This window comes from Orbicella faveolata, unplaced genomic scaffold (genome assembly GCF_042242905.1).
Source record: "Orbicella faveolata isolate gen_17 unplaced genomic scaffold, um_ofav_v1 contig_47, whole genome shotgun sequence".
NCBI lineage: Eukaryota > Metazoa > Cnidaria > Anthozoa > Scleractinia > Merulinidae > Orbicella > Orbicella faveolata.
Genome location: NW_028301577.1, coordinates 19590001 through 19837500, shown reverse-complemented (window position 1 = coordinate 19837500; position 247500 = coordinate 19590001). Strand labels below are relative to the sequence as shown.

Genomic DNA, 247500 nt, shown 5'->3' with positions numbered 1-247500 from the left:
TTTAAAGATTCCCCGTTCCCCGTTCCCCATTCCCCATTCCCATTCCCTGATTCCCCGTTCCCCGTTTTAAAGATAGCCAAATCTTATCTGAACTTATGAGCTGTTGTTTCCGTTGATTTTACACTTCTTCCGAAAAGATATTCCACCGTTCCCTTGGGTGTCCCTGATGTTTTGCTACGAAATTTACGTCTTGAAGTCTCAAGGGTGGAATTCTGTGAGCGACTTTTGTGCTTAATTTCTATGATTTCCAATCAGGTTATTCTTAGTTTAATAGCGCGCGCGAATATACGTATGTATATTTTATTTGTATGAGTTCGGCTTGAACGCGTCCCAAGCAAGGAGACAAACAAGCTTTTATACGTAGCTTAACATTCCGTTGTTTCTACATTCACAAAGCTTGTTTTAAGAAACAGGTAACTTGGATTTCCAGGATTACAAACGATGCAATTTTTTGGCGTTTGTATTTTCGTGCAATTTTGACGCAAATCCCGAAAGAACTGTATCGCGATGCAAAGCGGCGAAATTTTATCGCGTGTGCCATAGTTTCTTCAGCGGCGCGTGACGCTAGAATAACAGTTCATTTTTTTAGGCTTGCCATAAGTCGACTCTTTCTTGAAGCGGAACAAGTGCAACTGCGAGAAGTCTTCTCGTTCCGCCAACACGCACGAGTTGAAATTTAATTTATTTAACATTGGCGCGAAAATATGGTTGCCCACCGATGACCAGATATGATGACCTTGCCTCGAAAAAACACTCTCTCAGGCCACTCCTTCCTAAATACGAAATAACTGAAGCATGTTTGATTAACATGATACCGGGTTAACTTTCATACTAGTACGAACGAAGGGCGCTAAAAAATGCCCAAATTTTGAATTAGGGTAGGTGCTGTGGTCTTGCAAATGTTTATGAAACATATGGGTCGACTTGAGATGAAGATGAAGTTAAGATGAAAAAAAAAAATACTTTTAGTCTTCGAAAAGGCTCCCGGCGAGGACAGAAAAAAAATTTGGCGAGCGCGAAACAGAATAATTCGGAGAGTGAAGCGATCGGGGCGGGACAGGGTAGCCTGTAGACTTATATTTTTGATGTGCCTATCCGCCGTTTGTGTTAAGCCTGCAACAAATCAATCAATGAGGTAATTAGACCTGTCAAGAAGCTACATTTTCTGTACTGGCAAACAGATCTAATCGACTTAATCATTCAGCCAGGCCCGGCGTAAGTAACATGTTCACGGAACATTTCAAATTTTGTCCCTCCAGAGCCAATATTTAGAGATCTTAAAACATATTTTGCAATACCGAAGTGAGCCTAAAGAAATTATTAGCAAATGATAGAGGTGTCGAACTCTGCTAAGCGACACGTAGATAACAGCGGAAAGTCCGGAAACCACGCCCTTGACCACTTGGGAAAAGTTTTCATCTTTGCCGGCTAAAAAACCACAAAAATTTGAAACCGCAACGGGAAAGGAAAACTTTTAGACAGAAACGGAGGGTCGCACTAGTGGGAGATAATTGTCAGATTATTTGCTTGGCAATGTCATCCCAAGCTTTACGGGCTTGACTGCTGTTGATGCGATCGAAATTCTCGGCTCACAGGTTGAATAGCATTTTCTCTTCGTCATCTGACCATCTTACATAAGATCGTTTTCCAGTATCTACGCGTTCAGGATCAGGAGACGATTGGGAAGACGAAGATGACGACGTTTGTGAAGCGCTTGCTTGCATGGACCTGGTCGGTAGAGCGCTTTCCTGCGCAATGCTCGCATGTGAAGTGCTCGGTTGGGTTCCCCTTCCAGTCATATCATTGTAGACGAGAGCGTACTGCGGGTATTCCATGCTGTCGCCGTAAAAAGCTTGAAAACCTCGTTTTTCATGTTACGCTGACAAGCGTTCACAGTTACCGCTGTGATTCCCATTGTTTGGCTCGACTTTTCGAAAATCTGCCTGCCCCATCCAAGCACTACGGCGTCTTTGATGTTTTGCCGATTCGCAAAGTTTTTGCCAAAGCGAAAAACCTGCGGTCGCTCTAGGCAAAGGCCCGCGATGACAGATTTCCACCGCAAAGTAAACAAATTCTGGCAAAGATTTCCCAAGTGCGACCCATACCTATAGCACAGTCAGACGGCTCCACTCTACTTAAAATTCCTCCTCATAACAGAGCATTTTGTTCTTGTTAGGCAGTACAATCAGTATCAAACTTGCTATTAATTGCCCTTAAAATAAAGACGTTTTGATCGTAATATCAGTCTCAATGCGTTTACGTAATTTCAATGTGATGTTCTATAAAAAAGGTTTTACAGAAAAAGAGACTCTAGCTTTCCATATTTTGCGACTCCGTTTGAACTAGCCTCCTTGGAGCATTCTTTGTTTCTGTAGGGAATCATGAAATGATGCCGCCTCGAACAATCGCGGTGTTGAAGGAAACATGAGAGGCACACCATTGGCTACCGAGCTCACAGTTCACAGCACGAGGAAAAGGGTTTGCAAAAATTAATGAGCTAGTTACTTCTAACCATATCTTTGTTAACTAATAGAGAAAGAAACGTTAGAGAAAAAAACGTTTGTGAACTATTTAGTGGTTGTTTAATGCTTAAAGACCACATGCTGAATGGTATACAGGAAGTGAGTTAACCGCTTTCTCACTAACCGAAAGTGTCCCGTGACAGAGCCTCCCAACAAAAATGAAGTTACCTCTTTAACGGCTCATCGTAAGCTAATTTTAAGTGATCTCGTTGGAGGCTTCAACACATGGAAGGTTGTGCCGCGAAAGTATTTGTTATCTCTGAAGGGAGGTTTGGAAACACCAAAAGATTATTTTACTTGTAGACGACTACTGGTAATTTTCCCAAATTATCCCAGAATCCTGATGTCTTTTCGAGAAATTCGGAGGCATTTCCACTTAGTCCCAACACGGTTATGAACAAGTGTTTCATCTCAGAAGACTTTCCTAAACTGGCGAAAACACGTCAGCTAATTAGGAGAAAAGTGTTGTCTGTCAAAATGCAATAAAGTAAGCTTAATGGAGATAAATTTTGCTTGAAACATGTAAACCTAACTTAATATTTAGAGAAGTGTTTGCGATTTCGCAAGGGAGTCCAAACTTCTTCTGAACAACTTAGCTTAATTTAGAGAAGTGATGGTGATCTCACAAGGGATTCCAAAATTTCGTAACATCTTAACTTACTTTAGAAAAGTGTTTGTGATCTCGCAAGGGATTCCAAAACTTCTTCTAAACATCTTAACTTATTTTAGAGAAGTGTTCGTGATCTCGCAAGGGATTGCAAAACTTCGTAACATCTTAACTTACTTTAGAAAAGTGTTTGTGATCTCGCAAGGGATTCCAAAACTTCTTCTAAACATCTTAACTTATCTTAGAGAAGTGTTTGTGATCTCGCAAGGGATTCCAAAACCTCTTCTGAACATCTTAACTTATTTTAGAGAAGTGTTCGTGATCTCGCAAGGGATTCCAAAACTTCTTCTAAACATCTTAACTTATCTTAGAGAAGTGTTTGTGATCTCGCGAGGGATTCCAAAACTTCTTCTGAACATCTTAACTTATTTTAGAGAAGTGTTTGTGATCTCGCAAGGGATTCCAAAATTTCGTAACATCTTAACTTACTTTAGAAAAGTGTTTGTGATCTCGCAAGGGATTCCAAAACTTCTTTTAAACATCTTAACTTATTTTAGAGAAGTGTTCGTGATCTCGCAAGGGATTGCAAAACTTCGTAACATCTTAACTTACTTTAGAAAAGTGTTTGTGATCTCGCAAGGGATTCCAAAACTTCTTCTGAACATCTTAACTTATTTTAGAGAAGTGTTTGTGATCTCGCAAGGGATTCCAAAACTTCGTAACATCTTAACTTACTTTAGAAAAGTGTTTGTGATCTCGCAAGGGATTCCAAAACTTCTTCTAAACATCTTAGCTTATCTTAGAAAAGTGTTTGTGATCTCGCAAGGGATTCCAAAACTTCTTCTGAACATCTTAACTTATTTTAGAGAAGTGTTTGTGATCTCGCAAGGGATTCCAAAACTTCTTCTAAACATCTTAACTTATCTTAGAGAAGTGTTTGTGATCTCGCAAGGGATTCCAAAACTTCTTCTAAACATCTTAACTTATTTTAGAGAAGTGTTTGTGATCTCGCAAGGGATTCCAAAACTTCGTAACATCTTAACTTACTTTAGAAAAGTGTTTGTGATCTCGCAAGGGATTCCTAATCTTCTTCTAAACATTTTAACTTATTTTAGAGAAGTGTTTGTGATCTCGCAAGGGATTCCAAAACTTCGTAACATCTTAACTTACTTTAGAAAAGTGTTTGTGATCTCGCAAGGGATTCCAAAACTTCTTCTAAACATCTTAACTTATTTTAGAGAAGTGTTTGTGATCTCGTAAGGGATTCCAAAACTTCGTAACATCTTTACTTACTTTAGAAAAGTGTTTGTGATCTCGTAAGGGATTCCAAAACTTCTTCTAAACATTTTAACTTATTTTAGAGAAGTGTTTGTGATCTCGCAAGGGATTCCAAAACTTCTTCTAAACATTTTAACTTATTTTAGAGAAGTGTTTGTGATCTCGCAAGGGATTCCAAAACTTCTTCTAAACATTTTAACTTATTTTAGAGAAGTGTTTGTGATCTCGCAAGGGATTCCAAAATTTCGTAACATCTTAACTTATTTTAGAAAAGTGTTTGTGATCTCGCAAGGGATTCCAAAACTTCGTAACATCTTTACTTACTTTAGAAAAGTGTGTGTGATCTCGTAAGGGATTCCAAAACTTCTTCTAAAGATCTTAACTTATTTTAGAGAAGTGTTTGTGATCTCGCAAGGGATTCCAAAACTTCGTAACATCTTAACTTACTTTAGAAAAGTGTTTGTGATCTCGCAAGGGATTCCAAAACTTCTTCTGAACATCTTAACTTATTTTAGAGAAGTGTTTGTGATCTCGCAAGGGATTCCAAAACTTGGTAACATCTTATCTTACTTTAGAAAAGTGTTTGTGATCTCGCAAGGGATTCCAAAACTTCTTCTAAACATCTTAACTTATTTTAGAGAAGTGTTTGTGATCTCGCAAGGGATTCCAAAACTTGGTAACATCTTAACTTACTTTAGAAAAGTGTTTGTGATCTCGCAAGGGATTCCAAAACTTCTTCTAAACATCTTAACTTATTTTAGAGAAGTGTTTGTGATCTCGCAAGGGATTCTAAAACTTCGTAACATCTTAACTTATTTTAGAAAAGTGTTTGTGATCTCGCAAGGGATTCCAAAACTTCTTCTAAACATTTTAACTTATTTTAGAGAAGTGTTTGTGATCTCGCAAGGGATTCCAAAACTTCTTCTAAACATCTTAACTTATTTTAGAGAAGTGTTTGTGATCTCGCAAGGGATTCCAAAACTTCGTAACATCTTAACTTATTTTAGAAAAGTGTTTGTGATCTCGCAAGGGATTCCAAAACTTCTTCTAAACATTTTAACTTATTTTAGAGAAGTGTTTGTGATCTCGCAAGGGATTCCAAAACTTCGTAACATCTTTACTTACTTTAGAAAAGTGTTTGTGATCTCGCAAGGGATTCCAAAACTTCTTCTAAACATCTTAACTTATTTTAGAGAAGTGTTTGTGATCTCGTAAGGGATTCCAAAACTTCGTAACATCTTTACTTACTTTAGAAAAGTGTTTGTGATCTCGCAAGGGATTCCAAAACTTTTTCTAAACATCTTAACTTATTTTAGAGAAGTGTTTGTGATCTCGCAAGGGATTCCAAAACTTCGTAACATCTTAACTTACTTTAGAAAAGTGTTTGTGATCTCGCAAGGGATTCCAAAACTTCTTTTGAACATCTTAACTTATTTTAGAGAAGTGTTTGTGATCTCGCAAGGGATTTCAAAACTTCGTAACATCTTAACTTACTTTAGAAAAGTGTTTGTGATCTCGCAAGGGATTCCAAAACTTCTTCTAAACATTTTAACTTATTTTAGAGAAGTGTTTGTGATCTCGCAAGGGATTGCAAAACTTCGTAACATCTTAACTTACTTTAGAAAAGTGTTTGTGATCTCGCAAGGGATTCCTAATCTTCTTCTGAACATCTTAACTTATTTTAGAGAAGTGTTTTTGATCTCGCAAGGGATTCCAAAACTTCGTAACATCTTAACTTACTTTAGAAAAGTGTTTGTGATCTCGCAAGGGATTCCAAAACTTCTTTTGAACATCTTAACTTATATTAGAGAAGTGTTTGTGATCTCGCAAGGGATTCCTAATCTTCTTCTGAACATCTTAACTTATTTTAGAGAAGCGTTTGTGATCTCGCAAGGGATCCCAAAACTCCTACAGTTTATTTAACTAGATGAATGCTGTAACAAGGTTTTGGAAAACTGCAGAAAAAAAAAAAAATTCACTACCTATACTAAGAGAAATACTTCAAAACTCTCTTTGGTTCTCCTGAAGGTTCCTTGAACATCGTAGTTTGTTATTCAACTGTATGAGTGTTTTTTAATTTATGAAAGTTTCCTAATCATTGAAGGGTTTACAAAGATTTTACTTAGAAGAAGTGCAGTTACATATAGGTTATTTTAAACAATTATACCCATTTACGTGAGGTGTTATTATTTACGACTGTTCTTCGCGATTGTATTTTATTGTGTTCACATGATGTAAGTTTCTCCGCAGGTTCTAGAGTGGAACGTGGAGTACTTTGTTGGTGTTTTGCTGAACAAATTGCATTTCAGGTATGATATAGGCTTTCCTGCAATTTGAAAAGGGAAAAAAAGGGACTCGCGTCCGTATAGAGGTGTTTTTTTAACAGTTAGACACGAGTTTTTTTATGAAGGAAAGAGTGGTTTTTTTTAGTTTTATTAGGCAATTTCAAAGATAAAGGTACAAAACTGTCAATTTTTCCTTTTGAAGGTCAAAAAAAGTCAATATCATTTTTCAAGATAAAGATCAACGCGCGCATGCTAAATGTTGTTTCTTTCCTTTTTACACAGGTTGAAAGAGAGAGTTGACTGTGAGACCATTTTGCGTCAACACTGTAATTCAGGTAGGTAATTCACCTCATATAATAACGTTAAGGACTGCAAAAAGATTCTAAGGAAAGCTCTTTCTAACAGCTCAGTTTCACGAAAATAAGTAGACATATGGTCAGCTGCATATTACTAATTTCTGGTAGAAATGCTAGCGTCGGACGTGGTGATGGTTGTTGAGCATCTGACATAAGCAGTTAGAAGAAGTGTTATGCAAATGGAAACTGGAATTATGCAGTTTACAGGCTTCGAGGTCAAGATAGTGCCTTCCTGGCAAACGTTTTGTTTAGTAAAGCATATTAAATAATTAGTAGCGTTTAAATCAGATATAATTAATCAGTAGCAAGATTCAGTTTTCTGTCAGAAACTCGAAAGCTTCCAGTAGAAAAGATCCAATGCAAAAATAGCAGCCTAAATGTATGTCGCCCAGAAGAAACACTTCCCTAAAGGAATTAAAACTATTTACCTTGAAGATTAGGACAAAATAAATCACTGTGTCGAGTTTTAAGGCTATCTTCTTCTCTAATTGGAGATCACAATTACATATACGTTATCAAAAAAGTGAAAACGAGGCTATGTAGGCCACAGTCGTTTTATTCCCTTATAATCCGTTAAATAAGTCTCTACTTTGTAACCTTTAAACCAAAAAACGCCAAAGCGTTTTTAGTATTTTGTTCCATTTGCTTTTTTAGTGTGATCACGGTATAAGAAACGTGACCAGACAACAGAAGGCATTGGTAGCCATTTTTGCATATGGTCAGTTAGAAAAATAGATCGTTAGATGACGTTGTAGCCGGCCTAGAGGGACGCTGTTTGGGCACGAATGCACTTTCTTTAGTGCATCTGCTAACGAGGATTAGGATGTTTTGGATTATAGATTCTGGGTACGATTTCTCACAAGTGCCGCCAACACTTGACTCGGAGCTGCAGTTGGGATTATAAGAAGATATATGGTCTTTCATATATTCACTTGTAGTTGGGACTATGGTTGAAGGGGCAGGTGCACCAGAGCAGTTTTGTTTTCTCACAATTCTTTCAAAATTTGCAAACGAATGAACTATTAATATTGCTCTGGCCCGAGAATGAAAACTAGTTCAAAATGTCTGCTGGTTTTTCTCAATGTTGAGTTTTTCTATTTGTAGCTAGCAAGGGGTTATTAATACAGTCTGGATTATAGATTCTGAGGAACAGGTACGATTTCTCATAAGTGCCACCAATACTTAAAGATATACTCGGGGCTGTCAAAAAGTTATGTCGTTAAGTTTGAAGGGGGCAGGTACACCAGAGCAGTTTAAAAACTGGAATGTGTGAGCTCGAGGTTCATTTCCAGCCCTTGTTCCTCCCATTATGGACTGAGAGGAAAAATTCAATTACAATTTGTAAATTAGTAGAGCTAACTCTAAGTATTGAACAGATCCGAGCATAAAATCCACTATAGTACATTTGAAATTATCTACCAGTTTCAAAACGTAACTAAGGCAGTCTGAACCTGGGTCCGTTGCGGTATTGGTTTCCTAAAAACGCTGACAACCGTAAACAGCAGTGGCAGTTAAGCAATTAATTTATCGTAAGTTTTCATTTTCTAGTATTGCTCATTTTATGGCAAAATAAATGGTTTCTATAGATTTTTTTACAACAAACATCTAATTCTATTGGATTTTACTTTTTTTTATGCAAGCTACATCTCCATTGAAGCCTGTATACATTTGGAAGAAAAAATGCAATCTACTTTGCATTTTTCATTAACAGCTGAATGGACCAATGAGTTCTTGTAGTCTTAGTGGCCTTGGACACTGTTCAATTATGATACATTCAACGACAATTGTTTTGCGGAGGGCTATAAATTACCGCTAGATGAATTATTGCATGGCTGGAGAACTGTCCTAATCTTACTGCCATTCAATGATAATTGTAGTGTTTCCTTTTTGAGGTAAGTAAAATTTTTGTTTTTTCATGTTCACTAGTTAATTTAGTCATAATTGATTAATTAATTATAATTAATTAATTGATTAATTATAACTGAGTCAAATTAATTAATTGATTAATTAATTAGATTCAACGGAATTTTAATTTAATTAACTCAATTAATTAAATTAAAATTGAATTTAAAAAGTTATTTATACTCTTCCTGGCTGGCGCAAAAAGTAATGTAAAAATTGCTGGGAAAACCAGCGTTTCTTAAGTTGTGCTGGCTGGGAAAAAGCATCCCCCAAACGGTTCCTGGCTGGCAACTTCATTTAGCTATCTTCTACTAGCTGGCGGTGCGGAGCGGATATTATTTTCCCACGGTTGTCAATTATTAACTATTTATCTCTTATTGGATGTCAATTAATACTTTCGAGCAACAACAAGTCAATTTTAAAATTTTTCCCGTTGAGCACTCCTGGCTACACTCCGAGTTGTTTTATCCGCGCTGTGGAGGTTCAAATAGACTTCTGTCGTATGGTTGGGAATTGCTTTGTTGTGATATAGTATTCAAGTTGGTTTCTGTCGCTAATCGCTAGGCTTCGAGTTGTTTTGGTTCCTAGATTCAGAATATTTTAGCTACCCTCTGAACTGTTTTGCAGCTCGGCCAGAATTATATTCTCCTGTCGCTGGGTTGAGGGTAATTTTGCCGCTGGGTTCAAAAATAGTTTTGCCGTGGGAACCAAAATAGTTTTCTTCGGTGGGCTAAGATTTCTTTCGTCGATGCGTTTAGAGGTATCGGGATCGCGACAGCTTGAAACAGTATTCCGTGTTATATATGTTTTCAATATCGAACAATACGATACCTCTCTGCATGTTGTGATATAAATGAAAGCAAATAAATTCTTTCTTGTTGTCATCGCTGATTTCTTTGACTGAAATTTTCAGGGGAAAAACTTTGACATTTCTTTCACCCAGCGTTTTTATTCCAAATAGGTTGTGGTTCTTTACGCGCTTCTACTGACAAAACGTATTTCCACGCAGACCGCGCTTTAAAAATTCCCTGATCGACGGGTGAAAGGTATCATGCGGACGTCTGGGGAAATAGACTTCCGTTTCCGTCTAAAACTAAAAATAACTTTAGTGGAATCGACATATCCCAGCCAACGCCCTCAATGTCCCTCTCTGTCCCCTCATTTTCTCTTGCCATGAGTCAAGGTACGGAATGATTTTAAGGCAAACAACACAGTCAACATTTCAAGAAAATTCATGTGCTCTTTAGCCTCCTCAGCCGTCCAGAGTCCTCCAGTTGAAGAATCACTGGTTGCTTCACCCCCACCCTGTTTTGAGGCATCATAAGTAATGGTAATATTTACGTCTCCTCGAGTTATCGGGTTGGATGCAGACTCGATTGAGTCAATCCACCACTTAAGCTCTTCCCTTGCTTGGCTGGGTAGACACATTTTGGCATCAAAGTTCCATTTGCTATTTTTAAGAGCTGTGGTTTTGTCTCGTTCTAAATAGCGGTATTGGAGGTGTCCATAGGCAACGCCAGGGAAACTTGACACTATAGACCCAGGACCTTGGCGACATCCCTAATAGTAGGATTTTTGCAGTTAAACAGGTCAGTAGCTGCCTGTTTTAGCTTAAGAGCCTTCTCAGGTCTAGAATGAATCCCAAAAATACCAGCTTTTGAGTTGGGATGAACACCGACTTTCAGGGTGTGCTACAAAACCCAAAGTATCCAATAGTTTGACTGTGTCAACAACGTTGTTTGCACAATCATCCCAGATTGGCCCCATTAACCAAGAGTCATCTATATAACCTGAAGACATTTGACCAAGCTATCGTAGGGTGGCAAATACTGGTTTTATTAGCTTCGTAAATTTTCTGGGACAGAAAGCCAAACCATTGGGGAAACATGTAAACTTAAATTACATGTTGTTCCATTCAAATTTTGAGGTACTTTTGATGTGGCTTTGCAATGGGGACCGAATAGTAAGCGTCCTTTAAAGCAATGGATGCCATGTAGCAATTTGGGGTAATGAGCCTAATTGCTGTCCGGACTGAGTCCATTTTGAAATGTTGGTAATCAACATGCTGGTTAAAGCGTTTCAAATTTAATATCATTCGATATGATCCATCTTTTTTATTTGCCACAAAAATTGGCGAAATATATTCCCCACTTTCATGTTGGGTGAGTACAATGACACCTTTGTCAAGCAATTTTTGGATTTCAGCTTCTATAACCAGTGAGTCACTGATGTTGAATTTTTTCCTTTTCAGGCCCAAGTTCTTTGTGGGCTGTGTGGAAAATTCAATATACTGACCCTTAACACAATTAAGGACTTCTGAGTCAGAAGTTATTTCCTTCCATTTGTCAAGGAAACGTACCAGTTGGCCACCCTTGAAGCTTTGCACCTTATTGACAAAATAATGTTTCATATGGGTCTCAAACAACAAAAGATTATTTACCTCTAAGTCATCAAGTGTGTCAGCGGAAATCATTGCGGCTTCTTCCCCTGGTCCTGCGATCGGAAGAAGGGCTTTTGGGGTGGCTTCGAGTTCCACTGACGACCTTTCGATAAAAAAGGCTTGCTTCGCCGATCAGATTTTTGATAGTTTCGTGAAGGGTGTCCCTTTACGTTTTGGGGGCGACTCCCAACTGCTGTGGTGCTTACCCTGTTGGATGCTCGTATATTATTCAGCTGGGTTTGCAGGTCGTTGCCGAACAGCAGAGCTGTTAGTGGAACATGCGAAGCACACAGGCCCGCATAATCTTTATTTAGATGCGGTTTGATCGACTCACTGCGGCGGTGGGACAGGTCGACATGTGCGTGCCCTAGGAGAGCGACCGCATCTGTGTTCAATTTTATAAGTTTCTGAATGTCAGAGTCTGACTTCGGCTGCTTCGAATTCTTCGTTTGTAGCAGCAGCTCAATGGATTTGCTCAGTACAGCGCCAGCAGTACCAACCGTTTTCTGGGTTGAGCTGGACCTGAGGTCCTGTTGTTTTACTGAGTGGCTCAGTTTATCCCAGATTTCGGGATTAACCCGTGGTGTTGCGAGAGTCTCGCAGTTCGCCGGGCGTAAATATTTCGCCGACTTATCCATTAGTTTTGAGTCTGGCAATTTCTTAGACCACAGGTTGTTAATAAAGTCAGCCAGTTGTTTGTCAGCAGCCGGACCTGATTCGTCTGCACTGAGAAGATCTTCTGCGATTTCCGACAACAATGGGTCATTGCCGCCGTCGATTTGCTCGAGTGGAGCACGTGGTTTATCTTTGGAAGTTTTGTCGGTTTCAGTGCCACAAAGGGCCTGAAGTTCTGCGTCCGAGTCATCTCCATCATCATCTGAACCATCAGAAGCGCTCATTTCGTCTTTGGAACTGTATTTTTGCCGTTTAGGGTCGAGTTGATCGTCTGTGTTGCTGGGATGAATCCGCTTGAGTGACTGGTTCATGTTGAGGATCGAGTCTGCCATCGCTCCGAGGGTTTTGTTGACGTTCTGAAGCATACTGAACATGGGATCCTGGTGGGCAGTTGTTGGGGTCTTCTCCTTAGGATCGTGATCATCGTTTAAGAGGGCGTCCTCAGTGGAAAGTGTTTGCTCGTTCGTATACGCCATTACTAACGAACTTCAAAAGACGCGACCGACCGCTCTGGAATTACGCGCGCAACTGATCGCTAGGGGTGGCGAATGGTCCTTCAAAAGCCCTGGGTCTCGTAAAATTTTCGTCGAATTTCACGGGTCTCGCAGTCTCGTTTTTTAGCGGTTATGTGCGTCTCGCTGTCTCGATTTTTCTACGAAGATGTCTCGCAGTCTCGATTTTTCGCAAGGCTAAGGGTCTCGAAGTCCCAATTCGTTCCTTTATCTGTTTTTATAAATTACGTCTTCTCTTCACTTGATATGGAATTTCAATGAAGCAACTTACAAATTTTCCGAGAAAAAGTTAATCCTAACTTCTCCTAATTGTCTTAATTCCACAAAAAGGTACAAAACCTACCGCAACGTCCGTTTTGGCGCCAGAAAAACAGATATTTCTCTCTAGGATATCACAACGTAGTGTGTCATAATCGCATTTCCAGTTCCAGTCAGTTCCAAGAAGCTGGCTAAAGACTGTAAAAGCTCATTCTAGCTCTCAACTAAATCTGGGGCTCGAATTTTAAGGGTCTGACTGTCTCGCGCTCGCACCCAAAACACTTTGAAGTCTCGGTCTTGCAATCTAAAAAGTCAAAATGTCTCGGGCTCGCAAAGAAAAATGCTTGTCCCGCCGTCTCGCAAAGTCTCGCATTTACCATTCGCCACCCCTATCGCTCGGGCTACTCGCACATATCTCACGTGACTCACTAGTGAGTAGGAATGGTGTCGAAATAGAATTTCCTCGAAAACCATGTAATAAATCCTTTATTGACCAAGTTTGTTCGGTCAAGATGGCTGGATATCGGCTGGATATTGGCCTGCGTGTTTATGGACCTCGACTCCGTCTCGGTCCATAAACACGCAAAAAAAGAACATGGTCAATATCCAGCCATCTTGATCTCACAATTGGTCAATAACCCATATTTACTGGACCCAGTCGTTCGCTTGTCACCTGTGGGATCAGAAGCCGTGGCCATTACACTCTTTCTCTTACTCTGCTTACATCCAAAGCTCGCATTCAATTCGTATTTGACGTGTAAATCATCTGAAGTGTTTCCTTCTCTTTTTGTCAGCGTCTTTGCTTATAGAGCATGCGTCATGGGAAGAGACCGAAGAACATGACATCGAGGCTGCTAAGAGGTAGGATGAAGCCACATTAGTAGACAGTCTTAGTAGCCTGTGTTACAGCCGCCCTCTTGGAAAGAAAAAATCACATGATTATCAACGGCAACACACAGACGCTCTCTGTGACACAGGTTACCACATTAGTTTTTGCTCTGTCACAGACACTTAGTACAGCCAGTTTGCAAGAATACTCCAGGCAGAAAGATGTGACGTTTGTGCAACATAGAAGAGAGTTCAGCTTTCGCTAACTCACCTTGGATGCTTGAGTTAGATGTTTGAGTTTAGAGCAACCATAATTTGGTTTAAATTAAGGTGGTACTGATCCACTTTGACACAATTTTAACTCTCTGTTCGAAATGAACGTTTAGTTATCAGCCCCAAAATGTCTGAGCTGGGTGCCTTTAACTACAGCTGACGCTACTGTGGTAGTGAACTGTGGGTTCGGTACGCATTAGATTCTGTTGGATGATAAATATTTTGTAGGTGTTTTAAAACACTGAAGGTTCCGTGTCCACATGTGATAGAATACTAAATCCGCTCAGCTCGTTTGACCTCATGCTGGTGAAACGATAAAAACTGAACAGAAACTCCCCGGCAACTCTCATTCGTTGATTAGCTGTAGCTCACCCTCGTTCACGTTTAATTGTTTAAACTATACAGAAAAAATACTAAGCGGGCGGTACAATTCTCTAGGTGGTGTCAACAGGACTTGACCCCGGTCCTCACGCATCTCAGACACAACGCGTATGACGCGAAAAGTTCGGCGTGTGACTTGGCACTAGTCATGAAGGGACATCCAGAATTTAAAACAACACGATGAGTGGTTTTGTTGTGTAAAGTGTAATTATTTGGCTACAAACTTCAAATAATGCCGCAATGGTACACTTTACTCGAGTAAAACAACCTGAAGAACTTACAGGGCTGCTATGTGATGTGGAAACACAGCAAATTTGTCGGGAAACTTGATATTGTAAAGTACTTTCTTTAGGGAGAGTGTAATCTTCAAGGGCACCCAACGGATCGTTTCGGTAAATTATCTGTTCGGAAGGCCTTTAATCCCCTCTGATTTTCTGAAGAGAATTGTCACCTCGAACTTTCGTGATATGAGAAATTTAATGTCTGTTGCTTTCGAATTGTAAAAAATGTCGTTTTGGGTACCGAAAAAAGGTCAGCTATCATTTTCGGAAAGGCGATAAGACCTAAGGTTTTCGGGGAATGGACAAAAAAGCCCTAATAAATTCGAGAATACTCAAGTTCCCCTAGAATAACCGAACAGATAAAAATTTTTTAGCGCAACCTAAAATTAACACACAGAGCTTTAAAAGTACTCCAGATAGCCTAAAACAGCGTTTAAAAGCATTTGAGAGAAAACGGTCGTTGGGTGCCCCTGAATCTTGTTGGTAACCGCACAATGTCACTTTTCGCGTCATCCACAAGCGCGAATTTGGAGGCAAGTGTTTTATTGCTAATTTTATGACGAATTGAGACTAAATATTTAAATGGAACTGTAATCCGAAAGAGAGAGCTTGTGAAACTTACCGTAAAATTTGGGTGAAATTTGACCGGTAGTCAATACATCGCGTTCAAATTTCTTGGGATAGTTGATCTTTGCCTTTCAACATTCAAAACTAATATTTTTGTATCTTGATCAGAAACTGAATCACTTATGCCAATGACGCAAAATATTGTAAACAACGATTCCCCTATATGCTGGGATTGAATACTTTTCTTAATTAACAGTATAGAATAAAAGAATAGTACAATACTAGAGTGAAACCTATTAAAGACAAGTCTAGGTGCTATTAGAGGGTGTAAATATACTCAGATTAGTGAACAGACTGGAGTTCATGATTTTTAAAATTTGACTGGAAATGTTTCAGTACTTTGGAAAACTGTTTACCTGGTCACACAAGGAAGTTTTACTGTATGAGCAGACTGTACGTAAAGGAGTTTATGTTTTCTCATTAGATGTAAAGATCTTTCGTTATTAAAATTTGTAACTTTACTTGGAACTGTGGAGAGATTTTGTTAATTTTTCCTCCACACATCGTCTCTCAATCCCCCCTCTGAGAACACCCTTCCCACTTTCCAATCCATTGAAATTACTTTTGATCATCATTTGTTTGTTGTCTTAGTAGAGTGTTGGGTTCTAGGCCCTCTACCTTTAGGCTACCCAGTTTTATATTAGAGTTTTATCCAATAGAGAGGCACCTTGACCTCGTGGTTAGCGCGATGGACTCCGCATCAAGCGGTCTGGGTTCGAGCCTGTGTTGGCGTCATTGTGCTGTGTTCTTTGTTAAGACGCTTTTGTTTCACAGTGCCTCTCTCTATGCAGCCTGCAGTATTAGTAGGTACCGGTGAAATGTCAAGGAAACCGGACATAACGGGTGGGGGATAATCCGCAATGGACTAACATTCCATACGCCCGTAAACTCTTCCTGTTACGGAAACTGGGAAAAGCTCTGGTGTTGTAGGCTTCTTAAACCCGAGTAAACACTCAACCTATATACCAACTAAGAACTGTTCACGGCTGAATGTTACTCTTTTTTTTTCACACAATTCTAACTTCAATAGTCGGTTAAAACGTGCGCGTATTATTGCTAACCAATCAGAATCCGAAAATTTCAATTAAACCCCTAAAGCGTACCAATCTTGGCGTGGCTCGACATAAGTTTCACCCTTAAAAGATTTAAAAACGGACATGAGAGCGTTTTTTATTATCTAGTGCAACCCTAAAAGACGGCTAAAAATAGTGGCATATCGTCCTGAAGACCCTAACACCAAAATCCGCGATTTACGACCCTAAGCAAGACGACGGGCGTCCCCGTCCTTTTCACGTGGGGGGTCCCCTTCGCCGGGGTCTCCACATCAAAAGATTATGACGCAGTGCGATATGAGCCACGTGGAAGTTGCAATGTCGACGGCCTCTTGTTACACATCAACAGATCACGACATTTCTCCTTGGAACATCAGAACCATGTATGTGCACAGGGAAGGCAGCAAAGGTTGCAGCTGAGATGAGCTGCAATTGAAAATAGCCTTTGGTGCATTCTCGTCACATTGAAGGTATGGGAAACTTTAGCCTGCAATCAATCGCTGCTTTCGTTTCATTTGAATATTCCCCATCATGAAGTACAATAGGAAAGTAGACACTCGCAGCCATACAATGAACTAAACAATTAGGACTGGTTACAGAAAAGAAAACATTTTTTCCACAAAAAATCTTTTTATTTTCCTCATATAATACAAATGTCCTAACAGTAGTTCGCTTTGAACATGAAAAGCCGCATGCACAGTTCTTGAGAATAACCAACACTTTTTTCAAAAATTTAGCGCGAACGTTTCGTGGAGAAATTCCCGCAGGTCAGAGACAAGTAGCCCATTGCCGTATTAAGAGCTCTTTGGTGCGTCCGCGCTTAAGAAAATTCTCGATCAGGTGGAGAATTATTTTCACGCCTGGGTTAATGTTACTTAAATGGAGAGGATTCCAATTAACGCAGAGCAGTAAAAATCAACCTAAAGGCTGATTTTTTTTTTGGGCTAAATTTCAAGGTACACGTTGTTCTAACCCAAAAGGATATGAATATGAATTATACTAAGAAAATTGTCGTATTCTAAATTATAAACCGTTGCATTTGTTTAACCCAGGTTTCGAACCTTTTGTTTAGTTCCAAGGAATACACGGATGCAAAACTCTAAATACTAAACCGTCGACTAACTCCAAACCTTGGAACAGTTTGGCTTTGAACATAATTGGTAACTGCCATTTTGAAGTCGGCTGAAAAGGAAATAAGGTTCTCAGGAAGAGCTTTTCGCTGTGACCGTAAATATTAACCAGTAGCTCGAATCCAACGATTTGTATTAACGTTACTCCATGATTTCAAATCTAAGGGACCGTTCATTTTTTATAAGGTAGGGGGGGCTGGTGGGATTTGGGGGGGGGCCATGCGAAAAAAAATGGCTTTCGAGGGGGGGCCATCCCAAAAAAATAAGGGAAAAAGGGGGGGTCACGTGAAATATTTTAGTAAAACTTTAAAATGGCATGATGTTTGAATATCAAAAAAATTGCTGTAGAATAAACATAGAAGGCAGGATACAAATTTATTACAAACTTTCCTTCTGCTTTAAAAAAACGTTTGGTGACAAAAAGCATTTGTAGCTACTGAAAAGAAGTATTTAACACTGTTATTTTCGAATGCAACTTTCACTGGCACTCATCTTCATCTCCGCTGTCGTCGAGTTCTTCGTCGCCGCTTGCGCTGCTATGGGAGTCTCTTTCACCAATGCTGCAAGAAGCAGCAATGCTTTCCGTCAGAGTGTACTCTTCAGGGTACATGAAGGTGTAAACATAATCTCTGACTTCCCGCTCAAGGTTGGTGGTGATTCTGCTTCTTGCAGCATTGGTGAAATAATTTCCTTCCAAGAGCTGTGCGAGGTATGGCCCATCTCTTCTAAATATCGACGTGGCAACATCCTCAACTTTAAGACACTCTTCCGGGACGGCCGTTCTAGGAGGGTACACAAGGCATTCTGGAAGATCATTTCCTAGCGGGTTTCCAACACAGATTCCATAAACTCGCTGGACGTTGTTTTCAGTCCGCTTCCTCTTTCTTTCATTTGACTTTCCGCGGTTTTCTTTTTTCCTTCTCCTTTTGTTGATGTGCTGTTTGAGTATGCCTTTGAATATGCTGTTATAATTGCTCTTCTTATTTCCTAGTGCTTCCATGTCCTGCGTGACCTTCGTCAACTTAGCTTCTGTACATTTGATCTGTTTTACATTAAAACTGTAGGCAAATTCTTCGCCCTGCTTTAAAGCAAGCCCATTGGACTGAAAGAGTGTGGAATCGTGTTCCTTTACATCTTTCAATATGACATTCAACTTTTCCACCATTGCTCTGTGCTCTTTGATGGAGGAGTTCAGTTTTCTTCCATCACTGGGCTTCAACTGGTACCCTTGCATGGAAAACTCACTCGCCCTTTCTGAACAGCCATCCGCACTTAGAAAGATTGCTTCTTTTGCTTGTAAGATGTCAAACTGCCTGGATCGTTCAGCTGTAAACCTTTTCTTAAATGACTCGTCGCTTTCGCCATTATTGCGCATTTTGGAATGAGCCTCTTTCACGATGCTCATGTAGTAATGCGCTCTTTCCCCGATTGGATTAACAATATAAAGAAGAAAGAGCATGGAAGTGGCAGGCTGGTTTTATCTGACCCAGAGAGCGTTGCTCTATTTGCAGATAAGTTTATTGTCAAATCGAAGTTTGTGGTGGATTATCTTCAGCATCTTGAAGTGCTGGAATTTAAAAGGAAAAAGAGAGCAGAAGAAAAGGCAAAGTTAAGTAGGGAGGAGGATTATCCTTGGACTGAGTTGTGCGAAGATCTAACCAAGCCTAAAAAGCTACGTGTTCCAGAACTAAACAAGTACTCAAACCACCACGGGCTGAAGCAGCATTTGAAAAGCAGCAAGAGTGAGAAAGTAAAGGCAATTGTAAGACATTCATGCTTGTAGCAGAAGAGTCCTCTCAGAGCTGGCCAACCAACACTGAGAAATGCCAGGACAGTGACACAAAATGACAACAGGGCAAGTGCTGACAGCAGTGAAAGGGATGAAAGTGACAATGATGAGTATAACAGTGATGCGATTGACTCTGGGGGAGAAGATGACTCAAGTGACGTCATTCTTGCATTCATCAATTCAGATGAGGAAGATGCCAATGAGAGGCCAAATGCCACACGCTCAGGGCGAGCCATAACTAGGAGATCCGAAATTGACTTCTCTTTCTTTTGATTTGTTTTTTTAAACAACAGCTCTCTGTCGTATAGAGATTGTAAATATTGTCTTCATAGTGAGCACAATAACGTGAAGTAGGGGGATAATAGAGAAATATTAAAAAAGTTGAAATCTAAATATTTTTTGTTCAATTTTTTTTTGGGGGGGGGCCATCCCAAAAAATGACCGCTATAAGGGGGGGCCATGTGAAAAAATTGGTAAGCTGAGGGGGGGGTCATGCGATTTTTAAATGGTGCTTCCCAAATCCCACCAGCCCCCCCTCCCTCATAAAAAATGAACGGTCCCTAACTAGAGTATTTTTCAAAATGACCATCGCGAATCAAAACCGAGCTTGTCACATCTAACCAATCACATCAAAGGCAGCAGTTAACCAATCAGGGTTCGAAATAAAAGCGTGCAACTGACTCAAAGGGCGGGAAAACGCCGTCAATTTTGATTGATTGACTGAAACAACTACAGGTTTGTTCTGATTGGTTGATCTGATGGTAACGACCTTTTCAATCAATATTGCGGCTTGTGCTCACTGAAATATGTAATAGGCTTCTAAGGGCCCCAAATGGTAACACCTACACGACTTTACCTCCTCACAGTTTGAAGGTAGCCTTCATGCAGACATTGTAGATCTACGTCATTATGTCAGGATGTTCACACTGCAGCAGAAATAATACCCCCGGGGTGGACTCCCATAAAAAAGGACGGGGCTGCTCGTCGGAAATCAGTTGAAAAGAGCCCCTATGAGGTACCAAGATCCTGTTTTGTGGGCAGGGCTTGAAATTTTCCTCAACCCCTAAGAGGTACCAATTCTGAGAGAAAATTAAAACTCAGTTGATTTTCAAATATCTTCTGTCATACTTGTTTTGACTCAATACCCTTAAAGGTACCGCGAAAGCTCTCGCTGTGGATCTTTCGAGGCTAAACTCCCCATAAGGTACGACGAGCACCGCGTTCTTTTTATAGGGGAGTCTCCCCTCCAGGATAATACCCTCTAGCCTGCGAGAAGGCTCTTCGCGGGCTCAGGCTCTTTTCGGCCTTCGCGGTGGAGGGGGGAGGGGAGAGGGTTAGTGCTCGCAGGCTACATGCAGACATAACGACATAACTTAGTTCTTATGTTGTTATCTTATGTCGTTATGTCGCTAGTGTGAATTAGGCTTTATAGAGTAGTTATGTCAACAACAACAACAAACGCTTCTGTAACTTAGATGTTTTAACAATCAGAGTAACGATTTCCTCTTGTTTTCGTGGCTACACAACGACTTGCTAATGGCGATCAATGGTCATGTTTCGAGTTTGTTTGGTTTATCAAAGAGGTTGTGGCTCTCAGTGTCTGAATGTCAAAGATGTTTTTCAGGTATCATGAAATTGTCACAGACACACGACAATTTGATTGGCTTTCAAGTCAACTGTCGGGAAAATTGCTAAGGAAACACGTGAATGGCGGGAATAGTGTCCTAGAAAACACGTGAAGGGCGGAAAAAGTGTCTAAGAAAACACGTTAATAGCGAGAAAAGTGTATTAGAAAACACGTAAGCGGCGGGAAAAATGTCTACGAAAGCACGTGAATAGCGGGAAAAGTGGCTTGGAAAACACGTAAGCGGAAGGAAAGTTGTCGCAGAAAACACGCGAATGGCGGGAAAAGTGTCTAGAAAAATGCGAATAGCGGGAAAAGTTGCTTAGAAAACACGTTAGCAGCGGGAAAATTGTCTAAGAAAACACATGACTAGCAGGGAAAGTCTCTAGAATACACATGCGATTACACGCGTCACGTGCAAAGATAGCAGTACGCGTAGTGTTCATGTTTGTAAATGACTGTACTTTGACAGTCCATGCAGGTCACCTTAGAGGGTCTGGAGAGTTTCGGTGGTCAAGGATACATCGAGGACACAGGGATTACAGGACTAATGAGAGATACTCAGGTAACAAAGACTTTTTATTATACGTGGCAGATAGCTATTCACCAATTTTGAACACTATTTACATCCATATCTAATTAGCTACATTAACTGGACAGAGTGGAATGCAATTCTTGGAGAAAATCGAAAATGACTCGATGTTTCAATTCATGAATTGGAATACACTAGATGCAGATATTGCGTGCACTTCTCAGCCAGTTAAGGCACCATGTATTACTTCGCCAAATACAACACTCCCATTACATTACTTTCACTCAAGTTCACTTCATCACTGTACAGGTAACGAAACAGCTCCAACAGGCTGTCATACTCACAGTCAGGCAGTTCAATATAGTCTGTAGTCTCCGTCAGCTCACTGTGAAACATGGCTTCAAACACAGGACTGCTAATCGACTGAATCGACAGCACAAACCTGTGAGCAGGAATCACTTGTTTACTTCCACTTTTGTCATCGGCTCTTTTGATAACAAACTTCACATCGCTGAAGAGATCGTTGTTGAACATAAACTTGCTTCTTTCTGTGATGGTGGGTCTTGTTGTTTGCCAGTTTTTCCCGACGACAGACATGGTTTGCGTCCTGAGTTGAAAGTTCCAACTTGCCAGGCGTGTAGATTCGTAGTGTGGCAGCGTCGGCCTGACCAAATTTGAATACAGTATAAAATTTAACACGAACATATCACGCACTCAGTTCACGTGATGGTAGTCACGCATTCAGTAAGCGTGACCAACCTTATTTTAGTGGGATAGGAGCAGCTTAAACTGGATTTTATTCACATTTTTCATTACTTTAGTTCAGTTTGATCTTTTTACGTTGAATGGCTGTCAAAATTGGGGTTTGCGTCATAATTTGTTAATCGGAGCGTTTCTAGACATAAGTACTTTTGCGACAATATCCTGCAATCAATTCTTCGACTTGATTACAAACTCTCAAACTATAATTTCTCCACACTGATTGCCTATATTTCCCTTAATATTAATTCTGGGAATCTTTATTTATAATCTTTACATTAATCAAGAGTGTACTTGATAGTGTGGCAAACATTTTTGGACGTACGCATTTCACTTCAAAAATTTATTTTGAGAATAATGGTCACTCCTACTCCTAGCTGTATTACACAATATACTTTCATTTCGAAGCTGCAAACAACTGATTCTCGTTTGTTATTGTTAAACATTCATTTTAATTAATGTTAGTTTTTAGAATCTGTTTGTAAATCAGGACAGTGAGTTATATTCCCAAGTTAGTTTATTGAAAAATATATTTTGATCACATTCGTCATTTACAGGACTGAACCAGGGGCGGGGCGGAAGACTCCTGAAATTTTCGTACAGGCATCATCCAACAAAAAATGACGTCACATCCGGTTTAAACTGCGCTTCGCGGCTCGTTTCACAAAGCGAGAAAATGGCGTTTCGATTACGCACGATTTCCCTTTATTTGTAAACCATCCGTTTCGTTTCATTTTATATTGAGGATGGAAAGATGTTGCAGACACATTACTTCGACTTTTAAGCAAAAATTTCGGGTAAAGAGAAAAGTTTATTATTGTTTTGAAGCAAAATAACCGTGAGCCTTCGGTCATCGTCGGGCGAATTTTACATATTTTCATATATTTCACATATTTTGTTGACTTTTGGTTCTTGTTGTTCGTGATTTAGTGATAACGATAAGTGCAATAGCCTATAATGTTAACAACAACCTGGATGAAGTATTGCTGGCCATAGTTTGCACTGTGTACTACGCAGGAGTACCCAACGACACTTTAACTGGAAATTTAATATGTGACTTCCCAAGCACTGATTCTGTGCTCCCACGTCAATTACCATTAATAATTAACTTTCCTGGGAAAAAAATATCCGCTCTTCACTGCTAGCAAGATCGACTTTATTTCATAAAACTCCCAGCCAGACATAATGAAAATTTTGAATACAGAGCTAGAAAAATGGCAAGTAGCCAAGTAGCCAGCCAGCAGTAAAAGGTAACATTGTAAATGCCAGCAAGGCAATTATAGGCGAAAAAATGTTCTGGCCAGCGTTTTGACCTAGATTAAAAACGAACGCATTGTTTAGGACCTTTATTCAACAGCCTATTGTCTGTTGACTATTATTAGAGATAAATTAGCAATATGTGGTTATTTTTGCCGCTATGAGCAAAATCTACACTTTGATTATGTTATATCACTTAAAAACAATACAACTTACCATTTATGTCTTAAGCGGATCGGACAAGGTGTCTCCCAGCACGTTGTTTTCCGATACTTCAGATGCCTTCCAGGTTCAGCATACGTGTGACAGTTTGGCACTTTACGTTCTGACATATAAAACGATTCACACTTATGTTTAAAATAAGATCCCTCTAATCCTTCTAGACATTCAGATCAAACTTGCTTTCACCAAAGAAATGTCTGTTGCAAAATTACTTTTATATAACGCTGTAAGGGAAATGAACAAAAAATAATATTGAAGTCCTTTACTACTACATATCGGCCTTACTTCTACATTGCTAGCCCAATAATGATTGTAATTTCAACAACAGCAACACACTTTATATGTTTGCCCCGATTTAGTAGTTTACAATTATTTCTAATGATTTTTTTGAAAAATAAAGGGTTATGCCAGCTCCTTAAAACAACCAAAGGGAGCTGGTTTAGTGCTGATTAGTAACACTATGTTTACCTCAAAAGTATTGAAAAACGTGTTTTTCTTTTTCTTTGGACAACTGTCTTCTCTGAGCTTCCCACTCTGGAATTGCGAGATAAAAGTGTATAAACCACATTAGAATCTTTATCATAAAAGGAGTAAAAAAAATCTTGATAATACATACCTTGAATGTTGGTGATCCATCTCAGTCCATGTCACTGATCCATGCCTTAACCAAGACTGCAAAGCACTGTCAACACAACTTTCACAAAATTAATTTAACTTGAAAGCTAAACAACCAAAGACACTCACATTCCTAGAGGTAGTTTGCCGTAAAAATTTCATAAATACCCATTGAAGGGATGTTTAAAGCCGTTCACCGTAAAAGTTTCACACAGTTAAGTGCAAAGTTTCGCAGCAAAGACCCCAGCATTGTTAGGATGTTATGGGCCGTTCACCGTAAAAGTTTCACACAGTTAAGTGCAAAGTTTCGCAGCAAAGACCCCGGCATTGTTGGGATGTTACAGGCCGTTGACCGTAAAAGTTTCACACAGTTAAGTGCAAAGTTTCGCAGCAAAGACCCCGGCATTGTTGGGATGTTACAGGCCGTTGACCGTAAAAGTTTCACACAGTTAAGTGCAAAGTTTCGCAGCAAAGACCCCGGCATTGTTGGGATGTTACAGGCCGTTTACCGTAAAAGTTTCACACAGTTAAGTGTAAAGTTTCGCAGCAAAGACCCCGGCATTGTTGGGATGTTACAGGCCGTTGACCGTAAAAGTTTCACACAGTTAAGTGCAAAGTTTCGCAGCAAAGACCCCGGCATTGTTGGGATGTTACAGGCCGTTCACCGTAAAAGTTTCACACAGTTAAGTGCAAAGTTTCGCAGCAAAGACCCCGGCATTGTTGGGATGTTACAGGCCGTTCACCGTAAAAGTTTCACACAGTTAAGTGCAAAGTTTCGCAGCAAAGACCCCGGCATTGTTGGGATGTTACAGGCCGTTCACCGTAAAAGTTTCACACAGTTAAGTGCAAACATTCGCAGCAAAGACCCCGGCATTGTTGGGATGTTACAGGCCGTTCGCCGTAAAAGTTTCACACAGTTAAGTGCAAAGTTTCGCAGCAAAGACCCCGGCATTGTTGGGATGTTACAGGCCGTTTACCGTAAAAGTTTCACACAGTTAAGTGTAAAGTTTCGCAGCAAAGACCCCGGCATTGTTGGGATGTTACAGGCCGTTGACCGTAAAAGTTTCACACCGTTAAGTGCAAAGTTTCGCAGCAAAGACCCCAGCATTGTTAGGATGTTATGGGCCGTTCACCGTAAAAGTTTCACACAGTTAAGTGCAAACATTCGCAGCAAAGACCCCGGCATTGTTGGGATGTTACAGGCCGTTGACCGTAAAAGTTTCACACAGTTAAGTGCAAAGTTTCGCAGCAAAGACCCCGGCATTGTTGGGATGTTACAGGCCGTTGACCGTAAAAGTTTCACACAGTTAAGTGCAAACATTCGCAGCAAAGACCCCGGCATTGTTGGGATGTTACAGGCCGTTGACCGTAAAAGTTTCACACAGTTAAGTGCAAACATTCGCAGCAAAGACCCCGGCATTGTTGGGATGTTACAGGCCGTTGACCGTAAAAGTTTCACACAGTTAAGTGTAAAGTTTCGCAGCAAAGACCCCGGCATTGTTGGGATGTTACAGGCCGTTTACCGTAAAAGTTTCACACAGTTAAGTGCAAAGTTTCGCAGCAAAGACCCCGGCATTGTTGGGATGTTACAGGCCGTTGACCGTAAAAGTTTCACACAGTTAAGTGCAAAGTTTCGCAGCAAAGACCCCGGCATTGTTGGGATGTTACAGGCCGTTCACCGTAAAAGTTTCACACAGTTAAGTGCAAACATTCGCAGCAAAGACCCCGGCATTGTTGGGATGTTACAGGCCGTTCACCGTAAAAGTTTCACACAGTTAAGTGTAAAGTTTCGCAGCAAAGACCCCGGCATTGTTGGGATGTTACAGGCCGTTCACCGTAAAAGTTTCACACAGTTAAGTGCAAACATTCGCAGCAAAGACCCCGGCATTGTTGGGATGTTACAGGCCGTTCACCGTAAAAGTTTCACACAGTTAAGTGCAAACATTCGCAGCAAAGACCCCGGCATTGTTGGGATGTTACAGGCCGTTGACCGTAAAAGTTTCACACAGTTAAGTGCAAAGTTTCGCAGCAAAGACCCCGGCATTGTTGGGATGTTACAGGCCGTTGACCGTAAAAGTTTCACACAGTTAAGTGCAAACATTCGCAGCAAAGACCCCGGCATTGTTGGGATGTTACAGGCCGTTGACCGTAAAAGTTTCACACAGTTAAGTGCAAACATTCGCAGCAAAGACCCCGGCATTGTTGGGATGTTACAGGCCGTTGACCGTAAAAGTTTCACACAGTTAAGTGCAAACATTCGCAGCAAAGACCCCGGCATTGTTGGGATGTTACAGGCCGTTGACCGTAAAAGTTTCACACAGTTAAGTGTAAAGTTTCGCAGCAAAGACCCCGGCATTGTTGGGATGTTACAGGCCGTTTACCGTAAAAGTTTCACACAGTTAAGTGCAAAGTTTCGCAGCAAAGACCCCGGCATTGTTGGGATGTTACAGGCCGTTGACCGTAAAAGTTTCACACAGTTAAGTGCAAAGTTTCGCAGCAAAGACCCCGGCATTGTTGGGATGTTACAGGCCGTTCACCGTAAAAGTTTCACACAGTTAAGTGCAAACATTCGCAGCAAAGACCCCGGCATTGTTGGGATGTTACAGGCCGTTCACCGTAAAAGTTTCACACAGTTAAGTGTAAAGTTTCGCAGCAAAGACCCCGGCATTGTTGGGATGTTACAGGCCGTTCACCGTAAAAGTTTCACACAGTTAAGTGCAAACATTCGCAGCAAAGACCCCGGCATTGTTGGGATGTTACAGGCCGTTCACCGTAAAAGTTTCACACAGTTAAGTGCAAACATTCGCAGCAAAGACCCCGGCATTGTTGGGATGTTACAGGCCGTTGACCGTAAAAGTTTCACACAGTTAAGTGCAAAGTTTCGCAGCAAAGACCCCGGCATTGTTGGAATGTTAAAGGCCGTTCACCGTAAAAGTATTGCTATTAACAGCATCATTACTCGTTAACTCGTTAACAAAATGTATCAATCAGATCAATGTAATGTCACAAATATACACTGGACGATCAGCATAAAAGATTCACAAACTTGATCTCGTGATTTCATCAACAAATTTGCTCATCTTTTCTTGGGTACCAGTCCATGACATCGGGTAACGTTTGCAGCATCTTTAGCTGTGCTTCTTATAGTTCACGCAGTTAATTTTACACCTGAAAAATGATATGTTTTAGAAAATGTAACATACTGCACAATCCCTCTTATACCGGCGTCCTCCCCCCGTCCACACACACACACACACATGCATCCAAATACGCATACAGCCACGGACAAATAATAATATACGAAACTGGTGATACTATCGGGCCCCTCAATGTAAGATCTAGATCAAGAACTATGTTCACAAAAATAGCTCATTCATGAGAGAATTCAATGAAATGTCTTAGATTTTAACTGATGTTACATTGCTGAAAATTACATTCCCTGGGGCAAGTCAAAGAAGCAAGGATTTAACTGTTTAAGAAAAATAATTGTGGAATAATTTTTTACCGCTCATTTCGTCATCAAACTATAACCCAGAAGCGTGAATTCAGTGAATGGTGTGAACTGGTGCCACGCCCCTCCCCTATTTTTTCGTGTGCCATGTTTCGCGCTTTGGCTTAGCTACATGAACTGAACCGCGCGATAATTGTTCCACCACAAAATCACTGTCTGTGCCATCATAAAACGAAGGACAATAAGGCGAAATGTCTCCATTTCCGGTAACAACGCAGGCATGCAAAATAACTTGTTCTCTAACAGAAACTGAATGTGCGAAAAACACGCGCGTTAACAAATGGGAACGCATAAGAAATTAAATTACACATTATTGTCCTGGCGCTATCGACACCGAAAGAACGAAATCTGGAACGACATGATTGCCTTCTGGTCTTTTCCGACTTTTGACATGGCAAGCCTTTGTATACCAAAAGGCAGCAATAGGTAATCAGCCTTCAGTTATATAAAGAACACGATCGGACTTCAGTAAAGAAACCGATGGAAACAATACTTTCTTACACCGGGAAAAAATAATCATTTCAATATCTCGTCAGTTTGTCCAAGACGCGGCAAATGTGTTTCAATAGCTCATGTTTTAACGTTCGACGCGTTAAAAAGCGGTCATCCTCGACTGCAGAACCGGGATCGGATTTTACTGGTCGTTAAAATTACAGAATTGAAATTACACTTGGAAGTAGGATCACTGTGGATGAATGCACTGACAATTTCGAAAACCCTTCCAAGTTCTGAGACATATTAGGCCTTTTCTTGCTTTCACTGTCTTCACTGAAGCTGCATTTTCCGTTGGGTTTGAAATACAATACAGTGGCGAATACAGTTTGAAAACCTGCGCCGGCTTTTCCCGCACACATTGCTTAAACATTATCACTGAATATTAAATATATAGGCTGATTCAGCTAGTTCAACTCCAAAGTAGTTCTTACCTGAACCTTTGAATTTATCAGTGGAGTCCTCAGAGTTCTCTGGCTGCCAAACCCTCAAACAACTGGTCGGCAAAATCTGATCGCGCTTGAAACCGACCGTTGGACACAAAATTATACCGGAACAATGTTTTAGTTACAAAATATTACGAGGTTACTGGAGTCTCACCGGGCCTCAGGCAAAAATGTGAAAAGACTGCAGAAACCAACAAACGTCATCACCAGATAACCAGTTGTCTCAAGGTAGAACATGAAAGCAGAACAGACGATGATTTTCCGCGACCGGATCAACGGTGGTGAAACATGCAAATGAACGTGGGAAAAAAGGAGCGTCAAGGGAAAAGAAACCGATCTAATTTCACACTATAAATGACAGCAGAACAGACTTCTATTGTTTGCTGGTAAACAAAACTTTAATAAACAACTAACATTCTATTGTAAGCATGTTTTCAAACAAAAGGTCAAGCAGTCAGAGAGTGTCAAGTGACACACTTCAGTCAGTGATCGCATCCGGAATGTAATTTCCAGCCAGAACTGATTAGTAAAACCACAATGTAAGCTATTTGAACACCAAAAAAAATTTTCCAGCTAGTTAGTTCTCGATAAGCTAAATTCTCAGCAAGATTCTGTTTAATGCTAAAATTCCCAGCCAGCTCAACTTTAGTCTGCAGAGCGGATATTTTGCGGAGCGGATCCGACGGGTACTCCTGCCTGTGTCATCGGCCCTTTTCACAACAAACTTCACATCGCTGAAGAGATCGTTGTTGAACATAAACTTGCTTCTTTCTCTGATGGTGGGTCTTGCTGTTTGCCAGTTTTCCTTGGCGACAGACATGGTTTCTCTACTGAAATCTTTATAGTTTAAGCCAAGAAAGTTTGAGATTGCTAGACCGTGTAGATTCGTGATAAAAAGTGGGTGGCAACTCGAGACAGCGGTGGGTTCAAAAATTTGAATATAATATTACTTAACTGGAAGCCCTCAGTTGGTGTGACCGGTCACGCTAAGAGAGTGTTTGGTCACAACTTATTACTATCAGTCGGATCTTCCCAGGAATTTTGTACCAAGAAAAATAGAGTAGAAAACAAGTTTCCTCCGGGTTATACTCTTTTTTTTTTATATAAGAATATTGTTTTTCCGGCCCAGGCTTAATATTCTTATTTTTCTGCCGATTTTGGACTGAAAATATTCTTGTGAGTATTCTTAGACTATTGCGTGTGGCATTTCTGTTTTCGAATGTATTTGGTGTGTGGATGGTGTAAAAGTAATTTTGGAGCCAGCCTGATATGACGCACGTAACTTCTTGCTGAAATGTTATTAGCATCAAACGCACGGCTAGTGCTGTTTTTGTTGCTGCTTTGCTATAGTTTTGCCGTTTAGAGAAAGGAAAAATTTCATATGGTTTAGTTTAAAACATATAATTTTATTTACAAATTTTCAACTTACAAAATTATGTTTTTTTTAAAATCTCGGCCTCGAGTTTAGTCTTAATATATTCTTGAAATTTTTGCAAATTTCTGCCTCGATATTCTTATAAAATATATTCATCTGGTTTGAAACTGTACTCATCCAAGGAGCGCCTAGTTACTGTAATGCAACCAACAAAGTTGGCAAGAAACACTTATTAGGGGAAGCAGTAAATACTAGACTAGTTTTCCCAATACAACAGTGGTCAATTTTGTCTTAGGGCGTGGTTTATTTGGGGTCGGTTAGCAGCTCTTGTAAGGTCTCACATGAATGGCTCGATACCCTTTAAGGGATCAACAGAACAAACAACAGAAACAATTTCCTTAACCCTAAAACAATAACAGCTGCTGCAATAATAAAACAATAGCAGCTCTTGTAGGGTTTCACATGAATGGCTCTACCCTTTAAGGGAACAACAGAACGAACAACAGAACAAACAACAGAAACAATGTCCCTAGCCCTAAAACAATAACGGTCACTACAGTAATAAAACAATAGCAGCTTACGAGAGCTGCTACACTCCTATTTACTTGGAGTGTTTGTGAATGAGATATAAAAACTACCTTGTACTGCAACTGTGAGGGTAGACTGAGCACAACTGGAGAATGCGCTTCCGGTGCCTAGCTGTGTTTGCATCGTTGCCGTATAATAATCCCGTTGTTGATTTATTGAAAATATATGTTTTAACATTCATTAATTACAGGACTGAACTTACATTATACGGACAACTTTCATTACATAAAATTACATTGTTTACGTCTTTTTTATATAAAATATTGCAATTCATCGTTTACACTACCAGCCTAGTTTTCTCCGTTAATCTTTGTGGGAATTTCTTAAACCTGGCATTATTGTTCGATGTGTCAAATAATCTTGCACAGAAAAATATCACAAAATGTACACAAAATGTACAAGCTCAGTAAAATACAAATTCGTGCTCCTAAAGTGTTTTTAGTGAACAATGTTCCTGTCACTAAAGGTTTTAAGTTGTCATGATGAGAATAAAGCAGATTATTATAGTTTGAGATTTGCTTTTCATTTTCTGCTTTGTATTACACTATTGCGTTGTAAACATTTAACAGCAAAGCTTATTTATAACTCTTGCAACATCATATATAGTATAACTAGTTGTTTCTCTTTATTCTGGTCACCTGCATGTTTCCTTTGCAATGTATGAGTGTCGAAAACAAAGAGAAAACAACGCTAGAAGAACATGAAATAGTGGGTGCGTCCGATCTTTGAACAAAAAACCAGGACAGCACACGGCTAGTACCAGAACCTCGTCAGAGAACTGAGTTTGGGTGATCCAAAATATTATTTCCGGTGAACGGGATTAACTTTCTTGATCTCACGGGCCGCACCAGTTGATTGACGCCGCCATTTTGAAAATAGTGGTGGTGGATTGGGTTCGACAATTCTTGCGGCAATCTGATTGGTTCTTTGTTATGTTGTTATGTCAATGTTGCTCGCACGACATGGATATAATGACATAAGGAAAAAAACAGTGTTTCGTTATGTAGTTATTTTCATGCTGTTGTGTTATTACGTCAGCATGATCACACTGTAAGCATAACGACATAAACGTGATAAAGCCCTTGTTATGTCGTTACGTCGCAAGTGTGAACCAGACTTTACACCACAAGGAAAAGCTCGCGATGTTCGGGTGTGGTCGCGTGTGTACTGTAGCTTCCACCTAGTATACAGCAACTTAGACTAGTCTTCTGCGCTTGCGTTACAATCAAAGCGCTTTGTTCTAGAAAATGTTGAAGTCTTACGGTAGTCTGGTTATTTGTCCAAATCTTTGATATGTCAATGAAAATGTAAGAGGTGTAGCTTTGTGCATTTTTAGTGTAGCGTGCCTCATTTTAGTTGTTCTGATTATTTAACGATGTCCAGTATTCTGTGCGTTGCTGTGCTGTCCGTTTTTGATACAATTAGGATTATAAGCAGAGTGATAATAAACCAATAAAACAAAGTGGAATTTAGACTTGTAGCCAAAGTGAAACAATGCACAGAGCTTTGTTATTGTAGTTTTACTTCAATGGGTAAACGTTTTGTTACATGAGCGGCGATTGTTCTTGAGACAACTGTTGTCTGCTGGACTTGAGTTGCATCACATTTAATCCTTGGACTCTCAATATTATGATGTAAATTCTCCTTTGCCGTTGTCATTGTTATCAGGGAGTTTAAGAAGCGACGGCGACGCCGAGGACAACGTCGATTAAATAATAACTTTACATTTTACCTACGAATCTCGCGATACTCTAAACTCATTTAGTTTGGTTCTCTTTGTCTAAACTATCTCGAAACTGGTTATTGAACACAAGGTTAAATTCGAAATATAAACTTTAAATATTATCCGTTGTGGTTCACGTTCTCCACACAACGCAAAATTTGGTCATTTCACGTTGTTATTTTGCAGAGGACGGCAAAGAGATGTACCAAGAATTATAATGCACGTGCACAGCCATTGCTCAGCTCATTACACCTTTTGTTTAGCGATGTTCCCGTTGCCGTTGCCGTCGTGGTTTTCTTAAACTCCCTAATAACTTATCTTAGTTCTGGTTGTACATCAACCCAAACTGGGTTTCGTGATTGACACTTGACTATTTTCTTATCATCTGTACTTAATGGCTTTCTGATGCAGTACGGAGAAATCAGATGTTGATCGCTTTTGTTTATGTTTAAACAGACCTTGAGCCACCTTGCCTGAGCTCTGTTTACCGCTCGGCAACAAAAACCAGACACGAGATTGGAGTAATATGGTTGTGGGTAAGACTCATAGCCGCTTTAATAAAATATCAAATTTATCGAGAAAATCCTTCATACATAGTTTGGCCCAGTAAAGTTTGGGCACTGAACAGGTAGAAAGAGAAGCGGCTAGGATATGGGAAGGAGGAGGAATGAAAAACATGTCTTTACCGCAGATGAAATCGGGATAACACTCGAGCTTACATGGCTGGGCTGTTCGCATGACCCCATGTTCAAACCCATGAAGTGGTTAATGGTTATTCCAATCTACTCTTCCCAAAGTTTAAAGGCACTGATAAATTATTAATTACTTAAACCGAAACTTAAGACATAAAAAAACCTATTTCCAAGCAAAGAAGAACTTTGAGGCTGAGATTGAACCAAATTTTAAAAACATGCTAAGAATCCCGCAGATTGAGAGTCACTAGAGGACGTTAAGAACAGCGTGAATTCTGGTAAAATGTAAAACTTGAGTTTATACAGTCCAATAACCAAGTACAGTGGAACCTGGATTTAACGAACCTGTATTTAACGAAGTCCTCGATATAACGAACGATATTCTATGTCCCGGCCAAAGTTACAGTAAAATGTATGGAATAGAACCTCGATATAACGAACCTCGATATAACGAATTCTTCGATATAACGAACATAATCCGGAAGCCCAAACGTAAAATCTACCTCGATATAGCGCATTACAATGTCAACACGCGACAAAAGATAAACGCTGACCAGATCAACAGTCAACAAATTCTTGTAATCCTTGTGGCATAACCTCTTTGTTGCAACATTTTTAAATCGCTACTCTGAAAGTGTGGTTCTTTTGTAAACAAAAGCTGCGCGTCTGCTTTAAAGTGAAAATAATTGATATTGAAAGCCACCGTGCCTAATGAATTGCATCTCAGAACGCGGCACTTCTGGGAGACGAAAACTGCATTGAATTGCGTGACAGAAGTCACCTGTGTTACAAATCAATCATTAACTATGACCTTGATATAACGAACATTTTGGTCGTTTCCCCTCAAATTCGTTATATCGAGGTTTTCGATATAACGAACCCTCGATTTAACGAACAAATTTGGCCGGTCCCCAGCCACTTCGTTAAATCGAGGTTCCACTGTACCTTTAAGGTGATTCCTCAGTCTTGCATTGCGCATCCCTACTGCGCACGATTTTCGCGTCATTAGCGCGGGCACACGTACACAACGTAGGAGATTTTCCCTCAAGTTTAGCTCGGCAGCGAAATAAATGCTCGTTTTCTCTTAAACGGGCTTGGTGACCTATATTTTTTATTGCATAATTTTGGTGTCCAAATTATCCTCTTCAAGCTAAAATATTGAGAAAAAAATTGTTCGGAAGGAAAAAATGATATAGCTAAAAGAGTGCACAAAACCGGTACGCCAGGATGCGAATTATCATATGACCTCGAAAACGATGATTTGCGGCCCTTTTTGAGTCAATGTCGTTTAGAATTGTGTGATTTTGCTATAAATTATACGATTACATTGTTCCATGTGCCCGATACTTTCTACCTATCAAGATTTCTTCAAGTATTTCTTTAATAACGTTTGCTTTCAGCTACCGCAAAATACGACGTCAACCGATGAAATAACGCGCGTGATTAGGCATAAATGGAGTAAGATTGGCCCATCATATCGCTTTAGCGATAATGGTGACCTATCCTTTTAATTGTATTTTACGATACAGTGCCTGGTGGGGAACATTCGGGGAAAGTTTCAAAAAAAGTTATTCGGCAACTTTTATTTCTGAGGAATCACATTAAGGTCGATTTTTACTAGCACATTACTGATAACCCTAACTAACAAATTTTTTTACCACAACAATTATTATCAAGCTATGGCCCTGTCCGCACTACGCCGGAGAAATTTGAAAAGGCAGCTTTATTTCTCCGGTCAGGCCTGCCGTCCACACTAATCCGTCACGAAAACGAAGCTTTATTTCTCCGGTCAGGCCTACCGTCCACACTAATCCGTCACGAAAACGAAGCTTTATTTCTCCGGTCAGGCCTACCGTCCACACTAATCCGTCACGAAAACGGAGCTTTATTTCTACGGTTAGGCCTACCGTCCACACTAATCCGTCACGAAAACGAAGCTTTATTTCTCCGGTCAGGCCTACCGTCCACACTAATCCGTCACGAAAACGAAGCTTTATTTCTACGGTTAGGCCTACCGTCCACACTAATCCGTCACGAAAACGGAGCTTTATTTCTCCAGTCAGGCCTACCGTCCACACTAATCCGTCACGAAAACGAAGCTTTATTTCTACGGTTAGGCCTGCCGTCCACACTAATCCGTCACGAAAACGAAGCTTTATTTCTCCGGTCAGGCCTACCGTCCACACTAATCCGTCACGAAAACGAAGCTTTATTTCTACGGTTAGGCCTGCCGTCCACACTAATCCGTCACGAAAACGAAGCTTTATTTCTCCGGTCAGGCCTACCGTCCACACTAATCCGTCACGAAAACGAAGCTTTATTTCTACGGTTAGGCCTGCCGTCCACACTAATCCGTCACCAAAACGGAGCTTTTCGAAAACGCACTTCAAACGGGAGGAATTTGAAAACACCAGCTTTGCGTTTTAGTGTGGACGGAAAACTTTTTGAAAACGGAGATTTTCGGAAACGATGACGTTACGATATTACGGTGATTGTTGCATTTTCAAATTCTCCGGCGTACGGTGGACGGGGTCTAGATCATAAAACAGGAAAAGCGAATAAAAATAGAACTTGACTCGAACTTGACTTGGGCTGCGATAAAACTCCTCGATAAGAACGAGCCAATCAAAATGCGTGAATAATTCGACATATTATATAAATTGATATGAATTTAGAGAGAAAAAATTAACTCGGGAAACTGACCCCGTTGAGTGGTTGTTCCACTACCCGTAGAGGCAATATCTAAAAAGGTAAAAGTTACTCCAGAACATGTAACAGTGCTATCACCGTTGTCTCCACATATCGAATCAGGGCCACTTATTTTAGCTTCTACAAAGTATTTGGTGTTTTTCCGTAAAAGGACCTCTTGGTTGTCAAACAAGACTTTAAAACCGAAATAGTTAAATTTCCCCCCCTGTAAAAGCTCAGAGGAAAATTGCCCAGTTTTATGCATCAAAGCTGTAATTCCAAACAATGGCGTTACCGCCAATTCTACCGTGTAAGTATTATTCTCACCACCAATTAAGCACACTCCGAGTAGCTTGATATCTCTGTCTACAGAAAATGAGATAAGATGGTCTCTCAAGGGGCCGTATCGCAATCTGCGATTTGATAACGAGTTAAATCTACAGCATCGTTGAATGTCACCGTCAGAACCTGATCTTTTAGTTTTTGAAAATTCTTTCGGCGGACTCGGGACTGAATTCCGAAGTTTGAGAACACTGATGATTTCTTCTGTTGTTAATATTTTACTGTCCAAAACCACACTGGCGAAATCTTTTTCATCCATGATCGGAAAACGTATTCCTTTAATGATTTCTTCTCCAAGAATTCTTCTTTTCGCTTCCCCATCTGCCGCCAAACCTTGCCTTTCACATTCCTTTGTTGCCCACAAGTCAACAGTCTTAAACAGCTCAATCTCTTCAATGGTCAGATTGTCATGCTTGACTACTGCTTCAAGTAAGGACCTCTCAATGGTCTCAAAACACTCTGATTTCAACGCCTCTTCTGTCTGTTTACTGATCAGTTTCCAGCATCGATCCACCAGGTTTTTCTCTTCGAATTTCTGAGCAGAGGGCAAGATACTGAAAACATTTGATGGATCTAAGTTATCTTGCAGATATTTCATGCATTTATCAGCCAATGAAGGCACCATGTATTTCTTCGACAAATACAACACTCCCATCACATTACTTCCGCTCAAGTTCACTTCATCGCTGTACATGTAACGAAACAACTCCAACAGACTGTCGTACTCACAGTCAGGCAGTTCAATAGAGTCTGTAGTCTCCGCCAGCTCACCATAAAACATGGCTTCAAACACAGGACTGCTAATCGACAGCACGAACTTGTGAGCGGGAATCACTTGTTTACTTTCGCTTTCGTCATCGGCTCTTTTGACGAGAAACTTCACATCGCTGAAGAGATTGTTGTTGAACATAAACTTGCTTCTTTCTCTGATGGTGGGTCTTGTTGTTTGCCAGTTTCTCTGGACGACAGACATGATTTCTTTACGGAGATCACCGTAGTTTAAAGGAGGAGCGTTTGAGGTTGCTAGACCGTGTAGATTCGTGATGAAAAGTGGGTGGCAACTCGAGACAGCGGTGTGTTCAAAAATTTGAATATATAATTACTTAACTGGAAGCCATCACGAACTCAGTTGGTGTGACCAGTCACGCTAAAAGAGTGTTTGGTGACACCTTCCTTATTATCAGTCGGATTTTCCCAGGAATATTGTACCAAGAAAAATAGAGTAGAAAATAAGTTTCCCACGGGCTACGCTCTCTTTTTCTAAGAATATTGCTTTTCCGGCCCAGGCTGAATGTACTTATTTTTCTGCCGATTTTGGACTGAAAATATTCTTGTGAATATTCTTAGATTATAGAGTATGCCATTTCTGTTTTCGAATGTATTTGTTGTCTGGATGGTGTTAAAGTAATTTTGGAGCCAGCCTGCAGGCATTAATGTCTGATATGACGCACATAACTTCTTGCAGAAATGTTATTAGCACCAAACATACGGCAAGTGCTGTTTTTGTTGCTGTTTCCCTATAGTTTTGCCGTTTAGAGAAAGGAAAAATTTCATATGGTTTAGTATACAACATATAATTGTATTTACAAATTTTCAACTTACAAAAGTATGTTTTTTTAAAAAAATCTCGGTCTCGAGTTTAGTCTTCATATATTCTTGAAATTTTTGCAAATTTCTGCCTCGATATTCTTCTGGTTTGAAACTATACTCAAGCAGGGAGCGCCTAGTTATTGTAACGCAACCGACAAAGTTGACAAGAAACACTTATCAGGGGAAGCAATAAATACTAGACTAGAGTTCCCAATACAACAGTGGTCAATTTTGTCTTAGGCCCAGTTCAGACGTCGTGCTTCTGCCGTGCCGAACTAAATTGCAATTTGGTTCGACTGTAGCACGACAGGAAATCAACTCTGATTCAGACGTCGTGCCAGAGTCGAATCAAATCCAGGGTTTACTGAAGCCTCGTAACAATTCTCCTCCTAACTCCCCCAGGGAACGAAATCTCGCCAAAACACATTGACATAATTTATGGATTTAGTTTGGCGCGACAGAAGCACGACGTTTGAATCGCTGCCGTGCCAGAGTCGTGTAGCACGGCAGAGCTTGTCGAACTTAATTGCTTGCCGAACTTAATTCAAAAGTTTGATTCAGACGCCGTGCTTCTGCCGTGCTTTTGTCGAACTTAATTCCTGAATTTAGTTCGGCACGGCAGAAGCACGACGTCCGAACTGGGCCTTAAGGCGTGTTTTATTTGGTTTCGGGTAGCAGCTCTCGCTGGGTCTCACATGAATTGTTGGATACTCTTTAAGGGAACAACGGAACAAACAACAGAAACAATGCCCCTAGCCCTAAAAGAATAACAGCTCCTACAATAATAAAACAATAGCAGCTCTTGTAGGGTCTCACATGAATGACGCGATACCCTTTAAGAGAACAAAAGAACAAATAACGTTTACTGCAACTGTGAGGGTAGACTGAGCACAACTGGAGAATGCGCTTCCGGCGATTAGCTTTGTTTGCATCGTTTGCGTATAATTACCCCCAGTTGATTTATTTAAAATATATATGTTAATAACAGTCATTAATAACAGGACTGAACTTACATTATATAGACAACCTTCATTACATTAAATTACATTGTTTACGTCTTTTTTATATAAAATATTGCAATTGTTCATTTACACTACCAACCTACTTTTCTCCGTTAATCTTTGTGGAAATTTCTTAAACCTGGCATTATTGTTCGATGTGTCAAATAATCTTGCACAGAAAAATGTCACAAAATGTACAAACTCAGTGAAATACAAATTCGTGCTCCTAAAAAGGTTTTAGTGAACAATGTTCTGGTTTATACTAAAGGTTTTAATTTGTCATGATGAGATTAAGGCAGACTGTTATAGTTTGAGATTTGCTTTTCATTTTCTGCTCTGTATTACACTATTGCATTGTCTCTTTATAACACTTGCAACATCATATATAGTATAACTAGTTGTTTCCCTTTATTCTGGTCACCTGCATGTTTGCTTTGCAATGTATGAGTGTCGAAAACAAAGGGAAAACAACGCTAGAAGAACATGCAATAGTGGGTGCGTCCGATCTTTCAACTAAAAACCAGGACAGCACACGGCTAGTACAAGAACCTCGTCAGAGAACTGAGTTTGGGTGATCCAAAATATTATTTCCGGTAAACGGGATTAACTGTCTTGATCTCATGGGCCGCACCAGTTGATTGACGCCGCCATTTTGAAAATAGTGTTGGTGGTGGACTGCGTTCGACAATTCTTGCGCCGATTTGATTGGTTCTTTGTTATGTTGTTTTGTCAATGTTGTTCGCACGACATGGATATAATGACATAAGGAAAAAAACAGTGTTTCGTGTTGTAGTTATTTTCATGCTGTTGTGTTATTACGTCAGCATGTTCACACTGCACGCATAACGACATAAAGGTGATTAAGCCCTTCTTATGTCGTTATGTCGCAAGTGTGAACCGGGCTTTACACCGCAAGGAAAACCTCGCGACGTTCGGGTGTGGTCGCGTGTGTGCTGCATCTTCCACATAGTAGACAGGAACCTAGACTAGTCTTCTGCGCATGCGTTACAAGCAAAGCGCTTTGTTCTAGAAAATGTTGAAGCATTAGGGTAGTCTGGTTATTTGTCCAAATCTTTGATATGTCAATGAAAATGTAAGAGGTGTAGCTTTGTGCATATTTAGTGTGGCGTGCCTCATTTCAGTTGTTCTGAATAGTTAACGATGTCCAGTGTTCTGTGCGATGCTGTGCTGTCAGTTTTTAATACAATTAAGATTATAAGCAGAGTAATAATAACCGAATAAAAGAAAGTGGAATTTAGACTTGTAGCGGAGAGCTTTGTTATTGTAGTTTTATTTCAATGGGCAAACGTTTTTTAATATGAGCGACGACGATTTTCATCTTTAAAATAACTGCTGGACTTGAGTTGTATCACCTCTCAAGATTAAGATATAAATTTTCCTTTCTCATTTTCGTCGTTGTCATTCTTATTATGTTAGTTCTGGTTGTATGTCAACCCAAATTTTGTTTCTTGATTAATACATTTCTATTTTCCCATCATCTGTACCGTACAGTTTTCTGATGCGGTTCGGAGAAATCAGATGTCGATCGTAATTGGAAATGACCAAATAATAGGTCTTGAGCCGCCTTGTCTGAGCTCTGTTTACTCGGCAACAAAAACCAGACATGAGATTGGAGTAATATGGTTGTGGTTAAGACTCATAGCCGCTTTTAATAAAATATCAAATTCATTGAAAAAATCCTTCATACATAGTTTGGCCCAGTAAAGATGTGGGCACTGAACACGTACAAAGACAAGCGGCTAGGATATGGGAAGGTGGAGGAATGAAAAACATGTCTTTTCTGCAGATGAAATCGGGATAACGCTCGAGATTACATGGCTGGGCTGGTCACATGACCCCATGTTCAAACCCTGGAGGGGGTTAATGTTTATCAGTTCCAGTCTACTCCTCCCCACTATTTAAAGTCAGTGATAAATTGCAAATGACTTAAATCGAAAGTAAAGACATCAAAATTCTATTTTCCAGGGACAAATTTTAACTTTTTTGTAGAATCTTTTTTTAAGAACATTGAGGCTGAGATTGAACCAAATTTCAACATGTTAAGAACCCCGCAGATTGAGAGTCACTAGAGGAAGTTTATTGTAACAAGTTTTTGAAAGAACAGTGTGAATTCTGCTAAAATGTGAAATTTGAGTCTATACAGTCCAATAATCAAGAACTTTTAAGGTCGATTTTCACTAGCGCATAACTGGGAAAAATAACTGACAATTTGTTTTACAATAACAGTTGTAGTCAAACTATGGTCCTGTCCACACTACGGGGGAGGAATTTGAAAGCGCAGCTTTATTTCTCCGGTTAGGCCTACCGTCCACACTAATCCGTCACGAAAACGGAGCTTTATTTCTCCAGTTAGGCCTACCGTCCACACTAATCCGTCACGAAAACGGAGCTTTATTCCTCCGGTTAGGCCTGCCGTCCACACTAATCCGTCACGAAAACGGAGCTTTATTCCTACGGTTAGGCCTACCGTCCAAACTAATCCGTCACGAAAACGGAGCTTTATTTCTCCGGTTAGGCCTACCGTCCACACTAATCCGTCACGAAAACGGAGCTTTTCGAAAACGATGATGTCACGGTAATCATGTGATTTCCATGACCGAGTTTTCCTCAAACACAAATCCTTGCAGATGATTGGTCCGTTCTCAAATTGATCCGGCGCAATGTAGGTCTTAAAAAAGGAAAAGCGAATAAAAATAAAAATTGACTCGAACTTGACTTGGGTTGCGATACAACTCCTCCATAAGAAAGACTGAGCCAATCAAAATACGAGAATAATTCGACATATTATAAAAATTGATATGAATTTATAGAGAAAACATTAATTCGGGAAACTGATCCTGTTGGATGTTTGTTCCATTACTACTGAATAAAGTGTTACTAAATTTAAAAGTTACTCCTGAACATGCGACAAACTGATCACCGTTGTCTCCACACGTCGAATCAGGGCCAGTTATTTTAGCTTCTACTTCGTACAAGGTCTTTCTCTCTAAAAGAACCTGTTCGTTGTCAAACAAGACTTTAACACCAAAATAGGTAAATTTGTTTCCCTGTAACAGCTCTGAGGAAAATGTTCCGGTTTTAAGGACCAAAACTTTGAAACGTTTGAGATCCCTTACCACCAGTTCTACGGAGTAAGTATTATTCTCACCACCAAATAAGCACACTCCGAGTAGCTTGGTATCTCTGTCCAGTAAAAATAAGATACAATTTTGATCTCTCGAGGGGCCATATTTCCATCTGCGGTCTGATAACGAGTTAAATCTACAGCATCGTTGTATGTCACCGGTTGAAACAGATCTTTTAATTTTTGGAAACACCATCGGAGAACTCGGGACTGAATTTAGATGTTTGATAACACTGACGATTTCTTCTTTTGTTAATATTTTGCTGTCTAAAACCACACTAGCGAATTCTTTTTCATCCATTATTGGGAAGCGTATCGCCTTAATTATTTCTTCTCCAAGAATTTTTCTTTTCGCTTTTCCATCTGCTGCTAAACCTTGCCTTTCACATTCCTTCGTCGCCCACAAGTCAACAGCTTTAAACAGCTCTATTTCTTGGATCGTTAGATTGTCATGCTTGACTACTGCTACAAGTAAGGACCTTTCAATGGTCTCGAAACACTCTGATTTCACCGCCTCTTCTGTTTGTTTACTGATCACTTTCCAACATTGATGAAACAGCTTGTTCTCTTCGTATTTCTTCGCAGATGGCAGGATGCTGAAAACATTTGATGAATCTAAGTTATCTTTCAGATATTCAATGCATTTATCAGCCAGCGAAGGCACCATGTACTTCTTCGCCAAATACAACACTCCCATCACATTACTTCCGCTCAAATTCACTTCATCGCTGTACATATAACGAAACAACTCCAAAAGACTGTCGTACTCACAGTCAGGTAGTTGAATACAGTCTGTAGTCTCTGCCAGCTTACCGTAAAACATTGCTTCAAACACAGGACTGCTAGTCGCTAGCACAAACTTGTGAGTAGGAATCACTAGTTTACTTTCATTTTCGTCGTCGGCTCTTTTGACGAGAAACTTCACATCGCACTCGTTGAACATAAACTTGCTTCTTTCTCTGACTGTTGGTGTTGTTGTTTGCCAGTTTTCCTCGAAGACAGACATGATTTCTTTACTGAAATCCACGTAGTTTGAACCAAGAGAGTTTGATATTGCTAGACGGTGTAGAGTCGTGATAAAAAGTTGGTGGCAACTCGAGACAGCGGTAGGTTAAAATATTTGAATTTAAAGATACTTACAAAGTAAATAAACTGCAAAGCCGTGAACTAAGAAAACAGGCAGTGCTGGCCAGACCAGCCTTCTTCACTGAGGTTTAGATATTCACTAAATTATAAAAATGAAATTACAATATTATATATAATGGTGGATGTCGTAACACATACTTCGAAACTAAAAGGAGTGGCGGAAATGACGAACAAAACGAACTAAGTAAAGTAAAGATGAAGCGGGTCTACGCAGGTAAATACCTCTTACTAACTGAGTCCGAGGGCCGTACTGTACGTTACGGACCGAGATTTTTTCCCCATCGATTTATGGCCTAAGCGCGAATCGCGCGGGCCATAAATCGAAGGGGAAAAACGAGGATCCGTAACTTACAGTACGGACGCAGAAAACGAGGTTAGTAAGACATTTTTTATAACTTCTGTGTGTCTGACGAGTTGAGGAACGATTTCTATTCACGCGGAACAGCCTCAAATTTCTGACGCAATTCGAAAGCAAAACGAGTCAATTTGAAATCGTTGTTAAGTGACTCGTAAGTCTCTAGAAGGTTTTAATACACAATTCCAGGAGTAAAAGGAAGTTTTAAACTTTTACTTGCTAAAAAGTTAAGAACACTTGGCGACAAATTACAAGAAATTTTGGCAACAAAAACAGCTTTTAATTTTAGCGGGCCGTACAGTAGAATACACCCCGCTAAATTGACCTATCACAGCGCGCGTACTAATTGAGAGATATAATAACATGTTTTTCGATTCATCGCGTCTATTCATATGGAGCGTTTTCAGTCACGTGACCAGCAGCCATGCAAATTTATTGGAACAAATGAAACTGTTTAGATAAGAAAAGAGTTGAACTCCTAAAGGATTGGTTTGTTACACCAACATGGCCGCCGTTTCATTGTTTTGGAACACCAATATGACTGCCGTGACGTCATGTGAAAACGTTCTATTGTTATAAGCCGTAAGCGTTTTTGCTCTTGCCATGATGAATTTTGAATTAAGATAATGGGTTTTGTTTTTGCCGTGAGTATTTGTAATTTGCCGGGAGTAATTTGAATTTTTTCGAATTTTATTTTGCCGTGATGAATTTTAATTTGCCGTCACAAATTTCACTTTGCCGTGACAGTTGTGGGCATCCTAGATTTCTGTTTGAGTAATCGAACGCACTCAATAAGCTGTGATTACTCAGTAAGCAGTGGTTACTTCTAGTTTAAAATAGACATTTTAATCACATTTTAGTTAGCGACAAGGTAAACAGTTTCCCTATTCGAAAAGGGAAACTGCTTTTATTGTCGACAACTACGTTTTGACCGTTTTTTCCGTGTGTGAGAATCACTGCTTTAGTTGTCGACAACTATCGAAACTGCGTTGTCAGTGGACAGTGGTGTCAGCATGCGTGTTGTGTTTTGAGCATGCGTAGTGAACTTTAGTTCCCAAGGTCTCGCTGACCGGACTTACACATCAACAACTAAACTCCAATGTGTGGAATGCAAGCATCGGATTAGTTGTTGATAACATTTAAGTGCCCCGTCATTTCTGTTTTGCTTCCTCTCCACTTTACGCTTTGTGATTTCACCCTAGTGTGGCGAACGTGTTTTGGGCTTAGCACTCTGCTTCTGTAAACAGTCGCAATAATGGTTTGACACACAAATCGATAGTTACAGTTTTTAGTTATTTTGAGTGAAGGACCATTAACACCGGCTATTTGATATACATAATCTGTGATAAAACAAGAAGATCTTTAAGATCTTATAACCGCGCTTTTAAAATTGAACTGTTTTCTTAGCTCTACAGTCGCAATGCAGGGCAGATTCCAAAGCAGTCTTTGATGATTCATTGATTACTGTAGACACATCACTTGATCGACACAAACTGTATTATTGCACCACCAGTCGGAGCCGTTGTGAAATCTCCGATGACGTAATCGTCTTAATCTGGAACTTTCATCGGGTTATGTATGGGAATGAAGATACAAACACTATTAACAACGGCTTTCTTTCTTAAAAGTCACGATTAAATTTAATTGCTTTTTTCCCTTGAGTAAAGGGCTAGTAAAGAAGTCACACGAGTCACATAATTCAAGAATTGCGTTATCCACGGCTATCTTTAGTACGGTGGTTATTTCTCTACCAATGACGTAATCCTTGCATGTTCTGACAAGTTCTTTGCATGGCTTCCAAATATTTAATTTTCCTTCCAATCTATGAACTCGCTGCGATGAAACAGCCAAAGAATTTACTTCATTTGCCTAAATCCACAAGAAATACTGGCAAAATTCCAAATAAATTAATGACCGTCACTTCTGGCGAAATAAACTTGCAAAGTAAACACGATCTTATTTGTCACGTAGCGAAAGTGAAAGCTGCAACGTCAACGCATTCCATGGCTGACGTAATACCTTTTTTTTAGCGTATTTATTATTCCCTTTGAATCCAACTCTTGGATAAAACCAAAAGAAAATATATTTTACCCACAACAAAAAAAGCAATATCCGTAAAATTGTCCGTGTATTAATGTTTTAACAGCTTCTGGCGGAAAAACATTACACGTTGCGTGACTCAGAATTTGGTCGAGAGGGAGCCTTGGTCTCGTCACCGACAAAAAGAAAAAAATAATAAACCACGGGTAAAACATGAACCGCGCTCGGCCCATGGCCGCGCGGTTAATGACCAAAACTGTTAGAATTATATTCCACTTGAAGCCAAAATATCAACTGAGGAAACTGATCCTGTGAAATGGTTGTCTTATTACCAAAGATTGGAGACGACATACTCTCTCTAAATTGAAACGTTACTTCTGAACATCTAACAGCAGTGCTATCATTGTTGTCTCCACATGTCGAATCAGGGTCAGTTATTTTAGCTCCTTCTTAGTGTTTTTCTGTAACAAGACCAGCTCGTTGTCAAACAAGACTCTGAAACTAAAATAGCTAAATTTCTTCTCTTGTAATAGCTTCGAACAAACGTTTCCAGGTTTAAATAGTCTGCATACGAGGAAAGTGGCCCATTGTTAAAGAGCAAAAATTGAATATTTTTGGAGAAAACTGTTGTTGGAAATTCTTGATGGAAAAACTCGGTAAATATTTAATTTGCTTGTGCTTAAAGTTAAATTACCTGAGAGAGAAGGAATTTCATTAAGTTTCGTAGTTGGTGTTATTTTAATTGGAATGGTAGTCTTTATATAGGCTTAGTGTAATGACCAGGTGAATTGCTAAAATGCATTTTTATCTGACCATTTTTCCTGGAATAATGTGATTGATGGTATCTTATGGTTCTTAATGTAAAGTTATATTTTCTTCGATGTACAAACACAGCAAACCTTATTTCTTTAGTGTCTTAGTGAAGATTACAGATGTACAGATATCTTAGTGAAGATTACAGATGCACAATTTTAGTTTATACTAAATAGCTCCTAGTAACACGCTAATTAAAAAGAAAAGATGTTATTCGCGGAGGGCCGTGTTTCTTCTTCAATAAATAAGCCTGAGTTGTTGTTTGACAACGGTTGCATTTTTGATCTAGGCTGGCTTTGTAAAGGAATTATTTGACAGTTTACTTAATTTTCTTGTTATATATTTTTTTTCCTTTAGGTTTTGCCTATTTGGGAAGGAACCACGAATGTTCTGTCATTAGATGTACTGCGGTCCGTGTTTAAAAGTCAAGGACAGGTAAATTGTACTCAGAACCTGATATAGTGATTTATTTTGTGGTTCACTGCTTAATTATACCTTTTCATTTTTTGGGCTCTGTAATTTGCTTAGCAATCGTTTGTCACGTGACTTTTCCCGCGCTTTCCACCCGTCAATCCTTTTTTGTACTTTTCACTGGTCAAATATCTTTTATACCGTGTCATCCTACCCTAACACTCTAATATCCTTGTGATGTTCAATGCATATCTTCCTGTTTCAACATAGGTACTGAAGGCTTTTCACGCTAGCGTCTCGAACAAGTTGCATTCGTCCCACCCCACCCTGAAGATTTTGTCTGAACAGGTTCAGTCTTCCATGAATAAGTTGCTGTCTCCACAAAACTACGAGCTTCTTTCTGAATCGCTGCCTGCACGTGATCTGGCGTATAGCTTAGCAAGGATTTACATAGGTATGGCAATCCATGTGTATATCAGGGGTTATTGACCAAGCAGGAGGTCAAGATGGCTGGATATTGGTGCAGTTGTCTTCTTGCGTGTTTATGGATTGAGACGGAGTCGAGGTCCATAAGCACTCAAAAAAAAAACGGGACCAATACCCAGCAATCTTGACCCAACAAGGTTGGTCAATAAAGGATTTATTAGTATATGGGATACAGGACACCAACAAAAGGAATTTTAAGGAAATTTTTCTTGCAGGACACAGCCCGTGATCCTGAGCAGGCAACATAACACAAACTTGCCCACTCAGGTAACCCATCACAGTGCAGGATTTGGCTCACTTGTCCGCCTATGGAGCTAACCATATAATACGTAGAATTATTATATGGCTAGCTCCGTGAGCAGGCAAGATGAATCAAATCTTTCGCTGTGATTGGCTACCCTAGCGGGCAAGATTAACTACTTACTAACCGAGAGTGAGGGCGTTACGGGAAAATCTCAAACTGAGGCCTTGCCGTATTGACCGGTCAATACGTTAGGCCAAGGTTTGAGATTTTCCCGTAACGATCGAACGGTCGAGGTTATTAGGTTGCTTATTATATGGCTCATGAATTAAAGAAAAAAACAAATTATTCGAGCGCAAGTCGTCAATTTACATCCGGCGATGCGCGTGTTTACCGATTCATTTATCGTCTCAAACCAAGGGCAAAACTACACAGTCAGTGAACTTCACCACTGTATTACGTATTCCGTCAAAAAACACACATTTCTTTACGGGAAAAATGATTGTCACAGCCTCAAAAAGGTATTTTAGTATCGTTTCAAAGCGCTTGAATTTTCCGAGCCGGGCTCGTCCTAATTTGCATAATCCGTAATCGGCCCGTGGGCATTACGGCTGCATAATGACCGCTCAGATCTCGCTCTAAGCCAATCAGAGCGCGCGTTATATCGGCCGCAAGCCAAAGCCATATAATAAGGAGCTATCTTGCTCGCTCGGGACCGCCCGCCGTGTCTCGCAAGGAAAATTTATAAGTTAAACGAGACTTACCTGTAAGTTGAAGTTTGACTGTAATTCTATGAGATACTAGTCACGAACTAGGGAGTCACGTGAGATATGTGCGAGTAGCCCGAGCGATCAGTCTTCAAAGAAAGCGAGTGATTGCAAACAATAATGGGTGGGAAAATAAGTAGAAGAGTAAACTACAGAACCCAGTGAAGGGGTAGGGCACGTGACTCCCTAGTTCGTGACTGGTATCGCATAGAATTACAGTCAAACTTCAACTTACAGGTAAGTCTCGTTTAACTTAGAAATTCTATTTCTACACCAGTCCTACTCACTAGTGAGTCACGTGAGACTTCAAAGCGTGCAATCATGAGCGGAAAAAATAAACAAAAACAGCTTTAATTGCCAAAATATTGGTGCAAACAGCTACAGTATATCGCTTGTCAGTCTATGGTACACAGAGGCACATAAATAAAGGCAGTAAACAATGAACTGATGCCTATCCGGTGAAATCTGGCAATAGAAGGCAGTAAACAAACACAACAACATGTAATAATAAGTACTGGTTCACAGTGGAAAAAACTGTAATAATCCTATGTGTGGAGATTTTCCAACAGGAGCTGTCCATAAGCTGTACTTGCTGGGACAATGGGTTTTTTGTAGAATTTTCCAAAGGTTGTGGCATTTGACGAGCCTGCATTGTCCAGGATAGTAGGCAGAGGAACCTTGCACACTGCAGCTGCAGATGTAGAAGCTGCCCTGGTGCTATGTCCTTTAAAGACCGAGGTATCTATTCCGACTTTGCAAGAACCGTTTTTAGCCATCGAGAAATCGTGTCGGTTGAAACTGGTTGGTAAGGCTTTTGGAAGCTCACTAGCAGCTGGTCAGTTCCTAAGCTCACTTGTCCTTTTGACATATTCAGATAGGCAAACAATAGGACACAAACGGCTGTCTGTTGAGTAGGCTGTGAATGTTAATGCTGACACATGCTTGCCAGGTCGAGAGGTCTTCAAACGTTTTTGAATAGTGAACACACATCTATCATGCTTCAATACCATACCTCTAACAGATAGCAAATGCAGTGTCTGACATCTCTGCCCAGACAATAATGCTAAAAGCATTGTAGTTTTGTAGGTGAGATCCTTCAAAGTTAAATCCTGAGGTGGGTGAAGGCTTAACAAGTACGTCAGGACAGCATTGACATCCCAAATGTTCTTGTATTTTGGTAAGGAAGGCTTCAATTCAAACACCCCTTTGAGGAAACGACACACCATGGGATGGGTGCCAAAGGAGGAATTGTTAGGCAATGTAACAATGGATGAGACAGCACTCCTTGCAGCGTTGATAGCACTGTATCCTATGCCAGAATCATATAGTTCAACAAGAAAATTGATTCCATCCTCTATAGAGGGACAAATGGGATCAATGCCCCTTGAACTGCAGTAGCGCCTCCATTTCTGAAGGTAAGTAGCATAGTGCTTTCTAGTGCCTGACCTCCAGGATTGTTCCATGACTTTGGTAACTGTCATCGAAAGGCCTTTGCCATTGAGGTATCTCTGGACAAGTGACATAAAATCAGGCACAGATTCTTGTGAAGTGGGTGGGGTTCCTGTGGGTTGCTGGGTAGAAACAGAGTATCTCTGTCCCTTGGAAGTTGTATTGGTAGTTGGATTAACATCTGCATTAACTTGGGCCACCACGGTTGGGTTGGCCATTTTGGCACAAGCAGGAGCCCTGTTGCTTTCTCTTCTTGAATCTTCTGGAGAACTCTTGTTATCAGACTTAAGGGTGGAAAAGCATAAAATAAGTGATGCTGCCATGACACGTGAAAAGCATTGATAGCAAAAGCTGCTGGGTCTGCTCGATAGGAGACATAGGGTGTAATCTGGCAATTGATCCTGGAAGCAAATAGATTAACTGGGTTCGGGGTAACATTGAGCTTGGCGCAAGCATTTGTGAAAAGGGTTTTCTTTAAGCACCATTCAGTACACCTCCTAAATGTACGCGACTCTTTGTCTGCCTCGACATTTTTACACCCTGGTATACGAGCCATAGTAAGCCATATATGTTGCTCAATACACCAATCCCATATATCTTTTGTCAGCTTATCTAGTTTAGGGGAGTGGCCTGTACCCATCTGGTTGATGGTAGATTCCGTGGTTGTATTATCAACCATGACCTTGACATGTTTGCCATGAGTCAAGGTACGGAATAATTTTAAGGCCAACAACACAGCCAACATTTCAAGAAAATTCATGTGCTCTTTAGCCTCCTCAGCCGTCCAGAGTCCCCCAGTTGAAGAATCACTGGTTGCTTCACCCCCACCCTGTTTTGAGGCATCAGAAGTAATGGTAATATCTACGTCTCCTCGAGTTATCGGGTTGGATGCAGACTCGATCGAGTCAATCCACCACTTAAGCTCTTCCCTTGCTTGGCTCGATAGACACATTTTGGCATCAAAGTTCCATTTGCTAGTTTTAAGAGCTGTGGTTTTGTCTCGTTCTAAATAGCGGTAGTGGAGGGGTCCAAAGATAATGCCAGGGAAACTTGACACTATAAGCCCAGGACCTTGGCTACATCTCTAATAGTAGGATTTTCGCAGTTAAACAGGTCAGTAGCTGCTTGTTTTAGCTTAAGAGCCTTCTCAGGTCTAGAATGAATCCCAAAAATACCAGCTTTTGAGTTGGGATGAACACCGACTTTTCAGGGTGTGCTACAAAACCCAAAGTATCCAATAGTTTGACTGTGTCAACAACATTGTTTGCACAATCATCCCAGATTGGCCCCATTAACCAAGAGTCATCTATATAACCTGAAGGCATTTGACCAAGCTATCGTAGGGTGGCAAATACTGGTTTTATTAGCTTCGTAAATTTTCTGGGACAGAAAGCCAAACCATTGGGGAAACATGTAAACTTAAATTACATGTTGTTCCATTCAAATTTTGAGGTACTTTTGGTGTGGCTTTGCAATGGGGACCGAATAGTAAGCGTCCTTTAAAGCAATGGATGCCATGTAGCAATTTGGGGTAATGAGCCTAATTGCTGTCCAGACTGAGTCCATTTTGAAATGTTGGTAATCAACATGCTGGTTAAAGCGTTTCAAATTTAATATCATTCGATATGATCCATCTTTTTTATTTGCCACAAAAATTGGCGAAATATATTCCCCACTTTCATGTTGGGTGGGTACAATGACACCTTTGTCAAGCAATTTTTGGATTTCAGCTTCTATAGCCAGTGAGTCACTGATGTTGAATGTTTTCCTTTTCAGGCCCAAGTTCTTTGTGGGTTGTGTGGAAAATTCAATATACTGACCCTTAATACAATTAAGGACTTCTGAGTCAGAAGTTATTTCCTTCCATTTGTCAAGGAAACGTACCAGTTGGCCACCCTTGAAGCTTTGCACCTTATTGACAAAATAATGTTTCATATGGGTCTCAAACAACAAAAGATTATTTACCTCTAAGTCATCAAGTGTGTCAGCGGAAATCATTGCTGCTTCTTCCCCTGGTCCTGCGATCGGAAGAAGGGCTTTTGGGGTGGCTTCGAATTCCACTGACGACCTTTCGATAAAAAAGGCTTGCTTCGCCGATCAGATTTTTGATAGTTTCGTGAAGGGTGTCCCTTTACGTTTTGGGGGCGACTCCCAACTGCTGTGGTGCTTACCCTGTTGGATGCTCGTATATTATTCAGCTGGGTTTGCAGGTCGTTGCCGAACAGCAGAGCTGTTAGTGGAACATGCGAAGCACACAGGCCCGCATAATCTTTATTTAGATGCGGTTTGATCGACTCACTGCGGCGGTGGGACAGGTCGACATGTGCGTGCCCTAGGAGAGCGACCGCATCTGTGTTCAATTTTATAAGTTTCTGAATGTCAGAGTCTGACTTCGGCTGCTTCGAATTCTTCGTTTGTAGCAGCAGCTCAATGGATTTGCTCAGTACAGCGCCAGCAGTACCAACCGTTTTCTGGGTTGAGCTGGACCTGAGGTCCTGTTGTTTTACTGAGTGGCTCAGTTTATCCCAGATTTCGGGATTAACCCGTGGTGTTGCGAGAGTCTCGCAGTTCGCCGGGCGTAAATATTTCGCCGACTTATCCTTTAGTTTTGAGTCTGGCAATTTCTTAGACCACAGGTTGTTAATAAAGTCAGCCAGTTGTTTGTCAGCAGCCGGACCTGATTCGTCTGCACTGAGAAGATCTTCTGCGATTTCCGACAACAATGGGTCATTGCCGCCGTCGATTTGCTCGAGTGGAGTACGTGGTTTATCTTTGGAAGTTTTGTCGGTCTCAGTGCCACAAAGGGCCTGAAGTTCTGCGTCCGAGTCATCTCCATCATCATCTGAACCATCAGAAGCGCTCATTTCGTCTTTGGAACTGTATTTTGGCCGTTTAGGGTCGAGTTGATCGTCTGTGTTGCTGGGATGAATCCGCTTGAGTGACTGGTTCATGTTGAGGATCGAGTCTGCCATCGCTCCGAGGGTTTTATTGACGTTCTGAAGCATACTGAACATGGGATCCTGGTGGGCAGTTGTTGGGGTCTTCTCCTTAGGATCGTGATCATCGTTTAAGAGGGCGTCCTCTACCTCAGTGGAAAGTGTTTGCTCGTTCGTATACGCCATTACCAACGAACTTCAAAAGACGCGACCGACCGCTCTGGAATTACGCGCGCAACTGATCGCTAGGGGTGGCGAATGGTCCTTCAAAAGCCCTGGGTCTCGTAAAATTTTCGTCGAATTTCACGGGTCTCGCAGTCTCGTTTTTTAGCGGTTATGTGCGTCTCGCTGTCTCGATTTTTCTACGAAGATGTCTCGCAGTCTCGATTTTTCGCAAGGCTAAGGGTCTCGAAGTCCCAATTCGTTCCTTTATCTGTTTTTATAAATTACGTCTTCTCTTCACTTGATATGGAATTTCAATGAAGCAACTTACAAATTTTCCGAGAAAAAGTTAATCCTAACTTCTCCTAATTGTCTTAATTCCACAAAAAGGGACAAAACCTACCGCAACGTCCGTTTTGGCGCCAGAAAAACAGATATTTCTCTCTAGGATATCACAACGTAGTGTGTCATAATCGCATTTCCAGTTTCAGTCAGTTCCAAGAAGCTGGCTAAAGACTGTAAAAGCTCATTTTAGCTCTCAACTTAATCTGGGGCTCGAATTTTTAGGGTCTGAATGTCTCGCGCTCGCACCCAAAACACTTTGAAGTCTCGGTCTCGCAATCTAAAAAGTCAAAATGTCTCGGGCTCGCAAAGAAAAATGCTTGTCCCGCCGTCTCGCAAAGTCTCGCATTTACCATTCGCCACCCCTATCGCTCGGGCTACTCGCACATATCTCACGTGACTCACTAGTGAGTAGGAATGGTTTCGAAATAGAATTTCCTCGAAAACCATGTAATAAATCCTTTATTGACCAAGCTTGTTCGGTCAAGATGGCTGGATATTGGCTGGATATTGGCCTGCGTGTTTATGGACCTCGACTCCGTCTCGGTCCATAAACACGCAAAAAAAGAATATGGCCAATATCCAGCCATCTTGATCTCACAATTGGTCAATAACCCATATTTACTGGACCCAGTCGTTCGCTTGTCACCTGTGGGGGTCTGATCAGAAGCCGTGGCCATTACACTCTTTCTCTTACTCTGCTTACATCCAAAGCTCGCATTCAATTGGTATTTGACGTGTAAATCATCTGAAGTGTTTCCTTCTCTTTGTGTCAGCGTCTTTGCTTATAGAGCATGCGTCATGGGAAGAGACCGAAGAACATGACATCGAGGCTGCTAAGAGGTAGGGTGAAGCCACATTACTAGACAGTCTTAGTAGCCTGTGTTACAGCCGCCCTCTTGGAAAGAAAAAATCACACGATTATCAACGGCAACACACAGACGCTCTCTGTGACACAGGCTACCACATTAGCTTTTGCTCTGTCACAGACACTTATTACAGCCAGTTTGCAAGAATGCTCCAGGCAGAAAGATGTGCCGTTTGTGCAACATAGAAGAGAGTTCAGCTTTCGCTAACTCACCTTGGATGCTTGAGTTAGATGTTTGAGTTTAGAGCAACCATAATTTGGTTTAAAATAAGGTGGTACTGATCCACTTTGACACAATTTTAACTCTCTGTTCGAAATGAGCGTTTAGTTATCAGCCCCAAAATGTCTGAACTGGGTACCTTTAACTACAGCTGACGCTACTGCGGTAGTGAACTGTGGGTTCGGTACGCATTAGATTCTGTTGGATGATAAATATTTTGTAGTTGTTTTAAAACACTGAAGGTTCCGTGTCCACATGTGATAGAATACTAAATCCGCTCAGCTCGTTTGACCTCATGCTGGTGAAACGATAAAAAGTGAACAGAAACTCCCCGGCAACTCTCATTCGTTGATTAGCTGTAGCTCACCCTCGTTCACGTTTAATTGTGTAAACTATACAGAAAAAATACTAAGCGGGCGGTACAATTCTCTAGGTGGTGTCAACAGGACTTGACCCCGGTCCTCACGCATCTCAGACACAACGCGTATGACGCGAAAAGTTCGGCGTGTGACTTGGCACTAGTCATGAAGGGACATCCAGAATTTAAAACAACAAGATGAGTGGTTTTGTTGTGTAAAGTGTAATTATTTGGCTGCAAACTTCAAATAATGCCGCAATGGTACACTTTACTCGAGTAAAACAACCTGAAGAACTTACAGGGCTGCTATGTGATGTGGAAACACAGCAAATTTGTCGGGAAACTTGATATTGTAAAGTACTTTCTTTAGGGAGAGTGTAATCTTGTTGGTAACCGCACAATGTCACTTTTCGCGTCATCCACAAGCGCGAATTTGGAGGCAAGTGTTTTATTGCTAATTTTATGACGAATTGAGACTAAATATTTAAATGGAACTGTAATCCGAAAGAGAGAGCTTGTGAAACTTACCGTAAAATTTGGGTGAAATTTGACCGGTATTCAATACATCGCGTTCAAATTTCTTGGGATAGTTGATCTTTGCCTTTCAACATTCAAAACTAATATTTTTGTATCTTGATCAGAAACTGAATCACTTATGCCAATGAGGCAAAATATTGTAAACAACGATTCCCCTATATGCTGGGATTGAATAGGTTTCTTAATTAACAGTATAGAATAAAAGAATAGTACAATACTAGAGTGAAACCTATTAAAGACAAGTCTAGGTACTATTAGAGGGTGTAAATATACTCAGATTAGTAAACAGACTGGAGTTCATGAGTTTTAAAATTTGACTGGAAATGTTTCAATACTTTGGAAAACTGTTTACCTGGTCACACAAGGAAGTTTTACTGTATGAGCAGACTGTACGTAAAGGAGTTTATGTTTTCTCATTAGATGTAAAGATCTTTCGTTATTAAAATTTGTAACTTTACTTGGAACTGTAGAGAGATTTTGTTAATTTTTCCTCCACACATCGTCTCTCAATCCCCCCTCTGAGAACACCCTTCCCACTTTCCAATCCATTGAAATTACTTTTGATCATCATTTGTTTGTTGTCTTAGTAGAGTGTTGGGTTCTAGGCCCTCTACCTTTAGGCTACCCAGTTTTATATTAGAGTTTTATCCAATAGAGAGGCACCTTGACCTCGTGGTTAGCGCGATGGACTCCGCATCAAGCGGTCTGGGTTCGAGCCTGTGTTGGTGTCATTGTGCTGTGTTCTTTGTTAAGACGCTTTTGTTTCACAGTGCCTCTCTCTATGCAGTCTGTAGTATTAGTAGGTACCGGTGAAATGTCAAGGAAACCGGACATAACGGATGGGGGATAATCCGCAATGGACTAACATTCCATACGCACGTAAACTCTTCCTGTTACGGAAACTGGGAAAAGCTCTGGTGTTGCAGGCTTCTTAAACCCGAGTAAACACTCAACCTATTTACCAACTAAGAACTGTTCACGGCTGAATGTTACTCTTTCTTTTTTCACCCAACTCTAACTTCAATAGTCGGTTAAAACGTGCGCGTATTATTGCTAACCAATCAGAATCCGAAAATTTCAATTAAACCCCTAAAGCGTACCAATCTTGGCGTGGCTCGACATAAGTTTCACCCTGAAAAGATTTAAAAACGGACATGAGAGCGTTTTTTATTATCTAGTGCAACCCTAAAAGACGGCTAAAAATAGTGGCATATCGTCCTGAAGACCCTAACACCAAAATCTGCGATTTACGCCCCTAAGCAAGACGACGGGCGCCAGTCCCCGTCCTTTTCACGTGGGGGTCCCCTCCGCCGGGGTCTCCACATCAAAAGATTATGACGCAGTGCGATATGAGCCACGTGGAAGTTGCAAGGTCGACGGCCTCTTGTTACACATCAACAGATCACGGCATTTCTCCTTGGAACATCAGAACCATGTATATGCACAGGGAAGGCAGCAAAGGTTGCAGCTGAGATGAGCTGCAATTGAAAATAGCCTTTGGTGCATTCTCGTCACAATAAAGGTATGGGAAACTTTAACTTGCGATCAATCGTTGCTCGTTTTTTTTAATATTCCCCATCATGAAGTACAATAGGAAAGTAGACACTCACAGCCATACAATGAACTGAACAATTAGGACTGGTTACGGAATAGAAAACGTTTTTTCACAAAAATCTTTATTATTTTCCTCATATAAAATAAATGTCCTAACAGTAGTTCGCTTTGAACATGAAAACCCGCATGCACAGTTCTTGAGAATAACCAACACTTTTTCAAAAATTTAGCGCGAACGTTTCGTGGAGAAATTCCCGCAGGTCAGGGACAAGTAGCCCACTGCCGTGTTAAGAGCTCTTTGGTGCGTCTACACTTAAGAAAATTCTCAGTGGGACAATTATTTTCACGCCTGTGTTAATGTTATTTGCCTGCTTATGGGAGGATTCGTATTAACGCAGACCATTAAAATCAACCTGCAGGCTGGTTCACGGTTTCGCTAAATTTCAAGGTACATGGCGTTTTAAACTAAAAGAAAATGAATATGAATGATACTAAAAAATTTTTCGTATTCTAAATTATAAACCGTTGTTTAACTCAGGTTTCCAACCTTTTGCTTAGTTTCAAACAATAAACCGTTGCAAAACTCCAAATACTAAACCGTCGACTAACCCCAAACCGTGGAACAGTTTGGCTTGAAAACCAAAACAAATATGGAATTGATAAATGCCATTTTGAAGTCGGCAGAAAAGGAAATAAGATTCTCACGAAGAGCTTTCCGCTGTGACCGCAAATGACCAGTAGCTCGAATCTAACGATTTTTGTTAGCACCGAAAATAATATTACTCCACGAATTCAAATAAATTCAAATCTAACTAGAATGTTTTTCAGAATAACTATCACGAAACCAAAACCGAGCCAGTAACATCTGACCAATCACAACAAAGGCAGCAGTTAACCAATCAGGACTCGAAATAAAAACTTGCAACGAACTCAAATGACGGGAAAACGCGGCCACCTTCAGTTTTGGCTGGAAAAACTACAGGTTTGTTCTGATTGGTTGATCTGATGGTAACGACCTTTTCAATCAAAATTGCAGCTTGCGCTAATTGAAATATATAACACGCCTCTAAGGCCCCCAGATGGTAACAACTACGCAACTTCACCACCGCACAATGTGAAGGTAGCTTTCATGCAGGCATTGCAGATTTATACAGGTTATTGTAAGGCGGTCAACCTTCGCCTCTGCTACAAACGAAAACGGAAACTGCTGTCGGAATTGTTGTCTCCTACAAGCAACGCATACAGAATAAAAATATCTCCATTTCATACAAACGTCGTTCAAGATTCTCTTCGCTAATCTTCATTTCTCTCTTTAGCAGGTCATGAAGTACACAATGACTGAATGCTTCAACGCTGAGCAGGAGGCACGCAGCAACGCTGCTGGCACCAACGCATGCAAATTCTTGCACAGGCCTGTGGGCATTGACTCTGGTGGGGAGAGGCTGGGAGGAAGCTCCGAATAACCGGTGCGACTTGCTCGGTGTGTGGACCTGAAAATTCAAATTTAGTGTAATCACTAGTTTTTGGATTATTTTTCTCATTAAAAGTATGTTAAGTCGTTAAGAAAGGTCTAAGGTGCAGACATAAGAAAAGAGATGACTTCTTTAAGATTACGGTAAAATATTTCTTCATGAAATTTCCACGATTTTACACAACGATTATAACTAGTGAAGTTTATTGATCTTATAATCGGTTAACTGTTTGCTCTAATTTCTAAATTTCCCAATCATGCATGTGCGTTATTCTTTTCCACCGATATTGTTTTGGACCTCTTTGTGCTAAGGGTGGATAATGAATAGTCATCCAGTAGATAAGTGCTGCTACAACAAATTACTCTATCCGCTGAATAGTGACTGATCTAGGGGATAGCGCTATTCGCTCTTTAAATAAACTGAGAAGGTCTCGTGTTTTGTCCAGCAGTGTGCATAAATAATAACTAAATAATACCTAGAGAATAATCCACGTCAGCGTAAGCTGATCTTCATGTGAGTCCTCTGATTGGAATTTGTAGATGTTAGTGTTTTGAAAAGGGAGGAAAACCGGAGAATCCGGAGAAAAACCCCCGGAGCAAGACGAGAACTAACAACAAATTCAACACACATATCAGATATGGCACCGGGCCATACAGAGAGTGACCGGAATCGAACCCGGGGTACATTAATTTGTGGGAGGCAAGCGCTCTCATCGCTGCGCCAACCCTCCCTCTCTACATTTTTCAGCAATAGTTTTCTTGTAAACTAGAGTGGAGATAACGCTCAATCTCTTTATTTTCTAGATCTTTAAATGTTATCCTCTCGTATTTAAAGGTCCCATCTCACCTGCTGGCTGGCAGTATCCCCATTGTTTCTCCTTGTCGAAGTTGGGCGTGGTTGCGCACCAGGAACGGCGAGTGTGTGGATCAACCAGACAGCGGTTTACCACTGCACCGTGGAACACAAAGGGAAGGGCGCAGCATTTTCCACTGTAAGTCTTGCGACAGGTTGACACTTAAAATGTAAGAATAGGTACTGTTAGGACAGTGAAAAACGAAGTTGATGAGTCAAGGAAACAGGATATTCGGAGTTCTTCCGACATGAAGGGAATCTCTGTCCTTCTAAGAGTGCCACATTTGAACCTAATCAATGGCCTAGCGCTTATGAGTCCCCTGTAGCTCAGTGATAGTGTCCGACCCTAATGGGGGCGAGGGGGAAGGAAGGCTCCGCACCGAGGTCCAAACCCTTACCTAAAATATACCATTTTGAGAGAAAAGACAAACCTATATATACCTTCCGTATAAAATGGTGCCGCTTTCATTTACCTACACTAGCACACGGCATCGAATAACCCTGAAAATACTTCGATGACTCATCCATGAGGTGTGTTTGTTCGAGATACATCGAAACGCCCTTTTCAATAAAAAAGACAGTTGCCCCAACCCTTTTTCCATAAATCAACTCGAAAAATGTTTTATAGCTTCCTTTTTGTATAGCTTCGGCCTGAAATACATATGTATCTAGCTATCGATAGCACATTTCTAGAGAAGAGGTGTCACTGTAACTGAGCAAAATTTTTATTTCATCTTTTCAATCCCACGAATTAATTAAAGATAGTTGTTATAGTTTGGCCAGGTTGTATCTGTTGCTTTGCGTCGATGATTTTTTATATTCTCTTCTCCAGCCTGTTAGATAATGCATTAAGATGGTCAGGAGAAATTGCATGTTCAGCTTACCAGGGCACGGTGTCTGTATGCACGTCCTACTTTCGATGGCCTCCCCTTTGCAGATCTTTCCTGGTTTACACGAGCGTGTTCTTGTTTGTAAGCTCCTGCCACATGTTGCCGAGCAAGGCCCAAAGGCGGTCCATTGCCTGAAGTTCTCGTCTCCTTTTCCGTGCACGGCCTTGCGTGCCGCCTCCATGGACGCGTTGAATTCGTCGTCTTCGCGAATATGTTCAATTTCTAAGAAAACAGTGTTTATTTTAAGCTCAAGTACGTAGTTTTTTAACCCCTTGCTGCTGAGAAAACAGCTGCTTCCTTGGGGAAACTCCTTGAAATTTTTATTTATTTTAAATTTTTGTTTGAAGATGAAGAGCCTGATTTAAGCGACAATTTCGTTTATTGTGACTCCATTAAGAGCGACACCAAATTCTAGACCAACATTGCTTCATCTATGACCCAGTGTTAGATATAAACAACTCAAACGGCATGCCATTTGGTGTGGGACAAAACTATACAGCTTATATAAAGGGGCTTTCCAGCTCGAGGAGTTAGTTACTGACACTCTGTCAAACGTTCGTCAGATTTACTTATCTCAAGCTTAGTCAAACAAGTCTCAAGTTACCTTTGCTGTTGATTTGTCCGTGGTGTGACATAATCACGCTCCTAAACGGTAAGTCGCATCTTCCCGGCGTGACAGCGATTGCGTTATTGTTGTTAAGTAACACTTCATTGTCTCTATCGTCTGCATCACGCGCGTAGAAGATCACGTGATGATGTTTTCGCGGGTGTTTGAAGACAGTCTTGAGTTTGAAAGTCTCGGCAGTGATGAGATAACCCTCAAGCTTCATACTTGACACCAGTTTGATAGGCTTACGAACTTTGTTCATGAACTTCAGGCTGATGCATTTGTCTGTAGAGAAATCAGATAATATTCAAAACTCGACGCCTTTACAAGGTTATCGCGGAAACCTTGCCTGCGTGTACTACAGCTTTAGTGCGCGGGACCATCCGCGTGACGCGCGCGTGAGACGAATTCTCAGCTTCATTTTAGCGAGAACATACCATGCAATATATTAAAATTCAGCCTAAAACAATAGACCTCAACACGAGGCTCCCGGGAATAACTACAGAGTTTGTGAGGTTTATTCCCTGGAGCGTCGTGCTGAGGTCTATTGTTTTAGGCTGAATTTTTGACATATTGAAATTGGGCTATTGTCAGCAGTTTTTACTGGAAGTTCGCTCTTAAACTGGTTGTAAATATTTCTGATGGGGATTTACCATGAACGGTATTTTCTTATTCCAACGAGCGCTTGATTAACTGCTATAATTGATCTATGGATGAAACACTAGTTTGCTATTATTCAGAAGAAAGCTTTTTGGTACTGTTCATTTATGCTGCACGTTTTTAGCTATTACTACGATTAGCACTTGAGTAAGGCGCGACGGAGCATTGGTGACGACGGACAACTTTCCTCGTTTCCAATGGCAACAATATCGTCGCCTGCAATTTCGCGCGTTTTACTGCCAATAACGTCAAAGACTGACAAGTTGCCAGTGGAAACGGAGCCGGTTGCCCGTGACAACAACACAATCTGAACGTTAAAACCTGGCCAGCAAACTTTCGTCACGCCTTACTCGACTGATAATCGTAATATGTCCTGGAATTAAGTGTAGCGTGTGACCACTGAAGTCAAAGCTGTAAAGCCGTCCTTACACGTAGCACTGTTCATTTCGCTGTACAAAGTTGTTTTTAGCCCGATTAAGCACTGCGTTCATGTGGCGATGCTTGTTTTTCAGTACTTTGAAAAATAAGACTTGATCTATTTTACTACAACCGTCAGAAAGGTTCAAAGATATTACAAAAACATTTATAACTTTCTGATAGTTTTCTCACCGTGTTCTCCGGAAATCTTGCTAGGCGTTCCGTCCTCAAGTCTAGCTTTACTTTTGTCCAGTACATTTGGTTTATTCTGGACGCTCCAATGAAAGTTAGCCCTATTCCCCACTAAACTCTGCTTGCCAACAGATACCAATCCACCCCAGCCTTTTCTTGGGTATTGGTATCTATATCCTTTATTGAACAGTTGTTGTGGAGGCGCAGTCTTAAACTGCTGATAGGCAAACTGGGAATTTGGACCTTTGACTGCAAAAGGGTTTACAAGCGGTCTCCTTGGAGCAATAGGCGCTGGCGCATATATGTAATTTGGAGGACCACGAAAAAGTGCTTGCGGGCGCATTTGTTGATTGACGTAAGCTATGGGCCTCTGAAAGTGATTTTGTTGTCGTTGTCGTTGTTGTTGTTGGAAGGGAAAATTGGCTCCTGCTTTTGTATACTTAAGTGTCTTTTGTGGACGTGGATTTTGGAGAGCATTCTGGATAAAGCCCAATGCCGCCGCAGTTGCCTGTGCTGTTATCTTTGCCAGTTGACTTGAAGATGTACTTGGGAGTTTTCCGTCAGCCAACGTTCCATTTGGATAATGTTTTTTATTTGGAAACTCAATGTGTGCAGTGAACTGTTTGGGTTGCATATTCAAATTCGCATTCGAAGCTTGCTTTGGCGCAAATGGTGCGGGGAGTCCTTTTTGATTTTTCTGGAATGGGAGAGTGTCTCCTTTATATTGCGGATTTATTTTTGCTCCCACAGAGGCGATCCCTTGTCCGAACGCCTGCGCAGTTTGTTTGGCGACCGCTGACCCCTTTTCTGCAGACTCGACATTTGGGTTTGTTTGTTCTTGTGTAGCGACGTGGTTTTCCTCATTTGCACTGCCTGCAAGTTTGAAACTATTTATTAAATTGTTCGAGACAAGATCTTCGATTGTTTTCTTGTCGTTCATTAGAGGCTGTTTTCCTTGATGTGCAGCTAACATACTCGTCTTGTTCTGCAGATCTATCTTCAGTTTTTGCGTGACGTTCGTGACGTGCACGTTTTCTGTGACATTTGCATCACGCAATTTGTCAGTCGACTTAAAATCACTCTTTCCGTTTGTAGAATTGTTAGCAAACGTACTGTCCGATTCTGGCTCCGATATTTTCGCAAAGCTGTTGTTTTTTCCAGCAGTGGAATTCGATAACAGTTTAGCCGCCACCTCGTCCTTTTTAGCTGTTATATCTGTCTTACTTAAAAGATTTAACTCGTTTGTTTTATTGCTTTGATTCCCAGGATGTTCTTGCATTAAATTCTCCGCGGAAACGTCGTTGAAAATTATGCCAGAGATGTTTCGAACACTTTCTCTGGTCTCGCCACTTTCGTTTTTCATGTCCGTGAGTTTTAATCTTTGCTTTAAATCGGGCTTGGATGATTTTTGAGCGACTGCCATGTACAAGCATCCCAGCAGGAATTCTTGGCTCTTGATTTCGAGTTTCTTAGCAACAAGTCCAAATGTACTTCTTGTGTCATGGCACATGAACCAACCTGGGTGGTTAAACAGCTCATAAGCAGCTGCTCCTTTGGTTTGAGTCTTTCTCTCGATGAAGGTTGCATCTTTCTCTGAAAACAAATCGAGTTAAAGTTTTAGGGGACCCAAGTTGTCACGATAAAACACATGCACCACTTTGAAAGTCCACTGGGAGGTTTTTTTTCTTTTTTCACTGGATCTTAAGGTGGCTCAAAAAAGTTTGTAGCAGTAAGATTTTGATGGGTCAGTATAATCATTAAAACGGCACGAAACGTTTAGGTGGCTCTGAACCCTATGTACAGAACGTTTTTAAACTTTGCCAAAAGTTCCGTCCTGTCATGCTTTTCAAAATTTCACCGTTCCGTTTTTGAATTATACGCCCCTATAGCGGTAATTAAGGGTGTTTTTAGCAGGTCATACTGTTGCTATGGTAACCTATTGTGTCACGAAAATGATAACAACGTGTTCACCAATGATTGACTAGTTTATTTGATACCATGATTATAGCATCAAGTGATTAAGAGTAGTTGTAACGACACATCAAAATATAAGTGCTGGAAACTGTTTTGAGCCACCTTAATTATCTCGTTGTGTGCGCTGGCTCAAGATGTCTTCGAAACGTTTGCGCGTAAATTTTTGCACGTCCCCACTCCTAGCGTGGCTTGGTTGGGTGATGATCAACTTGGAATTATTCTAAGTATGAGATAAGCCAAGCTGGTTTGAAGAGGATTTCATTGATACTACGTGTTCAAGACGACAAGGGTGAGTCTATAGACCAATATAGGTTTGACCTTTATACAAACGGCGTTCTCATAAAAGAAGAAACAACTTTTTATCTTTTCGTGTGAGACGAAACAGTTATTGGAGTCAAAATAGAGTGATTTCTCCCAGATCTCTGTAGTTTGCTTCTGACAGATCACAACACTTTGCAATAACTTGCTGCTTTCCAATAAATTGCTGCTATCTATAATGCTGAATGAAATTACAGATCGTCATTTACTGTTCTGTCTTACCAAACACTCCTGTTGGCTTCATCTTCTCCAAATGAAACTTGTAATTCTTGTACCGTAGATAAAGTCCCGGATGAGTTGCAGACTCTAACGAAACACTTCCGGGCACGTGCTCGAACCCAGGCCTATGGAAGCGGAACGAGTCCGCCTTTTTGCCTAGAAAGGCAGACCTCTGGTCCGCCATGACGCCTTGATTGACGTCCTGCGGTACCAGTCCACTACCGGCTTCATTTTGTTGAGAGGAAGGTGGGAATAACTTTACCACTGTGAAGTTTTTGCTGGCTGAAAAAATGTAATAAAAGGATTGATGTTGAGTGTAAAACATTGGCGTTACAACGGGACGATGTGCCCCAATTGATGATTTTACATATTCTTATCACCTGGTTAGTTTATAATGTATCTACTTATAAGGAAAAATATAATGTTGCTCGCTTTTAAGAATTTGATCAGTTTTGATAGTGCCGGTTTAATTCTAATGTATTTCATGATTTTTAATACGAGCTGTTATTTCCTTTTCCAGTTTCAAAAGTTAGGGATTGTGCGAATTTATGTTTTATCATATTAATTTTGCCTTCACAATTAGATTATGAGCTCGAGATTTCTATCGCTTGATAAGGGTGCAGTCGGAGTCAACTATCACGCGTAGAAATCGAGAGCTAGTAGCCTAATTGACTTAGTTTAAATCTACTAGTCATTCAAAACATTCAGTTATCTAAATCCTCTTCACAGACACTTGGAAACCGCAAAGAAGCGGCCGCCATTTTGTTAACAACTGCACACTGCTAGCCTACTCACTATCTACAACAGAATAAATAGGGAGTAGCGTAGCCAATAAGAATATGTCATTCGTTATGGAACGCCAGAAAACACTACCGTATGGTACTGAACTGAAATCAAAATTCTCACAAATCCTAGGCCAGCTTAGTCCGGCTTTGAACCGTTTCAGCTTTCGGTTGTCTTCCTTTCTTCGGCAGTGCTCATTTAGCTTTTACAGCTTTCGTTGGGTTTCATCGCTCGAGTAGTGTTCATTTAACCGTTTCAGCTTTCGTTTGGTTTTCATTGCTCAGGTAGTGTTCATTTAACCGTTTCAGCTTTCGTTTGGTTTTCATTGCTCAGGTAGTGTTCATTTAACCGTTTCAGCTTTCGTTTGGTTTTCATTGCTCCGTTATTGCTCATTTAACCGTTCAAGCATTCGTTTGTTTTTATTGCTCCGGTAGTATTCATTTAGCCGTTTCAGCTTTTGTTAGTTTTCCTTGCTCAAGTGAATTGAATCAGGTTATCGCTACCACAAAGGGCGTTTCAGCGCGGCCCTCTCAGGAATTTCTTAAAGTGCACCTAAGCCCCAAATGTTTTTTTCGCTAAAACAAATCTACTTGTTCTTTGAAATAGGTCTGCGAAAAAATTTTTGGATTCCGTTAAATCCTCGATTTTCTGTGCCCCGACGAAATCTCGAAAATAGCTCCAAAACACCGCCATTTTGTTTCAGACCGAGTTTGAGGAGAATGGGTCCAGCGGCTCTTGTGACGTCTACCCAGGAAGGTTGGATATCTTACGTCCTCTCATTTCCTTCAGGATGGTGCAATACACATTCGAAAAGTGCGCAGAAACGCCTTCCAGAGGTGCTGTCGGCTGTTGCAACAATATTACAGATTTAAAGAAAGATATACTGTACAATTTACTGACGATGATCGGCTAATGGTGCAATAAAGACGTAAACGATGGTTGATTTTGGCGAACCGAAACAAGCGAACTGAATCTGTGAGAACCATTGAAGAACTCTCACTGGAATTTGTTCCGCAGACTTTCGAACGCTATTTTCATAAATTTTCAGCTTAAAGCTAACCAGCAATTTGAAGAAATACTACCGACAACCTATATCTTCCAATCCCGCAGTATTTATAACATAACCGGCAAAGTTGTGTGATCCGATCTTGATCAAGAGGCGTTTATACTAATATGTAAATAGATCGCAACTGTACGGCGCTAACCAACACTTATTTCTCTTTCGATTTAGATGAAAGTCGAAGATTAATCCTTTAATTACATGATAACAAAATTGTTAGACTCACAGAGTTTTTCGAAGGTTTGGAAATCAGCAGTGCGACAAAGATTCTGTGCAATAGCGTCGAAAATATGACCGTGTAACACCTGCGGACCGCTTAGGGAACACATCCTTTCGCTTATCCGACGAATTTCACTGCAAACTTTGAGAACAATTTACATTGGTTATTTGGAGTTACGACTTAAAACGTGTGACAATGTCAAATCGGTAATTGTATGAAATGTTTCCTTCCGCCTTGCTTTCCGCAGCTTCAAAAATACAGGTCCAAACAATACGATTTTCAATCGATCGAAGCCAATGTTTTGGAAGTCATCAAGTCTCGAAAACTGCAACACGTACGTCGCTATTATAAACATGAAGCATTCAACTGAAAGTAAAACACAAACTGGATTTAACAGAACAATCACAGCTTGACAAAATACATTCTCGCTAAGGACAAATGTAAACGGGCTATAAACACGCGTGGGAATCTTATGTTTAGTTCACGAAATTACCATCCAAAGCAGTCCTTGAGTTTTCTTTCCTGCTTTTCGTTTGCCTGCTCCTCCACTTCGTATCTAGCTTTCCATTCCTAATATACAAGCAGATCGTTCGCAAAGAAGTCTTCCCCTTCGTCGCTTGAAATACTGTGAATTGCTCTCAAAGCTCTAATAAGCAGTGAGTTCACAGTAGTCGAACGCGCTCGATCGAAGTTTATTTCGGAGTCTTCCGAATCGAAACTTAACTCTGACTCCCGTGACGAAAAAGAAATGATTCTGAGACAAAACTTGGACGTTTTAGTCCCAAAATACATCGGAACGATTAGCTTTGTGTTCCATTTTCTCGAGCAAATACAGAGAGTTGACTGAGGCGCTATTGTGTTTGGTTCCTGGGTAGACGTCATCAGGTACCGCCGCCCCAGACTCCCTAAAACGCGGTCGTGAAACACTTCAAGCGCGACTTTAAAAGGGCATAGAAAATCGAGGATTCAACCAAATTCAAAAATTTCTTCGCCCAAATGCTTCAAATAAAGTCTAGATTCGTTTTAGCGGAAAAAAAAAATTGGGGGTTAGGTGCACTTTAAGCAATCCGAGCAAATATGAACTAAAGTAACAAATGATCCCTACCAAGAGAGAATGTCCCTACTGAAACCGTGAAACAGCTGATAATGGTAACTTGAGCAAAAATCTCCCTTCTCTTAAATTTCTCTAGAACACTGATTCAATCGCTCATCCTTTGTCGTGGAACAAAGCGGGCAGTCCATTTATCCGGACGGAATAACGAGCATACACGGACGTTTTCAACATGCATTTTCAGTTAGTTTTCGTCTTCTGGTGTAGTTTAAACATTGTGCGCTCAACCAGTGATCAGCAATTATATTCGCCTTACCTTATCGATACATTTTCAAGCAGAAAGGTATTGAGAATTAAGGTGATCATCATTTACAGGATATTGTTTTGATGTAACAACAAATTCTCAGAAGTAATATTAAAGGATAACGTGACAGTAAGTTAGGAGAAATTACATTTTGAACTTGGAACTGAAATGATCAACATAAATCCGCGTTGTGTTGGTTAAAACCGTCTTTTTATCGCCCCAAAGGAAAATAAATGGGCAGTGCTGTGATTATTCGCGACTTTCACGCTTACAAACTGCAACCAGACGCTCCAATGCAGCGCATCAAATATTCATCATTGCAGTTTCTCTCGTTTGTTTTGGATTGTATTTGTTTATATCTTTACAAATATGACATGATACTCGTGGAGTTTCCAAACATAAAGTTTCTATGATACTAACTTATTGAGAAAACTTCCTTTCCAACCATTAGTCGCGATGCGCCAGTTTTAGAAACGACGAACTTTTTATGGCGTTTATAATTAAGACAGGCGCAGCCGGAGAGTTTCGTGGTCAACGCCCATCGGAGAACTTCGGTGGTCTCAAATATCCCTTGTTTTGATTCCGCAGCGTTTTTAATGTTTAAATTCACGAATTGCACAGTATAAATAAATCGCTGTGAGAAAATCTTGATGTAAATTTTGAATTGACCCACAATTGAAAGTAAAATCTGTTCTTTAAACTTCGTAACCGCTTTAAACTTCGCAACATGAAGACACTGAACTGAACCTTAACATGAACCACGTTCAGTTTGTTATTATAGCTTCAGGTTCACAGTTGATTATGTTTATTCATATTAACCCGTAAATTAAGAATAAAAACAAAACAATGATCTATTGATCTTTTCTTTGTTCGATATCGCCTGGTTGGCAACTGAATCCGTGTAGTTACTGGCGTGAAAAAGGCCGCCACTTTTAGGCCGCGCTTCGACTTCGGAAATAACCTGAATATAGACTTGCCTTCGTTAGAATCACGATTCCGAGAACGACTCTTGAGCTAATGTAAAATCTCTGGCGGGCACTTGAATATTTTTTACGTTCAAAACATGAAACAAGCTCTCATTTGTCTTACCTGGTAAGGCTGACACCGTAAACTGATAAACAAGCAACAAGCACACGGAGAAATGAATTCTTGAAGAAAACATTGTCGCAAATTCCACAATTGTTTCGTATCTTCAATAAACCCTCGTTCAGTGCGCTGGATTTTCCGTGAAAAAAGTACAGAGCATTTCCTTGTCCTCTCGCCTACGATAAGAGCGGAAAATAATACTGTTCCAAAATCGAGATTTGCCTCCTCGAGTACCTGTTAAATTTTGAATGAGAGTCAAGGTTTATTTTTAACCTGACGCGATACGGACGGGTGAGCACACAGAGTTATATATACCTGCCGTTTGTCTTTGAAACTCCCGCTCGACCCGTGTACTCAGATTCCAAGACTGAATATAGCATTTAACAGTGCTACAATTGAGTTATTTTATCTCTTGTAATAGTGAAATGATGTGAATTGAAATGTAAAACGCGTCAGTGTTTTACATGTAAAGAACTCGACAAGAACGTCGAGCAAACCAACGTTCAATTTTAATTCGATCGGTTGTTACAAGTGGCAAAATGTCAGAGGAAACTTTCAGTGAATTAACTCTGATAGGCCGATACTTGTCTTACACTTAACACAAATTGTCTATTACTTCTCAGTCACGCCAATTAGACCTGCCTCCTGATATTTCAGTTTTTAGTCGTTTTTCTCCCTAACATTGCAAACAAACTACCCCGTTATATTTTCTAACTGTGACCTTTCAGTTTCCACCTTCTAAACTTCGCTATAGACGCATCTTGGTCTCTAATAACGGCATTTTAGTCTCTTGAAAGCGATGAATGCCTTTAGATTTTTGTCTGTCTTCAGTAAGCGAGAGTAAGTGCTGTGATTACTAAATCTTTGTGGAAGCATTTAAGTTTTATTTCTTATTATGTCTAATCACGTTACACAACGACCAATTGTAAGTGCTCCTAAAATGGTATTCACGTTACCTGGCAACGTCAGTGAGAAATTTTGCGGGACCCGTTTCTGCAATTTGCGACCATTTTGTTTGTCATTGTTGTCGAGCTGTGAGACAAGTACACTGCGCTTTCGAGCCCATTCGCACATCAGGTCGGCGCTTGTCTCCAGTCTCCAAATGCATAACAGTGACTAGTAGTATTTCAACCCCCCACGGGTGAGATACTAGTCTATCACAGGGTTACCCCCCCCCCCCCCCACCCCTGCTCTAGCATTTAGTTCGCCGCTACCATTTATATACCTGGGTGGAGACAGGCATTGCAAGAGTTAAGAGTCTTGCTTAAAAACACAACATAATGACTCCGGTCAGGGCTCGAGTCCAGACCTCTAGATCTGAAGTCCAGGTCAACCCGTGACGTGATACATTTCAGGCCTGCGAAATTTTCTCTCTAATAATTATAACACAACCAATCTGCAATACCACAATATCTGACAACAAAGAAGAACACGGTAATTTTATTAAATATCCTATTGGCAACATAAACGTTGGAAAGCGAAGCATTATATCAATGCATATCAGTATTATCATTGTTTAATTATTTAGAATGCTCGTCATAGACGAGCTTTCGGGCAAAGTCACTGCGTTAAGCACTACCCCATTCTGTTGTGGACTGAAGCTGCGTCTAGTTCTTGTAATTTTACGATAAACAAGAATCTCGGCCAACATCAGAATAAAACAACCACAGCATATCATAGCGGTGTTGAACAGAAATCCTCCGAACTCATCAAGGCCCATGCTCTGCGCAATGACTGTTTGCTGAGATGCCTTACATCTTGTCGTTGTCCATTTAAGAAAGATGTTAGGGATTGTGTCGTGAGCATTGAGTTTGTGAATTGCTCGAGATATTTGATGATTCCACGAAGAGTTCTTTGCTAGCGCGAAAGCAAATCCTGATAATTCAAAAGGGACGCCGTCCTCCTTGATCTCGCAGTTAGAGTCTTCGTCAGCGTCCGTTTCGGCAATGAAGACTTTGAGCTCGCTGTGAAAAGGAGGGAAGAACTTTATGTCAGAGTGAATCTGTGATCAGGCGTCATGGTTTGTTTCAAGTATGTAGCAGTTGTGGACTGAGGACAAAACGCGTGAAAACGTGGAAAAAAAGGTCATTCACTCTCCACTAGTTTTGTTTACAGTTCCTATACCGCGCAACTCGCTCCCTTGCAGTTTTTGAGAAGCCGTTTTTTGTGTTTTTCTCCCTCTTTTGTATTCACCTCTCAGTCGACGTACTAAGGGAAAAAGAAGACCTCGCATAGTCTTAATTTGCTCGGCCAGGGTTTAGGTTACCTTGTACCTTTAGACTTGTCTTGCATGAAAGCGATGGAGCTCGCCCGGTTCAAATTGAGTACAGTGAAACCTGTATTAAGCGGACACCTTTGGGACCCGGCCTCACTAGTATCCGTTAAATAAGGTGTCCGCTCTAAGCAGGTTCTTATATATTGTGCAATAATAACTACTTATTATATGACTCACGAATTAAAGAAAAAAAAATTATTCGACCGGAAGTTGTCAATTTACGTCCGGCGATGCGCGCGTTTACCGATTCATTCATCGTCTCAAACCCAGGGCAAAACTACACAGTCAATGAACTTTACCACTGTATTTCTTCACGGGAAAAATGATTGTCACAGCCTCAAAAAGGTATTTTAGTATCGTGGTGCCACAACTTGATGAGGGAGTTTTTCCAACTTTTGTGGTGAAACGTCAACGCATATAGAAAAGACAGAAAGTGCTTCAAAATAGTCCAAACCAACGGTCTTTCGGGGAAAAAAAATACGAACGCTTCAGTGCACTGCTCAAAATAACTCGATCTTCGCATTCGCTTTCGACAACATATCTTGGCCTTCTTCATTCTGGGACTTATGAATGAACTTTTCAAGCCTTGTGAGCGTCTAAAACTTCCTGCAGGTATCAGAAACGCTGCTACCGACAGAAACCGCCCGATTGTTTACATCTGATGATCCTGGAAGCTGATTTACACTTGTTTGTGTTAAAGCGAGGGAATCTATTTGATGAGAACTGAAACGGAGTTCAATATTTCGGTAATTGTTGTGACTAAGATGATAACTTATAAGTTTCTTCGTGGTGTTCTGCTCAGGATACGTGACACATCTGCCGGTGGTGTTTTTCACTTAGCGATTTTAGCTTTACTCAACACTCGGCAAACCTTGATTTTTTTTCACTAGTGCCCGCAAAGGTTACCGGTAAGTCAAAAACGACTTCTATACAAATTTTATTAAGGGGGTATGGTACCCTAAAATATGGCGATTTTCATGAAAAATTCAATTTTTTGGAAATACAAGACTTAAGACCCTTGAGGACTTGTCAAAAACATTTTGAAACGATCTTGCCGAATTTCCTTCCAGATGAGTGTGAAATTTAAGGAAAGTACACAGTGGTATAAGTTTTTTCACGTGGCAACGGCCATAGCCGAGCAACTATGGGGCGCCGTTTGTAAATTTATTATTTAGACCGAATTTATGCCATTTTCCCCTTATTTATAAATAATTGGAAATGCCACAAAATTTGTTTATAAATAAGACACAAGAACTTGTCCGTTGATATGTAAATAGTTATTTTAGGTACGTCCTGATTTATAAATAATCTTTTACCATAGAGTTATTATATATAAATAACAAACTAAACAACCTCAATTATTTATAAATCAGGTCATCTCTAAAATAGTTATTTACATATCATAAAGTTTGTAAATCCCATTATTTATAAATAAATTACTTCGCCGGGAGTGTAAATTCATTATTTAGAAATAATAAATTTCACCTCGCCGAGTGTAAATTTATTATTTGTAAATAATGAACTTTACTGAGTGTGTAAATTCATTATTTAGAAATAATGAATTTCACCTCGCCGACTGTAAATTTATTATTTATAAATAATGAACTTCGATTTCACTGAGTGTGTAAATTCACCATTTAGAAATAATAAATTTCACCTCGCCGACTGTAAATTTATTATTTATAAATAATGAACTTCTCTGAGTGTGTAAATTCATTATTTAGAAATAATGAAGTTTCATCTCGCCGACTGTAAATTTATCATTTAGATATAATGAATTTAACCGTGTGTGTAAATTCGTTATTTAGAAATTCATTATTTAGAAATAATGAAGTTTCATCTCGCCGAGTGTAAACTTATTACTTAGAAATAATGAACTTCACTGAGTGTGTAAATTCATTATTTAGAAATAATGAAAGTATGAATGGCTGACCCAACGTCTCTTGCCCGATCGATTTCGGAGGCTGTTTCTCGCGCTATAAGTGAGACAGTTAATGCTGCCCTTGCTCAGGTAGGTATGCAGCCTGAAATTCAGCAGTGACAGATCTAGGGGAGGCTCCCCCCCCCCCCCCCCTTATTTTGAATAATTGCGTTTAAGCGAGAATCACGCTTCAAATATCTATTGTGTAGTTCTTATTCACTCAACAATTCGGCAGCTCACACTGCAACAGGAACAACGACAACGACAACGACAACAACTACTCAAAGGCCGAGGTAACAGGTAAATTTTAAGACAAGAAATTGCTGCATGAAGAAAATGCAGAGCTTTTAAAATCGGGAAATCGAATAATGTATTTACTTGCTTAAAAATTTTTTTGTAGCCTGCGAACAGGCCCACGTTGGAGCACAAACGCGCTCGGCGTAGCTGAGAGCGAGAAATCGACGGGCGAAGCCGCAAGAGGAGAAAGTCACTTCTTGGTGCCTCTTTCCCGCCGATCGCTATTCCTCTTCGTCACTCGCGCATTTGACTCAAACGTGAGCCTGCTCGCAGGTTAAATTCTTTGTGACCTTTGTGACCTTTGGACGGATAGCTGTGTGACACACTTTGTTTGGCTTGATCAAGTCACGGCTAGACATGTCTATTCCAGGCAAGTCCAAAGATCGTACACGTAGAAAGCTAAATTAATTTACGTTTAAACCACTGTTGAATAGACCTTTTTCGACTGGGCGGTTTGTTGCCCCATTTCAGACCATGTGATGATACTCTTGAGAATTCTTCCTTTCAAATTTTCAAATAGTTGCGCGTATATGAAAAAATAATTTTTAGATGAATAAAAGAACAATTCTCTAGAGAATATCACGTGGTCTGTAATGGAACAGCAAACCGCCCAAGCGAAAAAGGTCTATTTCAATAGAAATCAGACCTTTCACTTAACACGCCAAGCGATTTTTATTTTCTTCGTGCAGCAGTTTCTTTTCTTAAAATTTACCTGTTACCTCGGCCTTTGAGTAGTTGTTCCTGTTGCAGTGTGAGCTGCCGAATTGTTGAGTGAATAAGAACGACATAATAGATATTTGAGGCGTGGGGTGGGGGGGAACGGGCCCCCGGGCCCATCATCCAGATCCGCCACTGCTGAATTTCAGGCTGCATACCTACCTGAGCAAGGGAAGCATTAACTGTCTCACTTATAGCGCGAGAAACAACCTCCGAAATTGACCGGGCAAGAGACGCTGGGTCAGCCATTCATACTTTCATTATTTCTAAATAATGAATTTACATATTCAGTGAAGTTCATTATTTCTAAGTAATAAATTTACACTCGGCGAGATGAAACTTCATTATTTCTAAATAGTGAATTTACACACACGGTAAATTCATTATTTCTAAATGATAAATTTACAGTCGGCGAGGTGAAACTTCATTATTTCTAAATAATGAATTTACACACTCAGAGAAGTTCATTATTTATAAATAATAAATTTACAGTCGGCGAGGTGAAATTTATTATTTCTAAATGGTGAATTTACACACTCAGTGAAATCGAAGTTCATTATTTATAAATAATAAATTTACAGTCGGCGAGGTGAAATTCATTATTTCTAAATAATGAATTTACACACTCAGTAAAGTTCATTATTTACAAATAATAAATTTACACTCGGCGAGGTGAAATTTATTATTTCTAAATAATGAATTTACACTCCCGGCGAAGTAATTTATTTATAAATAATGGGATTTACAAACTTTATGATATGTAAATAACTATTTTAGAGATGACCTGATTTATAAATAATTGAGGTTGTTTAGTTTGTTATTTATATATAATAACTCTATGGTAAAAGATTATTTATAAATCAGGACGTACCTAAAATAATTATTTGCATATCGACGGACAAGTTCTTGTGTCTTATTTATAAACAAATTTTGTGGCATTTCCAATTATTTATAAATAGGGGGAAAATGGCATAAATTCGGTCTAAATAATAAATTTACAAACGGCGCCCCATAAGCAACGACTGTTTACTATAAGAATGTGACCAAAAATATAGATTATTTTTAACTTATATGAACGAAACTATTTAGAAAAAACTTTTAAGACATGCACAACTCGATTGGTATAATTATTTGTGAAAAGCTTTGCCTCGAATTGCCATCACAGGCTCATTCATTTCCCTTATGACAAGGAACATTTCCCACAACTGCGGTAACTTTTTACAAAATAGAACAACCATTGCACCCCCTCCCCCGAGATCCAATCTGCACCCTCCCCCGACTATTTGTGGCTCGTTAAATGCTTAATACTTCGTGTAAGAAACTTAAAGTGCATTTTTCTCAAAAGTTTACTTTTGTACCGACTGACTTCGCGCCAACATTTGTACTTTGCAAGGTTTTTAAGTAGAATTTCCGAAACTTGGGCTCATCAAAGACCAATAGTGTCGCGATGATATAAACCAAAAAAATCGTAACATTTTAAGGTCTGTCACGTGACATGAGATGATTTGTCCACTGGGTGTGGTAAAAAATAAGGTTATTTCCAAATAAAGCTGTAAAAAGCACTGAAAATAAGAGTTAACTGTCAAAACTTAGGTTCATATCACAGAACAAAACAGAAACTTACATGATACGCTTATTTGACAGTCAATTCTTGTTTTGTAAAAGAGCAGGAAGTGTTGGCGTCAATACTATAAAACACTCTTCAAAAGGCTGTGGCTGGTTTCCATAGCAACCATTTTGAGTAAAACTCTAGAAATTTAATTTGTCTTCTTGAGTGCAATAGCACACAATTGATCTTTCTTTACCATATTTAAACAAACTTTTTGGTCCATATTGAGGATACCATACCACCTTAAGGAAAAATCCCTAAACTTTTAGCTACTCGGAGTTAAATTAACTTTTCTTACCTTTTTTAATTGGCCTTCATCGTTTCAATGCGCTTGAATTTTCCGAGCCGGGCTCTTCCTAATTTGCATAATCCGTAATCGGCCCGTGGGCATTACGGCTGCATAATGGCGGCTCAGATCTCGCTCTTAGCCAATCAGAGCGCGCGTTATATCGGCCACAAGCCAAAGTCATATAATAATAGTCAATTATTAACCCTTTTGTAAGTCAGTGTAACACAGTGTAAGATCAAAGACTGCTTGTAGCACAATGCCCAGTCAGCCAATGCATCAATCTGGAATAATCTACTTAGCTTTAAAACGACATCGCTGAACGTGAGCTGAGCTTTAGAAGTAAAAAGCCCTTGAAGTGTCCACTTATTGCAGGTTTTGTGCAACAAAATGGCTTAATACTGGTGTCCACCTCCGCTTAACAGAGGTGTCCGATGAATGCAGGTTTATTTTACAGTAAATGTGGGTAAAAAATTTTGGGACTCAAGCTGGTGTCCACTTAATAGAGGTTGTCCGCTTAATATGGGGTCCGCCGGCTTAATACAGGTTTCGCTGTATTACCAAAACCACCATTTATACTCTCATAAGGTTCAGCAAAGAAAATCGTGACCGAGAGAGCATTTGGATATCTGATCTTAATTAGGATAGATATTTATAATATCATTTCTCCGTTTTCGCCTTAGTTTTAGTTTCGATTGATCATGAGAAGACATATAAACAATGCCCGAAAGACCGTGTTTGACAACATTTCCAAACACCTTGAAGTTCGTCAAAAATACTCCGCTGCCAATCGTATTTTCATCTCTCTTGTCCGTGTTTGGAAATGTGGTCAAACATGGTCTTTAGTGTCTGATATATCTCAACAAGAGAAATAAATGTCACGTGCTTTATGTATAATAATAAAACCCACCCTGATCGAACTTTTTTCATTCCATCGGAGAAAGTCTCCACGTTGTGATCTTTCATGTTTTCATAAATCTTTCTAAGCCTTGCACTACTACTCTTTCTAAAGAAGTCCTCTGTGCTCGTGTCCTTTATAGTTCCAAATGTGAATCCTTCAGGTGGATCTACTAGCTGAGAGAAATAAAGAAGAGGAAATCAGAATTAAACTAGTATGAGTATTACTGAGGCATGCCGCAGCAGCAGTTATTTCCGTTTCACTACATTATTGGGGCGTCAGATTATCGCCATGTACATACGCCATGTTGGGCTCACTCAACGGTCAACTGAGGACATGAAGGATTCTTATTGCCCCTGCTTCGTTATTGGAGCTACCAGCGTTAAACTAATGTAAGTATCACTGAGGTATGCCGTGCTAGCAGTTCTTTCAGTTTCACTATATTGACATGTCAGTTATAGCTGTTAAAACTGATTATGTTCTAACCGACTAGGAATATTCTTTGATTGCATGCCTGTAGAATTAATCTAACGTTTAGAAAAGAAGTCTCTCTTTCGGTAGGAGGGCGCTTTCCTTTGTGGATGATTGGAAACAATCAAAAAGAAAATGTAGACAAAGTATTCAACTTTTAACAGTCACAAACTGAATATACCGAACTTACCTTTTCGTCCCCGATGCCTGATACGACAGTGATGTCTTCCACAGTGATGAGAGAAGCCAGTAAGTTGGCCGTGTACGAGCTCACTAACACTAGGGCTGCAAAGTTCGCTACTACCATCACAACAGGAACGGAGTAAGTCTTGGCCTGAATTTTCGTGAGTGGTACATGAAATATGTTACCGTAAACGTAAGCCACGAATTCGAAGGGTAAAAGATACGGACTTCTATGTTCCCTGTAATAATACACTTTCTCTATTCCCCATACGGTTATTGCAATGGCACAGAAAGCTGCTAAACATGTAAACCACAACTCCATGCTAAAGGATTTCATAAGTCGCATGTCGCTTATTGTTTGCGCAAAATTTCTAGGCCTCGATTTAAACCGCTTGACCAGGAACTTCAGCGAAGTTCCGATGTAAGGAGTCGTGAAACCGACGTACTCCGAACGCTCTTCGGTGATCGTAATCACTGCGAGAGCAAGATCGGCAAATCCTCGGTAAACATCGCCGATCATTCCGTTCATTTGTTTGGTGTCCGGGTCCAGGGATCCATATTTTCCATCCTTGACTAGGTAAAGATCGAACGAGAACTCTTCAGTTTCTGAGATTTTTAACAAAATGTCGATCATAACACCGTAACAGCACAGGATTTTCGAGGCACCTTCGCTTTGTTTCCACAATCCTCCGTGAGCCGTGTTTGAGGAAGTGTGGCTGCCGTTATTGAACTCTCTACAAGGGACTGTGTTAGCCGGACAACTCGTACCCAGTCTACTGCTGTAATAGACGTCGTGGATCGCTGTGAAAGGCTCGTGTTTAATGGTCACTATTCTCAAGTGGCGCGGCTTGGGTAGGTCCTTTGGTAAGAAGGCCTTTAGATTATGTGGGCCGTCATCATGGATCCATTCTGGACAAGCATGTCCCATGACGTGCCAAACTTGTGCCTCTTCGTGCTGTCGCACGGCCTTGACGATGGTAAATCTGAATGAGGTTCGTTCCCCGTTGCGACTGAATTGGACTGGTCCCGTTTGGCCAGGGAAACTCTGACATACCATTTCCCTGCAAAATATGTCAATGTCGATGAATTTCATAGCGCAACCTTCAGACGTATACTTCAGCGTTATAATCTAAGGTGCAACTTATTAAATCACGTGATCGCCTTGAGCATATACTACAAGTGCACCCAAATGGACAAAATTATGGAGAAAAAGCGTCAGATTATCTATCACTATCAAACTATCCGAAACATCCTCGACGTAGACTAAAATTTGGGTTGAGTAAAATGAGCCACTGGAAAATCACTGGAATAATAAAATTTTTTGAGAGAGATTTTCATGAGCTATTAATATGTTACTCCGAATGACGTTATATTTTCAGTTGTTGCGCAAAACGCCCAATCCATTTGACACACCTTGTGGAGGCCTGTAATCTAGTCCACCCTTAACTTAACATGGTTTCAGTTTAAGATTTTTGTTAGACGACACACGCATTAATAATCCATCAAATATTTTCGCTCGAGCACTATTGGTCTGAACGCATCACGTGATTGAATATGCCCCTGCTAAACCTAAGGAATATTCGAGTGATTTCCCCCAATTTTCAAAACTGCGTGTGTTGCAAAAAAAATATTTGAAGGATAATGAACACAGTAGCCTCTACTTGGTGCGAAAATATGCTCGGATATTTGTTTCGATTTGTCCTTGGACATTATCTGTTCCTCAAAGCTCACAGTTTTTTCCCCGAGCTACGCTCTCGAAAAACTGTTCGCTTCTCGGAACAGATAATGTCCGCGGACAAACATCTAAGCATATTTTCACGCCAGTTGAGGCTATTTTTTTATATATATATTCATTTATTACCTGTAAATCTGCCTTTTGTGAGTGGTAAAAAGCTCCCCCTTCAGACGTTCCAACTTTGTTCTGTGCGTTAAGCCAGTGACCGCGTTCATCAAACCGTTGGCAAATAGTTTCACCGAGTCTTCTAACAGTCTTTTGTATAACGTTAACATACTGGCATTTCCAATCCCTTGAGCGATTTCTATGCCAAATGAGCCTTCGGGAAAAGAACTTGCGTCCGCAGTAACAGCTTTATCAGTGAAAATCCACACAAAATCTTGTCCCAGCAATTTAAACCTGAATTTTCTCGCGAGCGCTATTATGGCAGTACTCTCATTGCTCTTACAGTGTACAACGAGCACCCGCACGCCGCTTGCACTGATGGCTGCTAATCCAGCGCTGAGTTTTTCCATCAGATTGTCTTCTCTGAGAATAATGCACCTTGGTGAGGCCGCTTGTCGGCCATTGTTTACCGTGTAGTGGGCGAGATTAGAAAACAGGGCATCGTTCCGTGATGTTTCAGTTGTGATACAAGCGAACCGACTTTCCTCGAATTCTAGCATCAATTCCTTGATGACAGTGGCTTGTAAAGCATCTGTCGGAAGCATTGACAGATATAAGGTACCTTCCTAGTGAGCAAAGAAGAACATGCATTTTTAAAGTTTTATTTGTAGACTATAGAGGAAAGGCCCGATTCCCACCGGAAAATCCGGTTTTTTTCTCATAAATGGGATGCGCTCCTCGTTTCAATAGACTAAATGTGGTTCTTAGTCTGGTTTAAATTCATATTTCCTGGTGTTCACGATTTCTTTATCGTTAATTTTTACTAGAGCTACAAAGCTCAAACGTATCGAAAAAGTGGATCAAAGTCTTAAGCCTGATGATGAAGCTCTGGTGTGTGACCTGCAAAAGAAATCTTTTGAGCAGCACTTCCATGTGGTACTGGGAATCTAACGTTGAGTTTGCTGATGAATCACTGGTGTGCGACCATTCAAACAAAGAACGTCATCGTGTTTAAGGTTATTCCCCAGTATTGCATTGCGCATCCCTACTGCGCATAATTTCACGCGTGATTAGCGCGCGCGCATTAAAAAATGGCGGCTTTTTCTTTACGGCTGGACCTCGCCATAGAGGTAAATCGTCATTTTCTCGCAAACGAGTATGGTGACCTATCATATTTTTCTGTTGTTTTGAATTGAGTAACAAATTTCTCTGTGTAAAATAAATATGGACCAATTCTCAGTGTAGAACAAAAAGCAATCGTCGGAAACGTGAACTTAGCAAGCAATCGTGACTACAATCATGGTGCTATTATAAGGATTTATATGGGTATAAACAAGGTACTGTTGCTCCAAAACGAACATGGGGTCCCCTCATTTTTATTTCAAAATTTCAGTTCCTATAATATAAACAATCAATAGGCAAAGTTTCACAAAAGTCTCAGGGCAGGTTCTATTTCAGTGGAATGACCTTAAATAATACAGTTCAATAGACCATTTTACAATTATCTGCATGGTGACCTGGCCTTTGCATGGCAGCGAGTCTGGAGGTGACCTTGTCTTGATACAGACCTCTCTGCATTCGTCATGTAAATGCACCTAGTTAGTATTAGAACAACTTGATTTACACAACAGAGCAGTGAGGTCTGTATCAAAACAAGGTCAACTCCAGCCTCGCTGCCATTCAAAGGCCAGGTCACTGAGCAAACAACTGTAATATGGTCTATTGGTTCTAACTTTTAAACCTGCGGATGAAAGCTATTAAAGCTACGTCAGGGTTGCGCATCTAATTTAGCCCAATGTATCAAATTCGTCGTTTTTAATCCGTGTCAATCTTCTCCATCCTATACCTGTATGTTTTTTTATTACCTCTTGGTATTTTTCTATCTTAGCAAACTATTATTTTCTGCTTTCCTTCAATTTAAAGGTAATTTTTTGTATGGGACCAAAATAACTCAAAATTCTGTTACTGAGCTCATTTTCAGCACAACGTTTGTATGGCGTTGTTCTTCTCCTAATTACGTTGAAAATGAATTCAAGGAACTCTTTAGTTTTTACTGATTGTGCACCCTTGAGGTTAAAAAGGTTAAAAATAGCGATATGATAATCCATGATGACCGTACATCAAATTGAACAATGCTGATATATTATTCAAAGCTCTCACACCAAAAACTAACCGTGTTTAATTAACATATAAGACTCCCAAGGCTATATTTTTGGTCAACAGCGGTGAAACGGTTTACCAGCGATGGAAAAGTCTGAAATTGGTTACACAGTAGGGACGCTTTTTTGTGTGCTACGGCTGTACAAGCTCGTATAGGTTCCCACCGGACGGCCGCAAACAACAGCGCACGTTGAAAACAATTATTAAGGAAGTTGCTGTTTTGTTATGATTCAATTCAAGTTCAGTTAACTTAAATGTTTGCTATTTTTTTAATAAAAGAGGGCGAATTTACTAAAAGCCCCAGACATATAAAATTAAATTTTTAGACCTTGGATTGACCGATTGTTTGTTTAATCTCCTACGTCGAGCAATCCTTTTAGTTTATGAATGCAACTCTGGTGTAATAGAGTTTTATTTGGGCTTCTCTGAAATATGGCGAAGGAGTCTAGTTTTGTCCCGCGTCGATTAAGTGGCGTTCTTTTGTAAGTGCGAAAATTTTACTTTTGCTCTTCAGCACCTTTTATACGAAAAAACAAATCAAATAAGACGAAGTTCATTAATATTCATTGATTAATTATCTTTTATGTATATCTGCATGTGAACTAATAAAATTATGCGCTTTTTGCCCGGCTTTTAGGAAAATGGTTCCATTAGTTTCCAATACAACCTAGACTAAAGGCAAAGTTTCAGGTCGCTGCATGCAATTAATGGAAAATTTGTTTTTCTCATGGTGTAGCTATCAGCGAATTCAGTTCTTATATTTTGATTATCGATCAATCGAACGGAGATATTAATTTTCACTGAAACTTTTCCTATTTCACTCATAGGCAGGTCGTTAATACTTGTATTCCGCTTGTTTTTAATTGGCCTTTCTTGCTCACAGTCCAGCTCACAGTCCAGCTCCCAGGCAACTGACATGCAAATTTTGAAAGTTTCTGCCCGCATGCCAGGTAAAATTACTCGTTAATTTTTTCGCCGTAGGAGAGCTCAAAAACTTACATTTGTCGATTGGCCGGCTGAGTGCGAAACAATGATAATGCTATTTAGGTTTGCAAATACGAAACTAAATTAAAATTTCTGCTTGCATGAGAAGAAAAATGACAGGTACTGGAAGTCGGCAAAAAATTGTTTACTCTTTAAAGTAGCCATTGAGGTCGAAATTGCCATTGAAAAAAAGTTAGTCATATCAAAGCCTAATGTAAGGTCGCTTACATAATATCGCAGCCTATATTTACACTACTCGAGAATCGGGTGATTTTTGACAAATGTTCCTGTCGGCAGGGCTTTACATAAAGATTGACATATCACCGCGCTCATGTAAGTAATACTTACTTCAATTTTGGTGCGGATTTAATGTTGTCACTGAGGTGCCTATGTTTTTATAGCAGACTTAAAAGGAAACGAAATGTCCTTTAGTGTGTTTGCTTGCTCGCTTACCTTTTTGCTGCTGTAGAATTCCTCCGTTAAACTCTCTAGCCCAATGATTGGAATAACAGCTTTGCTCAATGCGTTCACAAGTATATGGTTATTCTTCGATGGCAAAAAACTTATAACGACACTTGCGTTTTGCTTTATTATGTTTTCTTGGATTTTTTCGTATGTTGAATTTGGCGTATCGTTTTTCTTCCATTCTATCGTAATTCCCTCCAGACTGAAAAGAGTGGAAACTCCTTCGTTTTCCTTCTTCACAAAAAACTCAAACGCTGTCTTCAAATTGTAGTGTTGAGTTTCCTCCGAGATAAAAACCAGTTTTACAACCGGATGTCCTGTGGGAGTCGTTATTGCGTTAAACCTTCCACTCATTTGTTGAAGAAGAAAAATTGCAGCTATACAAGTCGTGTAGAAACTCTGCCACATCGTTTCAGTATTGTAGAATCCAGATTACAAGCAAAACGCTAGGAAAGAGAACCGTGTTGTAAACTGTGGCAGACTGCATTACTAAAATGTATTAGTTTTCCTTCCGTGGCAAATTTCGCATTGTAAGAATCTTTAACCTCTTGAGTCTAAAACCTATTATAACCTCGAGTTTGAGACGAAGCCGGCACGCTATTTCTCTTTAAGATTTGTAGCAGTTGGATAAATTTCGACGCGACTGTGTACTTAAACGGGGCCCATTTGTACATAACGTAATATTTGTACTGCGAACAGGTGAAATTCAACTTTCAATTCATTCCTTTCTTGTTCGATTGAACTCAACTCAATCGTCGGGAATTGCCGTATTTTTGCCGTCTTCAACGGTAACACTTTCTAACATCTCTCTGTGCGGTGATTGGCCTTGCTTGTGAAGAACGGCGGCCGTTGATATGATAAACACGTTTCAACGTTCGAAGTACGTGAAGAGAAGACTATTATCTCTTTCAACACGTCGAAAACACCTCTTGTCACTCCTTGTTTCTCGTTCAGACGTTCCGTGGTTTTGGCAAGATTACAATCTTACGTAACCACAAAAATTACAGACGCCAGGATTTTTAAACGAGTGATGAATATATTCTGCGCATTTTAAAAAAGAATCCAGAAATAGTAACAATAAATTGTTTCCTCTTGGCCCTTGTCAGTCAAACTTTGCATTTCAAAAGCAGTCGTAGTTTCTGATTTATACGGCTTTATTCTCCACTGAACACAAAGAGATGCTTTACTTAATTTCAGGCAAAATCAATTTGAGTTTCAGTTATAGCTCGTCTATAAACTCAGCACGACACCTGACAAAATTGTAAACATTTTAATGACAGGCGCGCATTTGCGGTAAAATATAAAGCTGAAATTAAAGCGCCCAAGTTCTTTTTTAAGAGTGTTAAAGAAAACATCACTTCTGTTAAGCAGTAAATGTGTTTTCGTTCCCCACTCAAGCTGTCAAATTAAAAGTGACATAGATTAAACTACCTTTCCGTTGTCCGTGGTTACCCGTTTCAGTGATTTCCGCAGAACATTCGAGCAATAATGGCAAAAATAAAGTTACCAAAAAAAACAACCTCCGTCGTAGCATGGTAATATTTTGAATAAAGGTAGGAGGAACTTATCGAGACTTGAGCTCTCAAGCCGACCCCGCGAGAGAAAATTGAACTTGAAGTTATCCATATTTCAATGAAAACGGACGTTTCGCGTTAGTTAAAAATACAATAACACAAGCATTCTTAAGCTTGTGTTTGACATCAGAGTTCTCGAGAATGCTTGGGGATTTAATTGCGGGGTCACCTAGAAAAATGAATAACAGTTTTAATTTTTTAAATAGTATTAAAAAGGCTACCGTGCTATGAGTAGATTTTTAGTAAATTATTTTTGCAGTTATTGCTCGAACTTTGAGCGGAATCCGTCTTAATTATGTAAGGCCACAAGTGAAATTGTCTTTTTACGAAAATCCTCGTTGAAGGGTGGAGTGTTGAACTCAGTAGTTTTGTCTTTGTTATCGACCAATCAGAAAATAGTACGTCAGCTTTTCGTATTGCTTAGCAACAATTAACCCCAAAAGAAGGGATTCCCGCCAACAGGTTTCGTGGTTTGCTGTACAGGTCTCCACAACCTTACGCTAGCTATAACTTCTAATTTGGCATTGTTGATCCACATTTCAGTCGCGGACTTTTAGTTTATCATTTTCTTTAGGTGGTTTCTGTCATCCTGTAGCAGTGGGAAATCCATACAATGTCAGAAGAGCGGGATGGGTGAACAACCTGATCTAAGCTGTCTTGTCGATTCGTACACTACCGATAAGAGCATAGGGTTAAAATTCAGGCTACCGGGGGAATAGGAAGAGTGGAGATTTTTTCTTGATTTAAGAATGGATAATTACATTTTTCTCAACAAAAAGGAGAATGGGCTTTCCCCGGCTGAGATCGACACTGCTGGAAGTCTATTGCCACCGTTTAAGGTCAAACATTTCTTTCGTTCTTCTTGTTTTCCCTTCTCGTAACAGTTAATTAACATCTGGCTTCATAACTTCAAAATTAAACGACAATCTTTGACGTCTGTGTTAAAATGAGTCTTTGTGCAAAACTTGCCATTCATATGAAAATCAGGAGCCCATTACCCTGAGCTTCCATCTCCTATACTAACCCTGTGAGTCGACCCTTTCCCGTATCTTTCCATTTTTTGAAACAGCTCTTGTAGGAGTTTTAATAATAATAATAATAATAATAATAATAATAATAATAATAAAAGTATCAAGATCTAGCAAGAGAAGTTCGAGAAATGTGGGGTGTGAGGACAAAGGTTATTTCAGTGGTAGTGGGAGCATTGGGATCAATACCACTGAGATTGAAGGACAATCTGAGAGCCATTGAGGTGGGAATTCCTGTTGGACTGATCCAGAGATGTGCATTGTTGGGGTCGGCAAGAATTCTTAGAAAGGTGCTGGAGATGTAGAAAGAAGAGAAAAAGCAAACAAGGGGTGTTTCTTGGCTTCCCTAGGCAACTTGTTGTTGCCCGGAGCCAATGACGAAACCAGCTTCAATATCATCAATAGCTGTGCGAATCTTTAATAATAATAATAATAATAATAATAATAATAATAATAAATAATAATAATAATACATAATATTTTAAGAGGAGGCCTCCAATCACCTAGAGGTGGTTTTCAGGAGGGTCCTATGAGAAAATAAATGTTAAACCCTTAAAATACATTAAAATCTAAAATACAATAAAAAGGACAAAAACCTATGCGGTAAGCTAATTAAGATTAAAAACTAAAACAAGAATTAAAATACTACTAACTAAGGTTAAAAATGGTTCAGTAAAAACTGTTTCAGTTTGTATTTAAAAACAGTTTTCGGCATCAGTTTCTTTAAAGCACTTGGTAGTGTGGCCAAGTCGTTAATGGCTTTATAATATGTTTTGCTTTTTCCCCATTCCGTTCTTGGCCTACTGACTTTGGGCATGTAGCCATTTCGGGTATTATAACCGTGTTGTTGGTTCATGGTGGATCTGAATACACCGAAATGTTCGGGGATGCTACCTTTTATTGCATCTTGCACAACACAACACCGATGACCGAACCGCCTCGCATGTAAAGACACCCACCGCAACGACGTCAGAACCTCTGCTGATGACATTTCCGACTTAACGATCTTCTTCGCAAAGCGATTTTGAAAAGATTGTAATTGTTTCATCTGTGTTGTAAGACCAGGCTGGTCACCCCAGACAATATCTGCATAATCTAGGTGTGGTAGGACAAGGCCATTAAAATATGATGTGAGACTTTTCTGATCCAGCATATGATAGATTCGATTGAAGACTGACAGGCGATGTCCTAATTTTTGTAAGAGGCTATTGACGTGCATCTTCCATTTCCATTTCTCATCCAATAATACGCCTAGATACTTAAATGATGAAACACGATTTATTTGCCCTTCATCAGTAGAAAACTGAAAGTCATTAAACGGAGACAACATTGTCTTGCTACCCGAAAGCATCAATTTAGTCTTCTTCACATTAAGCGTTAATTTGTTGTTGGTGTACCAGTCGGAGATTAGAGTGAAGTCATGTCGAAGGGCATCATTAAGCTCTTGGGGTGTTGACGCAGTAACTATTAAAACAGCATCATCCGCATACAATATGAGTTCACTCTTCGTTACAGCAGTTTTCACACGGCCTCTTTTCAATACCCAACCATGTCAGGGCTAAGACCATTCTTTGTTACAACAAAGACTGAGACCCAACTTTTGCCGTCTATTTTGCATTATCTATATGTAGAAACAAGATATTTCGTGGGAGACCAAGAGACCTTTGCCGGCCTTGCGCTAATTACAGTTCTGAAAATAGAACGATACGGGAAAGGGTTGACTCTACGTTACGAGTGTTTTCACTGTCACGCAATAAAAAATAACATAAAAAACCATTCAATGGATAAAGTCAAGAAATTGTGATGTAATAGAAGATAAATAAAGAAGACAGTTCTCCAAGTTTAAGGTGTGTGCGTGGTCCCAAAGTTGAGATATTCGTCGAAATGTTGCGCGCAAAATTATAGAACCTAGTATGGGGCCACCATTTTGGTGGACCTCCTTAGTCCTCCAATATGGCGGCCGGAAAATAGTGTTAACATCTGGAACTTACTTTGGCTATCTAGGACACTGATTAACTCCACTGAACAAGCAACATTTTAATAAGCAATTTTCCAAACACTTTAACGTCTTAAATGGTTGTGGGTTGTGAACATAATATCCATCGTGTATGTAGCATGAAGTGTAAACCTATAGACCTATGGACCTATGGACCTGTGGACCTGTGGTCCAGTGGACCTGTGGATCCCTGTGTCCTTTGGACCTGTGGGTTGTGGATTGTGGACATAATATCTATCATGTATGTAAACGAAGTGTGGACCTGTGGACCTGTGGACCTGTGGACCTCTGTGGAGCTGTGGACCTGTGGGGCTGTGGGCCTATGGACCTGTGAACCTGTGGGTTGTGGGTTTTGAACATAATATCTATCATGTATGTAGTACGAAGTGTGGACCTGTGGACTGTGGACTTGTGGACCTGTGGATCTGTGGACCTGTGGACCTGTGGGTTGTGGACGGCATGTCTATTCTGTATGCAGTAAGAAGTGTGGACCTGTGGGCTGTGAAAAGAATGCCTATAATATATCTAGTAGGAGGTGTGGATTTACGTAAATTATGTAGTTAAGCAGGATTAATATATTTCCAGCTTGATGACGTATAGTGTACTCCAGTACCTACAGAAACAACCTAAAAATCACGAGATAAATACATATTTTTCAATAAACGCGATCGTAGCTTTATGTCACACACCGCCAAAACTCTGAAATTCAAAATGCGCTGGTTTCCAAACGAAGGATGTAGACAGATGTTAAATTAGTACCTCTTATGCCTAATGAGGATAAAAACTTTGGTGGCCCCTTAGTTTTAGATTTAAGAATTTGATGACGTGACGTGAAAACACTCTATAGTACATATGGAGGCTCCGGCCGGGTGATGGGCTTTTGATGAAAATGTATTTCACCTGCAACTTCTTTTTCATGTAAATAAATTTCATTTTCATATGAAGGACGCGTTTTGAAACAGAAGCACAAAGTAACTCGGAAATGGCCTTTTAATTTTACCCAAGTAAAGCAAACGTTAGCGAGCTCTCCGCTACAACTCTTACTCATCATAAATGCAGGTCTTATGCATGATTACGTCACATTCTAAAAATTCACCAACAAGCCTCGTTTGCGTGGGATTTTCTAGGAATATTTGTTCAAGGAGGATGGGCTCCTGTTTCATGGTAAATTTTACAGTTTGAATTTTTAATTATAATGAGAGGCTTGGTGGTAAAATTTGCTTGCCTGATGTCAACTTGCATAAGGGCTATTCAGTCGTAAAGTTACGTAAACCAGAGAAAAAACCACGCAACTACCCGATTTTTTAAATGCAAAACGGAGAAAGACTGGGCTGGTAAAAAAAACGTCGGATCAGGCGAGGCCACTAAGTGTTCTAGAATTAACCATGACGCTCTCCGCGCCACATACAAACATAACAGCTCCGAACGGTACCATGGCCAAGAAGCAAGCTGCACGAAGCTAAGTGGGAAATGTTATTTTATCGACGCAATATTGGAGGTATTTAAAGGGATCAAGAGTTTAATTCTGATTTGACTTCCACTCGTAATCGACATGTCTGGATATGGAGCCCCATCTTTGGTAACGGCGCCCGCCTTGAATGAGGCTAAAGCCCTCCATGATTTGACAAGCTTGTTGCGACACATTGACGACAAAGGAGAATTGAAAGAGCTGCTAGAGAATGAGAGCCAACTTAATGACATCATTTCAGATAACGAGGAGGTTTGTTGTTTAGCGTGTGCGTACATTATGTATGGGTTTGTTTTCCTTTCTATGGCTCAGGATTTAATGACTCCGATCACGTTTTCTAAGAATTTCTTTCATAAAGTCATTCACTTTTCATACAAGCCAGAAGTTAAAGTAATACTTGCCGTGGATTTCTTCGTTATAATCGTTTTAAACGAGCGTACTTGTTTAATAAATAGGGAAAGGATTTCTTTCTAGGTAGTTGACAGCAGTATGTGTAGATGAGTTCTTGCCTTTCAGACATAACATTCTGTGTAAGCTGTCGAGGTTGTGTTCATGATTATGAGTTGAACAGTGACTAGATTGTAGAATACTGGGCCACTTATTTGGATCTCATTGAATTTGAATGGTTCCTTTTGTGCTGCGTTCTTTAGCCTGGTTCACACTTGCGAGATAAGCATAACACAAGTGAAATAAGCATAAGCCCAAGCACAAGAAAAAAGGAACATGTTTCTTTTTCTTGTGCTCATTTCACTAGTGTTACGCTCATCTCACTGGTGGGAACCTGCTTATTTCACTTGTGTTATGCTTATCCCACAAGTGTGAACCAGGCTGTAGAAGTGTTGAGAGATATTTAATAAGTTACCCGGTATTGCAAAATTGCTCTACCACAATCCTTTTGGTTAGCACCAAGAAATTGAGACCTCTGGGAGAAATCAAAAGGTGTGCGCCATTTTTGAAATTGAATGTATGAGCACAGTCAAACAGGAACCAGGATTTTCTGGGTCCAGTTTTTAATTTCATCCAGAGCATTGCAAGTTCCAAAAATGGGTGGACTCAGGAGAGGAAATTTTCTCTTTGACTCGGTTCAGCCTTAGGGTGGAGTGAAGTAGGAACTGGTGGGGGGAGAAATGTCGCTGGATTGAAATTCTGAAATTTGACATGGTCATTAATTTTGTCCTTAAGAACATTGCAAAGTAGAACTAATTTAACATATCAGTTGAATATTCTACTATTATACACCAGTACAATGCATGCTATTTCAGCCTGCACCAAAGTTCATTCAGGGAAACCTACATTAAAAGCTCCTTGGTGTAAAGAATGTGAGGGGAAAACCTAGAGGAGAGAGGGGGGAAAAGAGGGTCCAGTTGTTCAGGGTGATGTTCTAAAGAAATACCACTTTTTGTGAATATGTAGGTAAAAAAGGTCAAGACTCAGCGAGAAATGCTGCTGGCCAGTAATAGAAGCCTTGCTGAATACAATCTACAGCAACAGCCAATACTAGAATCAAGAAAAAACCAACTATATGAAGCTCACCAAAACAAGGCTGTGATTCAAGGGGTGTTTGAAAAGAACAGACAAAAACTGGGTAAAGTGTCCTTAATTATTTATGTTATTTAGAATCATGTACAACTTTTGGAAACATTATGTCCTATTTTTTGGGATTTTAGAGTCAGATAATGAAGAAGTCTGGATGCAAATTCTTGTCAAGGTTAATGCGTTTTTCCAAGAAATATTAGACAAGACAATTTACTGTCACAATTTATCTCTCCAATCTGGGGTACAGATGGAGACTGGTAAACTGTTTGGGCAGCCTTAGTACAGAATGGTACAGCTTAATCTGGGGGAGAAGCAGCCCAGCAGAATGGCATAATGTATGAACTGTAAATCCTCGAATTAGCGTCCCCCCTTGTATAAAGCGCCCACTTTGAATAAGTGCCCCTCCTATCGGCTGAAATTTAAAATAAGCACCCCCCCTTCCCCCTTAATTTGGGGACGAGTAATAAGACAACGAAGGATATTTAGTTTTTGCCATGTAGTGTTAGATTTGTACATTGTTTCAGTTTCTGAACACGTTAAGTGAACATGTTGAACACATTAAGTACTAACGGTGCAGCGATTTAAACTTAAGGATCAGCTTTTTATGTCAATAAACAGCTCATGTTGTTGTTTACACACAGATGATGTATTAAAAAATGATCATGTCAGGCCACGATTTGGGAAAAATTAAATAAGCACCCCCCGGTCTTCTCCTAAATTTGAAATAAGCGCTCTGGGCGCTAATTCAAGGATTTACAGTATTAACAAACTCCCTTATAACAAACTCTTCAGTTTAACGAACTTAATTCTTTACCCAGCCAATGTAACCAACAGTAAGTTGAGAGGAACAGAACCCTGATTCTTTTGATAGCTGAACTTAACATTGAACAATGTGTCATGACCTTTCCTTGCAGAGGCACTCTCAAGCCAATATTCACCAGACACAACATTAGCATTGCTGCAAACCTCTACAGCACAAGCTGAAGAAGAAGCAGAGGTGAGTCAAACTAAATATAATGACAATAAAAGTTGACAGTTGTTGAGATAATACATTGGTTGTGGCTAGTCTGATGCAACGTTTTCATGTCATCCCGGCCAAGGGACTCTTCAGAGACCTTTCTGCTTGGGTGGCTTGGCAAACAAATGTTGACAGCAATCTTGCCTTATATCGCATAAAGATCCCCAACCACACAGAATCATGAGTGAAAAATAACGATAAAAGTTGACAGTTACTTGAGTGGGTAAATGAAAAATTGATATTGTAAGAGGAAGAAAATTAGAAGAAGCCAAGCAGTTGTTACATTGAAATTCAGGTTCAAACAGATCAATGTTCTTTATTGTGTAAAGAGGGCAAAGTCACTGCCTTGTGTGACTTTATTCTCTCAGTGTGGCTTTCTCCTCCTAGGAGCATTGATGCATATTATTTTGCAATTTTTTGGGGGCACATTGACAAACATACTGAAGAGTGTATCTTATCCAATTGTATGTCAAGGTGAAAGCAAAAAAGAAAGATATCCATTATAAGCCAATAAAAAAATTTCTTGTGCAAACTAAATCAAGACATAGTCTAAATTGAATGTAAGTTTTGTTAAATAGAGTTTGATTCTATGTAGATCAAAATAAAATTGTTAATCAATAATAGAACAATGAAATTTTATATTATTTCTTATAATATTATGTTACAGTCGAACCTCGATTATCCGAACTCGTCGAGACCTCGGTAAATAGTCCGGATAATCGAAAACATGAATATTAATGAATAGAAATGTAAACAAAAGGTATACAGCAAAGAAAACATCATTTTAATTGTGAAATCTACACAGCCTGTATGTATTTACAAATAAAAACTTTCAGTTCAGGTATTTACAAAGGTGTAAAATGTTCAAGCATGTTTGTTTGCTTCAAAGACTTGTAGCTTGATCGCGTTGCGAAGTCCATCATTCGTCTTAGCTGCATTAACTGCACAGGGTCAATATCGTTCTGTGATTCCATCCACGACAAGCATTTTTTGAAACATTGCACTGCCTCTTTAGTCGATACTATTTTCTCGTCCTTGCCCTCATCTTCCTCGTCGCTACATACACTTTTGCTTTCCGTCAAATCTCCGACAACGGTGGCTAAAATCTCTTCATCAGACATTTGCTGTGAAGTCGGGAGCTCGTTTTCCAGATTAAGCCAGTCTTCCACATCATGAGCATTAGGCATTTCCTCATTGTCAAGTTGTTGTACATGTTCCAACATTTCGACCATGGACTCAGCGATATTATCCTCTCTGAATTCGGGGTGTGAATTTGGCTCGCTGTTGTCCGAATGAATTCTCAATTTATCATAAGCCTTGCAAATAGATTCCGGGCTTCCCTCGTACCAAACATCTGAAAGCATATAAAGCGCTGATGCCAAATTCTTGAGCTAAATTTGTTCCTTTCTCTCCTTTATCCAAACATGAAATAATTATCTGCTTATCTTTAATCGATAGAACGGCTCGCTTTCGCTTTGTAGACATGTTTTTGATTTGAGTTTACGATCAATCGCTCGTGTGTTTACATAACCCACGCGGAAGGAACTAATCCAGCATGAAATTCCCTTGGTAACAAAACAATTGAGCCAATCAGATTTCAGCTGAACGCATCAGAATATTTCTTTGTCTTGTCGCACTTGTGAATTTTGAAAAGCGCACAGGATAATATGCTGCTTCAACAGTCTTTTGAAAGGATTATTTGGCTTTTTGCGACAACTAATTAATATTCAGGAAAAAATCGGGACCATAGAAAAAAGTCCGGATAATCGAATAGTCTGGATAATCGAGGTCTGGATAATCGAGGTTCGACTGTACCTAAAATTAAAATGTACCTGTCTACAACTTCTAATTGGTTTTCTGAATTTTTTTTTCAGAAAATTGCTGACAGATTTCTAGATGGAGAAATCAATGTTGAGGACTTCATCCAAACATTTCAAAGTCAGAAAACTGTTCATAGCTTACGGAAAATTAAAAGTGAAAAATTGAGTGAGCTGTTAAGAAGTAGAACATCTTCCCAATATTCATATAGATTTTAGTAAACAACTTAATGTACTTTCTAGTAAATTGTGAACAGATTTAAAAGCAGTATGTTAGGGGTGGTGTATGGTAAATGCAAGACCGTGCAAGATGAGAGTAGCGTTTCTCTTTGCAAGCCCGAGACATTTTGACCTTTCATTTGCAACACCAAGGACTTGAAAGGTCAAGACAGTCAGGTTCTAAGACGTTTAGATGTCATTTATATGTAATTTTTAAATATAGAAAGAAACGAATTGCCACTTTGAGACTTTCTTAGCCTTGAGACACCCGTGAAATTTGATGAAAATTTTGTGAGACCCATGGTTTTTGAAGCACCATTCACCACCCCTTATGTAGTTTTAGTGTGCAGTCACTCATAAAGGTCTGGTTCTGGTGACTGATGTTCTAACATTCCCTATGATAGACTGTTGCAAAGTTAAGATTTAAGATTTAAGATTTAATTCATTAGACACTGGCATGTCAATAACTTAAATGTTCATTGTCCCTAAAGATGACTCCACTTGTTGTCTCAAAATCATCTTAGAAAAGTTTAACTCCGGTGCATTGTACGACAACTTTATCAAAATGCTGCTTAGTTCCTGTATGGCTTTCTTCCACGTCTTCACAGTCAATTGATTTCAGTGATGTATCCGAGATGCACTGTAAATGGCTGGACCACTTTTCGCCTCGGACCATGTGACCCAAAAATGATTGACTATGGCGAAGTATTGAGCCATAGGAAGTAGGCAACTCAAAATGGTGGAAACACAGAACAGAAGCAAAAGTAATTGTCTTATGGCGCTTGGGGCTATATTGTTAGTCAAATGTACAAAAGGAATATTTAGCTAAGTGTAGATCTTTTGATTCAGTTGCTTTGGAATGGCAATGCATTGCTAAGGAAAGTAGTGTATTAGGTGTATGGAGTCTACAGTAACATAAAGTACATCAAGATAGAGCAGATTTAAGCATTGTTGTAGTGTTGTTGGTGTTGATGCAAATTATTTGCCTTGATAAAGATGTTTCATTTTGGAAATGAGATGTCTTACCTTGATTATTTTTGTCCAAAACAAGGTACCAACCCTTTAGTTTGTTAGAAACATAATCAGCCCAAGAGTCTTTTTAAAGCAATCCCATACATTCTAAGCTTCCTCCCAGTATCCCACATGCTGCTACAGTGAGAAGTACATGGCAGTTCATTAGCATCCTGATTGCAAGTTGCTGAATGCAGGTTGACAAAATTACTCCACATCCTGGTATGCAAACTAGAGTTTCACATGGCTTTGACATAACTTCATGTAGTACAAATGACTTAATACAAACAAACAAATTGAAAAATGTTGTATCCACGCTTGCCACAAACTTTTGAATTAGGTGGCTTAATGTTGGAGTGGGGAAGGATTTTGTAATTTTTTTTTTGAGAATCAGATAAATAGCCCTGCATAGAAGCCGGCAAAGACAAGCGAACTACATGATTTTTGCTGACAGCTGGCTATTTTTGACAACCCCGTGCATCTCAAAACTTTTTCAATGGCACAAAATCCTACCATGGTAGTGTTTCACAAAGTTTGATATGTATGATCAAAGCTCCTGAGGCAACTTGTTGACTTATGACACAACTAGTGAAATAAAACCACAGTTCTGTAACCTACATTGCATAGTACTTGCAGATTCAAGGTTATTATAGAGTGCGATTTGGAAGTTGGCAAAGTGTATTAGGTGATTTTGTCAGCAATTTCACGAGCAGTTAAGAATGTGTTGTTTCGGACTGATTCAACATTCCAACAGTGGCAATGTGAACTCTTTTCTTTCTATTAACTTGGTAAATTGTTCTGTATTTTGGTTGGGTGTTGTTTCCACTGCAATTACTTATTACTGGTAGGTTGAAAGTCAAAAAAGCGAGCACTTGGAATTGATGTGGACATGATAATATTATTCTGTAACCACCAATCAGAAGGGAGATGAAACCAGATTAAAAGGAAACTGACGCTTTGTCTTGATTAGTCCCAAAAACCATGCTGGAGACATTGTTTTATTATAAAATTATCACTATTGTAGATTGTTTTCAAGGTATTTACATATTTCCAGTGATCAATTTATGAAAAAAGTAACAATAACTTGACTCAGATACTTTGAAGAAGAGACCAAAAGAACTTTTTCATTGCTAACTAAACATTGAGTTATTTTGTTTTTTTTTTTCTCCAAAGTTTGGAACCAGATTAACTTATTGAAGGAAAATTAAATATTTGTACACACAAGGGCAATCTCTTTAGAACTGAATTGTAGTAAGAGCACTGTAACGCTTGTGTGAGCCTATGATGCAGTACCCTGTGAGGAGTGTGGTATCCTGTGAACAGAGTCACTTCATTCTTTCATTTTGCAGTTCCATCAATGGCAAAAAAGCATCATAGGCTACTGCAAGCATTACAGTGTTCTTACTTTATACGTGGATGCAATTCTGGTTGAGCTAATAGGCCCAGTCAGAGATCTGCGATCGTGTCTCCCGACTTACCTAGGAAAGATCAAAGTGACCCTGCTTGCAGGGTATTAATGCACTAATTCTTTCCATAAGAACTAAACATGCTGTTTTGTTTGGTTTAGACAAAATAATCTTTTGTTAGAATGTATTAAAGCTGATAAAGTAAAGGAGATTAAAACCCTTTTTCTCCCAACCTTGGCATCAAAGTTCTCTTCACTATTAATTAATTTTGCCTATTGAGAGAACATTGGTTTTGATCAGTGCTGGGAGTTTAAAGGGCTAGTCGTCTGTGGATTCCAAGATTTGTTTTCTTTGCCTGCTGAGATAAATATACATAAAGGCAGATATTGCAGCAGTAATGATGAAAAAAGTCTTCTTCATTGTACCGGGTCCTATTTTTGCCGTGCTTGAATTTTCTACCTTAAGCTCTTCTCTTCTAATTCTTGTTCGTTGATTTCGATCGAGCTGGTTTGAGTAGTGAGCTTTCGTCCATTCATCAAAATTGTAAATTGATGCAGGATCCTTCTTAAATGATTGGGGTGGCTTATAGGCATGAGTGTGCTCCGCGCGTAATTGTCCCTCGACAATAAGTTCTCGATCGTATTGTTTTCTCGTCTCCTTATTGCTTAGCACGTTGTAAGCCTCGCTGATCTGTTGGAATTTTTCGTGCGACTCTTCGCTTCCCTTGTGCTTGTCCGGATGGTGCGTGATGGATAGCTTGTAAAACGCATTTTTTATCTGTGCCTGGGTGGCCTTGGGTGACACGCCAAGCACTTTGTAGAAGTTCTTTTTCCTGGTCTTTTCGCGGGTGCTGTAATATTTCACTGAACATGATCTACGCAAGCAACACAAAGATGTTCCCTTGAACTCAATGTTCTTCAGAACACTCCATCGCGTAAACGATGCATTCTGCACCAAGAATCTGGACAAAAAACTCATAACACAAGTTGCACAACAAGGATCAACCGGCAACTGCTGCCGCCATTGCTTTCCAGCGAAATATTGCAGACAACAAATACTGCAGTCGCAGTCTTACCGCGTAGCTCCGCTGACTTTATAAATACTTTTCCAACATGGCGTCCGGAAGGCGACCTGAACACCAAGCTCCGCCAGAAGTGGTGAGATTTTTTAAGTTTAAGCGTTATATTTGACAAATCTTTAACGTTTTCAAAATTCCTTAGCCCTGCCTTACGTTTTCATCGTTGTTCTTCAGTTCTATAATGATGATGAAGCTCGCAAATATACTTCAAAGTGAGTAGAGTATTTATTGTTTACATGCGGCACCACGGGTATTTTGTAACTACTTTCACATTCCATCACCAAATCACAAAATGAAATATTTGATCAAGTTAGATTTCTCCATTTTCAGCACAAGAATGATTGAGATTCAAGTTCAGCTCTCTCAGAGGGCCATAGAGATGTTAAATTTGCCAGAGGATCAACCTTGTTTTCTATTGGATATTGGGTAATGTGATATTGCTACTATTATAATAGTTCTTATTTTTCATGCAAAATCGCGTGCATTCATTGGCTAAATCATGGTTACCGTAACTTGACATTTAAAAAATATAAATAATAATTAAATAATATAATGTCTATGAGCAAGCAATTTACAAAAATTGTGACATCAGAGGGTAGTGGTGCCCTTTTGCCTTAGTATCAAAAGTTATTGCTTGTTGCATGAAAAAGGGTGTGAGTGGGGGAGGCATGGTGTTTTCATAAGATTTTGAGTGCGCTGCTTTTTCAAACCGATTGGTGTAAAATACAGACTGCGGACTGCGGCCCGGTTGTAAAATGCAGACTACAGACTACAGACTTTTTAACTGAATCATTTTACCATATTTTCCATCATTGAGAGCTGACCATAAACAAGCTAACCAGAGTGCTATTAAGGCTAGCCTGAGTGATATTCAGACTAACCGGAGCACTTTTCAGCCTAACCGGGGTGCAGACTTTCACTCCAATTAGCCAGACTAATCCTGTTTACAGATAGCACGACAATGGAAACAACACAGAAGTTATTCTTGACAAGTCTGTAGTCTGTAGTTTGCATTTTATCACTGTCTGCAGCCTGCAGTCTTCATTTTACACTGACCACTTTTCAAACTTTTTTTTAGTTCTTACCAGAGAAAATGTCTGCTCACTTTGTGAAATTGTCCTGCAAGGAAATCTCTTATACTAGAACATATGCAGCTGACATAAAGAAGAAGTCATAAATGTAAAATTCAAAAGTTCAAAGCATTGTAGTATTAGAATGATTTATAAATAATTAATTTTTGTTATCTTCAGTTTCGAAGGTGCAGCACTCTCATGATCAATACTGTAATTATCATGCTTCATACAATGTTGTTAATATTCATTTTGTTTATTGAAATAATATTTTCCAGTTGTGGATCAGGTTTAAGTGGTGAAGTGTTAACAGATGAAGGACATCATTGGGTGGGTCTTGACATCAGTCAGGCCATGCTTGGTAGGTTAAGCTGCAGTGCACAGTGTATGTTAATCTGAACTTGTCAGAATTAACACTGCTCACATTATTGTAAGATCAATATTAAAATACACATAAATTAGATTTGTGCTTTCATGTTACATGTACCTGGTCCAAGAACATGTAAACATTATTATGAATAATTCTGGTCTGAGACAAATAATAATATTGACTACAACTGAAAGGCATAAGCATATTAAGTAACATACGTAGATGCAATAAGAAGTTGGAGTCAGCACCTTTTGTTACCTAGCAACACCTTACTGTAATTAATGCAACAAAATAATGCAAGATCCATATGCAGGGACAGATCCAAGATTTTTCTTAGGAGGGAGTGCACCACTAAGGAATGGCATAAACTTAGTTTTTTTTGCTTTTGCAGATTTATACCAGTTATATTAGAAAGCAGCATGTCATCTCAAGGGTGGGGGGGGGGGGGGGTGAGTGGGTGGTGCACACCCCCTGCACCCTCCCTTTAGCTTCATCCCTGATATGACTTCTACAGTATACATTGACTAAATTCCAAATTAGATCATGTTATATATTAATTATGGACTTAAGGTTACAGTATACCTTCGGGTCGGCAATTTTCTTCAAATTTGGGTTTTTGGGTCAAAATAGAGGTCGAAGAATAATCTCTAATTTCTGAAAACAATTTTTGAAAAAGGCTAAATATTGGCGGCGAAATGGCGGTTTTACGTTTTCACCGGAAGTAAAAGTTTACCTCTTGATTGACAGCCCTATGGCGCGTATGCAATCAACCGAGGCGATTTTTGCGGGAATTACCTATATGGATGTCACGAATTGACTACTCAGAAAGGTTCTGTAAAAATTTCGGAACTTGACAGCAATAACAGGGATGCTGACAGAGACTCTTCTGATGAGTCCGATATCGACGAATCGTCGGACTCATTGAGACCATTTGAAATATTATCCATGCACAGTTGCCCACACACAGTTGCTCTCCGCGCTGTCTTTTGTTTGTTTCTTTCGCTCAGCCACTCTAGCGTTCGTATCCTTTTTAGTCTTCCCCATTTTGCCAGACCAGCTTCAAGAAAAACCGAGCTACAGAAAAATTATCTCTCTGCTTTCGGTTCCTTGAGCGCATTGCGAAACACAAGAGTTTTTTAGAGATTCGCGCGTAAATTTCACCAGGAGGTTAACGGTAGTAAACTTTCCCTGCACTGATTGGCGTAGTTACCTGAGAACCCAGTCGAAGGCGTTTGTGGGCGGAGTTTGTTCGCGAAGCAGAAAATTTTTCTTAGCGCTGTTTTCTCGAATAAATTTTTTCACTTGAAGCAGACACTTTAAAGAGTTATAACTCAAAGGGAATTTGTTCAATTGCTCTTAAATTTGGACAGTGGCTAGTTTAACATATAAACTACAAAAGCATGTCTGGGAATTGTTAATTTCGAGGTACTTTTTCTTCGAGAGCGATTTTTGTACGATAACTCCACATTTTTTTGATCCTATTTCGAAAATGTTCTGTAACTTTTTACTGCAATCAAATATGCCAAAACGCAGACACGTTTTTTAAGCGCTTTGGGCACTGAAACCGAGGAAAAAATTAAATTGGCGCAAAATGAAATTCGCTTTGACTTGTAGCTTTCGAAAGGTGATTTGGGCGCTTGCATTTAGTGGTCATGAAAAATTCGACAATTCATTTTCTTTCAAAATTCTTGGTATAGTTTGATAGCCAGCTCCATAAGCTTTAATTTGATATAGGGGTTTAGGGATCTACAGCTTAAACTGCACGCTCAACATCGCTTGTGCGCGAGACACCCCTGAAGGTATACTGTAACCTTAATCTTCTTTTTGTTTCTCTGATATCTTAATAACTTACAGTCGAACAGCCATTAACGACCACCTCTCTACAACGGTCACTTTTTAATGTCCCAGCAAATGGTCCATACATTCACTCTTATTTTAACGCCAGCTCTCCACAACAGCTATGGCCACTACTAAAAAAAGCTAGTCCAAACTGCCAAATACTGTAACGTCTTGACAATGGCCAGTTAATCTGACAAACAGACTGACAAACAGTGTATGCAAAGCCCCATTTTTATTGTAAAAGGTCACAAAACTTGACCTGTTCTTCAGGTCATTGGTCTCTGCATCTGTCTGGCTTCTTTTTTAGTTTTATCAATATTTTGATTGTGTTAGGTATTTCTGTGCTACAGTCAGCATTTTTTAAGAAATAAAAATGTTGCACCCCTGTGAAAAAAGGTGTCATATTGCACCCCTACCTCCCCATAATGACCACCTCTTTACAACGGCCACTTTCCCTTGTCCCCAAGGTGGCTGTTCTGGAGAGGTTCGACTGTATTACTATTTTGGCTAAAAAAATAGCAATCAAGAACATTCTAATGAGCAATTTGAGAAATGCTGTTGGTTGCAGCTACAGATTAAGTGTCAACACATGTTACAAAAGAGGGGTTTTAACTGAAAAGAAGAAAGAGCAAGAGATTGTTCAATATATCAACCAGTTGTTAATTTGCACATATTTGCATGACATTTATTTTGCAGATGTAGCAGTTGAAAGAGAAGTAGAAGGAGATTTGTTTCTTCATGATGTAGGGCAGGGTCTCTGCTTTAAGCCTGGAACATTTGATGGATGTATAAGGTAAAATATTTAGTTTTATAACTGTACATCACCTTTATTTCTCAGTTCCTCTGGAGTTCTTAGGAATTACTCTAAGAAAAGCAATCCAAATAATCCAGTCTGTATATTTTTTTTCATCAAATTTCAATAGTACTGTTTACTGTAATGTTATACAAAAGTCATGTAGTTAATATTACACATCATGTTCCTTGATAGTTCATTAACAGACACCTCCAGTAGGCAGACACTAGTATTGACCTGTAGAAGAATAATTTTGTTTATTGACTGTAGAAGTTACATGCAAGGTTCAAAGCTGTGTTGTTATTTTCTTGAAGCATATCTGCCCTCCAGTGGCTCTGTAATGCAGACAGGAAAGGACATAATCCTCCTAAAAGGCTTTACAAATTCTTCAGTTCATTGTACAGTTCTATGGTAAGTGTGTAGTGCTGGGTTCACTTTATTTGATTGCTTCAGTGTGGTAGTATCATGTGAACTGTAATTGTAATTTCCATGAAAAGGTAAATTTTAAGCAAGCAAATATTGTAGTTCCAGTTTCTGTAAGATAAAATCATTAAAATAAATAAATAAACTTATAAAATTAATGAATTAATTGTCGGTTTAACATATTAAGAAATTTTGAGTGCTTAGCAAGTAACTGGCCCAGCATGCAGATAGTTCCTATTAGTGGTTTGAATGTCGAAGAGTATAAAAACATAATAATTTTATTTTATTGCTTCCCTGGATGGGATACCAGTCATGCAGGACGATTCAGAGACTGTGAGAACCATGTTATGTCAACTAATTCTTGCCTGTGGAGATTAAGCACAAATTATATCTCTATGCAGCCTTGAATCTGGACCTCTTCCAAAGACTTACATGCACTGTATGTATGCAGCCTCATGTTTGTTTGTTTGTTTGATTTATGCAGAGTAGAGGAAGCAGAGCAGTGTTTCAGTTTTATCCAGAAAATCCTCAGCAGGTATACAGTAATAGCCCACATATAAGAACCTGAATTTTTCAATTTAACCTAAATAGGTTCTTACATAAATTGTACTTTATAAAGCAGATTTAGGCTACCAAGCATCTTAAAATAAGTTCTTATATTTTCATGTGAATTTCATCTGAATATACTATATATATTATAAATATCATCTCATAATACAGTATAAATCATTTATTTGTACCACAGAGCAATGCCTATTGGTAGTTCAGTGCAGGTACAGTATATGTCCTTAACAAAACAGAACAAAGAAACCCATGTTGATACCAAATTCATAACAAGTTCAAGCAATGAGGAGCTTGCGTTGTTTTGATATTTTGCAATTATTTATTTCATTGGGATTTATTTTGATATTTTACATTTAATATTTTGTGATTCTCACAGAGTTGGAGATGGTCAGAAAGCTTTCTTTGTTACTGTCGTAGAGAACAGTACTTGCAAATACAAATATTTGAATAGCAAACACAATAAACAAACAACATGGTACTTAAGCTTGAAAGAAAAAAAAGTTATGTCAAGTTACTTTTAAATAGATGATGATCTTAATTCAGCAGTTTGTACCTAAACACTTTTACAGCAACCCCACTGATAAGAACCTAACTTACAATTTTAGCCTCAACAACAAATAAAGCCACCTACTTGTAAAACTTTTTGAGAACCCTGAATGCAAATTATATTTTGTCTTGTATTTACCTTTCCTTGGGAAGCAACACTTATTAATTTGTAGATACTGTTCTATTATTACTATTAACATTTGACAAGTCAAATACTACTTATCTTTTAGTATATAGCAGCTTTACCAGTAATCTCTCTCCCACAGGTTGAATTAATCACAACACAGGCCATGAAAGCTGGATTCACTGGGGGTCTAGTCATTGACTACCCAAACAGTACAAGAGCTAAAAAGTAGGGAAAATATACTTAGAGTAGATAAGAAATTATCAATAATTGAATAGGTAACTTCTTAAATGTTGAGGGTACACTATAAAAGAGGATCAAATAGATATGCTAACTGTCATGTCAAGGCCCTGTAAGTAATTTGAAGTCACTGAGTATTAAAACAATTTAGAATTGAAGTAAGGGGGGCAAATGAGTATCTTGGATATCTAGCTTTTGGTTTTGTAGCAACAAAGTTTTGTATAACACTTACTGGTCAGGGACGTTGCTAGTGGGGTCCTGGGGTGCCCATGACCCCCCCCCCCCTTTTTGTAAGCCTTTTTTAGGCAAACAACTTATAGCAGGTGGTGAAAGCGACATGACAATGTGGTGAGTACCCTCACTTTGGCCCAGTGTGACCCCCATTTGAAAAATCCTGGCTACACCCATGCTGGTGTCCCTCCTTTGATCATAATGTTTAGAGGGCCACTGGTTTGTTAGTATTTTTATACTATTTTAGTGCTGCCCTCTTTAAATAAAGTCTTTACTTACGTACTTACTTACTTACTTACTTACTTGCTTACTTGCTTACTTGCTTACTTGCTTACTTGCTTACTTGCTTACTTGCTTACTTGCTTACTTGCTTACTTGCTTACTTGCTTACTTGCTTACTTGCTTACTTGCTTACTTGCTTACTTGCTTACTTGCTTACTTGCTTACTTGCTTACTTGCTTACTTGCTTACTTGCTTACTTGCTTACTTGCTTACTTGCTTACTTGCTTACTTGCTTACTTGCTTACTTGGTATTTACTAAATCATTTCAACTTCACTTCAGAATATTCCTATGTCTCTTTGCTGGTGTTGTTGTAGACAAACTTCCAAAGGTATGTCTTTATGATGGAAAGCATTGTTTTGCTCACTGATTGATCATCTTTTCTAATCATTGGTTTTATCCACTTTTAATAGCTTGTTAGTCCTCATCTGCAAGCAACTACAATTTAATATACTTTTTTCAAAAAATATTAATGACTTTCTTGTTGCACACTTAACAACTCCTTACCCTCCTCCCCCATTTTGTTGCAGTCATCTGAGATTTATGTAGAAAAACTCCATACAAGAGATTTAGCACTGCAGTGAAATCTCCCTCACATTGAGGAGTCCACTTCAGAGGGGTATTCACCCTGACTAGAGTTCAGTTACAAACAAGTGCAATTCCATGGAATCAGCCTTCCAACCATGTCCGCCTTAGGGAGGTGTCCACCCCAGAGTAGTGTCCAGTTTGAGAGAGTTGATTGTGCCCTTCTTTGGACCATGACTGTGATTTGGACTTACATGACATGAACTTACAACCAATCAGAGATGCTATACAGTACTGCTCAGAGATATGTGAACCATCAAACACGTTTTAAACTTGGAGTAAACTTAGCGATACCGTTGGCAAGTTTTGCTCAAATTTTACCTGTTCTGGAGAGTTGTGTAGTGCATGGTTACATGTACCTAATGTAAGTCTCTCATTATCTTTTCGTAGGGTCTCGGTACTGAAGATACAAAATCTGTGGCGGATAGTGTACAATTTAGCGGGAGAAGGTAATTACCAGTAAATGCAAGGGTAGAAACTTATTGTGTACTAGATGCCTGTTTGTTTAGTGTACACTGTAGTCATTTCCAAGGTCAATTTTACAAGGATACTCATTTGAACTCCTTTCATATCTGTCAAATCACTTCTGCTGCTGTCTGGCTTTTATTTATCATTACCTGTTTGCTCTCATCATGATTTTCCTTTGTGATGTGGTAATATACTTTTTAAGGAGGGGGGTTTGGGCAATTACCAGAAACAAATTCCTGCACAGCAAAAACTGCTGAAAAAAAACCATGCAAGGGGAGCCATAGGAGAAAAAATCAAGCAAGTGCTTTCTACTATCCAGGTGCTATCTCCGATGTTAAAAAATTCTTGCACAAGCTATTGCCCACCAAATAAAATCATGCACAACCTCAAGTTCAGAATAACATTTCATGTCCCAGAAAATTTCCCAATGCCCCCTCCCCCCCCCCCCCCCCTCCAAAAATAATGGTCCATCCCTTAGTTCGAGGCTGGGTTCTCAAGCTTGTGGTTAACTCGTCTTAGTAAGAGGTAACTAGGGTGAATTTTAACAGTTCTGCTGTATAATTATTTCCTTTTGTTCACTTCTAGAGAAAGATCTAAAGTGCCACGTGGAAAATCAATAAAAAAGAGCAAAGACTGGGTCAAAGAAAAGAAGGATAGGAGGAGACGGCAGGGAAAGTAAGGCAATTTATAATTTTAATTTATTGCCTTTCCTCTTTTTTAGCCCAGCTTGTCCCAGTTGTTCAAAGGCTGGATTACATTATTCACCAGATAAATCACTTACTGGATAAGTGTTGACGAAACAGATAATTTGTTTCACTGTGGATAGCATAATTATATTGCTACCCACAGCTGGATAGTGATTATCTGGTGGACAGCAATATCTATCCTTTGAACAACCAGGTCCTGGTCCTAAGTCTTGGTATTTGTAATTGGTAATTTTCATGCAAATATGTGTCAGCCGGCATTGTGTGACAACCCAATACCAGCTACAAATGAGACCATTAGAGTACACAATCATGCAGTTGAGTTGCTGGTGTCAACATGACAATTTTTGTGAATCTCACACATTTCTATCAGGGCTTGGAAAAAGTGCTGTCTGGTCATCCAGGACAAATAGATTTTCCTGCCGGGCAAGTAAAATTTCATTCTCACCTGCCCAATGGGCAACGACCAGGCAAGTTGTCTGCAAACTAAATATGAAAAAAAAAAAGTAAATGTAAGATTTGCCTGGGGCAAGCAAAATTTGAGAGCTGCTTGTCTGAAGGGCAAGCTGGAATTCAAGTTTTTTTTCCGAGCCCTGCTCTGTCACAGGAAATGAAAGTGAGCAACTGTTCAAAGTGAGACTATCTTTACCAGCTTGGGCTATTAATTTAAAATTATTTGTTTTGTTGTTGTTGTTTAGTCTTTGTGCCTTATATGTCAAAAATAACATTTGATAGTCAAGGTAACTTTATCCCTTCTTTTAGGGAAGTGAGACCAGACTCGAAATACACAGGAAGGAAAAGAAAATCAACCTTTTAAGTGTCTCACAAGCAAGGATGTCACTGAGCCTGCAATTAAGCAATGAGAAATTTATTTGCTCACAGCCTGGAACAAGTGTATTCTTGCCAGTCTTATCATTCAGGAAATAATATGAGCAAATTCTATTGACGAACATGAACATGTTCTTCATTAAACAAATCCTTGACATGACCAATTGGGAAAGAAAACTTTTGTGATGTCAAGATTGGTCACATCCATTTAAGACTCCCAGGTGGTGGGGTACAAACAAACTCAACCTGGTGTAAAGGAGGAAATAAATTAACTGGGGAAAAAATTTTACAGAGTTATGCAACATAAACCCATTTCATATATACTTCACATCATTTCACTCACGGGAAGATATGAACTCAATTAATTGACCTCGCTCCCAATGTGTGGCTTCATAGCTCAGTTGGTAGAGCATCACACCGGTATCGCGGAGGTCACGGGTTTGAATCCCGTTGAAGCCCTGATTTTTTTTTCAGGCTTCTTCTTTCCAGTTGTTTAAATTGGAAAATTTACTGCCATGATCATACTTCACTTTCATCTACTACCGCAGGTCAAATATCAATTATTTCATATATACTTCACATAAACCCATAACAAAAATCACATGATGATTTCAAGTAAAGCAGGAGTGCATACTGAATATATTGTGACTTCTTCAGCTGTCATAAACTGTGCACCACAAAATGTAAGAATGTCAAAGCATTGGTTGACAAACAAGATTAACTGCATGTGCTGTGAAGGAGACCAACAGTCTAGACATGTTGCAGCATTGTTCTTGAAAACCAATTTCTTTGACTTGGCAAACAGCATCTATATTCACATTGCTGATGTGTCGAGCAGTTCTGGTGGTTACAATTACATATTATTTAAAATGGCCATGGTAATTCTACTGAGTGGCCATGCAACAGTACCTTCCATTTTGATTCAATTCATCTGGTGTCATCCTTGTAAGGACCCTGGGGGTTTCTGTAATGTAGTGTTTCTATTTCTTTATCCATGGTAGATTACTGGTATGCATATTAGATTAATGCTAGTGGAGATGTTTTTGGAATTAATTGAGACATTTCTCTCCCGAAATTGTTATGTCACTTAAAACAATGAGTACACATAAGGAGAGTGGGACTTATTATAAATTAATGGGTAAGAATATCAAGAATTATAATCCATCAAATATTCTGCTCTCATGTGATTGGTATAAATGCATCAAGTGACTGAATACTCCCCAGCTAAAACTGGGGAATATCCAAGTGATAATCCCAATTTTCAAAACCGCACATGTTGCGAAAAATATTTGAAGGATGATAAACACAATAGCCTCCATTTGTCTCGAAAATATGCTCACATATTTGTCTTTGGACATTACCCGTTCCTCAAAGCTCAAAGTTTTCCTCGACCTATGCTCTTGGAAAACTGTTCACTTCTCGGAACAATTTATTTCAACACAGTGAATTCATCCTAACAAACTGACATTTTTAAAAAATAATTTCTTTCTATCACAAGTATTTTTCTCTTATTTGTTATGCTAACCACTATTTATTCTGTTGAAGATAGTGAGTAGCCTAGCAGTGTGCGGTTACTAACAAAATGGCAACCACTTCTTTGTACTTTCGAGTGTCTATGAAGAGGATTTAGACAATGTACTAGTGATAAGATTATTCATTCCCGATTTGTATGCGTGATAGTTGAGGAGGGCATATAACGCAATAGAAATCTCGAGCACATAATTTCGTTGTTAAATAGAACAATTCTTATAAGATTAAATTTGGAAATACAGTTAACAATAAAGATTAGCGAAAAAACTGAGCAACGATGTTTCGGTGTCATCCTGAATGAATGAATGAACATGAACATTGAACAGCTATCTTAATCTTAATTTATTCAATTTCGCACCTCTACCATTGGTATAAATTAGTTTACTTTTCGCACAAATATTTTTTAACTTGAAAATGGTGCCAGGATGACACCGAAACGTCGTTGCTCAGTTTTTTCGCTAATCTTTATTGTTAACTAAATAGAACAAAAGTCAATAATATCGGGAATAATACCTAGATCATTTATTACTAACTACTGTCACTTAAGAGCCTTTCTGTTTTTTGGTTTAGTAAATTTTAAAGGTTGCCCAGAAATTTATTATGACACAATTACCTTAAACATTTACACAAAATTACATTTGCTTATGTGCTTGAAAGTCACTCTAAGATATAAACAAATTTGACATCTCATGTGATACATAATTTCAAGTAAAAAAAAAATTATTATAACTAAATTCTTTTTAATTTTTTGTTCAAGTGTCTAAAAACATTAGGCTCAAATCATAGCTGAAATACCAGAGTCCTCAAAATGCTCCACATTCAGGAATAGGCCATATTCGTATTCTCGGTATTTGACTGGAACTAGCTTCAAACGGAGGCTTGTGCGGGGGAATATCATTAAAAAGCAACAAATGTCATTTGCATTAGAAGACTCCCTGCATTAGCCTCAGTTGCAAGCTAGTTCCAGTCCAATATGGAGAATACGAATATGGTCTATTGGACAGGTTTTTTAATCAGTGAGACAATAGAATCATTTATGGCCAGGAAAGCTTCAACAATTTTTCTTCTTACATGTGCAAACTGAGAGCACTCTTCACATCTCACTACCAATTGTTGAAGCCAGCTATAGAAAAATGTTTTACACTCAAACATTGTGTTTTTCTAGAAAATATCCATACCCTCCCCATGGAAAGTTTTTTGGTTTGAATCTCCAGCCTGATGCATTCCACATAAGCTTTATACCTTCCTTTGAAATTTGTGGCTTGAGGCCTCCCTCCTCCCTCAGAATTTCCAAATATGACCTTCCATGGGGTGAGTACATTGGATATTTTCTGGAAATGCACAGTGGTAGGTTTCTTGTAATGTGGTGGCAGATGCTGAGGTGTGTAAAGGAGGTGATCTGAAGCTATGGTAGGCTCTCTCTGTACTGGTAAGAATGGATTTTTGGCCCTTTGAATCTAGTCAATGTAAAACACAGACTGCAGACTGTGGACTGTCGAGAGTGAAATTCTGCTCTCTGCTTAGCCTGAAAAGTGCTCCAGTTAGCCTGAATATCACTTAGGTAAACCTATGTCTATTACATGACTAGGCAAGATAAACCAAATCCTTTGCAGCTGTGATTGGCTACCCTAGCAGACAAGATGGCTTCTTGCCTGCTCAGGATTACTAGCTGTGTCCGGCAAGAAAATAGGGTTCTTTTTCCATGTAATAGATAAACACGGAAAAAGTACTTGGCCAATATCCAGGCATCTTGACTGAACAAGCCTGGTCAATAACCCATATATGATGCTCAGGTCAGCTTGTTCTAACAGTAAGCTCTCAATAATGGAAATGGTAACACATTATACCCCTGAAAACTGTACAGTCTACATTATGCCCCTGAATTGCAGTCTTCATTTTATTAGTATGCATTTTACACTGACTTATTTAGATCAGGTATCTGCTACAAAAAACGGTAGCCTGAACCCCCCCCCCCCCCTCCCCCACCCCCAATTATGCTGTTAGTCTGCACTCATCTCAAAATATTGATTCACTGTGAACTGGGGAACACCAGTAAATTTTAATGGATGAATTTTTGTCCTTAACAGTATCAGTGTTTCAAGCACTCAGTGGCACTGCTAAATCCAAACATGCACCAAGTTCCCCCCCCCCCCCGCCCCTTCAGAAGTCCTCCCACTTTTAAATCAGCAGCCACTGTGACAATAACTAACCTAAGTTGTGATTTTGATATATGATTGGGTTTCTTCAGATAATATTCATACCTCTCCCATGCAAGGTTTCTCGATTTTACCCCTTCCTCCCTACTCACCCCTCTGGAAACTCTAGTTTTGCTTGATTCTTATATTTACAAACTTAAGACACTCCCTCCCCCTCGGGATCTCAAATTACCTTCCTTGAGGTTGGCCTGGATATCATTTTAGAACTGCATAATGCACGCGATGTTAATTCTATTTTTTTTACTGCTAACACGATGATTTTCCTAATTTTAGTGAAGGTCGCAGCACTTCCGTAGCATCATATGTGACTCACGATGAAGGAGTACTCCCTCTCTGTTACCGTAGGCGTCCGTAAAATGAATAGGTAACGACGCTTAACAAAATCAGCAACAATGGAAGGATAAAGTACTTGGCTTTATGCTTCAGTTCTTCACCGTACACGGTAATAGATCCGAATCCACCCGACCCACCCATGTTTTCGCGAGGAAACTCCACCGGAGGAACTTCGACTCCAAGAAAGTCACACAAGGGACCCCACCCTTGTTTGACGTTGAAAACGAGTAATTTTGAAGCTGGTACAACCGCTTTCACTCTCTCGTTGTGTTCGTTATACCTCTTCTTGAACAAGAACTGTGAATCGGGGTTCACACTCCCATAGACGGCCGTATCTTCCGCATTGTAGCAATCCAGCAGCTTGCGAGGTTTTGGGCAAAACAGATAAGCTATTTTCGACATGAGTCCTAAATCTCGCGTCATATGGAGATGCTTCGCCCAGCTTTGCACCCAGACATCGTCATTGTCCCGCACATTCAAGATTACCTTCGCTTCTGGAAAACAAGCGAGTATTTCCTCGAACCAAAACGCTGCTGGTAGATCCGTCACGCCATCCACATCTGCGTACATGGAAGCGAAGTCAGCCAACCTTCCATCGCCGCAGAACATATCGATCCATTCGTCAAGGTGCAAGTCCATGTGTTCTGGAAAATCGTAGATTTTATATCCAAGTATCCGTAAGGCTCTTGCTAGGGACTTAGTACCGGTTTTGCTCAATCCAGCACAGATTACTTTCATCTTCCAATTTGTCAATTTTTTGTCAGGGGTTCGTACATGAAATACTTTTAAAGTAGACTACGAGTAGTCCCTCTTTCGCTTCGCTTAGTCCGTCGTGCGTGACGCGAAAGAATTCGTGAGAAAAAAATGGCCGCGCGAAATCCTGGGTACTAGGAGCGCGCGAAAGGAGGGACTACCGCCTAAGCCCAAGAGTTTGCCCTTTCACGGCCGAGTGATTTTTCGGTGTAGGATTTTTCATCTTGACGTCCTCTTATTATCGCCTGTTATCAATAGCCCCGGGAGATCTGAATAAAATTGCTCTACTCTACTCTTCAAGTAGCCAGGCAAAAACATATGCCGTGAGAAGTATATCTTCGTTCAGTGTTCGTTCAGGGAAACTGTCGAAGAAGTTTTAAAAAGAAGACGGCGAATGAGTACGGTGGCCCATAGGGGCAAAACACAATTCAATTTCTCTTCTGAAACACAACAATCTTTTGGAGAACACAACAATCTTTTGGAGAACACAACGATCTTTTAGAGAACACAACAATCTTTTGGAGAACACAACAATCTTTTCGAGAACACCACAATCTTTCTCAGAACACAACGAAATTTCCTGATACACAACAATCTTTTTCGAAGCACAATAAATTTTCTGATACACAAACGCAAACTAAAACACAACAAAATTAATTGAAACACAATAAAATTTCAAAGTACTGGTAACTAACCCTGATGCTGAAAGCGACCGGAATCTGGGACTAGCTCTGGTCAACGTCACTGAAAGGCGCCATTTTTGTACCATTCATGTGGTGGATTTGATCTGAAATGGCTTCTTCAGGTTCAATAAGCTATAATCCAGAGGAGGAAAGCATAATTTCATATTACTTTTCAAGAGGATATACGTATGAAGTCATTACTGAATTTTTAGCTAAGTTTTATGGCATTACGATGTATGTACGAACATTGAAAAATAGGCTGAAGCAATTGAACTTAAGGAGAAGATTGCCACACTAGGGTTGGTAACGCTACCTGACAAATAGGGGCGTCTGACATATAGGGGCGCTATATCAAAATACCAAAAGTTTATCATTACCTCTGCATGGTTAATGTGTCACACTACCAATAAATGGTTTGTGTTAAAATGACAGCTTTTGACTTCTAGTCAGTAGCGACTATTAGAGGAAGGAAAAGACTAATAATAAATCGGTTTGCTGAGCTGAGGTTCGAAGAATGGAGGTGTCAAGAAATCTAGATTCACTAGATCCACAAATTTTCTAAGTCTCAGTATGAATAATGTGGAGCATTTTTCAGGATTTCGTAATTCTTAAGAGATCTATAAATGGCTGAAGTCTCCTACACGTATTGCGACTCAAGTTCAGTAAACTTTAATTTGAATGGGGCGATCTGTTTCGGAAATTGTTACAGAATTGATCCAAATAACTTAAGCCACGCGCGGATCTGGGCTGTTAGGTTTTGGTGAATTCATAAATGCTTCATGTTTTCAAAATTGATTAATTTATCTCGTAGTCTCTTTCGCAGCCGTTATTGCGAAGGAATCTGCATTGTATCTATGACGGGAAAAATACAATACTGATCGTTCTCAATGTCTCGCAATAAAAAAATAAATACAACACCAATACAGTACCAGTGGATAAAGTCAAGAAATAGATAAAGAAGATCATTATTTTTCTTAGTGTTAGGTCTTTGCGTTTTCCCAGACTTAAGACATTCGTATAACTGTTTCGCACGAAATTACGGAGCTCACAGTATGGAAACGCCGTGTTGGAATACTTTCGTGGTCAACCAATATGGCGGCCGGAAATAATCTGGAGCTTATTTTCGCTATCTAGGCTACTGATTATCTGTATTGAAAAAAGGAGCATCAGGGGCACCCAACGACCGTTTTCTCTCAAATGCTTTTAAACGCTGTTTTAGGCTATCTGGAGTACTTTTAAAGCTCTGCAGGTTAATTTTAGGTTGCGCTAAAAAAATTTTATCTGTTCGGTTATTCTAGGGGAACTTGGGTATTGTCGAATTTATTAGGGCTTTTTTGTCCATTCCCCGAAAACCTTAGGTCTTATCGCCTTTCCGAAAATGATAGCTGACCTTTTTTCGGTACCCAAAACAGCATTTTTTTACGATCCGAAAACAACAGACATTAAATTTCTCATATCACGAAAGTTCAAGGTGGCAATTCTCTTCAGAAAATCCGAGGGGATTAAAGGACTTCCGAACAGATAATTTACCGAAACCATCCGTTGGGTGCCCCTGGAGCATTTACAATTAAGCACTTTTCCTAATGCTCTAACTTCTAAAAAGGTTAAATAACTTGAGATAGTTATATATTTTTCTACAAACGCGATCGTAACTCCGTGTCACGCTCAACTGCCATCAAAATACGCGTGGTTGAAGTGTAAACAGATATAAATTAACCGTCTCTTATGCCTGGCTCTCAAGTTTTGTTTTACGTGCACGTATTTAGAGAGGTAAGATTGGAGATATTAATAATTCCCATTTACGGCAAACAGCATATATTAATGTTTCGGCATTTCTCTTGTATACTTCACGCACCTGACATATAGGGGTACATGACAAATAGGGGCATCTGACATATAGGGGCATCTGACATATAGGGGCATCTGACATATAGGGGCATCTGACATATAGGGGCGTCTGACATATAGGGGCACATGACATATAGGGGCATCTGACATATAGGGGCATCTGACAAATAGGGGCGTCTGACATATAGGGGCATCTGACATATAGGGGCATCTGACATATAGGGGCATCTGACATATAGGGGCATCTGACATATAGGGGCATCTGACATATAGGGGCATCTGACATATAGGGGCATCTGACAAATAGGGGCGTCTGACATATAGGGGCATCTGACATATAGGGGCGTCTGACAAACAATCTATAAAAACAACTCAACAACTTCCAAATTCGCTTACATTATAGATGTTTTTCTTTGTGTTTCACAAAATGCAAATTAAAATTGTATAAGCAGAGACAAAATAAGAAAAAGACAGAAAAACAAGAGCAATAAAAAGAGAAAAACTAACTCCGTGTGGCTTTGTTTTATCTTGCCGAAGTGCGCTAGTAATGTAACTTGCGCACGCGCTGATAGGGTAATTTCCAATAGATATCGGGCGCACTTCCGGTTTCTTTAAATGCTAAAGGAAACGCGGTTTTTCCTTAAATCCAGCCTTTTTCGACCAATTTCGATTAAAGCCAACGTTGGCAACATAGCTATGCATTTCTTTTTCGAAATCATGCTTTTTTCAGAAAATTACGAACTTTTCAATATTTTGAAATGCTTTCAAAATCTGACCTTTTAGAAATGAAACAAAATCGATGCATAGCGTAATGACGATTTAAATTAAAATATTAAATCAATGAAAAAAATCCCGAGAAGGTAATTTGCCTGGGAGCCTTTGCATTTTTTCTGTATGAGTCACATGACCATGGGAGTGGCCTGATGACGTCATCACTAGTGTTGCTGATCAAGAAAAAGTTAAAACACATGAAATAACTCTGAGGTAACTAAAAATGACGAGGTTATATGAGAATGAATTTTCCCTAGCAACGGCTCGAAAAGATCGGTTAATGGGCCCTTAAGGCACGAGGGCCTTAAAATTATGGTGTTGTCACGGGCAACTTACCTCGTTTCCATTGGTAACAATATCAACGGCCGTTGGTCGCCTGTCGCGTCGCCTACAATTTCGCGCGCTTTGCTGCCAATGACGTCAAAGGCCGACAAGTTACCAATGGATACGGAGCCAGTTGCTCGTGACAACAACAAGATTTTTAAGTTAAAACTTGTGACCTTTCGTCCCGCCTTACTCAACTGATAATCGTAGTATCAAAAAACATGAAAGTTATCTGTGCAGGATTAAGCAAAACTGGTACGAAATCCATCGCAAAAGCCTTGCGAGTCCTTGGATTTTCAGTCTTTGACTTCCTGGAACATGTAAATATCCATCATGATGAGTGGGTCGCTATTTATCGCCGGGGAAAGACACCTGATTTCTTGTCTATGTACAAAGATGTCGACGCAGTTACCGATCTTCCAGCCGCAATTTGGTACGATGAAATCCACCAAACGTTTCCTGATGCAAAAGTAATCCTCTCCGTTCGAGATAACGAGGACGTCTGGCTCAAGAGCTGGGTAGCCCAACTTGCGTTGCTTCGTGGGGGTGGATTTTTTGGGAGGATGATTTTGAGGTATATAATACCATTTACTCAAGGCTTAGACGTGCCTTTCTTTGATGACATAGACATGGCCGCTTACGGAACTTTGAGACCTGAATCCACGGTCCTCTACAAGAAGAAATATCGGGAGCACAACGAGAGGGTACAAGCCGTTATTCCAAAAGAAAAGTTGCTGATTTTCAACGTGAAACAAGGTTGGAAACCATTGTGTGAATTTCTTGGCTGCGAGATTCCTGATCAAGAGTTTCCACGACAAAACGTTAAGGGTGAAGCGGCTAAATTGGGGAACGCTATGATGACCGATGCAATGAGAAAACTTTTTGTTATCTTTGCAGTTTTTGTTTTTCTAATAAGTGTTTTTTGTGTGATCTTTTTCTAAATGTATGCAGTGGTAGATCTGGGGGAGAATCCCAGGAGGCTTGCCCCCCCCCCCCCCAACTCCGTCTGATGTCTTGTATTATTGTATATCTACATCCATGCTCCTTTGGTAAGGGGAAGAGGACAACAATTATTGCAAATGAGGTCTAATTATTCTAGCAAACAAAAACACTAATCAGATTACAACAACCTCTAAGGGGCCTTTTAAAAATGCTGACAAATTTTGCACTTAGCATGGGTTTTGACCAACCCACTCAATTCTACCAGGAGTGGGGGGGGGGGGGGGGAGGGTTTAAAACACCAAAAAGGAATTTATTTGATTTACAAATAAAAGAGTTTTATGCAATTGCCTGCCCTTTTCTTTTACTCAGAGTAAAGTGAACATCTTCGCTCTTGTTTGTATACATTCTTGGCATGTTTTAACCATGAGGGTTTGGGTAAAGTGTTTAGGGTAGCTGATGTTAAATTATGCTGCCCCCCCCCCCCCCCCCCATCTAAGGTTTGATTTTGATCTAAGGTTTGATTTGATGTTGTATACAAGGCATATGTGATGTCCATTTTCTGCCCTCACCTTTGAGAGACAGATTTGTCTTTGATTGTAACGGTTTATGTTTTTATAAGGTTGGAATTAAAGCAGCTTTGTTTCACAAAGCCAAATTTTTCCCATAGTATTGTTTACAGTGTATTTTTACCTCGCAAGCAGAGCTCAGCATTGATACCGCAAGTTGTAGCTTTATAGGGCTTTATACAGCAGGCATTAATTGCAATTGAAAATTTATTATTTCATTTGTATGCCAAGTATTCTATGGTAATAAATGTGTAATCTAAGTTCATAGCTTGCTCATCCATTCTTCTGGACCATGTATATGACTGGTCAGCCAGCCCTCAGTTTCTCTAAGGTCATGAGGTTGTTGAACCACCAGCAGGAACAAAAAGCCCTTTCCATGAGGCCATCTCCATGCCTTTAGGTTATTGAAGACACAAACTGCAAAGCACTGAGTCACCATGGTCAACTACCATGGTAAATATCAAATTGATTTTAGATGACAGATTACAATCACGAAAAATAATGTAAAAAGATTTTGAATTTCTTAGTGAAAATTATGCGTATTGTTTTACTATGAGAGAGTAACATGAAGCACAAAGCTCCTGCTTAATTTTCTTGCATCACTGAGGGTTTAATAACCATATTTCCACTCTTAACTCCCCCAAGGAGCTTACAGGTAAATGTAAAAAGCTTAGGTCTCACAAAGCAGTGAAGGTGTATTTTAGAAGGGGTGGGGATAGGGGGACTATGTATCTATTATGCAGAAATAATGAGAGTTTATCCAGAAGTAATGACAGATTTTTCGACATTTGTGATGAAAAACAAGATATGCTACTATAGTGAGTAATAACTGTCTTTGCAAGTATTCATTAATGTCACCTCCTCCTTCCTCCATCCATTTCTTTTTTTCTTCCTTTCTCCCTTGGTTCCTTCCTCCCTCCTTCCTTCCCTTCCTCTCTTCTTGATGCTTTGATGAAAAACTGTGTACTACAGAGTACTTGTGATCATTGCAGAAAGCAACTTCACAACACTGCTAATCAAAGCTATTACTAACCCTGGCCCTGGATGAAGACAACACTGTGATAGTAGTGTCTTGTCCAATAACCTGGCACAATGACTCCAGATGATGCAATGACTCTAACCAAGGCTAGAACCCAGGCTGCCAAATCCAACACCCAGTAGTGTACTAACCATAATGCCAGAGCTCCCTTATGATACAACAGAACTGATAAATTTTCCAATCCATGAAGTTGTTTAGCACTTTCAGTTTCTTTTTCAAATATAAAATGTCTATCGAAACAGGATAAATCTGTCTGATTGCAAATGATTACTAAAAATACTGAAATAGGCCATATTCGTATTCTCGGTGTTGGACTGGAACTAGCTTGAAATGGAGGCTTGTGCAGAGGAATATCATTAAAACGCAATAAATGTCGTTTACATTTGAAAAGACTCCCTGCATTAGCCTCAGTTGCAAGCTAGTTCTAGTTCCGAGAATATGAATATGGCCCATTCGAAGTAGAAATGATTTCTATAGATGAGGGGAGGGGAGAGGAGTTTTCAACATAAATGTGGCAGAGGTTTTGATTGTTTTGAAACAAAAATCTTTGGAAAGCCTGCTGACTCCACTTCCTTGTTTCTAGCTAAGTCCTGATGACTGATGATTCCAGGTGCCAAAAGAATTTGAAAAGACTCCTCATCAGCTCCACCCCCCTCCTCCCCCTCTAGAAAAAAAAATTGGTTTGGCGAGTGTATTAGGGCTTATTGTAGAAAAGTGGCTGCAGAGTATCTTGGTATACAACCCTGCACTAAGGTGGTAGGTGAGTTTCAGCACTTTGTTAGGGGAGCCCCACCCCACCCACCCCACTCCAGCCACTGCCTTGGTTAGTGAGAGTTTAAATATTGATTGGGATACGATGGAGGTCGTTGTTTTTTTCCAACAAATAAAACAACGGGGTAGTATTTTGATTTGACTTTTCCCTTGCTGTCTGCATAGCTTGCGAACAGGCTCCCGGCGAGGACGGATAAAATTTTCGGCGAGCGCGAAACAGAAGAATTCGGAAAAAGCGATCGCAGTTTACAGAGCTACCCTTTCCTCGTGCCAAGTCCCCGCCGGCTAAGAAAGACAGGTGGCCCTAGGACTCAACTTGATATTCTTCTTGATATCCTTCGTTATTCTTACCCTGTTCGCACGAGGTGCTTGGAAACTTTGCGTAATGCGTGGCTAAGTTTCAAGATATGTTCCCGAACGTGCTCCAGACACAAACCTTTGATGTTGGAACCTTCTCGAGGGAAATTCGCTCACCTATTCAAGTGCCAGAAACAGCAAGCGACCTGAGGATGCAAAGTGTCGTCTTTGGCCATCCGCGGTATGTAAGCTTACATAATGATGTAACGAAAACTTTAAGCTTATGTTTTAATGCTACTTTTAAATACTTAAACGGTCGAGAACATTTTACATACTACTTGAATAAACTGTACGCAAAGTATACAGAAGCGATGACCATTGACAATGTCTTAGCTACCCTGGACATTGCAAAGCTCATGTACTGGTAAACAAAAGTAACTATAAAAATCGGTACAATATGTGTGTAAGGAGTGAAACGGGTGAAGAAATGCATGGGTGTGGGAACAGAGGAGGGGTGAAAGTAAGAGGTTGTGAGGTTGAATTGAGTTGAATTGTTTTTGTTATTGATTGCCAATATTGTTGCGTTCGACGAAGTGGAACGCAAACCTAATTTTGACCTGTGGCTTTTCAGAGTTGGTCTCCCTGTGCACGGTTCTAGGCTGAAAAAAACCACATTCCTGTAAGGACATCAAAATGGCCACCCTGCTTGATTTTTTCAGGGGCATGTCACGGCCAGGAAACTGGTACCGTTTAATGCTGAGACATGTGATAAGACATGTGGCAAACATGTGAGTATGTGAGCAGGCCATGTGAGCTCGTCTTTCCGATGGATCTTTTTTTGACTTCTTTCCATTCAGTCGCCATACGCCTCGCTATTATGTGCTCTCAGCGTTAGATTTTGGCGAATTTAAACGCTTCGACAGCAGTATTTATCGCAATCTGAGGGAATTGTCCTTGTTTATTAACACGACTTGGCTTTGGGATGATAACCGTGGGAACAGCTACATTTTGATTGCATTTGTTGATTAGTTCCAGTCACGACAGATAGCTCAGTCTTTATCTGGTCGAAATTTCATTGTTTGGAATCGGTGGAAAAATACTCTGAAGGTAAGATCCATACGACTACTTTATTCATCAGGGGAAATACTCGAATTAGTCGCGAAACAAACGCATGACTGGAAATGCTAGCTTAGAATAATGTACTTAATTTAAATATTCTATGAAACTTGAGAGACTACAGAAACTGGCAGCGTCACGCAATGTATCAACAAATTGTGACCTCTTCACTAGCATGGACTTTGACACTATCCATATCTGACTGTAAAACCTCGGTTGCTGCTGAAAAATGTTGATTTTAGCAATAGACAAAGGTTGAAAGTCAGCTAGTGAAATCATTTATTTACGATGTATAATTATATATTTAAGTGAGAGCGTCGAACACACTCTCATAATCTCTGATTACTACTAGTAATAACAATTGATTCATCTACTGCTTTTGATTGTTATTAATTGTTATCGGAAATTATTTTTGTTTATAAGGACATTAAAATTAGTCCGTAATGGTTTTATTGAGTCATTTTATCTTCATAGCCTCTGAATTGTTTACAATCATTAACAAAATAACAATAGCAGAAACAACTAACAGACAAAGACATTTTGGGCTTCACCTCTTTCTTTGCTTGTTTATGACACCAAAAGAAGCTCAGGCTAGAGAAGCATTGGCATTTAGATGAAGCAAAATAAACAACAGAGTGTTCTAGTGATTTCAATTAGTTATATTTTTTTTCAGTCATTAACAATCAATTTCCTGATGGAATTGTCGATTGTTAGCGATTTTTGTCAGTTGATAGCAATCGATAAAAAAATTTCTGTATCAATTGCAGATATCGATCAATAGCAATCAGCGTTTGATATCGACTGAGTAGATTGATTTTCGATGTCAATTTTTATGAATTCAAGTCTAATATATCTTTGCTGAGGTTATCACGATTTAACAAATCTTCCTCCATGGCATTGTGCAAGGTACACACAAGTTATTCCTGTTATCATTCAAGCAAATTTGATACTTTTCAATCAACAATACCATGCCATGCCAATCAGGAGCCCTTTTTGTGGGTGAATGGGTTTTTTAAAATTGAGGGGTTTGCAGGCAAGTGTTCCCTTGCTCACCCCACCACCCCCTGCTTTGTGGAGCATTTTACTCTCTCTCTCTCCAATTTGTGCGTAGCCAGAATGCAGGAAAGCTCTTTGTACTGGAACTTTTGCTATGCAGGCTAACTGAACAGGGCTTGAAGTGCCCAGGCTCAACATATGAATCCTCTCCACTTGTTGCAATATTTCGGAGGTGTGAGTTGGTGATTTTCTTAATTCCCATCTCTTGTCTGGTCAACAAAGTATTGAAATTGTAAAGAGAAAATTATTGGCATGAGACAGATGGCTCCAAATTTTAACTAACTGACCACATTTTTATCTCAACATCTTCCCTGATAACTGACAGCTGATTTGAAATTTTTGCTGACAAACCACTTTTTTTTATCTCAACAACAACAGGTTTAGCTTCAAATTTGCACTGACAAATCGTGCTTCAATCTTGACATCGTTATTGACATCACTGACAGATCATTCCAAACTTTAACTCACAAATCACGTTTTGATCTCAATATCCATACTGACAACTGACAAATGATTCTAAATTTTATTGACAAATCATGTTTTGATCTCAACATCCATGCTGACAGATGGATTGAAATTTTTAGTGACCATTTGTATTTTATTCGCTACATCTTAACTGGGACCTAATTGATGGGTTGAAAGTCAGTGATAGGCTACAATCATGGACAAAAGCAGTTGAGACACTCCCTGAAAAAGACCTGTTTCGTTGAACAGGTGTATTTTTCAATCTCCAATTTCACATTTCGACCCCCTCTCTCCTTTCCAATGTTGTAACCACGTTACAGTGTCCATGGAGCGTATTGCAACATTGAAAAGGGGAGAGGGGGGTTTGGGTATCGACAAAAAAGATGTTTTTTGAAATTATGGAAGGACACTGATAGAAAGCATTTGTTTTGCTCAAATGTGTCAACACTTTTGTCCATGATTGTAGTCATGTTTTGATCTCAGCATCGTAGTCAACAACAACAACACACACACACACTTTATGAAAACTCTTCAGTCTTGGTTACAGAGTTATTTTTTTTGTGAAGTCTCGGAGATAGCAGCATTCATGGAACTGTTTACAGTAATGATTGGGTTAATTTGACAAGTTTTTTTGGTTGCGATGTACAGCAAGAAAGAGACTGGGAATTTATGATGTACATGCGATGTTACATGAGTAATGGTAAGATACCAGAGTTCTCCGTAAGCTCCGGCAACCAGTGAAATTCGCCGTCTAGTCGTCCTTGGCGCGCTGGCTACTCATAGTAAATAAATTATGGAAAAAAAATTATTTGTAACAATGTGAGCCTATCCGTCTATAAAATTAAGCATTTAAAACAATATGTCTAGTTTTCTCAACAAATACGTAGCGATTAAAAAATACAACTCTTATGGCGGTAAGATCAAAGAAATCTGAAATCATTCGGGCCGTGAGAATTGCCACCAAAAATGTGACGTGGGCACTGAGCCGTGACAGCAGCACTGAAGTATTTGACAGCTGGGATTAAGTTAAAGCTCAGTTTTTGCTCTGATAATGAAGCGAAAATCCCAGCAATTGCTGTTCAGTACGTGGGATAAATTGAAAAGAAAATAGAGATGGCTCAAACGAAGGTCATAAGTTGTTTCCTTTCAAAAATATAATTAAAATTAGTTCTTTTGTCTCCAATGAATGTATGCGTAATTTAATTAGTTCTTTAAACACAATGACATGCAACCCAGTGCTTGGCTCGCACATGGAGGATTTTCGAAAACAAATAACTGCAAAGATTTCTTTCAACAAAAGAAACAAACTTTTGCACGATCTTACACAATCTTTAAACTAGGCAGCTGTAAGATGTTTGTGTAAATATTGAAAGTGGGATATAAAACAGGCGAGCTTATTGAGCAGGGAAGTATGAATAAATACATGCACTATTTCAAGGCTTCATTATAAAGCGAAACATTTGCAAAATATGCCAAGTTTAAGTTTGATTGTATTAATTTTATCACTTTTGAAATCATGAACGAAAAACCAAAACTACCGCAAATGTTCAAAATGTTGATGATGGCCCGCACGCTTAATCAGAAAAAATTCTGAGCTTAAATCCGCAGGAAACTTCACAGTATTACAGGCTTCCGTTTGCAACAGTTACCAATCACAAGTTTCGTCACGTTCAGTGAATTCCACCCCTAGCACTGTGTTAAAGCCACTCAAAACTTGTCTTGTAACAAAATAAATGTCAAACCTCAATCTAGCGCCTTCAATGCCAGCAAAACTCTTTTCTCGTTTGGCTTTCTCATCTGTTGACACGCGTGATGACCACAAAATGAGAACGTTTTTGACGTTTTTGATACTTTTTTCGAATTAGATATGGATGACGATGATTAACCAGTTCAACTAACACATATTACATGTATGTTTTTCTTGGTGAAATTGCTTTTCTTTGAGAAAAGAACAAAACCATGATTGCTTAAAATACACTGAAATGCACTTTTTAGAGCCCCAATTTCAAAATTTTCCCGGGGAGTCTCCCAGACCCCCCAATAAAAAGTTGCAGTTGCCCCCCCCTCCCCCCACTCCACGTGGCTCCGACAAAACCACTCCACGTCTTTTTATTGGCATTGTCCGCCGCCTACTCAAAGTTATTCTCCCTCTAATTCAAATTTTCGGGAGAACCCTGAGATAACTAAATAGTAAGCCATTGATAAAATATTTCACTGAGCAAACTACAGCAATCTGACATATCTCCAGATTTAATATAGATATCATCTCATTTTCTAACAGGCAAGTTGATTCGTTCTTTGATATAACCCACACTGTGATTTGTGTGACATGCGCACATGCATGCCTCACGCACCAGTCACATAGCCCTTCCAACCCCCAAGAGTAATTTTTGCTCAAAAATACTCAAGTTAAGAGAACTTTTCGCATTTTATACAAGTCATAAGTTTACCCTTTTTACACAACACAACACAACAACACTACTTCACCGAAAATTGAAAGAAAGAGAAAATAAACCTCTCTGACACGTTGAAAGCCTAATTTAATTAAATTGCACTTTAACTTGGTGCCACGCAGTCTTCAAAGAACATTTGAACAGTTTTCATAATTTTACCATAAAAAGAATGTCATAAAATGCCCATCAAATAAAAACATTAAACTACTACTGCAGAGATGTAAAAACCGTCTAGAAATGAAAGCTTCTTTTACGTTGAATTTCCTGGGAACAATAGCCGATAACTTGTCAGCTCTAACTGAATTTACTCCCATATAAAAAACAAAAGTGTTAAGTTACCATTTGTAACTAAAGATAGCAAACATCTCGTCGGAACAAGTGGTGACAATTCGTTAGCTCTAATTGAATTTATCCCTTGTGAAAAACAAATGATAAATTAAAAATATCTGATTGGTGTGACATACATACATCTCTCACTCACTCACTCAGCCATTGACCCGTCCATAGCATACCCTGACGCGCTGACTAAGAGGTATTTTTTTTATCAAAAAAGTAACTCAAAAACAGGATGACAGGAGCGAGTCAAGCGACTCCTGAAAACATGATTACGAGGCTGAACCGGGGCGTAAAAATAACGGGGGTGGAGTTCTTTTTAGTGCAGAGTTCACTATTGGGATGGTTTGGGGGTTGACATCGTCGTCGTCAGGAGTCGCTCGACTCGCTCAGCCTTGCTCCCGTTGTCCTGTTATTGTTACAGTGGAACCTCGATTTAACAAACCTCGATATAACGAACGATATTCTAGGTCCTGGCCAAAGTTACAGTAAAATGTATGGAATAGAACCTCGGTATAACGAACCTCAATATAACAAATTCTTCGATATAACGAACATAATCCGGAAGCCCAAACGTGAAATCTACCTCGACATAATGAATTACAGTGTCAACATGCGACAAAAGATAAATGCTGAAAAGATCAACAGTCAACAAATCCTTGTAATCCTTATGGTAAAGAGACAGCAACCTTTCAGTCAACGGCTTATTATATGTCATAGACATTGGCACTATATTATTTCGACATCAATTAACTTCTGCTCCATCTTCTTTGAATTCCGGAAATGTTGGGTTGTGCAACATAACACTAAGGCCCGTTTCCTTGTTTGCATAGACAATTTTCTGTATAACCTCTATGTTGTAACATTTTTAAATCACTACTCTGAAAGTGTCATTCTTTTGTGAACAAAAGCTGCGCGTCTGCTCAAAAGTGAAAATAATTGATACTGAAAGCCACCATGCTTAATGAATTGCATCTCACAATGTGGCACTTCTGGGTGACGAAAATTGCATTGAATTGCATGACAGAAGTCACCTGTGTTACAAATCAATTATCAACTATGACCTCGATATAACGAACATTTTGGTTGTTTCCCCTCAAATTTGTTATATCGAGGTTTTCGATATTACAAACCCTCGATTTAACAAACAAATTTGGCCGGTCCCCAGCGACTTCATTAAATCAAGGTTCCACTGTATTATTATTATTATTATTATTATTATTATTATTAAAGCACTATGGCAATGAGGCACTATGGCCATAAGCTGTAAACTTTAATGTTTGTTTAATTAATTAATTTCAATTAATTAATTAGGCTCACAGCAGGGGGGGTTAGAATGGGGTAGGTACTTGTGAGCATTACGTAAAATGGGTGGTACATGTACCTACCTTACTTCTTTGATTACTTCAAAAAGCTATATATTTGTTTCAGAAAGCCCCTTGCTCTTTTTGTGGTACTTTTCTCTTAAGAACAAAACCAATATTTGCTCTAAACGCATGCACCGATTAATAAGCGTTAGTGTCAACTACATATATCAGGTGGAAGATACATTTCATGCAAGATCACACACTAAGGTTGAGCACTTTTCCTTGTGGTAGAACCCTAATAAGTCATACGTATGCGTTCTAACATCGTTAGCACGATACAAGGATGTTACTGGGTTTACGTGTCTTTTGGAATTATGCCTAACTTGGTTCAAGAAATATCATCTGTTGTTTCCAGACTACATTAGTGCGTTTATTTCATCCTTTAATTGTCTCCATCAAAGAGACCAAAATGTTCATACCCGCAGCCGAAACTCTCCTGAGTAAGTGGCATTAAAACTTGTCAAATTGAACAAAAAACCCAGGAAACTGCTCAGACACTGTGGCACCTACTGAAAGCATAAATTTTATCAGTCTCGTTCACTGATGAAGGATACAATCTCGGTCAAGTAATGTTGTTTACTTTCAATACCTCTCGTTGAAACGCTCCTCAGTTGTATTAATCGATATCAGTGTGTATTTTAAATTTAAGTGGTTTTATTGTTAACGGCAAAGTTAATAAAAGTTACAAGCACGGGAAAACATTGAACTGATAGCAAGTGCTGGAACAAGGTGTAATCGACTGCAAGCGTGGGAAAACGTGTTATCAGTCACTGATGGTAAGTGCGGGAAAACATGTTATCAGTCACTGATGGTAAGCGTGGGAAAATATGTTGTCAGTCACTGATGTTAAAGCACGGGAAAACGTGTTATCAGTCACTGATGATAATATGCGGGAAAACGTGTTATCAGTCATTGATAGTAAGCGCAGGAAAACAGAAGAGGTAGTAAATCTAGAACAGAGCAAATCTAGTGACGTTTGACTGGAACCACACTGTGCTTTAGAAACAAGTCATTTCTTGTTTGTTTTGTGCTATTCTGTTGCAACTAAGTAATTTTTAAGTTGATGGTTAGATTGAAGTGGCTGTAATATAGCGAAAAATAGTATTGCCATTTTATACCAGATAGGAACAAAGTTAAGAAATATATTTTACAAAAATGAAATGAGTATACGATTAAAAACTGTGACACGAAAAGGTGCTATTAGTTTCTTTGTCAGTATCTTAAATACATGATATATTTCCCTTAAAATTTGCCTCTTAAGCTCTGCTCTTTAGCCCTTCTCTTCTGTGTTTCATTTTGCGTTCCATTTATACAGTTCGTCTTCCTTTCCTTTAGGTATTCCATTTAGCGTTTTTTACTGTGCTCCCTTGTCTTTACTGTGCGTTCCTTGGGTTTGCCTCACCAGGACCGTAGCCAGAGAAAAATTATGACTGAGGCAAAGTCCATGGTTAAATTCTTTCCCTTGGCATTTACCAGTGTTTTAATTTCCCCTTTCAACAGAGAAACAACAAAAACGAGAAAAAAAAATGACTGAGGCAAAAGCCGCTTGGTTTGCCTCATACTGACTAGTCTACGGCGCTGCTTACATCGCCCTTCCGTTTAACAAGAGGTTCCCCGATCGACGATAGTCTAAGTTACCTTGTACTGCATTCCTTAAAACCAGAGACCTTTCACTTTCTTGTAACCTAACCTGTGGAAACTGATTGTTCAAGAGCTGCCTTGAAGTTCATCAAAAATACTCCGCCACATGTAGTATTTTGAACTCTCTCCTCAGGTTTTTGAAATGTGGTCAAGCACAGTCTTTCTTGCTTGATAGTATTCCATCACGTTCAAGAATTCAACTAGAGGAGAAGTTTTACTTAGCTCTCAGCCACTAGAAACAAGTTCTGACTGGTCTTTCTGTTCAGCGTCGTTATGAAACACCAATACCTGTGAAAAGAATTTACTTCAAGCAAATCTTGCAAACACTTGCTTCAGGTAAGATGGTTTTGACGTCTTGCCAGAGCGTGAACTGTACTCAAAACCAGTGTGTTTTGTGTAGCGGTAACTTGGGCTTTTTCTTCTTCAAACATCCTCTGTGAATCTTGATCCTCTCTTGAGCCAATCAAATTGTCTCCAAAGTGAGATACTCCTGTCAGCTTAGACTGGGGACGAAGCTATCACATGACGCAAACATGACATTGTGATCGACTGAGTAAGAGATAAAAACAAAGATAGCGGAAGACGTGTGCAAGAGGGAACAAACTTTTGAGTGTAATACTGTAGTAAACTAAACGGGCTTTTTCGTGAGGCTGTTACACAAGAATATGTAAACCTCTCATTGAGAAATAACCAAAATGTTGAAGGTTAGCCTGTACGTGGAAAGACATTAAAGACATTAAAGACATTAAAGCATTAAAAGACATTAAGACATTAAAGCAGCTGCTCCAAAAGATGCCGCTTGGAAAACTGAGTTTTTTTGCATATGTTTTTTCTCAACAAAGAAGCACAAATCAACAAAAACAATTATGCAACGATGCTTTTCATGTCAAAACAAACAAGTCTGCCAAAAATTAGCTCGATCCTGCAAAAAAGATAATCGGCCCAAAAAGCTATGTTTGCCCTTTTTGCACAAAAGCCTTCAATTATGAACCCTTGGTGACAGGGATGGAGAGCAAATGAGCAATTTTAAATTATAAATCAAAGCAAAATTAAATCAAAGTACATTTTAATCCTTATTTTCAATGTTTTTTAATCTGTTTTGGGGCTAGGAAATTCATAGCAATAGAAAGTTTTTGAACGTCTTTTGGTATTATTCACCATTTTTGTATTATAAACAAGGATTTTTAGACTATTTTTCTTGCTTAAAATTAGTGGCAAAATTCTGCTTATTGGTGATAACATTATTTTACACACAGTGAGTCTCGGATGCACACTCGCACTATTCAGGGCTCCCAAAAAGTGCTGTCTGATCTTACGAGACAAGTACTTGCCCAGGGCAAGCAAAATTTGAGTGCTACTTGTCCCAAGGGGAAGCTGGAATTCAATTTGTTTGTTTTTTTTTGCCTGAGCCCAGACTGTTGAGTTAGATCACATGGAATTACTGGCCACATGTATTTAGGATATTGACCTCTTCTTCCCCTAGACCCACAAAGCTCTTGTAGCCAGTAGAAATCGTGATGTCTTAAAATGTTTCAATTTAGGTGAAATCACTTCTCTTGCATTCATACACATTATTAAAGGCTCTCACTTTGCATGTAGAAGGTCTACGTCACCACTTGTTTCTGAATTAGGACTTCACTTGAGTAGTTACATGTAATGTTTTTAAACTAAACACAGTTCCCTTGAGGATATTTTCATAATTTATTGTAAATATATTGGTCAAGTGATACACTATGTGTCTAAATGTAATTTAGGCAACATTTGACTTGAACTAGTGCTGGTCAGCAGCCTTTCAGGGGGGGGCATGCTCTGTGGGGTCTCATACAGGATTTTGCAGGACATAAGCGTATTGCTTGCAAGCTGTGGACAAACATGCAGTTTGCTTTGAGTGCCATTCATGTTTGTAGCATGCTTTTTCACCCTGCCTCCCTCCTTTCACAGCTGACAGTAAATATACATGTGTGGGTAATAAGTATCTCCACTGATTCTGTCAGTATTACAGTGCCTGGTGGTTGCCACTAGCAGTGTTGCCATGGATACCTGCATGGGCTGCTTGAGGCTCATATCTTGCTTGGCTCCACCTTTCCCAAGGCACCTTTCCCAAGCTCATGAATTGGTGGTGAGTTTAACAGTTGGTGGGTTAAGCATGTTAAGCCTGTAAGGCGTGTGCTGTCTACAATTACATATATTCCTTTGGGATAATTAAATATTATTTACATGTAGTTTATAAGTATCTTTCGTTTGTTTTCCTCCATCAGGAGAAAAGAGCTCAAGTGATAATGTTCTGTGTGACTAGATACCAAGAAACACAGAATTGCATTCAGTTAAGTATTTGCCCAACTTCATCCTGTATATCACAAAACGCTACACTGCTGCAGCCTTTATGTGTAAATTATTGTGAAGTTGTCAAACCCAGAATAAATATGGCCTGGTCCTGTGACAATTTGTTTTAACTGATTGAGAAAATTTAATTCCAATTTTTCTGACAGAGACTATTTTAATAAATTATTGTTTACTATTTCAAGTTAAGTAATAAAATTAGGGGGGCAAGGAAAATTTGATTTATCCATCAATCCAAGACAATTTTATAAAAGAGTGTAAGGTCACACAAATATGGATATGGTCAGTTCCACCGAAAACTCTACCACAGTTTCTTGATCTGTGAAGCATAGACTGGTCCCCCATCCAAATTGCCAGTGCAAGATTTTAAGAAAACCTGTTCAGGAACAATTAGACTGTCTGCAAGCGCTGAATGGATCTTGAACTTTGTACAGGAGATGGGTGTAAGAACTGGCCCACAAGGTCAAGGGAGCTGGTTCCACCAAAAATCCCGTCCTGAGTTTGTTGATCTGTGAAGCTTAGACTGGTCCCAAATCCAAATTGCTGGTAGAAGATAAAAAAAAGAAACTTGTTTAGGAACAATTGGACTGTGTTCATGGGCTGAATGGATCTTGAGCTTTGTACAGGAGATGGGTGTAAGAACTGGCCCACAAAGGAGCTGGTTCCACCAAAAATCTCTTCCTGAGTTTCTTGATCTGTGAAGCATTGACTGGTCCCACATTCCAAATTGCAAGCACAAGAGGAAAAAACTTGTTTAGGAGCAATTGGACTGTCTTCATATGCAGAATGGATCTTGAACTTTGTACAGGAGATGGGTGTAAGAACTGGCCCACAAGGGAGCCGGTTCCACCAAAAATCTCTTCCTGAGTTTCTTGATCTGTGAAGCATAGACTTGGTGCCACAAAAAATGTGAAAAATTAGAACTTGTTTCAGAACCAGCACTGTCTTCATGACTGAATGGATCTTGAGCTTTGTGTGGGAGATGGGTGTAAGAACTGGCCCACAAGGGAGCTGGTTCCACCAAAAATCTCTTTCTGAGTTTCTTGATCTGTGAAGCATAGACTGGTCCCATATCCAAATTGCCAGTGCAAGATAAAAAAAACATGTTTAGGAACAATAGGACTTCCTGCATGCGCTGAATGGATCTTGAGCTTTGTACAGGAGACGGGTGTAAGAACTGTCCCACAAGGTAGCTGGTTCCACCAAAAAATCTCTTTCTGAGTTTCTTGATCTGTGAAGCATAGACTGGTCTAATATTCAAATTGCGAGTACAAGACAAAATTGATCTTGAACTCCACAAGAGATTGGTGTAAGAACTGACCTGCGTAGGAGTTGATTTCATATTGCCTTTGTCTGGTGCCTTTGTTTCCCTGTGTGTAAAAGAAACTGATACTACAAAAGAAAAGTTCAAAGATGTCTAATAGATTGTTGCTCTGATTTGAATTTCAACTTTCTGCTTTATTGAAACTGATCTTGAGAAAGTTTTAGTTTTCTCTTTTCTTAAAATTTAATTAACTTACCTATTTATTTTTTTCTGACTTCAGTTTTACAACCCAGATAAATTTGAAAATTTATGTGACTACTCAGCTTACTTAGTATATGTACTATTTTGAGTAGGATTTTGCCAAGTATTAAATTAATTTTATTCACTGTTTTGATTACTTATTAGTTATTTTCTGGCAAATAAATGGCTGGTGCTGACCTGCAAACTGAGGAGAAAATTACTAATTAAATAATGATTAGAATTTATGAGAATTTATTATCATTAATATTAACAATTTATTGATTAATTAATATTCTTCAAATAAAATGTTTAACCTCCACAGGATTTTAAGACCAAAGGTATTCAACCTTACGGCCAAGGATGTTGAACATGACAATCTTTCATCCATTTCACCAGAATACAGGTAGTCTCATTTGGAAACTTCGGATTGTCTTGAAATAGATTTTTGTTTAGGCATACATATGGAACTAGCCTTAAGTACTTACCCTTTACCTATGTTCAGTTTGGTTATAATTCAATCAATCATTTTTTATTTCTTAATGTACATTTTACAGTTGGACTGGCCCATGGATAGCTAGCGCTAGTCTAGGCAGGCCAGTCTATCAATAGTTACAAATGTTTTTTTTATTATTATTATTAATAAATAGGAAAATATAGAGTTAGGAAAAAGTGAATAAAATAAAAAAGATAAAGTGGGAATAGAATGAGAAAAGAAGTGAGGGGTAATTAGAGATCCAAATTTGGGGTTACCATTCATCGAAAGTGTAATCTGTCCTGTGGATCTGCACGCAATGTTCTGTTTTGGATGCAACTCTGCAAGAAATTTTACCATGCTCATAAAAGCATTACAAAAAACAAAAAATCAGTTAGGGTATCCGCAAAACGATTGGCTACAGTATTCAATCAGAATGCATTGTATACCTGACAGCCAATCATCGAGTCAGGTAACTTAAAAATACAGCTATTCGATCACAGCACACATCATACTGCATATTTCAAATGTTTTTCTTTTTGCACAAGGCTATCTTGGGATAATAAACTTATGAACCCAGCTTTGAAGTACATGTATGTAAATCATGGCAAAGACAGTTATATATTTGTAATTGTGTAATGAATTTAGGCAAATTTTATTAGTGACGGTCGTAGAAAAGTCAAAGTGGCATTGATTATTAGTTCGCACTTCAGAACTGTTTATTTAAAATCAGTTTATTGTTGTCAGTTAAATTGCTGTAGTGTAACACAAACAATTATAGTAGATGTGTTTACGTTAAACAATTTGCATCTTATTTGTGTTTAGTCCTCGTCTTTTATTATAAGACGACAACTAGTACGAAATTTGATAGGGAAGTGGAATGAAGGTAAAACACTTTTGTTTTTGACACTTAAATAAAGGTTCTTATCTTTTTCTTTCAGGTATCAACGGTGGCTGGTTTCAAATGTTCAAGAAGGTGACTTTCCAAAGCATCATTTACACTGTTGAAAAAGTTTCTCTCACATTTTTCGTTAACACGAGAGACAAACTCAAGTAAGTTATGTTGCTAACATTTACTGTGGATTTGATTATTTGATCAGCTGTGCTGAATGTTACCTCAATCAGCACGTTTAACTAACCCAAGTTTACCCGGATTTAAAATCTGTGACAAAATTCTGTAGCCAGAATCAGTTAATGGGACGTAAAACGGTCACCTGCTTGCTGTTTTAATGGAAAAAACTCTCGGTAAATAATTATGAGAGATGTCACACTAATTACCAATGCAGGTTTGAGTCAGATTTCGAGATATGATGTCACATGAGGGTAGCAAGAGACCTGCTCCTTGAAAGATGGGTCACTCAGCCAAAGTTGTACTGGCTGGCAAACCCAGGGGTCTCTCCCTTATAAGCCCCTAACCCTATGCCAGAAACGGGTTGTTACATCTAAAAGAAAACATTACTTTAAAGTACTTGCACAATGGTTGTGAGAAAATTGTTTGGTTGGTTGGCGTCTTTGCATTATCCGAAGATGCTGTAAATTGTCTTGTTACAAATCTTGTGCTGTTAGAATGATATTTTTGTTGGCGAGAAATTTTGTCAGAGAGAAATGCAGAGAGATGGGTGTGAGAACTGACCTGCAAAGCAGTTGGGTTCTCCAAGTATATTTTTTCTCCGGCCCCTGTGTTTCTGTGTCCTTAACATACCGTGGTTTTCACATCAAAACAGTTCAAAATAGAATCTTGCCTGGTTTTGAGGTTAGACTGTCTGCATCAGCATGATACAAATTGATTGAATTGAGCTAGCGTTAGTACCAACGCGCTAAATGAAAAGGAAACACTGTTCAAATAATGTTCTTACCCTCCACAGCTTTAAAAACCAAAGTTGTTCAACTTAACAAAGATGTTAAACGTGATAATAATTGGTTTCGCTGCAATACAGGTGAGCCCCGTAAGTATCTTAAATGGCTACGAATAGGTCCAATATGCGTACATGTGGGTACTACGTTCATTATACTTCAACGACGTTTGGTTTGGTTGTAACAGCGATCGGGATCCGATTTGGTCAGTGTTGGTTGAAATTGCAATTTAGTTTGAGAATTTTCAAAATAACATATCAGTGCTACTGTGTGGACCGGAGTACAATGTTCTGTTTTACAACCTCAGAACCATCCGTAACTTGTGTGGCTGGCGGGATTCGCGCACGAGTGATTTTTGGCGGCGGAACCGCCATTTTATTGATTTTGTAGGAAGCGTGAACCAACCTTGAAAGCTTTTTTGAGATTTTTTATTAACTTTACCGCTACATAATTCAAGTTGCAAAACGGCAGAGAAATTTCACTACTGAGAATAACGAAACCGGTCATGAGACCAACATTGCGACATTGGCTGAACTTTGCTGCGTATTTAGTATAAGAATATCGAATTTATCGAGCTATAAAAGTTTTGGAACCATGAAGCAAGTTCGTTTGGCCAGGAGAAGTCATATTGGAGTCCTTTTCCATCCGTGTAAAAAGTATCGGTTTTTTAATGGTTGAAAGCAAATTACATTTTACGATAAGTTCTTTGCTCTTTTTCCTTCAATGTAAGCGATCGGATTTTGCACTGTAAAATTGATTTTTTAAAAATTGGTACACGAGGAAGGTTTGGTCAATTAATTTCTGGTTTTAAAAAGGAAAAAAAAGAACTTCTATTCGCCAGGACCGGGACTCGAACTCGCGACTCGGTCTAATCCCGGAGCGAGAGGCGCGCACCAAACCACTGCGCCAACTCGACTTGATATAATTTGGCGCGGAAAACTTGACTACATAACCATACGAGTGGCGCGCACTAATGGTCAGCGTGACGTACCTAAACAGCGCACACAATGTAATACTTTGGTGATTAATTCTTTTTGTCTTTGTTTTGGGGGGAAATTTTATTTCGTTAAAGATACAAACGTAAAATTTATGATCCTCAGCTTTGAAGTATTAAAACGTTGAACAAGCAAATAATTATAAATTTGTCATGTTTACAGTTATCGCAGCGTTCTGAGGTAATAAAATCTAATTTTAATAATCGCTATTGGTCGTAAAAAAGGTTAAAGGGGAGCTGATTATTTGCGAATTGGAAAATATATGTATATATGTATTTAAAAAAATAGCTTATTGCCTTGTTATGAAAAAAAGCGTGATGTGTTTATCGCAGAACGGAAGAACGGCACAATTTGCATCTTATTTGCGTTTATTCTTGCCTTATATTTTAATTTATACGGAAAGTTAACAGAAACAGTCGGATAAGATTAACTTGTTTTTATTACTTTTTGTTTCCCTTAGGCTTCAACAGCGAGCAGCTTCAAAGTTTGAGAAGATGGTTTTCAAGGACATCATGCACGCTATCGAATGAATCTTCTGAACGCGATGGGCAAACTTGGGTAAGTCGTATTGTTTATATATTTGCTATACGTAATATTATCTCGTTCATATCAAGGCATTCAACAAACCCAAGTTTACGAGTGTGTAAGGAATTTTAGGTACAGAATTAGACAGATTTTAAACGGTTGAAACCTTTTGTTGCATATTTGGCCGTTGACTTGATTAGACGTCAACAGTACTTTTTCAAACGTGAAGATGAAAGCAAATTTCGCTACGATCGATTTTGAATCGTTCCGGTTCAGGGACAGCTACATGCAGATTTACATGTGAAAGAAAATATTCTTTCTGAGAAATCGCGCAATGAGAGTATGGAAGTTCAAGTGAAAAAACGTGTCTCGCTATAGTTGGTTTTGATTGTGCCGGTTTTGGTACATCAAGTACAAGTACATGTAAAATTCGGAGATATTGTTTAAGTTTAAGTCATCGAAGGTATTGTATAAGTCTAAGTAGCTTCTAACTAAGTTGTTACGATCATGTTCTTTTGGAATAATATTCTAAGTCTGTTAATTGGTGGGAAATATTTGTATGTTTTAAGTCACATTCTCTTCTATTTCAGATGCCTTTGAAATGTGGAGAAAGGGGAAAGACAAAAGAAAATCTTGCAGATACCCTGAAAAAAATGAGTACCAGACGGGAAAATTCTCAACCTTGGAAGGAAAGCAAAAATTGATGTGGAAAACAGCCACACCAATAACTATATAGCGAGAGTTTTGAGCTCTCGTCCTGTGGTACAACTTTGCATGCACGTATGCGCGTTTGGTATCATATTTTATAATAAAGTCTTTTGGCGAGAAACGTTTGTATATGTAAAGTTCACTTGCGACCTCTTTCTTTCAGATGCCTTGAAAATGACAAGTTTTAAGAAGTGGCCAAAGGAAAATTGTCAACCTTGGGAAGAAGGCAAAAATTGATGTGGAACACCGCCACCACCCCGCCACCACCACTAACTAGCATTTCTTTTATACTTATAGCAGGAGTTTGGTCCACCCATCCTTGTGGTACAGTAGCCTCCAATACGCATGCGCACTAGGGGAGTGTCCCAGTTACAAGAAACCTATTGTACTGTACGTCGTGACTGTAAGTAACTGATAAATTCGTGTCGGTTTAAGCCGAAGTTCAAACTTCGGGTTTCCCGACACGGAGACATTAGTTACTTGTAAGTCGTGACTGTAAGTAACCGATAACTTCGTGTTGGGGAATCCGACGTTTTTTCGGGTTACCCGACACGAAGGTATTAGTTACCTACAGTCACGACTTACAAGTAACTGATGCCTCCGTGTCGGGAAATCCGAAGTTAGAACTTCGTTTCAAACCGACACGAAGTTATCAGTTACTTACAGTCACGACATACAGTACATTAGGTTTCTTGTAATTGGGACACTCACCTAGTACGCATGTGTATTAGACGCTACTGTACCACAAGGATGGGTGGACCAAACTCTTGCTATAAGTATAAAAGAAATGCTAGTTAGTGGTGGTGGCGGGGAGGTGGCTGTGTTCCACATCAATTTTTGCCTTCCTTCCAAGATTGAAAATTTTCTTGATTGGTACTCGTCATTTGTACGGCATCTGCAAAAGAGCCTTGTAAGCATGGTTTTCAGTAAACTGACACAAGTTTGTAACATGATTAAGTCAATTTATTTTGTAATACTACAACAGACAAAAACCAATAAAGATTAATATTACAGTACAAATCTTTCACGTTCAATAAACAACAGTGTACACGTACACGCTAAGTCCCTAACTCTTCGTCTTCTTACGTCCGCCATATTCTGAAGATGTTATGATCGTAATAAAACCTTCATTTACGAACCCTGTGTTATTTTCCTCTAACAGCTACAACTTTCTTGAGTTACCGCGATAATCACAATATGTGGAACTAGATTATGAACTAATGACCGGCGACAGAGTTATATTACTAAACCTTTGAGAAATATAAAACAATTACATACCGCCGCTGTTTTCCTTCGACAACTACAAAGTTCACGAATAATTAATAGACTTGAAGAAGATTTAAAAGTTCTTTCAACATATAACTGCCACTAAGTCTAAATAAACTTAGAAACTTCTATTCGCGATTTGCTACACAAAGTAACTACAAAAGATTGACGAGTTTTAACCTAGCCGCGCTGTACGTAAACAACAACAGTAACATGTAAATTATAATGATCACAGAATGACATTCGATAAAATAACCATTTGCATTGTTTTTGGAATAAACAATTTGAGTGACTGAACTTCGCGGATATTCCAGATCGTAAACATTAACTTTTGGTGAGGAAATGCGTCATCCTTTTCATTGCCGCGGCTTACAAACCAAATAAATTCATCGGCACAGGAGCAATTTTTGTCCCTACTCGATTGGGAATAGTGAAGTAAAGAAAATTGAAATTTTCGTTTTTGTTTCACAAGGAGCCATTGAAACTTGCACCGCAGGAAAAAAAATATTCGACACTAATTTTATCCTGCGAGTTTTCACCAGGCTAAAATGAAAGCCTATGTTTTTTTCTTTGAGGTAGCCAGCCGGGTTTTTCCCCTTACGGTTTCCAAGTTTCCTTCTTTTGGTAGGTAATTCGACTATAGTGTCATGACTCCACTAAAATACTGTTTGCCACACAGTCCAATTCCAAAAACTATTTCTTAGAAGTAAGAGATATCTAACCTGTCACCGGTACATACACTATTCGGTAGACATATAAAACCTATCGGCTAGTCACTCTCAGGCGTCACCATGGTGTATGATCAATTCATCTTGAGGTTATTAACAGTCTACCCAGGCCTCAGTTGCTCTTCGTGACTGAAAAACCGTCCTACCTGGAATAAATAAAAACAGTTTCTCAGAATTCAGTTACAGCAATATTGCCTATCACTATTTTACGAATAATTTGTCGTTTCATTACGGACAAACAAAAGATGACACACAAAAGGGACTGTGTCACAGTTGAGTTTGGTCTATATTATTTCGTTTAGCCAAATACTCGCTATGAAACACTATAGATCTAAACGCTATAGATCTAACTGACAAAACCATAGCTTCATTACAAACAAATTCCTAGGCGTTATAATTAAAGGTGACAAACAAACGAGGTTAAGTTTAAAAACTGTTCATGTCTAACAGTTTTCCAAAAACCCATATCGCAATCCGTTTCAATATAGGTTTTTGAAAACTTGAGAAATTTTCTTTCGAAGGCACAGTTCCATAGGCCTTTAAAACAGCGTTCTTATATTGTAATGTTGCTACATCATTTCTTCACTGTTTTTAAATGGTTGTTTTTATATTTCACTCAATTTGGCGGCCATTTTTCGAATGTCAAAATTTGGCTCAGATTCGTGACACAGCTCCTTTAACGTGAACGAACACAGTTTTCGCGCGCGCACAAGGATTGCAAAAAACAAACATGCCGTCAACAGAGCGATCATTTTATTTACTCAACACCCGCAGTATCTGTGCTATTTTTCTCTATAATTGAACGCAGCGTATTGATGGCTTAAGTCTTTTATTACAAAGATATGTTAGAAAAGGTAACGATGCAAAGAACCCAGCAATTCTCAGCTTTTTCTTTCTTAGCGAAAGAACCCAGTTAAATTCAGCGCATGCGTAGTAAGTCAAAAAATTGCGATTGAATGAAAATTGCACTCTCGGAAATACGCCTATTTTTCGAGAACCACTCATTAGAATTTCACGAAATTTGGCACGAAAATACTTTAGAAAATAAGTAACTGGAGCATTGAAAATAATTGAACTTTAACAAAGGAAATTCTAGATATTCCAGTGAACCTTCAACAAGGGATAATTAAAGATCTCTCTGTTAAATTATTAGCAAAATGATGTTAACTTGTGAGAATCGTTACAAGCTTGTTGTATGCAAATTATAAAGAAAATCTAATGACTAGACTTTTTGCAAATAAACAAAACCGATTTTAAAGGCCTGTTTATATTTATTCATGTTGCCATGGCAACGGCACATACGTCAGCTTAACCATCAAAAAACCAAATTTTGTGTTGTTACCTAGCTTGTTGCCATTTCTGACGACTGAGGGATCCAGGGCTTTAGAGAAAAAGGTGAATGAAATACAAGTATCAAAAACTGTGTTCAGCCACCTTAAGCACCATTTGGTAAATACTTCTTAATGTTAAAAATTCATTAAATACCGTAAATCCTCGAGTTAGCGCCCCCTCGAATAAGCGCCGCCTTCGAATAAGCGTCCCTCCTATCGGCCGAAATTTAAAATAAGCGCCCCCCCCCCCCCCCTCGAATAAGCGCCACCCTCCCCTCCCCTCATTTTGTGGACGAGTAATGAGACAAAGGGTGTATAGTTTTTGTCATGTAGTATTAGATTTGTACATTGTTTCAGTTTGTGAACACGTTTAGTGAACACGTTAAGTACTAACTGTTTGTCAAGCTTAAGATCCATGATCGGCCGGAGGAACTTTCGACAGAAAGTCTCGTAGCTAATGTTGGTTTTCTTTTTCATTTTGAAGCCATTTTGAAGCCATTTTGAAGCCTTACATTTTCTTTCCTTTTTTTTCAAAAATACCAGTAATCCAAGATGGCGGATTGAAGATGTATGATGTCATTTTGGCTAGATGTGACTTGATAACTGTCATGCGATTTGAACTAAACACCACGTTCGTTTGATTTGTCTAACGTTTATAATTTTCAAGATATGTGAATTGAACGCTTCATGAAAAGCTAGGACGAATTTTTTTTCTGATCGTACCTTTTGAATAGGCGCAAAATTTTGTCAACACACACGCAGTAATTAAGGCAAAATTTGTCAATGAATTTAAATTCTGAGCACAATTTTTACGGTTTCCTCATACCTAAACAACATTATGAAAACTACCTTGCAGTAATAAAAGGAACCAAAACAAAGCTAAACAAAACGAAATGAAAAACAAACAAACGCTATTTGATTCAGTTTTGTGGATTCATTCCCGCTCCACAGTCTAGATGAACACAGGTTCGGTTACGGCTCGGAACTTTTCTTTTTTGCCTTCTTGTTTTGTTTTTGGATGCGCCTGTTCACTGTTTTGACCGCTTAAAACTTCAGTTAAAGCACGGGAAAAGATATAAGCAAAGCCTAAAATAGCATGTTCTTGTTTAACTAATTAATTTCTCCACCTAACTTCCAAGTATAAATATTCTCGTCAAGACATATTGAACAAACATTTAATTCTTTCACCAAGGTAAAATGAAATCGCAGCAAGACTAACAGTGAAGATAAGTTTTGAAAGACGACGCAGTGGTACCAATCACGTCTAGATTGTCACGTGACTACAAAAAAAGGTCCCTAAGCTCTCAGTAAAATACATGTTTCACGAACTCCACCAGCCAGAAAAAGAAATGATGAAGGGTGCAAAGATCTGCTGAAATACACACAGCAGATTCAAGTGCCCCTATGATCAAATTCTCGACATCCATTTTCGTACACAATAGGTCTGTCCTAATTATGTTGCCAAATCTCAATTTATTACGAACATCAGAACTCACGTTTTTTGGACCTTTACGTCCGAGAATTTTCGGCCGCAATTAACTTTCCTTTCTCCAAGTATTGGTTGAGAATTGGAGTACATGACGTCATTTTCTCAAAAATACCGCACGGGTTGAAATTATAATAAAGATTAGTACAGCAATTCCCATAAAGAATAACAAAAACTTTGGCTCTTATATTCGTGCAATTTTTCTACACTAATTAACAATTAGATTATGAGCTCGGGATTTCTATGAGGTGATAACTATCACCTGATAGAAATCGAGAGCGAATAATCTAATTGTTGTAGTAGAATCCTAACTGAAATTAACGCAAATAACGGTTTCCAATTATTTTTCTCCGCATTATTGAACTTCAGGCTTTAACAAAATCGCACGTATTGAATTGCCCTCGGTTTTTCAATAATTTCAAGTTTTTAAACTCAAGAAACCGTCAATTTCCTTTTTTTCAGTCGTCTCAGGAATTTATTTATCTATTTACATCTAAACTTTCTTCCAAAACTTCGTTAAAACGATAAAAAAAAGTTGCATTTCGTGGACGATCGACAGCTACTGCACTCTAATGGCTGACACTCCAATAAGGTGTCTGTTATCCTTTAATGCTGGCTTCTGATCGACAAGTCTCTAGGAAAATTAATGTGAACAGAAACCATTTTTCGCGAATTACCTTATTATGGTGTAAATATTGCTGTCGCCCATGGCCTGTTCAATAACAGTGCTTCAATCTCTCGCACACCTAATACTTGAGAAATTGCACAGTATATATGATCTCGACCTTTTCTCTCTAAATACAGGCATAGATACTTCGATCAACCCCGATTCTAACATCCTCAATCAACACATTCGAAGTTTGTATTACTCCCCAAATAGTTTTTATAACCACAAATGCTCTTTGCATAGCTCTCATTGTAAAAATGGCGAGTTCTCTATTTTCCACAATACTATTAGGAGCTTAAAAAAAAATCTTTTAAGTCTCCAAACTCACTTGCTTAGCGAATTAGATTTTCAGTTCAGTATAATTGCATTAACTGAAACCAGAATAACGAATTTCAAGGAAATTGATTTTAATCCAAACATTAGTGGCTATGTTTTTGAGTATGTCCCGACACCTCTGTCTGCTGGAGGTGTGGGAATTTATATCAGTGAGAATCTTGATTATACCGTAGTTGAAAGAACGTCTTATCCGGCGTTCCAGGCGTTATGGATTGAAATTCTTGTTCCAAACAAAAAGAATGTTATTTGTGGCGTATTGTATAGACAACACAATTCTCCGGAGAGTTTTCTTTCTTATTTTAATGAAACGGTTGAACGGTTTAATGCCTGTGACAAAACTGTTTACATAGCTGGCGACTTCAACATCGACCTCCTCAAATCTGAAAGCTGCAATTATGCGCATAATTTTCTACTCTCGTTACAGAGCTATTCTTTTATCCCCTTAATAGATAAACCTACACGAGTTTACGGAAATTCCACTACCCTAATTGATAACATACTTGTAAATAATACAACCAATCTCTTATCCTGTGGTAATATAATTTCAGATATCAGTGATCACTTTTCGCAGTTGTGTGTAATGTCAAATAACCTAATGAAAAGGAGTGTTAACGGATTTCAAAAAGTCCGTGATTTTTCGCACTTTTCGGAGGTTAAATTTTTAGCGGAGGTCTCAAATATTAACTGGAATGAAATAATTTCTCCACCAAATATGAACACCGATAAATTGTTTTCAAAATTTTACAACAAACTCGACAAGGTAGTTAACACCCACGTGCCTTTTAAAACTGTCTCAAAACGCAGAGCAAGACAACTTTCTAAACCATGGATTACCAAGGGTAAAAGGAAATCAATCAAAATTAAGAACAGACTATACCATTCTAACTTTAAAGATCAATATAGACTATATAGAAATAAAATTACAACTCTAATTAGACTAAGTAAGAAACAATATTTTCATAACTATTTTCAATGGAATATTTCCAGCATGAAAAAGACCTGGGCAGGTATAAGTGAACCCATTAATCGCGGAAGGAAAAAAATGAAAAAAATCCCTGCCTTACAGGATGAAAGCAGCGGTCGTTTAATCTACGATTAGAAGGAATTACCTTCCATCCTGAACAAATACTTTGCTTCATGTGGAGCAGCTTTAGCTGCTAAGCTACCCCACTCAGAACGCCATTTTTCGGAATTTCTTGTTAATAATCCAAAGACCTTTTATTTCGATCCTGTCACTCTTGGTGGAGTAGAATCGGAGATATCGCTGTTACCTTCGAGCAAGTCACATGGAGTTTACTCGTGCCCTGTTAGTATTTTATAAGTTGGAAAATGTTTTATTAGTCAACCACTAATGGAAATAATGAATGCTTCGATCCTTGAGGGAACCTTTCCTAGTAAATTAAAGCTAGCTACAGTGGTCCCTGTCTTCAAAAGTGGTCAGGATACCGACCCCAATAATTATCGTCCTATATCGCTGCTCTCTATATTCAACAGAATCCTTGAAATACTGATGTACAAGCGTTTAAAATCGTTCTTTGAGATAAATGGTCTGTTTTATGAGACACAGTACGGGTTTAGAGAGAAACACTCCACACAGCATGCATTAATTGATATAGTAAATAGGTTCCAAAACAACATGGACAATGGGATGTTCTTTACTGGAGTGTTTATCGATCTGAAAAAGGCGTTTGACACGGTTGATCATGAAATTCTTTTAGATAAGTTGTACCGCTATGGAATCTGAGGAATTACACTGGAATGGTTCTCATCCTATCTTAAGGGAAGATCCCAAGTAACCCAAATCGATGAGCATGTCTCACCTATTTTAGGGACCGTTCATTTTTTATAAGGTAGGGGGGTCTGGTGGGATTTGGGGGGGGGGCCATGCGAAAAAAAATGGCTTTCGAGGGGGGGCCATCCCAAAAAAATAAGGGAAAAAGGGGGGGTCACGTGAAATATTTTAGCAAAACTTTAAAATGGTATAATGTTTGAACATCAAAAAAATTGCTATAGAATAAACATAGAAGGCAGGATACAAATTTATTACAAACTTTCCTTTTGCTTTAAAAAAACGTTTGGCGACAAAAAGCATTTGTAGCTACTGAAAAGAAGTATTTAACACTGTTATTTTCGAATGCAACTTTCACTGGCACTCATCTTCATCTTCGGTGTTGTCAAGTTCTTCGTCGTCGCTTGTGCTACTATGGGAGTCTCTTTCACCAATGTTGCAAGAAGCAGCAATGCTTTCCGTCAGAGTGTACTCTTCAGGGTACACGAAGGTGTAAACATAATCTCTGACTTCCTGCTCAAGGTTTGTGATGATTCTGCTTCTTGCAGCATTGGTGAAATAATTCCCTTCCAAGAGCTGTGCGATGTATGGCCCATTTCTTCTAAATAACGACGTGGCAACATCCTCAACTTTAATACACTCTTCCGGGACGGCCGTTCTAGGAGGGTACACAAGGCATTGTGGAAGATCATTTCCTAGCGGGTTTCCAACACAGATTCCATAAACTCGTTGGACGTTGTTTTCAGTGCGCTTCCTCTTTCTTTCATTTGGCTTTCTGCGGTTTTCTTTTTTCCTTCTCCTTTTGTTGATGTGCTGTTTGAGTATGCCCTTGAATATGCTGTTATAATTGCTCTTCTTATTTTCTAGTGCTTCCATGTCCTGCGTGACCTTCGTCAACTTAGCTTCTATACATTTGATCTGTTTTACATTAAAACTGTGGGCAAATTGTTCGCCCTGCTTTAAAGCAAGCCCATTGGACTGAAAGAGTGTGGAATCGTGTTCCTTTACATCTTTCAATATGACATTCAACTTTTCCACCATTACTCTGTGCTCTTTGATGGAGAAGTTCAGTTTTCTTCCGTCACTGGGCTTCAACTGGTACCCTGGTATGGAAAACTCACTCGCCCTTTCTGAACAGCCATCCGCACTTAGAAAGATTGCTTCTTTTGCTTGTAAGATGTCAAACTGCCTGGATCGTTCAGCTGTAAACCTTTTCTTAAACGACTCGTCGCTTTCGCCATTATTGCGCATTTTGGAATTTTGCGCATTGGAAAAGCAGCAAGAGTGAGAAAGTAAAGGCAATTGTAAGACATTCATGCTTGCAGCAGAAGAGTCCTCTCAGAACTGGCCAACCAACACTGAGAAATGCCAGGACATTGACACAAAATGACAACAGGGCAAGTGCTGACAGCAGTGAAACGGATGAAAGTGACAACGATGAGTATGACAGTGATGCCATTGACTCTGGGGGAGAAGATGACTCAAGTGACGTCATTCTTGCATTCATCAATTCAGATGAGGAAGATGCCAATGAGAGGCCAAATGCCACACGCTCAGGGCGAGCCATAACTAGGAGATCCGAAATTGACTTCTCTTTCTTTTGATTTGTTTTTTAAACAACAGCTCTCTGTAGTATAGGGTTTGTAAATATTGTCTTCATGGTGAGCACAATAATGTGAAGTAGGGGAATAATAGAGAAATATTAAAAAAGTTGAAATCTAAATATTTTTTGTTCAATTTTTTTTTTTTGGGGGGGGGGGGTCATCCCAAAAAATGACCGCTATAAGGGAGGGCCATGTGAAAAAATTGGTAAGCTGAGGGGGGGTCATGCGATTTTTAAATGGTGCTTCCCAAATCCCACCAGCCCCCCCTCCCTCATAAAAAATGAACGGTCCCTAAAGAACTAAATCCTTGTGGTGTCCCCCAGGGATCTGTGTTGGGTCCTCTCTTATTTTTTATTTATATTAATGATATTCATAAATCTTGTGATAAATTAAATTTCTTTCTTTTTTGCGGACGACACCACTATCCTATTTGCTCCCAAAATTTAAAACTACTTGAACAAGTAGTTAACTCAGAGTTGAGTAAAGTTTCAGAGTGGTTAATTGTAAATAAGCTCACTCTAAATATCAACAAATCCAATTTGTTATCTCTTGTCCGAGCCCGTAGAAGATTAATAAGGAAATTAGTATCAAAATGTATGATAACAGTGCCAATAAGTTCTGCTCTCTAGATCGTAAAGATTTTGTGAAATTTCTGGGAATTCTTATTGATTGTAACCTAAAGTGGAAGCACCATATCGACTTTATCTCATTGAAAATAAGTAAGACTATTGGAATTCTAGCCAGACTAAGACACTGTTCCAGCTGAAACTCTTTTAATGATTTATCGCTCGCTTATTCCGCCATATTTATCCTATGGGATTTGTGTATGGGGTCGCGCAGCCAAGTCGTACATTGGCAAACTACTTGTTCTCCAAAAATGAGCTCTTCGACTGATTTATTTTGCGCCAAGTGATGCTCTGTTCCTCTTTTCATTCAATCAAAGATTTTACCTGTAAATATGATATATTTTGACGCGATTGTGAATCTCATGCTTGATATTTGGAAAAAATTAGCCCCTTCGCCTATCAGAGCTCTTTTCACTAGGTCAAATGAAATTCATGGGTACAACACAAGGCATGACGCAAAAGGGAATTATCTTCCGAAAGAAGTTAAGTCGGAAATTTTCAAACGCTCTTTTTCGAGAACTGGAGCGATATTATGGATTCAAATTTCTCCAGACTGGAGAGATTTATCTAAACCAATCTTTAAGAAAAAAAATTCGTAGATTTTTATTTGAGACTCTTTCAGATAGGGATGACTATGTTGAAGTCGACACCCTGACCCAAGTTCTTAAATTTAGTTCCTGATTAATTTCAACCCATAGTTTAGTTTATCTCTAGTAAATCATAGCTCCTAGCGTCAATCAAAATATGCAAATGTACTTGTATTAAACGGTTTTGTAAATCCTTCTATAAGTAGCTGCATAACAATCTTATTTTATTCATTAATGGTCTAATATAAATATAGATGTGGCCCGCCTAGATTAGCCCAGGTTATCCGCGGGCTTGCGCTGTTACTGTTGTCAAGCTTTTTTAACTTAATGTGTATATATTTCTGTCAAATTGTAAATATGCAAGTCGTAATAAAGTTGTTGTTGTTGTTGTATACTATAATAGTAGCTTAGCCAATCAGATTGCAGCATTTGCATTAGTATGCTAGTAGAATTCTACTACTTGTTATCATAATTTTAACCCGTGTGGTATTTTTGAGTAAATGACGTCATTTACTCAAATTCTCGACCAAGACTTGGAACAAGGAAAATTAATGGCGGCCGTAAATTCTCGGAAATGAAGGTCCAAAAACGTGAGATCTAATGTTCGTAATAGATTGAAATATGGCAACATATCTGGGAAAGACCTATTGTGTTAAAAAATGTAAAAAAAAATCGATAAGGAGAATTTGATCATAGGGGCACTTTAAACAAATCCTCTGAGAAAGGATGCTCCCCCAATCCCCCCATCCCCCACCCCCACCAAAAGTAACTGAAACGCTCCCGAAGAAAAGTCTCTTCTTTAAAAAAAAGTTCCCCTCCACGTACTGACAATAGTTTGATTCTGTCGTTTACACTGTCGGGTGCCCCGAATCTCTCATGCGCTTACGTGTCTATAACATAGTCACCGTCATGTCGATAAACGATCGGAAGTGTCACGAAAGGCGACGACCAGGAACCATTTCCAATCGTACTTTTTAAAAGGCGCAAAATTTTGTTACATTGCAAACGCATAATTTAGGCCAAAATTTATCCTTGGTTCTGAATTTAAAACTTTCAAGATATCAATGACATATTCACAAAAAATCTTGCAGCATTCAAATGCTAAATAGGTAGAAGCTGTGATATTTGAGGCATTATTTGTGTCGACATTCAGATGTGTACTGCGTGGTGTAGTGGGGATCACTGTCGCTATTCAATCCGGAATTCACGACGGTCACAGGTTCAAATACAGCTCGGACCTTCATTTTTTCCTTTTTCTTTCCTTTTTATATTTTTCTTTATTTTTTTCTTTTTTCAATGGACGCGCTTGTTTACTGTTTGTACCCCTTTCAAAATTGAGATCAACTTCAGGAGGATAATTGAGAACCTGAGCCAGCTTACGTTTTGTGCATAAGGACACGTGTTTACCTGGCTCCTGGACTGCGATAAAATCATCCATCTTGAATGATGGTGAATGTGTTCATCCTCTTTTTGCTTTGTCCTGATTTGTCTCCACCTGAAAAAGAGAAAGACCAGAAAGATTATGATCAAATGATTAATAGACCCTTTGGATAAATGGCGCCTACATTTAAATAAGTATGGGTTATTGACCAAGTGTGAGGTCAAGATGGCTGGATATTGACCAAGTTCTTTTTTTGCGTGTTTATGGACCGAGACGGAGTCGAGGTCCAAAAACACGCAAAAAAAGAACGAGGCCAATATACAGCCATCTTGACCGAACAAGCTTGATCAATAAAGGATTTATTATATGGCTTTCTGGAAGGTTTTTCTTGCGGGACACGGCGGGTAGTCCCGAGCGGGCAAGATAGCTCCATCTTGCCCGCTCGGGTAGCCAATCACAGCGCAGGATTTGATTCATCTTGCCCGCTCACGGAGCTAGCCATATAATAAGAATACTTATACATCCTTAGCCTCACATTCATGTAAAAAAATCCTTTGTCTTGAAACATGAGTACGAGGTTAAGGATGTATGAACTATTCTCATTCAAATTTAGGCGCCATTTACGCAGAGGATCTATGGCTGGCATGGTGTGCTAACTGGTTCCTAACCCAAGGAACCTGGCCAGTGTACTCTGGTAAGACACTTTACTCTCAGAAAGCGGCTGTCTCAGCCTAGGAGTATAAATGGGTAACTATATTTCTGTTCTAACCTCCTACGTAGACGATCTTTGGGCTCTTCACAGAATCTGAATTTGCTGGGTGGAAGCAACCCTTTTACAAGTCAGTTCATACACCCATCTCTTGTAAAAAGCCCAAATCCATTCGCTAATCCAGGTTCCAAAACAAGTCCTTATTTTGTATCTTTTTTTGTGGGACCAAGTCTTTGCATCACAGATCAAGAAACTCAGGAAGAGAATTTGCTGGGTGGAACCAACCCTTTTACAGGTCAGTCTTTACACCCATCTCCTGTGCAAAGCTCAAGATCCATTCAGCCCATGAAGACAGTCCAGGCTCCAATACAAGTTCTTATTTTTCACCTGTTTCTTATGGGACCAAGTCTGGGCCTCACAGATCACGAAACTCAGGAAGAGAATTTGCTGGGTGGAAGCAACCCTTTTACAGGTCAGTTCTTTTACCCAAGATATCTCTTGTACAAAGCTCAACTGATCCATTCAGCACATGCAGACAGTCCAGGTTCCGAAACAAGTTCTCATTTTTCACCTTTTTTGTGGGACCAAGTCTCTACGTCACAGATCAAGAAAGTGAGGTCCATGAGAATTTGCTAGGTGGAACCAACCCTTTTACAAGTTGGTTCTTACACCCATCTCTTGTTCAAAGCTCAAGATCCATTCAGCATATGAAGACAGTCCAGGTTCCAAAACAAGCCCTAATTTTTCACCTTTCTTGTGGGACCAAGTCTCTACGTCACAGATCAAGAAAGTGAGGTCCAAGAGAATTTGCTAGGTGGAACCAACCCTTTTACAAGTCAGTTCTTACACCCATCTCTTGTTCAAAGCTCAAGATCCATTCAGCCTATGAAGACAGCCCAGGTTCTAAAACAAACCCTAATTTTTCACCTTTTTTGTGGGACTAAGTCTCTGCCTCACAGATCAAAAAACTCAGGAGGAGAATTTGCTGCGTGGAACCACCCTTTTACAGGTCAGTTCTTACACCCATTTCTTGTACAAAGCTCAAGATCCATTCAGCACATGCGGACAGTCCAGGCCCCAAAAAAGGAGTCTTATCATGTAACTTGTTTGTTTGTTTTTTTTTTTGTGTGTGTGTGTGTGGGACCAATTCTTTGCTTCACCAATCAAAACATTCAGAAAGAGAATTTGCATGGGAGAAACCAATCCCAATCTGGGCCAGTTCTTTCATTATACACGTATTTCTTGTTCAAAAGGTCCATTTGGTACATGCAAAACGTCCAAGTTCCTAAACAAGTTTCTTAGATAATATCTTGTTAGTGTGACTCTGATGTTAGACTAATCTCTTTTGTCATGTTGTACATCTAGAACTGAAATGTTCCCAGTAACCTCTGTGATCACAGGCCAACATGTGCACTTACCATACTGCTGTCTGATAGTCCAGCTCAGTGATCGTTAAGATACGATGCGTAATATGAGTCTCCAGAAATTGTTAGGGGTCTTCATGTAAGTCCCAATCCCTCTCCTCTTATCTTCCCAGTGTTACAGATCGCTTGATCAAACAAAAAACAACATTAGTTTATAAGGTCAAACTGATTCATCTGCCTAATATATCAAGTTAAATTGAAGCACACAAGTGTGGACCTAAAAAAACATAGCCATCTGGTTCAGCCAATTCCCATTTAACAATTATAATATTATTACCCTGGGAACTCAATGTTTGTTTTAGTATTGTCTCATAACCCCCTGACTGATCTATTTAACTTTAGAACCAATAGAACTTTAACCATTGACAGTTTTGCTTCAGGTGTCCATATAACCTAAATTATGTAAGTCAAAATCGAAAAGCAACGTTTAACTTATCAGTTTTGGTGCAAAAACAGTGGAATTGTCCACTACACCTATGATTGATCAAGGTCCATTTCTAAGCTTCGCCCATAATTAACATCCAACTTTTCATGGCAGCCAGAAAAAACATGCAACGCAAAAGGTAGCCAGAGTAAAAGGGCCGAGAAAAAAAGAAAGGAAAGGGGCAACAAACAAAATTGAGAACGGTTAATGGCAAAAAAAAGTTCAAATTTTGGCTCATGTGCATGCCCGGAATTGAAATATTGCTCAATTTTGTACGTAATCCTCGAAAAATCTCTCCTTTTGGTAAAAAAAGCTTTCTTAGCAAAACTTACAAGGCTTATTTAGTGTCATGGCAGCCAAAAAACCTGACTAAATGGTTAAAAGCGGTATTTTTGGCAAAAGTTTGGTATCAAAGGGTTAAATTGGCAATTTTAAAGAACAAGATTTCTCTTAATTTTCAGATAGACCACGTTGAGACCTTATGAAAAAAAAATTAATTAGAAAAAGTTGATTCTTTGACACAAAGTCATTATTAAGCTCTAACAGACAGCAGTGTCACTAGAGTCATCAAGTCATCACACGGTTGTTGCCTGAAGCAGGGGTGTCTGGAAAATCTGAATAGCGAATAGCGAATAGTCGCAAAAAAGTGAACGTCAAATAGTCCTGAATAATGAATAGTGAAGAGTATGAATAGTGCGAATAGTCTCGAATAGTGCGAATAGTGGCGAACAGTCTCGAATAGTGGCAAACAGTAGCAAATAGTGGCAAATTGTAGCAAATAGGGTACCCAGTATCTCGCAGTCAACCTTACAGCAACATAGGATGGGATTTTCCCGCTAAAAAGCACAGACACTTAACAGGACAAAAGGTGTTTCTAAACGTAATTTCCTCTGTTTTAACCACTGCAAAAGCATAATTACGTCTATATTCTATATTAGGTTATACTCGTGTTTTCTGTTTTCTTAATGTCTGCGATGGACAGCCCTAGCCTGACTCCGGAGAAGAAAAGGTAATAAATTCACAGAAATTCTGTTGCTTATTTGGATAATTAATTCGCACAGGATATTAGATCTAAAGTGGTGACTATTGACGACTATTTGTCACTATTCGCCACTTTTCGCGACTGTTCGCCATAATTCGTACTATTTGAGACTATTCGCACTATTCGGGACTATTCGCTATCTGCTATTCGCGACTATTCGCTATGCGCAATTCGGGTTTTCCAGACACCCCCTGAAGCATTGACGAGGACATAAGCACAAAGTGTTTGTTGTTGAGAAATTTTTAGTTTTGTATTGGATCTTCTGCCTGCAGTTTGAGTAGCTGTGCATTTGGAAAGTTTTAGCTCATATTTTTCATGCCATCGAAGTGTACTTCCAGGGCTGTGCTCTAGAAGTGCCCAGGTGCCACAGGTGACTAACTTCTGCCTTTGGGTGACTGGAAAAACTTACTTTTTTCATATAAGCTGAAGTGCTGGGCACCTCTAGGCCCGTAGTAATTTTTCTTGGACCACAGCACTGACTTTTAAAATAAATCCATATAGAATTGGGGTTAAGCTTATTCCTATTGCTAAAATTAAAACATCTACTAAAGTTTATTTGTATCATAGTAAACTTAATCAAGATGCTTAATGATCGGAGAACTTACCACTTCTTCACTAAAAGTCTGCTTTTCTAGCTGGTTCTGCAACTACATGTAAACCAAGCTTGTGTTGAATATTGCTTCAGGAGAAAATGGCATTTGGATGTTTAGACAAACAAAGTCCTAAAAGCTAAGGAGGGAAATAACACGTACAAGGGTAAAGTTACTGAAAACAAGAAGAAGCTTTTGGCTCCTGCCATTTTGAATTCTTCGACAGTTTAGAGTAGTCTGCATGTAGCTGTACCAACCCTTGTAGGGTAATTTTGATTGAACGTTGATCACTGATATCCTTCGACACTCAGTGTATGACATCTGCAGATTGCAGACTGTAGACAGCAGACTGCAGACTGGTGATTTTTAACCAAATATTGTACTTCCATTTCTGTTACTGAAAGCTAACTGTAAACAAGCTAACCTGAGCACTATCCAGGCTAAACTGAGCACTATTTAGGCCTAAGCATAGTCTGCAACTGGGGTCTGCAAATATAATACACTGGTTGACACTCTACTGTGGGTGCCTTTGGTACACATGATCATGATGTATGACATTTGCAGACTGCAGACTGCAGAATTTTTAACTAATGCAGTTATCAGTGTTATTCCCAAGGGGGGACCAAGGGATGAGGTGGGTCCTTTGAATGTCTGTGCACACCCCATGTGGGGAATTTTAGCAAACTTTGAACATAAATGTTGGCCCCAGGATTGGGAAGTTTGAACAATGCTAAGAAATGCTGGCCCCAGGGTCAGGAAGTCTGAACAACGTTAAAATGATGAAAGCGACCAGGGTTGGGGGGGACACTGCCATATATGGGCTATATGGGTATGTGCCGCTGTGAAGGGTATGGTTTTCAAGCAGTTTACTCAGGGATAGGGTATATAAATCAGAACGTTTGGGTCTAGAATAGGGTATCATTTTTCACAAAACTGACTGGTTGGTTGAAGATTTTATCTAGAGTAAGGAAACCAGAAATTGCCACTCAAAAATATAAAAATATCAAATCGGCAAGTTTAAATTTACAAAAAGCAGCCTCAACAGTGTCAATAGATGGGGGGATTTGGGGAGTTTACTCTAGTATAGGTTAGCAAAATTCAGCTGAACTAGCTCTGGTATAGGCTAAGGGTTCCAGGGTCACAGCGGCACATCCCCACCCAGAAATTCCCAAAGTACCCTCCCTGGGGCGTTTTGAATGCGGGGAGCTTGGATACGAGTGTTCCACCATCTTGAAAGTACCCAGAATTCCCAGGAGTTTGAGCATGTTTACCACGCTTTCCAGTTGCAATAAACTGGAGGAACAAAAGGTAAGATAAATCTTTGTAAATTCATTGAAGAGTACTGCACTTTGTTGACACTACAGCAAGAGCGCCAATAATGACTTGAAGAAAGAACCAAGGTAAACTTTAACGTTCATAATTGAAATTTTAAGATTCTATGAAAAACTAGAATGACTGTACATGTTGACTCCAGAATAGTGAGTGGTAATATTTTGGGGTTTGTGAATTCATCAGCTGAGTGCAAATTATTAAAGAAAACAAAGTAAAATTGAAGCTTGCTTTCGCAGCTTTATTAGTATATAAATTTTATACATAAAGAGAGCAGAGCCTCCCCATTGCCTTTCACTGGAGCAGCATGATCAATGAAAAAGTCGTGGTTCCCCCCCAGGCATAACATTGATAGCTGCATAATACAACTATGTTATGTTGCATTCCCCTTTCCATTTTTGAAAGCAAACCATAAACACTGTAAACAGGCTAATGTGAGAACTATTCAGGCTAACCTGAGTGATATTCAGACTAACCGGAGTGCCACTTAGCTTTAAATGTAGTCTACAGTCTGCAGTCTGCAAATCAATTACACCAACATGATCCAAACAAGAGCCTCTTTTGCTTCCCTTTATAAATTATCTAAGAACTAAGAATCTGTACAAAATACGACCTGTAGCAGATCCAAACAGAGAAACAAGTGACAAGTGATTCTGATTTTAAAAGTCAAATATTACAGCTTTATTAGGTAACTTAAAAGTTACCTAATCAGCTTGATGTAAACAGACACATCTCTAATGGGGACATCTCAACAAATACTGCGCTTAAGGTTTGTTGGTTTATTTATCCCTGATAACACAGAATAATCTCTGATGGGCACAAATGTCACGTTCATGTCCTGTCTTATTACCTAGTCTGGTAGCTCTCCGTTAAATATTAGAGGTAGTTAAAAAGCTTACCTTATGCGTCCATTCCTCCGGAGGTCTTCAAACAAAACATCTCCTCATTCCACAATATGGCTTCAACATACAAAAAAAAAACTGAAAAAGTGAAGAAATTTAGCTTATGCCTCAGATCAGGTAACATCAACCCACTGATGCAAGCCTTTGGACAAACCTTTGAAATTACGGTAAACACAATTTTCCACTATTTACCTTACACACGTGCACGATGGCGGAGACGAACTGCGCCCGCAAAGATCAGAGGGAAAACGCGGTTGGCAGACGGGCAGGAGAGGTGGGGAGAGGTGGGGAGAGGGGCTGTCTGCGCAGCACGTGGAAGGGGTGGGAGAGGGCAAGCCGTCCCCAAAAACTGTGGATCACCAAATTCCACCATTATCAAAGAGTTTAAGGTTTAGTTATTCAACAAGACACGAAAAACTTCGGCTCATCCTCTTGCGAACATTATAAATGCAGAACGCAAATTTCAACTGACAAATTCCTGGATGACTGCTTGTGTGTTTGATTGTAGGAAACTGTTAAAAGCAATACCATGAAAATGCCAGCATCAAGTTTTGCGGCGCGTTTTTTTTCTTCCCCTAATAGGTTCAGATCTTGGGGAAAAAAATAAATGACCTTTTCAGTGTATGCTGGGTTATATGGTATCAGAGGCAACAGTATTCACAGGCTAGCTGCAATCCTGTTCACCTCTGTATTCAACCGCCTCCGTAAACCCACTAGATTGCGAAGAATGTCAATTTTTCTCTATCAATCCTTTAAGCAAAATTAACGGTACGACATGTGCGAACCACGAGTACAGTAGCACCTCCCACTAACCCTCACCTCTCTACAACGGCCACTTTAAAAAACATAGCCCCCAGGCGAAAGTTTGGAACACGTGACTTAGTTTGGCCCCGTGACTAAGTACGCGAGCTCACGCGACCTACTCGCGCTCACGCGAGTGTCATTGCTCCGACAGGCGTTTACAAAAAACAAGAAAGAAAACAAGATGCCAAACTAATACTTTCCGAAATATTTGAAGACAGTAATTTATTATCGTGTGATTTGAAATCACCCGAACACTTAACAAGAGAACTCGAATTTTCGTGGCACAGATATCTCGTCTCTTTGAAGCATGGAAACCAGTTAGCGGCGCATGGGTGGGAGAATCAAAATGGCTGAGACCAGTGTGTCTGGTATCGATGTATCAATTTCTAGTATTTCGTTGTGAAAATGTCGTTCTGGGCATTTGTAATGTGTCAGGTGGAAACTAGTGAAAGTTTGGAGGGTGTATTTCCTGTTGGTCTGATCAACAAAACCTTCTAAAAAAGAATCGATTCACTGTATAAACTGTCGGGGTCATCAAAGTTTTCTGGAGCGTGACAAGTAGTTGGTGAAATTTGACAGGACGTGTTCTTACCAAGGAACTTAGCATGCGCTACTCATTATGGTATTGGAATATTTTGTCAGACTGAGGCAGGAGAGCATCAAATCGATTGGGTCCCTGAAAAGGACTGAAATTGACAGTGGAGATGCCAAAAATGGCAGATAAGTCTACCAAGATAACAATTTTTATAATTCGGGAAGCATTGTAAAATAAATGCATGTAAAGGAGCTAAATTAATTTTAATTTACTTGTTGTTTGAATAATTGATGGAAAATATACAAACACTTCAAATTAAATCAAGATATCTTAAATTTAAAATTTTTGTCACTGTGAATATATTTTTATTAGTTTTGTTTGATTTTTTATTGTGATATCTTCACTAATATTCATGCTACCTTGCTGGTGTTTTGTTATTATTATTCTTATAGTAGTAACTGTTCAGTGTTGTCGTAATCCTTTCTTTAATAGTATTTTTTTTTAATTGTTTGAAATCTGGCCCGGGTTGTTCGAAAGCCGGTTAGCGCTAACCCAGGTAATATATTTTTTTTGTATAGAAATATCTTTCACTGCTTAATAGTTGTGTAGTTTTAAAAATGAATCAAACTCAAAACTGAAAGACAAACAACATAAACAGAAAACTGGACCGAAAAGTTACAAAAAATGAAAGTAATCAAAATTCACTCTAATGTTGGGTTAGTTTAATCGGGCTTTGAACAAACCAGCCCTGGATATTTGAGACAGTGGTGACTTAATTATGTACCAGTATCGGTACAATATTGGTTTATTGCAAGAGATATATGGAGAGACTGTTGCTAAGTTTAAATTTATAGCACTCGAGTGAAATAAAGTCTCCTCTAGTCACCTTAAGTCGCCTTAAATCGCCTTAAGTCGCCTTAAGTCGCCTTAAGTCACGTAAAATCGCCTTAAATCGCCTAAAGTCGCGATGTCTTTTCTGCCAATTTTGCTTAAGTTGCCTAAAGTTGCCGTAAATCGTCCAAAGTCGCCTTAAGTTATGGCGACTCAAGGTCCCAGAGTAGGCCTAGAAAGCAAGGCTGTCTAAGTAAGTAACAGGGCAGAGTCTGAACTAAACTCCGCCTTGTTTTAGATTTAACTAGTTGCGTTTCGTCTTTGGCAGGAAATGCGAGATGTGACCACGTGACATTGTCAGTCCCTGAGTTGCGCTTGCGGTGAAATCGCGTTCCAAATTTTGATGAAAACGAAAACTTCTGCTTTCCCCTTTTACATGGAAGGAACTCACTGAGATCCCAAGGGGAAAGCGGGAGGTTGCGAATAGCAGAACGCATGGAGGACGTGCGATGAAAGCTTTCATAGGTGACGATGGTTTGTTCTGAGGCAGAATAAAAACATTAAAAAAGTCAGGTTTTTGATAAGCCTTACGTCGTTATAAAATTTGTTTAGTAAGTCTATTGTTCCCTCTTATCTTTACAAAGATTCGTGTTTATTTTGCTCTCGTTTGTACGAGGTTATCCATTCTTTTTTAAAGTCTTCGCATAATAATTACTGTCTTAAAAAACGGGGCTTGACAAGACGAAGGGAATGCTAGATGGGCTAATTTCACAGTAATCCAGGTTTGATCGCTAATCTTCACTGAGCATTTTTGCTACTAAATAAGTTCAAGTAAAAATGAAAATAAAAAATATCAGAGTTACACACAAAAAATGATGAGTTTGACGCGAGCATGGAATAAAGAACAACAAGAGATTATCAAGGTAAGAGAGGGAATCCTTCATATAGGCCCAAGGTAATCCCCCAAGTTATTTTTAGACATGGTATCCAGATCTTCCGCGGATGTTATTCGCGCGTCGTTAAGGCGCTTCGGCCCTCGCTATGTTTTAATACTTTTCGAAAATTTAGTTGGACTGTTCAAATAAAAGACATTTCCCCTGCAAACAATTTTCGACTTACGAATCTCGCAAGAATGAGATTCATTCAGTTTGTCTCAGTCAGTCATCCCAAACAAAATATAGTAAGACAGCGTCAAAATTTGAAAAAGAAATTTTAAAACTGAATTGGCCGTTTCAGTTCGCGTTCTCTCGAAAACGCAGAATTTGACTATTGTTTTTGTAAAGAATGGCAAAGAAATGAACAAAGAATTCTAACGCACGCGTACCTAGCCATTGTATTCGTTGCCGTTGTGGTTTGCTTATGAAACTCCCCAAAACCGAATGAACGGCAAAAGAAGGAACAGTCAAACAATCACAAAGCAATTGGAAGACCAGCCGAACATGAAGACGGCTAAGAGTGCAGAAAACATCCATGCTATGAAATGTCTTTTGAAAATCACAACGTATAAAATGACTTTGCATTTCCCACCATTTCGTCTCAAGTGTCGTAGGTAGTTTCGAGAAAGTCGCTTGGGCTGTAAACGCATCGCGCGAGTAACATCCTCGGAATAACTGGGTACCAAGTCTAAAAGTAACTTGAGGGATTACCTTGGGTATAAGGCCTACATGGAGGATACCTCTCCTACCTTGATAATCTCTTGAGGAAATACAATCAAACCTCCACTAACGGCCACCTCCATACAACGGCCACCTCTCTACAACGGCCAATTTTTATCGTCCCGGCGAACGGGACGATAAAATGGGATAATATGGTGTTGCAACATTATCGTATTTCTGGGTAGTACGAGGGAGGGAAATTTCTCAATGGGAAGTACAGCATATTTTTTTCTCAAAATCGACTTTTACATGAATAAAACATTTAAAATATGGATAAGTCTCAGCAGTAACCTTATGCTAATGACGCAAAATTTTGACCCAATACTGTGCAAGCTCTCGTAAGCGACCACCTCCCGTAAGTGACCACCTAGGCTTGACATTTTACTGATTGGTTTCGCGCGAAAACTCATTTTGACAGAGGCAAAACGCAACTCGGAAATGGCAGAACGGTGGCGTAGCGCTGTAGGGGCGCAAGTGACGCTTACGAGCGTTAAATGATCGACAAGTCTGGGTTGCAATCAGCCCGGGCCAAGGTGTTGTGTTCTTGAAAAATACACTTTACTCTCAGTGCCTCACTGCACCCAAGTATATCAATAGGTACCGGCGGCGGCCTTTAAAGATTACCCAGCAAAATGCTCGGGGGTTACCCTGTGATGGATCTGCATTCTACCCAGGGGTAAGAACCGTACCCTTAGTCTCCGTCCACACTACGCGGAAGAAATTTCAATGTCTTCTGTCCACAATACGCCGGAAAAATTTGAAAACATAACAATCAATGGCGGCAGAAAAGCTTCAGGGTTAGGGTTAATCACATGAATATCACTGGTACATAACTGTTTCCAATTTTTTTTTTCCGTAAACACAAAACCAAAAGCCAGCGTTTTCAAATTCCTCCAGTATGAAGAGCGTTTTCGACAAGCTCCGTTTTCGTGACGGATTTGTGTGAACGGTAGGTCTAACCGGAGAAACAAATCCGCGTTTTCAAATTCCTCCGGGGTTGTGAGGGAGGGGCCTAAGGAAGTTCAATCAAGAGGTTCGAAACAAACGCAACAACAAGATCAACGTTAAGGGTCTGTCACTTGTATTTACACCCATCAAATCCCTCATTTACAGCCAACATAGCGACGAAACAACACTTACAAAAATAACTACTCTAACTAAATTAACTCTGTTCAGTCATTACTATAAAATATCTTCAAGTGATTTACATATACGAGCAAGGCTTGTGCAACAATTAATCTGTTTTATGGAACCGTATCTAACACCTTAAACCCCAATGACGAGTAAACAATTTCTCCTCACAATGTTCTGTGCATAGTTAAGAGTACGTTATGAGAATTAGTGAAATGATCACCAAGCGAAATATTCTCGACGTTTTAACATATTCTCCCAACAAAAAATTTACGAAATGTATTGACAACAGTCAGGAGAATTTGATGATGATATTGGGGCTTAGAGAGTTAATAGCTTCATTTTAAATCACCAAATCAAATTTGATTTGCGATCACTGGGAATGATTTTAAGCCTAGTCCAAATTTAGACTCAACAATTGACGAGTCACGGTTACACTTTACAAGGGGCACGTGATCAACTCGTGCAGATTGGCTTCTTCCAAACTTGGCTGTAAAATGTAACCAATCAAATGGCGCCTTTTAAACGACACATCAGAGACCACAAATGTTTAGCTTGCCTTTCGGGGCACCAGAAGATTAACTATAACAAAATTTTCTGCGGATTTTTCTTTGACCATATCTACTGTTATTATTCAAGAACTTCCAGAGCTCTCTTGCTCGTAAAGCCAAACAAAAGCCAGTAAAAGCATTTGTTGAACAGTCCGGGTTTTGTACAGTTCACTTTACGAGATCATGTCGTTGATTAAGTTCGTTTCTACTATCTTTTCCTTTTTTATATTTTCACCTGCAAAAACTAGTATTTCTGAAAAGGAAGGATAGCATATCTATTCCATAATTCGACTCACGTCATAAGGCATGTCTGTAACTATGTAACGCAACATAAATTACCTTAAATTACGCCTTTCAGCTCGAAGTACAACATTCTCTTCACCACAGAGATATTTCGAAACAATTTGTAATACACATATTGTACCTCGTGGTTGGGAGATTTTCACTGCGACATCGAACCGACATAACGAACAAACCAGCTTGTACAAAATTGGTTCGTTAGGAATGTTGTTCGATACAGCGAGTTCTTTACAATTTTATCACTAACATCCGAGTTTTTTGTTCACTGGGTATTTGCTGCAACGGAAATAAATATTGCTACGATTCATGAAATAAACCCCAATGACCTCTAATTTAAGGAAACAATGTCGAAAACGAAAAGCTTGTGTTGTTATGTTTGTCCACATTGTAATCCGCTTTCATACTTGTCATCGTTAGAGCTTCTCCTCACTGTCAGTTATCAAACACTATTCTAAAAAATCAATCCGTAATTGTTGAGTTTCCAGTAATCAAGGTTTGTTTTCAAGCTCTTCGAAGTGATGTCAATCCGTGCCACTCTTTAGCTGTTCTGTGGCAGTTTTCCTGTCAAATAACTACTGTTCCTCACCTGACAGGATATATTTTCGGGACGGTCACCACAATCAACGATGCGCTAACCGTAAATCTGTGTTCAAAGACGTCGTAAAATGGTTTTCACCGCAAAAAATCATTTACAACAATGTACTCCTCTCGTCAATGTATTGAATTATCGGTGGATTTCTTCTCGAAACTTCTACTCTTCTCAACGCTTTTTCTTCTCTTCTCTTCACTTCTCCTTTGTCTCTTTTCGACACTCGTATCATTTTCGTCGGTTCCCGATCTCGATCTCCGATGGGGTCGACCCTCTTGGCTTACCCTCCGACCGCCCTTTCGCGAGTCATTGAGGTCATCGAATACGTCCGAATCCACCGAATCGGCGGGAGGTCGCGATCCTCTTGTCGAACGAGGTAAATCGTCTTTGAGATCGTTCAGTTTTCGTTTGAGCCGATCACTGAGGTCATCCTCGTCGTCGAGTTCGTCGAGTGATCGATAAGACCTCGGCTCCGACGGTCGCGAACCACTGTCTTTAAAGTCATCGGAATCGTCGCTTAAATTGAGGTCTATATCATCGTCATCATCATCTCTAGACATGCCATCCGAGTCATAATGCATGTCGTCCTCCAAGGCGTGCTGGAGTTCACTTACTCGTTTCTTTGCCAAGCCTAATTCTTGTTTTAAGTTTGCTACAACTCCTTCAAGATGTTCAACCTCTCTTTCCTGTTAAACAAAAGAAATAATGACCCTTTAAGGACGTTGGCGCGAAATTCTTTTAAATTCTTCTGCTGTCAGATAATGCGGTACTTCTGTCAGAAATGCACAAAAAAATGGGAGTGAGTCACTGACTTCGTTTCCGAGATAAAGAGGGCGGAAAAGAGCCGAATTATTGCAGCCAGTACTGTAAGCAACGTATGGGAAACAGCATTGTTAAAGATAGGAACTACCAAACCGCGGAACAGTGACGCTGAAAAGTTGCACCTGCTCTTGCCTTTTTTAAAGACCAAAGCGATGTGAGAATCTAGGGCACGAGCTTTGAGAATTTAATTTTAATCAAAGAAGTTGATGTTTCTCTGAATTCTCGTCACCTGTCTGCTTACCAATGCAATGTTATCAGAAGGAGAATTTAGCTGTGGATCGCTCTCGAGAACTGAAATGCTAAATAAGAGATACTCACGGCATCGGTCTTTCTTTTCTTGTGTTCTTCTTCCTGTCTCGATAGTGAGGCCATCTCTTCCTTTAACTCTCGCATTTGACGATCCAGTCTAGAGATATGAAGGAAAAAACTATATTAGCAACAACAAACAGAAAGACAGGCACCACACTTTCTCATATCTGCCATAAAATCCGTCACGAATGGACTGGAGGACATAGAATATGTTGAACATGTATGGATGAGCAGTGTATACCTAGCGTTCTCCTGAGTAAGTTTGCTTTCTCTGAGCTGAATGTCCTCCTTTTCGTCATTGAGTTTTTGAACTTGGTCCTTTAACCGGCCGACTTGAACCTGGCAAACAATAACAAAGAAACACATTACAAATCTGTAACAGAAGGACACAAAAACAGTTTGCAGAAACAAATACCGCCTTCCAAAAAGCTTCGTATTAACGCAGGAAGAGTTTCCATTTGTTAACGTCCGTCAACTTTCCCCTGAAGACAGCGAGCTCAGTCGTTTCTATGTTAACTGCAAAGCTAAGAGAACGGCATACAACGAAAATTCGCCCTAAAGAAAATAGCTCCGTTGCTGGAAGAGACCCAAAAATGTGTACCTCTTGTCGTTTCTTAAATGATCCTTCCAAATCCAACTGCGTGGCTAGTTCTCTTCTCTGCAACACAAAGAAAGTGACATGAAAACAGTGGCTTGAAATAACCGTGATAATTGCATAAATAATGTTTAATAACAGTAAATACCTTGCTTTCCATTTGCTCAAATTGATGTTTTTCCACCGTGGACTCTTCCAAGTACGAGAGACGATTCGACATGTGCTGAACCTAAACAAGACAGAGAGGACGCTATTATCGACCACCCGTGTTTAAAGGTATTGCGTGACCAAGGCGTGACACTCAACATCATGGGGTTAGTTGCCCCACAGCTCTGTATTAACCCTTTTCACTTCGAAAGGTAGCGTTGTACTATAGTGCCGCTGCTGCTACACTACGTTTTGACTGTTCAGTAAACGTTAACAACGAGACTTGATTTCTAAGTACTGTCCCCAAAATTGCGTGACATTGACTTGTGTGCTGTATACTGTGCGTGACATAGTCTCCCTACCTTAGTTTCCAGGTTTTCGTGTTGAGTTGTCATCTCCTGAATGGTAGCCTCGCGGTCACGCAGTGTCGTCTGAAGTTCGGTCAGCTGAGAATGGAACATAAATTCCAAATAAACTAACAATGAGGTTGTGCGTGACAAGATGAATACACAGTAGGACAGTACATTACAGAGGGACTTGCACATGCAGAAATTTTACAACTGCTCCTTTCTTCTCACAAATACTTTTTTCATTCTTTCCTCGCAACGTTAGGAATGGCCCAATGGTCAAGCCAAAAAAAAGGGGAAAAAAGGAAAAACAAGAGAAAAGAAATGAACTTTCGATTTTTGCAAACAAGAGAGTTTGAACGAACTGAAACTGAAGACAGAACGAGGGACGGACAAAGAATCAGAGTCAAGGAAATAAATTTTGAGACAACACAAACCTGTTTGACAAGTTGTCTGTTCTTCTCCGTCAGTGAATCAATGTCGTCTTCGTCTTCGTCTACTTTACCTTGCAGTTCAGAGTTCTCCTTAAGCGTCGTCATGTACTTTGTCTCAAGCTACAAACCAAAACAGTTAGAAGATCAATAAAATGACCGTGAAATTTCGTAATTAATAAGGGGAACAATCACAGGGATTTTACTACATTTTTGGTCAAAACAACGACTAAGTAGCTTCGCTCGTTCACGAGATGCATCTAAGACCAAGACGAGTTTTTCTTTTATCATCTAAGGTGGACTAAACTACAGGGATTTCATTAACATTTTCAACAGAAGGGCAACTGGTTTTCACAGGCGGGCAACTAGATTTCTTTATAAGAAAAACCTTTTCCTAGAAGGTTAAACCAGGCGGGCAAAATCATCCTCGCAACCGGTCAATATGCCTGGTGCCCGGCCCTCAATGAAACCACTGCAATTAGTTTTATGCAAATTTGCCATAACATATGTCTGCCCGATTTTTCCAATTTTTCGATCCAAAACTCGTGAATGCGTAACGTACGATAATACCCCTTTTGCAGTAAAGCCACACGTTTCTATTGATTTCAAAGTCTTTTGGCTTATTGACGTGTTTAAGGGATGCTCATGATAGAACCCTTTTAACTTAGCAGGTGAGGTCTGAGTTACCTCTTTCTTGGACTTGGACAAAATATCCAGTTGACTCTGTAGATCGGCCACGTCCTCTTCAAGTTTTTTCTTGCTCTTCAGAGCGGACTGAGCAGCAAATTCCGCGTCTTCAAGCTGTAAATGACACGAACTGAAGGTTAAAATCATGCACCCTGCGACAGAATACCATTCAACGGTCCTCCTTGATATCTAATAATGGTTTCCTTGATTGATTCCAAATGTCTTAAAGAGTAAACTTACTGGGCCGACAGAGGAGGCCGGGGTTTATTCTCTGCATATTAGCTATTCATTGAACGTACGTAATTTACCGTGTTTTGCAACACTCGTAACTCGTCAAGAGAAGATTCTTAACGAAATTTTTAAACAAACTGAGGTCAGTCTAGTAAGGGCATAGACCGGAAAATATTACCTCTCTCATTCAGTATTACTACAGACTTGCTGGGCTCGGAGTCCTATTTGTCAACAGAAGTACAATATCTCGTTGCGTGAAGACCTCACGGCTGCGACGGAGACTATACATTAGGGAGTTTAAGAAACCAGGACGCGACGCCGAGGACAACGTCGGTTAAAAAATGATTTTATATCTTACCCAAGAATCTCGAGATACTCTAAAGTCATTTTCCTTTGTTTCTTAGTGTCAAAACTATCACGAAACTGAATCCGGGACAAGGCGAAACATTTGAAATAGAAATTAAAAAATTAGCCGTCGTGGTTCCCGTTCTACGAACAATACACACTTTGATCATTTCACGTTGTTGTTTTGCAGAGGACGGCAAAGAAATGTACCAAGAATTATAACGCACGTGCACAGCTATTGCTCTGCTCATTAAACCTTTTGTTTAACGACAGTCGCGTTGCCGTTGCCGTCGTGGTTTTCTTAAACTCCCTATTATGAAACCTGAATCCATAATTAGCTTACCTGGTTTTTCAAAGCCTTCATCTGGTTTCTTTCTTTTGGAAGCTTTTGGGACTGAGAACAAAAAAGAAAATTAGCTTAGCTCTGACACTACTAGACAAGTTAAGCAACGAAGACTAAGCCATCAAGTTAAGGAAACCTCTAGCTTTCAAGAAGACACCACGGGAGATGACTAAGATTAAGGGGGGTAGAGTGCGGATGACCACTGACCTGAGTTTCAATAACCGCCTGAGCATCTCTCAGAAGAGCTTTGGTCTTCTTCAGTTCTCGTCTCAGTTTCCTCTCGGTCTCGGCGTCGCCTCGTTCGTAATGATCGCGGAGTTCCTCGAGTCGTCTGTCGACTTCCCGTTTGGACTGAGAGAAAAATAACAATACACAAAGGAATCGAGTCTTTATCTTCAAGCGAAAAGGAAATTCCAAAATTACAGTACACTTAGTTAGAAAAACAACAAAGAAATAACATTAAGTCAAAATGGAATCAGGATGGATAAGTTTGAGAAAGGATTGAGACGAATTACGGAAACAAGAAATTGAAAATGTTGCATGATAGGCCATCCATGACGCAGCACCTTACGTAAGCCACTACGGAGCTCGACAAAGATGGTAAATGGATGCAATCAAATGGAAAATCATTTTCTCAACAGTAACAGTCCGTGCCTACCTTAACAGCTGCGGTTTTCTCCTGGTATTCGTCTTCTAACTGTGCCTCGAGTTGCTTGATCTGCAATTTCAAAGAAAGACCTGTCAGTATACGGTTGCAATAATGCTCACTACGTTAACAGTTGAGTCTACTTCAGCAATTAAGAAAGAAAGAAAAGAAAGGTACAAAACAAACCCCGTTAAAAAAATTGAAGGATTAACCTTTTTCTGCATGTTATATCTGAGCTGTTCCATTTCCTCGTCTTTTGCCTCCAAATCCTTGTGCACCATATGTTTGTCATGTTCGGCGGCCATCTCTAAACGAAGCTTGGCCTGGACAAAAAAAAAATAAAGCCATGATGTCTTCAGCCGTAGTCCGATTGGAACGCAACCTAAGCTTTAGCCACATGGCCTATTTCTTCACGAGCAAAGCTCGCAAAAATTAACTACATTGCATATTATACTGGCCTCTGCTTGAGATTCTGCTCGGACATAATAGTTACGTAATAATAATTATTCTGCTCTGATTCTCTTCGGCATATTAGCGCTATTCACCTTAACTGGCCGAATTTAAACGACAGTAATCCTTTTAATCTGTAATTTGGTAGATTGTTTTAAGAGTATAAATGTTACTAACTGCAGTTTGTATTCTCTGGGGTTTTTAATCGCTGGTGAGTTACGAAGTGGTTTCTCTTTCTATCACATTATTCTAATCTCCATTTTCCAAGTCTAACGCGACGGTGTCAGTTTCCCACCAAAATCTGCCGTGTCCTTTGGCGATTGCAGCGGTTTCGCGCCATAGCACCACTGGTAGCTCCATTTTTCTATGAATGTACACCCACACAAAACAAATAACTCATAGACTACAAAATGCACCCGCCCTACGAGCTCGTGCAATGTTTTTAGTCTTTGACGAATTTACCTGTCCTTATTCATTCCAAATTTCACTCGAAATCATTTGATTACCTACACAAATCTACAAGTCGTTCAAAACTTAGTCGAAATCCTCTCACAGACACTTGGAAAACGCAAGAAGCGGCTTCCGTTTTGTTAACAACCCCACACCGCTAGGCTACTATCTATCAACAACAGAACAGATAGTGAGTAGCGTCGCCAAAAAGAGGACGGCAGTCGTGATAGAACGCTAGTAGATTTACGCTAAATGACGGTGTATCATTTGTATGTTGTAATCATAATACCTGATCAAGCATTTGGATCTGTCCTGCTTGATCGTCAAGTTCTTCTTCTTGATCCTGAACTTTCTGTTCCAGTTCTCTAATGGTTTTCTTCAATGCAACAACCTGGAAACAACCGAACAAGAAGACTGTAAGGCCCTACGGCTTTCCGAAGCGAATGAGGCCGGACAAAACCGAAGACGGACGAAGTAAAAGAGTTTAGACATTCTTAGGGGAGGATAGAAGTGATTTTATTTATTGCCATTTTTTTTCTCCTAGAAGTTTTGGCATTAGTAAATTTATCAGAAATACTGTTACCAGTGATTAATCAAGAGCAGAACAGTAAAATCTATTGCATAAATTAATTCCGCCCTTTCTTTTACTTCAAATGCTACCAGCAGTAAACAAGTCTCACATTTCACTAACGCTAGTCAAGTTAATAAACAGGACCACTGCTAAGAAGACTCGTATTTCACCAACCCTGGTAGCCTGTATACATCCGCCCCCTGCCCTCAAAAAAATCGGGGAGGGAATTTTTTTTTTTTTGAGGGCGGGGGGCGGATGTACACAGGTTGCAAACCTGGTTGAACACGGGTAAATAAATCTGATATCTCCGGCCAACAGTGAACCAAGTCAAATTAGGAAATAGTACCACGAGTAAGCAAGTATTATATTTCACTCACATCTCCTCCTTGTAGCCCTTGTTTGGTGATATCGTTTATATCGCCCTCAATCTTTTCCAGTTCTTTTTTCGTCTTCTCCAATTCTTCTTGCGTTTCCTAAACATAAACAATTACATAACAGGTTATAACGATATCAATCACTAGAAAAAGATTTAATAGTAACTGTTTTGTAGGAAACTGCTGTGTACCTCTGCTTTGCCAGTAACTTAAACTTCCGCTGACAAAGTAATAAAACCTTCTTCGTTCATTTAAGTCGTTAGCAACGGTGAACAGGAAGTCTAGTTCATTTTATATCCCTCTCTTTTTTATTTCGCTGTTCTCGTGAAGAATCTTTGCAAATAAATCACTTCACCAAGTGTTTAGCACTGCTGCGCTAATTGGAGACACTGAAATAATCAAACAAATATTACCTGAAATTGAACAGAAACTTGTTAAAAATTCCAACTTTTGGGAGGTTGACAAGCTGGTTATTTGAAAAGGGTGGAGGAGCTGAATTTGGGACCATCAAACACAAATCCGTCCAATGACAAAAGGGAGGATTTGAAACTGGGACCTCCGGATTACAAATCCAGCCCCTAAAACCACTAGGCCACGCCGCTTCGAATTAAATTGTGAAACAATTGCAGTCCCTAAAACGGAAAGGTCTTCTTTTCCTCTGTAAAGGGGAACGCGTTGCCACCTTGCCAAAACTTACCGCCAAATCATGTTCCAGTTGGTATTTTTCTGTCAGGGCTTTCTCTTTTTCCCTGTTGATTTTATCTTTCAAAGTTCGCTCGTGGCTCAGTTCATCTTTGGCGCGTTGAATCTCCGAGTCAAACCTGAAAATGCAACAAAACAATTGGTAAACTGATAGCGAACGACCAACGCACTGTTCTTTTCACAGCACATCTTCATGTAATTAACTATTTCGCGTTGTTTTAATTTGTCGTCTCTTTGGCTTATCCAATTTCCACGATTCAAAAAAGTGCCGTTTCCCTTAAAAATCTTCGGAAAACCCGAAGAACTTCTGATCCTAATTATCCAATCAGAAAGGAGCACCATCTCTGCGAAAATGGTCGCGTCAAATTGTCGTCATAACTATTACACGTCGTGTTGGTAAGCAGCGCATGTTTAAAACAGCCGGCTTTCTTATTCTGCAAGACGGGACTCCGACGGACGCAATTTCCCCTATAGTCCAGTTCTGTCCCTCTCCCAAGAGCGTAGCGTTGCGTGACAAAGAGAAGGCCAAAACCCTTGTACACGCGATATCTTTCGTCGATAAACTTATCTTAGAATTTTTACTTTGTAAAGTGACACGATACGTTAAAATCTTTCTACCTTCTCTGTTTCTTCTCCAGTTCGGCATTTCTACTTTGTTCTTCCTCCAGCAGTAGTTTTAAATCTTCCATTTCTGATTGAACCCGAGATGTCTTCTTCTTCATGTTCAGGGCCTGTCGCTGCATTTCTTCGTTTTCGGTTTTCTCTTCTGTCAACTAAATCAAACACAATCGTAGATGAACATTATTTAAACACCTCTGAGGAACAGTGCTTACAGTAATCACTCAATGGCATCGCAGACTTCAGATGCGCGGCCTAAACCAGAGGGCCAAACTGGAAAATATTTAACAACGATCCCCCTGCCCAATCAATACGTGAGTTATCACATTGTCATTATTGACCTTAATTTACCTGGCTCTGTCAGAACCAGTTCGTGCCGGTCATAAAATATCCGTCAACTGAAGCCCTGCTTCAGTGAAGCAAGGGCCAATTTTCTATAACATCACGTGTGCAAGTCGTGTGATAATTGTCGTATTTACCTTTCTTTCCAGCAGTCGTTTCTGACTGGTGAGCTGTTCTATCTCTTGCTCGGCCTGACTTTGCAATTTCTTCCTGAGCTGTTCATGTTCTTTAGACGCCTGAATGTATCTCTCGCGATAAAACGACTCTGCAGCAACAGAACATTAAAAGCATCCCTCATTGTAAAACTGACTATTGATAAATACTACTCCGAGAATTCCAGTAATTGTTACAGACTTAGAAAGCAAGGGATCAACAAAATCATTTAGACTTATTCCTTTTAGTCCGGGTAGAACAAATTCTCTATTTTTCATTTCCCCATAATTCACTCTGTTTGCCCCCAAATTTTGCATAAATTATTGTTGTGAAATACTCTTGGGAATATGCAGACCTCCCAAGAGCATTTCACAACAATAGTTTACGCAAAATTTGGGGGGCAAACAAAATGAATTATGGGAAATTGGAAGTATCAATGTGAGCTTTTCGAAGTAATATTATCCCATCAGACACACTATTCATGACAGACCGGCCAGTCTGCTTTAAAACGTTTACTTTTAGTGTAAAAGACAGAGGGAAACGCATCAGAATTGTGTGTTTTTAAAACAGAAAATACCAGTTGAGAGACTTTATGTTGCTTATCAACGCCCCTGAGCACCGAAACCGTGGGCTCAGTCTCTTGCCTCGAGAGTGAAAATATTACAGTCACGGTAAAATAAATGAAATAAATAACAATATTTAGAGAGGAAGCCACATCAGCCTTAGCTGGTTTTCATCCAGGTCCTCTATCCTGCTCAAATTGGAATTTGGAGATGTTGGTTTTTGTGGAGGGAGGAAAACCAGAGAAAAACCCTCGGAGCAAGGCGAGAACCAACAACAAACTCAACCCACATATGGCACGGGGCCGTAATGGAATTGGTGGGAGGCGAACGCTCTAATCACGCGCAATCCCTGCTCCCCGCAGGTTAACAGCCCAACTGTCCGAGCAATTCCGAGCCAACCCGATCGTAATTTACCTTTCTCCTCCGAACAATTGCGAGCCAACCCGATCTTAATTTACCTTTCTCCTCTGAACAACTGCGAGCCAACCCGATCTTAATTTACCTCTCTCCTCCGAACAATTCCAAGCCAACCCGATCTTAATTTACCTTTCTCCTCCGAACAATTCCAAGCCAACCCGATCTTAATTTACCTTTCTCCTCCGAACAATTCCAAGCCAACCCGATCTTAATTTACCTTCTTCCTCGTCTTCGGAAGCTCCTTCGCCTTCGTATCTCTCTAGTCTCTCGACATTTCTCGTCGCAGACACACTCAGAGCTCTCGCTTCGAGAAGTTCTACTTCCAGCTTGTCCTTTCTCTTCTTCACGTCCTCCAGGGACTCCTATAACAACACAAACACCAGCCTTTAAATCCTAAGTTCAACATATTAATTCTCAATACACGTTGCCTTAAGTTTCTTACGGTATTTCTTGAGAGAATTCAGTGGTGTATATGAACAAAAAATGAATGACATGCGGCAAACCTAAGATTCGACAATTTCCTTCAACACTTGAAAACGTTTTAAGATTTGAATACGTCGCGTAGTTTTTGATGTGAGTTCAGTCAAGGTGCTGCTTACACAGAAAACACGAATACTTAAATAAACATTAGTCAATTTGCGGTTTATTTTAGTTTAATTTTCATCGCCTTTCTTGAAAACCGTCTTAGCCAACGAATGCCCAGTAACAGAAATCTGTTCTTAGTCAAGCAAGCTTGTTTTCATCGACAGAAACCAAGTTAAAAACCAAACAGTTTATCAATCACTTCGTGCAAAATGAGCCGGGGCCCGTTTCTCGAAAGACCCGGAAACTTTTCTGGCCCGTAAAGCCATTTTAGTTCATCTGTATCTAAAGACGGTGAAGTGTATACGTCTGAAACTTCTTGTATAAAGGAAACCTCTCTTCATATTAAGAATATGTGAATAAAACAGCTCGGTAATCGTAAGGTTCGAGATTTTGCTATGGCTTAACGGACCCGAAAAGTTTCCGGTGCTTTCGAGAAACAGGCCCCCGGAAAGCCATAACAAAATTTCGAACCTTGCGATTACAGAGCTGTTTTATTTACATATTCTTAATATGAGCAGAAGTTCCCTTCATACAAGAAGTTTCAGGCGTATACACGTCTCCGTTTTTAGATAGAGATGAACTACTAGTAAAAATGGCTTTACGGACCCGAAAAGTTTCCGGGGCTTTCGAGAAACGGGCCCCAGACCCGTTCTGGAGGACCTCCTTAGAAGACGCATTCGATTCATTCGATTGCGAAGCATCTTCTTTCTCAGCCACAATTAAGGCAATCTTCAGTTCCCTCGAACGTCAACACCAGGCCTACTAAAATCAGGCATTGAATTAACATGTAGTAAAAGGCTTTTTGCATTTGCCATCGAAAACACAAACGAAACAGCTCAAGGTTATGAATATGAAAATAGAATTGAGCAATTCCACTAATCTCCGCAGCACGAAGAAAAGCGATTCACCTTTCCAACACTCCATACAGTAATCATCTTGTCGGAGTAAGCTGCTTCCTACTTCCAAATGCGATCCGTAAATTACCCAACACAGATTCAGTTCCTTCGACTTCTTACAGATTTTTGGCCAATAACCTCGCGTGACCAGGCAAACGTCGCGTGTTTCTGAGCGATGTCGCGACAAACCGTGCAAGTATACACCTGTCTTGTTACACTACAGAAACGCCAAATTTTCCCGGAGACTATTTTTTTTTCAGCCCGACCTTTAGGAGGCTTGCGTGTTTCTTTCAATCTCAAACCCGAGTTCTCACGGTCAGGATTTTGTCTGAAAGGATTTACGTAAAGTACTCATAAAAAACACCGGAAATCTTAACAGGGTCAGATCACAAAGTTATCCGATTTTGTTTTCTTTGGACAAGCTAATAAATCATGTCGTTCAAACAGGATGGACTCAAGATAACTCCCGCTGAAATTTCACGTCAGAACGACGAAACAATGAAAGCTTAATAAACTGGAATTTCTTTCCTGATGAAAAGAAAAACAGTTTCCGCGAAAGTACTTGTCATTTATGGGAACCGGAAATGAACTTTATGTACCGTAATCGCCTTATAACCGGCTCCAGACACCCGGACGGGGCTATCGAGATTTCACCCGTCACGCGATCATGTCACGCGATCGTCTAACACAAGTCACGCTATTCAAAAGTCTCAAAATTGTCTTTCGTTTTTTCAGGGAAGTTTTTTTTGCACCGCAAATCAAGCATTCCTACGTTAACAGAAGGAATTCCCCTGACACATACATCACTGGGGAAATCATAACACATAGCAAACAACCCTGGTGCCAAATAAGCTGAGGTCAAAAACTGAACGTGAGAGTAATTAAGTTATTGAATTCCCACATTGCACACCAGAAACCAGATTAATTGACAAATATCAGTTGTGAGGATTCTGAAACCACGAACCACGAAAATGTGGTGTCAAATCTCCAGTGGGCCAGCTCCCAAATCCCCAATACTGTTATCTATCACATCACTTTATCAGAAAAATCGCTTCTTTCATCAATAGCATTCAATAAAATCGTGGTTTAACGGGATTAACGATCAGATCTTAGATAATTGCAGTTATCTTTTAGCATTTTGAGCCCGAAAAGGGACAGGGGGACAGAGTCCATTATCCAGATCATTTCCTTATCAATGCCTGTTAAACATGATAAGACAAGGAGTCTAACGTTAACATAAGTTCGTGATTCAACCAATTTGTTGGCGATAGAGAAGGCAGGAGTGTGCCAGGAAAACCCAACGCTGGATGCCTCGGATAAAACAACAGTTCTGCGGAACACCGCAAAGGAAGTTCATTCAAGTGTTTATATTGCATTTAAGTATATCATTATTGTCAAAAACATTAGCCTTAACAATCACAATGAGAGAAACATTTGGTCGACAGGGCTTGCTCACTGTTACGGAGTTGCAGTCAGCGAGTTCAGTCTATCGTTTCAATTGCAAACTATTAACCTGTAGTTCCTGCATTTGCCGTTCCAATCTCATTCTCTCCATTGATTCGCCTTCAAGCATTTCACTGGCATGGCTGGCGGTTTCTCTTTCGTCGGCAAGAGCCGCTGATAGTTCGGTTACCTGTGGAAAATTCCAAACGTTATCAAATGCAGTGTACAAACAGCTAGGCTCAGTACAAAACTACGCTTACAGACCCTCATAATCTCGTCGATAATTCTACACCTTCAATAACATCTCCTCGAATCCCGGAGTGAAAACAACTTGTGCTAATTGAACTAAAACGAAGACGATTTATTCGACGCAGACTAATTTTCCTCCCCGCATGGGGTATTTCAAGAATGCCAACAACGAATGCACTATATGTAAATGTTATTCCTAAGTACTGTGGAAATGAAACACAACACTGACCGAGACCAAAAGTCAAATACAACCAAATGTGTCACATGTAAAGATCCAGATGATAGTTTTCAGTTGCAAGCTGGAGATAGCAATTCTCCTTACCAATTGTCTTTCATTTCTTTAGAAGTTAGTTTAGAGAAATTAGTAGTATATCAACTCGATATCCTTTGGTTAATGATTTTTTTTTTTTCACGAGTCATCCAGGATCTGTTTGACAGTGTAACAATATTGTGTAGAGAAGTGAGACCTTGACTAATTTGGGAATTAATTACCTGATTAAAAATCGATTAATTTAAAGATATGACCAATTTTACAAGCCCCTCTTTGAAAGGAGTTTTGTCACGATGTAGACAAGAAATGTTTTAGGATGAAACAGGACCGTCTTCAAATAGAAGAAAACCTTAAAGAAATAGTTCAATTCGGTAGAAAAACATTTAGGAGGAAAGAATAAAGTGGAAAGATGAGGATGCGTGGTAAAGATTTGAGAAGTTTGAGACTGATTGCAAAAGAAGAAACTGAATAATTTCAGTTGCTTCATTCTTGACATCGCTTCATTAAGACAAATGACACTGATGAAACATTCCCTGCATATCACGTAAGGTAACGTCCTATTTTTTTAATTTTTTTGGAAGAAAATTGATATGCACTCTTCAATCAAGCTGTGTAGGTCTAGAGAGGTAGGTTTCAGTTAATCCATTATCCTCGAAGACAAATGTTTGACAGAACAACAGTTTGTAGATGAAAAATATTCAAATTCGTTTCAATAGCAATTCATTTGAAGATGGAAAAAACAGTGATTTTATTTAGACGATTTAAAACGTCGTTACTGAAAGGAAATAATAACATTGCTGTCAAATTTTCTTACACAAAAATTGAAGGATTTTGTTACTTTTTAAAACATGAAGATAACAAGGATGGGAACTAGCCTGCCTTCAATTTGTTTTTTCTTTAACGAAAATGCATTAACAGAAGTAAACATCTGAGAAACATGTCATGTGATAAGTTTCAAAAAGCTGAAATGTTAAACCATTTATTATCCTTTCTAGGAGAAAGTTTGTTGGAAAAATATCCGAATCAAGAACAAATGAAAATCTAATTTCTCTTTCAGCTACAATTGCAATGTCAACCAGGCAGGTGGTGAGAATAAGGAAACTCATACACCAGGGCTACTGTCTTGATCTACCACGAAATTCTCATAACTGGATGACAAGCATTGAGTGTCAGTGAGCAAGGAGAATTAATATTTCTATATAGGCTATAAAGAGGTCACTTAAAATTAAATCAGGATTTGTTGTGAGCATGCGATCACAGTAATGTTGTCACTATTGATCCCAGACGTCTGTTGAAATGGCTTTTTTTCAGGCCGTTGCACGTACCGTTGGTTGCAGCCGCGGATTGAAAAAAGTGATCACGTGATGACAAACATCTCTTGGCTACAGTTTGCAGCACCGCTGTAGCAAATTCCTCAAAAGTATCAAGTTCGAGGCAAATCTTACCCCTGCAATGGATTTTCCATCGTTCGCACTCGTCTCTGTAACATATCTTGATTTGTATCTTCAGTTGCTACAAAGTGCGAAACGTAACAAACTTGCAAACAAACTGTGAAGCACCTTCCCCGACGGCAGGAGATTCACTCATCACACGATCATAAAATTCGTGATAACGTGATCAATTTTTGGTATCCGTGAATGAAACCAGTGGTGCGTGCAACGGCCTGAAATAAAAGCCATTTCAACAGACGTCTGGGATCAATAGTACAAGGTTTCAAGCAGACCACACAGGAACAAATAAACAAGCACTGAAAGACAAACTTCTTAAGTTGACTGTAAAACACTGTTCATGATTGTACTGGGAACTGACACAGCGGCAAGAAGGCAATTATCACTGAAACATTCTCGTGACGAGAAAACCGCGGCTCAGACAATAAAATATTGAGCTTGATAAATTGAAATATTCAATATCCCTTAAGACAATGTAGTCAAATATTCCTTTTACAAATATTAAAAACTCTACATTCCTAACTCGTTATTTCGTTTCGACTCATACAAGTAGTTATAGTTTTCAACGTATAGTTGTAAAGTTTTCATCTGTGTAAATAAATTTTGTATTTTTAACCTGATGTTACAAGAGAGTTTAAGTATAACGTCTACGGCAGACGGCAAAGATTACCTCTGATTTTTTATTCTTTTCCTGTAATCCTTAAATAAATCACACAAAAATAGAAAAATGTCTTCTACTATTCACCGCAAATACAAATATTTTCACTCTACTGTACAGACAGCTGAAGACAGACGGCAAGAGTTTCATTTTTGTCGTTTGCCGTTTGAAGTAACGTCAAGCTCTACAGGGCCCCTATGGATACCAGCCTTTGAGCTGAACGGGCTACCCTGTTTAAATAATATTTTACTTTACTTTACTTTACATATATAAGGTAATTCTCAGATACGATGGTCAATTTGCTTAAATTTATACCGGGTTGTAGGTTCTTTCGGGGTTCTACACTGTACTGTATGGATGTATAACTCGTCATATGTACCTTTTGTTGAAGTTTCTCGTTCGCTTCCTCTAATTCTTTCTTTTCTCGTTCTAGTCTTGCTAATTTTAATTTCAAAGTGTCGACCTCTCCCTAGAAAAGAAAAAAAATCAATTAAATGGCATCATGTTGCCTTCAACGAAAGTCATATTAGCGAGCGAGCGACAGCAGAATGGTCTTCAAGTGACTATGGTAAAAACAAAACCAGAGTTACACAGTTAGCCAATCATAACAACATAAATGACGCAATGAACCAATCAAAACTCGACCAAAAAAACACACGCGCACGCAATCCATGCCAAGCGCGGGAAAGGCATAGAATTGGTGACTCAGAGGGCGGGAAATGCATGCAATTGGTGTGCCATGGCCATTTTACATCTTGTATCTTTGGCCTCGTCCACACTACGCCGGAGAAATTTGAAAGCGCAGCTTTATTTCTACAGTTAGGCCTACTGTCCATAAAAATCTGTCACGAAAACGGAGCTTCTTGAAAACGCTCTTCAAGCCGAATGAATTTGAAAACGCCCGCTTTGCGTTTTCGTGTGAATGGAAGACATTCTGAAAACCAGCTTTTCGAAACCGATAGCGTCACGATAATCATGGAATTTCCCTGACCGAGTTTTCCTCAAACACAAATCCAAAATGACCGGTTAAGGTTGCGCTTTAAAATTCCTCCGGCGTAGCGTGGACGGAAAACATTTGAAGCGTTTTCATGTTAACATCATCCTTACCGACTTGCTCTTGAGTTCTTCCTCGGTTCGATGAACATCTAACAACGGAAGAACCTGCCCCAGATCATACAAAAAAAAAACAGGTTATGGGGACAAACGGGTGTTAAGAGAAATAACTTGTTTTTGCGCAAATAAACCAGCAACCAAGTGACCTCGTAACTAAAGCAAAGTCAGTGAATTACTACTTTCAACTAAAAGAATTGGAAAGAATAAATGACCTGCAAAGAAAATCAGATTATTGCAAGGGAGACTTTTGAAATAACTTCACCTATCTGATACCTTGGTATATAATCTCCACCAGGGCCAGTTGTTAACTGCCAGGAAAAACCTGATGTTCTTTTGAATGCAACGGATAGCTGTACACTGAACCTAAGGGCAAACAAAAACAGTGTGAAGTGTTGTTATTACTTTAAACGATGTAACCACTGGGAGCACGCAAAGAAGGAAACCACCACCAAAAAGCGCGGGAAAACGTCCAACCATCGGCAAGAGCGGGAAACATGTAACCGTCTCTAAGGGCGGGAAAATACCTAGCCAGTTGCAAGCGCCGGAAAACCTGTAACATATGCCAAGCGCGGGTAAATACCTAAAACTGACGAAAGCGCGGGAAAACCTATAACCAATGGAAAGCAAGGAAAGAGTTGAGAAAAACAGTCTCCTTCCAACTGGCTAAGTTTGCGCACGTGCACGAGTTTTGGGAACCAAATATTGAGCTACATCGTGTCCAATGTGTCCAATCTATGCTGAACGTGGGATTCAGTACAAATGGAAGCTTACCTGTAGTTTTTTATAGTTTCTTCTCGCTAAGAATCCCCGACAGAAAGCCTGTAGTTCTACTATAGTGCCAGTTGTCTTCTCGTCTCTGGCGTCCTCCAACTGAGCGAGAGTTCCAGCACGGAAGAAGATCTGATAAAAAAAATACAAACCACAGTTACCTTAGCTCGAGGAATAAAAAATACATTGCTTTAAAGAGAGAAAATTCTGGGGACATTATCATGTGTTTTCAACACGACTCCGCTAACCTCAAAAACATAAGTATTACAGCAACAATGATAAGATTACTTGAAGCGACCGTTAGGACATAAGGAAGACACCTTTTTTCAGCAAAAACCAACCAGATGAAAGCAAAAGATGTCTACCTTCGAACGTTTGTAAAACCTACACCAAAATTATAACAAACGTAGAAATACATGGTGGAGGAATCAAAACACAAAACGAAAACAGGTGAATCTTGCTAAGCGCGGGAAAACGAACGCATGGCGTCAAGTCATCTTGTTACTGATTGGTTGCAAAACCCACCCGTTCACTCTGATTGGTTAGGTTGTGTTATCTCATAAAAATTGTTTACTAAGATAGGACGTCGACAAAGAGGTAACAGCAATCCAAAATCTACATGAATGGCTAAAAAATGGGAAAGACTGAGACGGACTTGGATTCATTCTGCTAAATTCAGTGCTAAATTGACAACAAAGTTTCGAGGGACGGGCCTACGTTCTCTAAGCCTGCCTTCTATAGAAAGAGAGGCGAACAGGTGAAGGCCAAAGAGAAATCAGAATTTGAGCTCTGCTGAATACGTGAACAGATAATCCCTTTATTACTTCAAGAATCTGAAAAAAGTCTTTTCGTTTGAAAACCAGAGTCTCGATCCTTGCCGACTCTTCTGACAACACACCATTGGTTTGTTTGTTTGTTTTTAAATTGACCTTCTCATACTAAAGCCCGCATTGACAATCAAGCACTCTAGCAACTAATCCTGATTGTCTGCATCTTCGACAGAGCAAAACGGGCTAGACTTGAAGTTACACCGTGACAAAGAATATTTAGTACAGAGAAGGCATTCACAAGAGGCGTATATAAGAGGCCTTTGGTGCACACAAAGTTCAGTAACGGCGTAGCTCGCTTCATCGAACACATTGGAGAGATAAAGCCCAAAAGACTCTTCATAACACGGAGAGCTTAGCATCCTCGCGGCTATGTGCTTTAATATAATCATTGTCGAGACGAAGGATTTGCGATAAACCAAAGACAATGGTCTTTCATCTTGATCAGAAGTCGACGACAGAAATTCGTACGCAGTTCACTCGACATTTATCCACTACACCACAAGACATCAAATAAATTGTAATTTAACGATTAAGTTGACTTGAATTAATCGATTGATCAATAAATAAGTTCTCTTTTGTTGCGTGAACAGTCAAGGACACTGTCAAACAAGTGTTTATGTCTAAGAAGATGGCCGGTTTAATTCTTAGCTGACTCAAATAAAGCCAACTTCTGCAAGAATGAGATTTTAAGCAGCCATTTCATTTCACACATCGCTTGTGGACCGACACAAGTTTGATTAACTTTGTAAACAAACCGATTGAACATGGCCGCGAAATCATCGCAAACACATGAAATGACGGCTCGCAGAAATAGACAAAAACGACGAGAAGGCAATAAAAGACTAAAAATGTCCATTCCGAGCGAAAGGTTTGGAAACGATCGACAAAACGAGGCCAGAACGAATGAAAATTAAGTAAATAATGGTAGGCTTGAAACTCCAATCAAGCAACTTATGTCAACAAATTCAACAGTACGTAAATAATTACAAATGACCACAAACCTTTGTTACCTTCAATGTCCAAATTTTCAGTAAAAAAGCGATTAAACAGGCACGAGCCCAAACGGCACGAACTGTCTTTCAAAACAGGTCGATCGTCAAATGCGTTTATAATCTCACTGTCGGCAGAAACTCTTTGCTCACAGAAAAATAACAATCTAATCTTGACTTAACGCATTGTAAACAACAAAAGCGTCGTACAAAGAAAAGGATTAAGCCAAGCCATAAGAATAAAACTCTGCTGGAGCCCGTCCTGTTATTGCAATGTTACAGGCTGGAAAACAGGTGATTTCATGCTGATACGCATAATACGAACAGTTCAAAATAATATCAATTTGTAACGGCTTCGAAATTTTATCTGCCGGGCGCGGCTTTCCACGATTTTAAACAACCGTACCCTTGAACAATAACTTTTTAACACGGTGACAATTACGTCAGCTTTGTTTTTTATGCTCTGCGGGGCTTTTCAGGGGGTCTCGCATCCGTACTTTTTTAGGATGGTACAATGCTCGCAGAAGTTTTTGTTTTCAGTTCTACCCGCCCCAGTTGGTTAACGGTTCGTCTCTAACACTTTTCCTAACTTCTGTGCACTTCGATGGGTTCCTTCAAAAGCCATTTAAGAACTTCAGGTTAAAAGGGAGGGGAGGGAGAGGGAGAAACAGGGGTGCACGGAAGGGGTGGTAAGAGCGATGAAACAAAAAAAAAAAAAGATAAGGAATGATGGTAATTATTTAAACCTTGAATGTTTAACATATCTGAACATAGGTATGTGTGTGGCCTAGCTCACACTTGTCACCTGTAGCTCAGTGGTAAAGATCTCATAGTTTCAGCCCCTGTTGAGAGAGCGCACACACAATTCTTTTTCCGAGATGTTTGGCTCATAACTGAGCCATTACCAACACATTTCTCAAGATACACTTTGTTGTTAAAAGCAAACTCCCCCCTCCTAAACAAACGCATCTTTAGATTTTGTCTTACCTGGCTCAGACCAAGACGATAACTTCTTTTATCGAGTTCAAGGTGGTCCAACAGTGTCTCCACCGCCTGAGAACAAAAAGACATTTTAAACAATTGGTCACCAACAACCGAGCCAACATTGCTGCTCACTGAAGGCATTTTGTAAACAATACAATATAAAGCAAGGATTGAACATCACACCATGTAGGTCGTCTTATCTCCCGGAGGGGAGGTACTTCCCTATATGGGTTATATAGCTATGTGCAGCTCCAAAGCGTATATGGTATTTTAGCCGTTTTGGTCATAAAGAGGGTATCAATTTTGGCCATTTCGGCCTCAAATACGGCGAGTTTTTTGCACTCTAGTCTTGAATTGGATATAATTTCTTAAAAGAAGCTACTTTTTCATCATCATCAATAAGACCATCAACAAAAGGCCTTCAAAATGCCCTTAACATCGGTCTGAACTAGGGTACTAATTATAACGCAGGTCTGAAACAGGGTATTGATGTAAGGGTCAGGTCATAAATAGAATATTGAATTTTTGGTCAAGCCAGAAATAGGGTAGAAAATCGCATATTTTGATCTTAGATAGGACAAGGGTTTTGAGAAGCGGGCCGCACACCCCCACCCAATTTTTCGAGGAGTACCCCCGGGCTTATCATAAACTGGAGTACACTTCACACAAGCATTGTCGACCTTCCAGTGAATTCAACACCCCCTACCCCCATTCTTTCTCAAAGAAAACATTTCAGCAATGCAAGGAGCAAGAGCTTGGATGTCAGGAGGTAGAGATGATCTGGCTGTAAAACTAAAGCCGATTATTTGATTTCAATTTCAAGGATCTGTCAATAGTCCACGCTAGTGCGGTTGTGGACAAATAAATATTTGTAACAACAATCCAATATATCGTCTGAAAAAAGAACACTTGACAATTATGGAAACTAGGCAGCAATACTTGAATAAATTTCTTAACGTAGTAAACCGTGAAATGTTTTGTTAAATTTTATTGTAAACAGGCTAAAAAACCAAGATTTTACACTTGTACACTCGAGGAACTTAATTTTAAATGGACAATGCACTTGATCTCATAAAACAAACAAACACAAAAAATTTCAACTTACTTTCTTCTCGTCCAAGACAGGGCCGGTGTTCCTGAACTGACTAGCAGCGAGGATATCAAACCTACGCCTGAACTCGCCAAATGGCATATGCTCAGGAAAGCCTATGGAACAACAACATGGACCATCAAACAAGAAGCAACATCGACCTATTTGATGAATTGCAATGTGGTAAAGAACAATATATGCCGTCAACCGCAACACACTACCGGTAAAAGGCAACTTCTAGCAGAGACAAATGTTAAAGTTACTGACTAAATACCGTATTCGAACTTTAAAACGCTAGATTTCAGGACGAAGGCTTCCCTGAAAACAACTTCAGTGCTAGAAGGCATCTTAACGATAGCGCAGAAGAGGTGTTGTTTCGTGCAGACGTTGAATAAAAATAATACTTCTGGACAAAATGACCGAGCTTCCGACCGGCTATGAAAAGCATCCAAGGTCCTCAAAAGGCTCTGCGGTTTCCGTCACAGACGAATAGCTATGAATACTCGATTCGAGTGCAAACAACCTTGAAATCATCGAAAATTGTCAAAACATACTCTGAAATCAATTCGTTTTGCAATAAATTGGCAACAACGTAAACAGCGTAGATCTACAAACTTGCAAAAAAAAAACCTCCTAGTCGACACCGCACACCGTAAAGTTGTACGAGAAAGGCTCAAATACCTCCATATAACATAAAAGGACAGCAAATGAACAAACATGACCCCGATTTTTGTTTCTTCATCTCCTCTGATCGGGTTAAGCTTCGAAAAAACTAAAAACTGAGCGAACTTTTAAAATCTAGAGGCACTATTATTTAAGTTCACATGTTTGACACCGAAATTATAAATTTGCATTTTAAACTAACCTTTAATTATATTTAGCACTGCATTGTTTTCTGTCGTGTTCTAAACTATGTTAACATAACAGAAATGTTGAAATCAATTCTAAGGGTGCTATCAAAGAATACGAAACTCGTCGTAAATCACGCAGTTGTGTTCAACTTCTTCTATTTCGCATTCTTGAGTTACTGATTCTCCTAACTACACGCTATAAATTTCCTTCAATGTTTGTTCTAAGAATTGGGCGACACATCAAAACAATGTCACTGTATTTTCGCTATTTTCGCTATTTTCGACACTTGCAGGTCTGACAATGCAATGACGCTCTAGGGAGAAATTACATTTTCGTCACCCCAGAAAATAAAAGAGAAAATCAAATCGTCGAACCTGTAAATCTACTTACAAAAGATGACAAAGAATCGGCGTGACTTACATCACAAAAGAAAAGATATCGCTTCCCCTTTGAATTCGAGCTTTGTTCCTCGCACCCCTGGCTCGCACCGCTCAGTTGACCTACCGCGACCGAGTTTTGGACACGTTATGCACCGGCTTAAGCGAAGAGGAGTGAGCGACACGAGTTTCTGAAGCAGTAACCTCGTTCGTTGTCCGTCGAGTCCGCCTTTCCGTTGTACGTGCACGGGCTCATCCGCAAGAGACAAGTCAGCGCTTGAGTGCGTGGGCGACTATTTTTAGCGCATACAAACGGAACTTACCTCTAACTACTGTTTTTGGCTCGAAATTCGCTAAAAACAGAAGTTTTAACATTTTAACACGACCGCTGCTGTTTCTACAAGAGTTAATCCATGGCAAAAGAGTAAAATACTCAAAAAATAGAACACCGAAACGTCACCTGCAGTTTAAAGAGCTGAAGCGCGCGTGTTAACCAATTTAAAATATTATTGATGCTCATGTCACTTACAAATGCCGGCTTCTTTCATATGGCAAGGAAATTAGAAATCCGGACCGAGATTGAACAATATTCCGTGCACGGCCCACTTCAAGAATTTGTTTTCAAGACATGGAGAAACACGACTCTTAGAGAGATTTATAAGGCATATAACAAGTTAAGGGAATATCCGTTATATACACAAGTTTTTCAAACGTTCTAATTGTCCAGACCATTCGGTCCGTTATCTCTTTGAGGTTTCATGCAACCTTAATTGCTATTATAGGTTGGTAGCGGAAGGATCCAGGAAATCGTGCGCATTTTTGGATTATTCTTAAAGGGAAAATGAAGATATTACGAAGGTTGAGAGTTTTAGTTTATCAGATGAACACAAAAATGACCATTAAAATGCTCTTGTTGTGGGGATAGTCTATTTAAAAATATCCGTCGTCATTCCTCCCTTACAAATGGAAATTCTGACTAATAATTAAAATCTCCGCACTTCAGTAATCGCTGGTGATCACGTAGAAACTACCACTCCCAATCCATCTTTAACGCCTGAATACCGCTTTAGATGAACTCAGGTAAGCTGGATCATTAATCATTCGCCCTGTACGACACATTAAAAGGCGCTCTACGGAAAACAATTGAAACAACCAGACGGAGTCTTCCGCAGTGGCTCGAGCGCAAACCGGTTCATCGAATGCAAGTAATTCCCTGTTTCTATAAAAAAAAGTGAACGGGCACGCCCGTTCCAAAAAGTTAGGCGAACATGGACCATCTTGTTCTGTTGAAATTTGCTTTTAATGGGCCAACGGGTTAGGTAGAGAAGTTGCAGTGCGAAGCATCCACATTGTGAATGCTTTTAAGACCACATGAGGTCTGTAACAGCATGTGTTTCCCGAAGTGCAGAGTTCCCTGACAACAGTTTCGAAAAACATTTGCATAAAACCCGTGAAGAAACAGTTAGAATGCGGTAACGCCCAAATAAAGGACTCCCCTTACTTAAAAGAAGAAGAAAACAACTCGGAAACGCCCACTTCTTTGTCAGATCGTTTACTATTCTGGAGGACAACGGCTACAATACGAAGAAGTATTAATTCTAAGTGTCACAGTCAACCCACCTTGCCGGTGTATCCTGACAGCATCGAGCATTTCTGCGGACCTGAGTTGATGTCTGATCAGCGGTACATTCATTGACGACACCTCCTTCCCAGTCCTACTCACGGGCTCGCCATCAACGCTGTCAAACTGGCCAGCGGTTTCCACGGGGAGAATACAGCGCACGAAGTTGACCTTGGTCTTTCGAATGGCGTCCAAAATGGTGTCCTGAAATGAAACAAATACCCCGCGCTAACCGATCAGGCATTCTTTTAGCCCATAAAAGAATGTTTGATCGCACGTTTGATCGTTTATTTACACGTAAAATAAATGGCGGACGGGGAAGACAGGTGAAAAAGCTACACAGAACGGGTGTCAGTGCAAAAAATTGGGTAAGACTTTTAACAATCTTAATTCAAAACTATCCTGCAGTGATTTGAAGCTTAATTTGCGCGATAAAGAGGAGCTTATTGCATGCTGAGTATTAATGAGATGGTTTAAACATAAAGAAAGCTTTTCCGGCTTAGTGATAATCAAATTCTAATCGTTTTGGATTAAAATTTTTGTCAGACATTAGCATCATATTACGTGGACTCACCACTTGGTATATGAGCTGTAAGCAGTGTGAGTTCTTCTTGATCGCCGTGGGTGTGTTCAGCGTCTTTTTTAGGCTCCGGGACCGAGTGACGCCTTCGGCGGCCGAACGATGTCGTGAAAACATGTCTTTCAAGTAAGATCTAGAGAACAGAACGCACTTTTTAAAAACCTCGAGAAAATAATTCCTCTTTACAAATATCACTTAACCCTTCTGTGCAATTTGTTCTGGTCAATTTTCTGTTTTGTGCTTTTCTTTCTCTGTCAGAAACTTATTTCCCAACTTCTCTGTAACTTTTGTTTATCAAGGTTAAACAATGAAAGCGAAACCTCTCTTATCGAAGCAATTACTAAGTAAGAGAAATCTCACACTTGGGTCAGCAAGTCACCTTGTTAAGTACCCGAAATGCTTACGATTCTTACTAACCAATCCGAAAAGTGTACGAGCACTCTCGAGTATACAACGAAAGCTACCTTGCCAGCTTATCGTCATGGTTTCTTAGCAACCTCGAACGAAAACTGAACGGAGGACGCAGAACTCGCTCGAAAAGGCTGGCAAAGAGTCTTTATCGATAGGCCATTTCGAAACTACCTTGTGCATCTGTTTCAAGAGGAGGCCTCGTACAAAACCATTCATATGAAAATAAGTCGATTTGCCCGAAAATGAACTTGTAGACGAAACACATTTTCGTCAGAATGGTTTCGCACGAGGACTCGTTTTGAAACAGAGGTACCAGCAACTCGGAAATGACCTATTCGAGCAAGGGATTCAAAGGTCTGCAGGCGCATTAATCTTTATAGAAATGGAGCATAACTTACTTTGAGGACTCTGCCAGTATTGGATGAGCCTGTTTAACAGTAGCATGCTCCCTGGCCACTTTCAGCCAGCCTCGTGCATTGTACAAGACAGGCAGGTTGCCTTGGCAATGGTTGATGTAAAACGTGTCTTTGAGAGGTCCCTGTCTCACCCATGTGTCCTCTGTTGGAATAAGGATATAAGGAACAATGTTAGCGCGCAAAAAAAACTTGGTATACAAGACACAGTTCACGTAAAACGGTAGAACACAAAAGAACGAGGAATACATGTACAATGAAAATAGGTTTGTGAGGCGGTGTTCTATTGTGACGTGTCCTGTGTCTTCTACACCAAGAAGGACGCCAGACTATCGAGCACTGCAGCATAGGGAGCTTTTCACTTTTTTACAGTTTAATTTATTACAATTTAATGATAAACATGTAGAAGAAAGAAAGAAAATGACAAAACCAATAATGAGAATAAAATAAAATTACAAAAAAACCATAAGTATAGTCCGTAAAAGGTTGGAACCCCAAACAACACAAACCACCTCTATTAAGTATAAAATCTATCGAATATATTATACATCATCAAAGCCACAATGTCCTTAAAACATCTCTAACATCTAAAAGCATGCACATTCGGCGATATTCGAACCACTAACGGTAGTGAGTTCCACATATCAACTTCAACACTGAACAGTTGCCATATGAGCATATTCAATTATACTAACAGCTGACTGTCATCCAAATCTAAAGAACAGTTTTAAAAAACTATATTTCTAGTTTACAAATTGCTTTTTCCTCGACGAAATTTACCGTACCGTATTCCAAATGACGGCATTCTTCAACAAGAAATGCTCGTTTTAGTGGTTATTTGCAGTCCGCAAATGTCCTACTTCTTAATACAGCCATTCTGAGAAGAACCTGAAGTACTGTGGACCACACTTGATAACAACGAACGGGGATACTTACTTTCGTTACAGTGGTGCACATAAAGCCGAGCCAAAAAACTGCTGTCATTCGCTCCTGGAAAGATTGATTCCTCATCCAAGATCCACAGCAAGCCTTTCTGTTCACTCTTCAGGTCTAAAGTAGAACCTCGTGTCTAAACAAACACAGATGCAAAAAGAGAAGTTACAGGGCCCGAGACAAACGTCACACCGGCACGTTGGGTTGAATTCAAGCGTGACATTAGAGTTTATCTCACTCACGCGAGAGTCACGCATGTCGTGACAAGGTAGGTTTTTGGTGTGTCCTAAATTCAATGCATAAGATACGGAATTTTCCAGTGAATTTTTAAAAGACCTGAACGTAGCGTGCTCGGTGGAGCGGATTAGCCTTTACGTGAGAGGCACAATGGTCTAATGCATGGTAAATGCGCTGAACTCCGGATCGAGCGGTCCGGATTCGAGCCCTGACTGAGGACATTGTGTTGTATTCTTGGGCAAAACACTTTACTCCCACGGTACCCTTCTCTACCCAGGTGTATAAATGGGTACTGGCGAATTTAATGCTGGGGGTAACACTGCGATGGACTAGCATCTTGTCTAGAGGGGAGTTCAAATGCTCCAAGTCGCTGGGTCACGCATTTTTTAGCAATTTTAGCACTAGCCAACTGGTCTTAGAATTAAACTGCAGAGAAACGCAAAAGAAACACAGAAAAACCAAAAAGGGGCATGGATGGGCAAAATTGGGAATGATTACTCTTTTGATTCGAATGCCAAGACTCAGTAAATTGTTGGCGACAGGATAACAACAGAACATGAGACGCTTTGAATGGCGATACATGTAGACACAGTACTGCATCTGATTAACATACCACACCCTGAGCAGCTCTATCGAACACGGACACGACAGGATCAGGAGAGGCTGCCACATTTTCAAAACTGCACTCTATGTTCTCCTGTGAAAATCAAACAAATTTGCTATCAGCGATCACCGATCATATTTACGTCCAATAGATATAGCCTTAGATTCCAAACGGGACAATGAAGATGAATGAATTCTACAGGTACATCTACTATGCAATCTGCAAAGGGGTTTACTCATCACCGCAGATGTAAAAGAGAAAAACAAGAAGACATAAATGTAACGAAATCACTACTGAGATTAAAAAGTGATGAGACTGGCCCTAAACGCCTCAACACACAGTTGGTCTATCACTTCAGCAGCAAGTGAGCTCCACTCGGGTATAGTTCTTGCATAAAAACCGAATTTGTGAGTGTTGCTCGTAGGGGTTAACTGTGTGAATTTCATGGGGTTGTACTGTCTAGTTATTCTCTGCTTGGGTTTAACATAGTCAGGAATCTGGAGGGCTATCTTCCCATTGACAGCTTTATACATCAAGGTGAGTCTGGCTCCCTTTCGACACTGTTCCAATGAGAGCGACTGTGGCTCGTTCAGGGGATGGGTCACAGACCCTGGTGTTCGATTATAACAACGTCTAACAAAACGAGCGGTTCGTCGTTGCACACCTTCGATGTCAACGATTTGCTTTTGCGTATGCGGATCCCACAAACTGCTCGCATATTCAAGATGGGGTCTACTAATGATTAAGTCTAAGTCAAAAAGGCAACTTGAGGGAACGATATCAGGCCTACATTGTTCTCCACAAAATTACGTTGGAATAGGAAATTATGATAAATCAAGGTTTAAATACATTGTATACAGACGTAACAAGATTGCACTTAGACGATAGCCTTTCTTTACTTTCCCTTAGCAAACTTTAAGGAGCTGTGAGACGGTTTGCGCATCTTGAAAATTCTAGCCTAAATTTTTCAAGTTCGTCGTTTGTAATCCGTGTTAATCTTCTCCATCCTTAGCCATCCCTGTTCCTTTGTGGTTTATTATTATCTCTTTGGTGTTTTTCTATCTTAATAGGCTATTATTTTGTGGTTTCCTTCAATTTAAAGGTAATTTTGTACGTAACCAAAATAACTTAAAACACCGTGACTGAGCTCCTTTAAAGCATACTTACTAGGAACGCCGTTAAAATTCCATGGGTTACAGGTTACATGGGTTACAGGTCAACTCACTGAGAACACTAACAAACTTCTACAAACTGCACAAGCCAATTATTTGTACCTGAGAGTATCTTTCCATTTGTGCAGTGAACACTGTGTCATGGAAGAACTTTTGCAGTCTCTCATACTCATAATTGTGGCATAGGTCGTCAAACAGTGCTCCCTCAGACTTGCCAACCGATGCAGGATTTTGGAAGCCTGGAGGGTCCAACACGTGCATTGATGAGACAGTTCTTACATTACACTGCAGAGACCTACAAGACAAGAATAACTTTTAAGTCAATATCATGTAAAAATAACCCTCTAGGAAGATGGCACTCTACATGTAAATAAACTAAAAATCTTAAACTGATTGCAATAATATTAGTTAAAGTAAAGTATTATTGCTTGTGCATGTAGCTGATTCAACAAGTACTTCAGATTAATTTATTGTAATCTGTAGTGAGAGGGACATTCTTTCTGTTCTTTTTCTTTCAAGATGAAAAACAAGAAAACTCAAGACTAACAGGTCAGTTATACATGGACATAATTTATATGTTGTTTTTATGGTTTTGGGAGATATGGCTACATTTTTTCCATTTTATTTAAAACATAAGAAAGACTAATCATTAATTCAGCATGACTTTGAAGACAAGTCTACCAGACATATTGTTGTCTAAAAGATAATTTTGCCATCTAATTTCAAGTGGAATTATAAATTTGTATCCCTTGCGGATAACAGCAGTTGTTCAAATTTTGTAACAAGAGGTCTTTACCAACTTGTGAGCCATGTTGCATCTCAACAGAGTACACAACAAAATTACAGTTTATTTCAGAACCCTTACCTGTTAATGAACCTAACCAGAGCAGCAAAAGCTTCCTGGTACAGCCCCATGGCAAATCCCTCCAATGCCTCAATGTACTGCACTGTAGTAGCTTTGGCTTGCTTCTCTGGGGTGTTCTCTGCAGAACTGGAGGGAGTCAGTTCAGTTTTAGACTGACTCTGGCGGCGCATCCTTATGGTAAACTGATTGACAACTGGAGGTGCAAAGATGATCTCAGAGATGTCCTCCTGGGTGGTGCCGAGGACTGCCGCAGCTCTCTGGACTGCTGCTGGGTTGGCAAAATGAGGCTTGTTGTCTGCACCTTTGAACAAATAATGGTTAGCTAAAACCCTGTTCATAACAGTGCTGTTTTACTGAAGGGTCGTGCAGTGGATAACTACTCAATTACAGTACGATAAGAGAATCTTGGAAAGCCACAGGGTGCAATGCAAGGCTGACACTTGGCAAGTGGATAGCAAGACCTACTAGCCTAGAAGTGATGTTTGCTAGCTTGAAAGAATTTAACTCAAAGGCTATCTTCACACTTGGTGCCCAAGCACAGTGCCAGAGCACAAATTATTCTCGCTGGGCACTAATCGGCACACACCTTTTTTCCAAGTACTCACACAGTGCCCATGCCGGGGTACAAGGTCTTGCCTTTGTGCTTGGGCATTAAATGGTACTAGGGTCTTTGGAGTACCCAGTGTCTGAACGTAACACTACATTGTATTTTGTGCCAGTGCCCAGGCATCAGTGTTCAGGCACCAAGTGTGTACACAGCCTAATTGAAGACAACATTTTGTCATGTTGTTTGTTATAATATTGGAATTATCTCCTTATGTCCAGTTGCATAGTGATGGCAGAGTTCTTAGTTTGGCAAGCTGCTCATGCTAAGACCACCCAGTTACATGCCACAATCCATGAACCATGTCTGACAGCAGTGACAAATTAAATGAAACATTTCACTGTGTAATAAAATTATACATGGACCATGTGCAAGACATCATTCGACAAGTTGCTACTTTGATTGCTAAGCAGTACATATCTGAAACTCTAGTTGTAACTTCAGAAGGTCAAATAAATTGTATAATTATTTACCTACAGCCACCCCAGCACAGCCCAGATGACAAATGGCAGCCAAGATTACCCAGATTCCTTTAGCCTCCTCTTCAGAGATTCCCAGCATTTGGAGAGCAAACTCTATCTCTGTCCACTTATCAGAAAGAACCTGGTTATCTGGTGACTGTTGAAATACAGAGAGACTTTAACTTCAACAGTACACCTTGTACATGAAAGTTAGGTTGCATTTGCAGAGGAAAGAAAACAGGAGAACCTGAAGCCAAACACTTGACAAAAAGAGAAAAACCAACAACATTTGTACATGTAAAAGGTCATATGCAAGTTTCAATGTTTTTACCTAGGGCGTAGGGCAAAAACATAATCAAATGCGAATAGTTAGAAATCAACTTAAACAGCTTGTAAACTGTACCTTGGGGTCAAATCCCATCATAAACTCATTGGTCTCACTCATTTTGGCCTCCAACTGCAACTCTTTTCTGTTCGAAACAAACCCAAGATCAGAAATGTTGTCAAATAATAATAAAAATATTTCACATTCCTTATTTTTGTGTATTGTGGAAACCCATTACAGTGAATATCACCAGGTGGTTGCCACTTGATAAAGTTTTTGATAAAATTTGACAACTTTCTGGCAGCTTTTGAAAACTTTCTGATCACTTTTGGCCAACTTCGGCAATCAAATTGCAAAAAATGTGGGTGGAAGAGATGTCAATTGCCAGAACATAAATGTGGCGCTAGACAATGACAACTCTGCCTTCCAGAATTCTTGTATGCTCATTTGCCTTTTGAAACAAAAACCTTCCATTTGATAGTAACATAGTAAATTGTCTAAAATTTATCAAAAACTTTGTCAAGTGGAAACCTATGGTGGCCTTCACTGCAATCAAACCCAACTAGGATGTTCTAATATAAAACGACCAAGTGAACCTTTGGTTAGGTCAAGACAGTGGTCGTTTAAACAAGAGTTGGTTGTGTCAGCTGTAACATGTTTGCATTCAAAGTGGTGAAAATATTGCCGGTAACTGGAGCAATGCAGCATATGCACTTTGAGGTACAAATGGTTACCAGTGAAATTTGGAGGGGAACCTGACAAAAATGACCAGGATATCCTGCAATGGACTGACATCTCAGCAATTCCTGAAGCAAAACATGCATGCTTCGAAAACTCAAGATAACACGTGACGTGCAAAGAAAATCATGTTTGATAGCTGGGGGCTGTGGATTTTGCAGTCAACCTAGAGCATCCTGTCTTTCGCTTACCCAACGGTTAACATAAATCCTCGAATTAGCACCCGGGGCACTTATTTCAAATTTAGGAGAAGACAGGGGAGCTTATTAGAGGGGGCGCTTATTCAAGGGGGGGCGCTTATTTAATTTTTTCCAAATCATGGCCCGACATGATCATTTTTTTAATACATCATCTGCGTGTAAACACTAACATAAGCTGTTTATTGACATAAAAAGCTTATCCTAAAGTTTAATCGCGGCACCCTTAGTACTTAACGTGGTCAACGTGTTCACTGAACATGTTCACAAACTGAAACAATGTACGAATTTAATAATACATGATGAAAACTATACATCCTTTGTTGTCTCATTATTCGTCCACAAAATGGGGGGGAAGGGGAGGGGAGGAGGTGCGCATTTTAAATTTCAGGTGATAGGAGGGGCGCTTATTCAAAAGGGGCGCTTACTCGAGGAGGGTGGGAAGCTAATTCGAGGATTTATGGTAAGTGAAATTTCCTTGGGAAAATGTTTTAGGGAATGAAAATTACGGTAGTACTGCAAGAGATGACATTTCCAGGTAGCAAGGCTGAACCCAAAAAATTGGTTTTCTTTGCCCCCTGGCACTAGTGCGGATGACTCAACCCCTTCCCCAATCCTGTGGTTTATTGGAGCTGACTTGAATTTGCCTGTTACTCTGAATGTACGTATAATAAGGTTTTGTTAGTAATATTTACCTCATCTTAGGTTCGCATCCTCCCAACAAATAGTGGAATATCTTAAATGTACTCTCCCCTTCAGATTGCCTGACAACTTTGGACTTTTCCAAGAGGAATGTCTGAAACAAATAACATTATACAACTGATTAGTTCCTTTAATTCCTTTTCAAATTTCATTATTTTTCTTGGCTCCTTGTTATATACAAAAATAACAAGTTTCGTTACTTCAGCTAAATCAACTTTTCATGCTATGACTGACCTGGACTGAAGCACTTGTCAGAAGACCTGCAGAGTCAAAATCCATGCTAAATAGCAGAGTGAACCTTGATCCATTGTGATTCATGGGAGTGGAGACATTGCCAAAGGCTTCCAACAAAGCATAAATAGCTTCAAGCTTTTGATCTGGAAAAGAAAGCAGTCAGCATGTGAATGCATCAAAGGGGCAATATCTTTATGGTTGATATCACAAAATATTTTACCAGCGAAAATCACAACACACAGCTGGAATCTGTGGTACTGTAGCATGCTATTTTGAGATAAGATGTAGTCACAAAGTGAGATAAATTTAATCAATAACAAGTAGTCAGTGATTGTGGTAACTAAATAAACAAAATAATTTATAATTACATTTGGTGACTACATCTTTGGTGAGGGTTGCCAAATTTTCCACCAGGGCAAAGCTTGAGGTCATTACAGTTTCCAAAACCAGTCTGCTATTACTTTCCAAAATACACAAACGCTTTTGGTCACCACTACCTCCAAATGTATACATTTGAATTCCATCAGGACAAGTAAAGATAAGAGTCACATATTTTAATCTCTAAATGGAAATGACCCAAAGCATTTTTCCCATGGTTGTCTGTAGGACAGGTGAATTTTCCAACTTTTTTCTTGCTATGCCAGCCAGAGTTCTAATAGGAGTGAGATGGGAGAATTGCCCACCTGTGAGTGCAGAATGCTGTGAACTGGCTGCAGCTACTAAATAATGCATGATGTGTCTGGAATTGATGGTTTTTCCTGATCCGCTGTGACCCATCAGCACAACTGACTGATCCATCCTTGTCGCCAGCATGTTCCTATAGGCTGATTGTGCAGCGGCAAAGATATGGGGTGGCATGTCTTCCTGTTTACAGCCACGGAACATCTGAATTACCTGTGAAAAGAAAAAATAGTAAATGTTAAGTTTGGTAGAGAAATGAGAATTATATTGGTCACTATTGGGATGAAATGTTCACGTTCTCCCAACAGGAGTTGCACCTATGACCTTCCACATTCCAGCAGGACACTCTACCACTGAGCTACCAGGGAGGAGAATATAACCTAATCTGATACCCACAACACATCTCACACTTTACAACAGTTGGTTACAATTTACATGTAAAAGAAAATCGAAGAAAAGAGGAGCACACAGCCCGCTCTGCCTCCCTAGATCAGCTATAGGGCACTTGTGGGAGCTAAACCATAATAAGTAGGTTCAAACATGACAGACTTCTGCCATACTTCTAGGCATACAATCTAGCAAGCAATATCAAGACAGCATTATTTACTTCTAACACCTGCATCTGGGGTTTCTGTTTTCAGTAACATTTTGTATAGAACTTTGAGCAGAGAACCCTCAGGGATAATTCGGTGCTGACAATAAACAATTATTAGATTCGGTTTTTCTGATATCCAGAATAATCAAGGTTGAGGTAGGGGTTATCAGCCTCAGCCTTTGGCTTCAGCTGATAACCCTTGCCGAGACCTTGATTATTCAGGATATCACAAAAACCGAATCTAATAATAGTTTTATGGCTGGTTTGCAGTGTCACACCATCAAAAATAAAAATCGTAAGCATTCGATAGATTAAGTCAAGAAGCTGAGATATGAAAGATGATTGATATATAAATTACCTAGCGAAGTTTTAAGTCTGTACGGTTTTCCATCCGCGAGTTATTCGGAAAAGCGTTTTGCTCAAATTTATAGAGCTTTGTATGGTGTCGCCATGTTTGTGTCCCTCAGAGGGACACAAACATGGTGGCCATAAAGTAACAGAAACATCTGTCATTGAGTTTTGCCAATGAAACGAAACATTACTACTCTAGAGCTCAGATACATTGAAATTAATACTTTGTCTAGAGCAAGAACTGTTTAGTTAGTAAAATCTTGAGCAATAACTCATCTTTTGACGTACTCGACAGCCTTACCGAGCCGCCATTTTAATGTCATGCAACGCATAAACTTGGAAATTCCGACGTGCTCCATTACATAATGAGGAACCCTGTCGGGCTTAAATGTTGCAAAATGTCAAGTTATTAGAGGGTCTTACATCTGATGAAACTAAAACTTCACAAGGATTGGTAATTTCTTATTTTGGAAATTGATGACGTCACATGAAAAACGGCAATTATACATTGAACAAAAAAAATGGAAGTCATGTTTCCGCTTCTTCGCTGACAGCAAGCAACACAAAGCACGCAAACTTGACATGATTACTGTATAATCTGCAGAGATGACGTCACAGGCACTGATTTCAAAAATTCACTGTACACTTTCGGCCAATCAGGAAAGAGATAGTGAGTTCAATGTATAACAATAAGATATATGGGAGGCAGGGTTACTCACAAGTGGCAAAAGTCACCCTTAACCTATACCAAAAGAGCACTATAGTTATGCATCTTAATATTAACCAAATCTCTAGGTATTTACTGAAAATCACTCATTAATCAATTTTCATTTATTACTCACTACAATATATTATTCATTATTCATTACTCACTTTATCAGTGTAGATAGCTAACTGTTGCTGGGGGTTGATGACTATCAAGTTGGGCCCAGCATACGTGTGAATAAGGTTACTCCCAAACCTCTGCCGCAAAGTGTGAAGGCAACTGGATTCATTAAGGTAGCGCAAGGAGGCAAGATCTTCTGCTCTGTCATATTGTGGAGGATTAGCCTAAAATAAAATAAAGGAGTGCAACAAGCTCAGTAAAAAGTTCCCCACAAAGTAACTTGTTTATCTTCAGTTCAAAATAAAACAAAATTAACAGAAGTATCCTAATGTTATAATTCCAAGAATAGCCCTAATGTATATATTGACAGCAGACTAGCAAATTTCACCACCAACCACCCTCGCTTTGAAAATACCAGTAGTAAATTTTATCATGAACAAATTCCCACATCACCGACAAGGAAAAGAATACACACCCAACCCAATTTTGAAACTTTACTTCCTCTCCCACCTTACCTATTTAAGCTTTTGTTGATACGCAGTTCTTTCTTCTCATGAATTTTCAAAGAAAAAAAAGAAAATATAACCAAAGAAAAATTGCAAATTCAGGTCTGGGTCATTGGAAAGGTGGATAGTTCCACTGGATACATCACTATCCAGCAAATAGTGTGGTTTGTTCTGTTTACACATATCCACTGGATAGCGATTTATCCAGTGGATAACGTTATCCAGCCTTTGAACAACTGGGGCCTGATATCTAATATATTGACCATTTTTTAGAGGGCAAACAGTTAACACATCCCTATGGGTGCTTCAAGTAGAGCCAGCTGGCTTACTAATATGGTAAATGTTTGAAAAACTAATAACAAATTTGTATAGATGACCTTTTCATCTGACCAAAAATTATCATATGACAACAATTTGGAGAGAAACTGGACAAAACGATGGTTCATTTAAATCAAAACTGTTAAATAATCTAATAATCCATTGACTGACCTTTTCAACACTGTCCTCTTCAATAGTAATAATCTCGCCACCATGATCCAGTTTCACTTTACACATAGGAGTTTCATCTTCTTCTCTTACAGTCTTGGTCTTTTGAACCCTTCCACCAGAAAACCCTGCCTTGTGAACAACCCACACTTTTTCTGCATCTAGCCATGCCTTCTGGGAGTTGACCTCTTCCTCTGATTTAGCCTGGAAGAAAAAAAGAAGACTGAATGAGCTTAAAAAGCCAACAAAACCAGGGCTGTGCGGTAGAAGTGCCCGGGTGCTACGGGCAACTAACTTTTGCCTTTGGGTGACTGGAACAACTTACTTTTTTCATATAAGTTTAAGTGCTAGGCACCTATATTTCATGGTTAGGAACCTTTGGGCTCCTCATAATCTTCTTAGACCAGAGCCTTGCAAACGTATAGTCTTTCCCTCCTGGGGTGTCAAGATCAGCATTATAATATTCATCTACTACTCTGCATTTTCAGCATTTCTCCCTGAACAACTAATGGGCCTAATCCTACATATAGGCTCACAAATGTATCAAGAGCTAATGACAACATATAATCTCTAGTGCTCCTGGCTGGAAAGAAAATAGAATTTCCAGGTTGCCCTTAATTCAAGTTAGAGCTACTATTGGGCACTTGACCAAAGGTCTTTCTCAATGCCTCACAGCAACTCATCCTGTGAACTGCCAACTAAAAAATTCAAAATTGAGCAAGTGGCTAATATGAAGAAGCATTCAATAACCCCAGGCAATCATGCAACCCTGAAGACTTAATTACTGGTCAAATATTGGCATCTGAGAAAAGCTGTCATTCTGAATTATATTGTTAGCTTCCTTGTTCCTCCAAGAACAGGGTTAACATCAATTTTGCTTTACAATAGACTAAAGAAAATTATATAATGCAAAGTAGAATGAAAACTTAAAAAAACTGTTACATAACAAAATTTAAACAGAAAGGATGGCCAAAGCACAGAAAAAACTCATGAAGGAAACAGCCTATGATTTGAAATATTGTACTGGTAAAATCAATAACCAATTATTCATAATCTGCTCAAAAAGGTAGACCTAAGTGAAACTTAAGTAATATCAATTAAATGTGTAGAAAGATAATAAAAACAGGATTAACAAGAAAGCAGTAATATAGCACACTTTTTTAACATAAGTTGAATTTTGTTTCTGCATCTTGTAAATTCTTGGTACAAAAAATGCTACATCAAACCACTTTTTCACTGATGACTGCTACTGATAATCATCAATAATTTTGCATTGCCACTACATTTTTGCTTTACATATATTCAAATTATTAACCCGGAAAAGTGAATATCAACAGCCACAACTGCACTGTAAAAATCCACAATTAGCATCCATTATTACCAGACGATACAGTGTACATGTACAGTGTGGAATGTCCCAGGTAACAGCTACTTTTAAAACTGAACATAGAGATAACAGACTTCCAAAATAATCTACTTTTTGCATCATTACCACATTTTTGGGCAAAAAATGTGAATTTTAAATTCAACCAAATAAGCCTGTAACCTTTACTCAAAATCCTAGGGCATAATGTAAAAGATTACAGATAGCAACCATAATTCAAACAAACCTCAGATTTCATGAGAGACTTCATCACAAATGTAATAGTTCTGCATGGCAGGTTTTGCATCATAAATAAACCAAATTGTTTAAGCTCTGTGAAATATTTATATGTTTTGCTCCTTTTGTACAGCCATAATAAATATATCAGTTCAGAAAGACACAAAATGGACAGTATTTGTTCTGAGACAAATCTGCACTTAGACATTTGAGTGGGATAACAACACTAAGTAATGCAATCAACAGTAACTATAGTTTTCCATCTACAAATTGAAATCCCTTTCCATTCTTGGTGTGTAAAATATTTCTTCTATTATCAGAGTATTAACAAATTCTTATTACCACGTCATCTATCAAAACCTAGAAAGTATATTTAAATGTAATAGCAGGTTTCTAATTCCTAATCCACTTTGGTTTCAATGATGCACAAATGAAGAAAACAAACATTTTGCGAATTACGTCACAGAGTGACTTTCATGTCAAACCACTGTTTTGTGAAATACTAAAAATATTGACTGAAACAACAGGCGACAACTAAAAAGCAGCTTCAAGAACAAACAGATAAAAATTGTCCTTAAACAAATCAAGCTCTAGCACTCTCCTAAGTTTTAATTTAAGCATAGTTTCAAATGCATTTATAATTAGCATAGAAGTGTATATTTTGGCATTCCATCAGGTCTCCTGCAAACAGTAACCCAATCTTTTATACAACGATCACATGTTTATATCATGGTCAATCTATGGCCAAAGATCTGTTGCTATGTTTTCATAAGACCGGGTTCTTTCAATTTTTGAAGTAGCATGTTCTTTTAAACATGGAACAAAGCAAGTAGAGTTGTTTTCATGTGATTCTTTGTTAAAATGAACTATGGGCTACATATATTTGCACTATAAACTAATTAGCCACAATAATATTCTAACGAGGAAACCCATTCTAATGCAAATTACGGTGAGATAGCTCGGGCATTACAAACATTGAATTTACAAACGAATACCAGAGATGAAACAGAGCTTGTCTTAATGCGATTTCCACCAAAAAAATTAGCAGATCAACCACTGAGTTGTTTTGTTCCCAAAAAAGAAAATGTCAGTGATGTCATGAGTAAATTCCTGGTGTTCAACGACCTTTGCCGAGCACAAAAAAACAAGAATGAACTTGTATACACAACAGAAGTACACAAGTGAATTCGGATAAGTTAGTCACTAATAACATCATTAGCGTACCCAATTATTATTAACACCCTGCAAATGCACACTTACCTTCTTTTTAATTCTTTTGCTTCCACTGCGAGCAAGGGTTCCAGCTTTCAGATTCGACTCGTCGAGTTGAACGGTTGAGCCATCGAGACCGCTTCTCACGCTCAATTCCGATAGCTCCGGCACAGGAATCACTTTGATAACGACCTCCTCTCCCGACATAGCTATCATCTCGATTATTCTCTCCCTCGGTTCGTTCTCCACATTGACTCCATTAACTTCCACAAGGCGATCGCCAGGGAGCAATCCCCCACTGCCATTTGTACCGACGGGTTCGACAAAGTGCACAGTTTTCCCGCTACCTGGAGCGTTGGCTCGCCTCAGAGCAAACCCAAAATCGCCACTTGATCGCCTATTCAGCTTTATAACCCTAGCGACTCCCGAAATAGCAGGCTGAACTTCCGGTAGTTTCAAATCAACTCCCATCTCCTCTAGAGTCTTCTCTGATGGAGAGAGAAGCGACTCTGACGACCTGCTCACATCTCGCGGCGGCAAAACTATTTTCGGCTCGCCGAGATCAAGGGGTGCCTCAGTGAAAGACTGTACTGTACTTGTAGCTGTTATAGGTCCGTCCACCTCCATACGATGGTTAGAATTAGCCTTGTTTCGTTCATTTTCGGAACCCACGTTGATAAGTTTCACTTCGAACTCGACCACTCCAGTGCGATCAGCCAGTATGCGAGGAGGTTTAGGAGGTGGGCTTTCCGGAGAAACATGTTTATCGTTCGACGGTGAAGCAGATATAACCTCATCAGAACGCCTCGTATTGATTGCTGAAGTGCCATTCATTTCGCCAGTGTGAGCTCGTTTCTGTTCGTTGCTAGCATCACCAGATTTGTTTTCGTAAGAGTCATAAGCTTGTCTCGGACTTTGCAACTTGATTTCGATACTGGAGCTTTTCTTTCTCTTCACTCGCGGTTTCGGAACGGGTTTACCGTCCTGCGAAACCTCATTTTGGTATCGCCCTTCCTCGTCTGAATCTCTATACCCTGCTTGTTGCACCGCATCGGACGATGCAGCGTTCGAAGAAACGCTGGCAGAAGAACCAAACAAATATGGAGAAGGTACAGAACCACTCGCTGCACTGCCAGTTGTATCCGAGCTACCTGAACGGCCTGTTCTAGCGGCAAAATCTGAACGCTCGACGCCTGGCGAAGTGTTTCTATCGTCATAACCGTGTTCAACTTCATATCTACGTTTATCTTGCTTTCTAAAACTAAATCGTCCTCTCTTCTGCTCCTCGTTGTCAGAGCCAGCTACTATGTTCCCAAGATCGCCATGAGCCTTACGATCAAGTTTGTGTTTGTCCTTTTCTTTCTCTTTCTTTCTCCTTTCCCTCCGCTCTTCTTTTGTCTCGATCACCTTGTCTTTGTCCTTCTTCTTGAAGGAAAACATTGCGATAGATTACTCCTTCAGTACCGATGTTAGTTTACTTTCACGGGCAACTACATTTATAAGTTCATCACAAATGGCCGCCAAATTTTTAATTCATGAATCCGGGCACTGAAAAATTTGGTCACGTGACATATAGGTATTTCAAAAATTGCGTTACGAGACAACTGTTGTCAACTTTGACAAACTTCTTAATTCTCGAATATTGCCTGCAAGAAACTTATTCTTTCAGGTAAAACTAAGAAACATGGTCAAGGCGGTCAAGCATTTTTTGTTTATAGGATGGCATTTCCGCAAGTATTTTGTCTGAGTGTATATTTTCAAGGAATGTATGGTGACATGTGTTACAGCTGGAATGTCACGCTATAGGGGAACGATGTTTACTGTTCTGGTAGATATTGGCTTTACATTTTTACACGTGGGTGAAATAAAGCACGTGGATTATAACTTCTCTGGCACAATCCACTGAACTGTGAAATTACAACCACGATTACTTATAACTGAGCGGAAATGCTTTTGCCATGATCAATTAAATGACGTCATGGGATTATTATACGCGGAGTTTGTTATAATTTTAATTAAAATACTCTGGCATCAATTAAAAATATGGGGGGCGGGGGGAAGCTTTATTTATATTTCCCTCAATATCAAGAACCTTTTAATTTTCATTGGTGTGGTCCTATCTTTATCCATTTTTCTCGCTCGTTTTCTGATCTTTGCTGACTTCATTGTTTACATTTCTCCTCATTAACATACGACTTTGCGCAGAGAAGGCAACACGCTAGAATTGACTACAAACATTTAAGAGCTTGTGAAATTTAGTAGTTGGTGAAATTTTTGTCCCCTTGGGTGTAATATTCGAGGGGAAATTGGCTTTCAAAAATTGCATAATTTCTGGGTGGTAAATGTGCCAATGAGTCCATACATTCTTTGTAAAATTTTGAGTTTAAATGCGCGAAAAGCTTTCCAATACATTGGGCTCAAACTCTCTGGGACAGTTAATCGTGCTGTGCCCTTTCAATATCCTGAACTAACGCTTTTGTAACTCCATCAGGAACTGTATCGTATATGCTAATGACGCAAATATTGTTAACAAAGATTCTCCTATATATCGACAAGGCATACGAAATATACCACAAATTCCCGCTAACCCAATATCGGTAACATCTAGAACCTAATGGAAAGCTGATCTGGTCAGCCGATATAATTGTTTACAAACACAATATACCCGTTCCATCCGCGACAGAAGCCTTGCAACTGTCCTTCGACACCTCTCCGCACCGGGAAGGGCACGGGGTGCTGGGGTGTACCACCTGCTTATTTTACACCCTTCACACTCTTCACCTGTGGCAGACAGGGCGAAAGCAATCATAATAATAAAGCTTGGGTTTATAGTCAAGACGTAATCAAGAAATAGTCAAGCCAGTCGCAGTATTTTATTACCACCAAAAGGATTTGTATCCCAACCTCGAATTACCTCTCAACGGTATGTTTGATCTGGGGCCAACCCACTGCACTGAGCAGAGCAGAGATCATATGTACAATCATCAGGGGAGGGGAAGGGGGAAGTGGGAAGTGGTGGCGGGGAAATCAGCGGGACGAGGGAGAGAAGGACAAGTGACCAAAGAGAGTTTAAAGTCCTCTTTTGTCCTCTCCCTTATCAGTCGACTCGTCACGTAGGAAACGAGAGGAAAATTCGCATGTATAGCGTACAACAAAGATAACCAAGCACTCTATGGATCGCAATTTCACCACCCACTCCCTCCAGACTTTGTAACTACGTCAAAAATCAGAAAGCACCAACAACAGTTTGTGTAATTCCCATCCTTGGAGAACCAGGGACAGCTATACAGGACGTCCCGACTAGCTGCCCCTGGGCCTCCGAGGATGTGTAATGCCTAATCGGCTTTACCAAATAAATGACGATGATAAAGCGAGATATTCAGTTTTTGCCAGTAGACACAGAAACGTCAAAGGCCAGGCCACAATAAAAATAACGATACTTCACACCATTCGTGTTGGAGGGCAAATAATTTAATTCCTCGCTTGTAAATATAGGAATTGTTTAAAGTTAATCGATTTCCTCTATATTTCTCTCTCTCTCTCTCATAGAACTTTGGAGGAAAATACAAATAATCGTATCACGTTCTACATTTATCAAAATGTACACAGTCTGCATAAGGGACGCAAGAAATGATCCATGAGATAATTTTCTACAGCAAAAACTGGATAATATTCCGATAATGGCGCAGCAATGGACCCGGACAAACACGTTGAAATAAAACCTCAAATGGCCCAACACAACAGTGCGGAAAACACCGGCTTAGCCTGCTGCTGATCCACCAAAACCCGTTATATTCATTTATCATTAATTTTCCTGTATTTCTGTTTATCCTATTCACGGCGAAGTCACAATAGTCGGGGCAACGAGAGGCGATGAAACTTCGTAAGAACAACGGAACCGTTTCCGATCCGTATTGGCCAATGATAATTAAGGCCGAACAATCCGAAAGTTACCTCGCCAGAAAGTTATCACTCGGAACCGACTCGTCTCCCCGACTGATGAACTTCGTTAGCTCAAGAAAACTTCGTTAGTTCGTCATCCATCAAAAACAACAACCAAACAAAGACACATTGAGTCTTTGTTATCGAGTGCCAAACCCAAGAAACAATATATACATGTGATAAGGGAGGGGAGTCTTTTAACGCCTTAGCAATAAATTTCCGAAAGAAAATTCAAGGAAAACCTTACGTTACGTATGGTATTATCGAGTTAAGAAATTGAACGTCGAATTTTTCTATCAATTAAAAAGGTAAAGAGGACAAAGCTTTCGATGTTTCGAGCGCTAGCCGATATCATTTACTCTAACCAAGGACTAACACTCAAAATATCAGCTCTTAATATAAACTAACTTCTCCACTTCAACGGCAAAGCAGCAAAAACATGTTCTTTAGAAACTATTTCTCCGCTCCGTGTAACCCTCAATCGTTGCCTTACTGGGCTAGTGATAGAGTGAAAGAACTTTGATCATCGAATTCGAATCTAAGCGATGAGTAGGACAGCAGGTTTTGCCACATCAGCAAGCGTTATATTACATGAATAAACCTAAACTAAACCGGAATACCCTGAGCAATAGACGAGACCAGGAAATGTTATGAATGAACAGGCCCGGGTCACACCACAGAATCGCAAATTTATCTACACTGTGTGGTGGTGGCTCATGGTCGTCCTTCCGGGGCAGCCAATAAGATGTCCGCCGCAGTTCGCGCATGCTCAGCACCGATGCCATCGCCAGGACTTCTACTCCGTGGTCCCAAGCCAGCCAGCGGCAGTCCCAGCATTCCACGCGGCGGAAGAAATCCCGGTATACCTGGCGGGTGTGTTACCGCGGACATGGCGGCTCCACTAAGGTACGGGTTCGGCAAGGACCCTCCATGGGCGAAGATGGAGGGCGGAGCCATGTGGTGAGGATGGGTGTGGCTATGGGGTAGAGAATACGCATGAGGGTGAACGTGAGGAGGTGGGTACCCACCGATACGGTGTGGAACCGGAGGTCGAACGGAAAGACGAGAGAGGTCGAATGGTTCGCGAGACCTTTCCCTTTCGTCGTAAGGGTTCCGTTTGTCCATGTAACTCGAGTACAAGCCATGTGAATGGCCGCCGCCGCTATGTCTGTCACTTGACAAAATAACAAGCTCATGATCGTCCGATGATCTCCTGTCACCGGGTAACTTGGGTTCCTCCCGCCTGCCGCTTGAAAGGGCGCTGCTGACGGAAACGGAAGTCGATGAACTGCGCTCGAACGAGCTGCGGATTTCCTGTGAAGGCGACGTTTCCGGTTTGGGATCTGTGCTGGTCAGGCTAGCGATATTAAAACCTGTCGAGTGAGTAGGCCTGCCTGGTGATCGGCGCCCTTCCACGGGCTTATCCCGGTCGCGTTCGCGTTCGCGTTCACGTTCGCGTTGCCTTTGACTGCCATCGCCTTCCTCGTCAGAAATGTGGACCGTACCCCTCTCCCTCTCGGGGAGTTTACTAGGCAGTATACCAATTCTGTCGCTGGAGTCGAGTCTCCCTCTCTCCTTATCTCGATCTTGGTCGCGATCTCTACTTCGATCGCGCTCACGTTCACGCTCACGTTCACGTTCACGATCACGCTCGCGTTCACGTTCCCGTTCACGTTCCCTTCCACGTTCAAGCTCTCGTTCCTTTTCTCGTTCCGTTTCACGGCTCAGCCAAGAATGATAAGACGCAGGACTACTTGACACGCGACCCCACTCACGATTTAACCCGTGCGTACCACTGAAGCTTGATCCCAGGCCTAAAGAGCTACCAAGTCCACCACTTAAACTACTGTTCGCAGTACTTCGGAAGGGACTGGATATAGATGCTCCAAGACCCGATCTCAGTCCTCCGACAGCGCTATTGCCCAGTCCAATCGGGGGGCCACCTGAGAGGCCCACGGATCCTCCTCCAAAGGGTGTCAGACCGTGGTTGGTAGGATGGGCCGCAGGAATAGGACCACCTCCTAAGAATGAGCCAGCTGTAAAGATAATACAAGGAAAAAAAACTAGTTATTCATTAGGCTGGATTGAACCGGTCAAGGCTGCACCATTGCCACAGAAGGTCCAGTGTAACCCTGATGAAATGGAGTCGGTCTTAATATCTCGAAACATCAAAATTTATCATGCGCTCTAAGTGGAATACATTATCCTTTCAATTCAAAATACTGAGACCAGATCAAACAGTAATATGAGAGTTACACAAGAATTTTCCAACTCTTCCTAACTATCAAGTGGATTCGGTCAAACGAGATGAGAGCACGCGAGACTTCACATTATCTGACTGTTTGCACAAACTGAGACGGACAACGAATAACAAACTTGAAATATTTAGCCTACTGCTGGCATCTTTTTACAGTAGAACTCCGTTTACACGACCCCAACATAACGGTCAACCATAACAGTCAAACCCACCAGAGGGAATAGAAGGCGTGGGAACCGGACTCGCGGATCCAGGACCGTGCACGTGATACGACGCGTCGTGAGTACTGGGACGAGTGTGTAACGCGAGACAAGCGCCTGACCGGCTGATGGACACTTGGTCTGGTTTTACATGAGGGTCTTTATGTAACTCTGCCTGCACCTTAGTTGGGATAATGGAGAAAGCAGAATATAGGCGTTGGTTAGATCTCATCATAGTGTGTTAACGAGAGTTGACAGTTACGAGATGAAATTTTGCTGCATGTTATTTTCGTCCTCGTGTGAACCGTTTGAGAAACAGATGACTGCCACAGCGTGGAAAACAAACAACTCTCAGAACAAATTCGCAAGTGCTCGACTCCTACCGTAAATCCTTGAATTAGAGCCCGGGGCGCTTATTCGAGGGGGGCGCATAATCGAAAGGGGCGCTTATCTAATTTTTCCCAAATCGTGGCCTGAACCGTGTTCACAGACTGAAACAAGAAATTGTAGGATGCAACTTAGAAGAAAAGAAACATGTTTCCTGAATTATAAAGATGCAAATTACTAATGACTGAATAAAAACAGCTGGACGAGAGTGATTAGACACGACGAAAACTATGCATCCTTTGTTGCCTAATTACTCGTCCACAAAATGGGTAGAGGGGAGGGGACGCTTGTTCGAGGGGGGCGGGGACGCTAATACAAGGATTTACCGTATGAACAAACTATTTGTATTATTGTATTGGTAACTACTGTACTCAAAACTACTTTCCCAGATGTATTTGCTAGACAAAAACTGCAAGGAAAGCAGTTGATTTTTCTACAATTTTCTTGAAAAAAAAAAAAACACACTACCACTACTTTTTTCCTGAGAGAAACCTTGAAAAAGTCGTTCGCTCCCGCACGTTGAGCGCGTCTCTTTGATAATTTGGCGGGAAGAGAGACACCTCTTTGTATAGAAACGATAGTCACCACTCTGACAACAACTCTTAACTTCCTATTGTAATTCACGAGTTAAAAAGGGAAAAAACGCTACGTGCTTTACCTTCTGTTGATGATAGTAAATCTGCCACGCGATTTGTACGTGTGTTGCGCACCATTTGCCAGGTTTCTGCGTAGACAATAAAAGAAGCAAGATCAATTGTGCAACTTGTCCAGGACTACCAGGGGTAGTTTCCTAAAATAGCTTAAGAACTTCGAATAAAATCAAAAGGCAATCGCACTGGGAAAGGTTTCCTCCCAATAACAATGCAATGTCTATAAAACTAGAATCAAGGTGGAGAAGACGCAAAGTTTTCTTTCATATTCGAATTTATTTCTTAGGTATTCTGCGGTTTTTGTACAAGTACCTTATGCAATGACGCGCTTGCTTTTGCTGAAAATTTGGATTCGTTCAAAGAAACTCGCGCAACATGCAGGAACCAATAAGAGAAAAGAAAAACGGCCGCGCGGGGTACGCGAATTTTCCCGCGCTTTTTGTGGCCAGTGACAGGATGCGTGTGTAACATGACTGTAATAATATCTGTTCGGAATGTTGTCCAAAAAGTAGTCTCAGTTAACACAATAGAAAGACAATACCTTTTGAATGAGAGGGGGAGGTGCTGGAGTGTGGGGAGCAAAGAATGAACCCACAGGTGGGACTCCAAGCTGGCGAAAACACAAAACAAGAAAAGAACTTACTCTACGAACACTGTTGTTTGTCATGTGAACTAAAAACCTGATGAATTCTAGCTAAATAGTAGAAAGGAAGCTAAGCAAGGAGCTGCGTTCAAGCACATTTTTTGTAAAATTTCACAGGAGTCCGTCAAAACCAGCCTGAAACGGGCATTTTAGGCTGCAGTTCTAGTCAAAGGATATAACGCGAGTCCTTGACTTTGTACGATATATTGCCAATTCATTTGGATCCTCGCCATTGTTAGTCATCCTTACTTCCTCATGAGTTCAAACATTATTGTTCTACAAAACTAACACCCCTTTTTTTTCGGGTTTCTTTTCGTCAAAATCAAGCTAGAACTATATATTACGTGTACCTCTTTAATGAAGGCTACTAAAACGCTAGTCGCATCGTTAAACTTGTTTCTGGCCGAACAACTTCCACTGACAACGATAATCTCTAATAAAGCTAACAACCGTCTTGGAATCAGTTGGTTAACCAGGAATTTAACTGACTTAATCCAGCCTCACCCCCTCCCCCTCCTCTCTCTTCCCTCTCCCCTCCACCTCCCCCTTCCCTCTCCCTGTGAGCTGTCCGATTACCCATCGCTATCTCCTTTCCTCAGGGTTGAGGCTCCATTTTCTAAAAGTAAGTGACATGTGGGCTACAGAAAAACAGACACGAAATGCGACCAGTAAATTACTGTTACATGGGAGCAGCACTCACCACAGACTGGGGTACCTGTGGTGTTGACAGCGGTGCACCATTGCTGTGGAAGTGTTGATGTTGATGCTGGTGTTGGTGTAGGTGTTGGTGATGATGCTGATGACTCTCGTAATGCATAAGCTGTGACGCGCTCATTCCATTAGGAACTCTGTCGGCTTGTGACTGAAGAAAACGATTGTTTAGTTCGTGACGTAGAAATTCGGGACCTGCAAGGAGAACGACGGTTGGTTTGATTCAATCTGACACCTCAACGAGGTGCATTGAAAGTGAACACTAAATAAAATGCAAAAGCTTCTTTTGTTCAGATCTCTGTCTTCTATCTTTCTGGCCATATCCCCCACCCGTGGGAAGAAATTAAAGCTACCTTCTAGAAAATATAACATTAAGCTCGAACAAAATTGTCCTAGTAGGTTGAAATGCGATAATAACAGCTGCCTAAAATTCATTTTGGACACTCTTAATCCAACCTCATCGACTGATGCAATTATCTATCTATTCGATTTCTCTGTCCTGAGGCTTGGATTAGGGAACGACGGAGAAGGCATTACAAGACATTCCCTCACCATCTTGAGAGAGAGACCACAGGCCTACCTCAAACGTTGATGAGGCTTCTCCAACAAGCATCAGTGTGCGGTATGCAAAGTATACACTTTCATTCACGTTCTCGCTCATTTGCGCGCTACACCCAACCTCTAGAACGAGCTAATAATCTAACTAGTGCAGTGCAAGAGTGCTGCCTAATCTTCCTAAAAAAGTGCATGATTCAGCACTAGCGTCCACACCGAACCCCATCCCCCGCTTCCTTCTCAGTCCACCTGCCCTCATCAAGGGGGGTTGGTGCGCGGCGATGTGGAGCCCGTGTCTGAACCCTGGTGCATTACTTGGATAAGGAAAAGGTGACTCGCCAGCCGGTCCATGAGGATATCCCAGTGCACCCGGGTGGGGGTGAAATGAAGGGAAGTGAGGGAACAGGCTGCCGTGATGGGCGTGTCCAAAGGTGGGCGTCATGGGGTGACTCATGGTGGTGTTGGTACTCAATGCCAGGTGGAAGCTTGTTGAGGTGTTCGAGCCATGGCTGCTGGGCCGTTGCGAAGTTACCGTTGATGAACTGAAACACAACGAGATGTGCGTCGTCAACAAAACTGAGTTTGTTGTTGTTCATTTGGTAGGATAAAGTAAATTAATTTATAATGATATATTTGTAATCCTTGATGAATTTTTACTGTGTCTAAAGAATAATTAACGATTAAAGGATATAAATGGAAATTTAAGTAACCACGACGGCGGCACCGAGGACAACGTCGATCAAAACATGACTTTATATTTAACCTACGAATCTCGCGATACTCTAAATCATTTAGTTGTTTCTCTTTGTCAAAACTATCTCGAAACTGAATCTCGAGTCGAGAGTTAAATTTCAAATAGAAAATTCAATAAATTGGCCGTTGTGGTTCACGTTCTCCGGACAACGCAGAATTTTGTCATTTCACGTTGTTGTTTTGCAGGAGACAGTAAGGAAAGGTAACCAGAATTATAACGTACGTGCACAACCATTGTATTGCTCATTAATTCTTTTGTTTAGCGACGTTGCCGTTGTGGTTTTCCTAAACTCCCTGGAGGGAGGGTCGAAGTCTCAGCTAATTTTCAGAAGTTCATTACTGACCATACGCGTTAATGTAACGAAACTCGTTTCAGTTTTCATCAGTTTCCCATTTTACACTACCGCACGTGTTCATATTACTAACTTGATTACAAGTGCTAAAAGAGTAATACCTTGGCCATTCGGATGGTTTTGATGTAGTCCTCTCCACTTCTTTATCAGAAGATTCAGTAGTGCTGACTTTGGCTGTGGAAACTGGTGTCTTTGCAGCCAAAAGCGAATCTACAGGACACAAATAATGTTCAGATATCACTTGATGTTTAAAACTTAACATCACATCGCCAAGGTGGCGTCGCGGTCAATCGTATTCGGATCAACTGTACCGTCTCGGTTTACGGGTTACGTCACCGAAATGAAGTGACCGTGACGGTCTGGGAGAAAGCCGTACAGAACCTTGATCACAATCGGTTAGTTGGCGAGTGGCAAAAAGAACAACAAGCGCGATAAAGACTAGAGGTATATGGGAGAAGCTCCCACAAATCGCTTTAGCCCTTTTGTACTCGCCGTTCTTTCAGCTGCTTCCCAACTGCCCAAACTCCTGAGACATGCTAACCCGGAAAGCCTAACAACCAAGTATTGTTTTTACTGGGTTACTTGGTTAACATTAGGTCGACATCTCTGCATAGTCGTTATTTGTGTGTGTGTTCATTACTCGATAACATCTTCCTTGACAACGGACTAGATACAAACGTGACTCACGTGGCCAATCTTGAATATTAACAATAGAACTCTAACTCGGCTCCGAGGCGTAAAGAAAAGAAGGCAAATTGCGCCGAGTTTGTTGTTTTTACGCCCACGTTAGAATTTCGATAGATCAACATTGGCATATTCAGAATAACACTGACAGTAAACTGTACAAGTTAGCAAAGAGAATTCTTTAAATATTTCTTGCTTTCAGAGACTAAAACACTGAAGAATACATTACAGACTAGGAAATACATTAGCGATGAAAGACTTCTACCTTAGTGCGTCTTTAAAACGCAGTGTGATATTTAGATGACAAAATTTAGTAACAGTATTATATTACTTACTGCTTGGTGCTGACGTTGGAACAGTCGATTCATTCTCTGACATCTGAAATGCAAATAAACAGTGACGTTAGAATACTGCCGGTCTAACCCAGCAGGGAATATGAGGCGAGACGTTTCAAACGAGAACGGATTGGAACGAGACACGTACGCGACACTCTGGTCTCGCCCCACTCCCTATTCGTCGATACCGTCCTTTTGCGTGTTTGTGTTCAACGCCCCAAGAAAAAAGACCGGCTGCGGCGGTCTACAGCGACGTTGCCATGGAGTTTAAATTTGGTATACTCACTATGTTACCTTCTGTATTGTTCCCATCGTCAGGACCTCCTTGAGCATTTTAATTGAGAGCTAAATTCAGTAGAAGTCCTTAACAATACATCCAATGGCAATCGCAGAAAGTGACCTTGTTATTTACGTCTTGTGAAAATTTGTTTACCGCAAAAAAGTCATAGCGCAGCCATGCTATATACAGTAGCTGTTATTGCAGTTATCAGCAGCTTGACACACAAACGAAACGAAAGGGTCAATTCTGCATTGTACTGACCCTTTCGTCTCGTTTGCATGCCTTTTAAAACGAAAGAATATTTGACCGCAGACTCAACTGCAATAACAGCTGTTGAAACAGCTGGAGGGGTTTTATTTATGCATTCGTAAAATGTTTACTCTCTTTTTAAAATTTCATTTCACTCCAAACATGTAAATTTTGACTCGCAACAAGCGCTCCCATTGGACAAAAACAGCGGTCTAAAACCAAGCTACCGCCTGTACCGGAACAGGCCGATTCCAAGTGACGCTGTGCCTCTGTTTCAAAACGAGGCCTCGCACAAAACCTTTCATATGAAAATGAATTTGATTTGCATGAAAATGAACTTATAGGGGGAACCATTTTCATATGAATGGTTTCGCATGAAAACTCAAAGAAGGGGGGAGGGGGGCGGGAGGCAACTCGGAAATAGCCTACTAGCAAAGCAAGCTTGACATTAAAAGTTAAATCCCTTTACATCAAGAACAACATTCTGAGTACTTTTCCAAATATTCTTTTTCCTATCCATAAAATTTGCCTCTAGAGTAAGTTGTAAGTGGAATTTAGCTTACCCTTTCACCTTCACTCTCAGTGTCACACTGAAAAAGAACAAGGAAGCAATTACACAATGTAAGGATGCGCTCAATTGACCTTACAGAGGCACCATCACAGGAACATTCAAGACTGAATGTTTGTCCAAATAGTGGTACAATTATATGATTAAGCTCATTCACTTGCAATGCCCCTAGAAAACCCCTCTCTTTTGAAAAACACTACAGTGTTTTCAAACAAAAATTTAAAACATTTCTCTGTTAATATCATTTTAAAGAGACAATTGCAAAAGTTTGGGAGAACACAGAAACACTACGGAAACACTCCCCTATCAGCACGTGTTTCCATAGCTTTTCCCTAAACTTCCACATGTGTTCGTATAATTGGATAGAAACACAGAAATAATTCTAATTCTTAGGTAGCATGCTGCTGAGCTGATTCTAACTCTTAAATATGTGGATGAGATTCAAGTGTGCAAGTGAGCTGTAGTTTAATGTGGTACTGTATATTGCACTGTTCATAGCGGTTTGATTGAAACCCAAGTGTTTGACAATTCAAATGATCACTGTTGAGCAGTACTTTCGTGAGTACGTATTGTTTACTATGCTGCACAACTTGGTGCTGTTTTCAGTCTGAATGGAACCCTAGTGTGCAACTATTCAAACGATAACAACTGCTCGTCTTTGCTTTTTTTATAATTTACAAACTAAGAAAGAAGGTCAAAAAACCATCTTTACCCAGTATCCTTTGTCAGAACTTGCAGAATCTGAATTATCCTGTCAAAAGACAAGTAAAGGATCAGAAAAAAACAACTACAGGCTAATTTTAAGCACATCATGAGACAAGCTTAGTTGCGAAAAATAGTACATGTACATGTAGTCAACACAATGAAAAGCTGTGGAGAGCAATCAGGTGGATTTAAGAAAACATTTACATAGTACAGAGTAACTAAGCGCAGCACAGCGGCTGAAATTTATTTAAAGCCGGGGTACAATTGTTTTTAGTCTGGCAAACATGCAGCATCCACTAACATGTGAGTGAACCAATTAACCACTCAGTCAAATGCAAGAGGAACACAATCATTCAATATTTAACAAGATGTTTCTTGGCATGGTTACTTATGCATGCCACCCAGCCATACAAAATCTTGCATACATGTAGGTTGCAACTTTAGATTCTATAATTCAAAGCAATATTAGATGCATTTCTTTTCAAACTTATCACTATCACTAGACCTTGCAATCTCTTTCTCATTTTATCATCAAATCTTTTTACAGGGTCTGTCGCACTCATTTGTGCATGTGCAGCAACTTGATTTGTGCACCGATGGTCAAATTTACAAAGTTGGCTTTGATGAGGAAAATCTGATTCCATCAATCTTGTGGGCACAGTAAACATCACAGTACCAGAGTATATTAGGTCTTATTTTTCATTTGTGGAGAGTTTTTACAACATATTTTGTATTTTGGTGCGAAGGTCATGAGAAATTTAATGTCATTGATGGAGGATCATCCTAAACAAAGAATCGAAAGTAGGACAAAGACATTTCAAAGGACAGAAATTTATTACCAAGCTAAGCTTCACAAGGAGATCAGAAATTAACCTAGAGCATGCGTGGTACTGAATCATACAGTTTCTATTTGGTTAAAAACCTTCCAGTGTTGTTAACTCTTTAAATGGGCAAATTTCAAGATATGAACAGTGGCATCAAATAAGTTTTCCTTGAGTAAAATCCAATTCATTCATGAATGAATGAACATCCATTCTAACATTCAAAGTCAAGAGCTTTGAAAATAAAATAGGTGTGATGCTTCAGATTTCACCACAAGAATCAAATCGCTTTAGTTACATTAACTTTCATAAATGGAAGGCGAATATGTACTGTACCCTTACACGCACATAACTTACTTCACTTGTGTTGAGTCCCTTTTCTCGCTGAGGTGGAAACCAAGATCCTTCTGGTTTCTTCCTCTCTACACTGGCATCATCCTCAGAGTCACTGTCTTTGGGTTTTGGATCATGGTGCATCTACGAGAGATAAAGTTTTGGGTAAGTTAAAAATAAGGTATAATTTGAAAAATACAATCATGTACAAGTAGTTCTTATCGTCATGGCTGTTCAAATGGACCAATTTTCCGTTCTGTACTCTTGTAACACTCAGTATACTTCTAAGGGACATTATGCAACCACTGAAATCTATTTGCCACACAGAAATATCCTCACCCTTTCATTTCTGTTGTCAAACCACAATATTCAGATAATGGAAAATATATACCTGGAAATACGCAAAGTTTGCAAACGGAGGCATGTTGAGAACTCAGCAGGTCAAAAGAAGTAGTCTCCCTTAGCACTTGCTCCACCCAAAGAATAAGAATTAACTGACAGCAAAGGTACTTGCAAATATTAGCTCAACAAAGTTAGCACACATTACTTTTATGTCTACAAGGTGTGATCACCTGCTGTTCCACAGTCTTATGTCTCAGTGTAAGCAGGAAGTTCAAAGACTCTTAACAAGTCAAAAATAAACAAAGTACACAGAAGAACACACTTAAACCCAGAACCTTGCACAACCAAGAAAGCTGCCATAACCATTCACAATCCCACCACCTGTTTTACATCGCTTGCATCTAAGCGTGAACATGTGATACCAAAACATGCTCTAATTGGGTGTCAAACGTGGCATGATTGGTCATCAAACATTTGAAGTTTAGCAGACCATGGTGCAAACTTTCGCGCTCAAAGTTCAGCACACAAAATGGCACTATGGCAGAAAGATTAGACATTGAAGACCTATTCAGAGAAATTGACCCTGACCTGTGTCAATATGCATATGCCTTTCGCGAAAGTGGTTTTACTTCTGGTATAATCATGAAATACTGGCAGGAGCAAGACTTTCAGAGTCTTTCAGAGCATGAAACTTCGCATTCCGGTCTGCTAAACTTCAAATGTTTGATGACCAATCATGCCACATTCGACACCCAATTAGAGCATGTTTCAGCGTCACATATTCACGCTTAGATGCAAGCGACGGTAAATCCCCAAATTCTCATTATCCTTTCAAATTACATTCAAACAGGCATTTAGTGCAAATAACAAACCTGATGTGGAAACAAATTGTTTGTGATAAAGAAGTTTCCCTCCATCCACTTTCACTTGATAACGAGAATTGGGCATACAGATTTTAAAACAAAGTTAACTTTGAATCATTGGTTGTTACGGTCAGCATGATTATGTAATCTGTGTTTTTCTTGGGTTGCCTAGCTATTTTGCAAGATCCTGCAGTGTATGTAAATATGGTTTTGTGTTGATCTTATCAAAGAGAGAGAAAAAAATGCTCTAAAAGAACCTTTAAATGTTTCAGTTACACACTACATTCTTTCAAGTTGACTGGCATCCAGTTGTTAAGGTACAGTAGTACGGTAGTTAACACTGTTATTTTGGCACATCTTGATGCATATACTTGGAGTAACTTTTACACAGGTGGCTTGTTCAGTGTGGTAACGTAAACTTTCAAAATTTACCAAACTTGCTTTCCTGTCCGTGTGTGCATCTTCTGTTTCTTAAACAACATTAAAAAAATTCACTAAAAATATTTTTCCTTAAAAAGGGAGACTGTTTTTAAATTATATGTAGCACTGGTGCATTAAACTGTTGATAAAATATCTAAATTCTCTCAAGTTTTTTTATCATTTTTTTAATTGTTTTGCATTTTCTACTATTGAATTTTTCTCTTCATTATTACAACAAAATAGAAATCTGTTAGCCTGAAACAGTGTGGATCTCACAGATATGTCAAACACTCTCCCTGCACTTAACTATTAGCCAAACTATAATACAAAGATATACTGATCAAAGCAACCTAAATCCATTTTGCAATATATGTGTTTTTTAGTAACAGCAACAAACATTGTCAGGATAGAAGTCACAGGTGTGAACACTGCTGTCCAAGTAAATACTATTATCTTTATTAAATGCGTAACTACAATAACTTTTGGCAGTGTCTATAACATGCTGTACTGTAATGTCCAAGCTTAATATGGAACCTCACATTAGGAGCAAGGTCAACTGCATGTACATCTGTCCACATGACAGGAGAAGAATGGCAAATGAGAATGACTGAATCATGGGCATGGACTACAGATGGAGAATGTGAACTAAACAAGACTAGTGGCCCTCGCAATTGCAGACAAACCCGAGACAAATTCAGGGCTTCAACTGTATTTGAACCCATCACTTCTCCATTTACAGTGCATGACACTGCACAATCAGAGCCAGGTGAAGTTATAATAATTATCAGTTTTTCCCTTTTCCCTTTCCCCTTAATGATTTTCTCCACCTGTCTGTAACTTAACATGTAATTGCCACTGGCTTTTGCAAAAATTTTTTGTCGATTTCCTTGCCTTCTCAGTTCTTCTAGATCAACTCTAATTGAAAAGACAAACCCTGCTCACATATGTTCCGCTGTGATTTTACACATGGCTTCCCAAAATTCCTATAAAACTACTGGGTACCGGTAACAATATTGAAAAACAGTTACAATCTGAACATAGTTCAGATTACACTGACCACCCTTAAAATCTGAAAATGTGTGTCACCATAATTTGTGTTTACCACATCATGACACCATCTGCAATTCATAACAGAACAGATGCATGGCAACATGGAATCTATTTGTTAATCTCTGTATATATCTTCAACCAAACTGGCAATAAAAACGACACAATAATAATATAACCTTTATTTACCCTTGGCGGTGTTTATAGCACAAAGGCTAGTGGGGCTGCAAATGATTCAAATTGAACATGACATTGTTAAGAATCCCAACTACATGTACTTGGAGGCAAACCAGTTGGCTATTTACAAGAACAGTCAAGTAAAATAATTATTTATTCGATAGCCATGATGTTGACATGTGGCAACATATTTAGTTTGAATGTGAGTGAGATGCATTAGTGTATTACACTTACAGCTGTTTTATATTATTAGTGTATAACTGTATGTAAAAAAAAATATAATCGGTTTTGTTTTTTTAACTAGAGATATCTTCAATGTGTTTTTTATCTTTTAAATTAGAAAAATCTTTAATGCAATATAACAAAGTTATCTTTATTGTTTCTTATCCCTACAGGTTTATTGTTCATGTCCATGGCGGATCCAGACTTTGAGCTTAATGGGGGAGGGGGGGGGGCATTTTGTTTTGCTTGCCCTGCCAGCTTTTCTTCCTTCTGTGATTTCTTCTTTTTTTCCCCAAAACAAAGGGGGGCACCCTCCCCTAGATCCGCCACTGCATGTGTAAAATTAACCTGGACATGCTAATTGACCTTTGGCATGATTTCCACTAACACATGGTCAACACAGACATCACTTTACAATTCCCAGACTTTTCGCTGACAAAAAGTATTATTTCCCTAACCAAATAAATACAAAATGCAAGCCTCCCCTTCCAGATATACTTTCCACTCATTAAGACTGTTCAATTTTCAATAGTTTTCACCTTCTTCATTATGGAAAAACCACACTGACGTCACAAGTGACCCGAAATTTCTTCCAGCCTTTAATGGTATATACTCAGTCGTGATATAACTTCAATTTTTCCTCACTTCTCTTCGAAATGTCAATTTTCCTTGACTCAAAATAAAATTCCCTGACTTTTTGACCTCCAATAATTTTTTCCCTGACCATTTCCTGACCTGTGGCAACCCTGGCCTTTGGCATGACTAACACTACCAGGGATCCTAACCTGACTGTCCAAAGAAATAAATTGAACCTTCTGAGAGCAAACATCAGGGTTAATATTGACAACAGTGAAAAATAGAACTCAAACACTCGCTTACAGGAGTGAGATCAATCTTTTCAGGTGACCTGAAATATTTCACAGAATTTTTCCAACAATTAAAGTCGCTGGCCCAGATGACATAAGCTAAATATTAAATTAAATCTTCCATTTGATTTCAACCTTTGTTACTCGTAAATCCTAGTGATGTCATATACTGACCAAACAACTTGTGTCTTGCCAATACTGTCAATAGTAGTTCAAAACGTTTAAATACAAAGCAGGCACCAAGAATGGTCTTGGTAATACAGGTAAATACAAAGATGGGAGTGGCCCTTGTTCTTTTCTGGCCTGCTTCAAAATATTCAGTTGACTCACTCAGACTGCAAACACATAAAAAACTTGACTAACTTTACATCACCAATATCAGCCATCTTGACCTCCTGCTTGGTCAATAACCTTAATTTCCTTTTGCGCAAGCACCACATATTCACATGCGAGCACGTCTTGATAAAAATATTGAAAATCAGGTCTCTGAGGTCAAACACTTGTAGTTCACAAAATGTCTCTTTCATTTTCTTACAAATGCCAACAGAGATTGACGGAAAAAACACACACCAGCATGCTATGATACTGACTCCTCAACGAGTAAAACAAGCATCTCAAGGCCCTATTGAAGGTTTTCAAGACGTGGAATATTAAGGTAAAAAAATTTAACGGGATGAAAAATTAACAGGATGAAAAATTAACGGGATGAAAAATTAATGGGATAAGAGATATTTAGATAAGATAAAATAGGATATCAGTCAGGATAATCATTATAATAATAATAATAATCATCATCATCATCGATATTTAAACAGGGTGACCCCTTCAGTCGCAGGACTGGTATCAACGGGGGCCCTGTATAACGTAAAATATTATGGGGACTCTCTCTTACTTGTTGCATTTTTGTCTAAGCTTCACTTTTTCATTGAGGCAGACAAAATAGGTAAGCCTAGACTCAAGGCAAAGAGCCTACATGTGTAGGGTTCCAGATAAGTTTTCAAGGTATGGTGTCAATGAGGAATTCCAACGGTTCAATTTCCAATGCTCCCACCAAATCATCATAAATTTTCTAGTAATTTGTCACGTCATGTTGCTGACCTTGTTGGGTTTTTGACCTGAGACCCCTTGCTTATCTGGAACACTGCATGTGTCAAAATAAGTTGCTGCCGAAAGTAAAAACATGCACCTGTAAAAACCTTACGTAGTTTCTAGAAATATCTTAACTCACACCACATGGTCTATGTCATTCAGAAGTCAACAGGCCACATTCAATATATCAATATTCTAACATGGCTCTGCAGCTTTCAGGAAAAAACTGCAAATTTTTAAAGTTTCCTTTGTCTCTCAATTCCCAAAAGAGACTTGGATACACAAATAACACCACCAGATATAGAAGGTTGTCCAAAAGGCCTAGGAGCCATGTTAGAATATTGATATATCAAATATGGCCTATAGGGGCTAATCTTTTTTCACTGCTCACATGTTAATCGATTTTTGTTTACTACAGTACTACTGTACTGTAGCTGTAGCTTTGTTTGACAATAGTCAAAGTCAAAACTGACCACACAACCAATAAAATAAACAGGAAAGACCATGTGTGACTAAAAAGTTATAAAACTTAAAAAAAAAATTTAAACAAGAAAGACACATGTACATGAAGTAAAACCTTTTTAACTTAAAAAAAAAACCTTTTTACTTAGCAGTAACTTGAACAAACACCTTTACCTGAACAATAGCATTGTTCCAAAATACAATTAACCATTGTGTGGAAAGCAATTATTTTATAATTATGCCAAGGTTGCCAGACACAAGCTACAGTGTTTCAATAAGGCCCATCACCTGCTGGAGCTCCGGCAGGTATTCGCTTGTGAATTGCCAGCTCCAGTCTGTGTTAACAGTCTTCAAAAGTTAGCCCTCCAAAGGAACTTGTGACAGGGCTATCTCACTGCTTTCTTACAGGTGCTGCACCACTTCAAAAATAATTGAAAACACTGCAGCTTTTAGACAAAAATTCTGAGTAGCTTTTGTCACTAACTAACATCTTTTTTTACCTCTAGATGAACTAAACTCTTAACTGTGTTTTGTGATCTTACATGATCATAAGGAAAACAGCACTACAGATTGATAAACTGTTAAACCAGCATAAAGCGCACATGTTGAGGGATATTTAAATTTGTACATTTAACATAATATTCATAATACACTGTGAAGCTGAATAAAATACAAGTAGCAGTAGGTTTGCTATGACCAACTAAAACAGGATTTACTTTCTTTCGACAAGCTACTTACATCTTACATTGTACTATTTACAACGTAAAATAAAACAGGTTGGCATTTTTCGACCTGTATTAGGGTAAAATCCATTACCCAGATCTTTGTTGATAATATACATTGTACCCCATCCTAGAAATCAATAAGGTAGCTGCAAATACTTGACAAATACCCAACAAGGGGGATCAGCATGATTAAAATTGATTAAGTCAATATGCTCAATTATGCTTCATGCAACCAAAGCATGGTAAAGGATTTAACCTACCATGCTGAGAATGAAAATAATAATTCCATGGCAACAGACACTTAAATGTTTAGACCTGTGTCAAGGTGATGTCATCCTAGGATAAACAAGTGTTGTGAATCATTCTTGGACCCATTTAATTTGCAGTCACTAGATTGATGCCCAAGGGTGTTTAGGCTTCCATTTGTCATTAAATAAACCACAAGCTTGGTCAAAGTATACATTATTCACAAGGAGGAAACTTCAGAAAGCCTGAATATTCTACTGAGCCAGCAGCAATTGTTAAATACAGAGCTTCCATTCTGACACTGTGCCATGCCACTTCATTGACAGGAAAATGTCATTGCTATCACCAGTAAAATGTGAAAATGTTTTCATGACCTTAATCCAGATGATAAGCATACCAGTGTAGAAAGATTTGGTTTAACCGCAGCTTAAGAAAACAAACATGTGTGTTCTTAACTGATGAAACATGAAACCTTTGATCTAAAATACCTTTTCAGCATCTCCACATCCCAATAAAAAAGAACGGAATTTCACAAAACTGCCACATCTTTGAAATGTTTAAGCTGTGAACTGGTTGTCAATCACTGACTACACTGATTGACTAGCTTGTTGTACCGTCTTGACAAAAATTGTTCTCACATCTACCCATCTTTGCCAGAGGTCTAGCTGCACTTGAAATTGAATTCAAACAAAAAGGTAAACAGAGTAATTGGCATCTGACATTGTATAACTTTCTGTGGTTTCAGCTGTTAATTGGAATGACAACAGTTTTCTAAAACAGAAAGACAAAACACCACACCATTGTGTCCCTACGCATCCCTACAGACAGTTATAAACACCAAGAAAATTTGCCTCTCAGAACAGGTGAAATTTACTGCCAGACACGAGGAGACATGCTCTGCTTTCCGCAATAAAATCACCTCCCTCCAAACAGGCAGAAAGCTTTTCATGAATATGCACGACTAATTTTAGCTCTAACTGGTTTAATTACTTGGGTTTCTTTGATTATTTGAACTGACAGGCCTAGCATGATATTTCTGTAATCACCGGCAGATGTCCAACACACTCTTTCATTCCCACAATCATTAATTTCACCCCATAACAACTCTCTCCCACTTTTTAAGCAGTCAAGACTTGTTTGAATCATTCAAGGCAATACTGTACAAGTATAAATTTTTGTGAGCACACTCACTTTACTTGTGTGAAAAGTATAAATTTAAAAGGTAACATACCCTGGCTCGGCGTTTTTCAGATTTTCGTTTCTTTCCATTTATTCCATTTTCCATACTTCGCTTGGAACTTTTATGTGATCGACGTCCATCTATAAGTATTTCTGGTTTGCTTGGACCCCTCGACTAGGAAGTAATGATCAGACATAAGTACAAAAAGCAGCTTGACAGGATTTTTTTACTTAAACAAGATCACTTGGATCCACCAAAGAACCACTGAAAATCAACAAGCTATTTCCAATCTCAGATTGAACGAGTTCCATGGATGACTGTTGTAAGTGTCTCCAAACCTAATAATAATACTCAGATTATTGATCCTGTGCACAGAAGACTTGCATTTCCTTGATCTGGTGTCATTATTTAATTATACATAGACAAATGAAAATGCCCACGAATGGATCTTTGTCACTGTCACATGAAAACAGAGTCTTCTTGTTTGCAACCAGAAGACATAACTCTTAATACATTTGAAGTTGATTAATATTGAATAAGCCTACAAGGAGACCAACATTAAACCAAATCCACAGGCTATCTGGCATCATACAGAACCAAAAGGGGAAAAATAAAAACAAACCAAACAGTGAACTACTGTAGCAAGAGCAGAGAATTTCACTAGCTGTTGCAAACTGTCTTTCTCTCCACTATTTGGTGCTAAAGATATCATTTTGGCTTATTAGCATCTCACATCGCAACAGACAGTTGAGAGTACAGAGAAATTTTTAACTGTTAGATATAAATAGCAATGGGCAGTACACAATGCAAAACTGAAAGTTTATACTTATCAAACCACTTTATGTGATAGTGTATCTAGTTTTTGTCAAGACTTGAAAATATATTGAGCACGAATTTTGACAAAGAGTAGCCATAAACCGACTTTGAATTTAATAGAAATGTCTTGGTCTACTTTTCAAAATCTTGTCAAATGGACAAAAGCATTAACTGTCGAGTAGACACTGCTTTGAACCACTCGCATGTTTCATCGCACGAGTCATTGCCACAGAAACCAAGTGTAGTGGCAATTCTTTTCAAGATGGGTTCCCGTAAGCCAACACTCGACATCTCTCAATAGAAAGACAGATATATTGCTCTGGAACCTGGGGATATTGTTCCTTCTACAAACAAGGAAAGTCCTCGGGGACACTAAAACACACACAAGTGGCAAAAAGGTACAAAATTAAACAAAGCTGATTTAACAAGGAGAAAACAGTGTTGTCGAGATTTCCAGTGCGAATCGATAAACCATTGAAAAAACGTTCTAAGTTTTACTCTAAGCTTATTTTACGGAACACCACAAACACAACGCAGTTGGTTTTCTCTTGGCATTTAAACTTAAATACAATCGAACTGCATTTGTAATGATTATGTTTTCTTACAACAGCATATAAGTTAGAAAATACGTGCGAAAGAGGTGGGAAAATTTTTAATGTATGGTTTTTTCAGTGCCCTTGGGAATTGCTAACGCTTCGGTTGTTCGAAGCACCGATCACGCTTTAAAATTGGCCTCAACTTTGGAGCCTGGCAAAAGGCCACAAGGAAACGCAAATTCTGTATGAAAACAACATGGCCACGGTTCTGAAAATAACAGAAGTTCAGCTAACAAGCGAGGAATGTTTGTTAATAACTTAATCCAATCATCTGCGAGAGTTTGGCTGTGATCGTTCTAGTTTAATCGCTGAATATTTAATACTCCTTATGGCAAGATGTTTTACCCCAATACTGAAATTTAAAGAGGGTTCGAAAGCCTCTTTTCACCTGAGTAACCGAATGAATGCACTCTCGAGATATTTGTCGGTTCTAAAACATCAGCATTTCCTTGTCGAATTAGGAGGTTTATTCGGGGCCACGAAGTGTGGTCAAAACATACAAGCCCGTTAGCTTCTCCCAGCTTGAACGTAAATTGCAAGGTACGCGGCTTTAGTGGCTTTGTGAAGAATGCCGGAAGGAAAGAACACATGTAGACCAAACGAAAGAAGCGATCAGCCATGTTTTAAGAGATAACAATGCCCGTACTTTGAGCACAATTTTTTGTTAGCACGCGAAAATGGCCTCCTTAGGCAATCGAGAATCATTTGTGGTCTGCTCGAGGTTTACTTGGTAAATTACAAGCCCAAGTATATCACTTAGTAACAATGATACCGAGCCGACTACAGCACGTAGGAAATTGTTCATGCGTAGCTTTTATATATTTAGCGTTGATATCTCCTTGAAAATCTCTCCAAGAACACCTCTTAAAATCGGCACGAAGACAGAATGGGGTCGTTGAAAGACAAACGCTACGCGCACTCGCTCGTACGCAAAATTGCAGCGAATTGCCTTCGAAGGGCCGCGATTAGTTATCCCTCCTCAAACTTGAACGAAACAGGGCTTTAGCTAGGCATTAGTGATCAATTGAAAATTTGACATTTATGGCTGTAGGAAGTTCTTGAGGCTGAAGCTCGAGTGAATTGTTGCGAAAAGTAAACATTGTACGGTCTCCGTTCTAGACGCCCTCTGTACACAAAATGGCTACAGCACGAATATTTTCAAAACAACCGAACGCATCAATCAAATCCAGAACTTCCAAAACATGTTTGGTTCATCTGCCAACGTAAAAATGCCCTTCAACCAAGTCGGTCTCACTTTGTGATGAAGTGTTTGTCACACTGCGACAGAGAGAGAGAACCGTTCAGCGCGACCTGTTACTGTTAATCGTTTGATAAAGAAGGCCGCAAATAATTACTATTTCTGCCTACCTCCAGCGCTTCCAATGAGGAATACGACGAAATGGCAAATCCGTCGATGATGTCCTCTTCAGGCGACGTAGAACCTCGCCGTTTGCGATGAGTTTTATTTCGGCTTTTGCCATTTGAGTTGATGGCCGCGTGCGACTCATTGCCGACGTCCATTCCCACTACTTCACCGTTCTCGGTGGCTTTTCCATCCTCGTCGCTCTGCGTTGCTTTTTTAACTTCCTCATCTTTCATTTTCACCTCCTCTGTTACATTATAAGCCCTCAAGCCTCTTGTGCGGTCGTGAAAAGCGTCCCAAACTCCTTGATTCTGGTCAGCTGTGCTGGAGCTAGTATACAGAGCGAAGTCAACGAGTAGAAAGTGAGTGAACTGAGCCGAGTGCAGTTGACAATATCAGCAAGGTGCTATTAAAATATCGTAAGGGAGGGGAGGTAGCGTCAAAACTACGACTGCGATTGCTTTCTTTAGATTAGCCAATACTATTTATTTACGTATTCCTGGAATCAATGCATAGGTGCTTGGTAAGATAATGTCTTTATATTATGAAAAAAAAATGCATATTTCTGTTCATTCTGATGGTTTAAATTAAAGAGTAAACCGGTCCCCGGAGAGTAACAAAATGGTTTTCCCTCAAGCATGACAGACAGCCCGGTGTGAGCCCGCCCCCTTTGTTTCACGGACCAGAGTTCTGCGGTTTGAAGGTCACAAGAAAGACACTTTTTTTCTCGTAAATGGGCCTTCCGGTATCCTTTCCACACTTACGACAAAATGAGAATGTTACAGGACCGCGAATTCCCCCTTCAGAAACTGTCCATGACGCCTCAGTCGTGACGCCCGTCTGCTTCAAGCGATGTCCGCAAGCGCAAAGCAATTAATTAAAAGCAACTTCTCAGCTGTATTTGTATCTGTCATTCGTCCAAGATACAAACTATTTAAACATCCGTTCGGGAACAAGCTTGAGTGAAATTTTACAAAAGAAAACGTACCGGTCAAGATCAATGAAAAAGATCACTCAAGACCGAGGGAAAATTCAGTTGCTCACTCCTCGAAGGAACAGCGTTTAAAATGTCTCTTCCTTCTGTCCGTCATCTTCTATTTCCAGTCCGGAAACCATTGGAAGAACCAAGGGCCCCGAAATTGACAAATTTGGATATGTTATTTCATAAAGGCTAATTGCAAGACAATTTGAATCCAAAACAGTTTTAGTTTCACACTCAGCAAGTAATTATACGGAAGGCTATTAATTTTTATGCTCGGCAGTCAAACTGAATGCACACAAACAAGCGTCACATTTTGAAATAATGTTAATGATCCTGTTCTCTTAGCGTGACTCATTGAAAACCCATCATTTCCCCCCAGAAGAAAATGCCGACAGTGAATTGGTTTCGCTTCGATAGTAATTTCAAAACCAAACTTACAACATATAGATCACACATTACAATTTCGGAGGTGATATTTATTTAAGAACCGCCTAAAATTCTACGTTATCGATTAGTTTTGGCTACGTAGCGCGGATAAGCCGTAGATAAGACACCAACTTTCTTGACTGGCAAAGACAGATAAGCAATAGGTAATGCGTTCATATATATAGCTTATACGCGAAAGATCGCCAAATCCGATCTCTTTACTGATAAAATCTGAAGCGATACTATAGAAGCCCAGGAAAGCTTATGTGGGCTACAAACATTTTAAGCACCCAGTTCAGTTTATTACAATTTTGTTCTAGCGCCGGAGAGAAAGTAGATTATGAAACCGAAAGCCGCGCAGCTAAATCATGGTCAAGTCATTTTCTCCTCCGTCCTTCAGCATGCGACACGCAAATCCTCTCATTGGGTTCTGTTAGTCTTTTAATGTAATGAGTTTGCGATCGGCCAAAACAATATTGCGCCCTACAATTTGCTTATAGTTCTATTTGTCGAAAGCAAACACATCGAAAATGAGCTCGTCCGGTTCATTTTCCGTGGTGAAGTACATTTCACTTTTGTCAGTGGCGAATTGATTGATGAGGCCTTCGATAAAAGTGATAAACTCGACTGAAAGCCCCTGAAGAAAAGGAAAAATTAGAAGGTCGCTTTGAATTGAATATTTTAACGCCTGTAATCGCGTTTAATTGGGGAGGGTTGGTGGAAAATTAAATGCTTTATTCAGAAAGAAAGTTCGACTATTCGTAGTAGCAAACTCAAAAATTTGGCCGGCAATTTTGGCGGCCCCTCAAGAGCGGTTACCTTTCGGTCCAGCCCAATCTCTCGCAAAGGACGAAAATAAACGAGTTGGTGAACTAACAGCTTGAAAAAATACGTTCTTTCGCTATTTTCAAACTGCGCCAGGCGACAAATTTCAGTTCCGCATTTCTCTCAGAGCGCAAAGTGCTGTGCTAATGATTTTTTCGCATCGTCGCTAAAACACAGGGGGCTTTTCTCACAAGTTTTACCTGGTTTTACTGCTGCCGACACGAGCGAAATTGAAAACCGCCGTTTCATGACATCAATGGCCAAAACGTGATGTTGCCTATCTGTTATCGGGAAACATTGCTTTGAATATATTGTGAAACAGTGTTAATTAGAAAATTGAACACCGGAAACCTTTAAAACACACTCCAGCTGAGGCAAAAAAGTCATTTATTGTGCAGTCTGCAGTCGTGAAATTATACCATCCTTTCTAGTGTTTCATTTCTTTAATCTTCCGCAAGATAAATTAAAAATTTTGCTTTTATGATCTTCAAGGATTAAGTTATAGCTTTGGTAATACCTCTAGTGTTATACTACACAAAGTCCTGATAATTCCCGTATCAACCGATACAACTGGTCCACGGACTACATCTGCCCTCCGTCGCATTACAGTTGTCTGAGAAACCGTACTAAACTGCAATCTAATAGTCCATATTTCCCCTAGGTATCACTAACCAACATTTTCCTTTTGTTTGCAGATCTGAAACATTGAAACTTTTTGTACTGGTGAATATTTCTCTACTTACAGAAGACTTTTGTCGCCCGTTTAGCCGTAATTTACGTCAGGCAATCACTTCAATGAACCAATAAGAACATACAACATTGTCAGTACTCGATCTCTCAAGCTGCCAAAAAAATTCGTGAATGATGTTTTAAGTATAAATGAAAAAGTTCAAATTGACTGAGTTAAAAGTGCAGACACCGTTTGAATTAAATGAAACGCGATTTGTTTCCAAAGCGGATGTTTCAAGCCTAGCCTTCGGTTGCTAAGCTTCTATTGCCGAGGTTTGGCAGAGTCAAAGAGCGTTTGATCAGTTAACTTCCATTGTCAATTGTCCGAAGCATTCTTCTTTAGAATATGATTATTATTATTGTTGTTACTTCAGGGGTAATTTTTCAGTTCCACGAAGACTAAAAAATTTGCTCGGCGGCAATCGCGTAAGTGGCTCCGAGTAAAACAGGGAATATCAGTTGCAGTTATCAATCGAAGAATGAATTGACGGCCGTACGAGAAGTTAATTCAAATAATGTAAAAAGCCTGAACGTACTTTATCGGCGGTTTCTTACAAGTTTCGCTAAGCCTGTTAATTCTGCATTATACACATTTTTCCCAAAAAAATCAATTTAAGAATGACGTCTTAAAAGGAAAGTTTAATATCTGATATTTGCAGATGTGTTGAAGAGATTAAAACTATAGTTTTGAAATGCTAATTCTTGGCTCTTTTAAAGCGTTGTTGTGTTGTTGGAAGCCATTAATATTTAAGAAGTTTCCTCGGTATCTCTCATTTAAAATACTGCCTCAAACAAACTGTGATAAGTTTTTATTTATCAAAAAATAAATTAGATGAAGTTTTCAATGTTAAAAAACCCGACTAATTTAAATAAATGTTCCCACATCAGTTAAATTAAAACGAACCACAAATATATACAAAGAATAAGGCAGCTGACGAGTGAGTTCTATTATACTGATGTTACATATATTTTGATGAATAATTTTTTTGCACACTGGAAAGACGCACGGCTGATTGTGTTCAACAGAATTCCGAAATGCCAAAAAGAGCTACTCAAATTTTCCGATTGAAAGTAGTGCAACATCTGTTTTATCGTTTCTAATTCAGTCGTTCAAACAGATTAACACTTTTGAAATGAATTCCAGGTATTAAAACCTGAAACACAGTCAGTCTCCCTTGAAATGGCTTTTAAAAGTGTAAGAATTCCTCGCCGCAAAAATGTTGAAACTTTTCAATTTTACTTGACATTTAGGAACAGCAAGTACACTCTTAAAAAACCTACATCTGATGATCAAGTACCTGACTTAGATTTTGAAATCAATTTCGGACATTATATTTCTAATTGCAAATATGCCTCAGTGATAGGACAGGACTTGTATAACGAAAGGATACCCCCAGTTGTGTTTACTTTGAGTTCTCAATCGACGGATAGAGGGGTGTCAATAAAATGACTGCAAGCCATAACATTGCATATTCTTAGAGACATTAGGGATTTATGCGAGTTATTTTCTGATATCTGGCCAAATAAATAAGCGGAAATGACCATCAAAGCCGTCAGAACATGGGGTGTAAATTTACGCGGTTTACGAAGGTTTCTGACAAGGCCTCACAGAACTAATATAATTATTGTTTACACAGCCCTAATCTGCATGATTAACGAAACACTTCGGAATTGGAAAAATGTTAACATCTTTTTTAAACAAACACTTGAGATATATTCGAGTTGTCAAGACGAATCACGTAAGGTAACTGTACTTGCCGGGGTTTCTTTTTAACACTGATAAACTATTCAACAGATTTTGTTTTGCAAAACACTAAAGAAGAAAAAGTACTTCTCAATGGCTTTAAAATGAATGGTCGCACTAAAGGCTCACTGAAGGGTTTCGTTCACAGAATAAGGTTACAATTGCAACCACTGACAAATATGCATCATAATCATGATTGCAAGAGGATGTAGTCTCTAAAAGCTGCTTAGGGTTTGCCAGTTTCAAAGCTAACACATATTCAGAAATTTCAGTTTAGAATATTGAAAAAGAAAATAAGATTAGCGGCACCACAAGAAACTACTACTCTACAGGATTCATCCTGAATGGTCATTCAATGCTAGGGTTTCATCCACAATGGCTGTTAACATGCTTAGAACTACTCAGTCACAAGAAAGCACTGCTCAGTAGCTTTCATTTGAATGATCACTCATTGTCATGGAGTTTCATCAAAAGACCACATGTTAAAAGCACTTTGTACAGCACGTTACACAAACAGTACCACTTTTAAACATAAAGTACTGCTCGATAGCTTTCAAATCCACAGCTGACTTAAGAATTTGAACCACTGTACAGCGCAACAAACAGTACCAAATAAAAGTACTGTTCGATGGCTTTCAAATGAAAGCCTAAACACTAAACCAGGTTCCATATAGGCCAGAGTTAGAACCACCTTGTCTAGCATGATGGAAGTTAGGTTTCCATTCATCCTCACAGAAATCAGTGAAACTGAGTTAGGGCACGAATCTCTGTGGCTTCTTTCCAAGGAAAGTGATCGAAAACATGTTCAGCTCCACCGGTCTTTACTCTTTTAGTAATTTCAAAGAGTATTTACACCATATTTTTCTTTACTATGCATTCTTCAAGGAGTCAGGTGAAGGGAACAGTACACTTTTTGCCTCGTACTACTAGCTAATGGAGCATGGGACAAAACTACGAAATTGAAAGCAAGCTCCGTCTAGTTCCGTGTCGCCCCTCCAAATCAATCATAACCGGCCTCAGAAGCTTAGTTCGTAGAATCATTGTTGCTATCATTCATTCAGTTGTATTAGATGATCGAGATGAGAGTACAAGAAACTGCAAATCGAAAGAGAATTTTTTATATTACAAGTAAAAAGAAAAGCCGCTGTATTAAGAAACGTGTCAAAGGAATGTGGATACAATGCTTCATTACACGACAGGTTGAAAGCACTGCCACCAAAACAAATTTGACTGAGATGCTTAACCGTGCTGCCCTTAGTAATAACATCGAACCGTCAGCATATAGGTTAAACATAAACCGTGATTTATCAGAGTCTGGTAAGAGTTTGTCACAGAGGACCCCCCCGACTGCATGTAGTTTGAGATCCAGAACGTGCAAAACAAATTGCAACAACAACTAAAGAAACGTACAGTTGCATATAATATTGCCGCAAGAAATCAGTGAAATAAGCTTAAATCAAAAGCACGACGGTATTAGAAATGTTAATGACTTATACTGTACTGCAATGAATTGCATGACAGCATTATGGAAAGAGGATTGGCGAGTTGCCAGAATTTCTTGACGATATACGATGCGCAACAAAGTATCAAGCGAAAAGGAAGGCAAGGCATACTTCAGAACGGTATAGCACTACTAATGCCTCAATATTTCCGAGCCAATTTCTCAGAAACTGGCAGTTAAACGTTTATATATCTATTAGTTGGCTACATATAGTGTTACAGTATTTTGCACGTTGCTTACAATTTTTGGTATCATTTCACATTTCAAGAAACCTCATTAAAAACATACCCTGTTAACGGAAAATCTGGCAGTAATTGCCGACGGTTGATTTTGTTGCGGAATGTGGCGCTTATTAAGCTTTATCAGGACGCAACTGACACTCAAAGCTGGAAGCCATTTTTAAATCACTCTTGCGTCAATTGTGAAGATGGAGAGTGATGGAAATGGAGTGAACATTCTCCTTTTTGGTCTTGTAAATGAAAATCAAATTTTGCGAAAATCTCATTGCAACGTGCTTTTTTAATTAGAGACAATCATTCACGTTTTTACTCCACAAATTGAGGGAGCATTCCTGTATTTTGCGTCGGCAATTTTCAGCAAATAGTTCTGATAATGGATGCTAAATCTTTATGGATCTTAGTGAATGTTTACAGTCTGTTTAGTCTGCTCTAATGCCGGATATCACAAGGCTTAATTGACGGGGCGAACGTTCGCGATTTTGCGTATCAAAAGTTAATGCGATTCATGCCTACACGATCGAGTATGCACTGAATGTCACGAGAATGGACTAAAATCCTCGTGCACCTTTTATTAAAACAATCGTTTGCGCATACGAGGCGCGCCTGGCTAACTTCCTAAAATAATATCACTTTTCAGCTTGTTTGTCCTTTAGTCAAGCCTTGGAGAGTATTTATCTTCCGATGGGAAGTGATCATATTGGCCCAACGTGGTGTGCTTCTGATCTTAGCAGTGATAATCCTCCGAGATAACCCCAAGCTGCTATTTTTACCAAGACACTCAAGAGATTAATGGTTAATCTCTAAGTTTGACTCAAAAGTTCAAACCATAGTTCAAGTGGACGATAAAAAACGCCAGTCAATATGTCTATGAGTGTGGTATTCTAGCCTGCTTAACTTCTTGTTCAAGTGGTTTTATTTTGGCAAAGTCACTGAAAATATATGTTCGGACGTGATCGCGGGTTTGCAAAAGAGAATACAAGATTGCCACCCGGATATGATGGAGAGGGGGCACTTAATTAAGCGGGTCGGGGGCGGGGGAGATTATAATCTGTATTGGAGCTATACGGGTTTACAACTCGGCCGGAGTTTCTCTTTGCCGGCTTAATTTTGGGTTGGTCTTTTGTTTTGAAATCTCCCATTGCGTTATCATAAGAAGAGCTCGTTGAGTTACAGTTCGAGTTTTTAAGTTCTTTTATAAGTCAAACTTTCCAAGTAGCCGATTGAATTCTCCAACTGAGAATCTAAGCACACTGGCTATTGATAAGAGCGCTCCACTGTCGCCTCACCTCAGAAGGGATCTACATTTGTGGTAGTCTGTACTGACACCGTTCGAGCTGTTTTCTGGATCAGTTAACGTTGTTTTTTTAAAAAATTATGTGCATGCGAGGAGGTTGATCTAGCTCGTGTAGATTAAACATGAAATAAAACTGGGAAAATAGGAAACCCGGATTGGCATAGCATGTTAAGAATGAGAGTTATCCAATTCCAGCCGGTGAACATAACTTGCGACCATACCCTCCTTACCTGCATCTCATCCAGACATCTCATCTTTAATTTCTCCCAGTTTCAAAAAAAAAAATTTCTTGATCGTTTGTTAGCGCGAACACAGAAAAATGTTTCCTCGACTGAACAATTGAGAATAAACAATATTAAGTCTTACTCGATGGAAAAAGGAATTTCCTAAAGAAGTTGAATATTGTAACATATATAACAAAAATGTTGCGAAGGTTTAAAAGAAAACCAAGCCTGACTTAATTGAGCGTGTGATCCATTTCTGTTCTCGAATCATCTCGCCTTCCTATGGGTTCTTGTTTTTTATTTGAGTGCTCTTCCTTAACTGATCAAGCCAATTTTTTATTCGTTTCAACTCAACGGGAAAATACATGGAAAATTTCTGCAAATTAACAAAAAATGGCGATGCGACTAAATTTACACCGTTCTTCCACTGTTCATAAAAATCGTCTGCCAGTTGTATCTTGTAAAGTACCGAACAAATATTTCAGAAATCATTGAGATATTTCGAAGACTTGATTAAATATTCAGTTGACGTCCTATTCCCATACAAACGCCCTAGTTCGTGCAATGTCCTCGCTCTTCAAGACTGAGTGCTAACAGGACGATTTTATGTCGATCTTCTTTGCATACAAATTGAGAGTTTCCCAAGAGAAAGGAAATTAATTTAATTAGGCAAAGTCGACATCTTAAAAATCTAAGATAAGCCCAAACTTTAAGAGCAGGAAACGCTAAATGGCATTTTACAGTAATGGCATTTTGAAGCTCATTTCGGATACTGGTTCCTGAAAGCAGCGACCCTAGCAAACACTTATGAGTTGATTTTACAAAAGATTGTGAAGTGAAACCAACGTCATAGGCTTCATCATACAATACACACGCACGAATTATCCATTGAATTGTCTCAGGCGGCGACGCCAGAAATATTGAGCAGGGCTTCGTGTGATTAATCGCTCTCGCATAGGCCAGGTTAAATGAAGTTTTTAAATACGCAGAACATAAGAGGCAATATACCTTCTAGACCATTTTGAAAATAGATGGGTGACGCTGGAGTTGTGTCCAGACATATAAAAGAACCCGTTATCAGAAAGGAGAGGGCGTACTCAAAGACACTTGAACAACACTTCTTAGATATCGATAACTGATCACTTTCTTAAATTAGAATATCTGTATATTTGGAACAATGCAAGCAACTTGACCCACCCTGTTAAGATACTAAGTTAAGGTGCAAAAAATTATGATACTACAGCGCCTAACCAGTATAACTGAAGTATATTTATAGGCTAAGTAATAACAACAGAAAAAGCACTTGAACTGATATTGAACTGAGTTAAGGAGCCGAAATGTGCCCGCAAATAATATCGGAAATTTTTTAGCAGTTAACATTACTGATAAGCCCTACTGGTTGTTCAATCAGTTTGATATTAAAAACAGGCATTTCTTAAAGGACGATCTTAAGCCTGCTGTCCTCTGCAAAATTAGTCATCTGAGAAACGCTGCTAAGGTCTGCTTGTGAAACAAATCGTCATTACCGAAATACATAAACTTGTGAAACTAATAACATTTTAGGACATTGATTGAATATAATCAAATAAAGTGGTTATATCCGGCTAGCCTCTGAGAGTATGCATAGTCCATTGAACTACAATATAAAAAAAATTCCCATTCAAACTAGCCAGTGGCCGGTGGCAGATCTAGGGGGAAAGGATGCTTTAATTCAAGCCCCTACTGACTTTTCGCCCTTCCCCCGCCGGCTACGTCGAGGACGACGCCCAGTCAAAAACGAATTTGCGAAATTCGCAATTGTCTAGATATCTATACCGTACATCAATGGCTCTAAAATAACGTGCTCAGGATAAATATGCAATGACAGCGTTCAATTCCAAATGGAGATACAAACATTAGCCGTCGTCGTTCGCTTTCCTCAGACTACGCAGAACTTGGTCATTTCACGTTGTTGTTATGCAGAGGACGGCAAAAAAATGTACAAAAACTTATAACGCGCGTGCAAAGTTATTGTTTTGCTCGTTGAACCTTTCGTTTGGTGGTGTTCTCGTTCTCATTGCCGTTGCCGTCGTGGTGAGCTTAAGCTCCCTAAAGAAGGGCCGCTTCAGTCCCCTACCTTTCTGATTCCCATGGTAGGGACTCTCCCTGATAAAATTAACCACTTGCTTAGTCAGTAACGAACACTAAAATGTTTTTCGAAGGAACGCGCATATGACAACACCCAGAACTGAGTTTATCGGAAAAATTCTTTTCCTTTGAGCGAAAGAAAACCCGGTATATCTATATGCCTAAGTCAACCCAGAGAAGATTTTAACAAGCGTAAGTTTCTCTTCATGGTAAATTCCTGTTAGGGACTATTTCACAAATTAACATGATTATTGCATACGGCCTCAGCTGTGAGCGAGAACAGTTCTTACGTAATTCTTATACAAGCAACTGAGTTATGAGCCAATATACACACTGTACAACCTCACTATCTCAAAATCGGTTATCCTGAACTCTCCGCTATCTCCTCGATCTCAACTCATTTTCCCTGGAATATAATTTGCAGTCACTGACAATCGTTTCCCTTGAGGGTTCGAGATAGCGGGAGTTTGACTGTAGGAGTAGTAGTAGTAGTAGTATACTTTATTTACCCTCGGATTGTAGAGTAGCTTTAACAGCTTATGTCTCCGAGCATTTCAACAGCACAATGGGCAGAGACCAGACCACAACACCGGGAACTTCGTGCCCTGCTCTTTACGATTAGTGTGTGGGTTCTTTAACGTTCCCTGCTGACCATAACAGTGAAGATGCAGGAGACGGGGCCTACGGTTTATCGTCCTTATCCGAGAAGACTAGAATATCTAACCATTTGCAGATGTCATTGCAAAGGCAGCATATTCTCCTCAGTTATTTTAAGACCCTGAGTGATGGTCCGGTCTGGGGCTCGAACCCAAGACCTCCCGCACGCTAGTCCGACGCTCTACCAACTGAGCTAACCGGTCGGCGTATTTGGCAGCGTCCAGACTACACCGGAGAAATTTGAAAATGCAACTTTATTTCTACGGTGAGGCCGCCTACTGTCCACGCTAATCCGTCACGAAAGCGGAACTTTTCGAAAACCCTCTTCAAACTGAAGGAATTTAAAAACGCCGCCATTTCGTTTTCGTGAGGACGAAAAACATTTTGAACACGGATCTTTTCGTAAACGATGAAGTCACGATAGTCACGTGATTTCCTGTCAGAGTTTTCGTCAAACACAAATCCAAAATGACCGGTGATCGTTGCGTTTTTAAATTCCTCCGGGGTAGTGTGGACGGAAAACATTTGATGCGTTTTCAGAGTGGAACGTCCGTTTTCAAATTCCTCTTGGGAAGTGTGGACGGGGTCAGCCCTAAACATAGCTTAAAGAGAAGGAACTAGCGCACAGGAGGACGGATAACTTTTAATATGAAAACAGCTGGTATATATGGCTGCAGAACGATTGAAAATTGTCATGGTTTGGCAGTTTCTTATTCTACAAGTTCTGGCCACTGTGGTAAAGACCTGCATGAAGCCGGTTTGGTTAAACTGATAAACTGATATGAAATATACCGTGCTTAAGTAACTGATTAGTTAGCGTTGAACAATCTTTTCCAGCTAGCCAAGTCGAGTCAGTAGAAGCGACTTAGCTAACGACCAGGGTATACCTTCAGACGGGCGTCTTCAAAATTGAGTGATTGCGTAACTGTTTAATTTTCTCGGTGTCCACTCCAGTTGGAAGAAAAGTAAGGCTGGTGTACTCAGAGAATGTAATGAGCCATAAATATATTTATATAGTCTGTGAAAGCCCAGCCTTTAAAGAGAAACTATTTATCATCGATCTGAAACACTTGTCCGGCCCAGTACCGGCTTACTTTTCTTAAAGTTCTATATTGTTCAGCGAAGAGTCTGTGAAGAGAATTCTTTCTTGCGGTTAAGAAGTTCTTTGCCTCAATACGTCTCAGGTTAAAGCGAACTAGGATGCCACTCAGCTCAAAAGGAGTTGCAATTTATAAATTAAGCACGCTTTTCCTCCCTGAAAACTCGACATCTGCTTTCCATTGTATTTGGCCGTTTGCCTGTCCAACTGTATTGTCTGGTATCAGGATTTTCAGTTCCTCTGGCGACACTAGCGTACAATGTTTTCATTTGCCTCAGAACAGTTAGTGTATTATCAGCCCAGTACCACCAGATTGTTTTTTTGAAATTGACAAAGTTTGGTAAAATCATTCGTACTTAAACTCCAGTGGAAAACAAATTCAAGAAAAACAACCTCAGGCACTGGACGTTATATTAGCATTCCCAAAGTTTGATTGGTTAACGTTAGCTTACCAGACGCCCAATACTAAACACATTTTAGCGATTTCCTATTGACGCCACAACACTCGCTATATTAATAACATTTTGCCAAAGGTTTTAGAAAATTCTTGATATGATATTCGAGTTATATTTTTATCGTACACCAAATATAAGAAAGATATTTTTTCAGGCAACAAGCTCGTTTGATGCGAGTTTGCACTGTGTACGAAACTGTTTACCGAAACATATGAACTATTTCAAGATTGGAAAACCGCTGCATTGTATATCCGACGCAAAAAAAAAAAAAAAAAGCCATTAGGTTCTTGAGCTTCAAACCGTTTAAACTCCCTATTTCCAAGATGGTAGACGAGTTTTTGAAAAAGAACTGACAATATGGCAATTGAAGTAACAACAGCAAACATAACCCATTAAACAGTGTCATCACTCACCACGAATTGCGCTTAAAAAACCATTTGACAAAACCTGAATAATAATTTTTAGAAAACAACCAATTTAATTTGTCGTGAATGACAGCGGATGTTTTCCCAGCTGAAGGGAAGGGAGTTGGTATCTTAGCAACGCTCTCAGCCTGACAAAAAACACCTTTACAATTCTGTACGTTCGGAAATGACATTCGATCTTCTTTTTTGCCCAAGATAAACGGACAACCACTGAGTAAATTTCATCGGCGGTTTTATTTGATGTTAATTTTGTTTGAATTCTGTTCACCCATTAAGGAAAACGTGTCACCGTTCTGCCATAATGTGTTTTATGGCTTTTAACATAAAGAGGTCTTGAAACAGCTGTTGTTTCGCAATACACTAGTCTCTTGTGAAAACTTTCGCAAATTAATGGCGCGTTTGACAATTCTAAAGCATTTTAGGCACTCTAAATTGCTTTTAACACACACTAAATATTAAATAGAAAAAGCACACGATTTCAAGAACTGGGCAAAAAGTCTGCTTTCTATTCTAAGAACACAAGTTATCATAAACACAAAGTAAACTAAAAACCATTGATCACGTACGGCTAAATAATTATTTTCAGCGTAATTACAGAAACTTGCAAAGATATGAATTCGTTAAATTGAGGATACATCGAGTTTTTGTCATTTTCAGTTCACTGAGTTTATAAGTTCTAAAAGTGGTTTTAAAGGACAAAAATACTCAAGCATGACAGTTCATTTATAGTGCAGGTGTGGCTGAATTATGTTACACCTTATGAAATGCTAAATTGAAACACGGCTTTCAATGCTACTGCTGTAAATACTGGTGCAATCGTATAATTCGCACCATATTTGAACTGCTAGATGCTTTTTTCGTTATATAAGACTTCTTTGCGGTTAGGCTAACATTTCCCACGACATCAAAATTACTGGTTTACGTCAGCAAATCTTTACTCTTAGAGCGCATGCGTGTAATGTTATCTTTTTTTGTCCACGCTTCGAGCTCGTCTCGCATGCTTTGCTTACAAGGTCTAACAATAGGTTATTTTCGAGAACAAGTTTGGCCAGTACAACTAGTCATAAGCAACGCACCTATAAAATACCTAAACACATTATGTTCAATAACTCAGGCATATTGCACGTACTACTAAGTAGCCACTGCTCCGGCTGGAATTCGAAGGGTCTGACCGCGACCGGAATGGCCGAGGGGGAAATGGGGTAGGGGTTGGGGCGTCCCTTCCTTTCTCTCTCTCCTCCCCTCTTTTTTCTTCTCTTTCTCCCCGCTTTCAGTTCTCCTCGCCACATTCTCGACTAGAGAGCCTGTTCACAGGCTATCTAGTCACTACTGGCGTGAAGCGTTCAGGCTGGTTTTCACTTCCTCCCATCAGCGACATACGCAGACACGCTAGAGTGCTGCTAAGTAGCACCTTTTGTTAGGAAATTTTTCTCACAAAAAGCGCTAACTATAAAATAGATAATGATAAAAATAATAACTTTTATTTACCCTCGGCAGTGTTTATAGCACAAAGGCTAGTGGGACCGAGCAAATAACTGAAACAAGTAATTCAAATTGAACGTAGCATTGTAAGGAACCCCAGCTGGCCGGAGGCAAACCAGTGTGGCCGACGATTTGAACTCGGGGCTACCGTGAAACAAGTCCAGGTAGTGGTCGGAGCGGGACTCCAGCCCGGGACCGCTGGTTTGCGAGTCCGACGCGCTGACCACTCGGCCATGTGTCTGTGTATGATGCTGTGTATGACGCTGATGCTTATGCTCTTCTGAAAACCATGCCTTTAAACTGTCCAAAGAATGCTCGAAAAGGAATAACCAATGACCAATAGGAGCCCAGAATTTTGATAGAGATATGTGTTTGAGTAAATTATGATGTGGATTCTTAGAATCACGGATAATGAGGCACACTGTACTGATTACAAACCTCGTATTACTCTTCATTATATGGAAATGTCATAAGCTAAATAAAATAAACAGAAACCGTGGGCTTTTCCACCGTCGTGCTTATAGCCGGTTTAACACTTGTCTGTTAGACAAGATGGCCTAATTATAAGTGAGTCGGGCTTTGGACCGAGAAGCACTGGTTCGAGCACTTGCCAGGGTCATTTCGTGTTTAGTTCATGGATAAAAGACTTCTCTCGCCGTCCCTCTCTCTCCATTAAATGGGTACTGGTGACCTCTGGGGACAGCTTGAAAAAATGGTGAGCTAGGTTGAACTAGCATCCCATTAAGCGGAAGCGACAATTCTCCTGATCACTTCGTGTTTCAGAAACTGAAATGACCCTCAGTGGTATAGATTCATACGTACAATATATCGTATAAGTAGTCAGAAAGTAATTTTGAAGTCGGGACTGATGTTTAGCATAATCATTTGGCTGATAAATACCGATGATCCAGGGATGGTTTCTGTAAATTTAGAGACAAGGTTCCACAGACCCTCTGTTTTGTCTTGAGTTCGTCGAAACGTCTGTGGACAGTGCAGACTAGGGAAAGGTGTAAAAGGTGCGGCGAGAGCGCAACCTCGTATCATAGCAACTTACAGGATGAGGAAAGGCATGCCTGCAAGCTAGGAACATTTGTGACTGAATGTTTTGGGATTAGAATGACAGACTTAAACATTTCTTAGACAAAAGGGGGAAAAGGAGCTGCTCCTTCGCCCTTCGTACAAATCAGCTCCTGAATTCATCTAGTATTAGCCCAGACTGTCTGTTACAAGCTACCCTAGCAGCACGCCTCAAAGTAATATGAAGCGCAACATTATCAAGAAAACACTTACTTCAGCGTCGCATTTCCTAGTTCTCACCTTGGAACAAATATTTGTGGTGACGCCGAGCTAAGAGACCGGTATTCTGAAAGAGTTCAGTTGTTTCCGACAAATAATGATGTGTCTAGCTGCTAATTGCCAACTTCATAACGCCACTTTCTAGCTAGGTTACACAACTAAAGTGGAACTGCGGCCGTTTGCCGGTCAACGCAATATAACGCTTTGACGCAATAGGTGAGATGGTAGCCGCGGTTAGCTTTCAACCAAGACTTAACTGAAAGATCCGTTTAACTTGTACATTCACGAAAAACAATATTGGATCCCTAAAGAGAGCTTAAATACCTACACGAACACGGCACTTGAAAGTCTGGTCGGTCATTTTCCAGACAAAAACAACATCGCCTTTTATATTATTAGCTAAATTGGGTGAAGATAACGAATTTTGTTTGCTGTCAGCTAGCTATTTGTTTAGCAACACATTTGGTCTTTTTATAATATAAATGTATTTAAGAATATCACTTGCAATTGGAAATGCTCGCCATGATAGAATTACTGGTTATACTATCGATTTGAGCTCGTAGATTGTGTTCGTCTTTGATCTTCTTTGCTCTTTCGTCTGCATCAGCTTTGTTTACAGCCCTGGGTGTTCGGATTACGTGAGATCTAGCTTCTAGCCCCTGTGATTCTAAAAATTCGTAAGGGGGATCTTATGGGAAGTTATAATCCCGCTGTTGGAGGTGAAGTGGTTTACGGTTGGTGTGTTGGAGTTCGCCAGAGATTTGTTTCGTCATTTTGTCCGTTGTGTGCTATCATAGGACAGGACTCTCGTACTCAGCTTCTCAGGAAACTAGGAGTAATATATATCTGATTGAAGTTGGAGAAACATACCAACTAACAGCATGGAAAAACAAAGTATGGCAGTTCCCCTACCTACTCTCAGGCCATAAGATTGACATACGAGAGGAAGATGTACCCTGTGTCAAAATTCAGCAATCAAAATTCAACTGTAACTTAATCAAAGTGTCGAAAGGAAACTGCTATCGGGGTTTTCATGCCGCCTACAAGAGTGAGATTGATGGAGAAAGGCTGTTTCTCGCTTTGGGCGGCGGGAAGAAGACAGACTCTATATGTTAGGTAGGACGAAAAGCGACAGAAAGCGCCGCACGCTTTTAGTATTTTCTCCCTCACAGTTTTTTTTGCCTTAGTTTCCCGACAAACCTAACTTCTGGAACAGGTTACAAGTTTAAACAAGGGAGCTTACAATGTGACAGTGTTTGGATATCTGATATCGATCTTAATTAGCATAGATTTTTATGATTTTCAATCTCCGTTTTCTGTTTAGTTTACGTTTTAATTGAAAGATGTATCTGACCTTTTGAGATCGTTCTTTATCACGAAGTTCGTCCGAAATATTGCCTGACCACTGCACGTCGTATTTGCAACTATTTGAAACTTTGTTCTCGTTGTTTGGAAAATGTGGTCAAACACGGCTACTCGTGTTTTGATACATTACGTAACGGCAATATGTAAGAAGACTCAACAGGTTGATATTATAGCCTGGTAGAATGATTGCAAGGGCAACGCAATTTTCTCTTGAATGTTCGAGTTCATGATACCTGCAGATTGAAGTGCGTCACAGAATAAGGAGGAGGGAGGTGGGAGAAGACCCACAAGTCATGCAGTGACCCATCTTTTGGAAATAAACAATCAGTTACTGGAGATAGTAACTGTTAAACAACTTGCTTGAAATTTTAATTGTTTAATTGATGGTCAGAATGATTTACTCTACTAGTTAAAAACTCAAAAACGGAAGAGGTATACCTGAATGTGGTCTGAGGTAGAAACAAGTAGGATGGAATGCTATTACATAATGCAATTCAACACTGACCTTACAAAACGTCAAGTCATCAAACAATATAAATCATTATTATTGTCGCTTTGAATCAATAAGAAATGGTGTCTTTGTGTATAAAGGATTCGTACATGGATGCCGCAGCACCATTACACACATTTACTGAAGCCTTTAAGCCCCGGCCAAACGATCGCAACATTTCAACGCATCATATTGCAACATTGTTTGAAAATTGAGTAAATGTAGTCAGGAGATGACATAATCGATAAAAGTGCCGTTTTTTGTCACTGACTTGTATATTTTAGCAAGAAGTTTCGGCAAACTCTTAAGCCTTCATCAGTTGAAAAACCCACGGCAACGTCTTGCCAAAATATACAAGTCAGTGACAAAAAAGGCACTTTTATCGACCATATCGAAACATTGTCGGGCGCAACATGTTGTGCGCGTTTGGCCACCCTGTTGCGCCGTCTTGCGACATGTTGGGTGTTGTTGGCTCAAATGTGTAAATGGTCAAATTTTTCACGCCACATTTGTGGATTTTGCATGATGTTGTAGTCGTTTGGCCAGGTTCGTGCAAAAATTTTGCGCCAGGGCATGCTCGCTAGTTCGATTTCAACCCCCAGTATGTCGCAACACGTCGCAACAGGGTGGACAAACGCACGCAATATGTTGCGCCCAACAATGTTGCGATATGTTGCGTCGAGATGCTGCAATCATTTGGCCGGGGCTTGCAAATACTGGGCTGGCCGGTGCTTTACTTTGTCATTACTTGGAGGAAAACGATCCCTCGTAGGAAAAAGGGATGGCGACTGGTACATTTACCTATAATAACGTACAGAAAAGTTCTAACATCTTCAAACCAAAGATACAATGTCTATGCTGTTAACAGAGATTCAAATATTGCAAAAATAGGGTTTTCCTTGTACTTTATGGGCTGTGTTTGGTCCGCATGGTACTGTGATAAAATGTACAGCCGCCATCATCTTTTATCTACGGAGGATTCTAAGATGCCCGCGCTAAATTTTGTCTGCAATCATCGTAATCGTCATCACAATCAGGGCCAAAAGATGAGCACAGATCCAAGTACATCGGGCTTGTAGAGCAGTAACAACCGACAGAACAAAAGCATCGAAGGAAATATTTCTGCGTTGATCGCACGCGCAACGTTGCATCATATCCAGGGCGCTTTTTCACCCTGACCATATCTGGGTGTGTGTGGCGGATATGTGTGGTATGTGTATGTGTGTGTGGCGCGCCGGCGGTGTGTGAGTGTACACAAATAGTACAAGACATTGTAACCCGTTCACTCTGACATAAAATAAATAGCAAAATGACAGATTTCATGCGTATTACCCTCTTGCCATTGTATGTTGCTCCTATGTATTTGAATGTACTCGTATGTATCTGTATTTTTCTCGCAGTACTCGTGTGGTGTTTTAGTCACGATCATCTTTAAGGACAGAATATTTATTTCCCTATCATGCCGATATTTGGCATAGTTAGTTTTCAAGAACACGAAAACTTCATAACGATTTACTTACTGTTTCCGTGCGGATAAGTTTAAATCTTCGCGCAAGCAGGCTTACAACAAGAGCTATCACTGTCCTTATAAGCCTTGTAAGCTCTGATAAGGCGGGGATTATTTTTCTTCTGATCTTGAGTCTGCACTCAGTATTTGAACAACAGTGTTAGCTGCTATGCCAGCGTGATCCGGGATCACTTCTTAAGTCTGAGCACTTCTTATTAACGTCATCTAATCCCATATTCTAATATAATATCGACACTTCCGATCTAGTTGAGGTATTTGTTGCCACCAGGGTCGTAGCTAATTTGAGGCGAACTGAGGCACTTGCCTCAGGGCATTATATATGTTGTTCTTGTTATTTTGTTTCAAGGAGGAAGGAAAACACTGCTTGCAAATAAATAAACACCCTAACTGACCTAGGAAGAGAACTTAACTATGGACATTGCATTTGACTTTAAGCCAGTTTCCTTCTTTCACCCAAGTAGCGAACAAAATGAACAAAATTAACCTTGTTATCAGAGTTCTGATCAGTGTGCGAAATTCTTTTCAATTAGGCACCTTTCAAGTATCCTATTTAGTTTTTGTGCATTGCATAGTTCTTTCGACCGATGCGTACACAGTACATTGTTCAAAAGGCGTTCGCCTAATCGCATCTTGACAAAAACTCAAGATCTTTTAAGAAACTTATGTGCAGGGCCATGGGGGCACGGAAAATACTTCAAAAGTATGCATCTTTTTATGCATAGCAAACCCGGAAGAGTAGGGGGGAGGGAAGGGTGGTACTGCGGCCCCCAAGGGTAAGGTTTTAGTCGTTTCGGTCTGCAATAGAGTATCGATTTGGCAAATTTGGTCTCAAATAGGGTATAGCTTATGCACTCTAGTCTTGAATTGGGTTTGATTTTTAGAAGAAGCTATCATACCTAATAAAAGCATATAAACAATGCCTTTAACATTGGTCTGAACTAGGTAACTGATTATAAATAGAGTACCGCATTTTTGCAATATATAGTGGGGGAAAATCGCAGATTTTGGTCTTGAATAGGGTAACGGTTTTGAGAAGCGGACCGCACACCCCAACCCAATTTTTCTGGGAGTACCCCCTCCCCCGGGATATCAAGAGCCGACGCATCGTTTCTTGTGTGTAAGGATTGGTTTACGCTTGCCTCAAATTAATTCAAACCAGATATTACATAGAACCGCCTTGCTTGATACTATAGCTATTATGTTGTTGTGTCTTACTGAAATGATTCAGATATGAAAGTGATTTTTTTTTGTGTGCATGAGTTTGTGTCTTAATCACGCTTGAGAATTCCTCAATGATCATGTCGATGCACGGTCTGTTCACTTTGTTTTTGTTTAACTTTACGACGTCTCATTGACCACAAAGCACTGATTCCTATTTTAAACCGATGTAAGTAGGAGGGTCTCCACCCTATTTTATTACAAGTTTAAAAAGGATAACTGATCCAGGTGGTCACGGGAGGTACATTCTTGTGCGTTAATTTCTTTTAAAAAAGTTTTCGCTTCCCTCGGTTAATGCTGCTCTTATGGTGCACAGAGTCAACATTATTGTAAAAGTTTTGAGCCGGCTGTTTGAGAAACTGGTGTTAACGCGTAAATTAGAATACCCAAAAAGTGAAAGACTTGAAATGTTCAGAGTGAAATGTTTCAGGAAGATTGCCATCTTTAAAGTGCATGGTATGTCTAAAGCCTTGTAGAACACACAGCTTTACAGAATAAGTGGTCTCCACTTAAGATAAATAATCTTCTAACTCTTACAATTAGCAAAGAAAAAACAAACAAGAATATATTATAAAAAACAAACAAAATCACACGGCATCAAGTGAAGGTATTTATTGAAAGCTTTCATTTGGATGGTCACACTCAGAGATTTCAACTGCAGCATTAGAAATTAGACCTGCGCGCCTCCTTGAAAAACTTACTGTTATTATATGGCTAAGCTTCGTGAGCAGATGGGATGAACCAATCCTGCGCTGTGATTGGCTACTCGAGAGGGCAAGATAGCGCTAAAATGCCCGTTCGGGATTACCCGTTGTGTCCCGCAAGAAAATAGTGCTCTTTTTCCATATGATAAATCCTTTATTGACTAAACCTGTTCGGTCATGATGGCTAGATATTGGTCTCATTTTTTTTTGCGTGTTTACAGACCTCGGCGAGGCTCCGTCTCGGTCCATAAACACGCAAAAAGAAAAGAACTTAGCAAATATCCAGCCATCTTGACTTCACATTTGGTCAATAACCCCATAATATTTTCCATTGAACTCACTCTCTCTTTTCTGATTGGCCCAAAGCGTACAGTGAAATTTCGAAATCAGCGCCTGTGACGTCATCTAGCTGCAGATTATACAATAATCATGTGAAGGACACTCAAAGTGACGAGTAATCATGTCATGTATGACCGAAGCGCCTGATTTCTAAGGGTAATTTCGCGCGCTTTGAGTTGCTTGCCGTCAGTGAAGAGGCAAAAACATGACTCTCATTTTTTTCGTTCAATGTATAATAAAACAATTATTTGATTCGGTTTTTTGTGATATCCAGAATAATCTAGGTCTCGGTAAGGGTTATCAGGCTCAGCCTTCGGCTTCGACTGAAAAACTCTACCTCAACCTTGATTATTCCGGATATCACAAACACTTCATCCAATAATTGTTTATACACAGTATACAGATCCACATGAAAATAGTGCTGACCTTATAAGGCCCGGCAAACATTTCATACATATTTAAAAGTTATCACCACCATACAGCCTAATAAAGAGTACTACGTAAGAAAAATGCAAACGCTTTCATCTGAAGGGTCACCGCACACTGTAAGCTTTCATACCCTGTTAAACACAATAATTAGTGCCCGACACGAAAATGCTGCTCTTTTGCTTTTATTTGAATGGTCAAACAGCAACCCACTGACGTCAAACGTTAGAACCACCTTGTGCAGCATAATAAAAAAGACCACCCGAAAGAATTGCTCGCTATTCTTTGAATAGCCACAAGGGTGAGCATCAGAGTTTCATCCATAAACTTGAATTTAAAACTTCACGCTGTAAATTTATCTCCTACAAAGACTGCACATTCGTAAAGAAGAACAAGAAGAAGAAGAAAGAAAGAAAATAGCATGTGTTGTTCGTTATCCGCCGCAAAAGTCCTTGCTTGTTTTCCTGGTTATTATCATTCAGTTTTGATCTTTTTCTACCTTAGAAAACATTATGATTTTGCAGTTCTTTTCAATTTAAAGCTGCGTAATTTTGAGGGCTAGAAATGTCGTAACATATTGGGTTAAGAACCAAGACGTGTGCATGTGGCGCGCAAGTATCTGTCTGACCACGCCCTCTGTCTGTCACCTTGTTGTGAGAAAGCGGAAAAGAAAGTTCGCACAAAAAAAAAATTTGCGGAAATATTTTGAATACACCTACCCACATACATTCACGAGGAAACACATGTGACTTGAGGCTAATAAATTGGCAACAATCAAGAGGGTAGAAAAAGCTTGCATGGGCAATTTTCGTGCATGATTGTAAAAGACAATATTGAACTAACTAATGGGTGTTGTGTTGTCTGTCATTCCAGACACTCTTTAAAATTGGGGTGATTAGACTGCGTGCTGCCTTGATAATTTAAATGAACACAGCGAGACAAGTCTTTGAACTGTTGGCCTCTTAGAAAAAAAAAAAATCATGTTTTTTCTTCACATCGAACCTATCTGGCAGCAGCCATTTTAAAATCCCGTTTCTGAGCTGAAAAAAAACCAAAACAATTACACTGTAATTTTGGAGGTCAAAATTTTAAAGACGAAATTAATGCTTCAAACTGCTTCAGTTAGAACCCCATCGAGTTTTGATTGGCGTTTTCAATTGTTTATTGTAGCAATATTTGTTTCAGCTGCTAACTGAATTATAAAATACTAAAGCAACAAAGTACATCTTTGTGTAAGTCACACCTCTAAATTACGCACTTGACCCAGTTCATTATAATGGTACGGGTGATGTGTACCAATCCACGAAATCAGTGGTATTTATTTCAGTTTTCTACAGTGACATTTGTCACAGTTTTGCCACCCACGAAACTGTTTGGCGGACGGCACCAGTTGTACGAATATTACATGAAAATGAAACCAAGAAGCTCGTTACCCAAAAACAGAACCAGTTGACAAACAAAAGATATCAGACACTTTTGAGTTTCTGTGTGAGAACTTATCTGGATTTTACATCCAGACCGGTCAAAAGGAGCTGAATATCACAGCAGGAAAGATTATATAAGAATTCCTCACTACGTGTTAAAAAAGATACGAGAGAAGTATTTACAACAAAGCTAAAAGTTGCCAGAAAGTTCTGAACACAAGAAATGTTTGTTCTCTGCTAATTCTTGATAACAAATTTACCTGATTGGGGATATAACTTAGGAATGCCGACTATGTATGCCGAAAACTCAGATCTCAATGGGTCATTTAGTTTATCAGTCTGAAAGGGAGGAACCACAGAGTGCGGAACACCCAGTCATTTAAATAACATTGAAATTCATCAAGATGTCTCTTGTGAGGCCGTATAAGGCAGCTCAATGTCATAAGCTTGCCAAGAAATGATAGAAATTCTGGGAATGAGTGAATATCGTCTGCTATTCTTTCACGCCTGCTTGTTTTAAAAGGTCACGCCCTCGGAATGACGTGTCGGGTTTGCTATAAAACGGGAATCCAGGGGAAAAAAAATACATTCTTAGCACCCGAGACGAAAGAAGATCACATTGAAAGGAAACCATTCCAGTGCAGAGCGCGTGCAAAATTTACGTCATTACTCCTGAAAAATGCTTTCAACGGGGTTCGCAAAGTTGTGTTTTGTTGTGGCAGCGATAGAGGGTCTGTTGAGATGGAATTCCGTTGATGGTTCCAGTATCTACGTTGGGAGACACGAAGCGGGAACTTACTCTGAGCAGATTCCCTCGGAGAGCGCTCTTCCAGAAGGTAAGATCTAATAAATGCATGCAGGCAGGGAAATCGTTCAGCTTCTATAAGTGGATTAACTGTTTTGAGATTAAAGGAGTCTAATTCGAGTTCGCATTGAGCAAAGGTATAAAACATTCGCACGATCCCCTAAAAACGAAGTTCAGCCAAGACGGATGAATTTGTTCAGATCAAAAAGTCATGACGTCTTTCGGAAGGTCTTGTATGTGGGATCCAGTGCGATCCCTGCGGTAAGAGAACTTTTCCGATTCAAGTTGACATTATTTCGCTTTTAGCAAATGGTTGAAATTCAGAAGTATCCGTTTGTGCGGAAGAGAGACGACATTTGGAAACTAGAAACTTTAAAAAGCGACTGAGCTTTGTTTACGTATATCAGCTTTTTTTTTTCACCTCAGGAGCATTTTCCTACAGGCGATTGGACAGATGTTTAAATCAGATCGCATACATTCTGAATACAAATGAAAATCTCCCTCTTAATTCACGGTCTTTAAATCATGATTGTCAAAACAAGCCATGCAATTTGTCACGATCGCAAAATTTGATATCATTTCTCTAGGGGACCACAGGAAGTCTTAAAAGAAATAAATGCCTACATTAGCGAAATTTGTGTTTGACTAAATGTTTCACACACTTTTAAAAATAAATATTGTCTTTTCGAGGTACTGCAGAGTGTTTCAAAACTGTGCCAGTTCTGAATTCACGAATTTTGTTGCACATCAATATTTCTTTGTTCCGCAAATCCATCGCTTGAGGCCCTAAATGGTGAAATAAAACTGTGCAATATCAATTTTGAAAAACACTTTCTTTAAAAACTTTCTATAGCGATCATCTGTTTATATTGGACTGTAAAACGGACGCGAAAAGTTAGTTCTAGAAATGCATTATTATAATAGCTTGTGGTCATATCTTTCTGAAACGCGTGTTGAAATTGCCCCCTTTACTTAAA

General features: G+C 39.6%; 18 protein-coding genes, 4 long non-coding RNA genes and 1 other non-coding gene across 32 annotated transcripts in view; 9 read left to right on the top strand and 14 right to left on the bottom strand.

The window, feature by feature from the left end:
- The window catches only part of LOC149097502 (uncharacterized), a 13883-nt gene extending 3608 nt beyond the window's left edge, over nucleotides 1–10275 (top strand). The window contains exons 2-5 of one of the 3 annotated variants that reach the window (XR_016204277.1): nucleotides 2376–2478; nucleotides 6658–6716; nucleotides 6975–7027; nucleotides 8153–10275. This is a non-coding gene — a long non-coding RNA (uncharacterized LOC149097502). Of the gene's footprint in view, nucleotides 1–542; nucleotides 2479–6657; nucleotides 6717–6974; nucleotides 7579–8152 lie in introns of those variants that run through there. The other 2 variants (XR_016204276.1, XR_016204278.1) reach the window with 2 other exon arrangements.
- LOC110066908 (acyl-CoA dehydrogenase family member 11-like) overlaps nucleotides 1–21326 on the top strand; it is a 61718-nt gene extending 40392 nt beyond the window's left edge. For 2 of the 4 annotated variants that reach the window (XM_089279325.1, XM_089279324.1), the window contains 2 exons: nucleotides 13630–13696; nucleotides 14375–15693. In XM_089279325.1, coding sequence (XP_089135451.1) covers nucleotides 13630–13696; nucleotides 14375–14501 — 194 coding nt within the window. In that variant the 3' untranslated portion in view covers nucleotides 14502–15693. Of the gene's footprint in view, nucleotides 1–13629; nucleotides 13697–14374; nucleotides 15694–21292 lie in introns of those variants that run through there. The other 2 variants (XM_089279327.1, XM_089279326.1) reach the window with 2 other exon arrangements.
- LOC149097500 (uncharacterized) overlaps nucleotides 1–23700 on the bottom strand; it is a 100130-nt gene extending 76430 nt beyond the window's left edge. Inside the window, exon 1 of the mRNA XM_089279341.1 lies at nucleotides 23585–23700. Within this exon, the coding sequence (XP_089135467.1) occupies nucleotides 23585–23700 (116 nt within the window). The remainder of the gene's footprint in view (nucleotides 1–23584) is intronic.
- LOC149097501 (uncharacterized) lies at nucleotides 11413–12541 on the bottom strand. Its single transcript, XM_089279773.1, has one exon. The coding sequence runs from the start codon at nucleotides 12539–12541 to the stop codon at nucleotides 11420–11422; it is 1122 nt and encodes a 373-aa protein (XP_089135899.1). The 3' UTR covers nucleotides 11413–11419.
- A 9170-nt stretch (nucleotides 23701–32870) lies between the features above and the next one.
- LOC149097499 (BTB/POZ domain-containing protein 6-like) lies at nucleotides 32871–37121 on the bottom strand. The gene is made up of 2 exons (XM_089279331.1): nucleotides 33506–37121; nucleotides 32871–33473 (listed from the first exon to the last, which is right to left on the bottom strand). Exon 1 carries the CDS (start codon nucleotides 37033–37035, stop codon nucleotides 35704–35706), a length of 1332 nt encoding a protein of 443 aa, XP_089135457.1. The 5' UTR covers nucleotides 37036–37121; the 3' UTR covers nucleotides 32871–33473; nucleotides 33506–35703.
- Nucleotides 37122–40600: 3479 nt separating this feature from the next.
- On the bottom strand, nucleotides 40601–43217 carry LOC110066897 (BTB/POZ domain-containing protein 6-B-like). Its single transcript, XM_089280365.1, has one exon. It carries the CDS (start codon nucleotides 42802–42804, stop codon nucleotides 41479–41481), a length of 1326 nt encoding a protein of 441 aa, XP_089136491.1. The 5' UTR covers nucleotides 42805–43217; the 3' UTR covers nucleotides 40601–41478.
- Nucleotides 43218–46475: 3258 nt separating this feature from the next.
- LOC149097497 (uncharacterized) lies at nucleotides 46476–55393 on the top strand. Its single transcript, XR_016204119.1, has 4 exons — nucleotides 46476–46587; nucleotides 46834–47017; nucleotides 53723–53789; nucleotides 54468–55393. It is a non-coding gene; the product is annotated as an uncharacterized LOC149097497 (long non-coding RNA).
- LOC149097498 (uncharacterized) lies at nucleotides 51454–52672 on the bottom strand. Its single transcript, XM_089279337.1, has one exon. It carries the CDS (start codon nucleotides 52626–52628, stop codon nucleotides 51501–51503), a length of 1128 nt encoding a protein of 375 aa, XP_089135463.1. The 5' UTR covers nucleotides 52629–52672; the 3' UTR covers nucleotides 51454–51500.
- Nucleotides 55394–56468: 1075 nt separating the features above from the next.
- LOC149097496 (uncharacterized) lies at nucleotides 56469–68826 on the bottom strand. The gene is made up of 7 exons (XM_089280200.1): nucleotides 68592–68826; nucleotides 64088–64366; nucleotides 61574–63166; nucleotides 60302–60589; nucleotides 59692–59919; nucleotides 58802–58969; nucleotides 56469–57973 (listed from the first exon to the last, which is right to left on the bottom strand). The coding sequence occupies exons 1-7, from the start codon at nucleotides 68662–68664 to the stop codon at nucleotides 57831–57833; spliced, it is 2772 nt and encodes a 923-aa protein (XP_089136326.1). The 5' UTR covers nucleotides 68665–68826; the 3' UTR covers nucleotides 56469–57830.
- Nucleotides 68827–70000: 1174 nt separating this feature from the next.
- LOC110066913 (glutamate receptor ionotropic, NMDA 2B-like) lies at nucleotides 70001–84207 on the bottom strand. The gene is made up of 5 exons (XM_089280147.1): nucleotides 82683–84207; nucleotides 79107–79711; nucleotides 77253–78306; nucleotides 76604–76767; nucleotides 70001–70552 (listed from the first exon to the last, which is right to left on the bottom strand). Exons 1-5 carry the CDS (start codon nucleotides 83100–83102, stop codon nucleotides 70105–70107), a joined length of 2691 nt encoding a protein of 896 aa, XP_089136273.1. The 5' UTR covers nucleotides 83103–84207; the 3' UTR covers nucleotides 70001–70104.
- A 4462-nt stretch (nucleotides 84208–88669) lies between these two features.
- On the top strand, nucleotides 88670–94363 carry LOC110066890 (vacuolar protein sorting-associated protein 37B-like). Its single transcript, XM_020774146.2, has 4 exons — nucleotides 88670–89012; nucleotides 90174–90345; nucleotides 91211–91293; nucleotides 93189–94363. Exons 1-4 carry the CDS (start codon nucleotides 88845–88847, stop codon nucleotides 93348–93350), a joined length of 585 nt encoding a protein of 194 aa, XP_020629805.1. The 5' UTR covers nucleotides 88670–88844; the 3' UTR covers nucleotides 93351–94363.
- Nucleotides 92078–92678, bottom strand: LOC110066891 (uncharacterized). The gene has a single exon (XM_020774147.2). The coding sequence runs from the start codon at nucleotides 92676–92678 to the stop codon at nucleotides 92160–92162; it is 519 nt and encodes a 172-aa protein (XP_020629806.2). The 3' UTR covers nucleotides 92078–92159.
- A 954-nt stretch (nucleotides 94364–95317) lies between the features above and the next one.
- On the bottom strand, nucleotides 95318–96827 carry LOC110066889 (dnaJ homolog subfamily C member 30, mitochondrial-like). Its single transcript, XM_020774145.2, has one exon. The coding sequence runs from the start codon at nucleotides 96743–96745 to the stop codon at nucleotides 96086–96088; it is 660 nt and encodes a 219-aa protein (XP_020629804.2). The 5' UTR covers nucleotides 96746–96827; the 3' UTR covers nucleotides 95318–96085.
- An 11-nt stretch (nucleotides 96828–96838) lies between these two features.
- LOC110066888 (18S rRNA (guanine-N(7))-methyltransferase-like) lies at nucleotides 96839–107082 on the top strand. 3 transcript variants are annotated; one of them, XM_020774142.2, is made up of 12 exons: nucleotides 96840–96924; nucleotides 97020–97057; nucleotides 97176–97271; nucleotides 98194–98276; nucleotides 100821–100917; nucleotides 101232–101328; nucleotides 101825–101875; nucleotides 102717–102802; nucleotides 103608–103656; nucleotides 104301–104359; nucleotides 104964–105053; nucleotides 105845–107082. In XM_020774142.2, the coding sequence occupies exons 1-12, from the start codon at nucleotides 96880–96882 to the stop codon at nucleotides 105897–105899; spliced, it is 846 nt and encodes a 281-aa protein (XP_020629801.2). In that variant the 5' UTR covers nucleotides 96840–96879; the 3' UTR covers nucleotides 105900–107082. The 3 variants fall into 3 exon arrangements, 2 of the variants coding, with proteins under 2 accessions (XP_020629801.2, XP_020629803.2); XM_020774144.2 differs by having other exon boundaries at nucleotides 96886–96924; nucleotides 96988–97057; XR_016204115.1 differs by lacking the exon at nucleotides 103608–103656 and having other exon boundaries at nucleotides 96839–96924.
- A 2832-nt stretch (nucleotides 107083–109914) lies between these two features.
- On the bottom strand, nucleotides 109915–110931 carry LOC110066887 (uncharacterized). The gene has a single exon (XM_020774141.2). The coding sequence runs from the start codon at nucleotides 110725–110727 to the stop codon at nucleotides 109993–109995; it is 735 nt and encodes a 244-aa protein (XP_020629800.1). The 5' UTR covers nucleotides 110728–110931; the 3' UTR covers nucleotides 109915–109992.
- A 3590-nt stretch (nucleotides 110932–114521) lies between these two features.
- LOC110066886 (uncharacterized) lies at nucleotides 114522–115976 on the top strand. Its single transcript, XM_020774140.2, has one exon. It carries the CDS (start codon nucleotides 114590–114592, stop codon nucleotides 115307–115309), a length of 720 nt encoding a protein of 239 aa, XP_020629799.1. The 5' UTR covers nucleotides 114522–114589; the 3' UTR covers nucleotides 115310–115976.
- A 1772-nt stretch (nucleotides 115977–117748) lies between these two features.
- On the top strand, nucleotides 117749–126751 carry LOC110066885 (uncharacterized). Its single transcript, XR_002298636.2, has 2 exons — nucleotides 117749–118224; nucleotides 126548–126751. It is a non-coding gene; the product is annotated as an uncharacterized LOC110066885 (long non-coding RNA).
- A 22-nt stretch (nucleotides 126752–126773) lies between these two features.
- On the top strand, nucleotides 126774–134933 carry LOC149097495 (uncharacterized). Its single transcript, XM_089279433.1, has 7 exons — nucleotides 126774–128533; nucleotides 128673–128737; nucleotides 130581–130661; nucleotides 131672–131706; nucleotides 132596–132676; nucleotides 134040–134137; nucleotides 134695–134933. Exons 1-7 carry the CDS (start codon nucleotides 128447–128449, stop codon nucleotides 134806–134808), a joined length of 561 nt encoding a protein of 186 aa, XP_089135559.1. The 5' UTR covers nucleotides 126774–128446; the 3' UTR covers nucleotides 134809–134933.
- An 820-nt stretch (nucleotides 134934–135753) lies between these two features.
- Nucleotides 135754–153250, bottom strand: LOC149097494 (uncharacterized). Its single transcript, XR_016204133.1, has 6 exons — nucleotides 153188–153250; nucleotides 153031–153111; nucleotides 150818–150941; nucleotides 148741–148871; nucleotides 146640–146727; nucleotides 135754–136952 (listed from the first exon to the last, which is right to left on the bottom strand). It is a non-coding gene; the product is annotated as an uncharacterized LOC149097494 (long non-coding RNA).
- A 4668-nt stretch (nucleotides 153251–157918) lies between these two features.
- LOC110066937 (unconventional myosin-XVIIIa-like) lies at nucleotides 157919–199454 on the bottom strand. Its single transcript, XM_089279246.1, has 40 exons — nucleotides 197928–199454; nucleotides 195071–195271; nucleotides 194123–194299; nucleotides 192306–192516; nucleotides 191623–191765; nucleotides 191382–191482; nucleotides 189830–189896; nucleotides 189439–189583; nucleotides 188362–188662; nucleotides 187599–187791; nucleotides 186334–186417; nucleotides 185487–185619; nucleotides 184536–184695; nucleotides 183721–183859; nucleotides 183146–183350; nucleotides 180312–180412; nucleotides 179210–179275; nucleotides 176407–176535; nucleotides 175909–175998; nucleotides 175630–175683; nucleotides 174902–174991; nucleotides 171967–172086; nucleotides 169190–169334; nucleotides 167977–168104; nucleotides 167498–167652; nucleotides 166875–166998; nucleotides 166181–166276; nucleotides 165522–165623; nucleotides 164545–164655; nucleotides 164345–164404; nucleotides 163894–164037; nucleotides 163687–163737; nucleotides 162768–162881; nucleotides 162087–162203; nucleotides 161665–161748; nucleotides 161304–161384; nucleotides 161162–161218; nucleotides 160802–160899; nucleotides 160570–160657; nucleotides 157919–160115 (listed from the first exon to the last, which is right to left on the bottom strand). The coding sequence occupies exons 1-40, from the start codon at nucleotides 199317–199319 to the stop codon at nucleotides 159552–159554; spliced, it is 6621 nt and encodes a 2206-aa protein (XP_089135372.1). The 5' UTR covers nucleotides 199320–199454; the 3' UTR covers nucleotides 157919–159551.
- A 1874-nt stretch (nucleotides 199455–201328) lies between these two features.
- LOC110066873 (uncharacterized) lies at nucleotides 201329–223114 on the bottom strand. 3 transcript variants are annotated; one of them, XM_020774126.2, is made up of 13 exons: nucleotides 222725–223114; nucleotides 219996–220118; nucleotides 212330–212449; nucleotides 211159–211197; nucleotides 210442–210468; nucleotides 209350–209392; nucleotides 208432–208540; nucleotides 207540–207766; nucleotides 206659–206864; nucleotides 205857–205925; nucleotides 205324–205389; nucleotides 204291–204459; nucleotides 201329–203857 (listed from the first exon to the last, which is right to left on the bottom strand). In XM_020774126.2, the coding sequence occupies exons 1-13, from the start codon at nucleotides 222953–222955 to the stop codon at nucleotides 202536–202538; spliced, it is 2751 nt and encodes a 916-aa protein (XP_020629785.2). In that variant the 5' UTR covers nucleotides 222956–223114; the 3' UTR covers nucleotides 201329–202535. The 3 variants fall into 3 exon arrangements, with proteins under 3 accessions (XP_020629785.2, XP_020629786.2, XP_020629787.2); XM_020774127.2 differs by having other exon boundaries at nucleotides 207564–207766; XM_020774128.2 differs by lacking the exon at nucleotides 205857–205925.
- A 10479-nt stretch (nucleotides 223115–233593) lies between these two features.
- Nucleotides 233594–233670, bottom strand: Trnaa-agc (transfer RNA alanine (anticodon AGC)). Its single transcript has one exon. It is a non-coding gene; the product is annotated as a tRNA-Ala (tRNA).
- Nucleotides 233671–246298: 12628 nt separating this feature from the next.
- LOC110066984 (uncharacterized) overlaps nucleotides 246299–247500 on the top strand; it is a 5530-nt gene continuing 4328 nt past the window's right edge. The window contains exon 1 of the mRNA XM_020774250.2: nucleotides 246299–246554. Coding sequence (XP_020629909.1) covers nucleotides 246398–246554 — 157 coding nt within the window. The 5' untranslated portion in view covers nucleotides 246299–246397. The remainder of the gene's footprint in view (nucleotides 246555–247500) is intronic.

What these genes read in the sequence shown, in the direction of transcription:
- LOC149097501 (XM_089279773.1), bottom strand. Translation starts at nt 12,541, where the DNA reads ATGGCGTATACGAACGAGCAAACACTTTCCACTGAGGACGCCCTCTTA.
- LOC149097499 (XM_089279331.1), bottom strand. Translation starts at nt 37,035, where the DNA reads ATGTCTGTCGTCCAGAGAAACTGGCAAACAACAAGACCCACCATCAGA.
- LOC110066897 (XM_089280365.1), bottom strand. Translation starts at nt 42,804, where the DNA reads ATGTCTGTCTTCGAGGAAAACTGGCAAACAACAACACCAACAGTCAGA.
- LOC149097498 (XM_089279337.1), bottom strand. Translation starts at nt 52,628, where the DNA reads ATGGCGTATACGAACGAGCAAACACTTTCCACTGAGGTAGAGGACGCC.
- LOC149097496 (XM_089280200.1), bottom strand. Translation starts at nt 68,664, where the DNA reads ATGTTTTCTTCAAGAATTCATTTCTCCGTGTGCTTGTTGCTTGTTTAT. An exon ending in CGGACAAATCAACAGCAAAG is followed by an intron (nt 59,920 to 60,301) that starts GTAACTTGAGAC and finishes CTGTTTTCTTAG; the next exon opens with AAATTGAACATATTCGCGAA. An exon ending in GGGATACTGCCAGCCAGCAG is followed by an intron (nt 57,974 to 58,801) that starts GTGAGATGGGAC and finishes TTGAATTTTCAG; the next exon opens with GTCCACACACCGAGCAAGTC.
- LOC110066913 (XM_089280147.1), bottom strand. Translation starts at nt 83,102, where the DNA reads ATGTGGCAGAGTTTCTACACGACTTGTATAGCTGCAATTTTTCTTCTT. An exon ending in CAGGCATCGGGGACGAAAAG is followed by an intron (nt 76,768 to 77,252) that starts GTAAGTTCGGTA and finishes TATTTCTCTCAG; the next exon opens with CTAGTAGATCCACCTGAAGG. An exon ending in ATGAAAAAAGTTCGATCAGG is followed by an intron (nt 70,553 to 76,603) that starts GTGGGTTTTATT and finishes TCCTTTTCACAG; the next exon opens with CGAGCTCAAAGTCTTCATTG.
- LOC110066890 (XM_020774146.2), top strand. Translation starts at nt 88,845, where the DNA reads ATGTCTGGATATGGAGCCCCATCTTTGGTAACGGCGCCCGCCTTGAAT. An exon ending in AAAGAACAGACAAAAACTGG is followed by an intron (nt 90,346 to 91,210) that starts GTAAAGTGTCCT and finishes CTTTCCTTGCAG; the next exon opens with AGGCACTCTCAAGCCAATAT. An exon ending in AAGCTGAAGAAGAAGCAGAG is followed by an intron (nt 91,294 to 93,188) that starts GTGAGTCAAACT and finishes TTTTTTTTTCAG; the next exon opens with AAAATTGCTGACAGATTTCT.
- LOC110066891 (XM_020774147.2), bottom strand. Translation starts at nt 92,678, where the DNA reads ATGCTTTCAGATGTTTGGTACGAGGGAAGCCCGGAATCTATTTGCAAG.
- LOC110066889 (XM_020774145.2), bottom strand. Translation starts at nt 96,745, where the DNA reads ATGAGTTTTTTGTCCAGATTCTTGGTGCAGAATGCATCGTTTACGCGA.
- LOC110066888 (XM_020774142.2), top strand. Translation starts at nt 96,880, where the DNA reads ATGGCGTCCGGAAGGCGACCTGAACACCAAGCTCCGCCAGAAGTG. An exon ending in ACCAAGCTCCGCCAGAAGTG is followed by an intron (nt 96,925 to 97,019) that starts GTGAGATTTTTT and finishes GTTGTTCTTCAG; the next exon opens with TTCTATAATGATGATGAAGC. An exon ending in ACATTTGATGGATGTATAAG is followed by an intron (nt 100,918 to 101,231) that starts GTAAAATATTTA and finishes ATTTTCTTGAAG; the next exon opens with CATATCTGCCCTCCAGTGGC.
- LOC110066887 (XM_020774141.2), bottom strand. Translation starts at nt 110,727, where the DNA reads ATGAAAGTAATCTGTGCTGGATTGAGCAAAACCGGTACTAAGTCCCTA.
- LOC110066886 (XM_020774140.2), top strand. Translation starts at nt 114,590, where the DNA reads ATGAAAGTTATCTGTGCAGGATTAAGCAAAACTGGTACGAAATCCATC.
- LOC149097495 (XM_089279433.1), top strand. Translation starts at nt 128,447, where the DNA reads ATGGATACCTGCATGGGCTGCTTGAGGCTCATATCTTGCTTGGCTCCA. An exon ending in CCCAAGCTCATGAATTGGTG is followed by an intron (nt 128,534 to 128,672) that starts GTGAGTTTAACA and finishes TTCCTCCATCAG; the next exon opens with GAGAAAAGAGCTCAAGTGAT. An exon ending in AACGCGATGGGCAAACTTGG is followed by an intron (nt 134,138 to 134,694) that starts GTAAGTCGTATT and finishes CTTCTATTTCAG; the next exon opens with ATGCCTTTGAAATGTGGAGA.
- LOC110066937 (XM_089279246.1), bottom strand. Translation starts at nt 199,319, where the DNA reads ATGTTTTCCTTCAAGAAGAAGGACAAAGACAAGGTGATCGAGACAAAA. An exon ending in TGATGGGATTTGACCCCAAG is followed by an intron (nt 189,584 to 189,829) that starts GTACAGTTTACA and finishes GTATTTCAACAG; the next exon opens with TCACCAGATAACCAGGTTCT. An exon ending in AGAAAACCGCAGCTGTTAAG is followed by an intron (nt 164,038 to 164,344) that starts GTAGGCACGGAC and finishes TTTTTCTCTCAG; the next exon opens with TCCAAACGGGAAGTCGACAG.
- LOC110066873 (XM_020774126.2), bottom strand. Translation starts at nt 222,955, where the DNA reads ATGAAAGATGAGGAAGTTAAAAAAGCAACGCAGAGCGACGAGGATGGA. An exon ending in TCCAACGTCAGCACCAAGCA is followed by an intron (nt 208,541 to 209,349) that starts GTAAGTAATATA and finishes TGTGTCCTGTAG; the next exon opens with ATTCGCTTTTGGCTGCAAAG. An exon ending in CACGCCTTCTATTCCCTCTG is followed by an intron (nt 203,858 to 204,290) that starts GTGGGTTTGACT and finishes TTATCTTTACAG; the next exon opens with CTGGCTCATTCTTAGGAGGT.